Source organism: Monodelphis domestica, chromosome 4 (genome assembly GCF_027887165.1).
Source record: "Monodelphis domestica isolate mMonDom1 chromosome 4, mMonDom1.pri, whole genome shotgun sequence".
Lineage (NCBI taxonomy): Eukaryota > Metazoa > Chordata > Mammalia > Didelphimorphia > Didelphidae > Monodelphis > Monodelphis domestica.
Window position 1 is genome coordinate 121,743,237 of NC_077230.1, and position 288,358 is coordinate 122,031,594.

The window sequence follows — 288,358 nt, forward strand, 5'->3', positions numbered from 1 at the left end:
GCATTTTGAAAAGCCTATGAACTGATGGATATTTGTCACAATTTTTACAAATGTAGCAAATCTTTCAACCTTGGTAAACATATTTTTAAACAAAATAAAACTTATTTTGGGTTTAGAACATCATCAGGAAATCTAGATATCATTACAAAAAATGTGGCAGAGGAGTCTAGGAAAAACTCAAAACTCTGTAAAGTGAGCTGAAGAGGTATAAATGAGAGATGCTCCTCTTTTGGGAATCTTCTAGGGGTATAATGCCCTGGGTACCAAAGTGACTATTTTTATGAACAGATTGGCAAATTTGGTGATAGAAACTTCTAGGGAGCCAGGGTTTCCCCTTCAGATGACACCCATACTCCATTAATCTGTTTTGCTTTGAATTTTTGTTTCCATTTTTCCACTTCCTTTTCATTATAGGAAAGTGATAAATTTAAATCATCAGTGGTTGTTAATCTTAAAATTAATTCAGGTCCTTCTATGGCTTCTAGCTTTGCAGCAGTATCTGCTCGGTCATTTCCCCTAGAGACAGTGTCAGTGCCACCTGTATGGGCAGAGCAATGAACTATAGCTAGGGCTTCAGTCAATTCAAGAGCAGAAAGAACTTCATTAATAATTTCTGCATTAGCTATGGATTTTCCAGCTGAGGTTAAAAATCCTCTCTGGAGCCATAGCATCCCAACTGAGTGACAAATGCCAAAAGCATATCTAGAATCCGTATAAATTGTAGCCTTTGCTAAGATTGAAATTTGTTTTCTCTGCTAAAAGTATTATATTTTATAAGGTTTATTAAAGATTAAGAAATAAAAGAAAATACAAAAAAAGAAAGCATGTGTCTAGGCCCAGAGAGCCCATTCACAACCACTCACATCTTGCCTGGTAGAGAGCTGCGTGCCCCTAGAAGTGGAAGCTGAGAGAGAGAGAGAGAGAGAGAGAGAGAGAGAGAGAGAGAGAGAGAGAGAGAGAGAGAGAGAGAGCCGTATAGTCCGTTTAAATACCCCCCCTTTGCTCTGGCCCAGGTGAGGACCTCTGGTGGGATTATAGGGAACTCTGGGAGCTACCAAGGACTTCTGGGAATTGAAATCTGGGGTTCAAATCTCCATTTTTACATTTTCCCATTTGATCCTGTTGGGAAAGATTTTCCCCAAAAGGATCATGAAAACATAATCAACTTAAAGATTACAACAATTTGAGGATAAGAGGAAAAAGAACAAAGCCAATAATTGCTAGATGCATTGACAAAAAGCCAGTTGGGGGCAGTCCCCTTTGGCATAAAAGTATACATACAAATAAATGTTCAATCAACCACACTCAAAGTTCATTCTTGATCTTCTCGTGCAGCTTGTGGTCTGAAGGCATCTTCATGGTGTCTTCTCCAAACAGTTTAGTTTCTGAATTCAGAGAGGTAGCATGTTTCTTAACCTAAAATTCTTCTCAAAAGGAATTTAAACTTTGCAATTTAAAATAATAATATTTTTACATTTCCCCATGAAGAAGGTGATTGAAAAACACAGGATCACTTAGGGATGCATGGCTGAGTTATGAGGTATATGAATCAATTGGTAAGAGAAATTAAAAAGACATCAGAAAAATCCAGATAAAAAAGAATAATTTCTGGATGAAAATATAGACTATCAAAGTCTTATGTGTAAAAATTCCAAGTAAAGGAAAAATAAATCTGTAACAGGTCCTTGAATCAGGGCCCAATTAAAATGATCTAAGCAATGATGCATTTACCCAGTCAGTAGCCAGGACTACAGAAAGTTTGCCACACTATGAAAGACAGAAAAGGGACTAGATTATAGGAGCCAGATAAGGAGCCAAGTTTGGGATACTCGTCTGTAAGTATTTTCAGAGTGAGTGTGGATACGAGGAAGGCCTACGTCTTAACGTATGTTAAGCATTGCAACCTTGAGTCTTCACACTAATATATCCTGCGTGCTCTTTGTGGCACTAATGTAAACCTTAAAATTTCTTAGACTTATGAATGTTGGAAATTTCCCCATTGGGAAATTTCATACTTGAAAAAATTTCCTACTGATAGTAAGAACTCTATTGGAATGTGAAACTCCTTGGCATGGGAGGGTCCTTCTTCTCCCTACTTAAGACTACTTTAGGACAGAAACCTTTTTGCTAAACAATGGAAAGGGCTTTGACCTATGCTTAAGCATAGAACAGGAAGTTCTTTGAGTCATGATTGATTTTAGAATTGATACAATAGAGATACTTGGAATGACAGAACCAGGTCTTGGAACTTACAATCTCCACCCTACTCAGAGTAACAGGATTTAGGAAGGGCTGCAGCAAAGATCAAGATTTAATTATTTGAGAATATGACCTTCAACAGACATGTGCAAAGGAAACAGACCTCTGGGCGGTCCTGGGTCAAGCTAGAGCCACCATTGGCACAGGGGAGACATCAACAGTGATTGGTAGATGTGAGGTCTGAGGGGAGGGGACTTAGATGGTTTGCTTAAAGATAGCGGGGTCTGAGGACAGGAGGAAGGAGGTTTTGCTCTGAGGAGGTTTTGCTCGAGGAGGTTTTGCTCTGGGAGGTTTTGCTCTGAGAGGTTTTGCCCTGAAGGAGTCGGAGAGGAGAGAGGTCCTGGAGGGAGAGCTCCTGGAGAGGTCTGAGAGGAGGGCTTGCTCTGAAGGAGGCTGGAGGTAGAGGCCCGAGACTGTTTCTCCATTTTGGTCACGTGAGTGATAGGGACTGATCTCTTTTCTTTGCCTCAGCTATCTAAGGGCTTGGGCCTTTGGCCCAGCCTAAGCAGAGGGGGTATTTAAGCCCTATTCCCTTCTCTCCCCTTTCTCTCTCTCTCTCTCTCTCTCTCTCTCTCTCTCTCTCTCTCTCTCTCTCTCTCTCATACCTTTCTTCCTCCTGTTTGTAATTAAAAACTCCATAAAAGGTTGAGTTTTCATTTAGGAATTACATAGCTGAATTCCTTGGCGACCTTAAATTAATATATATCAGTCTTTTAAAGTGATTTCCATATCACACTAATCAGGTTTAGCTTTGTGCTTCATTGGCCTGTGAAATGGCTCTTTTGTATATCTTGTCCTGGAATCAGACAGAAGTATTTAAGCAGAGTCCCATCACTTTTTTAAAACAATTAGTGGTATCATTTTTACAGTCTCAAGCTTTTGGGGCATGCATTGACAAATGTATTTTAAACTTATATTACTGCAAAATCAAAAAAGTTAAAGAAAATCTTAATGCTGGTGACATGTGCTTCAAATATAAAAAGGAGAGAAAAAACTGAAATAGGATATTGCACATGCAAGAAAAATATAATAATAAAAGAGTTTAAAAATTAAAAAATATAGCTTATGATCATTGACACTCTGTGTTAGCTAAGAAAATATAGAATGCAAGGCTTTCTCACCAAAATGAGATCCATTTCCTTTTCATATCTGGCCATGATCCACTGTGAGTACAAGCAAATGAATTTCACAAGGTAACATTTTTTTTAAATAAAGAACAGTAGTACAAATATGTAGGTATTAATATCCCCCAAATTCTCAATAGTCCAGTTAATTACAATAACAAAAAAACCCACTATCATATTTCATATAAGTTGCTGTATGGCATTTTAAAAACCTATGAACTGATGGATATTTGTCACAATTTTTACAAATGTAGCAAATCTTTCAACCTTGGTAAACATATTTTTAAACAAAGTAAAACTCATTTTGGGTTTAGAACATCATCAAGAAATCTAGGTATTATTATGGTGGAAGTTAAGTAGTGAGTTGAAGAGTTATAAATGAGAGGTGCTCCTTTTTTGGAGGCTTTTAGGGGTACAAATGCCCTGGGATTAACTTCCCAGCTTCCATTCACATTTTAATAAATGTGGGAGGTGGGGGTTATAATTGTATCTCACTTCAGCTACTAAAATGGGCCTTACCTCATGTTAGGGGCAGGCAAAATGACCAGAGATTGTTAAGAAAAATACTAAAAATCATGTTTAAATAACCCTTAAAATTAATTTGAGATATTTAGCTCATTACACTTTCCAAAGGTTGTTGTAACAATTTTCTGATGGAGTCCATCTATCCTCTATGTGACAATTTACAAAGTCAAAATAGAAAAGCTGTTTTCATATGGGCTTATTCAATAATGTTTGTTTAGCATAGTTATAGGGGAAAAGCAACAGAATATGACAATAGTTAAAACCCAGTGCATTAAAATGATTCAGTATAATATAATAGTATTTGAATGCAGTAATATATGACCTTAAAATCACAAAGTTAAACCTTAAACAAAACAATCAGCAAAACGCAATAGAATACAGAGATTTTTATAAAATATTAGAGTCTGAAATGCCTTAAAAATATAACCTCCAGTCTCTTTAAAGTTCCTTGGTTTTTTATCCATTTAGATGCCTATTGTCAGAAGGCAGAAGATTGGTCATGGGTCAGCAATGGGGGTTAAGTGACCCCCCCAGGGCCACACAGCTGGGAAGTGTCTGAGGCCAGATTTTAACTAAGAACCTCCTATCTCTAGGTCTGGTTCTCAATTCACTGAACCACCCAGATGCCTCCCCAAATTTGGCTACAGAGTTGCAGGGAGTTGAATTTTTTCCCTAAATCTCAGGTGAAGTAAATAAAAGTATCAGTACAGTCAAAAGATATCCTTTTAAATCAGTCATGGTCATAAGCTCCTGTTTGAAAAAGCCTCTACCTTGTTTCTCTCCCCCTCCCCCCCCCCCCCCCCCCGTGATTCCCTGCCCCTAGTCCACGTGGAGGCTAATCGTAGCCTAAGGAAAAATCACTCCCATTTTTACCAGCTGGTGGAAGTGAGTCCTGGCCTGGGGTGATGAGCGATCTGCTCCAAGGCTAGAGTTTGCTGGGTGGGCAAGTTGTGACCACGTGATCAAGATCTGGGTTAAATAGGTCTGGATTGCAGGCAACAGGAGCAGGCAGCAGGAACTAGCTGAGCTGGGTGAGCGGGAGAGGCTGGGACCAGGTGAGCGATATTGAATCAAGAAAGTCTGAAGTGGATGGTTGCAGGCAGGAGATGATCAAGATGGTTTTATAAAAAATCATCTTGGAGAAGTGTGGCTTAAAAATCATTATCTAGGCTATCTTTTTTTTTAATTGAGAGTTTTTTGTCTCTTTGTGGTCACCAAACTTAAGATTAAAATTTGTTTTCTCTGCTAAAAGTATTATATTTTATGAGGTTTATTAAAAATTAAGAAATAAAAGAAAATACAAGATAAGAAAGCACGTGTCTAGGCCCAGAGAGCCCATTCACAACCACTCACATCTTGCCTGTCTGGTAGAGAGCTGCATGTCCCTAGAAGCAGAAGCTGAGAGAGAGAGAGAGAGAGAGAGAGAGAGAGAGAGAGAGAGAGAGAGAGAGAGACAGGCTGTACAGTCCGTTTAAATACCTCCCTTTGCTCTGGCCTAGATGAGGACCTCTGGTGGGATTATAGGAAACTCTGGGAGCTACCAAGGATTTCTGGGAATTGAAGACCAGGGTTCAAATCTCCATTTTTACACCTTTTTACCCTTGGCTATTATATAGGCATGTTTCAGAGCTATGAGTTTTGCCCCTTGAGTGCTAATGTTAGAGGGCAGTGAAGCTGACCACTCAGTGGCAAATTCTGTGACTACAGCAGCTCCAGTGTAGCGTATGCCATCTCTCATAAAAGAACCATCAGTAAATAAGACCAGATCTGCGTTGTTTAAGGGAGTGTCCAAGAGATCATCTCGAGGCTTTTCTGCCATGGACACTTGTGCTTCACAACTATGTAATGGTTCTCCTGAAGTTGGTAAATCTGGAAGCAAGGTGGCAGGGTTAAGAGTTGATCAGAGCTTCAAGGTAATGTTTTCATTGTTTAACAAGATGATTTCATACCTTGTAATTCGTTGAATCAGAAAATGCCTGTGTTCTATGTCTTAGCAACAATGCTTCTATCTCATGTGAGCACATAATTGTTAATAATACCAGATCAGCAGTTTTGTCACTAGTAAGGCTGTAGCAGCTACTCCTTTAAGACATGGTGGTGCTTCTGATGTTATTTTTACACTATTTAAGATGTTTGCATCTATATTCATTAAGGAGATTGGTCTGTAGTTTTCTTTCTCTGTTTTTGACCTGCCTGGCTTTGGAATCAGTACAATATTTTTGTCATAAAAGGAATTTGGTAGAACTCCCTCTTTGTTTATTGTGTCAAATAGATTGTATAATATTGGGATTAGTTGTTCTTTGAATGTTTGATAGAATTCATTTGTGAATCCATCTGGACCTGGTAATTTTTTCTGAGGGAGTTCTTTGATAGCTTGTTCAATTTCTTTTTCTGATATGGGGTTGTTTAGGTAGCCTATTTCTTCCTCTGTTAATCTAGGCAATTTATATTTTTGTAAAAATTCATCCATATAACCTAGATTGCCATATTTATTGCCATATAATTGGTCATAGTAGTTTTTAATGATTGCCTTAATTTCCTCTTCATTAGAGGTGAGGTCTCCCTTTTATCTTGGATTCTGTCAATTTGGTTTTCTTTTTTCCTTTTTTTAAAATTAGATTGACCAGTACTTTGTCTATTTTATTTGTTTTTTAAAAGTACCAGCTTCTAGTCTTATTTATTAAATCAGTAGTTCTTGGACTTTCAATTTTATTAATTTCTCCTTTGATTTTTAGGATCTCTAATTTACTCTTCATCTGAGGATTTTTAATTTGTTCACTTTCTAGTTTTTTAATTTACATGCCCAATCCATTGACCTCTGCCCCCCTCCCCCCAATTTGTTAATATATGAACTCAAGGTTATAAATTTGCCCCTGAGTACTGTTTTGGCTGCATCCTGTGGATTTTGAAAGGATGTCTCATCATTGTCATTTTCTATAATGAAATTATTAATTGTTTCTATGATTTGTTATTTAACTGATTTTGGAGAATCATATTATTTAATTTCCAATTAATTTTTGATTTACCTCTCCATGTTTATTATTTTCATTGCATTGTGATCTGAGAAGGTTGCATTTATTATTTATGTTCTTTTACACTTGTTTGCAATGTTTTTATGCCCTAGTACATGGTCAATCTTTGTGAATGTACCATGTGCTCCTGAAAAGGAAGTGTAATCCTTTTTGTCCCTATTTATTTTTCTCCACATATCTACTAACTCTAATTTTTCTAAGCTTTCATTCACTTCTCTTACCTCTTTCTTATTTATTTTTTCATTTGATTTATCTAGTTCTGATATAAGAAGGTTCAGGTCTCCCAGTCTTATAGTTTTTCTGTCTATTTCATCCTTGAGCTTCCATAGTTTCTCATTTAGAAATTTGGATGCTATGACATTTGGTGCATAAATGTTGAGTACTGATATTTCCTCATTGTCTATACCACCTTTTATCAGAATGTAATTACCTTTCTTATCTCTTTTGACTACATCTATTTTTACTTTGGCTTTGTCAGATATCATGATTGTGACTCCTGCCTTCTTTTTATCAGTTGATGCTCAATATATTTGTCTCCATCCTCTTACTTTTACCCTATGTGTGTCTACCTTCCTCATGTGTATTTCTTGTAGACAGCATATGGTAGAGTTTTGGATTCTAATCTCTGCTATTCACTTACGTTTTATGGATGAGTTAATTCCATTCACATTCAGAGTTATGATTATCAGCTGTGCGTTTCCCAGCATTTTAATTTTCACTCCTAGTGCAAATCAATTTTCTGCCCCATTGTATTGGATAGTTCTTCCCTCTTTGAGTCAACTTCAATGCAGGTAAGAATCTCCAACCTCTTTACCCTTCCAGTGTATTGATGTTCTCCCCACCCCCCTCCTGCCCTGTGCTTCTTTGTGAGATATAAATTTACCCCCTTTTGTTTCTTTTCCCCTTTCTCTTAGTATAAACCACCTTTTTAGCCCTAGTTGTATATGTGTGTATATATATATATATATATATATATATATATATATGCACATATATATCTATATACATATTCATGTCTTGGCATTTCATCCTATACAATTTGTCACTGTTCCCTCTAAGGGTAATTCTTTTAGCTACCCAGGTGATCCAGGTGAGGAGCAGCCCGGCCCCCTCTCCACCCACGCACCGCGGGGTAGGCGGCAGGAGGAGGAGGAGCAGCCCGGCACCCCACCGACTTACAGCCACCACTGCACGGAGGGTCCCCGCCGCAGGGAGAGGTGAGTGACCCCCTCCGCTCCACCCCCCCCCCCCCCCCCCCCCCCCCGCAGCTGTTTCGACTCCCGCTGCTCCCAGGGCGCAGCCCAAACCGGGCGTCCGTCCCCGCCGTGCGCCTCGCGCCTAGAACCTAGCCCACTTTGCTTAGGCGTCTTGGAGACTGTGGGCCGCGGGCAGCTGGGTGAGGTGCTCAAAGAGATGGGGAAGAGGGGCTGGGTACCGGTGTGTGAGCCCCTCTGCCTTGATTCCCTTCTTCCCTTTCCGCTGGAGCCACGTGCGCCCGATCTAAAGTAGGGGGTAGGGGGCGGGGTTTGGATCTCCCTGGAAGTGAGAAGCTTTCGGAAAACTGGCACTTGACCTTAAGCATCCTGGAAGGGTATCGGAGATCCGTATTCTCCTCCCTGCCCCTGTGCTGCAGATGCCTGAAAACCCTCGGGCTGGGTTCCCTGCCCCTCGCCCAGGCCCCGAGAGAGCTACTTGGCCGGATTTCCCCCCTCTCCCGTCCAGGAACTGCAGCCCACCCGCGCCTTGGGTGTGTGTGCTTCTGGGATGGGATGGAGTGGAGAGGGAGGGGCCTTCACGAATGGCCCTTCCAGCCCCGAGGCGCCGCAGGCTACCTGGGAAATTGATGGTGGGGGCCTGGCTAGTTGTCTTTTAGCCCAGGGCTGCCCTAGCTTCCTTCCCAGAACTTTGGGAGGAAGGCACCCAGAGGAGAAGGCTGTTGACTTTGGCTTCCCCCTGGAGTTTGGGACTTTGATGTGAAAGCCAACAAGGCGATGCAGGATCTTCCTTCCTGCAGACATGTAGAAAACACTCATCCCCACTAATGTATGAAGACCTTGCCACTTGTCCTTAGGAAAACCAGGGGAGACCTTTCTTGGGATCTGGGGCCCGCCTACTCCCATTAAGAAAGGATTTTCTATTCGTGAGCATTTATTGGGACCCACCGTGCCCCAATCCGTGCTGGCAGTGGTGGGGATGGTCTAAAATGGCATCTCTGTCCTCTGGAGACAATACACAGGTACTTGATAGCCCGCTATGTGACCCAAGGACTGGCGGAGTGATCAGCTATTTAATTTGCAGGAAGTCAGAGGGAAAGGGCACTGGGTGATGTAGGGGATTCATTGGAAAGCTCTCTGGCAGGAGCAGACGAATATAGGGGAACAGCACAAAGAGATAGGCTGGATGGCTAGGCTGGGACCAGGTATCAAAGGTTTTGAACTTGAACCTATAGCTTTGGCTCTTGGACAGGGTGTCTTTCCCATGTTTCCATTTCATTTCCCTCCTTTCTCAGGGTCAACTTTTGGAGCCTTTGCCTCTAAAGATCCTCTGATTGGGTGGTCCTCATGGGAGATGGATGAAGGGGTTTCTAAAGGCCAGTGCTTACAGGAAAAAAGCAGTTTGTAGACTTTTGGAAAGGGCACCAAAACTCAAGGTAGATGTGCCATTAAAGGGTTGGTGTCGTTGGCCTTCCTTCATAGTCCCTGAAGTCCCCGACTTTCCATTTCTTTTCCCCTGGCTGCTAATGCTAAGGAAGATGAGTTCATCTTAAAATCCTAGGGGGAAAGCTTTGTGCTAATGAGGACCAAATGGGCCACAAAGGTCTGTAGCTACAGACATTAAGCACCTACTGTGTACAGAACCCTGACCTAGGTGTTGACGGAGATTGGGAGCTTAAACATAGTCTCGGCCCTTGAAGAGTTTTCTAAAGAGGAATAAGACAACTGGATAATGATAATCAGCACTCTTGCATGAGTACATCAGAAAAGTCCGCCATTAAATGATGCGGTTCAAGGGGGATAGTCATTACCAATGGGAGGGAGAGGAAGTATCAAGGAAGTTTTCGTGATGTAGGCATATTAAAGGTGGCATATGATTATGGGATGGTCAGCATTCCAAAGGCAGAGAGGAGTAAGGGCAAGGCAGGCACAGGGGACAGTAGGAAGTATATAGTTATTATTATGACCCCATTTGGGGTTTTCTCCACAAGGATATTGGAGTGCTTTGCCATTTCCTTCTCCAGCTCATTTTACAAATGATGAAACTGAGGAAAACAGAGTTAAATGACCTTACCAGGATCACACAGCTAGTAAGGGTCTGTCAGGCCAAATTTGAACCCGTGAAGATGAGTTTTCCCAATTCTAAGCCCAGGGGGGTATCCCCTGCCCCACCTCGATGCCTCTCCATTCTGGGTGTTAACCAGAACTTTGTGATGTTGACATTGGAATGAACTGCCTCTCCTGACCCCTAGCCAGACCACGCCACCTACAAAGGGTGCCACCAGCCCTTGTACTAAGGCAGAAACCCCCAGCCTGGCTGGCAGCAGCAAGAAAAAGGGAAGGAGGGCGGCATTAACTGTGGCTCACATCAGAAGCCAGTAGGACTCTTAAGAGCAACCTAGAACTTGGATCTCTGGAGCCTGTTCAGTACAAGGCAAAGTAACTTCCCTCTGGTAGCCAGAGCCTGTTCCAAGGAGGCCCTCCTGGGCAGACTGTGCCATCGCTGGGGCCACTCCCACTCCCCTCCCCATCCTGGGACAGTTCAAACAAAGCAAGTTTCCTCTTGTAGTTCCCCTCCTTATTTCTGGCCACCTACTCCAGGCTCTGTAAGAGACCCCCCCCCCCATTTATCTAAGACCTTGGAGATCAAGGGCCAGTTTCTAGGCAATCACCAAGGAAAAAGTGTCTTTCTGAAATCCCAGGGCCTGGCCTTGGGCTATAAATGGGAGGCAGCCAGGCTAGTAAAGCTGGAATCTAGATGAATAGAACTGGAATGAATCCAGCTGCTCTGTGTGGGACTGTCCGTGTCTCTTAGTAGAGGCCGAGGGATGGCATGGCTGTGACTACTCCTATGAACTGGGGCTGCCAAATCCCTGGAGCCCCAAACCCAAACCGAATTTAATCTGTCTGTTTTCTCTGTAAAACAGGCGCCCTGCAAAACATACCTTCGAGTCCTTATAACAGTCAAATGAGCTAATACATGTAAAATGCTTTGCTAAACGTAAAGCCTGTTAAAATATTTTTTATGATGACTCTAGTGATCATGATGATAATTACCTTGTGGGTGCTGACTGCATGGCACTTGTAAGGTTTGATATGAAATCCACAGGGTTCTTTTTGAAACATCTGCACTAAACTGATAGATTCAGAGAAAATCTGAACTAGTAGAATCCTAGAAATCACTTCATCTCTAGGTCAAGGGTTTTTTCTTAACTTGATTACTGCAGAGCTCTGGGGAGGCTGGGGATAGATTTCAGGGATTCCTCATCTTGGATTGGGGGAAAATTCAACTTCATTTTCACTTACCTGTAACTGAAATTTAGCATTTCTTTCATTTAAGATTTTTAAAAAATATTATAAAGAAGAATCCATTTTGTAGATTTCACCAGACTGCCAAAGGGATCCAACTCTCTCTCTCTCTCTCCCTCCCTCCCTCTCTCTCTCTCTCTCTCTCCCTCTCTCTCTCTCTCCCTCTCTCTCTCTCTCTCTCTCTCTCTCTCTCTCTCTCTCTCTCTCTCTCTCTCTCTCTCTCTCTCTCTCTCTCTCTCTCTCTCTTTCTCCCTCCCTCTCTCTCTCCCTCTATCCTTTCCTCCCTCCCTCTCTCCCTCTCCTCTTTTTCTCTCCCTCTCTCCCTCTCCTCTCCCTTTCTTTCTCCTCCTCCCTCTCCCTCTCTCTCCTTCCCTCCTTCACCTCCACACACATACTCTGTCTCTCTCTCCCTCTCCTTCTCTCCCTTTCTTCCTCCCTCTCCCCCTCTCTCTTTCTCCCTCCCTCCTTTATGTTAATGCACTCTGTCTCTGTCTCTCTTCCCCTCCTTCTCTTCCCCCTTTCTTCCTCCCTCTCCTTTCTTCTCTCTCTTCCTTCCTCTCCCCCTCTCCTTCCTTCCCTCCCTTTCTCTCTCCCTCCTTCCTTCACCTCTTTCTATGTCTCTCCCTCTTCCTCCTGCTCCCTTTCTCTCTCCCACTTCCTCCCTGCTTCCTCCTTTCATTTTGTAGAGGAGGCCCAGAAAGATGCAATTTTCCTAATGCCTCCAGCAAATCAGTGACAGTCAGATTAGAACTCTTTACCCCTCCTTTGTCATATTTTCCATTTAAAGCAGACTAAACCCCAGCCACCCCTCAGTGTGGGACCTGCTTACTATTTTGGTAGTACTGTATGACTCTACTGTGTGTCTATTTTCCTGCAAAGAAGTGGGAATGAAAAGAGCTTAGCAGGCTGGCATGAATTCTCAGGCCTCTGCCAGACACTGGTGGTGGGGATGGGAGGGAGGGGGAGGAAGAGCAGGAGGATGTGACTGACTCCTTGGTAGGGAGAGTGGAAGGGCTCTGTCCTTGGGCGCTAAGAGACCCTCCCTGTGCTATCCGAGAAGGGGAAGGTAAATCCTGGAGTGGACGCCCGGAATGGGGGAAAGGTCAGCTGCACATGAGAAATGTCTCCTTGAGGCTACCAAGGGACTCGATTTCTAAAAATAAGACTACTTAACCTTACATGTGTTTGACAGGTACCGAAGGCTTTCCGTAGAAGAATCCTTTGAGGTTAATGGGCCCAAATACGATTATTCTCCATTTACAGGCAGGAGGTCCCTGGAACCCATCTCCTCTGACCCTGGTCCCCAACCCCTACCCTTTAAATCCGTAATGGCTTCTGGGAGGCAAGAAGAGCACCGGCAGCACTCATCCTATGGTGGGAGGAAAATGGAGCCCCATTGGTCTAGTCGGTGGCTATAGAGGCAAGCTGATTAAGTTAAGCACTTAGTGAAATTGCTTTCTAGTATCTGAACAAGGAATGAGATTCTTTATTTAAAGGGAGACAGCTGCGGCCTAAGTGGTTATTAAAAGCTAAGGTCAAGGCTCATTGTGTATTGGGGCAGGAAAAGCTTTTTTTCCCTTTCTTCACACTGAGGGGTTGTGGGAATTATAGAACTGGGGGAGGGGGCAGCCACCCTGAAGAAAGGGCCTGAAATAAAAAAGAAAATAGGGCTGGAAACAGAAAATATCTGTCCTATCAAATTTAAACCCCTCTGGGGCCACTGGGGCCCCTCCTCATGTGCCTACAGACTTCTCTCTCACTGATCCCCAATAGGTGTTTTCCAGGCCATGACCACACCCAGGGGCCACCTTCCAGAGGCCTAAAAGGCTGTCTCGTCTTTTTCCTCCCTCTAGTTCATGTCCCAGCTAGAGTTCCACCTGCTCCATGAACCCCTACCCCATAACCCCAAGACCCAGACGCTTATCTCCCTCTGCCCTAACATGCACTCATGGTCTCTCCTATTTAGTTTAAAGTAACATTGACTTCAGTACATTCTAAAACGCCACTTTCTTGAGGACACTCTTATCCTAAATTCCATTCTCGTTCTCTGAAAACTACAAACAAATCCGTTAATATCCTAAGATCTCGAAGGGCAATTAAAGTGGTTTTGAAGGCACCACATTTTGGTGTCCAGGGGATGATGACCAGGATGGTGAGAGGACTGAAGAGCATGACCTACAATGATTATCTGAAAAACACTTGAGGTGGTTTGGCCTGTGGAGGGGATGATTTATGGGATGGGGAGGGAGATGCTCCCTGACTTCAAATGCAGTGAATAGAACATTGGATTTCCAAGAAGTAGAATTAGGTAGACCTCATTCAGAAAGCCGGCTTCAGAATCTGACTGTTTCTTTACCTGTAATAATTAAAATTGTGATTCTGAGGCTGCTGGTAGCTTTAATAACTTTATTAAATCAAAGTAGTAATAGTCAAGAGAGGGAAAGGAAGGAAAGAGGTAGAGAGGTATTTAGCTTACTAATCTATTGGCCGCCATGATGGATTGAAGCCCAACACCAACAATGGCTCCTCCAGCCTCCACGCTCCAGCCAGAAGACCCCCAAAGACCACTTATCAGTTGTTTTCTCCACCCACTGGCTCTCCCAGGTCACATCTCAGGAACCAACCATGGTTTCTTTATTTGCCTGGCCACCTGTGGAATCAGTTTCCTGTCTTGTTGGATCCTTGGCTCTTTAACTTCCTTTCTATGAGGGCTTCTCCAGGTCACTGAGAGATGATGTTTAAAAAAAAAGCAGCATAATGGAGAGAGATTTACTTCCAACATACCTCAGTTTCTCCCTTTGTAAAATAAGGGAGAATTAAATGATCATCCTAGTGCAAATATCAATAATATGGAAGTAGATCTTGATCAAAGGCACATGTAAAACCCAGTGGAATTGTGTGTCAGACATGGGAGGGGGAGGGAGGACAGGGAAAGAACATGATTTTTGTAATCCTGGGAAAATGCTCTAAATTAATCAATTAAATAAAATTTTAAAAAAATAAGAGAGATTTACTTACATGAATAAAGTTTTCTTCCTGCTCTAAGTCCTGGTATCCTAAGATCGTTATGCTCTTTGCTTTACTCTCTAATTACAGGCTCCTGATTAATCAATCAATTGGTTCAATAGGAATTGTGTATTTGTTTTTGTATCTCCATTACCTAATACAGTACCTGGTATGTAATAGGGCATTAATAAATTCCGGAATTGCATTAAGCTCCCACTGTGCTAGGCTTGGGGATACAAAGGAAAACCAAGAAGCTGACTTTCTTGATGGGATGGGGCAGCAGATCACCTGGGTGAGGCACAGGTAATGGCATGCATTCAGGAAAGGGGTGCTGCTTAGAACAAACTTTTCATTGGGTCCCATCAGTCCCCCAGTGTGGCACAAGGAAATGGCCCCCAGCTCTGCAATCAAAAGCTCTTGATTCCCAAATCACCTCTGATGCTTCCCAAGACTGTGAATTTTGGCTATTCACCTTAATATCCTTTGGTCCCAATTTCCATTTGCATGGGGAGATGGTTAGCTTAGATGGCTTTTTGAGGTTCCTTTTGAGTTCTACGTCTATGATCTATATATGCATAAGAGCTAAGTACAGATAAATAGAGCAAGGTTCTCAGAGGCTTTTTTCCCTCCTAAATTTGGGCAACTACAGAGACCTTCCAAGAAAAATAGGATACTTGTTTCTATAGAGATGGAGTAACCTACGTGGAGAATATGCTATTGTTTAGTCCTGCCCAAATCTCCATGACTCTATTTGGGGTTTTCTTGGTAAAGATACTGGAATAGTTTGCCATTCCTCTTTCAGCTCATTTTATAGATGAAGAAGCTGAGTTCAACAGAATTGAGTGACTTGCCTAAGTTTGCACATCTAATAAATATCTGAAGCTACATTTGAATTTAGGTCTTCCTAATTGATGCTCTATCCATTGTCCTACGTAGATGCCACTAGAGAATAACCAAATACCTAACTCCTACTAATTAATTTATCCTGGGAAAAGTTGAATCACTCCTGCAAAACAGGCAATAGGTGACTGAATACTGAGTGCTTTCCAAACTTCCCTCGCTGATGTCTTCCACTTTGGTCTTTATTTTTGTCTTGTTTTTAATTTTATTTTTATTGCCATGCAAACCACACTTCCATATTGGTCATTGTTGTAAGAGCAAACTTAAACATAACCAAAACCCCCAAATGAAACCAAAGACACACTGATGTGAATGACGACTCCATTAGTTCTTTCTCTGGAGGTAGATAGCATTCCCCATCATTAGTCTTTCAGGATTGTCCCAGATCATCACATTGCTGAGAGCAGCCAAGTTTTCACAGATAATCATCATCCAGTATTGCTGTTAGTGTGTACAGTGTTCTCTCAATTCTGTTTATTTCACTCTGCATCAGTTCCTGCAGATCTTGCCAGCTTTTTCTGAAATCATCTTACCATTTTGCTTTTTTTCCCCCCTATAAACCCTTACCTTCTGCCTTAGATCTAATATTGTGTATATGTTCCAATACAGAAGAGCAAAAAGGGCTGGTCAATGGGGGTTAAGTGACTTGCCCAGGGTCACTTAGGTAGGAAGTATCTGGGATCAGATTTGAACCCCTGCCTTCCATCTCTAGGCCTGGCTCGCAATCCACTGAGCCACCCAGCTGCCCCTCTTATCATTTCTTATAGCACAATAGTATTCCATCACCAATATGTACCCCGATTTGTTCAGTCATTCCCTAATTGATGGACATCCCTTCAATTTGAAATTCTTTGCCACCACAAAAAGAGGGGCTATAAATATTTTTGTACAAATAAGTCCTTTCCTCTCTTTTTTTCCCTTTTTTTAAATAATATATTTTATTTGATCATTTCCAAGCATTATTCGTTAAAGACATAGATCATTTTCTTTTCCTCCCCCTCACCCCCCATAGCCGACGCATAAATCCACTGGGCATTAGATGTTTTCTTGATTTGAACCCATTGCTTTGTTGATAATATTTGCATTAGAGTGTTCATTTAGAGTCTCTCCTCTGTCATGTCCCCTCAACCGCTGTATTCAGGCAGTTGCTTTTCCTTGGTGTTTCCACTCCCATAGGTTATCCTTTGCTTATGAATAGTGTTTTTTTCTCCTGGATCCCTGCACATTGTTCAGGGACATTACACCACCATTAATGGAGACGTCCATTATGTTCGATTATACCACAGTGTATTAGTCTCTGTGTACAATGTTCTCCTGGTTCTGCTCCTCTCGCTCTGCATCACTTCCTGGAGGTTGTTCCAGTCTCCATGGAACTCCTCCACTTTATTATTCCTTTGAGCACAATAGTATTCCATCACCAACATATACCACAATTTGCTCAGCCATTCCCCAATTGATGGGCATCCCCTTGTTTTCCAGTTTTTGGCCACCACAAAGAGCTCAGCTATGAATATTTTTGTACAAGTCTTTTTGTCCATTATCTCTTTGGGGTACAGACCCAGCAGTGCTATGGCTGGATCAAAGGGTAGATATTCTTTTGTCGCCCTTTGGGCATAGTTCCAAATTGCCCTCCAGAATGGTTGGATCAGTTCACAACTCCACCAGCAATGAATTACTTTCCTCTCTTTTTTAATCTATTTGGGATACAGACCCAGCAGTGGTATCACCAGATCAAAGGGTATGCACAGTTTTATGGCCATTTAGCATAGTTTCAAATTGCCCTTCAGAACAACTCCGCCAACAATGCATTAGTGTCCTAATTTTGCCACATCCCCTCCAATATATAAATATATAAATTAATTAATAAAAATGACAATTCTACCTAAATTAATATATTTATTCAGCACCATACCAATCAAACTGCTAAATAATTGTTTTATAGAACTAGAAAAAATAATAACAAAATTCATCTGGAAGAACAAAAAATCAAGACTATAAAGTAAGAAAATATTTTAAAGTCAGATCTAAACAATTAGAAAATATTAATATTTTTCGATTATTTTTCTAATTGTTTATATCTGACTTTCTTTGTGTGAAAAATGTTTTGTAATTGTGTTCATACAATTCCTGTGTTTGCCTTGGCAAGTAGATTCCAATATAAAATATTGTTTATAGTGATTTAAAAAAGGATTTCTCTTTCTAACTCTTGCTGATGGACTTTATTGGCATTATGTAGAAATGGTGATGATTTGTGTGGATTTGTTTTGTATCCTGCAACCTTACTAAAGTTATTAATTATTTCAACTAGTTTTTTAGTTGATTCTCCAAGATTTTCTAAATTTACCTTCATCCAATTCTCTATGTTTACCATCATATCATCTGCGAAGAGTGCTAGTTTAGTTTCCTCCTTGCCTAATTTAATTCCTTCAATTTCTTTTTCTTTCCTTATTGTTAAAACTAGCATTTCTAATACAATATTAAATAATAGTGGTGATAATGAGCATCCTTTTTTTACCCCTGATCTTAGTAAGAAGGCTTCTTAATCCCATCGCAGATAATACTTGCTGAGTTTTAGGCAGATACTACTTATCATTTTCAATTAGCAATAATGGTGCCTTGGTTAGACCTCAAAATCCCTTACCTGAGAAAAGAAAGGAAGAAGTTTTTCCTCATAAATATAATAGTCCACTGGGGGGGAGGGGCAAAGCCCAAGGCTTCAAGAAGAAACTGGGAGGGAGAGGGTTGGAGAAGGGAGGGAGTGAAGGGAGGAGGAGGTTAGGAAATATATTGATCTACTAGTCATCAGTAGGGATTAGTAGGCAAACTCCAGAGCATTCCCCTGTATCAGTGTCTCTCTGTAGTACCTCTACCTCCATTGTAACTAAGTACCATCAGGTGTGTCCCCATACTAGCAGCAGTTCTCTAGTCATAAGCCAGAGTACATCAGTCACTGCAGCAACAAGAAATAGTGTCACACAAATTAACCCTTTCTATTTCACCTTGAAGGAAGGAAGGATTCAATGAGGAACAAGTGATTTAATTCTAGGCATGGGAAATGAAAGGCACAAAGTAGGAAGATGGAGAAAAGAAAAAACCTTGGCAGAATCAAAGAGTACTTCAGGGAGAGTGATGTACAGGGAGTCTTGAAAGATAGATCTTAACCAATTATAAAGGTATTTAAAAGTAAAACACCATCATATTTATCGTATACATTTATATAATATTTACATTTTTATACATATATAGACATTTATTATATATAATATTCTATACATTATGCCATCCAATGCAGCTGAGGAAGTCTCCAGGTGTAACGACTTTTCGTACCACTGGACCAAGGCTTCCAACACCGAGAGAGTGGGACTGTCTCTGTGCATCGACTTTTCCACTTAAATCTCCTTCATGCACAAGTGTCTTTGTGCAAACTCATCTATACACCATAGATGAAAACACACAAAGACAATCGTCATCCTCAGTTACCAAGAGACTACTTCTATACCCAGGTGATTATTACAATTTTTAAGAGTTACCAATGTCTTCTTTTCTTATAGGGATACATATCATTTTAACTTACTGGGTCTCTTAAAAAAAAGTTGGGTTTTTGTTTTGTTTTTCTTCTCCCCCCCTCCCTTTCTTCATTACCTTTTGATGATTCTTTTGAGTTCTGTGTTTGGGCATCACATTTTCTGTTCTGGTCTGGTCTTTTCTTTACAAATGCTTGGAATTCTTCTATTTTGTTAAATGACCATACTTTCCCTTGTAAGAATATAGTCAGTTTTGCTGGGTAGTTGATTCTTGGTTGTAGACCTAGTTCCCTTGCTTTCCGGAATATCATATTCCATGCCTTTTGGTCCTTTAGTGTAGATGCAGCCAGATCCTGTGTTATCCTCACTGTAATTCCTTGGTATCTGAATGATTTCTTCTTAGCAGCTTGTAATATTTTTTTCCTTGGTCAGATAGTTCTTGAATTTGGCTATAACATTCCTGAATGTTGTCAGTTGGGGATTAAGTACAGGAGATTTGTGGATTCTTTCAATCTCCACTTAATTGTGTTTTGAAATGTATTTTGAGTTCTTCCAAAGCCTGTGTCCAATTCACTGGAGTTTCTGTGCTTTTTCTTGGTGTTTCTTCATCCTTCTTTGTCCTATTTGCTCTTTGTTCATTGCCTGGATAGAAGCTGTCAATTGTATTTTTTCTTTTTCTGTTGTTTGCTCATATTTGCCCCTTCTTTCCCCCCTGTTGTTGCCTGCACTCTTGCACCTCTCATTATGTTTTGGATCTGTGGTTTTGGGCATTTCTGTCAGACTTCCCCCTTGGTGCTTAGTCAGCAAATCTCTCAGTCCAGTCTGTGGGGGAGGGGTGTTGGAGTTTGAGCTTCCTTGTCCTCTGAAGGCTTTGATGAGATTAAGTCCAGCTGGTTTGAACTTCTAGAGCTGGGTGGGCCCTGAGGCCAAAACCTTGGGGGGGGTGGGTGGAATATGGAGTGTCCCTGGGCTTCTTCTCCAACTGCTTCCCCACTGACTATGTTTGATGCTCTGAGCCTGGCACAGTAAGTACCAGTAAGGTACTCCCTCCAGACCAGCACCCTTGACCACCCAGAGGTTTCATCTACTGCTGGAGGCTCAGCGCTCTAGGTGGGGGAGGGGTCCTGGGACCTTCCTTCTTCCTTCCCCTTAAACCCGAGTGCTCTCAAATTCCAACTTTTTTGGGGGGGGGAAGGGGGGCTACCTTTTAAGTTGAGTTCAGCGGGAGGGTTCCTTGGCTCTGTCTTCTTGTTAGGTTTGATTTTTCAGTCCCCTAGGAGCATTTAATTTTTAATAGGTAAGGAAGGATTTTCAGAGGTCTGAACTGTTGTGACCTCTACACTGCTATCTTGACTGGTTGTTTACTTTCACAAGTACTTAAATCACTTATCCCTAGTTAGCTATATGTTACCTTGCTTTCCATCCTGACCTCTTTGATATTCCTGAAGTTTTTTTGTTTCCTGACCTCCCTAATTCTCATCCTTAGGCTAATTAGTATCTTGTCTGATGCCAGCATAAGCTGCTTGACCTCCTGGGGGGGGGGAGCTGGGTCTGTTTTCTAAAAATGCAGGGAGGGATTGATCTGCTTTATCTACTTCAATTTTATTATCTTCCCTTATTCAGACTACTTCAATGAAAAACATACTAATAATTCACTAATGTAAAATGTTCTTCCTTTTCAGTCAGGGTAATAAGTGAAATTTTGCTCTATTTCAACCTAATTTAAACAACTTGACTATAAGGATTTTGTGGATAGGCAAAGAAGGCAAGAAGAGAAAACATATAGATTCACAAGTTTCTTCTCATTGCCTTTTCCCCCATTAAAAACAAACAAACAAACAAACATCCTTAACTTTTGTCTCAGCATCAATTCTAAGACAAGAGTGTCAAGGGCTAGGCAATTAGGGTTAAATGGGTTGCTTAGGACCACATAGCTCAGAAGTATTTGATGACAGAATTGAACCTAGGTTCTCTCGGCTCCAGTGCTAGTGCTCTATCCATCTTTAACCTAGCTTCCCCACATTATGTGGATTTTTAAACATTTAAAATCCTTACTTTCTGTCTTAGAACCAATATGGGCTCCAAGGTGAAGAGTGGAAAGGGTTAGGCAATGAGGGTTTAGTGATTTGCCCAGGGTCACACAGCTAGGTCATAGCTCTGAGGTCATTTGAATCCAGGTCCTCTGCACTCCAGTTGCTCTACTTAGCAGCCTCTCCCTCCCCACCACACATTCCCTCCTTATGTCATAAAAGAAATTTAGCCAGGTTTCTCGCCCTGACATCTCTCCTCAGTTTGAGAGTCACATCTTAATCTGGACATTTCACTGTTAACACAAATTCAACATGACCAGAACTGGGTTTATTATATTAAACGAGAGAAGGAGAAGTGCTGTAACACTTAGAAATCATCTAGCCCAACCTCATTTTAAAGATAAGGAAAACCTGTTTTTCCGTCATGTCTTCATTATTTCTGTTAGAGGCATCATTGTCTACCTACTCCCGTGCCCTACCTTAGGGACTTGGAGATTCACAATGTTTATTGAGTGACTTCCTGTTCCCAATCCTGTTCTGTGCTGCCTTCATGCAATGGTTCACACTCCATCTATGCCTGGAATGCCATTTACACCCCCCCCCCCATCGGATTCCTATCTATCCATTAAAGATCAATTATTGAGTTAAAAATATAACGTTTAAATGAAAAGCGAATTCAGTGCTGTTTTTTCTCTTGCCAATAGCCCACTGCTTTTCATTAATAGGGAATTCATACCTTTCAAGCATTTTAAATCACATTATGTATCAATGTGTGGTTTTGGAGGAATTGTTTAAATTCTTTTCCTAACTTTCTTTCTCTTCAAGTTAGACTCAGCAAGTCCTTTGTAGTAATGACTGTGTTGACTTCAATTTTGGAGTGAAGCAGCCAGAGCAATTATCAACTCTTTGGACTTATTGAAGCCAACACAATACTTGTTGCTGTATTTTTTAATACTTATAGTAAAAAGAGATCTAGTGAATTTTCACTGCCTCCTGGAAGCCTTCTCTTCTCTCATCACCTTGGCTGGAGATCCCTCTCAACTCTCATATTAGTAATTTGTGCCTCTCTTATGTACTTATGATGCATTATTTTCTTCTGTGGTTATAAAAAGTATGTCATATTCCCTAATTGGGGCTACTTCTGGACTATAAGCCCCATGTCAGCAATGATGTCTCTCTTGTCTCAATTTTGCACACCTAACAAGTGCTCTATACCCAATTCTTTCCTTCATAAATATCTGTTTAGGTCAATTTAAAATAAAGAGGCCTCATTTTTTTTCTGTTTAAGAAAGATGATCATATTTTGTGATTCCAAATTACACTTTCCCTTTTCAGTCTCTAAATGGTGACATCCTTGTGTTCATCTTTAATGTGAACTGATATAGTTAGTAACATATTTGAATGGGTAGTGAGGTGGTTCAGTGGGTAAAGCCAAGCCTAGAGATGGTGGAAGATTAAAATTGTGAGACTGGGCACAAATTTGATTATTTTATTTAATCATAAAGTAGTAGGGGAAAAGGATGAGAGAGAGAGAGAGAGAGATTACTTTCCTCCATTTTGCTTGCTCTTCCACAGCATCCACATGGACCTCCCAGTCAAGATCAACTTGGAAGACAGAAAATCTGATCTTGCCTCAGTTTATCAAACATTATGTCTGTCCACTGACTCTCATAAGTCATGCCTTGTGAGTGAACTATTTTGCCTGGGCCACCTATGGAAGCAGTCCAGGGGACATCCATCCTGCCTCCTGCCTCATGATCCTTCATCTCAGTTGCTGGCTTTTCTGGCTGACCACAGAGGGCACCAGAGTTCCCATTCTATCTTCTTGATCAGAATTCCATCCCCCACCCCCCATAATATCCTTCACACAACAGGAGGCTATGGGTTCAAATCTGGTCTCAGATACTTCCTAGTGGGTGACTCTGTACAAGTCACTTAACCCCAGTTTCCTATTGTAAAGGATAATTTTAGGGTTGTGACCTAAACTAAATTAATTTGGTCACCAAGGAATATCCCAAATAAAAATACTCAAGTCAGTTTAGAAAATCTATGGTGGTTTAATCAATATAGAGGGAAGAAATCAAGGAGAAGAGAGAGGGAAAAGATATAGGATTTCTCCTGCCTGGCCTATGCCAGGCAGAATTCAAAGTCCTCCACCACAAGGTTTCTGAAGAAGATTAGAGGCTTCTAAGTGGATAGTGTTTGGAAGGTAAAGGAGAAAAGGATCAGCCTAAATTCTGAGTAGGCTACTCAGCTTTTCCCAGTATAGTAACAAGGAAAACTCACTGCTGAACCAGACAATAACTGCAGCCATGCCAAGATGCCAAGATGCTCAGCAAGCTGCTGCCAGCCACCTCTCTGCTGACAAAGAGGTCAGAGAGAGGAAGTGACGCGAAATATATAGACGGTTTTACATCACTTTCCTGTATCTCACATGTACCAACGATATCTTAGGCTTGACTTATGACAGCCCAGTTGTTTCTGATTTGTCATTTGCTAGCATATGTCTGTCACAGGCCATCCTGCTAAATACTTAATCCTTAAGTATGGGTGTAGATATTCCTGAATTTGTTAGACTAATCAGGGTGGAGTAATCTAAAGTTCACAATTTCCCGATTTTTGTTAGACTAAGTAGTGTGGAGTAATCTAAAGTTCACACTATCCCTTACTACTCTTTTGCCTTAGAAGTCATATTTAATATTTTTATGTTTCTTTTTTATTTTAAGTTTATTTATTTAATTAACTAATTTAGAATATATTTAGTATTGATTCTAAGATAGAAGGTAAAGATAGAAAAAAAGAAATACATATTGGCAAGTATCTATAGTAGGGACTTGAGTTCTTGGAAAAATATGCAAAATTGACTCAAGGGAATGAGGAAAGGAGGGAAGTGAGGATAGAAGGAATGAAGAGAGAAAGAAGAAAAGGAGGGAAGAAAAAGAAAGGAGAGTAAGAAAGAAAAGAAGGAAATTAGCTTTTACTTGAGTCAGCAGAAATTTCTTAAGCACCTTCTATGTGCCAGCATTGTGCTAAGTGCTGAGAGTTGTAATGATAATTTTAGGCTTGTGACCTAATCTAAATTTGGTCTCCAGAGAAAATGCCAAATAAAATACCCAAGTCAGTTTGGAATTTATGGTGATTTTAATTAATATAGAGGGAAGGAATTAAGGAGAAGAGAGAGAAAGAGGGTATAGAATTTCTCCCACCTGGCCTGTAGTTCAAAGACCTCTGCCATGAGGTCTTTGAAGATTAGAGGCTTTTCTAAGAGGATAGTGTTTGGAAGGTAAAGGAGAAAAGAATCAGCCTACACTCCAAGAGAGCTCAGTGAAGATGCCTCACCTTCAAGGAAAACTCACCGCCAAACCCGGACAATAGCTGCCGCCACGCCAAGATGCCGAAATGCTCAGCAAGCTGCTGCCAGAGCCACCTCTCCAAGGAAAGAGGCCCGAGAGAAGAAGTGACACGAAATATATAGACGGTTTTTACAACACTTTCCTGTGTCTCACATGTACCAATGGTAGCTTAAGCTTGATTTAGGACAGCCCAGGGATCTGTCAGTTGTTTCTGATTTGTCATTTGCTAGCATGTGTCTGTCATAGGCCATCCTCCTAAATACTTAATCCTTAAGTATGGGTGTATACATTACTGTTTTTGTTAGACTAAGTAGGGTGGCATAATCTAAAGTTCACAGAGTATAAACAATAGCAAAAACAGTTCCTGCTTTCAAGGAACTCATATTTTAATTAAGGCCTTGTGATCATCTGCTGGAGTCTTTTTGCTAGTATTCTATTTAAGATTTTTGCATCCATGTTCATTAAGGAGATTGGTCTATAGTTTTCTGTTTTTGGTCTGCCTGGCTTTGGAATCAGTACCATATTTGTGTCATAAAAAGAATATTGTCAGATTCCTTCTTTGCTTATTTTGTTAAAGTTTGTAGAGTATTGGTACTAGTTGATCTTTAAATGTTTGATAGAATTAACTTGTGGATCCATTTGGCTCTGGGGATTTTTTCTTGGGGAGTTCCTTGATGGCTTGTTTGATTTTTTTTTTCTGAGATGGGAGTATTGAAGCATTCTATTTCCTTTTCTGTTAATCTGGGCAATTCATGTAAATATTCATCCATTTCATCTAGATTGTCATATTTATTGCCTATTATATTTTATATTGGAATCTACTTGCCAAGGCAAACACAGGAATTGTATGAACACAATTACAAAACATTTTTCACACAAAGAAAGTCAGATATAAACAATTAGAAAAATAATCGAAATATACTATTTTGCACAGCTGACTATTTGGCAGTTATGATCTGTGTTGGGCATTCTGCTATAAAACAATAAATACACAGAACACTCTAAAAAAAGACTATGAGATATAGTTTTACTACTAACTGCCTCTGTGACCTTTGGCAAATTATAGGCCTCAGTTTCCTAATCTGTAAAATGAGGGGATTGTTTTAAATGATCTCTTGATCTCATCAAGCTTTTACATTTTATGTTTCCTCTCCCTTTGAAAGGGAGTAGTGGGAGACAGGAAGAAGTTGTAGATGGAAGATGTGACAAAGGCCTTTTAAGGACAGGACATATTGAATTCTAATTTTTTAGAGCCCAATTCAAATGCTTTCTTTTCCAGGAACCCTTCTCTGATATGCTCTCTCTCTCATCATTCAAGTTTTGACCCTTTTCACTTTGATTAGTATTTTGCACTAGAGTTGGATTTGTGTTTTATCTTCTTATGATATGTTAATCTTAGTAGGCAGGGACCCTAATTCATTTAAACTTTGTGTCACCCCCTAGATTAATACAATCCTTTGTACACAGTAGGTGCTTAATATTTCATAATTTTGAAAATGACCCCAGAGGCCTTTGATTTCTCATTAATCTAGCAAACTCGTGATATTTCCAACACTAGAATGTAGGCTCCTTAGGACTACCCATCGAATCCAATTTCATCATTTTCCTTTGAAGAAAATAAAGCCAAAGGAAGTTATGAGACATGACCAAGGTTACATAAGCAAAATAGAAGAGTCAGAATTTGAGCCCAAGTCCTTTGCCTCTAATTACATTCTTCTTTCCATTCTATCCTATTGACTTAATTTTCAATTTTGTGTTTCATTGAACAGAAGTCAGTATAACATGTTACAGTTGTTTAATTGCTTAGTTTATGGAATTAGATTGGATTCGGGACAAGAGGAATTTGGATAATTAAGATTCTTTAAAAATAAAAAGGCGGGGGGCAGCTAGGTGGCTCTGTGGATTAAAAGCCAGGCTAGAGAGAGGAGGTCCTTGTTTCAAATCTGGTCTCAGACACTTCCTAGCTATGTGACCCTGGGTGAGTCACTTAACTCCCAGGGTTTTAAAAATTAAAAAAAAAAATCTTTTGTTTCTACATTGCCTACATTTTCCCTGGTATACTTCCTTTTACCCTTCCCTGGGAGCCACTGCATAAAATAAAAAAATTTCTTTAAAAAAAAAAAGAAAAGAAAAAAACCCAGCAAACTGATTAACACATCAAAAAGTCTTAAAATATATGAATTGTTTTATACCTGTGGGGTATAAAAGCAGTGAGAGAGACATCTTATACTTTTTCTTTTTAGGGCCATGCTTGGTCTTTATAATCTTCAACATCATTTTCACTTGTAATATGGTAGTTATTTTTTCCCTTTACATGGGCACATACTGTTTTCTAGGGCAGTTAGGTGGGCAGGACTGGAGTTAGAAGACCTGGGCTCAAATCTGATCTCAGGTACTTACAAGCTGTGTGACCCTAGGCAAGTCACTTAACTGTGTTTGCCTTGGTTTCCTCATCTATAAAATAAGGAAATGGCAACCCATTCCAATGATCTTTACCAAGAAAACTTCAAAGGGGTCACAAAGAGTCAGACACAACTGAATAACAAATATTGCTTTCTTATTTCACTCTGCATCAATTCATGTCTTTCCATGCTTCTCATTTTTTGATTACTAGAGCACAGTATTAATTCTCTCTCATCTATCCTTATTAGCTAGCCATTCTCCTATTGACGGTTGATAACTCTACTTGAGAATTGACATTTATATTCTGACAAATTTCTTCCTTCCAAGAACCTCTTTCTCACAAGGAACATTTTCCTTCTCTATCTCATCAGTTGGAGAAGCAAAAGCAAGGGTCCTTCCTGGCTTAGCTAGCTAGTGAGGACATGGCTTAATGCAAAGAGGATGACACAGGAAGTCGGGAGATGGGTTCAAGTTCAATCGCTGCCATTTAATGTCTGTGTAACAATGGGCAGATCATTTCAATTCACAGAGTCTTATTGTCTTCATCAAGATAAATGGTTTAACTGATCTTTTAGTTCCCTTTCCACTCAGCCCTTCTCTTATTTTAGCTGGCTCCTACATAAGAGAGTCCAACTAGGTGACAACTGTGGGAAAAGAACTCGTTTAGTGTGTCCACAAGGTGGCACTGGACACCAAGACATAGCCATCAAGTTCTTCCTGTGGGTCTATCATTTATGTGTTGCTCTGCTCTGGGTATTGAAGAGAGAACAAAAATTTACTATTCAGTCGTTTCAGTCATGTCCAATTCTTCATGACTCCATTAGGGATTTTCTTGGCAAAGATACTACAGTAGTTTGCTATTTCCTTCTCCAACTCATTTGACAGATGAGGAAACTGGGGTCAATAGAGTTAAGGAACTTGCCCAAATTTACACATCCAAGTGTCTTAAGGCTGAATTTGAACTCAGGTCTTCCAAACTCTAGGGCCAGCACTCTATGCATTTTGACACCTCACTGCCTTATGCAAGAATTAAATATAAAGTAACAGTAGACCTAATGATTGTTCTTGAGGAGTAATTTCAACCTGAAGCCTGTCAGAAATACATAGTGACATGGAAAGTTACAGAGCAATGTAAATGCTAAATGATTAAAAAAAAATGTTTCAGTGCAAAGGGGACAAGGACTAAAAGTGAGGAGAAGTCAATCAGGGAAAGTGGTGGCTTTTATTTATTTTAAACAATTAGTTAATGTAGCATATTTTTTCGTGGTTACATGATTTAGGTTCCTCTCCCCCTCCCCACCCCCCCCCCCCCCATAGCCAATGAGCAATTACCCTGGTTTTTACATGTATTATTGGTCAAGACCTAGTTCCATATGAATATTTGCAATGTGATTGTTGAGTCTACATCCCCAATCATATTCCCATCAAACCATGTGATCAAGTAGTTTTCTTCTGTGTTTCTGCTCCCACAGTTCTTTCTCTGGACATGATAGTGTTATTTCTCATAAGTTCCTCAGAAATATCTTGGATCATTGCATTGATGCTAGTAGAGAAATCCATTACGTTCAATTGTGCCACAGTGTATCAGTCTCTGGGTACAATGTTCTCCTGTTTCTGCTCCTTTCACTCTGCATCAATTCCTGGAGGCCATTCCAGTTCCTCCAGTTCATGGAATTCCTCCAGTTTATTATTCCTTTGAGCATAATAGTATTCCATCACCAACATATACCACAATTTGTTCAGCCATTCCCCAATTGAAGGGCATCCCCTCATTTTCCAATTTTTTGCCACTGAAAGTGGTGGCTTTTAAAAGCTGAGTCTTGAACAGTTGCTGAGAGTAGAACTTTGAAACAAGTAAAATCTTAGGATAAGAAGGACACAGAGAAGTTCTCACCACCCTCCTGTTGCTATCTGCCCATCCATCTGCCACTGACAAGCCATGCCATCTTGGGTAAGTCCCATAAATTAAGACCAATTCAAGAAAAAGCAGATTTCGTTAGGTTTAGATTGAATCCTGCCTGAACACTAGCAAGACATATTATTTATCTCCAGGTTGCTTTAAGGGTCTCCCTATCTCAATTAACCACTGGGAGAATGGGAATACTTCTCTTCCATATAAGGTTTAGTGAATTAATATCTATAAAATTTTGATAGACTTGGGGTCTGAATGAAGGGGCTCTAAGAGATTGTTATAAAACTAGTGAAAATTTAGAAGAAAAGAAATGGAGACAAAGGATGGCTCAATTTTTATTTGAGGCATTTATAACAGATCCAACAGGCTAGTCAGCAGCATGGTGGAGTTTCTATGTATATAAACCTGTAGTTAACTTTGTTGTTTAGTAATTTGAGTTGTGTACCACTCTTCATGACCCCATTTTGGGGTCTACCCATAAAGATATCCATATTTCTTCCTGATTCTAAACCCAGGGTTCTATTCACTGTGCCACTCAGCTGCCCTTAAATCTGTGTAGTTAGAGATGCAAAAAAGAGGGAGACATATAACCTTTGGCTTCTAATCTAATTGGGGAAATAAAACACAAACATGCTAGAAAATGTAACTTCACTGAGACTGAGAGTAGGCTTCTGCTTTGTCTGTTTTCTCCACTAGGCCAGGGCTGATTGAGGGCATCTTGATTTTACAGAACACAAGTACAAAAAGATTGGGAGATTCAACATTTTCTTTAAGCAAGGATCTCCTATGTTCAAGTCAGTAAGGAATACATATAGGTAAATATGATGGTACCTGCCCTCTTTTATAATCTGTACCAAGGGAACTAAAAGGAAAAGTTAGATGAGATTGATCAGGACCACTTCCTAATCTTGACTGGTTGACCCCGAATTCACTGAAGAGTAACTTCTCAAGGGGCCAGTAGTGGTTATATTTTCTCAGGCTGTTGGTCTAAGGATGCCCATGTCCTTGTGGCATGCTGGGCTTTTGTCTTGGGTTAGACAATGTCTTGGATAAGATAAAGGTAATCTGTGCATGATAATATATGTACAAACTATATTACTTGCTGTCCTGGGGAGGGGGGGAGGATGGGAAGGAGAGAGAAAACAAAATGTCAGAAAATGATTATTTAAAAATATACCAAGATGTAAAAAAAAGAGGCAATGTGGTAGGGGCAAAAATAAATGACTTAAGAGTCATGAAAGCCTTGGTCTGAGTTCTGGCCCTGTCATTTACTGATTGTATGACCTTGAGCAAGTTCTGTTTTGAGTTGTTTCCTCATCTGTGTAATAAAGACAACAATTCCCCTGTTGCTTAGGACACAGAGTTGTGGGGATCAAATGATGTGAAGTTGTTTTATGAACTGAAGAGTAGGATACAAATGTACAGGGTTATTTCAACTTGTCCCACTACTGATGAAGAACCAAATGGGTGTATCCTGGAAAAACACTGAAAATTCTTAAGTTTTAAATAGATTTCCCAGACAAGAATAACCACGAACATATCAGCTTACCCTACATTATTTAAGGTTCTCTTTCTCTGGGGAACACCATCACAGAGAAGATATCTAGGCATCTTTGAGCAGCAGATATAGTTGGTGGATGGAGGGGAAAGGAGGAATACTTAATGATGGTGCCATATTTCCAGGAGTCAACTTTGATGATTCTAGAGAAGCTATGACTCTCCAAATTTTCTCTGACCCAATGAAAGGGGAATATGCATCATTCTTCCTCCATAGGCCACCCCCCATATTTCTTCAGTCACACCCATTTCCCTTCAACTTGGATTTCAACACATGAAGCTTCTAGCTTCTGTGCATGACAATATATGTACAAACTGTATTACTTGCTGTCCTGGGGAGGGGGGTAGGATGGGAAGGAGAGAGAAAACAAAATGTCAGAAAATGATTATTTAAAAATATACCAAGATGTAAAAAAAAAAGGCAATGTGGTAGGGGCAAAAATAAATGCTTGCTGCCATCAAAGGGAGAGCTCAATGTGAGCTGGAGTGCAGCAGGAGGTTCTGTGGAGGTGGCTATTTGTCCCCTGAATGGGATGGCCCAGGTGGAGAGGAAGGGACAGTGAAGAGAAACACTCCACACAGAATGAAGGTGGAGGGTCAAAGGGGATGACAGAACTGAAGAAAAGAGTATAGGAAGAAAGTCAAGCTATGAGCTTTTCCTTAGCCCAGAGGTTAACTTAGGGTCTGTGATTTAAGTTTAAAAATATATTTTAATGATCATATTTCAACATAATTGATATTTTTGTAATACTATATTTTATCTATTTAAAAACATTATTTGGAGAACAAGTCTATAGACTTTCTCCAGAATGCCAAAGGAATCCAAGATTCCATGTAGTCAGAAGAGGACTTCTAGAAAGAGAACCAACCACCTACATTTCATAGAGGAGTACAGAATCTCTGTTATTCTTAAGGGGTAAGGAAACTGCAAATAGGGGGAGCAGAAGGTACATTGTCCAGTAACCCAATTTCAGACTCAGAAGCCCAACTAAAGATTATTTGGGGAAATCTAGGAGCAGACCTTAACTGTCTGGGTTGCCAGAATTGGGAATGAGAGAGGACCATTTGAAATAGTCTTCAAGATTATCAGGAGACTGATGGGTGATCCCAAATGGCCAAAGACTGTAATAATACACATCAACCAAATGGTTTTATCTTTGGGTTGGATGGTACTAGTAAGCTATTTATTCATATCGCTAGGGGCAACCATCAGATAAGACTGCATTTATGTGAATAAAGCTATTTAGGAGTGAATGGAATGAAGTGTCAGTGGGGTAATTTGAGTAACTATGTATGTACCAAGTTCCTTGTTGCCTCATATTAATTTCTCAATTTTTCTTGAGAATATTCATCGAAGCAGCCACTCACTATTCTCAGAGAAGCCCATTGCACTGAACTGGGGTCCCAATAGTTCAAAAATAGGGGGGGAAATAGTGTCTATTTTGCTTTTCATTTTCACTGATGGTCTATCTCCACACATGTGTCTAGCCTAGGAGAAAAGGGCAGCAAAGAAATACAGATTAGTGGTGGGGGTAAAGGTTTAGAGAGGGTTGAATTGGCTTAGAAGACAAAAATTCACTAACTCTGTAGGTCTTTCAAGAGTCCTATTTTCAGTTAGGTCAGTGGTTTCCAACCTTTATTGATTTCAGACTCTTACAAATAAAAAAATAATTTTGAGTGTGCATCCTCAGTGTGTATGCTTATAAGTCACATACATTTTTGACTGCGCTAATCATGTACATTTTAAACTTAAAATCAGAAAATGTAAAAGATGAGAATATTTGAACCTGGAATCAATAGGAAGCCACTAGAGTTTGAGTAGAATGACATGGCCGGATCTTTGCTTCAAGAAAACCACTTTGACAGCTGTGTAGAAGATGACTTGAGGCAGGGAGGCCAGTTAACAGGTTGTTATGATATTCCAAGTGAAAAGTGATAAGGGCCTGAATTTTGGCTGCTGGCTGTCTGAGTAGAGAGAAGAGGATAGTTTTAGAGATCCAACAAAATCTGGCAACTGATTTGATTGGGGTGGAGGTTGGGGAAGGTCAAGGAGGGTGTGAAAATATACTGACTAGAAAGATGTAATAGGGAGGTCTGGAGAAGGGTTGGTTTAAGGGGAAGAGTAATGATATCTGTAGTACAGGTCACAATTTATCCCTATCTGTTCATCCTGTATCTTACTGTGTCCCCATCCAAAATGCAAGTCAGGACATTACCTCGCCAGTCACTGCCTCCCTCAAGCAGACTTCACTCTTTGAGAGGGACCAGCAGGACTTGAGGTGACTTACGTGAGAGGGGAGGGTGGCAAACTTTCCCAATGCCACCTACATAACTGTTGCTGTCAGGTTCTGGGAGCTGTCTGCTCAGCTCAGAAGGGGGAAGGTTTGGGGCTCGTACAGTCCAGGGAAGGGATAGGTGTGGTTGTAATGAAGACAAGTTCAGTGAATGGAAGATGTAACCCATCCTCCAAATGGCTGATCACATAACCCTTTGGGGTTAGTCCATAGGCCCTGTGGCCACTTTAAAGAACCCCAATTTAGAGCATTTTTTTTCTGGGAAGGTAGGAAGATGTGGCTTTTGGATAGACCCAAGGGGATTACTATTCCCTTTTCTTCTTAACTCTGCAATTCCTTATGTGTTCAGGCAAATTGAATCTGTATTCCAATCAAAGTTTATTAAATATTCAGTGATACCCAAAGTGGTGATCACAGAATTGAAAAGTTGGAAGGGAACACACACTCATACACAAAGGAATCCCCACTAAGTCACTCCCTACAAATGATTATCCATTCACTGCTTGAAGACCTCCAAGAAGAGGGAACTTGGTACTTTCCAAGACATTGCAGTTCACTTTTTTTTTCTCTTTGTAACTTCCACCCACTACTCATTTTGCCCTTTGGTACCAAGAAAAATAAATTTAATCCAAACAATCATAGATCCCTGGAGCGCTCCACTAGGGACTTCCTACCGCAATGACAAGGAAACATTAACAGAAGCTCTTTGAGTTCTGCAATCTAACCAGTTCTTATTCCATTTGATTGTGTTGCCTAATCCATACTGCTCCATCTTCTCCACAAGGATAGTATAAGATGGTTTTATCAAAAATTTCACTAATATCTAAATATCTGATACCCACAACATTCCTTCCATTTACTAGTTCAAATAATCTTGTCAAAAAAAGGGAAATGAGGTTAATCTGGTATGATCTCTTCTTGATGAAGCCATGTTGGTTCTTTGTAATCAGTTTCCTTTTCTAGATGTTTGCTAACCTCTTAAAATGATCCATTCTCAAATTTCTTCAGGAACTGAAGTCAAGTGTAATGGCCTATTGTTTGTAGATTTTTTCTTTTCATGTCTCTTTTTTGAAAACAAGAACAAAAGTTTCCCTTCTTCAATCTTGTAGCATCTCTCCTGTTTTCATTTTTCAAATATCACTAACAGGTGACAGGCTGAGTAATCACACCTGCTCGTTCTTTTGGTCCACAAGGATTTGGTTCATCTGGGAAGGGTGACTTGAATTGATCAAGGTCGGTTTGTTGCTTCCTTACTCTCTCTGTATCTTGGATATTAATTCCCATTAGTCATTTCTGTGGCAAAGGTCTTCTTGGCAATGAAACTAGAAACATTACTAAGAACTGAATAGTTCTGTCCCAAGGCAAAAATACTATCCCTTCTTCGATCAACATTTTAAAAAAATGCTTTTTCTTCATCTTGAGCTTCTTTCTCCAGATTAAGTTCATTTCTGAGTTTTATCTTCCTTACACTATTTTTATAGGTCTGTGCCATGATCCTGCATTTAACTTGTTACCTAAACTTGTTTCCATCCTCTCTACATTTCTTTTTACAATCTAGTTTGGGGAGAGGGGTACAGCTAGGTGCTTAGTGGATTGAGAGCCACACCCAGAGATGGGAAATCCTGGGCTCAAATTTGGCCTGTGTGACCCTAGGCAAGTCACTTAACCTAATTGCCTAGCCCTCACCACTCTTCTGTCTTAGAAGTAATACTTATTATTGATTCTAAGATGGAAGAAAAGGGTTTAAAAAAAAGACATGTTGATTGGTTGATGATTTTCCGGTGCATTTGTATTAGTTTCCTTAAATAAGCTACTTAGAGGGTTCCATTTCCCCCAGAAATCAAATTGCTATGCTTCTTATGCAAATGATATGTAGATTTACTATTTTTTTTAGATGCAAGGATAAATTTTAGGGAGTCAGAGAAATTTTGAAGGTGCATCAGATTCTACTTGAAGTTTTAAAAATGATCTAAAGAGATATGCAATGATTAACCACTACTTACCATTCTTTCCTCTGAAAATGTGTCAAAATTGCTATGCCTAAAAAATGTGGTTTCAAAAACATTTTAAAGAATCTGTTGTTGGGGGGGCAGGGGGGAAGGCAACAGCTAGGTGATTCAGTGGATAGATTGCCTGGCCTAGAAACAGAAGGTCCTAGATTTAAATCTGGCCTCAGACACTTCCTAGCTGTGTGACCTTGGGCAAGTCACCCATTGCCTAGACCTTACTTCTCTTCTGCCTTAGAACCAATACTCAGTGTTGATTCTAAGGCGGAAGGTAAGGGTTTAAAAAAAATCTGTTGTTGGGTATATTTAGAAAAAGCACGTTTCTTTTAATAGGAAGGCTTGTGTTTCTAGAAGAAAAGGATGTCAAGGACTAATGATTTTGATGTTAAATCAGAAGAGTCTTGGATGGAACCATTTAAATTCTAAATTTCTAAATCCTAAAATCCCTTTTAATTTTTATCTAGCATAGCAATAAGACTTCCTTAGTCTGACTTTACATTTAGTGTTGAACAATGTGAAAGTAGCTACATCCTAATTTGTTATCATGAAAGGAATATATTATCCCTTTTGTGTAAAAATGGAATGGTTCGTCTTAGACAAGGGAGCATAGGGAGAAAAACAATTTGGTTGCTGGGAAGAAGTTGAACAAAAGCCATCAGCTCCATTTAACTTAGACCTTGATTGGCAGGGTAGGAGTTGAGAGGAGTTTTCTCACTCTTAGTCACCCAGAAGGTGCAAGGAGTTATCCTCGACTTCCCAGTATTAATGAAATATATGTCCAGTACCAATCCCTATAACCAAGTCAAATAAAGATTTAAACAGAGTGGAGCTGAAAAGACAGACTTCAGTGTCAAAAGTCTTTTCTAGTTACCTGGATGGTGTCTGAATTTTAAAAGGCCTGAAGCAGTTCTGAGGCCATGAGCTTTTTGGAGTGGAGAATACAGTAGATGAAGCCACATCACAAATTAAGAGAACCATGTGACAGGAGGAAGCAGCTCAGTGGAGATGCCCAACAATGACAATTGGAATTATCTCACCAGGGTACCTCAGTGGTTCTCCAGTGTCTGGGGTAGAAGATGTCCCCATTGTTCAGGTTTCTTGGTCACATATGTTCCTAGAATGTGTCTCCTTCCCCCAATGGTGGTAAAATAACCTGTAGGAAAGTGTTCCTTTGTTTGAATCATTCTTGTCACTTGTTTTCCTTTAACTTGAGCTCTGATGGGCATAAGAAAAGATATCTGTGATGGCTTGTGAGCTACGCTTTTGAGTATATTCCACAAAGGATGTCACACCTGGGTTAGCTTGGGAGAGGGTGTGTGTTCATCTCTTAGGAGGCTCTTTGAACTGAACACATACCCTTTTCTTTAGAACTCACTGATAACAATACAGCTCCTCTTCGATGGATAAGGCTAAAGATTTCTGACTTCTTTAATCTCCACTCAACCCATGTCCTTTGGTTTTTGTGGAAGCTCTGGGGGCTTCTTCTTTGTTATCCTTTGTGTGGAAGATTATGGTTTTGCTTTCAAATTAAAAAGTTAAGTGTCTATAGGAGTAAATATATGCAAAGTTAATAGTCAACAACCTGAACACTCAGGCTCAACCTGGAATGTCTTTCATTTTTGGTCATCCTTCCCTTGAGGAAGCCTATTGAAACATATTTCAAAACCAGACTACATAGTTCAGTATATATCTTTTGCCTGTCAGACCACATGGAGCTAAGGGAGGAAGTAGAGACTGAATCTTAAGAAGTTGTGCCACTGGAAACAATCACTAGAAAAATTTTTCCTTAGGACAGTAGTATTTTGAATCAGTGGTGAAAATCTGGCTGGACAAAGCTGGAATTAGTTTCCAGGATAAGGTACTGCCCCTCACAACTATAAGCCTTCATTTGTTTAGTTTTAATATATGTAAATATTCTTCCACTAAAATTCTACTTTCTTTTTAAAAAAATTCCACTCATTGTGGCATGACGTAGTGACTATGGGTTCTCTGATTGTAAGTCAATGTAGTTTGAAAGCTCTGGTTAATTGAGGTGGAAAGGTTTTGAGTACAGATTCTTCTGAGTATATTGTCTATTTGCAGTTCAAAGACTGGCCTGGCTCATTTTGGTGAGACTCATCACCAGCTTGGCCAGAGAATAATGAACTTTTCAGTCATCGTAACTCTGAAAGACCACTTAACTATGGTGTAACGAACTTTCTGCATTGGAGGAGGAAATTCCATTCCATGAAATCACAGATCCTTGAAGCAAATTCAAAGGATATAAAAGTGTATATGCAGGTTAAGAGTTGGGAGTGGGTCTCTGAACCTCCTCCCTTATAAAGTCAATCCAAGCAATAAATACTTAGATGATGGTGATACCTACATAGACCTCTCCTTCTTTTTCCTCCCCAGGCCTATAACTCCTGAATGTTACTAGTCCAGATCACTAGATTGTTGCAGTTTTTAAAGGGATGAATATTGGCTTGTCTGAGCCTAGGGTCCTGAAGATTCCTGTTAACCTTTCCCTTCAGTAGAGTATGATGGAATTTCCTTTGTTGACAGAAATTTCTTTTATTTCTCCCAGCATCACAACCAACCAGTTATGTGCCTGCTGAACTCCTCCCTCCTTGATCTTTTCATCATCTTTCTTTCTTCTCCTCCAATGTGCATTCCATAGTAATCCCTTTTCTGATTTGTACTGGCTTTACTATTTCTTGTAACATGACATCACACAATACTTTGTGTTCTTTTTCCACCGAAAAATATATTTTCTTCCCTAGTAGACTTCAAGCTTCTAGAAGGCAGGAGCTGTATATAAATATAAAGCATCTATAGGTCCCCTTGAAGCACTTAAAATAGTACCTTGCACATTGGAGGTGATCAATACATATTTATCAGTTTGTTGATTGGAGAAAGCTTTTATCTTTCAAAAATATCCTTTGTCTTTGAGTCAAGCACAAAAAATGAGTTTACTTGGAGACCTAAGTACCTTTGCAGAGGAGAGGAAGTAATTATGATTATAGTAATAGTAAAGAAAATTATACTTAAAGACATTTGGTCACCTAAAATATGAAAGGTATTGCTCAGCATACCAATGGTGGAAGCCTGATTTCTTGGAGAATTGCTATCAGGATGGGCAAACAGAAAAAAATACATACCAGAAAATATTTCTAAATAGTCTTTTTGCCTGCTCTAGATAAGATATTCAGTTCTTAGCATCATTCTTTTATTTTATTTTAGAGAAAACATGCTACCTAAGAACCATACTCTATACAAACAAGTATACACAATATATTATACTATCAAATAAAACCTTGTTCTGCTGAGCAAAGACCCCAAAGTGAATTGTCATGAAAAGCTAATTCGTATCACTGAAAATGAAGGATAGCAACTGACCTCTTGGAAAGTTTTATTCCAGAAGTAGGTTTCTATTGTTTGATTTTGACTGCATATTTTGGACGTTCTGAAATACCTTTTCTCCAATTTTTTCAGTCTGTGCTTGGTCTCTTAACATGCAGAAAAACAACAACAAACAAAAACAAACCACACAAACAAAGACAATAACAAATAATCATTTGGCATTGAGAAATGACATAAAAACATTATTATGAATAATAATTCATGTCTGATGAGAAAAGGAGATATGCCAATTATATGGTGAGATCCAGAGACAAGAGGTAGACAGCCTGAGAATTGCACTGCTCACCATGGTAGATTCCAGGACCTAAAGAAAAGTCTCCAGGTCTTGGGTGAATCTCCAAGGGATGATTAATGTTAATGGGAGGCCATGGATAAGAGTTACCTACTAAGAGGAGAATGCACGGGCTGCCTCAATTCTCCTTACCCCTGACTTCCACCCTAGAAACAAGACTAATGGTATTGTTGATTTCATCATCCATAGAGATTTTTGTCCTACATTTTGGTTATTTTGGAGCTACACTTGGGTTTTTACCAGAATAAGTGAACTGCAAGGGGGAAGCCGACCCTGACTGTGCTGAGAAGCAAATAACAATGACGATGGCTTACACTCTTACAATACTTTAAAACTGAATTTACAAAGTGCTTTCCTCACAACGTCCCTATGAGGCAGGTAGCAAAAGTATTATTACCTCCATTTCATAGGTGAAAAAACTGGGGCTCAGTGAGATCATATGACTCATTCATGGTCATGCTACACATACGCATGCCTGGGACTAGGTCCTGGTCAAGTAACTCAAACAGCATGGGGTCATCAGCAGTTATGTGGCAATAGAATTGAACGCTACAGGCAAATTGGTCCAGAACTGACTTGTCCCTGTTCTTTGGGTGAACAATTTCAGGAGCAAAATTTTACAACTTAAAGGAAAAAAATCTGAAAAAAAGTAAATGTTGGTCTTTTCTGAGTATTCTGAACTTCTGTTAAAACCTAGAACACAGCTGCATTATCTAACCAGTTTTCCAGACCTTTGGAGCAGATATGCACCTATAAAGGTCTTGATGTGACAAGATAGAAGAATAATGTTTAGAAAGAAAAGTAAACCAATGATATCCAAAATTTTCATATTCTAAGTGAGAATCACCAGAAATCTACTGCCACATGCCCACAGAAAAGCCACAGATGAGGGGGCAGCTGGGTGGCTCAGTGGAATGAGAGCCAGGCCTAGAGATGGGAGGTCCTGGGTTCAAATATGGCCTCAGACACTTCCCAGCTGTGTGACCCTGGGCAAGTCACTTAACTCCCATTGCCTAGCCCTTACCACTCATCTGCCTTGGAGCCAATACACAGTGTTGATTCCAAGATGGAAGGTAAGGGTTTATTAAAAAAAAAGAAAGAAAAGGAAAGCCACAGGTGGACTAGTTATAATCTATACTGTACCTGGGTGCTTATTTTTGGCTTGGGCATGATTAAATAGGAAGCTATGAATTAAGATGCATTCTTAGAGAATGACAATGGGTATGAGGCCAAAGTGCTTCTGGCCCTGACTCCAGACTAGCCTGTGGCACCTTCCTGCCTCTGGATTGTGAGATCATAGATTTAGAACTGGATGGGACCTTAGTTTTACAGTTGACGTCCTTTGCACAGATGCCCTTCCACAGGTATAGACAACAAAGGCAAACGGGTGGCCGTTTCAGAAACAGGTTTATAGGCATGAAAAAAAAAGTGTATCATTAGGGAGAAGTGTCATTGCTGAGGATACTTCAAATTGTATGGGGTGGAGTAAGCTTCTTGAAATCTCTGCCTCTTTTAGGCCAAGCTTGATTTATCCTAGAAGAATTTTTTCTGGACTTTTGGAAATAATGAGAATAAAAATATTTATTTTGCTTCTAGGTCTAATGAAGCAAGCATCAGAGGGACCCTTGTAGGGCATCTTGGGCTACATAGAGGACCAGATTGTATTCTGTGACTTTAACAGCAATACCCACTCTTCTACCTTTGATGCTGGCACTGGTATTGCCTTCAAGGACCATTTTGTTAAGCTCATTTCTTGGAATGACAATGAGAAACGGTTATAGCAACTATGTAGTGGGCCTCATGGTCTATATGACCTCCAAGAATTAAAATGGAAAGCCATGGATTCCCAGTCAAGAAAAGAATTCCACCACTGAAGAGTTCTCATCCATAACCTATTTCTCGATGCTGGGGATTCCATGCCCCATTCACAACCGTGTCCAAAAGTACCCCTGTGGTAGGGGGGAGGAGCACAGAGTTTTATTTTGTGTACCATCAATAAAGTTGCCATATTCAGTGCATAAAAGAAACAAATCAGAGGGTCAAAAGTTATATCGCCCAGCACTAAAAAATAGCCAGGGGCATATGAGATCTTGAAGTTAGGAGCTATTTTCTGTTCCCTCTTTTACCTCCCAGCATCCCAACATTCCTTTGGCCTTAAGAAATTCTTCTTGCTTCTCAAAGGATTAAAACGGATTTCTGCAAACTATAAATGCTATAGTTTTATTACTTGCTATGTAAGAAAGCATAGTGTACTGGTAAGAATGCTGAGCTTGGAAGAGACCTAGGTCCAAATCCTGGTTCTACTATTATGATCTTGGGGAAATCACTTAGGTCTCTAGGCCTCAGTTCTCTCATAAGTAAAATGAGGACAATAATATTCACACTGTACCAGTCACATTGCAAAGAAAGTGATTTATAAATCTTAAAATATTAGGGGCATCGAGGTATCATAATGGATAGAGCATCAGATCTGGAGTCAGCAGGACCTGTGTTCAAATCTGGCCTCAGATACTTCCTAATTGTATGACTGTGGGCAAGTAACTTAACCCTAATTCTCAGAATTGATACTAAGATAGAAGGTAAGGGTTTAAAAAAAGTCTTAAAATGCTAAATCAACGAGAGGTCTCATTACTCTAGTAACATGTTTTGTATATGTGGGCAAATGCACTTCAGAGGATGTGGGGCACAGAAGAATTCAATACATTTAAGATTCTCTTTTCTTTACTGTTAAAATTTGGAAGATAATAGGAGATACTTAAGTGCCTATCTGACATGAAGAATTTGTAATTGCTAGAGCACTAGTGGGCTTAAAAACCTGTAGCAAAAGTCTTTATAAAGTTTTATAGTCAGATACTTCTTTAAAACAGAATAAATAAAAATCCAGATTTAGAAATTAGATATATTATGGTGTGACTCTTTGGATTATAAAAGCATTTTTCATCTTATAAAAGCACATTTTGATGATACTCATGATCAAAGTGTTTTCAAATCATTAATAACAAGACAGAAATTGAAGTTAAGAGCTATTAGTAAGGAATGAAGCATCCCCAAAATTATAAGAAAGCGGAGCAGCATGATTCAATCTGTAAAAAAACCCTAAGCACATGTTTTGAAGAATGGACACACCTATATCTCAACTTTGGAGCTGATGCCTTGGTATAGATACGGAATGGATGTCGCTCATACAGGTATTCCTTCCAACGATTCAGGTCGGTGGGGTCAAATCAAATAAATATGGGGTATATCAAGCTGTACCTAAAGGTCTCGGCAGGCCATATATTGGCTTAGAAAACCACATGTTAGCATTATATATGTTTTATTGCATTTTTGTCAATTATTTTCCAATTACATTTTAATCTGATTTGACAGCACTCTGGCCACGTGTTTGACCCTTTTCCATATAACCATTAACTTGGGTCTCAGCACCACTGGGAGTGATATATTATCAGTGGGACAATTTCATGCCCTCCCCCAAAGGCAGGTTTTCTATGTGTGTCAAAGTGGGTTCACTGAAAGCACTTAATCATTTGCCAAATTCAGTTTAGCTTGTTCTCTTCTTCCTGCTCAATTCTGGGTCCATCTCATGTTGTATCTAAATTCATATCTAACAGTTCTGAACTGTTCCACAATGTAGGGTTTGTTTTTTTAACTTTTACCTTCTGTCTTAGAAGAGTGGTAAAGGCTAGGCGATCAGGGTTAAGTGACTGACCCAGGGTCACACACTAGCAAGTTTCAGAGGTCAAATTTGAACCCAGGACCTCCCATTTCCAAGTCTATCTCTCTACCCAGTGTCATCTAGCTGCCTCTGCCCCAATTTAGGTTTGTTCGATACCATTTCTTAACACTCCATCAGCACACATATATAGATGCACATACACATACTTACTTGTCTTCTCTTATGACTTTGTCTTCTAGTATAACAAACTCAGCTCTGAGCATTTCTGGGGTTAATACATTATCAGGGGGCTGATCGCCAGGCTCCCTAAAAAGAAATAATGTTCAGTTGGTACCTTTTTTCCCTTCTACTAAAAGACAATAAAATGAATAAATTTAGTCATGTAGGCACTGTACTGTAATAAGTACATTAGACCTGTAATGGGTACATAATTAATGAATATATCCATCCAGAAATTCATGGTTGAAATAGCTAGTTACAACAATGAAAGCATGACATTTTAGACAAGTTGTTGAGTGAAAATGGGTTTTGGCCAGAAATATTTTCAGCATTTATTCCAACTTCAAACAAGTTTTCCACCTCTGATGCCTTTCTCTTCAAATTAACAAAATTAATTGGTGAGTATTTATTGAATGTCTCCTACAAGCCAGTGTAACAAAATACATTCTCTTTTGTCAAGAGGTACTAATTATATATAGTTGGAGGTGAGACAGAAACACAAAAGAATCAAACTAACAAAAGAAGGCAGTAATTGCCAGGCCCCCTATGGACTTTATAGGCTCTAAGCACTAAAAGTGTATAGAAGAGAGAGTTTAAGGAAATCCTGATCAGGAAAGGTTTAATAGAGGGATGGGGATTTCAGCTGTGCCTCTGAAGAATCAGAACAGTTTGAGAGGAGAGAGAACTGATTTTTGCCTATCAAAATGAAAGCTGCAGATAACTAAGTTTTAGTTTTTAAATAAGTCAGCTTTAAAATGACTATAGCAGGTGCTTTTACAATAGTTCACTGCCTTAAACCTGGGATAGAATACTAGGTGCCACAGTGGGTTGAATACCTGGCATGAAATCAAGAAGACATTTCCCGGAGTTCAAATCTGGCCTCAGACACTTACAAGCTGTGTGATCCTGGACATGCCACGCAATCCTGTTTGCCTCAATTTCCTCATCTGTAAAATGATCTGGAGAAGGAAATGGCAAACCTCTCTAGTATATTTGCCCCACAAACCCAAAACAAACCCAAATGGAGTCATGAAGAGTTGGACATGACTGACTCAACAATAACAAGAAGAATGTTCATTGAATAATAATATAAATGAATAATATAGCGAGATATATACTACATCTGCTGTCAGCCATGCTTTTAATGTACAGTTCTAAAACCTCTCTAAGAATGGCTCTTGGTGCAAAGAAGTAGCCCCAGAAACGAGAACATGATTTATTCTAATGAGAATATTATTTCAATGCAATATTTGTGAAGAACTTAGCATAGTGCCTGGAATATATATATATATATATATATATATATATATATATATATATGTGAGATGCTATAAAAATGCTTATTCCCTTCTCTTTCCTTCTTATAAATTTACACATGATCCTTGGGCACATCACAAAGCTACAAATAATGTAACAGCTTTTAAAAATGAATTTACTAGTTATGAAGTATGCAACAATATTCAACAACTGGATATGCTCCTTTGGTGGTGAGCGACAGCTGCATATCCTTGCTAGTGTTGCTTCCCAAGCTATCAACAATGTGTCTGCATTGGGTATTGATGATGGTGAACATTCGGGTCTCCATGATTTCTCACTCATAATTCTGTGATCTCTACAGATCAGATCAATAGCTGTAAGGGTTATCATGAAGTGTTTTGGCCCATATGACTTCCTGTGGTAATTATAATATGGGGCTGGCAGTCAATACCCCCAAGATTCAGTGCTATAGCCAGGAAGATCCCACCAAACTGTCATACAAAATGGATGTGAATATAGTATGTGTCTACTGCCAACTTCTGTGGAACCCTCCTCTAATTAGTTAGAAATGCCACAGCCTAATATGTAACAGCAAATACATCACCACGACCACCACCAATAACAATAACAAAATGACAAACGTAAATACATATTAGAGGAGACCTCCCCTGTCAGAGACAGGATTCTGTCAGCATTTCTCAAATTCTAGGGGGTGGCCCTTGACCTTGAAAAGGAATAGAATATTGGAGAGGACCTGGGGAGCCCTTTTGTGGGTGGCCACAGGAAGGGCACGTTGGACTGGAAGAGGAATCAAGGCATAGAGAAACGACGAAGCTAGAGTCCAACTTTCTTTTCTTTTCTTTTCTTTGTTTTGTTTTGTTTTGTTTTGTTTTGTTTTGTTTTCTTCTCTTTCCTCTTCTCTTCTTTTCTTCTCTTTCCTCTTCTCTTCTCTTTTTTCTTTTCCTTTTTTCCTTTCCTTTTCTTTTCTTCCCTAAGCTTCTGTCTTATAATTGGTACTAAATATTGGTTCCAAAGCAGAAAAGAGGTAAGGACTAGGCAATTGGGGTTGTAACTTGCCCAGGGTCACACAGCTAGGAAATGCCTGAGGCCAGAGTTGAACCCCGATCTCTAGGTCTAGCTCTCTTTCCAATGAACCACCGTATCCTGCTAATTTTGTAGATTAATAAATCAATGAAGTCAAATAGCTTGTCCAAAGTCACACAAATAGGTAGTATTATAGATGGCATTTGAAGCCAGGTTTGCTGACTCCAGGGTGGCCTCTGGCTAACTGCCATTCCTAGTCAGTAATTGGGACCAAAAAGTTCTAGGTGTAACAATGCCTAGAACAGTGCCTGGACCACAGTAAGTACTCAAAATCAGTTACTGGTTTTCTTTTACTCCTATAATTCTGTATCTTTCTTGTGCTGGTAAGGATTTAAAGGGACTTAAACTTATTCGATGCTTAGCTTTTTTACTATTGATTATATTGGGATCTAATATGTATTTAAAGATCTTTTGAGCTTGGCAAGATGTTTGGAGAAGAAAATGCAGAATTATGGAAGAAAATCCAGAAATATCCTGATATTTCTTGAGTACTCAGAAAGTATTATTACATTGACTACTATTTTCCTGGGCTAATATAACTGGGCACACAGAAGATCCAATTTGAAGCTATTTTTTAAAGCAGAGCTTTGTTCCCCTGTCTGCTTTTCACCAGGGACATGATAAACCAGAAATTCTTTCTTGCTCTCTTGATTGTATAGTATAGTGTTGTCAAAACATGGAGAAATTACCGAGGAAATGCTGGCTGGTTACCTGAGTTGATTAGGGTTAATTATCAAGAATCCCAAAGAGCCAGGGGGTGGGACACTGCGCCTTAACATATTAAGACATTTATAACATTGTGAAAATTGTGACACAATTAAGTTACAACATGGAACCTATTTGTAATGTGAACATTATTAACAAATACACTGATTCCTGGGATGAAACAAGGTAGAATCGTTTTTTCAAATGGATATAAAGAGTTGTCCTTCAGTTGAAAGAACTACAGAATGTTTTCAGTTAATAATTTCTAGGCAATGTCATGACTTGTAAGGCCAGTCTGTGTTTAATGCCAGAAGTAAATATAAGATAAGAGACTAAGCAAGTTTCCTAAATAGTGATCGGAGGTCAAACTCTCCATATATGCCACTTACTCAAATTTAAAGGAAATATGGAGGAGTAATAAAGAAATTGTTTTGCTGTTCAGATCTCAGCTAAATTAGGAAATTAGAATGTTTGGTTTTAGCAACCTCAGTCTTTCCTTTTTCTTCTCTTACCCATTTTCACATGCTTTAAACTTAAAAGAGATGATTTTTATTTTTTGGATTGAACCTGTAATTTCAGTAACTAGGTGATACACTGGGCCTGGAGGTAGGAAGACTCACCTTCCTGAGTTCAAATGTGGCCTCAGACACTTAATAGCTATATCACCCTGAGAAATTTGTTTAACCCTGTTGGCCTCAGTTTCCTCATCTGTAAAGTGAGCTGGAGAAAGAAATGGAAAGCCACTTTAGTAGCTTTGCCATGAAATCCCCAAATGGACTCATGAAGAGTTGATACCACTGAAAAATGACTGAGCAATAACAACATAGAGTGCTCCCAATGAGGAAACTTCCACTACCAATATAGATCATTGCTTGCTCTGTAATTTATAGCCTCAAGATGGTTGTCTCAATAACTAAGAAATGTAGGGGGCAGCTGGCTAACTCAGGAGATTTGAGTCAGGCCTAAAGACGGGGTTCTGGATTCAAATCTGATCAACTTCCTAGTTGTGTGACCCTGTGTCACGTCACTTAATCCCTAATGCCTAGCCCTTAAAACTGTATTGGTTCCAAGTGTAAACCTTAAAATTTCTTAGACTTATAAATGTTGGAAATTTCACCATTGGGAAATTTCATACTTGAAAAATTTCCTATTGATAATGGGAACTCTATTGGAATGTGAACCCCATTGGCATGGGAGGTTCCTCCTCCTCCCTTCTTAAGATTACTTTAGGACAGAAACCTTTTGCTGAACAATGGAAAGGGCTTTGACCTATGCTTAAGCATAGAACAGGAAGTTCTTTGAGTCATGATTGATTTTAGAATTGATACAATGGAGATGCTTGGAGTGACAGAACCAGGTCTTGGAAATTGCAATCTCCACCCTACTCAGTCCTAACAGGATTTAGGAAGGGCTACAGCATAGATCAAAATTTAATTATTCCAATCTCTACCCTACTCAGGGTAACAGGATTTAGGAAGGGCTGTAGCAAAGGATCAAGATTTAATTATTTGAGAATATGATCTTCAACAGACATGTGCAAAGCCACAGACCTCTGGGCGGGCCTGGGTTAAGGTAGAGCCACCATTGGCACAGGGAAGACATGGACAGTGATTGGTAGATGTGAGAACTGAGGGGAGGGAACTTGGATGGTTTCCTTAAAGATAGAGGGGTCTGAGTACTGGGGAGGGTTGGTTGGAGAGTTTTGGCTCTGGTGGTTGGTTGGAGAGGTTTTGGCTCTGAGAGGTTGTGCTGGCTCTGAAGGAAGCTGCTCTGAAGGAAGCTGGAGGTGGAGGCCCCTGAGACTGTTTCTCCATTTTGGTCACGTGAGTAATAGGGACTGATCTCCTTTCTTTGCCTCAGCTATCTAAGGGCTTGGGCCTTTTGGCCCAGCCTAATAGAAGGGGTATTTAAGCCCTATTCCCTTCTCTCCCCTTTCTTTTTCCCTCTCTCTCTCTATCTCTAATACCTTTCTTCATCCTGTTTGTAATTAAACTCCATAAAAGGTTGACTGCTGACTTGAGTTTTCATTTAGGAATTACATAGCTGAATTCCTTGGCGACCTTAAATTAATATATATCAGTCTTTTAAAGTGATTTCCTTGTCACACAAGGCAGAAGGTAAGGGTTTAAAAAAAAAAAAACCCTAAGAAATTTAAGTGACAACCAGGGTTACTAGCTAGCCAATGGGACATGAATGCAGGTCACCTTTTATTTACTGTGTCCAAACAGATTCTCAAACTAACCCCTTCTAATCAGTAACAGTTTTGGAAATAGGAAAAACCTTAAAATTCTTTCATTTAACAAACTATTCATATTGAAGTGTAAATGACTGATAGGATTAAAATATTTTCCCACTGGGGTCATGGAGATTTAACAGGGAATACAATTTTAAGCCAAAAGAATAAATCTCTAATGATGACATTTTAGGCATTATCAAGAAATTAAGAGACATATTTTTTGAGGTATGAAGGAATACTATGGTTTTCCTGTTGGTTGTGGTTGTTCAGTTGTCTGAGTTTTCCATTACCCCTGTTTTTGGTGTTTTCTTTTTCTTTTTTTTATTTCTTGGCCTTTTTATTTTTTAAAATTTATTTATTTAATTAATTTAGAATATTTTTTCCATGGTCACATGGTTCATATTCTTTCTCTCCCCTCCTCCCTCCCCCCTCCTGTAGCCAATGAGCAATTCAACTGGGTTTTACATGTATCATTGATCAAGATCTATTTCCATATTATTATTTGCAGTAGAGTGATCGTTTAGAGTCTACATCCTCAATCATATCCCCATTGAACCATGTAATCAAGGAAATGTTTTTCTTTTGTGTTTCTACTCCCACAGTTCTTTCTCTAGATGTGGATAGCATTCTTTCTCATAAGTCCCTGAGAATTGTCCTGTATCACTGCATTGCTGCCAGTAGAGCTGTCCATTAGATTCAATTGTACCACAGCGTATCAGTTTCTGTATACAATGTTCTTCTGGTTCTGCTCCTTTCACTCTGCATCAGTTCTTGGAAGTCTTTCCAGGTCACATGGGCTTCCTCCAGTTCATTATTCCTTTTAGCACAATAGTATTATATCACCAACATATACCACAATTTGTTCAGCCATTCCCCAATTGAAGGACATCCCCTCATTTTCCAATTTTTTGCCACCACAAAGAGTGCAGCTATGAATATTCTTGTACATGTCTTTTTCCTTATTATCTCTTTGGGGTATAAACCCCATCTATGACTGGATCAAAGGTCAGGCAGTCATTTAAAGCCCTTTGGGCATAATTTTTTGGTGTTTTCTTGACAAAGATACTGGAGTTGTCTGCCATTTCATTTTACAGATGAGGAACTGAGGCAAACAGGGTAAAGTGACTTGCCCAGGGTCACACATATATAAGTACAAGGCCAAATTTGAACTCATGTAGATGAGTCTTCCTGATTCCAGGCCCTGTGCTCTATTCCACTGTGCCACTAAGCTTTTCCTAGGTTTTCCTAGTACTACTGAAATTACAGCACTTAAGGCTAACTCTGTTTTAAGTTGTACCAAGAAATCATCTATTCCTAAAATATAGACTGAAGTCATAATTTTCCTTCTGTCTTGTACTTATATCTAACACTCAGTGTAGTAGATAATGTTTTCACTTTCATCAAAGCTATTTTGAAACCTCTTAAAAGTATAGTGCATGTTAATTCCTCTGTGGGGCAGTTTGTTAAATTTCTTGGCGACAGGAATTGGATATCTTCATTTAAGGCTCTCTCAAGGTTTCATGAAAGCTAACAAGACCCATAATGCAATCATATCTTTCATCTTTTCCAGTTCTTCAAATATTATAGATTGTAGCCTTTTATCTTTTTTCCTTTGAAATAAATATAAAGTTCTGCATATAAATACATATACGCACAGTAGTTTGTATTTCTTTAGCTAGCCAGACATGAAGATCTCCTAAATTACTTTTTTCATCATTGCTTGGTGTAAAATAGGATATAAACAAACCAGTCAACTTAAATACACATGAAAGGATTAATTTCCTTCTCCCTAAATTAGATGGAAGTTCCAAAGACTCGGTGCCATTCTATAATAACTTTGTTGAGAATAAAAAGAGAAAACCAATCTCTCAGACAAGAGTGGATATCCTGTTTTGTATATAGATATTGTCCATTGATGGATCCTTGTTCATCAAATCTTAGTAAGGTTTCAGAAAAATGGGGCAGAGATTCATGCGTAATTTTTTCCGACTGTTGGCCACAAGTAGTCAAACTTCCTAACGCTTATTAAATTAACATTCCTTGTTTAAAAGTCCTGCTTAAATCCTGTCTCCTTCACAGGGAAACCTTGTCTGGCTGGCTTTATTAGAGCTGATCTGCCCTGAATGCCTAAATTATTCATAGCCATAAAAAATATTTATTTGTTCTATAGATGGGACCTTTCAGTCTTCTTCTCTGGTACAAAGGGTGGGCACAGGGGTGCAGCACCTTTAACCTCTGTGATGTGGAAGGGATATCTGCATTATCACTCCCATTTAACAGATGAGGAAACTAAGGCTGAGAGAGGTCATACACCTAAATTATTCATAGCCATAAAAAGATTTATTTGTTCTATAGATGGGACCTCAAAGGATATTGAATTTGAACCACATAATTTATCGCAATTATTGTTTTTGTTCAGTCATTCAGCCATGTCCAACTCTTCACAACTCTATGGATCCTTCTGCCCATGGAGTTTTTCTTGGCAGACACTGGAGTGATTTGCCATTTTCTTCTCTAGTGGATTAAGGCAAACAGAGGTTAAGTGACTTGCCTAGGGTCACACAGTTAAGTGTGTCTAAAGCTGGATTCAAAGTCAGGTCTTCCTGACTCTAGGCCCAATGCTCTCTCTACCGCAGCACCCATCTTCTAGAACACTTTTACGCTAACTTATAGTATTTGCTAATATTTCTTGTATGCTAGTTTCATAGCTTCATTTAGAAAGTAGCTTTTTGGAAGATGAGACTCTAGTCTTACTCTTCTTTTGTATATCTCACAATACCTTACATTTTTAGGGGATAAAAAAACCAAACACATTGCAAAGTTTAAGAAAACCTACTGCTCAATTATTTCTGCCCTGTCTTCTTCTCTTAATTCACTGAGAACTGCGGGCACATTGCTTGGCAGCATATCCTCATTGTAGGGGTCGCGGCTGGGAAAAATGAGAAATTAGAGGGTTAGAATCCAAAAGAGAAAAGGAAAATGACATGATGAATAGTTTCTGGCCCATGATTTCATTTTCTCTGAAACACATACATAGTTTTTTTTTCACCACAGAGACAGTTCTAGACAGGTTCCTCCCTCTAAAATGGACAAATTACCAGAGCTTTCCCAGGAGAATTTTTCAGGAAATAATGGGCCTGACACACTGCTAGCTTTGAAACCTTTCCACAACTTTGAAACATGAAACCACAGAATTTTTGAGCTCTGAATGGCCAAATGAGTTGCTGCTTACCTGGGGTTTGAAAGGACCATTGCTGATCCTTCTTTACACAATGCTTTTCTCAAGATCATCCTATGAGATATTACACTACAGGTATTATCACCCCCATTTTACAGATGAGAAACCCTGCTAGTAAAGGTATTTCTTCCATATCAAGTTTTTCCATGATGCATTGTGAGTTGGCATAAGAAATAAAATGGGGATTTTCGGGGAGGTTTTTGGGAGTTGCAAATGATATATGAAGGCCAGTAGATGACATAGAAAAATTAAGAAACTCAGAAGTACGTAAAATATATGCATAGTATTATATAGTATCAATGTATTTTATCTTTTAGTAATAAACACAGTAAACACCCCATGAAAGAAAAAAATTCAGTTTTCTTCTCTGGTACAAAGGGAGGGCATAGGGGTGCAGCACCTTTAACCCCTGTGATGTGGAAGGGATATCTGCATTATCACTCCCATTTAACAGATGAGGAAACTAAGGCTGAGAGAGGTCACACACCTAATAAGTAGAGGGATTGGTCTTAAAATCTCAGGTGTCCTAACTACAAGTCCATACTCCAGTGACATCTGTTACACTGTCCGAATTCTTATTCCTCCCATTTCTCTACTCTTGCTACTGCAGCATGTTGCTGCCATAAGACAGATTGTATGCACAGGAGGGAGCTCCAGCAGTAAAAGCACACATATAGAGACAAGCCCACATGTATGTCTTTGGGGTAATTTTTCTTTACCTTCTATTTTTTTATGCTAAAAACCACCTCCTTTGTCAGAGGTCTAGGTCCTGTAATAAATGACTACACACAGAGAAATCTAGAAATGGAGATAGTATCCAAAGCCTTTTATTACTTCACAAGGTAAAGGAGGAATATTATTTCTGAGGAAGTACAGTATCAAAGAAAGGGCAACAGGTCTGTAAATCAGGATCCCTAAGTTCTAGGCTTCAGTTTCCTTACATGAAAAAAAACACAAGAGTGCTAGACAACCTGATCACTGTGTCTTCCAGTTCTCCATCTGTGATCTCTAAGCTCACAAATCTTAAATCTTTGTGTGGTGTGTAAATCAATGTATTATTCTCAATGTATTTTATGATCAATATCCCCGTAGAGGATAGACTTGATTGGCTTAATTAGATACAGCTTTGCTTTCCTTTACCCTTCCATTTCCCAGTCTTTCACATAGACCTTTAATTGGTGCTCTTTTGTACAGGTGGAGGGTATTGTGTTGGTTTCCTATAAATTGGACAATCCATGTGTATCTTTGGGCATTGCCTTTGGGTCTCTGACTTGAGAGTAATGTCCCCATTCATTGCATAAAAGCAATAAATCCAGTCTGTATTCATCTTATATTGGCCTCTCTGATTATTGGAGTGATTAAAGGAGGTGCATTTTGCTATATCAAGACTCCTCAAAATTCCCACTCATATAACTTCCATCTTTAACTTTCAGTGCTTTTATTTAAAGTAAATTCAGAAAATCACATTGATCCAGCAGCTCTACAAGATCCCTCCCTTCCATTGATTAAACTCCCCTCCACCAGCAGAAAGGACTTCTTCTTTGGATATGATTTAAAAGCCAAGAAAGGGACAAAGAGAAAAGAGATAATTTTGATAGTTTAAAATTAAAAAAAATTTCCAACTATCAAACCAATGCAAATAAAAGGATGCATGTCTCAGATTTTTAGCACATTTCTCTGATAAAGGGTACATTTACCAGCTAAATAAGTGACTAATTAAAACTTTTAAAAATAATGACTATTCTACAATTGATAAATGGTCAAAGGATAGGAATAAACACTTTTCAAAGGTAGAAATTCAAACAGTCATAGGCATATGAAAAAATGTTCCAAATTCCTGATAATTAGAGAAATATAAATTAAAACAACTCTGGTTGGATTGGAATCTAGTCCATCTGATCACTGGATGATTTGTAAATTCTAAGGACAAATATACACTCCTATGATCTTCTCTAGACTAAACAGGACAGAATTAGACTCATTAAGCTAGTAATTTGGAGCATCCTTTCATATTGTTGCTGATAGTTTACATTTTTTTCTTCTCAAAAATTTTTGTTCAGATCCTTTGACTATTTGTCCATTGAAAAAAATGACTTTTTTTGTGCGAATTCTCTTTATAGTTGGTTGTTTGGGTTGTTGTCCTTCATATTTAAAGAAGAAATTCTCTCTATATTAAGGATACAAACCAAGTTGTGTGATGATTTTTTTACTCAACATTTCTCTTTTTAGTTACATTTATTTAGTGCCTTTTAATTTTATTTAATCAAAACTGTCTATTTTAATTTTTTGATCATCTCTGTCTCTTGTTTATTGTTTGCTTTCTAGCTGGAATTTTAAAAGGCACCTCCTTCTGTTCTCCTTGAAATTTTAATGATGTGAACTGTATAAATGTATGTGGCACATCCTTTGAAGCTTATTGTGGCATATGGTGTTAGATTCTGTTTTAAACCTATTTCCTGCAAGATGGTTTTGCAATGTTGGCAGCAGTTCTTTTTAAATAGTGAGTTCTTTGCCTAGTAGTTTATGTAAGCAATACAATCTTCTTTCCATAACATTATGCTGTAAAAGCTAGAACCTCTAAGACTTGGTATTAGCTACATCACCTTGAGCCAAAGATGGGAGCTAAGGAAGATGACAATGTAGATTTAAGTCATATCCATTAATAAAATCATATAAGAGTGATGGGGTGAAAAACTTAATTTAGTACCCTAGCACAGATGTGGCCTGAACTAGGATGTTTTGATAAAACCCTGGAACCCTGAAGGGATACTGACTAGATGAGTCATTTAGTAATTTATATAGTTGCCTTAACATTTTTTTCCCATAAAGCATTTTCTAACTTATCCATTCTAGACTAGACATGTGAAAGTCATTTATTTTATGTGTGTGTGTGTGTGTGTGTGTGTTTTGACTACTAGAACTCAAAATAATACAAGCTAGTTATGATTCTAATGCTAGGAAAGTATGACAAAATATTCACAAGGCCAGGGGACAAATGGCAAGTTTCTAGTGGATGTGAGCTGTGTACATTATTAATGTAGAGTTGAGGTTCTCAATCCTTTCTTCTGTCATGGACCCTTTTGGCTGTTTGGTTGGAACATGTAGATTGCTTCTTAGAAAAATATTTTTAAATAACTGAAGAAATTACCAAAATTTAGTAAGAGGTTAGTGAAAATAATGTATTTTTTCCCACTCATGTTCAAAGACCCTGTGAAATCTATCCATGGGGCCTTTGTGAGGGGAGATCACTGCTAGTAATACCTCTACTAGATCTGTATCCAAAAGAGATAAAAAGGGGAAAGGACCTATTTGTTTAAAAATATTTATAGCTGCGCTCTTTGTGGTGGCAAAGAATTGAATATTGAAGGGATGCCCATCAATTGGGGAATGGCTGAACAAGTTATAGTATATGAGGGTGATGGAAGACTATTGTGCTGTAAGAAATGATGAATAGGATGATTTCAGAAAGCTAGAAAGACCTACATGAACTGATGCAGAGTGAAATAAGCAGAACCAGGAAAACATTTTACACAGTCACAGCAATATTGTATGATGATCAACTTTGAAAGATTCAGCTACTCTCAAAAATATGATGATCCAGGACAATTCTGAGAGTCTTGTGACAAAGAATGTTGTTGGAATTGGAATACACATCAAAACATATGATTTTTCACTTTAATTTATTTGGGTTTTTATTCTGGGGTTTTGGTTTTTTAAGCTTATTATCTTATGAAAATGAACAATATGGAAGTATGTTGTGTACGAGAATACGTATATAACCCAGATTGAATTACTTGCTATCTTTAGGAATGGGGAGGGAAGGAAGGGAGGGAGATAATCTGGATCATATAATAGGAATATAATTAGGGATAGTCTGGTTTCAAAGGGTTAGTTAAAAGAAGGGAATTTTGAGATAAGCCCTGGGAAAGGATTCTGGGTAGGAAAGGAATTGTGAGAGTCTGAACTGAAAATAATTGAACCTACTTCCTTCTTGGATTTTCCTCTGAGCTGGAAGGGTTTTTGACTCTCTGCCTGAATTTCCATCAAGGTTAAGGAGGGGTCTTCTTTGAGAGATTCTCCCTGGATCGTCAAGATTTCATGGAGAAATCTTTGACTTCTAGGTAGAGAATTTATTTGGAGGAAACCAATTTCCCTGAGTCCAATGATCATCTGCCAGTGGTTCATCTGCCAGAATTCCTATTGGACTACGGTAATCTAAAGATTTCCATCTGTAACTTTGGGTTACTTAGTGCAGCAGCCAAACCCAGGCTTTTCCCCGTTCTTTATTAATAACTAGTGGGAAGATTAGAATTAAAGTCAGATAGTGTGGGAAAGGGTTTTAGGGAGCACAGGAAGCTGTAGGCAGGGCCAGAGAAGAAACAGAAGGCTCCCCTTAAGCAGAGGACTTAGAAGTTGGGTGGAGTTAGTTTTAAGAATGCTAGGGTCCTACCTCCAGTTTTCTGTTATTCCCTTTATTAAATAAATTTTGTTTTCCATAAGCCAAGGGTTTTGTTGCTTAACTGACCCTGGGAAATTCCTATTTGGGTTGTAACATCTAACATTCCTCTAGGATAGTTCCCATTACAATATAACTTCATAAAACTTTTGTGGAAATATATTATTACATGTAATTGGCAACATAAAACATCTTTATAATAAAAAGAGAATCTCTAGTCTAAATTATCTAAGATAAGTAGAATTTAAGAAATGATTGCAAATATTTTAGCTAAAAATTTGACTTGGTTCTTTATACTCATTGTACAGTTTCCACTGATCAATTTAACTTTCACTTATGAAACAAGTATGAATCTTACTTTTAAACAAGCTCTTTATAAAAACTTGGATGTCCACAAAAGATAATGTAAAGTACAGTTTTCTTTCTTTCTTTCTTTCTTTCTTTCTTTCTTTCTTTCTTTCTTTCTTTCTTTCTTTCTTTCTTTCTTTCTTTCTTTTAACCCTTACCTTCCGTCTTGGAGTCAATACTGTGTATTGGCTCCAAGGCAGAAGAGCAGTAAGGGCTAGGCAATGGGGGTTAAGTGACTTGCCCAAGGTCACACAGCTGGGAAGTGTCTGAGGCCAGATTTGAACCTAGGACCTTCCGTCTCTAAGCCTGACTCTCAATCCACTAAGCCACCCAGCTGCCCCCACAGTTTTATTTCTTAACAAAGGTCATGTAGTAAGATTCCTTTGGATAGTACTAAAATAAGATAAAATTGGTAAAGGTATAATTTAGATAAAAATTTGAATGCATTTTTGTAGAATACAAAGCATAGTTGTATCAAGAAGAAAATAGATTAATTTTTACTTACCAACAATTTGATGTCAAATTGGTAGTATCATTCAAAACTGAAAGAACCGCTGGAGTGAACTTTTTCCAGCTCATGATTCCAGGGATAATGTCCTGTAATGACAGTCAACAAATGCATGTGAAATGTTTCACAGGACAAGACCTAACAGAAGTTCCTTACAATTAAATGAAAATATCTTTTATCTTTAAGCGAGCTCTCATGGGCACTAAATAAAATTAGCTTCATTTTTAGCCCAAGAGATAATACAAACAACAAATCATTTAATAATCAATCAACAAACATTTTTAAAGTGCCTACTTGTGCCAGATATGTGTCCTAAGGACCTGGTAAATTTAGAGTCCTATGGACTCTAAAAATTCCATAGAGAGGAATTTTTCATGTTTCATGTTTCATATAGCTAACATATCCTCAGATTAAAGAACAGAATAGACAGTAATAACTAGATTTGATTACTGTTGTGGAAAGGAAACTAGAACAAGTTCTGGACTTTCTGCCACTGTGTTGGAACAAGCAACAGTGGGAATATTAGAGAAGAAATTGATAAGACTGACAGTTGGTGGAGAAAGGGGCAACTGGGAGTGGCAGTGGGTCTTGTGACTAGGACTTTCTTCCTGGTGAGGGAAGTGGAAGGAGCTTTGGCTTCCCAGTCTCTAGAAAGATGTGCCTCTATTTTCTTCAGCCAGAAGAGACAGGCCCAACCAGTTTTGAAAGTCAGAACTTTTCTTGTTGCTTGCTGTCTATTGCTAAGATTTTGAAATTAAGAAAACTAGCATAGATATAGCATAGACAGAAATAAGAGAAACCCTCCACCAGCCTATGAGGCCTGGCCTCAGCTCCAACACTGAGAGAGACTCAAACTTCTTCCCTCTTCTCTCTGATACCTCTCCCATCTGAACTGGTTATTAAAATTTATCTTATTTCAATATCAGTAAGATAAGGGGACTATCTTTTCAGGGGGCATAGAGGGAGCTGAACCTCAGTTCAGTCAGTCAACTACAAATGATCCTTATCAGACCCTTGCTGGGTGACCAAAGTTTGGGGAAAGGCTTGTCCCTCAGGAGGGTCTGAGTTTACCTGCTCTGGGGCATCTTTGGCATCAGTCCATAGAGAAGACTTTCCCGCAGGCTATCATAAGTGGCTCATTTCTTGGACACCCCATTTTGGTCTAAAAATAGCCTCTCAGCAGGGGGTATCTCTCTCCTTTTGCCTCACTGGCAGCCATATTCCCTCTCTCCCTTCAACTCCTCTATTCCCTGCTACAAACTTTCCATATCCCCAGTTCTTCTTATCCACCCATCTTTCCATATAAATATTATACTGTCAATACAATATTATTACAATAAAATAAAATTACATTTAAAATGAACTGAAATTACTGAGAATTTGCCCAGATTTATGGGTCCCAGATCTTCCCAGCCTAGTGGCTACTACCTTACCAAGACGAGTTAACTGTTTCTGGAGTTCTTTGGTGGTCCAAAAAGATTCTAGAATGATAAATGTACATTTTAATTACCCCTCCCATAGAGCTGTTGCCATGAAAACTTGGTGAGCCAATTATTTGCCTGCCTTGCTGGCTGCCATCTGAGCAGACTACCTAGAGTTCCTCAGGTAGGACACCAGGAGTGGACTTGCCAACAGAAAGACTGATGGAGACATATAGTTATATTAGAAAAATGAAGTTCAACTTGTAGAGAAGATTCTCTTACATTAGAAAAAGAAACTTCACCTGTAAAAGACCCATTTGTCATGGCCAGATATGATTCATTTAGTCTTAATCCATTTGAATAAAAACAGTTCTCCCAAACCTTCAGATTTCTTTGCTTCTATCCTGGCTTCACTTTCTTAAAGTCTTCACCATTTCAATTGTCTTCTGCCTCAGAATCCTTAGCTCTCTGGTCCTTCTGCTATTTCTGCTCTGGGTCACCCTTACCATCAGGCTTCTTTATACCTGCTCTCCTGCCATAGAAACTATTGGAAAAACTCATGAAACCAATGCTGATCATATATTATTACTACAAATTCATGTAACCTGACTTCAACAGGACCTTCATTTCTGTGAGGCAATTCTTTTATTTGTCCTCTATTAATAGCTAGCATTTATATAGCACTTTGCAAAACACTTTACAAGTATTATCTCATTTTATCCTTCCAACAACCCCAGAAGGCAGGTGCTATTATTATTCTCATTTTGCAGATAGGGAAACTGAGGCAGATAGACATTAAATGACTTGCCTAGGGCCAAAATAGCTATCAAATGTCTGGGGTAGGGGTTGGAACTTGGGTCTTCCTGACTCCAGGTCTGGCACTCTGGGTATATGTGTTTTAGTTGCATATTCTATTAACCTAGCTGTTTTATTTATTGACTCAGCATATTCCCCAGAGCCTGTTTCAAAGCTTCTCTTTGATTTATTTTCATTAGGGATTTTCATTCTTCTTAGTGCCATTGACCTTGTCTCAGTATAAATTTTTAAATACATAAAACAAAATTTAAAGGATTCAAAGGAAATCCAAATACACTCAAACACATAAACATACACATATATATGTATGGGGTTAGGTACCATGTTGGCAAACCTATGGCACAAATGCAAGAGAAGGCTGCTCCCTTCTCCCTCTCCACCATGCCTGAGGATATTTCTCACATGACCTACCCCACCTCTGCCCAGCATCCCAATGGGAGTGCTTCCTCCCTCCCCTGTCTGGGGTAAAGAAGTAGCTCACATACAGAGTGAGGGTTTGGGTATTCAGTCTCTAAAAGGTTAGCCATCACTGGAGGGTACACCAGACCACTGCTACATTGAGAAGAATGTAGGACAGAAGTTCTTAGCCTGGGGTGTGTATATATGTACACACACACACACACACACACATACATATACACACACAGGTCAAGGCCCCCAATCCCATTCTCTTTGTAAGACTCAACTTCTTTCCTTACTGAGAAGTTTGAAGTTGATTATGAACTTTAACCTCATCATCTCCTCACCTCCATCTGTAAACCTTAAAATTTCTTAGACTTATAAATGTTGGAAATTTCACCATTGGGAAATTTCATACTTGAAAATTTTCCTATTGATAGTGGGAACTCTATTGGAATATGAACCCCATTGGCATGGGAGGTTCCTCCTCCTCCCTTCTTAAGATTACTTTAGGACAGAAACCTTTTGCTAAACAATGGAAAGGGCTTTGACCTATGCTTAAGCATAGAACAGGAAGTTCTTTGAGTCATGATTGATTTTAGAATTGATACAATAGAGATACTTGGAATGACATAACCAGATCTTGGAAATTACAATCTCCACCCTACTCAGTCCTAACAGGATTTAGGAAGGGCTACAGCATAGATCAAAATTTAATTATTCCAATCTCCACCCTACTCAGGGTAACAGGATTTAGGAAGGGCTGCAGCAAAGGATCAAGATTTAATTATTTGAGAATATGACCTTCAACAGACATGTGCAAAGCCACAGACCTCTGGGCGGGCCTGGGTTAAGGTAGAGCCACCATTGGCACAGGGAAGACATGGACAGTGATTGGTAGATGTGAGAACTGAGGGGAGGGAACTTGGATGGTTTCCTTAAAGATAGCGGGATCTGAGGACTGAGGGGTGGTTGGAGAGTTTTGGCTCTGAGTGGTTGGAGAGGTGCTCTGAGAAGGTTGCTCTGAAGGAAGCTGGAGGTGGAGGCCCCTGAGACTGTTTCTTCATTTTGGTCACGTGAGTGATAGGGATTGATCTCTTTTCTTTGCCTCAGCTATCTAAGGGCTTGGGCCTTTTGGCCCAGCCTAAACAGAGGGGGTATTTAAGCCCTATTCCCTTCTCCCCCTTTCTCTCTCTCTCTCTCCCTCTCTCTCTCTATCTCTAATACCTTTCTTCCTCCTGTTTGTAATTAAACTCCATAAAAGGTTGACTGCTGACTTGAGTTTTCATTAAGGAATTGCATAGCTGAATTCCTTGGCGACCTTAAATTAATATATATCAGTCTTTTAAAAGTGATTTCCTTGTCACACATCCTTCTCCACATCTTTAACTATCTCCTCCTCCTTTGGTTACTCTTAGAGTATAAGGTCTTTCTGTTGAGAGTCTATGTCCTCTGTTTTAATCCTTACCCTCCTCCCCCTTTATAAGTCTATTCCTGTGGTCATATTTTCTCCTTTCTCTTTAGTCTCTCCTAGTCTACTGAACTCAAAGAGAACCTCCCTCAGAGTTACAAGCATGTCCCTCAAGAGAAGAATTCTTTTTGCAAGAAGAATTTAATTTTAAAATTTGTTTGGCTGATGCTTTTGAAAAAAAAAAAGGGGGTGGCAACTAGGTGACTCACTAGAAAGAGAGTCAAGCTCGGAGACAGGAGGTCCTGGGTTCAACTCTGGCCTCAGACATGTCTTAGTTTTGTAACCTTGGGCAAATCACAACCCCAATTGCCTAGCTCTTACCCCTCCTTCTCCCTTGGAAACAATACTTAGGTGTTCTTTCTAAGACAGAAGGTAAAGATTTTTAGTTTTTTTTAAAAAGAAAAAGCATAGTTTAATTCAATACAATATTCTTAAACTGATACTCTGAACCAAATAAATTACTCTATTTATGAAAAAAAAGTAAGTTATGGATAATAAAATATCAAAATACAAATGATAAGTCTCCCAATTTAAAAAATATTTGTCCTGCAAATGAAATAAAAGAAAGACTGCTTGACCAGTCTACAGAAGCAAATCTAATTTTAGTTAAAAATCTTGTTTTGCCTGATGATACATGTATCACCCAGATCAAATTGCTTACAAGCTCCAGGAAGGGGGAATAGAGGGTGGGAAGGAAGGAGACAATTTGGATCATATACCTTCAGAAAACTTATGTGGAAAATTGTTATTACATGTAATTGGTAAAGTAAAATATCTTTACCCCCCAAATCTTGATATTTCTAAATATGAGTGGATAGAGAAGTCATTTGCCATGGGCAAAGATGATATATTTGGACTTATCCTGCCTGAACAAGAATATAGATGACTTATAATAGCATATTGGACCAAATGTTTCAGCTTGAAAATCTTAATATTTTGGTTATTAGTGAGTAAAGAATTATCTGGTTTATCCAAGAAATACAAATTAAACTATCATTAATAATGTATATAAAATGGGGTTTTCTTTTATAGTTATTTTCAAAGACATTTTGTTAATTTAGCAGTGAAAAAGAAACTCTTTTCGCCAATGGCACAAGGTTCTGAGAAGCTGTAATAAAAAGCAAGTCCAAGTAGGTGTTATTAATAAATACCTGTATATGTTTTCATTGCATGCTTAAAACTTATTTGTGATGTCATAAAATTACAATAAATTCTTAACTTTATTTGAATAAAATAAAACATAAGATAAAATTATTTGCATAATTTGTTTTATGAGCTTTATTGGCAGTTATGATAATTTTGTAAAACTAAAAAAGAGGGCAACAATATATAAAGTTTGGGAACCACTGATAGCCTATAGGATCTCTTCTAATTCTACAAATCTACTTGAATCTAACTGATTCTGCTAGAAATTTGAATGTATATGCTGGACAAATCTCAGAAAAAAAAGATTTGGTATAGCTATACAAACATTTTTCTCAAGTACACAGAAACTAAGTCAAATGACAATAATAAAGATAATTTATAGTAGGCTTTCATGATCAAAAGCATCCAACTCAACAAATTTCTTGGTGAAATTAAAATTTTATTCCATTGTTAAGATGACAAATCTCTTTTTTAATGCAGGTTAGAAGAACAGATGCAGCCTAATATAGCAGAAGGAGAACTGGTTTGGCGTTTGGAGAACTGGGTTCAAGATTTTTACTATTACTCAAGATTTTGAGCAATACATTTTACTGATGACTCTCAGTTTTGTCATCTGTAAAATCAGAGAACTGGATGATTTCTAAGGTCTCTTCCAAATCTAAATCCTATGATTTTATAATCCTAGGAATGTGAGTGTTACAGCTTTTTAGGGAAATTGACATTTTAGATGCTGATTCAGAACCAGAGGAACTCTTGAGGTCATCTAGTTTAATTACCTTATTTTACAGATAAAGAAACTGAGGCCAGAGGAAGATAACACAAGTACTAAGTAGTAAAATCTGGAATAACAATGAGTCAAAACTGATTCTTGATAAATCATCCTTTTGCAGCCCCAGTAATGTAGACACTCCAGTCATCAGATTACAAGCCGCCCATTCCTTTTCAAATTGCGTGATTCTTATCTATGTCCTTCCATAAATCCTTCACAAAGAATCTATGCTGGAAACCACCCTCTATCTCTTTTCATATGTTGTTGATTATAAAAAGTCCACCATTTATCCTGTCTATCTGTCATTTCCTACCCTACCTACAAGACTTACCCATCTTTTTTTATGATTGTGCATGTCCTTTGTGACATTTTTTATATGTTTGTTATATGCTGTCACTAATTAAAACTATATACTTCTCTTTAAGTGTTGGCTAAAACTTTACCTTTTGCAAGAAGCCTTTCCCAACCACCTCATATCCTTTCTCTGAGATTATCTTCCCTGTATTCTGGTTCTGTTCTGTTTGTACATAGTTGTTGGCATGTTATCTACTCTATTGGACTGTGAACTCCTAGCAGGCAGGGATGGTTTTTGTCTTTCTTAGTATTCACAGTGCTTAATAACTGTTGGTTACTTGACTTGGTGACTTGCTTCTTGGGGCATATACAAGTTCTGTTCTTCTGAGATATCATTGGAAAACCAAATACATCTCAAGAAAAGAAATAAGTACCTTGGTCAAGGGGGTGTGCCAAGATCATCTATACATGTTTCTGGTTAATTGGGGGGGGGAACCTGTGTAATATACAAAGAGTAACAACTAAGATGATATTCCCTTTCAAAGCATATCTAGACAGAGAACAGGATTTAGATACAGACAAAAAATTAAAGGAACAGAATATTTCATTTCCTAGCAACTTTAAACATGTGTCAGGCTTGTTCTCTGATTCTTGATTTATACATTTTTAAATGGAATATTCATCAAGATCTATTGACATAGTTAACAATATTAGAAAGAGTAAAATGTCAATGGTTCATATGATATTTGCTACTTTAACCATTTCCCACTTGGGAGCATCAATAGTTTGTTTAAGTGCATCAGGGCAGAGCAGTTTTAATTCCATATCTTCTCATTTTTATTCTAATTTGAGGTTGATTTGATATTTATGTTGACAAGTAGATGATCTGACTATGCAGAGAGGGCTGACTCAGAAGTGGTTCTTACATTGATAACTAGTCATTTTCAGCCAAGAAAAAGTGTTTCATTTTTTTCGTGTGTTGTTATTTGGTCATCACCATGTCCAGCATTTCCTGACTCTCTTCTTGAATAAAATATTCATAATAAGTTTCCTGCATTACCCATATACTTTTGGTCTCTTTCATTTCTTGATCCAAAACCATATTTTCCAATTCTAAAGTACATTTTGATTTCATTTGGAGGATCTTATAGATTTCAAAAAATTGTCTACTTTTTTGTTTGCAAGAGATAATGCATGAGGGGGGCAGCTGGGTAGCTCAGTGGATTGAGAACCAGGCCTACAGAAGAGAGGTCCTAGGTTCAAATCTGGTCTCAGACACTTCCTAGCTGTGTGACCCTGGGCAAGTCACTTACTCTCTCATTGTCTATCCCTTACTGTTCTTCTGCCTTGGAATGAATACTTAGTATTGATTCCAAGATGGAAGGTAAGGGTTTAAAAAATAGAGATAATGAATGAATTATACTTTTTGATGGGTTATTGTTTTTGCTTATCTTTATCATGACTACTGAAATAAGAGATGATCAAGTATCCCATGAAATGTTCCTTATTCTCTCAGAATGCATCATCATCATCATCATAAAACTTCTTTAGTGTCTTAAGATCTGTAAAATGTTTCCCATACATTGTGTCACTTGACCCTTAAAAAAACCTTGAGATGCACGTGTTTGAGATATTGCTATCTTCATTTTACTAATAAGAAAACTGAGGTCAGTGTTGCTGCACATCAGAGAAAGTGGGGGGAAGTAAAGTGTAAAAAGAATGGAAAGGAAGGAAGGAGACAGCTTCTAAAGGATCTTATATTTGATCCTGGTGGTAACAAGGAGCCATTGGAGTTTGCTGAACAGAGAGGTGAGATGGTCAGACCTATCCTTAAGGAAGGTCACATTGATATCTGAGTGGAGACAGACTGTAGTGGAGAGAAACGACCACCAGGAGGCCATTACAACAGTCTAGGTCTGAGATGATAAGGATCTTGGCAGTGTCAGAGGAGAGAAAGCATCTATTAAAGATTTTGTGATTAAAAATCTGTAAAGTAAATTAAAGATTTGTGAAGGTAGCATTGACAGGACTTGGCAATAGACTGTGGTGTGAAAGAAAGGAGTTGAAGACTAATAACTAGGTTGTGAGCCTGGGGAGGTTGATGATAATTATTCAATAGTGATAGGGAAGTTTATAAGAAAGAAGAAGTTTGGGTGTGGGGGTGAAGAAAAAGTATATAATGAATTCATTTTGGACACGTCGAGTTTAAGATGTCTTTAGGACACTGAGTTCAAAATCTCCAATAGGCAATTGGAATTGGGATACTAGAGGTCAATAGAGAGGTTGCCCAGGCATTTTTCAGTGGTGTCTGGCTTTTCATGAACTCTTTTGGAGTTTTCTTGGTGAAGATGCTGGAATGGTTTGCCATTTCCTTCTCTGGCTCATTTTACACTTGAGCAAACAGACAAACATGCCCAGGGTCACACAAGCTAGTAAATGTCTGATGCCAGATTTGAACTCAGGAAGATGAATCTACCTGACTTCAGGCCTGACACTCTATCCACTGAGCCACTTAGTTGCCCAGGATAGAGATTAAAGATATATGAAAAGATTTGAGAATCGTCTTTTGGAGATGATAATTGAATCTGGAGATCCAATGAGATCAATAAGCAAGGTATCAGAGAGAGAGAGAGAAGAAAGCCCAGGAAAGCACTTGGGGTAGAGGAGGCATTGATGGTTAATTGGCATGATCTGGATGAAGATTCAGCAAGGGAGTGGGAGAAGGAGTAAACGGAGAGGGGGGGGAGTACCAGATCAGAGAAGTATGAGAAAAACTTGGAAAAGAGTATCAAGAATAGGGTGATTTGACAATGTCAAAGGCTGCAGTGAGTCGAGAAGGAAGAGGACTGAGAAAAGATCATTGGTAATTATGGAGAGGGTCGTTTTAACTGAAGGATGAGGTGTGAAGCCAGACAGCAGAGAGTTAAGAGAGTTAGGAGAAAGGAAATGGAAGCATCATTTGTGGATAGCCTTCTGAAGCTGTTTAGCTATGAAAAGCTATGGGATGATTGCTAGTGAGGATAGGCTGAGCAAGTAAGGGTGTATGGTTTTTTTGTTTTTTATTAGTGATAGGGAAGATAAAGTTATACAGTCAGTCTTCAACTTTCATGAGAGTAATGTTCCTAGAAAATGGAGTGCAAAGTAAAAAATGTGAATGTTGGCACATTGAACCTATGGGGAAATAGGAAAAGAGAGATTCCCATGACCACCAAAAATATAACTAGGGATGGTTAAAAATATATGTTTCTGCATATAATTCTTTATAATAAATATTAATTCTGATAATAGGCACTTTCCTTAACATGGTAAACATGAATTACAGGAGAGGGGCAGGGATGCCAATGCCAGAAGAATTCCTGGGTAAAAAGGGGCCATACTTGTCAGCTCTATCCTTCCCTTTTCACACTATAGTTGAACCATTCCCTGATGAAAAGAACATACTTTGGGGTGAGACCCAGGCCAGGTGTCCTTAGGGCTCCAGCCTGGGGCTGGTTTGGCCTGACCTGGCCAGCACAGTTCTCTGCTAGCTGGATACTTGCCCCAAAGAGAGCAACAAAAAGATAATGACTGCACTAAATGCAAAACTGTTACCACTGTATGTATATGTATACACATAGATACATATATGTTACTAATGGCTGTGCTTTGGCACATTATTCTAATTATCTCTCCTGACAACAGGCAAAGTGCATTATGGTTTATAGGTGCTTATATTTGAGGGAGCATCTTTGTGATGGTTATTAGATTTCTATTATTTCGATAGAAGCAAATTCCAGCTACAGAACATAGATGGCCGACTTGGAGGAATGTAAACTTCTTTGCCATTTTAAATTTTCTTTAGTATAAATCTTAAACCTTCAAACTGCAGATTTTTTTTAAAATTTCAATAAAAATGTCAATTTGAATAGTTTTATTAAATATGCATGCCTTAAAAAAAAAAAAAGCTGGATGCTCTGTGGGCAGCCACACTGCTTCACCATTTCTGCAAGATGCTTGAACCAGTGGCACAAATAGCTGGGAAGGTGGATCACAAGAAGGCAGAGCTGACCACCATTGATCATTTACCCATGAACTCAGCCAGTTTTTCATTTTTTGAATTCCCTCATTCAAACTTGAGAGGTTACTTGACCACTTTCTGGAGTGGATCCGCAAATGCTTTACGTATATTTTTCTCTTTTTGCAGATATAAACTTGCCCATCACAGCTCTTATTATTTTCTCTACCAAGTATAGCTCTGAATGTGCATGGCTGCTAATGTGAAAGTGAAAAAATCAGGTAGCTAGTAGAATTATGTGAATGCTTGAAGTCTCGACCTGTTGTGTAAAAGAGTGTAAGAGAATAAGACTGCAGAAACCCAGGAGAAACAGATGCAATGAATAGAAGCTTGGAGATCCATCCATCAAGGAAGAATTCCAGGGAAGAATGGAACCGAGTTAAACAGTTAAACAGGAGCACACAAGCTGCTTCTGGGGACTCTTTTTCCTGACACTCAAAGGAAGAAGAACTGAAGAATTTTCTCTGTCTGTGACCTGCTGATTTTTTCTCTTTTTCTCTTGGCACTTGAAGGAGGAAGAACTGAGAAGATCCTTTCCTTGTTGGTTACTGATTTTTCTCTCTACATTATTAAGAGTTGACTCAAAAGATCCCTAAGGCTGTTAGCCACATCCCTCATCTAGGACTCTAATTTTATTACTCAATTTAGGATTTACTTAAGATCAGGGAAAGTCCTAACCCCTCTCTCCTATCCAATTTCCCTTTCCTTCCCCTTCCTTGTTGTTCCAACAACTTTAGAGAGTGAGTTATATATGAGATATTCAGGCAACTTATTCAGTCTGAATCCCAGTTGACTCCAACTGAAGAGACTAACTGAAGTGGGAGGGAGAGGGAGGAGGGAGACAGAGTCTAATTCCATCTTACCTCATTGGTCAGTAGGCTTGCCCAGAAATCTTACATTACCATAATCCATCTAGAGAAACAACCACCTAATACACTGTGAATATATTTTTTAAACCTTTACCTTCCATCTCAGAATCAATACTGTGTATTGGTTCCAAGGCAGAAGAATGGTAAGGGCTAGGCAATGGGGGTTAAGTGACTTGCCCAGGGTCACAAGAAGTGTCTGAGGCCAGATTTGAATGCCTGACCTCCCATCTCTAGGCCCAGTTCTCCATCCATTTAGCCACCCAACTGCCCCTGTGATGTGCCAATACTGAGGACTGACTGCATTTATACGCAATCAATAGACAGGGAGAGAATAAAGATTAATGAAACATGAGGATGATAAAGGGGACAGTTTGCTAGAGAAGATGAGATGAAATCAGAACACAAGTGTATGCATAGGGGTGAGCCTTGACAAGAAGAGGGGTTACCTCTTCATGGGAACCTCTTTATACTTAGCTAGGTTGGTTCTTCAAAATCTGATTCAGTCTATGCCAGGACCATGCTTTGAGCCTTCCCAGAATAAGAGTCTCCAGGAGCTTGTGATCCTCTAGCACAGACTTCAAATATTACTAGGATTATTTCCATAACATAAGGCAATAAAGGTAGAAATTTGCAAAGATGGATTAATCATATGACCTAAATTTTTATAGATGTGAAATCTGGTTAAAACAGATATTAAGGGAGACCTTGAAGGAAAGAAGATGTAAATGGAAACATGAAGCTGAAAGTGCTCTTTGCATAAGGAAGCAAGGATGCTCTTTTATTCCATAGCCAGTCCCATCATCCCCACTTCTACCCCATTATGTACGAATTGTATGCATATTAAAACTTTGGAACTTATTTAGCACATGTTGTACTTAAGCACAGCCACCCCTTACTAGCAACCCAACTTCCCCACCCCATATTCACAACCCTTTACCTCTCTATAACTGTGTGGCATCTGATACCAATTTTGCAATTTATCATACCTTGGAGACATCTCTGTCAAGGAATCTGTGACAGTAGCATTACCTTTCGATTTAGAAATTTCTTTTGTGTCATGGGAATACTGGATCCTCTATGACATTCTTTGGTGAACATATATTTTGGATGTGTACACAGATGATAATCAGTTGTTACTTCTGCATAGGTCATCTTGTGTTTCACAGCAAATAGTCCTGGGTTTGGATTCTACAAGAGAAAAAAAATGAGATGCTTAAAAAAATTTCACCATTTTTAAGGTTAAAAAAAAAAGATGTAAAAGTTCTCTAGGACTTGTTTCAGCACCAAAAGTTCATGATTCTTAAGTACAAAACTGAAAAAGAATTTTGAAAAAAATCATTATTTGTTTCAAACTCGTTTCTATCTCAAGCTGGAAAGATTAGATTTTTCTAAAATGATAAAGGGTCCAGGATTTCAGACGTCAGGCTTTTTGAATGTCAAGTTCCTTGTTCTTACTTAAGGACTTCATTACATCTAACTTGCTCTTGTGAAAACATATGTTGGCCTACAAGTGAAATGACAGCTTAACAAGGGCTCCAACTATGCATTTCCAAGTTTGATGAATTAGAGAAATTATTAAATAAGCAAACCTTCTTTAAAGAGCAAATAAGATTTCTGGTTTTGAAAACAACACAGTCTTTTAAAACCCACTTTAAAGAGAAGACAAGGCAGGGAATGGCAGTTGACATATCAGGAAATGTCAATATTTAACTTTATTTTGATAATGTTTTTATCCAGGAAGGCTCCACTTGGATGTAGCATCTGTTGTGCTAAGAGGTCCTGCTCTTTACTAATTTCTAGCTGGGCTGACTAAGGAATAAAGAAATCATCTGACATCTAAATATGTACCCAAATGGCAGATTGGATTTGATTGAAAATGTCTCTGATTTTGTTTTTCAGAAAAGAAAACCCTAATACAAACCTAAAGCTGAAGGACCATCCTTTTGAAAATAGTTACAACTGCTCAAAGATGTCCATGCTAATTTATTTTTTCATGCTAAAGGTCTGATACTGGCCCTCTCTAAACCATCTAATCCCCTCCCCAAAACACCCTCCATTACAGCATGATTATACAGATGATAAGTAACAAAGATGGAGTCTATGTAAAATACTGCCTCTCAATAGACTCAGAGTATAAAGCAAGTAAAAAGAGCATTTGGACCAGGAATTGAGAAACTGACTCCAGGCCTGGGTCTACCATTTACAGACTTGATGTTAGGCAAGTCATTTCATTTTCCTGAGAGGCCTCAGATTCCTCCTCTAAAAAAAGAGAAAGTCAGACCATGTGAACTTGATGGTCTCTTCTAGATTCAACTTGCTTCCAGTTCTGTGATCTTCAGGAAATAAGGCGAGAAAGCTAACTTTGTTAACTCTGGTGACATCTCACCAATCTCTTGCTAGAGATATAAGAAGCCAGAGTACCCATCTGAAGGTACTGTGAATCAAGAGGACATTTGGATTATTAATGGGGAAGAAGCAGAAAGAAGTCCTCCAAAAATCAACTGTCAGTACCCAATTTCAAAGATTCATTTTGGTTAAGTTCACTTAAGAAACACCTTCTCCTTGTTTTCTCCTAAAGAAATGATCGAAATGCAACTTCTTGTTTCTTTTACTTACAAAAATAGAAAGTGGATGATACAATGGAGACTTGAGCATAGTTTCAGGAGGGCTGAGTTCCAACAGCGATACCTTTCTACAGGATGGTAAGTGGTGGTTTTCAGATCGTTGTGATGGCTCCACAAGTATTATCTCTTCCTTTAAAATGACAAAAAAAATTATAAAAGAAAACTGGGAAAGGATTGATTATTTAACCAATATACTTGGGTAACATCTTAAAAGACCTCCATGAGTTCTAGCACCATGGAAAACTTAAGATATAAGATAAGAACAATAATCAGAATGGAAGGAAAATGAAATAATACATTTATCTTAACTATGAAAAGAAGGTGTATTATTTTCTCTTCAACAGATAGAAAGAATTATTAGAGACAAGACAGATAAGCTTGTCAAAACATGACCCATAACTTCTCCAGTATGGGAACTCCTTTCACTGATGCAAATTGCAACTTATCTAAAACTTAAAGTATTAGAGAGCTACCCTGAGGGTCAAAGACTTTGAATGACTTGCTCATGGTCACATAGCTAGTTAAACTGAAGCCAGATTCTTTCTGACTCCAAGTCTACTGCTTGATTTATCCATTTTCTCCTCCTGTTTCCTCAGATGGTTATTCTCATCAATGTAGACTTCCCTGCCAATGACATAGATTGTACCCATCTATATTTGCCCATGTGGTGTAGCTAACCCATGTTCTCCCATATATTTGACAAAGAGGGTCTACTCAATGTGAGATTCTCTTCATATTTATATGAGTATCATTAGAGCAGTCGGTTATGCATTGGTTTTCCCTCTCTCTCACAGCATGATCAGTCAGTTCATTTATTGAGTTATATATTTATCTGATGGACCACAACTCTTTATGGTATATGAAAGATTAAAAATTTAACAAGAAGAAAATATATAATTAACATTTTAAAATTCACAATGGTAACTTCCAGCCCATGATGGATAAATGATTAAAGAATAGGAACAGACAACTTTTCAGAAAAGAAAACATGAATTATTCACAATAATTTGAAAAATGTTCAACCTCACCAATACTAAAAAAAGTCTTAGAGGGATCACTTCACTCACATAAAATTCACAAAAATAATTAAAGCCTCAAAGTTCAGTGCCAGAATCATTTTGGAGAAATGTTTCCAGTAAAACTAAACTTTCAGAATTTTGTAAGCAGTCTGACAGTTCACAACAAAAGTAACAAAAATAATCATAACCCTTTGACCCAATAATTTCATTGTCAAGAATGTGCCTGGGGCAAATAGGCAGTTAGGTGGTACAGTGGACCGTGTGTCAGGCCCATAGTCAGGAGGATCTGAATTCAAATTTGATATCAGATACTTCCTAGATGTGTAACTTAACCCCTGACTGCCTAGCCCTTATAGCTCTTGTGCCTTGGAACTGATACTATTGATTCTAAGACAGAAGATAAAGGGTTAAAAAAAAAGAATATACCTGAAAATGTTATTAAAAAAATAAAATGGTTCAAAGATTTTCCCTGAAGCATTATTTGTCAACACACATACACACAAATTAGGAGCAACTTTAAATGTCCAACAATAGGGAACCAGTTAAATAAATGGTAGCAGATTAATGTAAAGGAATATTGTAATACAAACAAAAATTACAAGAATAAAAGCATAAATAAATCTGGATATTTATGAAATAATGCAAAGAAAAAATAGTAACAGAAGGCTAGCATATATGTGAATTATGTGAAGAGGAAAAAAAGAATGAGAATCTAAGGACAAACAAAAAATCCTGATGGAGACTAAAGAGTGACTGAAAACTTATACTACCTTAAAAATGAGTTAAAATATCAGTTGTTACTAATTAAATTTAATTAACTATATTGCTGTTTGATGTTAGATTTATAATAAATTATTTGCAAAAAATGTTGAGTTCCAGAATGACACGTTAAAATTAGAATTGAAAGTTATACTTAGAGATTTTGATACATTACCATAGCTCCTTCTTTAAGGGGACGAGCAAGTTTTTGAGATTTATAACTCGATGAGCAAGTCTGGATACAATATGGTTTGTACCTCTTAATATTGTAAAGTTGGGGAACCTGAAAACCAAAGAACAATACATATTTAAATGTCAGAGGTAGGGGAATTTGGACATTCTGCAATGTAAATTTATTATTCTTAATCTTTACTGAAAGTGCTGATGATACTTATCAGCAAAGGTCAGTTTGAGATAAATATGAAGAACAATGGACACATATAGAGGTGGAATGATGGGCATTTTATAACCATGTGATGGTCACATATACTAATTATGTTTCATTAAGGTTCCACAAAAGTTCTGTAACATCATTCCACTAACTTCATATGCAGATAACATTCAGTATGACTAAGGAGATCACAAGTCAAAAAATTGAACAGTCTCATCATTTTATCGGCTAATCACATCCTTTTTTCTTGATCTGGTCCTGTGATTTCATTGGTGTAGGGTGTCATCTGGTGTGCTAGGTCCTCTGCTGTGGCAGGATGGCAAGTTATTGGTAACCTATAGTCTCAGAGAGGTAAAGTGACTTGCCCAGAGGCACCCAGCAATCTACAGATCTAGGCAAAAAGAGCTGAATCTGGGTTTTCCTGACTCCAAGATTGTCTCTCTCTCCAATGTGTGACATTGCTTCTTACTCACATTAAGATAACAATGGAACAGAAAGAGAGAAATCATAGAAAGACAAAATGAAGATGTTAGGTATAACCCATTTTCTGGCTAAAAATTTAAACAAGAATATTCTGTTCTATTCAAATGGAAAAAATATTCTGTTCCCTTTTTCATAATAAAAAAAAAATCCCCACTTACTTTAGTAGTTTAAACAACACATTTGACAAGAGGTTTTCTAAAATGTGACCAACCTGTAAGTTAAGAAAATGGTGACATTGTTTTATCTGAACCTCTGCTGGCTTAATGGGTACCAGTCCAAGGCCATCAGGAGCCTGAAATTTAAAAATAATTAATGACATAAATATAATCCAGTCAACATTAAGCAAATATGGAAATATTTCCCCTTTCCATTATACCTTTAAATATGAAGTTCAAAGAATAACCAATTTTTAGAAGTTCTTTGGAACCCATTTCATATCAATTTTACTTTTCAGGTGAGGTTATTAAGACTGAGGTAGAGTAATCCTAGCTTGAATGAGGCATTCTTGAGTCAGTACTAGTCACCGGGAAAGATATGATGGGTATTTGATAAATTTAGCTTTCATTTGGGAGATGAAGCAATCTTGAAAGCAAATCCAAAAATTTACCAGCTCATAATATCATTTTTTTCAATCAGCCTAGATATTACAATGAAGAAAACCAGAGTTCTGTTTTTCTTGTCTAGCAAATTTGTTTATTGCCATGGAAGAATATAACCACTGTAAGACTATATTAATTAATCACCTGTTTTCTGGCAGTTGGCCCAACACAAACATTTACTCCTTTTAAAAGGCATATTGTGTCTGCTGATCTTCTATTGGCAGGCCCTTTTGGTACAAAAGAATAAGTTCCTAATTAGCCTACCAACTTCTCTAGTTGGGGTCTGGTAGTATTCTTCTGAAAAGTGAATCTGGGTGAAAGTTTGAATTTGCTGAAGTCAATGAGTGGGGTTGCTTTGGAAAGGAGTATGGCTTTATAAAGTAAGGGCGTTCTTCCAGTTTTCCTTTTCAGCATGTCCTCAGCTGACTGCTAATTGAATGAAAGGAAATGGTGTTGCTGGCTCTCTGAATTTGTTAGAGGTCAGAGGAGACATTGGGAATGTGACCATGGGAACTTTCCTAACTATCCCAGTGTGGGAAAATCTCCTGGTCTAGAATAAACTAAGCTCCATATTCTTTCTTTCAACATCTAGGGAACTGCCACTACTGTAGAGACAAGACTTTTTTCTCTCTGTGTATTTACTGTGCGTGTGTCCAGCAATACATTAGACTAGGCAGCAAGATGGTGTAGTGGATAAAGAGTCCCAGGCCTGTAGTCAGGAAGATCTTCCTGAGCTCAAATATGGCCTCGGATACTTATTAGTTTGTGTGGCTAGTGGCAACCCGGGCAACTCACTTAACCCTGTTTATCTCAGTTTCCTTATCTGTCAAATGGGCTGGAGAAGGATATGGCAAACTACTCTATTTTCTCTGCCAAAAATCCTCAAATGGAGTCATAAAGAGTCAGGCATGACTGAATGAACTGAACAGCAACAATGACTGAGATGGCATACTCTATACTCAAGTAATGTAAAATTTCTACCAAACTCCTTTAATTAATACATTCTTATGGGGTTGGTAAGAATGGACTACTTGCTGGAGAATGTTTTTCTCATAGATAATTCCACTTCTTGGTCCCTAACTCTCCCCATTCTAGCAAAGTCTTGTTATTCTTTCACACCTTTTAGCCTGTTCTTCCCTTTCCTCAGTCTTTGATTCCCTGAGATACCATTTCCAAAGGGAATTTGCATTCCTATAAGTCTGTGGAAGAAGGCTGATCCATCCAGTTAAGTCTCTAAGACAAAAACAATCTTGCAACTCTATACTTTTGGTCTAGATGAAAAAGAAAATGGTTTAATTTCTATACAAATGCTTCCACAAAACACTGGTCCAACTTCTGCCTTCAGTGAGGAATCTTAATCAGATTCAAAATAAGAAATAAATCCGTGATTTTCACATGGCAGCAAATAGGGTGTAGATCTCTCTTTTAAAGATATTTTATTTTACCAGTTCCTTGGAATAACAATTTTCTACATGAGTTTTCTGAAGTTATATGATTTAAATTGTCTCCCTCCTCCTTCCCAGAGCTGACAAGCAATTTGATCTGGGTTACACATGTATTATCATGTAAAACATATTTCTACATTGTTCATTGTTTAAAGAGAATACTCATATAAAACCAAAACCCCCAAATAAACTAAGTGAAGTATCATATGCTTTGATCTGCATTTCAACTCCAATAGTTCTTTCTCTGGGGATGGATAAACATTCATTGTCATAAGACCCTCAGAATTTGGAGTATTCTTTTGGAATTGAAAGCTCTGACTAGAAGAGAAAAAGGACCCACCAAATCTTAGTGAAAGAGTCTTTAAAAGGAAAGTATATCTCTATGATGCTCAACAAATCTAAGGATTCTAAGGCATGCTTTATTTTCTTTCTGAACTTAAATGCCCCCCAAAATCTCATTTTCATATACACAGTAGAACAAAAAGAGACCCTACATGAAACCATGAACTCCTTCATTTCACACTGCTTACTTTTTTAAAAAATGCATAAAAGAAACTCTACATATTACTTTCAAAATGGTCCTGCTTGCGTGTCCTCTCTTTTCAACTTCTGTTCTTCACTGTACAACTAAAAAGATATTTCAATGGCCCTCTTTTTTTGATGTTACTATTTCTAACAACCATCTCATCTTTTCCTCTTCTCAGTTAACTAAGAAAAATAGGCAAGGAGAAGCTCTTGTAACAATTAGTTTTCTCAAGCAAAATGAATGTACACAATGATCATGTCTAAAAATGTATGCCTCTTCACCTCATGTCAATCACTTATTTGAGGAAGTGGTTACCATACTTCATCATGGGTCTATTGGAGAGATGGTTGGTCATTGCATTGATCAGAGTTATGCCTTTCCAAGTTGTCTGCCTTTATTATGTTGTTCTTGTATAAATTGTTCTTCTGGTTCTACTTCATTCTACTTTAGTTCATACAAGGATACCATCCTAAATCTCAATCAGAAGCAAGTCCATCACAGGCTGGAGGCCCTTCCCTTCCTATCCTTACAGAAACTCAACCAGTCTAGACTCTGACATCAACTGACAGGAACTGATGTCAAAAGGGTATCTGCTTCATCTGGAAAATCACAGATTTATTGCTATTATTGGCTGATTCTGCTTCTGTATTTATGTTATTGAAACATCAAAGCAGAAAGTATATGGTGTATCTTATATTAAAAGCCCTTACCTTCCATCTTAGAATCAATACAGTGTTCTGATTTTAAGGTAGTAGAGTGGTCAGAGCTAGGCAATGGGGGATAAGTGTCTTGCCTAGGATCACACAACTAAGAAACTGAGCCTGGCTCTCAATCCACTGAGCCACCTAGCTGCCTCCCAAATGGTACATTTATAATTAGTTTTATTGAATAGGCTAATCTGTACTTCAATATACCAATGATCTATGAGTGCTATGATATGTATATTCTCTCTGCCAAATATAATCCCTCCTCTCTCTTGGCAGATTGTCTTCAAGCCTTATAACAGCCCCCAAATCCAATAACTGGCAGCCAACATAGTGAGAGACTTCTCTGAATCTGCTTAGGCTAGTCCTAGAAAACAGACACATTGTCCATGTAAGAAGAGATTTTAACACAGAGTGGAAATGGAATACTGCAAGACACATGATTGACAGACAGGGAGTTGGAATGTTGGAGAGAGGGGACTTCTGGCATGTTTACCAAGACAAGGGATTTGGTTCTGAGCCTTGGAGGGTAAACAGCTTTTCCTGATCTCTGGATTTGAATCCTATCAATTTCCCTTAAGATTTTCCCAATTGACCTCAACACCCTTCATGTCTGTGAACTGATCCTGTTCTCTACCATATCAAGATCTGAGTGGAATGACTGGACATATTAGCTTTGTCCAAGAGGGATTCTCCCTGGAGGGTGGACTGAGTTGGTTCTGAAGACTAAACTCCTTCCTCAGTGACAGCTTTAAAGACTAATACAAATATTTTAGCATTATTTCAAGATAGCCATCATAGGAGAATTGATAATAAGTTAAGGGTTTCAGACCGATCCCAGCTATTGGCCAGAGGACTCACCTATAGTCTGGTCATATAGCATAGGGACTCTTGTCTGACCTCTTACCTATCCCCATCATAATTATCCTTTTCCAAATAAAAGGTATTGTTCATACGATAGCAGCCAGATCGTTTAAGAGAAGGAAGAGGGTTGATGGATGGAGGTTGACTTAAGAGGAAGATCTCTAAGAGAATCAGGCATAAAGCAAAAGTCCTGATTCACTGGACTTTGGTCTTCCTCTAGCAGGGGTTCTATCAGAGTGGTATGAGTGGTATTTCCAGGAAGATTAGGCTTCACAAAATTCCTAATCACCAGTCAATCCCCATTCCTGTGGTGTGCCAAATCTGGCAAAGCCCTCTGCTTATCTGTGTCTTCATTCTATTAGTAAGGGAGAGGGCAGTCATCAGCTCTCTGCTCTATCGGGGGAAAATCCTTGAGGGGGGGGGTTACTTCTTCAGCTCAATCAAACTAACCTCAAACCAGAAACCCAGGAGTTCTTCTCAATTCCCTTTTAACAGTTGGTGAAGTCAGTCAGGTTTCTTACCTATTTATTCAAACTTTGGAAAGAAAAGACAGAGGGTGGCCACAGGGTGGTTAAGGCCTAATCGCCACACAAAGGCCTGTGTGACAGTAGGAGGTAGCCATTTTGAAACAGGGATTCTAGTCAAAGTTACTCTGCCCAGTAACAACAACAGCCAATAAGAAAACTCTGCTCTTCCCAGGGTGGGGGAAGGTGAGGTGGGGGGGTGGGGGACAAAAGAGCTCTTAAAGGCATAGATTTGGCAAGCAAACTTGTAGTGATGGGTTACATGGCACTTATGGGAAACTTCATATATATGTGCTATTCATTTTTTTTTTGTCATGATTCCAGATTATATATATATGTTTGACAGTTTACAATGGTTAAAGATTGGGATGGACAGGGTGATTTCTTTCTTGCCTATGATATTAGGGATAATTGTTGCAATGATCAAACTGTACTATGCTCTAAAAAGAGTAGTACTGGTGGTTGGGAAAATAGGTAAGGAAATTGAAATGAAGATAATGATATTAGCAATGAGGAAGGAGATTACCCAATTAAAACAAATGGCTGAAAACTTGACTGAGGAAATGGAAACCAATAAAACAAACAACACACAACAACAACAACAAAAAATACAAAACCAGACAATGTAACTGAAGAGAGAAAGAAAGATGAAGCTGAAGGGGCAATACCAGTTCTGCCATTAAGGGATCACACTAGTTTACAAGGAAACCAAGGGATCATCCATGTAAAAACTCACAAACCATTTTTATCTGGGGATTTAGAAAGCTTGAGAAAAAGAATGCCTAAATGATATGTTGACCCATTCCATTGCATTAAAGAGTTCAAAAGTGCAATTCATTTGTATGATCCTACCTTTGCAGACACAGAAATTCTTCTATCTGGGCTTTTTACCCAAGGAGGAAAAGATTAATTTATTGGTGAGACAAGATCAAACCCTGATTTAACATCTTGGCCTGAACAATGGCAAGACTTCAAATTATTTCACAACCAGGATTTAGTATACCTATGTAAGGCAAGGGAAGATCTTGTGGAAGCAAGATTTTGTATTCAAAATGCCCTGATACTTGGGGATGTTTTGAAAGTCTAAAGCAAGAAGTGGGTGAGCATCCATCGGTATTTCTAGATAGGGTTGTAGAGATTGCTGAGAATGTCCTGGGTTTTCAAGATCTCAATGAGCAAAATCTTCAGCACATCAGGAGACAATTTGTTAAAGGAAGAATTACTTTTGGCTACATTTACCTGACTGAGAAAGCCTTGGACTGGAAGATTTAAGAAGGATGGCTACTTATATAATTTCAGGTCATAAAGAAAATACTCTTGAGAAGGATGAATTAGTCCAGGAGCTTAGAAATCAGCTCAAAGAGACAAAAGACAAACTAAAACAAAAGGAGATAGATGAGATAAAAAATTTTGCATGATTGCAATCTTAGAGAACAAAAAGAAATTTTACACAGAATAACAAGAGAAAAAGTTTGCCTAAGTGCTTTTTATGGCAAATTGGGACACCTTGTCAGGAACTGTAATTTGAAAGCACAATTAGGCTCAACAAATAATAATAAAAGATCCTGGAAAAACAATACAATATACAACAAACAAAAATCTACACAATGTTGTAACCATAATTGCTCAGGGTCCACACAAACACCAGACTTAGACACTATGAAATGATATATACAATAGGGGGCAAAACCAAGATATTCAGCTGTAGTCTTAGGTGCTGCAAAGAGCAGTCAATTACGAAGCCAGATGTTGGGGGTGACAGCAATAAGCAATGATGGCAGAAGAAATGGGGAAAATGATTTTGAAGGAAACTGTATTGACATAGAATAGCTGGGTACAAAAAGAAAGTATAAAACTAACTAACAGGAAGATGAGGAAGTACAAATGCAAAATGATATAGAGGAAATAAAGTGTAAGGTTTATGGAACAATGGGAAAAGATACAAAGGAAGAAGGGAATGGAGATATTGATTGCAAAAACTAGAACACATGCAGTAAACTTATTAGTAAACAATGATTTATCAAGCACAGAATACAAAGAAACAATTTCTGATGCTAATGAGTTGAAAATTTTCTCAGCACAAACCAAAAATGACTTTCTGGAAGGAAGAAACCATAATTTAGAAACTAACTGCATAAAGCAAAAGGAACAAACAAATGTAATTGATTCAGAAATAGAGGAGTGTTCTAATGATGCAAAAACAAAGTGTTTCACTGAACTGGGAGATAAAACATCAAAACTAATAATAGAACAAAATATTGGGTTGGAACAGTCAATATCTCCAAAGATTCACATGAGCAGACCTCCTGAAGATACAAATGTAGGAGATAATACAGAAAAGAGATATATCACTGATATATTAAAGGAATCTAAATTGAACCCTAATGTTGAAGAACTTAAGCCAGTAACATATACAAAATCTCTAAACAACAAAGACATTATCCCAATATCCTTAAATCTTCATGCTCAAGCAATCCCATTGCAAGAAGCATATGGGTTGCAGAGTGAAGTCTCAAATCAAGAATCTGTAGCAATTAAGAATTCTCACATAGAAGAAGAACAAGAATGAGATCTGGGGAAAATCAAATTGCAAGCACCTATGATTCCAATATTTCAAGAACCTAATAATAGTGAGCCAAATGTAATGATCAAAGTAGGAAACAAAATATATCAAGCATTAATAGACACTGGAGCCACAAGATCAGTGCTAAAAACATCTCCTGAGGACAGTAAAAGTGTGGGTTTAGTAAAAGTTATGGGGGACACAGGAAAAACCTAAAGAGTACTGAAACTAAAATCCAAAATGGTAACTCTAGGTCCCTAAACTACTGAGCACACTTTTCTGTTAATACATGGATATCCTTCAAATTTCCTAGGAAGAGATTTTCTATGTAAAATAGAGGCAACAATACAATATGATGCATCTGGAAAGATTTTCCTACACTTGCCCAAAGAAGCACTGAAATATCATCCTTTGCTTTTCCTGGGGCAATTGGATGAAGATCAAGATCAAAATGCAAATGCAATCTATGACATTCCCAGGGAAGTACCAAATGAAATTTAGTCAAAGCATTCCACAGGCTTTTGAAATCTGCAACACCAATAAAAGGGAAAGGAAAGGAAAGAACACCTACAAAAATTTCCCAGTATAGACTAAGCAAAGAGGCAACAGATGGAATCAGGCCGATCATCCAAAGCCTGATACTGCAGAAAATCCTGGTTCTGATGATATCAGAATACAATACACCCATCATGCCAAGCAAAGCTCAATGCCCAAGGAAAAGTGCAATGGAGATTCACCCAAGATTTAAGAGCAATCAATGATTTTGTCATGAAATAACACCCAGTCATCCCAAGTGCCACACTGGAGTGATTCCAAGCAATTCCAAATTTTACACCATGGTGGATCTGTGTATTGCTTATTTTTCAATATCCATTGACAAGGAAAGTCAAAAGATCTTTGTTTTTACTTGGAATAGGAATAAATACAGCTGACCTCATTTGCTCCAGGGTTTCTGCCAAAGTGCCAACTTGTTTTGCCAAATTTTATAACAAGATCTGAAGTCCATTGTGTTCAGGGAAAGTAAAATGGTCCGCTATATTGAAGATATTCTTCTTGCTAGCCCCAGTGCTAAAGTTTGCCTTCAGGATAGTACAAAACTGCTCATAGAACTTCACAAAAGGGATCACAAAGTGTCAAAGACAAAATTGCAATGGTGCATGCCAAAGGTTGAATACCTAGTTTTCATTTTGGAGAAGGGGATGAAACAGATATCTAAGAAAAGGGTGGCTGATATCCAAAAACTAAGTGTGCCAAAATTCAAGAAGCAACTTTGAGCAATTCTAGGGATTACAGGTTTCTATAGACAGTGGATACCTGATCACAGCCAAATAGCCAAGTGTATCACTGATCTTACTAAGAAAGAAGTCATAGAACCTTCACATCTGAACATCATCAGGCATTAGCCAAGCTAAAAGAATACATAATTACAGCACCAGCCTTAGGAATCCCTGATTATGACAAAGACTTCCATCCCTTTGTTCATGAAGCACAGGGTGTGGCATCTGCAGTGCTAGGGCAAAATTTAGGACCTAGTTTCAGATCGGTAGCTTATTATAGCTCCTAATTAGATACAGTTGCAAAAGAAATGGTTCCATGTCTTAGAGCAGTGGATGCAACGGCACTCACAATTCAAAAATCCACTGACTTGGTGTTGGGATCCAAACTCAATGTTTACTCTGCCCACCAGATAGAAGCCATATTGAGAAAATGTAATCTTCAGTATATCACAAACTAGACACTTTCCCAATATGAGATTGTATTACTCAGCAATGAGAACATCACATTGCAATGAAGTAATGTTTTAGACCCAGCAACACTACTCCCAGATTTGCCATACAAGGGAGAACCAATTCATGAACATGAAGAAACTATATCCTTAATGAAAAAGTCCAAAATGGATTTAAAAGACATTCCATTAATAAACCCAGAAATTGAGATTTACATGGATGGATCTAGTTTTATGCATGAAGGGAAAAGGTTTACAGGGGAGGCAGTAGTAATACAATCAGAAACATTATGGTATGGATCATTGCCAAAAGAAATGAGTGTTCAAGGAGCTGAGATCATGGCCCTGAGAAAAGCATGCCATATTAGCAAAGCTAAAAGGGTAAACATCTATACCGATTCTAGATACACCTTTTTTCCATAGTACATGTCGCAGGAAAAATATGGAAGCACAGAGGTTTTCTCACTAGCTCAGGAAAGGAAATTGCATATACAAGCCTCATAAGTGAACAAGGCCATACAATTGCCTAAAGAAGTGGCAGTAGTCCACAATAAATCTCACTCATATGGCAAAGACCCAGTGTGCTTAGGAAACAGCAGAGCTGACATCGCAGAGAAATATGCCGCAAGACTGGGACCAATACATGTGCTGAATTTCTCAGTCTTAGAGGAAGATAATCTACACCATGCCTATCATGACAGTGAAATTCAAACATGGATGAAAAACTTTAAAGCCAAACAAATAGAGGGCATATGGTTTTCAGAATCAGGCAAACCCATCTTGCCTAGAAAACTATACTATCAAGTATGCCATGCCATACATAAAAAAGGACACTATGAAACTCAGGGGGTGATAGATTTAGTGAGATGATTTTGGGTTGCGACTGGAATATCATCTTATACAATAAAAGTCTGTCAAAAGTGCAAGATTTGTATGAAATTCAACCAGGGAGTGTTCAAGAACAAAGGTCTTGGGGGTCGACCACTAGCCTACACTCCATTTGAATGCATACAGATAGATTACATAAATATGCCAAGCAACAAAGGGTTTAGATATTGCCTTGTTAATAGTCGACAGATTGATCAAATGGCCAGAGGTTTTTCCTGTCCAAAAGAACACAGAAGTTTTTGGAGTTAAAGTGCTATTAAAAGAAATCATACCTAGGTTTGGAATTCCTTCCAAGATGGATTCTGACCAAAGATCGAAAAGAGGCATATGAAAATCTGGGGATAAAGTCTAGTTTATACACACCATATTATCCCCAGAGTTTGGGTCAAGTTGAGAGACTGCACAGAGAGCTCAAGATACTAACTGGAAAATTCTGTTCAGACACTCACTTGAAATGGACTGAGATTCTGCCCATAGCACTATTCCATCTCAGAACACATCCAAGTGGAAACTTACATTTTCTCCATTTGAGGTGCTTCATGGACATGTAATTTGGCAAGGAAGAGCTTGAAAACCTGCCTACATTTCATGTTAGGAGGAGACTAAATTGGCATCATACATTAAAACTTTGCAAACCAGGATAAAAGCACTCCATGAAATGGGTGTGTTTCAACAGACTACACCATTGGATTATTCATTGCATAATATCAAACCAGGGGACAAAATATAGGTGAGAAATTTTAATAAGAAAACAGCTACAGAAACAAAGTGGGTTAATCCATTTGAAGTTCTACTACCTACTCTCAATGCAATCAAAGTAGGAGAAAAATTTGTGTATCCATTGTTCACACATCAAACTTGATAAGCCTTACACCAGTAATGAGAATCAAACTAGAACTAAGGATAACAAAGAAAGTGCTGAGAATGAAAATCAATTAGAAACATTAGAAATAGATCACAATAAAACAGTTCCAGAAACAGTTCCAGAAAAAGACTAGACTATCAGTCAAGTATTTAGACTACAGTCAACATATAACAGAGAAAATACCAGCCCCGAGGAAAAGATCAGAAGAAAACCTGTAAGACAAGAAGAAAACAAATTTTTGAAAAGCCGTAATGAACAGCAAATACATTGACCTTTGTAAATACATGTATATAAGAAGTGGACACTTGGTAAGCTGGGATTTAGATATAATAAAGTATGGTGATAGCACAAAAATACATATATTTACTATATTAAGGAACATGCAACATACACATATCTTGCAAGAAATGAAGAGAGTCATCTGGCAATGTGAGAAGAGGAAGTCCAAAAAGAGATGTATCTCCTGCAACACTACTTACTAAGACACAAACATAAATCACAACTGATTGATTTTTTTTTACCTCATGTAGATAAATGAGAGTCTATGATTGCAATAATGCAAGATGTGTAAATACTTAGCTAGATGCATAAGGTCTTAATCAGAGAGAAAAAACAAGTTTTTCTCTGTGATTAACATCAGGAAATAGGGAACTGCATAATTGTTGTATATTTGTACATACTTTCTGTAAAATTATACATGCTTGTAACATAGGTTTGCAATTGTAACTATAGGGTTTGTATATGTTATATCTAGATAGTTGTCATTGTGTAGCATAGAGTGTATATAATATATATAGACCATGAATAGGGTAGCTTAGAAAAGTTAGAATATCTTGTAACAGTTTAGCATTAGCTGAAAATTGTGTTAATGGAAGAATTTATACTTTAGATAGTTTTGCATGTTCATAAACAGAGAATTGTTGAATTGGTCTAGAATGGTAAAGACAGTAGGACTAATAGTAAGTCTATTGATTTTGTTTTGCATAATCTTGTTTTGCAACATTTGCTTTTACTTTCTGTATTCATTTTGTAAACCCCAATATTCCTAGCCCAAAACTTTACTAGAAAAATGTCTTAGTTCAGGGATAGTTAGTTAGGAGCCTAGCATTAGTATAGTGTAAAAAAGGGTTTTTTGTTATTTGGGCGGGGGAGATTAGAAAATACCATAAATTAACTCAATGGTAAGTATAAATATTCATGACAACAACCTTAGAAAGGTTGTCTCTTACTAATACACTGTGGTACAATCAAAAGTAATGGACTTCTCCATTAGTGGCAATGCAATGTCCCTGAACAACCCAGAGGGATCTAGGAGAAAAACCACTATCTACATTCAGAGGAAAAACTGTGGGAGTAGAAACACAGAAGAAAAACAACTGCTTGATTACATGGGTCGAGGGGATATGGTTGGGGATGTAGACTCTAAATGAACATCCTAATACAAACACCAACAGCATGGAAATAGGTTCTGATCAAGGGCACAAGTAATACCCAATGAAATTGTGCATCAGCTATGGGAGGGGTGCGAGGAGAGGAGGGAGGAATAGAATATGATTTTTGTAACCAAGGAATAATGTTTGAAATTGACCAAATAAAATAAAAAAGAAAGGTTGTCTCTTGAAAGGGAAATGGAACATTGAAAGACACATGATTGACAGACAGGGAGTTGGAATGTTGGAGAGAGGGGACTTCTGGCATGTTTACCAAGACAAGGGGTTTGGTTCTGAGCCTTGGAGGGTAAACAGCTTTTCCTGATCTCTGGATTTGAATCCTATCAATTTCCCTTAAGATTTTCCCAATTGACCTCAACACCCTTCATGTCTGTGAACTGATCCTGTTCTCTACCATATCAAGATCTGAGTGGAATGACTGGACATATTAGCTTTGTCCAAGAGGGATTCTCCCTGGAGGGTGGACTGAGTTGGTTCTGAAGACTAAACTCCTTCCTCAGTGACAGCTTTAAAGACTAATACAAATATTTTAGCATTATTTCAAGATAGCCATCATAGGAGAATTGATAATAAGTTAAGGGTTTCAGACTGATCCCAGCTATTGGCCAGAGGACTCACCTATAGTCTGGTCATATAGCATAGGGACTCTTGTCTGACCTCTTACCTATCCCCATCATAATTATCCTTTTCCAAATAAAAGGTATTGTTCATACGATAGCAGCCAGATCGTTTAAGAGAAGGAAGAGGGTTGATGGATGGAGGTTGACTTAAGAGGAAGATCTCTAAGAGAATCAGGCATAAAGCAAAAGTCCTGATTCACTGGACTTTGGTCTTCCTCTAGCAGGGGTTCTATCAGAGTGGTATGAGTGGTATTTCCAGGAAGATTAGGCTTCACAAAATTCCTAATCACCAGTCAATCCCCATTCCTGTGGTGTGCCAAATCTGGTAAAGCCCTCTGCTTATCTGTGTCTTCATTCTATTAGTAAGGGAGAGGGCAGTCATCAGCTCTCTGCTCTATCAGGGGGAAAATCCTTGAGGGGGGGGGTTACTTCTTCAGCTCAATCAAACTAACCTTAAACCATCCTTCCCAGGAGTTCTCCTCAATTCCCTTTTAACATCTCTCATTGGGCTGCTAAATTAATATCCTTCAATTTGTGGAGGACCCACTTGTGATCCACTGAGAGAGTCTGGGACAATTCTGGCCACTCTATGCCACAACAACTCTGCCAGAAGGTTGATTTGCAATGTTTTGTTATTCATATTCCAAATATCAAAGAATGAGACAGATAGCTCTATTAGTTTAGTTGTACAGCATTTATAGCTCCCAAAACTTCTTCAAATAGGCTTTTTTACCTACCAATTCATCAGATTTCGCTTCCAAAGAATGTGAAGGAAATTGAAAAGGTAATACTTGTTCTGGCTGCAAATAAAAATGGGTGGTAGCTTCATCTTGACTTAAAGCAAGTGGACAGATAGTTTTGGTTCTGAATTCTGGGATAGGAAAAAGAAATCATAGAATATTAGAATCAGAAAGAAATCTTAGAGAGATGCAAGGCCATAAGTAAATCCCTCACTTAATCTTGTAGAGTCTCTGTTATCTCATCTATAAATGATCTCTAAGCTCTTTTCCTGCTATGTGTTAATATGAACTCAAATAATCTATAGGTTCTTTGTTTGACAGATGAGGAAACGGAAGCTTGCTGAGGTAAAGATTCTTTTGCTCCTAGTCACAAAGTGAATTATTAGCAAACTTGGGACTAGAAATGTTATCTACTAACTGGTCTTTCTGTTAGGTTTCTTAAAAATACTCTAGCTATGACAACATAAATTTACTTCCCATCCTTTCCTCAGTTGCAATGTAGCCCAAAAGGGCTATAGGCCTAGAACCAGAAAAGACTTCAGAAGTCATCTAGTCAAACTGCTTCATTTGACAGATGAGGAAACTGAGTCAGAGAAATTAGTCACTTGATTGAGCAGGTCACACAAGCAATAGAGACAAGATTTTAACCCAGGTTTCTAAAAATATGCTCTTTCCATTATATCACACATTGCCTTCTCTTCTTCTTAAGCTATTTTGAGAGGAAATACAAGGAAAAGATTCCCCCTAACCCAAAAACTCACACTTTCTCCCCTTTGCTTTGAAATGGCAAACTATAGACTCGGTAGGTGATCTGCTGATTAATAAACATTTTGTCTTTTACAGGGTATAGAGAATATTAAAGGAATGCTTCAAAATATTTCATATAGATCTATATTTATTAGCAAAGGCACATCTCATTTATTAGAAACTTCACTCCCAGAAGTAGGAGGCATTTTTTAAGGCTATTAGGGGAATTATTATATTAATAATAAGATTCCATGTTCATAAAAAACTTCAAGATTTTTATATACAAAGATAATTTATTCAATCTCACAACATTTTGTGATGTAGTTACTGTTTTATATGAAGCAGAGGATAGAAAGCTAAGCCTGGTGTCAGGAAGACCTGAGTTCAAATCCAACCTCAAATATTATTTACTAGGTGTATGATCATGAGTAAGTCATTTTAACTAGTCCTCCTTAGTTTCTTTAACTATAAAATGAGGATCATAACAGCACCTACCTTGCAGGGTTGTCATGAAAGACAAATAGGATAATAGTATCTATAAAGTGCATGACACATAGAAGGCATTTAATAATTGCTTGTTCCTCTCTTCAGGGTCACATTAAGTGTCTCAGGAGAGATTCAGACTCAAATCTCTGGATTCTAGGTCTATCACTCTCTCTATTACCCCAAGCTGCCTTACCCCCTCCTCCCATTCTGCCCCTGAAATTCCACACAGAAAGTAGTACTTGTCGTGTCCACCTGTCATTAGATATGGCTATATGTGCATGATTTATGATTTAAATGTTGATGACATGGATGATATCATCAGAAAGGACCCTCATTCCAAGAGTATTCACTGGAAGAGGTCTACTATATTTGCATAAATATGCTTTTACCATATGCTGTTTTTCTTTCGGCTTCAAATTTTCTTAATATCATTTGCCTGTCTACTTTATGAAGAGCATTTAATATTTTGCAGAGTCTCTCTCGAATCAGGACCTAGAGTTATAAAAAAAAGAAAGTTTTCAAATTAATACCCCACACATCTTAGATTGGCATTTAATTTATATATGTTCCATATGCTATATATGTTACAATTTAGTCACTCTCTAACTGAAGACTTGACCTATAAATTAAAAGAAGAATGAAAATGGTTATTAATGACCATATTGATACATAAAGGTTTTAGTAGAAGATAAACTCAGTATGAGCCAATGGTGTGACAGAGTAGAGAAAAAGGAAGGTGAAGAAGAGGAGGTAATAGTATTCTACTCCTCCCCGGGGTCCAAGCACATCTGAAGTACTAGGCTTAGTTCCAGATGATATATTTTAGGAAAGATAACAATGAACTGGAAAGTTTCCAGCGGAAAGAAATTAGGATGGTGAGGAACTTTAAGATTGTGAGGATGGGTTAAAAAAATGGTAATATGTAGACTTTTGATCACTTGACCCCCATTGCCTAAAAATAAAAAGAAAATGAGAATTTTTTTTATTTTTTTGAGAGTTTTTGATTTTAATGGTCATGCGTACAAAAGGATCACTGTATAAATGTCAGTCCATTTGAAAGTATGTCCTCATTGGACTTGATAATGGCGGAGGTCTGACTTTTGTATGGAGTGTTGGAAGCTGTTGACAGCCATTTATCACCACCTTCTCCTCCTTCTTGCTTTCTCCTTTCTGAGTGATATTAGTTCCCATGGGTTTATGGGCTTAATTATCATCTGTGTATAATTACTAATTCTGTATATCTACCTCTAGGTGCTCTTCTGATCTCTAGTCCTTTATCTACAACCCATTTATTAGGCATTTCAAACAGGGTGTTATAGGCATCTCAAATTCTTTTCTTTTCTGGACATCCTGATTAAAGTTGAGTGTCACCTATAATGTAGTTTAAAACATTAATTGCAAAAAGCTTTAATAAAATTTTTGCAAAGAGGATTTGACACAATGCAATAATGGGACAATGGTTGTTGTTTAGTAATGCCCAACTCTTTGTGATTCCATTTGGGGTCTTCTTAGTAGAGATACTGAAATGGTTTGCCATTTCCCCATCCAGTTCATTTTACAGATGAGGAAACTGAGACAAACAGGGTTAAGGGACTTGCCCAGGGTCACATAGCTAGTAAGTGTCTGAGGCCAGATTTGAACTCAGAAAGATGAGTATTCCTGACTCCAGACCCAGCACTATCCCCTCCGCAAGCCTAGCTAACAGGATGAAAAAAGAAAGACAAATATGGGGCCAAATTATAGAGGGCCTTGAATACAAAGCTGAGGAATTGGAATTTTATGCTGTAGAAAACAAAGAACCATCAAAAGTTTCTGAGCAAATGAGTAACATGATAAAGTTTGTTTTTGTTTTTGTTTTTGTTTTTAGAAAATAAATCTTACAAAGGAAAGAAGCTAGAGCAGGGCAGAAAGACATACTTTACTGGCATGCCCATTAGAAATCTCTACAGTAGCCTGAGAGAACACTCTAGTCTTTCTACTTTAATTCAGAATTACTCTCTTTAGGAAAACAAACAAAACAAAATATATCAAACCAGTTGTACAATCTCTGTTTTGATACCCTAAAAGATTCCTATTCCACTGTGATAACTATCAATATTACCTTTCGTGCTGCTTGTTGAAATCTTTTCTGTCTCCTGTATTTCTTCAGCCAAAGATTGTTAACAAGAACATCAAATTTAGGAGACAAATCTTGCTTTTTCTGTAGGGAGGAAAAATCTGAAAATTATTATTTTTCACATTGCTAACAAGGTTAATATTAATTAATCCATTGATTAACCCTTTTGTCCAAAGAACATTGAATAAGCATCAGTGTTATTGGAGCAGGTAGGTGGCTCAGTGAATAGAAAGCCAGACATGGAAATAGTAGGCCCTGGGTTCAAATCTGGTCTCAGACATTTCCTAGCTGTGTGACCCCAGATAAGTCTCTTAACCCCACCTGCCTATTCGTTACTACTCTTCTGCCTTGGAACCAATACACAGTATCAATTCTTTTTTTTTTTTTTAAACCCTTACCTTCTATCTTGGAGTCAATACCATGTATTGGCTCCAAGGCAGAAGAGTGGTAAGGGTAGGCAATGGGGGTCAAGTGACTTGCCCAGGGTCACACAGCTGGGAAGTGTCTGAGGCCCACAGTATCAATTCTAAGACAGAAGGTAAAGACTTTTAAAAAAAGTATCAATGATCTGTATGGTATTGAGAGGAAACCAGTCAGATTGGAGGAGACAAAATAAAAAAGACAATTTCTGGTCTTGAAGAACTTTATCTTTTCACTGGGGAAGACTACATAAATATTTCTGTATATATGTATGTATGTATGTGGGTATAGCTAGAGCAAGGAAGAAAGCGAGGCCATAAAAGTTATGGTAGACAGAGAGGGACTCGAATTAGGAATTCTTATAATTCCCAAATGTTTCCTTTACAAAAGAAATTTCATATGAAAGTGTGTAAAAAGATATGAAATGACTCAAATGGGTCGAGATGAGTCAGAAAAACTTTCTGAAGCAGGTAAGTTTTGAGTTAGATCTTGTTAAAAGTAATAGATTAAATAACAAATTAATAAACGATAAATAAAATAATGAATTAACAGAAAAGGGAGATTTTCTTACAATGATGGATGGCAAGGATATCATAATAAGCAAAATATGTTAAGGATTTTAAATTTGGCTTGACCTAAAGATGAGTCATTGGTGACTCCTCCTTGTTTCTGTTCTCATGGCCCACCTCCACCAAGAGCCAATCAGATGTTCTGTGATACTGATTCTGTCTCAACATTAGCTCACTTCCATTCTTTTCTCTCCATTCATGCCTTCCATCCTTATTTCAAGTGTTTATCAGCTTTACTTTGACCGATTGATATAGTCTACTAAGTGGCTTCTATTATTCCTCAATCTCCTCTGCTGCATCATCACCCATAGCCCCTTAACTATGGGTTTACCTTAAGGCGCTGTCCTGGACCTTCTTTCTTTCATCCCTCATTTTCTTTTCTTTTTCTACCTTTCCCTGTCAACTCCAATTACTTTAAAGTATTAAAGTGTTAAAAGGCTATCATGAGTTTAATAATTATCCCTATGCTCATTCCACCTCTATTTCTAGCTCTAGTTTCTCTATTGAGTTGCAATTCCACAACCTCAATTGTCTTCCAGACATTTTGAACTAGATGTCCTGTAAATGCTGCCCACAGATGTTTAGTCTAATTGAAATAAAAATGTTTCCCCGTAAGCCCCCCCCCCCATTTCTCCTTCTGTTAAGGGTTGCTACCATCCTTTCATTTAGCCAACTCAGCCCCCTGACTGCTCACCTTCATTCACTGCCTACATCCCTCAAATGTCAAATTTTGTCACTTCTATTTCTACATATCTTGCAATGATCTCCTTTCCTCCTTCACTTAGACATTCCTGACCCGCCCTTAGTGCATGCCCTTATCACCTCCAGCTGTTACATGGACTAATGCAATAGCCTTCCAGTTCTCGCTCTCTCAAGTCTCTTCTTACTCCAATCTATCTTCTATACAACTGCCAAAGTAATTTTCTTAAAGCAGAAGTCTGGCCACATCACTTTCTTACTCAGTAAACTCCAATGATTCTCTCTTCTTGTTAAAATAAAATATAAGCTCCTCTGGTTAGCATTTTAAAATCCATCACAATCTGACTCTAATCTACCTTTCCTGTCATATTAAACCTATTTTTTCTCTCCACACACACTATGGCCTAGCCAAGTTAGGTTTCATATTATTCCTTATATATTCTTTACTATTCCTTATACATAACACTAAATCTCCTACTTTTATGCTTTTGCGCTGGCTATCCCCCAGTCTGTACTAAACTCCTCCCTCATCTCTGGCTTTTAGAATAGCTAGTTTCTGTCAAGAATCAGCTTAAGAGCCATCTAGCAGGCATCTAGGTAATCTCAGTGGATTAGAGAGCCAGGCCCAGAAGTGAGAGGTCCTGGGTTCAAATCAAATTAATTGGAGACAAAATAATTTAATCTTAAATAAGACATAAGCTAAAGAACAAGTCATAGAAATAATAAATAATTCATTGAAGAAAATGATAATAATGAGACAACATACCAAAGCCTACGGTATATGGCAAAAATCACAATTAGGGAAAAATATAATTTTATATCAATAAAATAGAGAAAAAGCAGATCAGTAATTTGGAAATGCAATTTAAAAAAACTAGAAGAAAACAAATTTAAATTCCTAACTTAACACCAAATTGGAAAACCAAAAGTTAAAGGCAAGATTAATAAAAATTGAGTAAGAAAAGCATTGAAACAATATAATAAAATAATATATTTTAATGAAAAAAATCAATAAAATAAATAGACCATCAATTAAAATGATTTTTTTAAAAGAGAAGAAATATAGCTTCCAAAACACACCCAGGAACTACATGAACAGAACTATAAAATACTTTTTCATACAAATAAAGTCAGATTTAAATAAATTGGAGAAATATTAATTGTTCATGAATGGGCAGAGCGAATATAATTAAATGAAAACTCTACCTACCTAAACTAACCTATTAATTCAATTTCATCCTAATTAAATTACTAAAAAATAATTTTATTGACCTAGAGAAAATAATAACAAAATTTTAAACTATATTATAAAGCAGTAATTATCAAAACTATCTGGTACTGACTAAGAAATAGAATGGTAGATAAGACGAAACACAGCAGGCATATAAACTAACAGTAGTAAAAAAAAAACTATAGTGACCTTGTATTTAATAAAAATAAAGATTCAAGTTTGGGGGACAAAAATTCACTATTTGGTAAAAATTTTCAGGAAAATTGGAAAGCGGTTTGGCAACAACTTAGTATACACAAATATCTTATATCATTTACTAAGATAAGATCTAAGTGGATACATGGCCTAGAAGAGGGAATAACCTATCAAATTTGTGGATAGGAGAAGAATTTATGATAAACAAGAGATGGAAAGCATTATAAAATTTAAAATAGATAATTTTGATTACACTGAATTAAAAAGATTTTATAAAAATAAAATGAATGTAACCAAGATTAGAAGGAAAACAGAGGGAGCAGCTAGGTGGCTCAGGGGATTTGCAAACCAGGCTTGAAGATGGAAGGTCCTGGATTCATATATGACTTCAGAGACTTCTTCGCTGTGTAACCCTGGGAAGTCACTTAATCCCCACTGCCTAACTCTTACCACTCTTCTGCCTTAGAACCAATATTGTTTCTAAGATGGAAGGTAAGAGTTTAAAGAAAAAAAAGAAAGCATATGATTGTGATGGAATACTACTGCACTATAAGAGATGATGAGCAGGTTAATTTTTTTTAATGGAAAGACTTACATGAAATTATAAAAAGCAAAACAAGTAGGACAAAAGAACATCATATACAGCTACAGAATTAATGTTTGAAAAATAACTTGTAAATATCTACCTCCAGAGGAAGAACTGATAAATAGAAACACAAAAGACATAGTTTATATATAACACCTTTTTTTTCAAGTGATGCCTCCTCTAGTGTGAGAAGGAGAAGAAAGAGGGAAATACCTGGGAATTTTAATTTAACTAACAAACAAATATATTTTTTTAAATGAAAGAGAAATACCTCTGCCACTTTTCGATAGACTCGGGAATTATCAACTTCGGAAGTACGTCGATCAAATTCCTCTTCCAAAACAGGGTCTCCTCTTATTACCTTTAAAAAATGCATATTACAGATCCTTACAAAGTAGATAAGTGTTAATTCTGCTTAAAATGAACAAAAACAGGAAAGAGGGGATCAAATTCCCTGAAGGAGTTCCTAGTGGGAGTAGTTGAAAAGGATGGTCGATCCAAATGGTCACTCTAATTTGAAACAATTGAAAAAGGAGTTTAAATTGTGGGGAAATGAAATTGATAGCATTTTGGATATGGTATCTTACTTTTGTCAACAGAGGATGCTATCTTAAGAGGAACAATATTGCTGAGGCATTTGAAAGTCCTAGCAAGCAAGAATCCTTGGAACCATTGCTCCAATTTCAAGAAACCTACAACTTTCATTCTGGGAACTAGGGAGTTTAAAGGAGTTAAATTGAGTAAATCTCATTAAAACTGATTCATCTAAATGAAGTGGCATGATGTAAACCAAGAACATTGACTTTTTGTACCTCTTTGAATTATTTCTATTCTTTCCTGGAAGTCAGAACGGACAATATCTAAACTAGAAAGATATCGCCCCTACAAGTACAGGCATAAATTTTAGTTTTCTCTTATTTTTGTCTGTTCTTTTTACACTGAATTCTACACTTGTTCTGTTACTCATATGCCAGACAAGCATTTCAGACTCTGCATGTTCAAAGCAAAACTCGTTTTTCTCCTGACTTTCTTCTTAACTTCCCTATTTCTTCTAAGGCCACAGCAATCCTTCCAATCACTCAGGTTTCCAATCACATAGGCACCTTTTACTCTTCCATTGTCTTCATTGCTCATGTTTAATTAGTTACAAAGTCTGGCAGATTCTATTTTCCCAAATATCTATCCTCTTATTTCTACTTTCACAACCAGCTGGCATTATCTCTCACATGCATTACTATAATAGCTTCCTACTTGGTCCACCTGCCTCTAGTCTCTCCTCTCTCCCATCTATCTTCTACCACACAGGTGTCAAAATAATCTTTCTTTTAAGCATATCATTAGGGGGAGACAAGTTTTAATTTGCCATTCAGGGACAGTCTATGATATTCTACTAATTGTCAACCACTCTGAAGATCTGCAAAGCTGTATTGCCAGGGCTTGATTTGCAAGGAAAACATTAGAAGGTAGCATTCAGAAACTGGATTTAAATAAAAAATTCTAACTTAGATTAACAATTTTTTTTGAGATTCTTCTTTAAAGTGACTAAAATAAAAAGGAGATATTCACCTATTTTATATTTTAAGATTACACTATTTATTTAATACCAATTAAACTGATTAAAATTTCATATTATTTTAAACATTTTGAGTATTTACATTTCAATAACTAAATTCCTAACATATGAATAAGCACTTTAGAACTGAACATACATATAATAATTTGCACATTTGTTCAAACTTGACAATAGCACCTTGTATGTTTTAACATTGATATAGGACAAATTTAGCAGAGTAAGCTGTTTCCTTTATATTATCTTCAGCCAACATGCCTGATAAGATGCCTACTCCTAGGATTTCTTCCCCCGATAAGGTACAAAGTTTAGTTATAGAGAATCAGATATGTAGCTCAGGGGCACACTAACGATTACGATTTTTGTTCCTCTCAATTATACACTCTGTCCCATTCCAGGGTAATAAGCACCTGATCACAGACCATGGAGGACACCCAGAAAAACATAGCCATACCACAAGTTCTTGGAAGCTTTTTCTCTGAATCAGGAGGCAAAGGAAAAAAAAAATCTCATGATTGTAACCAATCCCGTACTGGAGTTTTGGAGGCTTACTTGTCCATTGATCTCTCAGCTTTCTACACATCACTGCACAATGAACATCTCTGTCTGACAATGGTACTTTGATGCTTAAAGTACTATAACAACAGCTAAAATACATGTGCTTTCAGGGGCAGCTGGGTAGCTCAGGGGATTAAGGACCAGGCCTACAGACAGGAGGTCCAAGTTCAAATATGGCCTCAGACACTGTCTAGCTGTGTGACCCTGGGCAAGTCACTTAAGGGCTTAAAAATAATAATAAAATAAAATATATGTACTTTCCCTAAAATAGGTGTGGTTTCTCCACTGTGTAGCAATAGCTGTGTTCCTTTGCCTGCAGATCTGTCACTAACAATGTATAATAGAAAAATTAGCAATAATGGTATTACAGTAGGGAATTTTTAAAAATTTTCTTTCAAAATACATTAGTACTCAGAGAACATAAAAACTGAAACCTATGTTTGAGTCCAATACAAGTGAATTCTTTTTTTTTCATTCAAAGAAACATTAAAATTCAGGTAAATATATATATGTTTATACACACATGCATATATAATATGAAAGAAGAGAACAAAAATCTATTTGATCACATGATAGGCATTCCAGATGCAACTGGGAAATAAACCCTTTTATATAAGAAAAGCACACACATCCGACGTCATGTACTTATCCTCTCTTTTTTCATATAAAGTTACCAGAAATCCTGACCTGGTAAACCTGCCAACATCTCCTCATTTCTTCTTGAAAAGCTTCTTTATATTCATTAGATATTGGATCTTTACCAAGGCGCACTTGCCTGTAATGGGAGGGGAAAGATTCTGCCTTAAAAGGAAGTTGTTAAATTGATATTTAATCACATTTTAAATGCAAACTTCCTATCTGTAATCCCCAGTTATAAAAGGAAAGTGAAATGATATGGCAGAGACTCATCAAGAGAAAAAGAACTGAGGGAGATTTCCTCAGTCACAAAGGGGACTATGGTAAGAGGTCAGGAAACCTGAAACAATGGGCTCTTCTTGCTTAGAGGAGAGCCATCTCTGGTCAGTGGTGTCTGGTAACTGACAGGTTTTTGCATAGGCACCCCGGATTCTGCAGTATCACAGACAAAGGGACAACTGAAGCAGAGCATTGGTTCAGAATGAAGGTTTTTCCTAACGGTGATGGCAATTGATTAGAGAGAGGCAAAGAATAACAGCCGGAGAGTCAGGAGTCCTGCTTGTGGCAGTAACTAGCTATGGCACATTAGCTCTGGGTAAGTAGCTTAACACCTCTGCTGTTCCATCCCTAAGAATAGGAGGGTTGCCTACATGATCTAGATACTTCTAAAACCAATTCCTTTCTTGTGATGGATGTTAGAAAGCAAACAAATAGATGAAGTAACCATTGGAGGTTTGTTTCGTGTCTAATGACTGCCTGTTTCATTCCAGTGAAGCTTTTTAATGTTAATACTTTAGTTTATAACAATATCTTTTATTATGAAATTTAAATGACAATAACACACATAGCTTTTGCTATGTGCTAGGCACTATGCTAAGAACATTACAATTATTATTTCATCTGGTCCTCATAACAACCCTGGGAGGTAGGTGCTGTTATTATCCCGATTTTACAGATGAGGAAACTGAGGCAAATAGAGGTTAAGTGACTGCCCAGGGTCACACATCTAGTAAGGTTCTAAAGCTGGATTTAAGCTCAGGTATTCCTGATGTCAGACCTGACTGGGCTGTATCCACTGCTCCACCTAAGTATAACATCCAGCCTCTCTCTCTCTCTCTCTCTCTCTCTCTCTCTCTCTCTCTCTCTCTCTCTCTCTCTCTCTCTCTCTCACACACACACACACACACACACACACACACACACGACACAAATTTGTGCTAATCTAGTGAAAGTAGCCTTTTCATACAAATTTTTCCACTACCTACAAAGTATAACTAAGAAATGATACCTAGATCAAATTTAAGGAACCATATACCACTCTATGGTATGAGACTCCTTATTTTTAGAGGGGCTCTGGGCTCCAATCCCCATGTCAGAATAGGGTGGGAGGCTTTCTAAATTGAGGGAGTAGGCAACTAAAACAGTGGGAGCCAAGGACATAATGCTTTGAGAGCAGGTATGAATGAGGATGCTCTGAAATCAAAGGGAAAAAAATGGGAAGAGATATAGAAGAGAATGATTCAATTTATGCTAGGGAATTAAATATACTAACATTCATTATTTTATTGTGATTCAGATCTATGAGTCATCATTTGAAACAATCCATCACATGACCAAAACAGAGAATTGACACTTACCATTTAAGGTAGTTGTCTGCTTCTTCAATAGTATCCCATCTGACTTTATTCAAAAATAGAGCTTCTTTCATTTGCTTCGTTTTGTAGAACTCATCTTTACTGTACATAACTGCAGATGATATAAAAAAATTATTATGCCAGTAATCAAATGAGTTATTTGCAAATGGGAAACACATTTGTAGCAAAAAAAAAAAACCCAAAGCAAAACAAAACAAAACAAAAACTGCTGACAACCAAGTTTGTTTGCAAACATCATGAGTGGGATAATAGTCATTTTTTCTTTCTTTTTGGGAGAAATATTTTTAAATATAGTTCATTTTCCTCAATTACAGGGGAAAACAATTATTAACATTAATTTTGAGTTCCCAATCATCTCCCTCCCTCCCTATCCCCATCTCCATGATGGTAAACAATTTGATCTAGTTATTCTTGGGCAATCAAAGCAGTTACACTTTCACCTCTTTCAGAGAGATTAAATTTTGTGAGATGAACTGCATTACCTTCTCTTAATTCTTTATGCTTCAATTTTCCTGCTTCTTGATTTAAAATAGTTGCCACAGCAAAAGGAGTGCTTAAATCTGTTGGAAATCTCAAGTCTCGATATTCAATTTTCTACAGGACAAAGTCAAGGGGAAAGATATTTTACTTATTTATGTTATTCCTTTTGATACTTAAAAAGGACTTTTTGGAGAGTATTTGTAATTTTACCTTTGCATGTGTATATCTGGTCTTTTTTGATAGCGTTTTCTTAGATTCTAATTTGAATGTCTTTTCAGGAGGAATTCTAATTTTCTTCGAAAGTTTATTAAATTTCTCAAAATCTTCTAAACTGTGATTCAAAAAGAATAGATATTATATTACTATATAATCTGAGTGCTTCTTCCTGAAAATCTTCCAGACCTTGAAAAGTACTAATACCTATACCTAAACAGAAAAATAGTTTTCAAAAACTAAGAAAACATTTCAATCTATTTGTCATTTACTAAAATCAGTCCTCTTTATTATATCTTTATATATCAAATTAGACATTTTTGCATCTTTAAAGAAAAGAAATAAGCAAAACAATGGAATCCAGTAGGAAATGACTTTATAGTTTACCTAAAAAATATCTATACTGATCTTTTGATAAAGAAATTTTATTTTTATCTTAAGAATTTGTATTCATTCAACTCACCAATAAATAGAGAATACTGCTCATCAATCTCTAAGAGAATCTTTCAAAAGAGATACATATGAATGCAGAACAGTATTCCATAATTGCAAAAAACACCTAAGGACACATGTGGAGAGACCACCACCCAGTCATATCTGAAGAAGCTTTAAGGGTTGTTTATTCTGAGATGTGGAGGGGATAGTCTATTCAAAAATATTTCTCAATACAAAAAATGTATAAATATTTTTCACAGGGACAAAGCTCTTCTAGTAAATTCCATGAGGTTGTTTCTCTGATATACTTGAGAGGAAATTACAGAGCTCCAAGCATACACCAGTATGTTATTGATGTATTTCACTGATGCTAAAGGTACATGGTGAAACCATGGGATGGTAGCAGTTGGCTCTTCCTAGAAAGAAGGGCACCACAGACCTTTATTTTTGCAGTTTACAGCTTCTTGAAAGAAGGAAATAAAGTAAAGCAATCAGCATACAATCATGTTGCTAAAGCTAGAAAAGATCTAGCAGGTTATCTCCTTCAGTACTTTCAATTTAAAGGTGAAACTTAAGCCATAGGGTGGAAGTGATCTGTCCAAGGCCACACAGCTAGTAAATAGCAAAAATGAGACTTCTGATTTCAAGGTCATAATTTTTCTCCATTAAACCACACAGAGGCCCACATCTTTCAGACACAGCTAGGCTGCCACTAAATTTTCCCAAAAAGGTACTTTTTTCATGCTCGTAGATGTTTAGCCCTTTCTTTACTTTACTTGGAGTCTTTGAAGGATTCATTATTTCAGTGAGGTATCTATCAGCTTGATCAAACTTCCTCCATGATTTCCTATCTATGGCCATGTTTTCCCACAAATCTTCCAAATTAGTCCTAGACAATAAGTTGGAGGCCTTATTCTTATTCTTTTAGAATCTTTAAGGTGACTGTATTTGTTATATAATCAGCCAATCTTATTTTCAGTTCATTTGTAAACTTGATAGCTTTTTATACTACTTCTTACATATAAAGAATTACTGGTAACCAAAAATAAATTTAGAATTCATCAATTTTATTACATTTATCAATTTTTAAAAATCAATTCTAGGGGGCAGCTGGGTAGCTCAGTGGATTGAGAGCCAAGCCTAGAGACAGGAGGTCCTAGATTCAAATCTGGCCTCAGACACTTCCTAGCTGGGTGACCCTGGACAAGTCACTTAACCCCCATTGCCTAGCCCTTACCACTCCTCTGCCTTGGAACCAATACACAGTATTGATTCTAAGATGTATGGTAAGGGTTTATTGCTTTTTTTTTTAAACAATAAAAATCAATTCTATCGGGAGGAATTGAAGAAGGTATGATGGATCAGGTGGCATATGAGCAGGGTCTCAATTGAGGAAAGGGAGCCTTTTTTAGCCAGTAGGATAGTACACACAAAAATCCAATGGCAAGAAAAGGAAAGGACATATTTTCAAACAGTGAATAATTTGTAATTGCTTGACTGTGTAACAAATGAAGAAAGCATAACATGAAATAAGTCTAGAAAGGTGGGAAAGAGTCAAATGATTGAAGGCTTCAAATGCCATACAAAACACTATGTGTTGAGAGCTGGTGTGGAAGCTGTGATCAGACATTTGGCTTCCAAAGATCGTATTGACTGTTGTATTAGATGGATGGATTAGTAGCAGTTCAAGTATATTACAATAGAACAGATGGAAAGGGTGGTGGTTATAATAGTAGAGAGAAGGGAATACATACAAATGCTATTGTCTATCGTACAACTGACAGGACTTGGCAACTGCCTGAATGAGCTAGAGAAGGATAGGAAAAAGTCAAGCATAACTGGGTAATTGGGGAAATTTTTATATCAAGTCTGCTTTATCCAAGTAATTTGTTATTCATGCTCAACATGCTGACTTGTCTCCCACCTGGAAGAATATTTAAAGGAGTTTGAAGAATGCCTCTTTCCAAATGATAAGAGAATGAAATGGTTGTTTTAAAAAATAGAAGACTTATACATAATAATAAAGGGAAAGTTTTTTTTAAAGGTAGTGAGGAATATTGGCTTGTGTTAATACATAATATTTTAGGCTTATCCCAAAGAGGAGAGACTTTGACTCTTTGGGGAGAGAAAGAACAGCCTGTCCCTTCAAAGAATGTTCATATGGATCGGCAGGTCATACAAGGAAGAAATCATTTGGTAAGGGTCAAAGGAAGGAGAGATGTAGTGTTCACTGGTTGGCTCCTTGCTGAAGGGTATGAAGGCAACTATTTGTTGACCTCATAATAATGAAGGAAATCTATAGACTTGTCTGGGTATGTATTCAGTATATTATGGAGAACCTTCCAAAACTTGTCAGACCTGACGATTACTATATATTTCTAGTGATTCATGTGGCCTCAAGTGATATTGAAAAAAAGTTGAGTAAAATCAACACTCATTAAATGTTTACTATATATGCCATGCACTATGCTAAGTGCTTGCAATGCAAAGACAAAAACTGGCTCTCTCCTCAAGGAACTCAGAATTTAATGGGAAACAACTACATGCAAACAATTATATAAAAATATGCTTCATACAAGATGAATTGGAAATAAATTCAGAGGAAAGGTATGATCATGAATGGGGACTAGGAAAGATTTCCTGCAGAAGGGCTTTAACATAGACTTGAAAGAAGCCAAAAGGTGAAGATGAAGGAGAGTATTCCAGGCATGAGGATCAGCCAGTGAAAAGGCACAGAGTTAGGAGATGGAGCATCTTGTGGGAGAAGAGCAAGGAGATGTGTCTTTGGATTGTAGGGTACATGAAAGGGAGTAAAGTCTAAGGAAAAGTAAAGTATAGGAAAAGATCAGATTAGTAAGGATTTTAAAAGTCAAATGGAGAATTTTATGTTTGATTTTAAAATAATCTTAAAAGAATTACTAAGGAGTATGAAGTCTAGCAAGAAATTGGAGACCAGGAATACAGATAGTATTTCATCACAATAAGAGAAGGCAAGGATATCAGAAGACAAAAACATATTTTGGAAGTTAATAACTGGTTTTATTAATGCTGATTCACAGAAAATTATATCAGAACTTAGGTTTCTTTGCTATTGCTTTAAATATAGACAATCTTCTAGCCAGGGATGGAGTATACCTAATAAGGGCTGATAAGAATATATTTGCTAAATCTTGTAAATTTAATCAAAAGGACTTTAAACTGAAAAGAAAGGGTAGGGAACAATAGGTTACCTACAAATTTCCATCAGGCTGGATACAAAAGTTAGGAGGAAAGAAGAAAATTAGTAATGGATAGGCCTTAAAAAAATCACAGAAGATAAAACCTAAGAAAGTAGCCATCAATGAAATCCATGGCATTGAATATCTATACACAAATGCACAATCTAATGAAAGGAGGTAAATTTGGCATCCCGAGTCACTGAGATTTTAGTGAGATGAGACCCCAGGATTTGAATATGGCTTTGGAAGGGCATGTAAAAGGAATAGGATAGGCAAAAAGAAAGCAGAGTAGACTTGTATAATAAGAAGATATATGCATGTAAGGAAATCTAGGAACTAAAGATGAAAGTATAAAGAAGACATTTATATGAAGATAATCACAACCAAGAATTGTTGAATTTTGGGGTTGGAAGGGACCTCAGCAATCATCTAATTCAACCTAACTAGAAAGGAATTTCCACAATTATTTAACTAGACCTCCAATGACATATATAAAACTATATGGATCACTTGGACAAAAAGAGGAAATAGATGAATTCGGGAAATAGATTCCAAATTTGAGGTCGGTTGGATATTATAGCAGTTAGGAACTTTAATCATCCAAAAATGTGTTGAACTTCTAACTCTGTCAAAAACAGAACAGTTAATTTTTTGACTTGACCTAATAATTTTATTCCTTAAAAGATGGAGGAGCTAAAGAAGGAAAATGCTATCCTGAATCTGACTACCAATTAAAAGAAGTGGAAATAAATGATGGGAACTTTTGGGGGTGAGTGACATTTATGACAGAAGAGAGAAAAGCTGCTAGTTTTTTGGAGAAGAGATTTTAAAGCACTGAATCAGATTTTAAGTGCAGGCAAAAATGAAAAATCATGCCATGAACCAACAAACTATTGCTTCAAAATAGCCTTATTTATCCTTAAAAAACAGGCAAAGACTAGAGACACCTGGCCACTGGAGGGGTTGTTATTCATTCCTCTACTGTGCAGCATAAACTTTTTTAAATTATAAGAACATTGAGTAAACTAATGGGGGAAAAATGCCAACCATTCCTCTCTAGGCGGTACTCCTAACTTTGGCTATCGTTGAGAAGCCCCAAATGCCCTAGCTCTTTATCCTTAGGACTCTTTAACTCCAGTGCTGGAATTCATTCATCAGAAGTACTCTCCAATCCTGTAACTTCTCCCTCTAATTGGGTTGATACCCTCAGAGTTTCCATTGAAGATGGGTGCCCAGGCCAGCCATATCCTCTACCATGGCCAGGTACCCAATCCCTTTACAGCTTCCTTTCATATGCTGTCTTCCCCCATTAGAAAGTAGGCTCCTTGAGGTATGTCTTTCCCTCTACTTGTGTGTGCATATATGTATATATGTGCATATATATGTAATATATATATATATATATATTCCTAACTGCTTAGCACAGTGCTTGGCACATAGTAACTAAATACTTAATAAAGGCTAGTTGACTGACTGACGCTATTAAGAAAAAAATTGTGGTCACGGTCCAGAAAAATATAAAGACTGAAATATTAGAGATCAGAACAAGATAATTTTTTTGCTCACAAAACTCACTTTTTCATTCAAGGTTATACCAAAATTGTTGTCAGAAGAAATCTAGGTGAGCTTGCAAGATCTTGGCATCTTCCTCAGATTGTAAGACAGAAGGGTCAAAAACGCTTCCAGGGAATGGGGCTAGTAACACTCCCAAGGGTGGCTGGAACCAGATTAAAATGTAATTGGCAAATATTTAACGAAATAAGTGAAAATACAACATAAAATAGATAATGTTAATTTGTGGTTTTCTAAGTCAATATAAGGGCCACAGGGATTCTTTGGTATGGTTTTAATTGTTCTTGTTTCTATTTGAATTTGAGGACTGTTATAAGAATCTACCCTAAGGTGTTTTGAGGATTTTTTTTTAATTTTGATGTTCTTAATTGTGACTGATGGAATGTTATGAATTCTGCTCAATATACTCATATACCAAGAAGCAGAATTACTGTGGATTACATAAATTTCCAAGCAGAGATGAAATACTGTAACATGTCTTTGTACCAGGTCACATGTTATAAAAGATTTTGAAACTTATTCAAACTAATTTACAAGCATGTTTCAATGGTCTGGAAACTTACCTGATTTAAATACCACTAAGAATTCATGGCCTGGGACAGCAGGGTAGTGTAGTAGACAGAAATACAGGCCTAGAGACATCAGGTCCTGGGTTCAAATCTAGCCTCAGACACTTCCTAGCTGTGTGAACCTGGGCAAGTCACTTAATCCACATTGCCTAGCCCTTGCTGCTCTTCAACCTTAGAGTCAATTCTAAGATGAAAGGTAAGGGTTAAAAAAAAGTCAACTATAGACTGAGGCAGCTTGGTGGCTAAATGTATAGAGAAACATAATGTCCTGGGTTCAAATCTGACCTGAGATACTTCCTAGTTGTGTGACCCTGGACAAGTCACTTAACCCCCATTGCCTAGCCTTTACTGCTCTTTTGCCTTGAAACCAATACTTAGTATTGATTCAAAGACAGAAAGTAAGGATTTTTTAAAAGAAAGTTTTATATATTTTTTATTAAAGTTATATATATACAATTAAAGTTCGACTTGGAAAAATAAACTGTACATGTGATAAAAAGCCAAGTTAAGTCAAGCCAGCAAGAATTTACTAAGTAGCCACTATGTTTCAGGTATGGACTAAGTACTAAAGATAAAAAGGCAAAAATAGTTCCTACTTTCAAGGGATCACATTCTAATACGGGAGAAAATGTGTGACTAACCAGGTGAATAAAAGATCTACACATTGTAGAAGGAAGGAAGTCTAAAGGGAAAGGTGCTCACAATTGGGGGAGCTGATAAAGGGCCACTGGCAGAAGAAGGGATCTGAACTGAGCCTTGAAGGAAGCCAGAAAAATTGGGCAGTGAAGCTGAGAATGGACAGAAGGAAAGTCAACAAATGGCATGAAGACAGGAAACATTTAAGCTTAGAATTAGGCAAGTAGGTAAGCATGGCTGGATGTCAAAATGTTTGGAGAGAAGGAAAGCATAAGAGACTAGAAAAGGCAGGAGAGACCAGGTTCTGAAGAATCCAGAGGTTATAAGGAACCATTAAGATTTATTTAGGAGAGAGGGGGTGACATGATCAGACTTTCATCTTAGAAAATCACTTTGGCAATTGAATGGAGGATGTGTTGGACTGTGGAGAGACTTGAAGCAGGGGAATAATTAGAAGGCTATTACAAGGGGCAGCTAGGTGGTGCAGTAGATAAAGCCAGGACTAGAGTGAAGAGGACTTCGGTCTAAATCTATCCTCAGACACCTCCTAGATTTGTGTCGATAGACAAATCACTTAACCTTGTTTGCCTAGCCCTTACCCTTCTGTCATGAATTTGTTACTAAGGCAGAAAGGAAGAGAAAGAGGAAGAAGAGCAGGAGGAAGAAGAGGAGGAGGAAGAAAAAGAGGAGGAAAAAAGAAGATGAATAAGAAGTGAGTAGTTGAGAATAATTTCAAGGTTGCAAACCTGTGTAACTGGGAGAATGGGATGGTGTTACTCTCAACAGTAATAGAAAAATTCATAAGAAGGGAGAATTTGAGAAGAAAGATAGTGAATTCTGTTTTGGATATAAATTGTAGATATTTATAGGATATCTGCTTCAGGATTTCTAGTTTGGGAAGTCTGTTGATACAAAGCTGTAACTCAGAAGAGAGACTAATGCTAAATATATACATCTACACAGCAATAATAATCAACCCATTGGAGTCAATGTGATCATCAAAGGTGGTACTGCAGAATTAAGAGAGAAGAGGGATCAGACAGAGGGTTCTTTATAGTTCATAATGGATGTGACATAGATGAAGAATCAGAAAAAAAGTGAGAAATAATAATCACACAGGAAAAATAACAAGATGAGCAGGAGAACCAGGAAAGAGCAGTGACAAAAATGCAGAGTACTTAAGAAGATGACGAACAAAAGGATATGTGTCAAAATCTTGTGAACTTAATTCCAAATCATGTAAAAACAAAGTGATTGCAGCAAAAGAACATATTGCACATATTAAGTTTTTTTTAAAGATGCAAAAAGTTATAAGATTTACTGTATAAGCCAGTGATGGTGAACCTATGGCATGTGTGCCCAAAAAGGGCACACAAAGCTCTCTCTGTGGGCATACTGCTAGAGTTCATTACTAGAAAGCCAGAGGGATTCAGGGAGGAGCTGTACCCCTCCACTTCTCCACATGCACCTGAGTACATTCCTCTCTTCACATACACCCCCCCCCCGCCCAATAGCCCAATGTCAGTGCTTTCTCCATCCTCTGAGTTAATGGGGGGGGGGGGTGGCGAGGGGTAAAGTAATGGGGGAGGGCATAGCACTCAGACTCTTGGGGAGTAGGCATGGCTGTTCATCTGGGTGTGGTGTGGTGGGGGTGGGGTCTGGCATTACATCTCTAAAAGGTTTGCCATCACTGGTATAAGCCAACAAATTTAATATTTTACTTTGTCCTAAGTAATTTACACATGCGTATATACTGGGGAAATTTGAGAATCAAAAAAGGAATAGACTGTTCATTTGGGTGATGCAATGATGATAAAGGATAACCACGATGGCATCAGAGCAATACTGGATTTGAAGTCATAGAACCAAAGTTTGAATCTCTCTCTGATGCTTTTAGTTATGAGACTTTGGATCTTTAAGAGTCCAAATGTATTAGACAATATACAAAACTGAAAGTGGCCCTTGAACACAAAATACTTTGAACTTTGGGGGAGAAAGTTGTGATAAGAGTATAAACCACTGGTTCTTTGTCTATTTATATTTTGTTTTTTTCTGTATTCACACACATTTTACTTCATGATTTGCATGGAGTTGAGAGTTGGATAGGTACCCAGTTCTGTATTTTTAAAGAACACTAATTTTTTCCAAGTGATTTTAAGGTGCTTCCATGACTAACATTTCTACTATCATACATAAAAGTCTAAAGAAATCCAGACTGAAAAATAGATACATCAGTCAACTTTCTCTGATACTTTTCTATCTAATGTTTCATAACAATGTCAGTATAACAATTGTCTAAACATTGTAAAACCCTCCTGTAACACTATTCGGCCAATCATCCTTTAATAATATTCCCATGGAATGAACTGTTATAGACTAGTGATCACACTAAGTGCAATATAGCCTAAATTGGTCTAGCAAGCACCAGATAGAAGACACCTCATGCTGTAAGGCCAATTTACTCCAAGGATATCTGTTGAAGGAGGAAACAGTGGCTAAGTGTAGACCTTCCCAATGGGGGAAGTAATGGGCAACAATGAAGAATTAGAAACCAGGAGAAACCAGTAAGCTAAATTTATACTGATAGGGTTCCATTGCCTCTAGAATATTTTTATGCAGAGAGGCTCTTGTCAACCTGTGCCTCTGTCAATTCTCTGCACCAGATGCTGGTCTAGATATTGACTGCCCCCAGCTACATTGCTTCATTTAGCCAAACAACAGCATTGAGTACCAGACAACACTAACCAGATACATCATCCTGTGTGAGAGGCAGGTTTGTGGCTACTTAAAAATGAAAATGCTAAAAAGTCCAATTATGAAACAGGTTAATGCCGTATTTGTAAAAAAAGTATTTTATGACTTCATTTCAAACAGTTTAGTGTTAGCATTCTCTTCTCTCCATGTTGTTAAAAAAAAATAGAAGGAATTTGGAGGTTTAAAGTATGTTCCAATAATTTTAAAAACAACTATAATCAAAACCACAAAAGCTAATGAACTTGTACCTCAAAGCCATTTGAGGAGATGATGTTCCAGTGAATGTACATACATAAGGCGTAGCGTTGAACTGAGAAATCCATAGCTGCAATTTTATTCGTGCAGTTCCATATCTAAATGGTGCAAATGTAACAGTCAGATTCACTTTCCCATTGGATGGAATTATTCCTAGAGAAACATAAATAAGCAAATATTTTATAATGTGTTATTTTTCTTCTTTGCCAGTTCAGATCAAAGAGGTCCAAACCTTGTCATCCCATGATAAGTATAAAGATATGGGCAGCTAAGTGGCTCAGTGGATGGAGAGTCAGGCCTGGAGACAGGAGGACATGGCTTCAAATCTGACTTAAGACATTTTAAAACTGGGTGACCCTGGGTAAATCACTTAACCCCCTGCCAATTGCTTAGCCTTTACTGCTCTTCTGCCTTGGAACCACTACTTAGCATTGATTGTGTAGCAGTCCAGCCCATAGGTATTGTGGAGAGACAAGGATTGTGAGTGAGCACATGGCCATTCTGTGCATGGTAATGAACTCTATTCCCAGTGTGGCTGAAGTTAGGGCGCGAAACCTTGCTTTCCTTTGTCTCCTTCACCTGAGGATAATAACCCCACCTTCACCTTATCATAATTTGCAATTATCCAATGGCAATACACATTGTAACTCATCTATATGTATTGAGGCATCACGTAACTTATCAATATGTATTGAGTTCATTTGCGTATCAAAGAGAATAAAAGAAAGGGACACAGCCAACTCCTCCCACTTCAAGGACATTGACAGGTTTGCCCTACAGACCAACTTCTCCCCTTTCTCTCTCCTCTTTTTCTTTCCTGAGGCCTGGCCCTTTGGTCAGGTCTCTCTCTCTGTCTCTCTCTTTTCCAATGCTAATATCTAGCATTGTCTAACTCTTTCAGTCTCTAATCTCTCTCTCTACTGAGCTAGTATTATCCTCTGACCAGGGCAGTGTTGAATTGGGATCACTGGATGGGAATAGCCTTAAAAGTAACATCCAGTGGTCGGAGCATGGCTGTGGCTCCCGAATATTAATAATTGATTACTGACTCATTACACATATCTCAAAGGTTGGCTCTTTCACGCCCTTCGCGGGATTCACAAACTTCTATCCCTTTTCTATTTTCCTACCATAAAGCTTCTCGCTGGCCGGGAGGCTTTAGATTCTAAGACAGAAGATAAGAGTTTAAAAAAAAGATTTTTGTCATCAGAATTTTAGTGGAAAAAGTCAAGTTTTTCACCTTTCCATTATTATTCAATTACTACAAAATATTTACAAAAAAATGAATATTTACAAAAAAAAATTTTGGTGGTATCACTCATATATGATATGCCCAATGAATCTGAGATGAATTTTCAGAACAATAATCCCTCATTTAATGCTACAATATCAACATTAGTGCAGCAAACAACATGGAACAATGTAATGATACACATAAGGAATAAATGTAAGGAAAAAGCACTTTATGTCAATATTAGGAACTGGCTTATCATTTTGTTGCGCCTGATTCTACCCTCCTGGGGGAAGAATAATGTTCATGTCAAAGTTATGTATCAACTGTAAAGAAAAATGTACAAAGTACTACAGAAATGAAAAATTTTCTGTAAGCTGATACTGTTCAGGGAATAAATAGGGGAGTCACATTCTCATTATATGGTTTTAAAAATAAGGAGCATCTGAAAGATTTATGAGAAAGAACAGTATCCACCTCCAGAGGAAGAACTGTGGGAGCAGAAACACCAAAGAAAAACAACTACCTGATTACATGGGTTGGGGTGGGTGGGGATATGACTGGGGATAGAGACTCTAAATGAACATCCCAGTGCAAATACCAACATATGGAAATGGGTTCTGGTCAAGGACACACGTAAAACCCAGTGGAATTGAGTGTTGGCTACAGGAGGGGGGTGAGAAGAGAGGAGGGAAAGAACATGAATCATGTAACCATGGAAAAATATTCTAAATTAATTAAATAAAATTTCCAAAAAAAAATAAGGGGCAGCTAAATGGTTCAGTGGATGGAGAACCAGGTCCAAAGACAGGAGGTCCTGGATTTAAATCTGGCCTCAGACACTTCCTAGCTATATGACACTGGGCAAGTCATTTAACCTTCAGTGCCTAGTCCTGGACAATCTTTTGCCTTGAAAATGAAACTTAGTATTGCTTCTAAGACAGATGGTAAGGGTTTAAAACATGTATACATATATATATTTTTATCATATATGTCTATATAACATATAACCTTGTAATGTATTCAAGTTGTCCTCTGACAGGTCTTCTATATTCCTTTCATCATAGTCATATTCTTTCTTTTCCTCTTACTGAGAATATCCTCCTTTATTTCTCTCAATTCATCTGAAGTCTACTTCTTCAGGGCCCAATTCATGGACTCTTTCTTCATGAAGCCTTTCTTGGCCAGCACAGCCCTCAGTGAACTCTCTCTCCCTCCCTTGATCTATGAGAGTGCTCCATTGTTGGTATAACACTGGTGTGCTACAGTGTATTGTAAATTAACATTTTATGTCTATGTGTCTTCTCCTTCACTTTGTACCTTCTGCTCTGCCTGGTTTCAGCTCCCTAGAACAAGGTGCCTTTCCCAGGGTAAGCTCATCACTTCTAAACTCACCATGATCCTGCTAACTCAAGTCTGGTCACTGCCTCCCTCAACCTCCTCTCCCTTCTGGTTGGACAATGGAGGACCAAACTCCGCCCAAGGTCCAAATGCTATTTCTCCCTCTGGTCCTTTCTCTACACTCTGAGAAGACAAGAAATAGGATTCAACCAATTCTTGCTGGGCAGATACTACATGCAAGGCACTAGGCTAGTATTGTGGGGGATAGATATATCCCTAAGTAGCCAATAAAATCTTAATAGGGATAATCAAACATGTAGATGAATATCTGTAGACCAAAGTTGGATTGACTGGGAAAAGGGGCAGAGTCCTTTGAACCAGGATGCTCCAACCATTTCAGCAATGTGCTAGGGAAACAGTAATGCAGCTACCTGCTCATTTCAGATCAGTTTGTTTTATGTTGTCAAAGTGGATCTTGTGAAAAACACAAAGCTTATTTCTTTTTCATTTTCACCATCTTATAAAAGCCTTGATGCCCAAATTAGGTCCAGATTCTGGCAGCAATATTTCTATATTTATAAAGAGATTTCTATGATCCTGTAGCTAGTTGAGTAGAAGTTACTGGTACCATTGCAGATGCATTCCATTCAGAAAAAAAAGGAAGACAAGTGGAATTGTATTTATTGAATGCCATATTTGTCCAGGTTGAACATGTATATATAAACACACACATATACATATGAAGCCTTAACTTCTAGGTTAAAATATGGTTCTAATCTCCGCCAAATCTTCCATTTTAGCTTGTGAATGCTACTAAAAATCTTTCAGACAGATACCTAGGAAATATTTCTCCTTTGATCATTCAATCAATAGGCAATTATTAAGGGTTTACTAGGGCAGACATTGTGCTAAATATTAGTATATACTGACTAGAATATAAAGACAAAAATGAAACTCCCTGCTCTCAAAGTGCTTACATTCTTTTGGGAGAGTGAGGAGAATACAAAGATATATACAAAATAAACCAGGAATAATTAGAAATAGGGGTGCCAGACTAGTCTAGTCTTTTAGGTTCATAATCTCAACATGATCCACAATTCCTCTCTCCCACACTCTACATATATAATACATTGCCAGATCTTGCTATTTCTAGTTCCATAATCTCTCATAAAGCCATCTGGCTCTGCTATTTTTTTCTTTTGAAAATGATTATCAATTTTCTTTTTCTGAAACTAGGTTAATATTTAAATTCCCTCTTTATATTCTGATAATCTGAGTATCACTTTTGAAATTTATAGCCATTTCATTTAAATTATTTTTGTTGCTATATAATTAGGTTAAATGATTTCTAAATGATCTCTGTGTTTGCTGTAGTTTTTTATTTTTAATACTTGGTAATTTGGTTTTCTTTTATTATCAGATTAGCTAACAATATGTCAATTTTACTAGTTTTTGAAAAAACTCCTAATTTCATCATTTCAATATTTGTTTGGTTTTCAATTCTATTTGTCCTTCAATTTTTTAGAATGTCTGTTTTTGTGTTTTGTTTACTTTCGTTTTGGTTTTACTTGTTGCTTCTTGGGTTTTTAAGTTGCATGTCCAGTTCCTCAATCTGTTCTTCCTTTTGTTCATGAAAGGTATTTAGGGATATGAATTTTTCCCCTGTAGAAAATATTGCTTTGCTTATATCCCAAATGCTTGGGGATGATTGTTGTCACTTTCTTTAATGAAGTGATCTATTACTTCTATAATTTGTTCTTTGATCCAAAAATCCTTTTTTATTATATTGTTGAATTTTCTTTTGTTTGAATTTCTTCTTCAGAAGTTCTTTTTTATCATTTAATTTTTTCATTGTTATCATTAAATGAGGTGTTTAACATTTCTGCTGTTTTGCACTTGCTTATGAGGTCTCTAGTATGTTTTTATAAAGGTGTCAAAGTGGATATTCTGGACTGATTCCAAGGGGCATGTGATCAGGACAATTTTAGGGATTGATAAAATACAACCATATGTAGCTACCCTTTCCCCCTAATAGTGCCCCACTGTGTTCTTTCCCTCCATTATTCAAGATCCCAACCACCCTCTTCTGAGCCAGACATCAACCTCTCTGGGAAATCATGATCTAAGCATGACCTTGATTTAGAAAACTTAATCCACAGATCATCTTGTAGCTCTGACATGTGGCCCTTAGAAAGTTAGCTCCAAACTTCAGGGCAGAGACTGGAAAAAAGCTATCTCTCTCTCTCTTTTTCTTTTGATTAGAGCAAAGTGAATCTCAAAGGATGAGCAGGAATCACATTATGTTATCTTTCCTTGCAAACCTACCTCTTTTCCCAAATTCCCTGTTTTTGTTGATATCATTCATCACTTTTCCAAGGATCTCCAAGGTCTCCCTATCATCTTTAGCTCCTGATTCCCCCTCATCTCACAGATGTAATCAGTTGCCAAATCTTATTATTTTTATCTCTACAACATCTCTATCATCTGTACCCTTCTCTTTACTCACAAAGTCACCCTCTTGTTTCAGGGTCTCATCATCTCTTATGTGACTATTATCAATAATCTCCTAAGAAATGTCTCATCTTCTCTCCTTTCTCCAATCCTTCCTCCACACCTGCCAAAGTCATTTTTCTAAAGCAAAGAGTTTCTGATCATGTCACTCCCCCTTTCAGTTAACTCTAATTACTGTGTAATACACCACAAGAATCAATTATTATTCCATCCTTACCTCATCATTTTAAATTCCCATTTTTTTGTAATTTTATAATTAGAGTATTATATCTATGTAAATTTAAAATAAGTAAATATATACACTTTGGTGATATGTGCTCAAAAATGTTTTATGATTTTAAAAGTTTGAAGTGTAATTGGGATTTGCTCCCCAGAACTCTAAATCCCACTTTCCCATGTTCCCTCTCACCTTACATGCTAATGGAGGGAGGAAATGGATTTTGTGTAGCTCTGCCCTCTAGCTCTTTTCCCCTGATCATGACTGGGAAAGTTGGGTGAGTCCTAAGCAAGAGAATTTTTCTCATGTGTCTTTACTCAGGTTTTTACTTTTGTTCTTAATTTTTTCCTACTTCAAGTGATTATTAATATCTTATAAAATATAATACTTGGAGTTATTTGGATATTAATTTAAATTTTACAAGAGACAACTGACCTAGACAAACACCTTCTGTTTACAGTTTACACAAAATGTCAGAAGACCATACCCCAAAATTCGTAGAACACAGATGGTCTGTTGGCATAGTGGCTGGGAAAACAAGCAGAAGAAATACTATCTAATCTCACTGGAAACAGAATTATAAGCAATTAGGATAGCCACTTATTTCAGGGAGCAGTGGCAACAGAATCCAAACAGACATGAAAAGACCGGAATGAATAACAGAAACCAACACCATCTTGACAAATTCTAGGAGAAATGTCTAAAGAGGAGAGAAAGAATCTAGGCAAACAAGCTGGAATCCAGGGAACTTTGCAGAAGTCTGACTACCCGTAGAAACCCTGGCAAACATCCTAGGAGAAGAGTTAAGTCTTATTCAAATTGTTTAATTCCCTTAGCGTTTAGCAAGGCTCTCTGCACTTTATAAACGGTGGCTGAATAGCACTGAAGAGAGTCACCAGACTCTCACTGTCTCCTTTTTCTTTCCTTTCTTTTTTGTGCTATAAATTTAAAACAGCCTAAAGGTCAAAGTGCTTGCATATATATGTATGCATCGATATAGATATAGATATAGATATAGATATATACACACATAAATGTAAATAGAGCGATTAAATATATGTATAACATATGTATATAACATTAAATATATGTCAAACATAAATGTATCTTAAAAGCTTATGTAGATATAAGTACATTAAAAGAACTGTACACTCACTGTCAGAATGGCCAGACTGAGAAGTCTCTATTATAAATTTTAAAATTCTAAATAGGCCAAAAATCATATTTTTAAGATCTCTATTTCAAAGTTGATGACGAAGAACCAGGACTCTTACCAAGGGAAAGAAGACAGAGCAATGAAAGGTACGTAATAAAATCAATTAGAACATCATGGCAAAAAGAAACGCCACTGCCTTGAGCTTCTTTCCTACTTTGATTTAATTAAAAATAAGAAAATCTGAAATTTAAAAGGCATCAGTCCTCTAACAACAGCAAGAACCCAAACAGCCAGAAAACTCTGGAGACTGAGCTGAAATATTTCATATATTATACATTTTTAACTGGACCATTTATTTAAATGCCCACTCTATGCAAGGCACTGTTCATTGGGGACACAAAGACCAAAATGACATAGCCTATTGGCGTAAGCATGGAATAGAAAATTAAATACAAAGTTCATACCAGATATAGTATATGTAGTTTGGCATTCGGTTATGATCAATACTGTCTTTGCTTGCACAGTCTTCAATTTATAAGGATAGATGGAGTTTCAGAGAGTCCTTTTATGGGTCATTTGTTTGGAATTTCACATATTTTCTCATAAAAAGCAGCATTATAAATTGTATTAAATTCCCAGGGAGAAGAAACATGAAGCCAGAAAGATGATAGGAGCCAAAGGCAATAGGGGCATGCCCAGCTCGGGCACAGGGGCAGTAACTCTCAGAGAGCATTGAGTTCTTGAACCAAGCCTCCTGGAGTGAAGGGGAGCAGCTAGCTACCTGGCAGCAGCATTTGAAAATCAGAAGGAGATTGAGCAAAGGGTTACAGAAATTGATATGATTGTTGTTGTTTTTTAACTCTTACGGTACTTCTTGGAATCAAGACTGTGTTTTGGGTCCAAGACAGAAGAATAGTATGGACTAGACAAAGAGAGTTAAGTGACTAGCCCAGAGCCATGCAGCTAAGAAGTATCTGAACCTACAAGGTCTCCAGGTCTGGCTTTCTGTCTACTGAGTCACCTTGCTGTCCTGATTTGATTGCTTATGGATCCCTTTGAGTCTTTTGTGAATTTATTTTTGCTTTTTGTATTTCCTGTGGGATTAAATAAAGGCCATCCTGTATTGAACAATTGGTTGTAGATAATGAAGACAAATGTCATGTTTTGGTAGGGTTGGGTTAGATGTTTTTCCAAATCTATAATTTGTACCAAGAAACATAGTAACATTTGTACCACAGGAAGAGTGCTGTATTTTGAATCAAAGGACCTGAGTTTGAATGCTGCCTCTGCCATTCACTCTTTATGTGATATTGGCAAGTTGCTTCACTCCTGGCTATCAGTTTCTGATCTATAAAACAAGGGATTGGGATTATAAGGCCCCTAAGATCCCTCCTTGCTCTAGCTATCTCTATAAAAATGTCTGTAGTTTAATTAATTAATGTATATAGATTTAATTAATCAAATTAGCCAAATGTAAGCTATTGTACATCCATTCACTAGAACTATGTATAAAATTTGAGTGGCAGCCTGGTGTTCAACTGTCTGACACAAATCATTTGGATAACCCTCTGCTATTCAATTAACTTCTCAGTGCCCAATGGCCAGAGTAGGCAGGTGACATTACTGGATTGTACCCCCAACCAGAATAAAATATGAATAGGAAACATTTAACAAAACACATAAAATATTAATGAACATAGATGAGTGGTTTTCTAAGTCAGTATGGAGCTGGCATTTGACATCAGTATCTTAGGTAATTCTCAAGACTATATGCTGCAGAACCCTGTCTGATCTGCATTGAGAGAGGGAGTTTCCTCAGGGATGGCCAATCTCTAAATTGGTGAAATAATAATCTAATTCCCAAGCCTCACCACCAAAAAAGAAAAAAAATGTTTATTACAAAAATCAATACTCTAGGAACTTCTTTCTTAGAAGTTCCTTCAATATTAGTTTATGAGCTGGAAAAGAAAATTAGTCTCTTTAGAATACACTCTTTTATTATTCACAATTGCTATCACTTGATTTGGTCCTAAATGAATTTTCACTGTTTCCAAAAAATGAAATTTACCTCCTAGGGATAGAGATTTTCTGCCATTAGAAATATTATAATTTCCAGTGAGAAGCACTAATACTGTTCCAATCAATGGCAATGCTATTGGATTAAGTGTCTACTCTATACTTTGACAGATAGGTCATTCCTTTTTATTTGTCAAGTTCTAGTGTTTCTTTTTTAAAAAATCAATTACTCAAATTTTGAAAAAAATCTTTTGAAAAAAAGGAAGGCTCTCTACTGATTAGAGAAATGGAAATCAAAACAATTCTGAGATATCATCTCACAACCATCAGATTGGTTAAAATGATAAAAGGGCAAAATGACAAATGTTGGAAGGGATGTGGAAAAATGGGGACACTAATACACTGTTGGTGGAATTAGTCCAACAGTTTAGGAAAACAGTCTGGAATTATGCCCAGAGATTTAAAAAATTTAGTGTAAAAATTTTAAAGGCAGATGGTTTATAAGTTCTGATCTACTATGGCTTTTTTTCTCTTTTCAAATACTTTCTCAATTATATACAAAAAACAATTTTTACCATTTGCTTTTAAAATGTTAAGTTCCAAATTTCCCCTTCTTTCTTCCTTCTTTTCCCCTCTTAATGAGAAAGCAAGAAATTTGATATAGCTTATACATGTGCAGTCATGCAAAACATTTCCATATTAGTCATAATGTGAAAGAAAACACAGACCAAGGGAAAAAAAAACAAGAAAAATAAAGTTTAAAAATCTACCATGGCTTCTTGATACCAACTATGATATTTGAAATGTCTGCAAAATTAAACAATTTTGCAAATGATAATATTTTACCAATATTTTCCCCAAATTTTACAGCCCAATTTTTCTCAAAATTGAATGTTAACATGAACATTTAAAATCTACATAGTATATAAGTATTTTAAAGTGTGTATTGAAATAGTTCTTTGGAAAACAGACCATAGAATTCAGTAGTTTCCATTTTAACAACTGGAACTCTTTTTTTAACTGTACATTTTCATTTTTCCTTTGCATAACCTGCCAATTATTTACTTTTTTTTCATTGTGAAGTGTAGTGTTAAGAATTTTCTTATTTTTTTTTATTTTGATAGTTTTTCAAGTTAACATTTATTTAAAGTATTTGAACTTTTTTGTCTTAAAATGTGTATATTTGTGTGTTTATACATATATGTTTTGAGATAATTTTAGCCATAATGTTTCTTGAGCCAGTAAGAAAAGTGGCGTCTTTTAAATGTAGCATTTTGGGAGGTGGTAAATTCACATAAAAGGGTTTGAGAATGCTCTATACTAGTAAAAAGGGTGCATAGTATGATGTCCAGTGATGAGCATTTTAGTGCAAAAAGGAAGGAAGGAAGAGGACAGGTTGACTTTTAATAAGCTCCAAAAAGGAAAAAGAGGAGTGGTTTTGTCTTAAAGTAAAATAGCTGGTCTCTGCCAGAATGTGAAAGAAGAAAGTATCAAGGCCAAACCAAAGGGATTTAAAGCATGTTGAAGAGGGCTAGATGGAATTGAACTTTATTTTAAAGATGTTAAGAAGAGTGAATAAAAAATGAATATGGGAAAAGAAGTGACATGAAGAATGAAATCTTGACAAAGTTGACTAGGAATAAAAGCTTGTCAAGTTTTCCCAAAATGTTTTCAGGATACTATCAGAAGTCATTAGAGTTTTGTTTTCCATCTGCCAAACACACACACACACACACACACACACACACACACACACACACACACACACGTACAGTGCAGCCCCACAGTGACAAAAAATTTAATCACAGCTTATATATTCTGCAGTGAAAAAGTCTGTAAATACATGAAACCAATTGGAGGGGTGTCTGTATAAATGAATTATACTATAAAAAAACACCCCCCCAAAAAAAATTTAGTGTACCATTAGACCCAGCAATACTAGTTGGGTCTATTTCCCAACATGACCAAGGGAAAAAAACTTGTATGTTCTAAAATATTTATAACATCTATCTTTGTATTGACAAAGAACTGGATATTTAGGGGATGTTCATCACATAGGATATGGCTGTACAAGTTGTGGCATATGATTGTGATGGAATACTATTGCACAGTGAGAAATGATGGGCTTGTTAATTTTAAAACAAACATAGAAAGACATACATGAAATTATGAAAAGTGAAATTAATAGCACCAAGAGAACATTGCATCCAGCTACAGAATTAACATTTGAAGAACAGCTTGTGAATGTGACCTCTAGAGAAAGAATTTACATATTAAACAAGGTTTGTGAGTTAATGACAAAATTCAGTGTGAAGATCATCCCTGTCCTATTCTTAAGCGAGTGTAAAACTTTCTAAACTATCCTTATAGTTAGAAATACTTTTTGTGTGTCTTTATCAACATAGTTAACTTGTTAGATTTCTCCCAACTATTTATTTTCCTATAGTTCTAAGGCTAAAGTAGCTGATTATCATAAAGTTTCTCCCCTTGTATATATAGGGAGAGGAAAAACAAAGACTGGTTTCTGTCATACACTAATAATAAACAGCATGGATCAAATTCTTAGGGAGACTATCAGATTACTAGACAATTATCTATGTACATATCAGGGTTTGGAATAAATTAAAACCATCTGTTTGGGCTAATACACATTCATTGGACAGAATACTTGCTTGCAGTGAGAAATAAAATTTGTAAACAAATAGAAAATTAGGTACAAAAAATACTCTGTTGGAACATCTAATGAACCACTGGGCAGTGATAATTAACTATGGCAACCACAAATGTCTATGCAGAAGCTGTGACATAATTGTAACTCAAAATAAGAGTTTTTGTTTTTGAATTTTCTTGAGTGCATTGGGCTTGAGGTCCTTTGAGTATCCATAAGGCACAAGGCTCCTCAAATCAACTAAATCAATGTTCCTAGATTGGAAAATGTTCAACAAATTGTGGTATATGAATATAGTGAAATATATTCATTGTGCTGAAAGAAAATTATTAATATGAAGAATTCAGAGAAGCACTGAGAAACTAATGAATGAAAATAGAGTAGTAAGTGAAACCAGGAAAACAAAGTGAACAATGACAATGATGTAAATGGTGGTGGTGGGGGGGGGGAAACCACTTCAAACTGGATCCAGTGTCATAATAACCACTGAAAGCTCAGTCCTGAAATTGAGATAGAGAAATGTCCTCCTCTCCCTTCTTTTCAGAAGTGAATGACTAGGGATGTGGAATACTACCTATGCTCTTAGACTAGATGACTATGCTGAATAGTTTTGTTGAACTTTAAAAAAATCTTTCTTCTTTTGTTTTTTGTTCTAAGGGATGGATCACTGGTTAGAGGAGGTAATGAAAGTGATGTAAAAGTGTATAAGTGAACAATAATTTTTAAGAAAATATCCAGTGTTCCTGCTTTATGTTTTCTTTTTCTCAAACAAGTACCCATGTGAAGCAGTAGATGAAGACTAAAGTCCTCATTGTGATTCTGTGAGGTTAGACTTAAAATCTGTCCTGTTTTATCTGAAATATAAAAATTTGGTTAAAATGAGGCCAAATGTTATATGGCAGGATTGAAATTAGAATGATTAATTGATGACTTTAGCATAAATTCAGAATAAATTTGCACACACATTATAACTTGTTAAAGTATCATTGATTTTTGGAAGAAGTGATAAGTGTACAAAAATTACCCAAGATCTCTATTAATATTTATCACTAAAATGTGATTACTCTCCTTTTCCTCAACTTTAGTGTAACATTCTGAAATCTAGGCTTGACCTTGGTATTCTGAGGTAATGTGGATCTTTCATTTTAAAGCCACAATTCACTCATAATTCCATACGAATAATTTACCTGATGTTGGATGAACAACAAAGGATTCATCAGGCTGAAGCACAATTATATGAAACTCAAAATCTATTGGGCAGCTGCATTGCAAAGGAATAACATAATCTTCACTGAAAAACAAAGGAAGAAAGAATAAAACCAATTTTTAATTGAAAATTTTTATTTAATTAATTTAGAATATTCTTCCATGGTTGCATGATTTATGTTCTTCCCCCTTCTTTCCCCCCCTCTCCTCCCTCATAGCCGACACGCAATTCCACTGAGTTTTACATGTGTCATTGATCAAGACCTATTTCCATATTATCGATATTTGCATTAGGGTGATCAAATAAAACAAATTATTATTAAGCTTTTAACTAAAAAATTCTTTCTAATAAAATCTATTGCTATTTTTATGATATGAAAAATATGGTCATTACTAATTATAACTGCTCAGAAAAATTACCTTAAATGTGTCAGATGCTTAAGACTAAATTCATACATTTGTCCTTGGGACTTCCTTCTAACTAATCTTATATGGGAAAAATTAAGCACAGAAAAGCATTTAATAAGCAAATAATTAAACACTAACTATATGCCAGGGGATTGAAGGATTTAATAATTTGGAAGAAACTTTAGAAATTATCCAGTCCGATCTCTTTATTTTACAAATGAGAAAACAAGCCAAGAAAGCTTATGTGGTTCCCCCAAAGTAACATAATAACATAGATGACAAGATTCAAACCCATGTTTTCTGATTGGCAAATCCCAATCCAGTGCCCTTTCCATTATTATACCATGCCTTTTATCTTTAAATATGATCAAGTGACTCAGGAATACTTCAAAAGTGCTTAACATATCTAAAAGAAAATAAAGCATCTAAAATAATACATTAAAGTGTACTGCTTATGAAAAGACAATTTATACAGCCAGAAACAGATAATCACATGGAAAAATTAATAATCTTGCTACAAATTTAAGCAAAACTTAAAACAATTTTAAGGCTCCAATTAAGGCAACACAAAAAATTATAAGTCTCATTGTTGATAGAAATTGAGAACTAGGGGGCAACTAGGTGGCTCAGTGGATTGAGAATCAGGCCCAGAGATGGGAGGTCCCAGGTTCAAATCTGCCCTCAGACACTTCCCAGTTGTGTGACCCTGGGCAAGTCACTTGACCCCCATTGCCTAGCCCTTACCACTCTTCTGCCTTGGAATCAATACACAATATTGATTCCAAGATGGAGGGCAAGGGTTAAAAAAAAAAAGAAAGAAATGGAGAAATAGGTAGAAAAGCATTGCTCTTGGCATTGTGCATTATTGGTTATCCTTCTAGGGAGTAATTGAACAATATGTTCAAACAGGTATGAAAGAGTTCATACTACTCAGCCTATTAACTCTATTCTCAGCAATGCACCCCAAGAAAGTAATTCAAAAGAAAACATATTAAATTTTTATGAAAATGTTCCCAGCAGTGAAATTTATACTAGTGAAAAAATGAAAAATAATCTCAATACCCAATGATAAGAAAATGGTTAAATAAATTCGGACATTTTAATGTAACAAAATTCCATATTGCTATTAAAGATGGCAAGTATGTCAAACTATGTCTATATAAAGAAATGAGCATGAAAAAACAGGTTTAAAAATCCCTGGAACACTAGGTGATATGTATACACTATTCAAGTTATGCCAAGACCTTGGTAAATACATTTTAAAAGATTAGAAGCGAATTTTTTTCAAATCTGTCCTCAGACACTTCTTAGCTGTATGACCCTGGGCAAGTCACTTAACCCCCATTTCCTAGTCCTTACCACTCTTCTACTTTAGAAGTGATACTTAATATTGACTTTAAGACAGAAGGTAAGGGTTTAAGGGGGGGAAGAGAATTTAAAGAAAAGTGATTGATGGTTCAGTTGCAGGCTTTGATTGGGATTCAAAGATTCAAACATAAATAATAATTTATTTGCCTTCAAGAAGGTTACAACCTAATAAGAGTGATAGGTAGTGAGGTGGCATGTAGGTAGGTTTGGAGTCAGACTCATCTTCCTGAGTTTAAATCTAGCTTCAGACATTTATTGGCTGCAGTTCTCTCTATGCAAGTCGCCTAACTCTGTTGGTCTCAGTTTCCTCATCTGTAAAAGGAGCAGGAAAAGGAAAAGGTAAACCACTCTAGTATCTCTGCCAAGAAAACCCCAAATAGAGTCACAAAGAGTTGGATACAACTGAACAATAAGGAAGGTGAAGGATAAATGGTAATTATAATACAAAAATCTTCAACCTCTCATTGCCTGTGAAATAAAATCTAAACTTCTTAACCAATCTTTCAATAACTCCCTAATCTGGCTCTAATCTACTTTTCCAGATTTGTCTCCTATCATTCCCTCTCATATATTGTGTACTCCAGGGGAAAAGACAAACAATTCTTCTAGGCCAGTTATGGCAAACCTTTTAGAGACTGAGTGCCCAAGCTACAACCTCTCATGCCACATGTGAATCCCCACCCCCACCCCAGCACCTTATCCAAGACAGAGGAGGAAGTACTCCCATTGTGCTGCTAGGCAGAGGGACAGGGGAAGTAAGGAATGTTCTCAGGTGCATGGAGATGGGGAAGAGAGCAGCCCCCTCCTGCATGGCCCTAGGTCATGTCCTAAACTTTCCTACATCCAAGCCGTTGTCCATTCTTCCCTATGTGTGCATCATATTCTCCACCACAACTTCCACCTGTGAACATCTCTACTCATCCTTTAAAAAAAATCCTTACCTTCTGTTTTAGAAGGAATATTAAGTATTAGTTTTAAGACAGAAGAGCAGGAAGGACTGGACCATTGGGGTCAAGTGACTTGCCCAGGGTCACACAGCTAGGAAGTGTCTCTGGCCACATTTGAACCCAGGACCTCCCATCTCCAGGTCTGGTTGCTCTCACTGAGCCACCCAACTGCCCTCTCTACTCATTCTTCAAGGTCTGATTCAAATGCCAACACTGCTAATGAAGGCTATTATGAAGCCTTCTTTTATTTCCACAGTAGTCTGTGATCTTTGCTTTCTCTGAATTCACAAAATTCTGTTAGTACACTTCTAAAGTATCTATATTCGATTCTATGTGAGTTATTTGTGTATATCTTTGTCTCCCTGCTCCAACAAGACAATAACTTCCTTGAGGGCAGAGACTGAATCTCATTTCTCTGAGCATAACAATGTTTTATACATAGCAGATACTTAAAGGATATTTGCTGATTGAAAGAATGATGTAAGTATGTAAGAATAGAAATAAAGTATTACTCTTACCACCAGTAACAATCCCATCTGACACTTCCATAAGCACTTTCAGATGGACAAAATGTGGATTCCCTTATGTTGTGAACCTCACAACAATCTTCTGAGGTAAAGTGCTGATAGGTCTAACTGACTCACAATCAAGCTACAAGGTGTGAGAGGCAGGGGCAGCTAGGTTGCTCAGGGGACAGAGAACCAGGCCTAGAAACAGGAGGTCCTGGGTTCAAATGTGACCTCAGATCCTTTGTAACACTGGGCAAATCATTTAATCCCAATTGCTTAGTTCTTACCACTCTTGCCTTGGAGCAGATATTTAGTATCTATTCTAAAACAGAAGATAAGGATTATCCATCTACTGATCTATCTATCAATAGGCTTTCTTAGAGAGAGAGAGATCGGTAGAGAGAGAGATAGACAGATAGACATAGATAGATAGATAGATAGATAGATAGATAGATAGATAGATAGATAGATAGATAGATAGATAGATAGATAGAAAAATGGATGGATGGAGATAGAGATAGATAGGTAGATAGATAGATAGATAGATAGATAGATAGATAGATAGATAGATAGATAGATAGATACAGACAGATAGATAGATAGATAGATAGATAGATAGATAGATACAGACAGATAGATAGATAGATAGATAGATAGATAGATATAGATGGATAGATAGAAAAATGGATGGATGGAGATAGAGATAGAAAGATGTAGACAGATAGACAGACAGACAGACAGACAGATAGATAGATAGATAGATGATAGATAGATAGATACAGACAGATAGATAGATAGATAGATGGATAGATGGATAGATAGAAAAATAGATGGATGGAGATAGAGATAGAAAGATGTAGACAGATAGACAGACAGACAGATAGATAGATAGATAGATAGATAGATAGATAGATAGATAGATAGATATAGAGAGAATGTCAGAGGCAGGATTTGAATCATAACTAGCGTTTAATACTCAGTAGGTTAGGCTTTATCCCCCAGAAAACTTCCTTAAGAATATTTTTACAAGCACATTATCTTATATCAGCTCAAATCTTTAAAGTATGACTCGAGTTCAATAACCATACATTTTTTATGCATTAGGGTCTCTATGCTAAAGAGTAACAAGGCATATACATTAGGATTGGGAACAGCACTTTAGTTTTACACACAAGGGCATTCTAAAATAATCTGCCTTGGTATTGTGGCATCCACTGTCCTAATACCTAGGATAATCTTCCTCTTCACCTCCACCAATTGGAAGGAATCTCTACCTTTCTTCAAGGCTCAGCTCAAGGGCCACCTTTGACCTAAGAATTTATCTGACTTTCACCTAACTCACCTCTTAGAAGTACTTTGTACTTCTCCACATACACATTGTTTCTCTAGTAGAACAGAACTTCCTGAGGGCAAGGACTTTTCATTATTTTATCTGTATATAAGGCACATTTCCTTGCATGCACTGAATAAATACCAACATAAATGGACATAGAAGCAAATATATTACAGAAGACAGAGGAGGAAATGAACAAGTCACTATGGAAGAAAACCACCTCTTTTATTAGATAAGCTTTGGAGTCAGATGCAAAATCAAAAAATGTTAGAACTAAATAAATAGTCTTCTCTTTTTTTTCATGATTCTTCTCTTCCTGTGATGATTCTGTATCCAATTTTAACAACATGGAATAACTAATGAAAAGATGTTGTTTTCATTAATGGGAAACTCTCAAGAATGACATTTTTAATTAAAAAAAAACATCCACTGAAGAAGAAGAAAGGGAGTTGTCTGAAGAGTCAGTCAACTAACATTTAGTGTTAAAGAGAGGGTTTTTTTTAATTAATTTCTCCTTTTTTCTATATTAAGCACCTACTATGTGACAGGTGTTGTGCTAAGGGCTGGGAATGAAAAGGAAGGCAAAAAATAGTCTTCTGTTCCCAAGAAGTTCATGATCGACAACAGAAGGAAAATGAAAACAACTGTGTGCAAACAAGATCTATACAGGAAAAACTGGGGATAATCTCAGAGGAAAGGCACTAAGGTTAAGGAGGGAATTTTACCTGAGACATGAAGCCAGGGAAATGAGGAGGTGGAAATGAGGAGCAATTGTGTTGGGGGGGAGCAGGGACAATCAGTGAAAATGTGCAGTGTCAGGAGATGGAATATCATGTGAGAGGAACAGCAAAAGATTGGTGCTCAGGGAACTCATCAATCAACTTAGACTTCTAAAAGATATTCAAGAAAGATGAAAGCAAGGTTAAGTAAAAGGGAATGATAAAAAATGGTGGTGAGGGAATAGTCACTTTTTGAAGTCAAATACTATTTGCCTCTATATTCCTAGTGCCTAGAAAAGGCAGTTAATAAATGCTTGCCTGCTTGATTTCTGTTCCTTACAGAGAACCTCCTAGCCCATTTAACATTCAGTATATACTGGGGATGAAGATAGAATTAACTCTCCCCTTGTCTATTTTTAACTAAACAAATCAAGAACTTAAAGTACCTCTACTTGACACTAAGTAAGAGAGTTTACAAGTCACTTGCTACAGTGGGTGACAACTCCAAAGACCACTGCCCCTCTGCTAGGCAGTGCTAGACAAATTGAAAGACTGCAATTGGTTCCCATAAAGTAGGGAAGGGACAGGAAGTGAGATGGAAAAAGGACTATAAAAAGTCCTGAACTTCTTGTCCAAGGGCCTTCTCCTTTGAACTTCTCCTTTGGAGTTCATCTTTGGACACTCTATGTTGGTGAGCTGGACTGAAGGATGAGACTCTATGCCTGGATCCTGTGTTGGGTTGCTGAGTGAGTAGCTGGCCTTCCTCCTTTCCTGGCTTCTGGAGAGATTGATTCTGGAGATTCCTGCCTTGGCTTTGGAGGAGGCTATGTTGGTGGAACTCTAGCTGAAGATACCACCTGAATTATGGCTTGAGGGTTACCGGGAAATCCATGTGCGGACAAAGGACATGGGTTAGCCCCTGAAAGGCTAAGCTTCACTTCACCAGAGAAGGGCTGGTAGGCTTGTTAAAATCTGTCTCCTTAGCTACATTTTCTACTTTTACTCTTTCCACCTCTTTGTAAATAAAGCTGTTAAAAGGAATTGTGACTTAAGCTATAATATTTTTAAATCAGTGACTACAATATATCTGTAGAACTTTCATATTAGCATAAAAAACCCTAAATTTTAAATTCTTACACTGAGAAGTGGAAAAAATCTACTGAGAAGGAAATTAATAAAATAGGGAGGAAGGGGTAGTGTAAAAATAAATGACAATGGCAAGTTAAAAAAAATAAAATATTTAGATGGAAAAACTATTTAATATAGGTTCAAAACTGTTCAGATACTTTTCATAGATGTAATCAAAAGTATCTTCAGTGATGAAGTGAAGCTCAAATGTGAGCTTCCCTTTGGGGCCAGGCACAAGGATGCTAAAGAGACTCTTATTATAAAAATAAAATATTTATTGAAATATATAAGGATAAAGAAGGATTTATAAATTTAAGGGATTCTAAATCCACCCAAATAAACTCCCCGGTTCTGCAAGGAACCACTTCTCCTGTGTTTCACAGGCTATTCTCCTCCTCCCTGATCTGACTAACCCAAATTTATACTATCTAAATAAAAACTACCACTATTATCCTTATAATTCTTAACTTTGCTTTCAAATTATAAAATAGCAAAGGCTAGCTGGTTGAGTCTCAACAAGAATCAAGACTCAGAGTCCAAACCAAAGATGAAATATTTCTTTGGTCTTCTCAGATATAAACCAATCTATAAAAAACTCAATAGTCAGTCAATAGTTTTTCCCACGTTGGGAAAGGAAAACACTAAGCTCCTTTAGATCTTTCCCTCAGACAGAGAGAGGGGCAAAGATGTTAACCTCCTCCAGTCCTGAGAGAGAGAGTCTCTGAGTGTGTGTCTCTGCCAACTGCCAGAGACCAACTGCCAACTGCCAGAGTGCGTAATTGACACAGAAAAATAGTTATAACTGTCAGCAGTTGAAATTAACGCACTCTCTCAGCTGTGCTTCAAACTTCAGTTCTTTCTCAAGCCAGTCACTTTACTTCTTATTCCTAAACTAATAAAACAATGCTTATTATTATTATAGTAGCTAGATAGCTTAGTGGATGGAAAGCCAGGCCTAGAGGCAGGAAGTCCTAGGTTCACACCTAGCCTCAGATACTTCCTAGTTGTGTCACTTTGGGCAAATTACTTAAATCCATTGCATAGCCCTTACCATTCTTCTGCCTTGGAATCAATAAACCATATTGATTCCAAGATAGAGGGTAAGGATTTTAAAAATGAAATAAAGTAAAAGAGGTAGGGAAGGGTAGGAGGAGGTAATGAGCATTTATTAAGCATTTAGCATGCAGCAAGGCACTTTACAAATATTATTTCATTTGAAACACTTAAGAACACAGAATAAAAATTCTATCAACCTTAGCCTTAGAGGAAGACACACCTGGACATTTCTAGGATTTCCAGGGTTTGTTAGACAAATATGCTTCTTCATGGGTGATGTAAAAATTAATATAATATTTTTATTATTAGAGATATATATTAATCTCTTTCTTTTTTAATTTCTTCCTCCTATTGTAATTAAATCACCATAAAGTTTCATTCTAACTTGAGTGTTTCATTTGGGATTTAAGAAATTAAATCCTTGGCCACCAATAATCTTACATTCAGTATCAACCCAAAATTTACCCCTTACAGTCAGCAAGGAAAGAATTCAGATTTCCCAATTTATTTTCCAAGAAAGAAACCAAATCATATAGGAACAATTTAAAAAAATCTTACATTCTGTCTTAGAATTGATATGAATTATTGGTTTCAAGGAAGAAGAAAAGTAAGGCTAGATGATGGGGGTTAAGTGACTTGCCCAGGTCACAGCTAGGAAGTGTCTGAGGCCAGATTTAGAACCAAATCCTCCTGTCTGTATTTTAATTTAAAATCTAAGAATTTTTGAATTTTTTTCTGTTTGAGATTGTATTTTTATAAAAATCCAAGAATTTTGAATTTTGTTTAAGATTTTACTGTTATAAAAATTCAAAGATTTTGATTTTGTTCGAGAAAAGATCTTCAAGAAACAAGCTTGAAACTTTTATATCCAGAGAATGAACTGTTGCAGAAAGATGCCGAAAACCTACACTTCATCAAGAAGATCAAGAATGAACTTTGGATATGATTGATTGGATTGAACTTTTGATTGAACATTTATTGTAATTGTACACATTTATGCCCAAAGGGACTGCCCCAATTTGGCTTTCTGTCAATGTGCCTAGCAAAACATTGGTTTTGCTTTCTTTTCTTTTCTATTTCCTCTCTCACTATTCTAATTTCTCTTAGAAAATTGAATATTGTGTATATCTATAGTTAGAAGTGCATTTAGAACTACAAAATGATTATGTTAAATGATCAATGGGGAGACTAGTCTCCCAATGATCATCAGGGGGGATTGTAAACCTTAAAATTTCTTAGGCTTGTGAATGTTGGAAATTTCCCCATTTCCAACATTAGGTAGGGAGGGTCCTTCTCCTCCCTACCTGAGATTACTTTAGGACAGAAACCTTTTGCTGAACAATGGAAAGGGCTTTGACCTATGCTTAAACATAGAATAGGAAGTTCTTTGAGTCATGATTGATTTTAGAATTGATACAATCTCCACCCTACTCAGTCCTAATAGGATTTAGGAAGGGCTGCAGCATAGATCAAGATTTAATTATTTGAGAATATGACCTTCAACAGACATGTGCAAAGCCACAGACCTCAGGGAAGATATGGACAGTGATTGGTAGATGTGAGAACTGAGGGGAGGGAACTTGGATGGTTTCCTTAAAGATAGAGGGGTCTGAGGACCAAGGTGGTTGGTTGGAAAGGTTTTTGCTCTGAGAGGTGGTGCTTTGAGGGTTGGCTCTGAAGGAAGTTGGAGGTGGAGGCCCCTGAGACTGTTTCTCCATTTTGGTCACGTGAGTGATAGGGACTGATCTCTTTTCTTTGCCTCAGCTATCTAAGGGCTTGGGCCTTTTGGCCCAGCCTAAACAGAAGGGGTATTTAAGCCCTATTCCCTTCTCTCCCCTTTCTCTCTCCCTCTCTCTCTCTATCTCTAATTCCTTTCTTCCTCCTGTTTGTAATTAAACTCTATAAAAGGTTGACTGCTGACTTGAGTTTTCATTTAGGAATTACATAGCTGAATTCCTTGGCGACCTTAAATTAATATATATCAGTCTTTTAAAGTGATTTCCTTGTCACATGTCTCTAGGCCTGGCTCTCTATCCTTTAAGCCATTGAGGTGCTCTACCTAGAACAATTTGAAGAAGGCATCACCATCACCCAATACAGGACAGGATTCCCAATAATAAACATCTTATTCTTTTCTTCCTTTCCTTTTGAAGCTAGAGAACAAAACTTTTATTTATGTCAGTGAGGATTTTGTTGAAGTCTGCTAGTATTAGCAGAGCACTGTACATATCTGAGACAGCCGATTCCCTTAATAAACTGGGGTGGCCATAGACATCATGTCCCAATTTTGTTTTCGAGGAATAATCAACAAGTGGCTAAAAATTGTGGCCCTTCTCTCTACAATCATCGCCAATATAACTAACTACTCACATAATTATTTGATGGAGGTACACAGTTTAGAATAGTGAAAGAGACTGTATGGGGATTCCTTCATAAGAAAGAAGGATGTGGTCTTACTTGCTTGGCCCCAGGGCCAAGAACTAGGACCCATGACCAGTGGAAAAGTACCATAGAAAATATTTTTCCTTACTATACAGAGGTACTTGGGGCACCTAAGTGGCTCAATGTATTGAAAGCCAGGCTTGGACATAGGAGGTCCTGGGTTCAAATTTGAACTCAAGAGACATTCTGGCTGGGTGATATGGGCAAGTCATTTAACCCCAAATGGCTAACTCTTACTGCTCTTCTAGCTTGAAACCAAAATGTTTTTTGTAAATATTCTAAAGAAGAAGGTAAGGGTTTAAAAATAAAGAATAGAAAGGAACTTCTTAGCAATTGGAACTATCAGAAATAAAATTAACTGCCTTGTATTGGTATACAGTGAGTATTCTGTCTCTGAAGATGTTTTGGTGGAGTCTGGATTACTACTTTTCAGAGTCACAAAGGAGATTCATGACTAAAGTTAAGTGTTGGATAAGATTACCTAGAAGTCCCTTTCATTTTTTAATTTATTAATAATCTTAACTTAATTAATTAATAATCTTAAGTTAAATTTATTTCATTTTGTAAATTAAATGAATTATTACATCATCTTCTAAAGTAGATTTCTTAAACTTCAGAGAGTGATGCAATTGATTGAATTAAACTTTGTACTATTAGAGAAATACCATCAAATATCATAATGAAATACAAACCTTAAAAAAGAGATACCTTTGGGAAGTGCAAATCAAAGACCTCCCTATTAATAGTTCTTCCAATTTCTAAGGCAGGTTAGGAATTATTAAGAAAATACCAGTGGCAAGAGTCCTTTCAATTACTCGTGTGCCCTTTCTCCTATATTCATTTAGGTTTTAATCCAGGGAAGAATGACTTAGACAAGTGAGAGAAGCAAGAAACCATAAATTTTAGTGGTAGTTTTGAACAAACTCTTTTTAATGGCAGTGTTTGGAGAAAAGGAATAAATTGCACTTTATCTTTTATGACAAAGATATTTTAAAAGTATCTCTATTATACAAACAATTATCCTTCTAAATATAAACTCTTTAGTTGAAATTTCCATGCTGACTACAACAATATGAATGTTACACAAAAGATATCCTTGGGGAGGGGCATCTATAAAAAGGTTAAGTAGATGACAAATAGCCAAGGAAGGAAGGAACGAAGGAACAAAAGAATGAAGGAAGAAAAACATAGTCAATTCCTTTAAGGAGTTTATAATCTAATAGGTAAGATAAAACACAAAAAGCTATTAAAAATTAAAGTACATTAGAAAAATGTGTTTAAGTGTTGAGAGTTCATGGGGAGGTATAATTTCTAGGTGAGAATTTCAAAGAAAGTTTCATAGAAAAGATGGAATCTGATTTGGGACTTGAAAGATGATTTGGATTTTGACAGACAGAGATGAGAGAGGTGTGGGGAGGATATGTTTTACTTGGACTGGCATTTATATAATGCTTTGAGTTTTCCAGTTACAGCCATTATTCTCCTTTAGACTTCACAACAGCATATGTAGAAGTTGAAGGGGGAAGAAAATGGAATAATATAAGAAAAGAGCTCACAGGTAGGAAAGAACGAGTTGTATTTAAGATATAATACAGTATAGCTCATTTGGGCTGTTTTAAAATGTTTGAGAAGGAATAATGTTGGATAAGACTAGAAAGATAGGTTGGGGCCATATTGTGAAGGGCCTTGGATGCCAGCCACAGGCATTTGGACTTTATTTAAAAGGCAAAGTTAAGTCAATGAGTTTTTATTAAGAGCTTGCTATAAGCTAGGTACTGTGCTAAGAGCAAAGGGGAAATAAATACTAATGGTTTTTTTAAAAAAAATTCTTTAAATTATTCTTAGTATTACAAACTCCATTAAGTAAAGTTGATATATTTTATTGTGATTTTATAGATGTAATTACAATATTCTTTGTGATTCATTTTTCTAGTCTATGCAGGTTAAAAACCATAAAATGGAAAATAGGAGATGGAAGATCTTAATCTTCCTACATGGTACCTACAAAGGGCAGTGGCCAAGGCTGGACTTCCGGTCAAGATGGCGGCTTAGAAGCTGCGAAAGTTCAGACCTCAGAAACCCTTCCTTACCGATCACAAACTGAGAGCTCCTAGGACACCGAAATTCAAGCTGAACAACAGGACAGACCCGGGACCTGGATCAAAAGGTACAGCCCCCCAAAAGCCAAAACCCTAGATCACTCAGATCTAAGGGGCAGGCAGAAGGAAGGTCCCAGGACCCATCCCCGCCAACCCAGAGTGCTGAGCCCATGGCAGCAGCGGGAACTTCAGGGTCGGCAAAAGGGCCCCAGGGCTGGCTATTTTGAAGGACTCACCTTGAAAGCAACCTGAGCCAGTCTCCAGGATGACCAACACAGACGGCAGGGAAACATAGAGAGAAGGGGGAAGCCTGCAGACCCCTGACTGGGTCCTTCCAACTGAGACTCAAGGGAGGTCCCAGCTTTAGGGCACCAGCTGAACCCAATCCCATCAGGAGACCTCAGAGCTACTGAAAGGAGAGAAATCTTAGGGCTGCCAAAGGGGTTGCTCCGAAGAGCTTACCTTGAAAGCAACCTGGGCCAGTCTCCGGGCATTCAACACAGATTGTGGAGGAGGAGGTTTTCTGCTTTAGGGCTCATTCAGTACAAACAAGCTGTACCTAATCCCATCAGGAGCCCTCAGAGCCCAGGGAGGCCACGACCCCTCCCCCCTTAGAAAGCAGAGTCTTCTGAAAGAACCAGCTGAATCTAATCCCATCAAAAGTCTCCAGAACTGCAGGGAAGCCCAGGCTCCCCATCCATCCTCATTGACTGCTGGACTTAAAGCCAATCAAAAGCCTCCAGAGGACAGGGAAGCTCAAACCCCCAACAACCCTCCCCCAGAGACTACACCAAGAGATCTTCTGTTAAAGCTCCAAGAGGGGAGACTGATAGAAGTCCCCAAAAAACAAAGAAAATGAGGGAAACAAGAGCACAGACAACTACGGGGAGTAAAGAAGGGGTGAATTTGAGCAAACAACAGAAAAAGAAGAAAGAAACTACAATAGACAGCTACTACTCAGCAAATGGAACAGAGGGGGAGAGATCAGCAAATGACAAACCAGAAATCCCAGCGAATTGGATATAGGCTGTGGAAGAACTCAAAACACAACTAAGAGAGGCTGAAGACAATTGGGAAAAGAACTTAAAAATTAAGATAAGTCATCTGGAAACAGAGGCACTTGAACTAAAACAAGAAAATAGTGTCTTGAAAGCCAAAATCCACCAGCTGGAAAATGAGGCAAAGGAGATGAAAGATGAGGCAAAGGAGATGAAAGATGAGTTAAAGAGAATGAAAGACGATCTTCAAAGAAAATCAGACCAGAAGGAAAAAGACGACCAAAAAGCCAGAGATGAAATCCAATCTTTAAGAACCAGAATACAACAACTAGAATCAAGTGACCTCACAAGGCAGCAGGACACTATAAAACAAAACAAAAAGAATGAAAAAATTGAGGAAAATATGAAGCATCTCATTCACAAAACAGACGATTTAGAAAATCGTTCAAGAAGAGACAATTTAAGAATAATTGGACTACCAGAAGACCACGACAAAAGAAAAAGCCTGGACATAATACTAGAGGAAATTATCCAGGAAAAGTATCCCGAGATCCTAGAACAAGAGGGGAAAGTGGAGATTGAAAGAATCCACAGATCACCCCCTGTATTTAATCCCCAACTGACAACACCAAGAAATGTTATAGCCAAATTCAAGAACTATCAGACCAAAGAAAAGATATTACAAGCTGCCAAGAAGAAGCCATTCAGATACCATGGAAACACGGTGAGGTTAACACAGGATCTGGCTGCATCCACACTGAAGGACCTAAAGGCATGGAATACGATATTCCAGAAAGCAAGGGAACTAGGTCTACAACCAAGAATAAAATACCCATCAAAACTGACTATATTCTTACAGGGTATGGTCATTCAACACAACAGAAGAGTTCCAAGCATTCATAAATAAAAGACCAGACCTGAACAGGAAAGTTGATGTCCAACCACAGAACTCAAGAGAATCATCAAAAGGTAATTTAAAAAGAGGGGAAAAAAACAAACAAAACAACAACAAAAATTTTATAAGAGACTCAATAAGTTAAAATGATATGTATCCCTATAAGAAAAGAGGTCATTGGTAACTCTTAAAAACTGTTGCTATCACCTGAGCATCTAGAAGAATTACACTCAGAGGGAACAGTGACAAACTGTATAGGATGAAAGGACAAGACATAAATAGGTATATAGATATATGCATGCATAAATACATATACATGTGTATGTATATATATATATACATGACTAGAGCTAAAAAAGAAAAGAGGTTATGACTAAAAGAAATGGGAAAAGAAACAAATGGGGGTAAATTTATATCTCACAAAGAATCTCATGGCGGGAGGGGGGAGAACATCGATACACTGGAAGGGTAAAGAGGTTGGAGACAGGAAATACTCAACTCCTGCATATTTTTAAACTGACCCAAAGAGGGAGGAACAACCCAATCCATTGGGGAAGAGAATAGATCTGCGCTCTATAGGGGAGTAGAAGGGTAAAAAACGGACTGGTGGGGAGGGAAGCAGTACAAGGGAGGGAGAGAGTGGGGGGGAAATTTTAAAAAAGACTACAGGGGAAAATAAGGGAGGGAATAAGAAAGGAGGGGGTAAAAAGGGAAGTAAAATGAGGGCGGGAACGGGGGTGGGGGCTGACTATAAACAAACATTGGTATAGAAGGAAATAGTGAAAGAAGAAAAGGCAGGACCAGGAGTAGAAATCAAAATGCTGGGAAATACACAGCTAGTAATCACAACTCTGAATGTGAATGGAATGAACTCACCCATAAAACGCAAGCAAATAGCAGAGTGGATTAGAATCCAAAACCCTACCATATGCTGTCTGCAAGAAACACACATGAGGAAGGTAGATACGCATAGGGTGAAAGTAAGAGTATGGAGCCAAACCTATTGGGCATCAAATGATAAAAAGAAGGCAGGAGTAGCAATCATGACATCTGACAAAGCCAAAATAAAAATAAATCTAGTTAAAAGAGATAGGGAAGGTAATTACATCCTGATAAAAGGCAGTATAGACAACGAGGAAATATCTGTACTCAATATGTATGCACCAAATGGCAGAGCATCCAGATTTTTAAAGGAGAAACTAGAGGAGCTCAAGGATGAAATAGATAGAAAAACTATACTAGTGGGAGATCTGGACCTTCCCCTATCCGAACTAGATAAATCAAATCAAAAAATAAATATGAAAGAGGTGAGAGAAGCAAATGAAATCTTAGAAAAATTAGAGTTAGTAGACATATGGAGAAAAATGAATAGGGACAGAAAGGAATACACTTTCTTTTCAGCAGTACATGGTACATTCATAAAAATTGACCATGCACTAGGGCACAAAATCATTGCAAACAAGTGCAAAAGGGCAGAAATAATAAATGCAACCTTCTCAGACCACAGTGCAATAAAAATAATAATTAGTAAGGGTATATGGATAGATAAATCAAAAATTAATTGGAAATTAAACAATATGATTCTCCAAAACCAGCTAGTTAAAGAACAAATCATAGAAACAATTAATAACTTCATTGAAGAAAATGACAATGGTGAGACATCTTTCCAAAACCTATAGGATGCATCCAAAGCAGTACTCGGGGGGAAATTTATATCCTTGAGTTCATCTATAAGCAAATTAAGAAGGGCAGAGGTCAATGAATTGGGCATGCAAATTAAAAAACTAGAAAGTGAACAAATTAAAAATCCTCAGATGAAGACTAAATTAGAGATCCTAAAAATCAAAGGAGAAATTAATAAAATTGAAAGTCAAAGAACTATTGATTTAATAAATAAGACTAGAAGCTGGTACTTTGAAAAAAACAAATAAAATTGACAAAGTACTAGTCAGTCTAATTAAAAAAAGGAAAGAAAAAAACCAAATTGACAGTATCCAAGATGAAACGGGAGACCTCACCTCTAATGAAGAGGAAATCAAGGCAATCATTAAAAACTACTATGCCCAATTATGTGGCAAATAATATGGCAATCTAAGTGATATGGATGAATACATACAAAAATATAAATTGCCTAGACTAAAGGAAGAAGAAATAAATTACCTAAACAACCCCATATCAGAAAAAGAAATTGAACAAGCCATCAAAGAACTCCCTAAGAAAAAATCCCCGGGTCCAGATGGATTCACAAATGAATTCTATCAAACATTCAAAGAACAGCTAACCCCAATACTATACAAACTATTTGACAGAATAAGCCAAGAAGGGGTTCTACCAAATTCTTTTTACAACACAAACATGGTACTCCCAAAGCCAGGCAGGTTAAAAACAGAGAAAGAAAACTATAGGCCAATCTCCCTAATGAATATAGATGCAAAAATCTTAAATAGGATACTAGCAAAAAGATTCCAGCAAGTCATCACAAGGGTTATTCACTATGATCAGGCAGCATTCATTCCAGGAATACAAGGATGGTTCAATATTAGGAAAACCATCCACATAATTGACCATATAAACAAGCAAACCGACAAAAATCACATGATTATTTCAATAGATGCAGAAAAAGCCTTTGACAAAATACAACACCCATACCTGTTGAAAACACTAGAAAGTATAGGAATAGAAGGGCCTTTCCTAAAAATAATAAACAGTATATATCTAAAACCATCAGCAAACATCATCTGCAATGGGGATAAACTAGATGCATTCCCAATAAGATCAGGATTGAAACGAGGATGCCCATTATCACCTCTATTATTTAATATTGTACTAGAAACACTAGCAGTAGCAATTAGAGAAGAAAAAGAAATTGAAGGTATTAAAATTGGCAATGAGGAGACCAAGCTGTCACTCTTTGCAGATGATATGATGATTTACTTAAAGAATCCCAGGGAATCAACCAAAAAGCTAATCGAAATAATCAACAACTTTAGCAAAGTTACAGGATACAAAATAAACCCACGTAAGTCATCAGCATTTCTATATATCTCCAACCCAGTTCAGCAGCAAGAATTAGAAAGAGAAATTCCACTTAAAGTCACCTGAGACAATATAAAATACTTAGGAATCTATCTGCTGAGACAAACACAGGAACTATATGAACACAACTACAAAACACTCTCCACACAATTAAAACTAGATCTAAACAATTGGAAAAACATTAATCCTCATGGGTGGGACGAGCTAACATAATAAAAATGACCATCCTACCCAAACTTATCTATCTATTTAGTGCCATACCCATTGAACTACCAAAAAGCTATTTTACTGAATTAGAGAAAACCATAACAAAGTTCATTTGGAAGAATAAAGGATCAAGGATATCCAGGGAAATAATGAAAAAAAAAATACAAAGGAAGGGGGCCTTGCAGTCCCAGATCTCAAACTATATTACAAAGCAGTGGTCATCAAAACAATTTGGTACTGGCTAAGAGACAGAAAGGAGGATCAGTGGAATAGACTTGGGGTAAATGACCTCAGTAAGACAGTCTTTGACAAACCCAAAGACCCCAGCTTTTGGGACAAAAATCCAGTATTTGATAAAAACTGCTGGGAAAATTGGAAGACAGTGTGGGAGAGACTAGGAATAGATCAACACTTCACACCCTACACCAAGATAAACTCAGAATGGGTAAATGACTTGAATATAAAGAAGGAAACTGTAAGTAAATTAGGTGAACACAGAATAGTATACCTGTCAGATATTTGGGAAAGGAAAGACTCTAAGATCAAGCAAGACTTAGAAAGAGTCACAAAATGCAAAATAAATAATTTGGAATACATCAAATTAAAAAGATTTTGTACAAACAAAACCAATGTAACTAAAATTAGAAGGAAAGCAACAAATTGGGAAACAATCTTCATAACAAAAACCTCTGACAAAGGTCTAATTACTCAAATCTATAAAAAGCTAAACCAGTTATACAAAAAATCAAGCCATTCTCCAATTGAAAAATGGGCAAGGGACATGAATAGGCAATTTTCAGTTAAAGAAATCAAGACTATTAATAAGCACATGAAAAAAGTGTTCTAAATCTCTTATAATCAGAGAGATGCAAATCAAAACAACTTTGAGGTATCACCTCACACCTAGCAGATTGTTCAACATGACAGCAAAGGAAAGTAATGAATACTGGAGGGGATGTGGCAAAGTAGGGACATTAATACATTGCTGGTGGAGTTGTGAATTGATCCAACCATTCTGGAGGGCAATCTGGAACTATGCCCAAAGGGCGCTAAAAGACTGTCTGCCCTTTGATCCAGCCATACCACTGCTGGGTTTGTACCCCAAAGAGATAATAAGGAAAAAGACTTGTACAAGAATATTCATAGCTGTGCTCTTTGTGGTAGCCAAAAATTGGAAAATGACGGGATGCCCTTCAATTGGAGAATGGCTGAACAAATTGTGGTATATGTTGGTGATGGAATACTATTGTGCTCAAAGTAATAATAAAGTGGAGGGATTCCATGGAGACTGGAACAACCTCCAGGAAGTGATGCAGAGTGAGAGGAGCAGAATCAGGAGAACATTGTACACAGAGACTGACACACTGTGGTACAAGAGAATGTAATGGACTTCTCCAGTAATGGCTTTACAATGTCCCTGAACAACCTGCAGCGATCTAGGAGAAAAAAACAAAACAAAACAAAAAACTAAACTATCCTCAAGCAGAGGACAAAGTGAGGGAGTAAAAACACCAAGGAAAAGCAACTGCTTGACTACAGAGGTTGAGGGGACATGATCGAGGAGAGACGCTAAATGAGTGCCCTAATGCAAATACCAACAACAAGGAAATGGGTTCAGAGCAAGGACACATGTGATACCCAGACGAATCGCGCGTCGGCTAGGGAAGGGGTGGGGGGGGTGATTGGTGGAGAGGAAAAGAAAATGATGTTTCCAATGAACAATATATGAAAATGACCAAATAAAATAATGTTTAAAAAAAACAAAGGGCAGTGGCCTGGATTCCTTAATGTAGGGACAAATACATCTGTCTAATGTAATAGCCCCCAAGGAAATTAATTGGAAATTTTCTTAGAAGTGATAAGAAATGAATATTTTACATGATTACATATGCAAAATCTATATCAAATTGCTTACCATTTCAGGGAGAGAGGTAATTTGGAACTCAAAATTAAAAACAAAATATGTTAAGAAATGTTATTTTTGTGGGATAGCCCATTCCCTTACAATAATAATACAACTCCATTTCTGTGTTATCTTTCCTTTTTCTTTCTTGTTTTCTCATATGTAGACACTAATAGACACATTAAGTTATAAAGAGGTAGATATATGTTTTTTGATGAAGGGAATGGAAAATGGGCAAAGTCTCTACTAAAAAGTTTTTAGTGGTGCAATGATGTCATCAAAAATATGCACTGAGAGTCTTTGTAGTGGCAAAAAATTGGAAAATGAGGGGCTGCCCTTCAATTGGGAAATGGCTGAACAAATTGTGGCATCTGTTGGTGATGGAATATTATTGTGCTAAAAGGAATAATAAGGTGAAGGAATTCCAGGGGAACTGGAATGACTTCCAGGAATTGATGTAGAGTGAAAGGAGCAGAACCAGGAGAACAGGGGGCAGCTGGGTAGCTCAGTGCATTGAGAGCTAGGCCTAGAGATGGAAGGTCCTAGATTCAAATCTGGCCTCAGATTCTTGCCAGCTGTGTGACCCTGGGCAAGTCACTTAACCCCCATTGCCTAGCCCTTACCACTCTTTTGCCTTGGAGCCAATACACAGTATTGACTCCAAGATGGAAGGTAAGGGTTAAAAAAATTAAAAGAACCAGGAGAACATTATACACAGAGATTGATACACTGTGGCACAATTGAATGTAATGGACTTCTTTACTAGCAGCAATGCAATGATCCAGGACAATTCTGAGGGACTTATGAGAAAGAATGCTATACATATCCAGAGGAAGAACTGTGGGAGTAAAAACACAGAAGAAAAACAACTGCTTGATCACATGGGTCGATGGAAATATAATTGGGGATGTAAACTCCAAATGATCATCCTAATGCAAATATCAATAATATGGAAATAGGTCTTGATCAATGACACATATAAAACCCAGTGGAACTGTGTGTCAGCTATGGGAGGGGGATGAAGGAGGGGAGGAAAAAAACATGAACCATGTAACCATTGAAAAATATTCTTAATTAATTTAATTTAATTTAAAAAAACAATTATGCATTGGGAAGACTGCATGCAACAGCAATAAACTTTGTTCCTAGGGTATGGGAAATCATGGAAAACTTCCCAAGACCTATATATAGAGATCTGGGTTACTGTCCATTCTCAAGAAATGTGTGTGTATATATATATATATATATATATATATATATATATATATATATATATATATATATATATATATATATATATCCAGTCCATTAATTAACCACCATCACCAAGACAAAGAGGATGAAAATTGTTTTTGCCATTGTCATACACATCCCTCAGGTGTCCTTTTGTGACTTCTTTCCTCCTTCAATGTGGTGTTCAACATTTATTTTTATCTAATTTCACTTATATTAAAAACTCTAATAGTAAAAGGATTAAATACCATGTACACTTGCAACTCCTTAAAGATGGATAATATGCCACAATTATAGCTGAGTGGAGGGGAAGGGCTTCCAGGAGATTTTATTGAATCTGAATGTTTTCATTCTTAAATTATACATTAAGTAACATGCAGAATAAATTTTCAAGTAACTTTTTGAAATAGTAGAAATCCTAGATTAGAATGAACTTTATGGAAAATATAATCTTGTAATAAGAGAAATAAAAATCTGTTTCTAGATCTGTAAGTGACCTTTGAATTTCTGTAACCTATAACAGATGGGCTTTTAGTTTTGTCACTCACCTTTCTCCAAGTGGAATATCTGGCAGATTTATAAATGAGGGAAATTCCAAAGTGTTTAGGACCGGATAGGCATGGAGGGGAATAAGTAAATTTTCATCTCCCTGAAAACAATAAAAATCAATTCAAATCATCAAATCAAAAAATAAGAATATTTTTTAAAATTTGTAATGTGATATTTTTTCCCATCAATTCCCAAGAGACTTCATGAAGTATGTGTATTTAATGTTGAAAATGTTAAGACTTCTTAGCCTTAGAACTTATAAAACTTCAAGAATTCTTCAGTACTAATTTTTGACACTCAAGTACCAAGATATATTCTCAACTAAATACAAAATATGCATTAGCTGCTTTTATTTCAGAAAAGATAGAGAAAATCTTTAACAGTTGCTGATTAAGGAAAACTCAGTGGCTACAATTCCAAGTAGTTAGATGGAAGACAGGTATGAGAATCAGGAGGTGTGGGTTTGATCTTTGGTTCACATTCACTTGGTGATTGGTAGGAAGGTCTCTTGGACATAAGTGTTACATTAAATGTTATCTTGCATTCATATGGCGTTTTAAGGCTCATTAAATATTTTACAAACATCTCATTTTATTCTCACAGCAAGCCTTAGAGGTAAATGATACAAGTGTTAGTAGAACCATTTTTTAAAAAGGAAACTAGACCATGGGAAATTTATTAATATAAAGTCCTTTGAAGAATATTATAAGTGAAATTCTTAAGATTAGATCAATGTTACAAAATGTCTATATACCAAAGATTCCGAAACTTATTTAGTCTCAAAAATTTGTAATTTACATTCTTAAAAAAGTACTAGCCAAGCCCAGAGTCAGGAGGTTCTGGGTTAAAATCAGACCTCAGACACTTCCTAGCTGTATGACCCTGGGCAAATCACTTGACCCCCATTGCCTAGCCCTTACCACTCTTTTGCCTTAGAACCAATACAGAGTATTGATTTTAAGACAGAAGGTAAGGGTTAAAAAAAATTACTGAGCACCCTAAAGAGCTTTTGTGTGAGTTATTTATGTATTTACATTTTATATCTTAAAAATTAAAATATTAGTATTGCTATGAAAATAATTTTGATCTTGTGCAGCCCCCACTAAAATGAGCCAGAGAAGGAAATGGCAAACCATTCAAGTAAGTATATTTGCCAAGAAAAGTCCAAATTAGGTCACGAAGAGTTGGACATGCCTTAAAGTCCCACCCAACTCTCCCCCAAAAGGGTCTCAGGAATTACACATGAAGAACTGCTGCTATGTATCCTAACTTGAGTTCAGATTTATTGTTTTCTAGTTCAGAATTTGTTTTTTCAATGATGCATTCTGATTTATGGGGACTTTAAATTTAAACTAATTTGACATACTTTTCACTTTCTATAATACTAGAGACTAGTTAATTTTAAGGGTTCATTTTCAGCAGGAACAAAGAGTTTCTACAAGAACAAACTACAGAATATACTGTCAAAAGTTATTAGAGGGATCATCCAGAAACCCATTTCTCTGAAGCTTTTTCAGAAAAGATAACCAAGTACCTGGAACACACTCCTGCCTAGAGAAAGGAGGATAAATTAGCATACCTATTCATACAAATGAAAGAATTTTTTTAAAGGATAGGAACAAATAGTAAAACAAATCTAAACTTTCTAAATATCCCTTACAGTACAACACAATGATCATCACAGTAATGACTGTGAATTGAGGGACGCTAAAGAATATACAGTGTACACTGTTTAAAGATGACATGTGTGTAATTTGTTTTAGAAAGATCTCTACCCCAAATGGTGGAAAACTTTTGATTTTAATTTTAAAGAGTTCTAGAGACGGGAGCTGACCTTGTGATTTCATTAGTCCTGGGAACTCCCAAAGAGAAATGTCCCCTCCCAAGGCAGAAGTGCATCTTCTTTTAGAGTCACCCAGAGAACACTGATCAGTTAGTTAAGTAACTTTCCAGGATCACACAACCAGTATGTGTCAGAAAGTGCTTGAATTTAAGTCTTCCTGGTTTCCAGGGCAGCATTCTATCCACTATGCCTCATAGCCTCTCACCTAAAGGGTTAGCTATTCAAAAATCTGAAAGTTGATTTATGTTAATAGATCATAATGGCAGGGCTGACAGCTCAAGTATTGCACTGACTTTTAGGTACCAGAAAATTGAAAGAAGCAGAGCTCAGAAGGACTGAATAATTTTAAGTTATTACAAGCATGAGGTGTAAGTACCAGACTACCCCATTCACAGGCTAATGCTCTCATTCTTTAGATCATCCATTTCCTCAACAACTTCCAAAAATGTTGACACGGTAATAAAAACATTCTTAATTACAAAATGTAACACAAAAACCCCACAGCTGCCCAGAGTTGGAAGGACCTAAGTTCCAATCTGACCTCAGACACTTCTTAGCTATGTAACCACCAAGGGCAAGTCACTTAACCCCAATTGCCTAGCCCTCACTGCTCTTCTGTCCTAGAATTGATAGCATGGGAGCAGCTAGGTGACCCAAGACGTGGATTGAGAGCTAGGCCCAGCTATGGGAGGTCCTGGGTTCAAATATGACCTCAGACACTTCCTAGCTGTGTGACTCTGGGTAAGTCATTTAAACCCCATTGTCTGGCCCTTACCACTTTTCTGTCTTGGAACCAATAGGCAGTATTGGTGAGCATCGCTTCTAAGACAGTAGGTATAGGTTTAAAAAACATAGACACACATAATTGCCATTTACTTTCTTGTATTTGCCCTTAGAACCTCAGTTCTTCCAGAAATTTTAGAAGCTTACCTGACAGTGAATACGGATGCAATCATAATAATAACGCCATTCATCTGGAGAAAACTCAACCATTACTTTACGGGATAAGCCAGGAACAATGCGATGCTGGAAGATTAAATGAACTCTTGTCAATACAGGGTTGCCAAATATTGTCCCATTGCATTGCAATAAAAGGACAGTAAAAGCAAAGACAACTCTTTTAACTATACACACCTGACACATAGCAAAGAAACTAAAATTGGATGTCAGAAGAAACATGAGGAAATTAGGTAATCAGTGGCACTTACTTTTTTAGTGTACTTGATCGAAAAATACTTGGTTTGGGGTGGTAAAATATGAAGATTTATGACATCATCAGAAACATTGATCAGATTCTGTGCAGGGGGAAAGAGATACATTTAGAATAAATACATAGCATCTTTCCACTAATCTGTTCAACCAACAGAACTAGGGGGCATCCTGCTAGCTGGTATTCCACGTCTCTGGTCACAGATAAAGGAACCAGGTAGAAGAATGGCTGACTCAGGACAAAACCATTCCTATAGTCAAATCAGTTCCAATGCACCTAGCTGACAGCACCATTTTCATATGTGAGGGACATCTCAGACTCTGAAAAGATCATCAAATGGGTGAGAATTAGGTAACCGGGAAAGTATTTAATGATTTGATTTTTAAAACAAAAAGCTAGAGGTAGGGAGGGGGGAAGCAAGGTGGCTCAGTGGATAGAGTGCCAGGCCTTAGAAGCTTCCTAGCTGAGTGTTCCTGGGAAAGTCTATTTTTAAAAAATTATCTTTACTTTTTAAATGTTATCTTTATTTTATTCCAATAATAAATTTACATATAAATTTTTCAAAGTTATATGATTCATGCTGTCTCCCTTTTCTCTTCCCTTCCCCCTCCCAGAGCTGACAAGCAATTCCACTATTATATACAGGATTATCACTCAAAAAATATTTCCATATTATTCATTTTTGTGAAAGTAATCTTATAAAACTAAAACTCCAAGTCATATACCTGACCAAGTCTCTTCACCCCCATTGACCTTATCACTCTTTTTTGCCTTAGAACCAATTCAGAGTATTGATTGAAGATAAGGTTAAAAAAGGATATAATTACCCTCATTCCACAATTTTTTATAGAAAGCAATAGTTACTTAAAAATGGTTCAGTGCAATTTGGATCATGTAACTTTGAAAATTTTGTATGGAAATTTATTACATGTAATTGGTAAAAAATATATATCTTTATAATTTAAAAAAATGGGTCAGTGCTGAGACCTTGTTTTGTACCATAGGTAGAGAGATAAGAAACACCAGAGCAAGGGGGCAGTGAGGTGGCTCAATGGATTGAGAGTCAGGCCTAGAGATGGGATGGTCCTATTTTCAAATTTGGTCTCAGACACTTCCTAGCTGTGTGAACCTGGGCAAGTCACTTTACCCCCTTTGTCTAGCCCTTATCACTCTTTTGCCTTAGAACTGATACATAGTATTAATTCTAAGATGGAAAGTAAAGATTTTTTAAAAGAATATTAAGTATTTAAAAAAAATATCTCAAACATAGTAATCATCCCCCAAAACAAACACAAAATTAGGAATATAATTTTATACAAACACTTATTAAAAACAAATGAACACTTAAACTACAAACATAAAAATCTGTATTTATTCATTTTTTCCATTTTCAAGTCCTGTGGAAGTTCAACTTTTGTCTTTATATTTTTCTCACACATTTCACTAAGGCAAAGACACACACAAACTGACCTCCAGCTGAGATTCTATTGATCTCACTTTGTATGTCTTCATATAGATCTTTCTGAACTTCTTTATATTCATATTGGTCGTTTTTATTACAACATAATTTACTATCAATATACCATATTTATTTAGCTATTCTTCAGTCACTGCATATAAAAATAGTTTGCTATTACAAATAAATATTGAAAATTAACATTTTTGTATTGTTAAAAATATTTGTATCCTTTTAAAAATATTTTAGGATAGATTTTGGACAAGGAAATGGCAAACCACTCCAATATCTTTGCCAAGGAAATCTCAAATTGGGTCATGAAGAGTTAGCTATGACTGAAACAATTGAACAACAAGAATAGTTTTAGGATAGAAATCATTTTAGAATATTTTAAACATACTAGAAATAGAGTTTTTTAAAAAATGATTCAGTAGTACTTGAAAAAATCATTTCTGTGACTTCCCAATGACTTTCCTCTCCATAGAATCTTCCCTTATAACAAATTAGAACGGGTAAGAAAAATGAATAAAGAAATTGTCCATTTCCACAAATCTAAGATTCAGTCAACAACTATAATTAGCTCCTGTAATCCAACACCTATAATCCTGCCACCAAGTTATCAACAGTACTCTCAAAGTGTGACCTAGTAATGGAATTTCTGAGTCAAAAGGTACAATCAATTGTGTGACTTGTTTACTGCACATGGAAACAGCATATAGTCTCACTAACAAAATATTAAAGTGCCTATTTTCCTGCACAAATATTAAATTTGTATCAGTTTTTGTTACTGTTGTCTTCGTGGTAGGTTTTAGGCAGTATTTCTCTATCTCTTCTCTGAGTTTGAGTCTTTGTATCATTGTTGTTGTTGTTGAGTCTTGTCTGACTCTTCTTGATCTCATTTGAGGATTTCTTGGCAAAGATACTGGAGTGGTTTGCCATTTCCTTCTCCAGCTCATTTTATAGATGAGGACACTGAGGCAAACAGAGTTAAAGCGACTTTTCCAGGGTCACACAGATAGTAAGTGTCTGAGGCCGGATCTAAACTCAGGTCTTCTTGATTCCATCCAGACCTGGTGCTCTATCCACTGCTGCACCACCTAGCTGTTCTTTATTACCAGTTATCTGTTCAACTTTTTCCATACCAGGGGTCCTGGAGACATTTCATTTTATTTATTTTATTTTTTCCTGGAGGCATTTTAAACTCAACATGTTTAAAACTGAACTCGCTATCTTTCCCTTTATATTCACTCTTTTAATTCCCTATTTCTGTTGAAGGTGCCACCATTTTTTAACCCTTCTCCTGCCAGCCCTTGGTCATTACTTACCCATTCTTTAAGGTACTGGCAGTTCAAATATGACTTCTTCTGAAAAGTCTTTTCTTATCACCCCAGCCAATAATTTCCTTTTCCTCTGAGCTCCTAAAGCATTCTGTCTGCATTTCCTTTATGACATTTTAACCCACATTGTGCTGTAGTATCCTTATATGTGTACTTCATTTATTTCTCCTACTAGATTAATTGCTTCTTGACAGCAGGTCCTATAATTTTGTATTCCATCACAATGTCTTGTTCAGAAGTAGAAAATCAATTAACATTTGCACAAAGAAAAGAAGAACAATGTATCCTATGCAAAACATCCAACTATCCAGTAATTAAGCTATTACCCTACAAACAATCCAAAAAATGTGAATCAGAGGTTATTAAACAAAAGGAAACCAGAAGAGAGGTAAGACAAGAATTTCCTTGTTTTTCAGGTCTGCCTTACCATCCAGTGAACTACAAGAAAAATTCCTATTTTTCAGTCTCACAACTCCCTTTTACATAGTCCCTTACATAGCCAGACATCTGTCTTTTTACTTGAATTTAAGCCCAAACTGGTTATATTTTATATTTGCAATTCTTTAGATCTGTCTGATATAAATCCAGTAAATTCATTGTTTTTATCATATAATATTCATTCTACTTTGAAAATACTTACCAGAATCTGTTGGTGGTGTTCTCCGATTTTATAGCTTCCAAAATGTATTATTCCAGGTTCTGCTTTTACAATTTTATTTTGCTCAAGCTTTGAAAAAATCTCTATCCATACAATGTTGGTAAAGACAGCAAGAAAAATGATAGAAAAATTAAATTAAGACCAATTATATTAAAATGGACTCTTCAAAATTCTGGTATTAAAATGTCAGTTAAAATTGGGTTGCTCTTTGAGGCACAAGTTATATCTTTCAACAAGATTAATTATATGCTTTATTATTATTATTGACAACATAAATAGCAGCTAGCATGAATACTTTAAGATTGTGCTTTAAGATAAGTTCTTTAAGATTTGCAAAATATTTTGACTATTGATGGAGGTATTATTATTATTATTCTCATTTTATAGATGAGAAAACTTGAGATAAAATGAAAGTAAAGTGGTTTGCCCATGATCACTTAGCTAGTGTCTGTAGCAGGACTTGCACTTAGGTCTTCCTTAGTCCAGCACTCATGTCACTATACCACATAGCTGCTTCTGCCTTTAAATAAACTGTGAGCCTTTTTCATTTTTGTACAATTTCTTCTGGAAAAATTCATTAACTGTGTTTTGTTCCACTATACTTAATAATTATTCCGTCTGGGTCTTATAGATCACTTTCTTACAAAAAAGAAGAATATTTGGCAACAGGTTTTGAGTGATAATACATGTATAACTCCGTGGAATTGCTTGTCAGCTCCGGGAGTGGAGAGGGAAGAGGAGAGGGAGACTATACAAATTTCGTAATCTCGGAAAACTTATGTTGAAAATTGTCACTGGAATAAATTAAGAAAAAAACAAAGTACTAAGCATTTAATTTTTATTACTGTAAATAAATAAAATGAATCTATGTTTATATTATACTTTCCAGGCCACAACATCTTTTTCTCAAAATAATCCTGAGGTAGACCGCACAAGTATGACAATAACAGTTTTACAGATGAGAAAACCAAGACACAGAAAGATGAAGGGACGCATCCAAACTCATGTAGCTAATGTGGGTTTTTTTTTCCAGTTAAAACGAAAATTCATTTAACAGCTAAAACCTCTCCTATGTACTTTTCCTTGCAAATCAGACTCTGAAACAAAGAAAAGAAAAGAAAAGAAAAGAAAAGAAAAGAAAAGAAAAGAAAAGAAAAGAAAAGAGGAAAAGAAAAAGCAAACGATCCTCTCAAATGGAACTTGTATATTTAAGTGATAAAGGGATGCACTTTGGGGGACGTTTCTATTTGTATTCTGAAATTCCAAATTAATGAGCATGGTAATTGTTACTGACACCGGCTTCACCCCTAGTGGCAGCAGCATCTGACTTTCCGCTCTGAGTCTGCAATGGGTCTCCAAACTACCTCCTGTGGTTCTCCTATACACCTTCACCTTTTACAGCGACTTGGGACAGCTCTGGTAACAACAGGAGGAGGAGGGTCTCAGTGCACGATTTTCAAGGTCACAGTGGGCGAAGCAAAGGGGATCACTGCGAAAGTAAATAAGTCATTCCCTCAATTCTAGTCCAGCTGTCCACCTCACGGTGCAGCCCGTGGCGTCCTGACGACTCTGTAACTCGGGCTGTGGCGGCATCCTTTTGCACTCACACTTATCTGCGCCGCATCAGGACCCAGGGGCTGACTGATCACATTATTGGGCTGTCTGGTGTCTTCAGGCTCTAGATCCTTGCCGGTCTGTCAAGGATGGGTTAGTTCTTCGGACCGGCACTACCTAGGGTCCCCTTCCCCGCTTCAGCGTATCTGCCTCACGCTGGACCCAGGACTTCACAGAAAGGGCTGGCCTTCTAGTAGAGTTGGGGCTACTGACAAAGGGCTTTTGGACCCTCTGAGGATCCGTATTTGAGGAGGGGGTTCTGAGGAAAGGCAATCGTCCGGAATAATGATGGGAACTTTGGGAGGAGACAATTATTTCCTGCTCTCTTTTTATGTGATCTTCAGGTTTTTTTTTAGTGTTTATTCTCGCTCCCACCCCCCACCCCCTTTGCCCCCAACCATCTATTTCCTAGTTGCTCTCCCAGAACTTCCACGTACTCAACTTCTTACTCGAAGATTAGTACATCTTCCACTCCACTCCAGAACTTTCCAGGAAAATGAATGCACTTCACTTCAATGATTTGACATTTTTTGGTTAGAATAGCAATATGATTCACCGATGATGTGTCATATTCTAGGAGTTCTGAGGATTATAAGCTCCAAACAGTTCAAGTTCTACACATTCTTTGCAATGATTAGAATGTGTTTCGGCTTTGTGCCAAATTATTAGAATAGTTCGGCTTTGTGCCAAAGTTTTATGTTCACAAAGCATGTCTTAAACCACAAAACTCTCACTAGCCCATCCTCTGCTCTGCAATGTCATCAGCTGAGGCTTAGATGATAGCAATTGGTATAGTGGTTTAAAGATAGACATATAGTATTAGCACCAAAACTATGTTCTTAATTTTTGAAAATATTATTTTCTTTAGACCTGGTTTTCCTCTCAAATGATGCACTTGTTCTAGCTTGTATAACTCTTAAACTTATTGAAATATTCAAAAGGAATCTCAAAAAATGAGGGAAAAATAAATGTTTGGCATTTCATGTATGTGTGCATACATCTAACATATTTGTATAAATGTGTGTATATATACATATATTTATCTCATATATTAAATATATACACACAATACAAAGTGTCTTCAGGGGTAGAGTGGGCCACAAATAATGGAGATAATCAATATTGGCTTCTTAAAGAAATTGATATGAATTGAGCCCTAGAAGGAATCAAGAGGATCAAAGACCCGAGTTGGAGAAGTAAGGGCACTCTAGGCGTGAAAAACTGCTTGTATATGTCATGGAAATGGCAGATGGAACACCAAGTCTGGGTAATAGAAAATAGGATATTATGGCTGAATGTAGATGTGAGGGGTAACAACATGTCATCAGGCATACAATTCACTCCCTAATTCATAGTTGGTCAAAAGACATGAAGAGGAAGTTCTCAGACGAATAAATTAAAACTATCCTATATGAAAAAATGCTCCACATCATTATTAGAGAAAGTCAAATTAAATCAACTCCGAGATACTACCTTACCCCAATCATTGACTAATATGACAAAAAAGGAAAATGATAAATATTGGAGGGGATGTGGGAAAACTGGGACATTAATAACACAATGTTGGTGGAGCTGTGAACTAACAAGACCATTCTGCATTGCAGTTTGGAACCCAGATTTAGAAAGCCAAAGGGCTATAAAACTGTGCATATCCTTTGACTCACCAATACCACTAGTATTTAACTCCTTTGAGAAACTCTAGGGCACCAAGGTAAGAACCTATGATGGACTCACAGCATCTGCTTCACATACAGGCATAGCAATTGAACCTCCCTTAAAAGAATTGACAAAACTATAAAGTTATAGCAGCTAATGGGGCTAGGTGGTGCAGTGGATAGAGTATTGGACTTGGAATCAGGAAAACATCTTTCATAAGTTCAAATCTGGCCTCAGACACTTAATAACTGGGTTGGCCTCAGTTTCTTAATCTGTAAAATGAGTTGGAGAAGAAAATGGCAAACCACTCAGTATCTTTGCCAAGAAAAACCCAAATGTGGTTTTAAAAAATAAGTCATATAACTGAAATGAATAAACAACAAAAGTGATAATAATTTTTAAACAGTGGGAAGTTTATATTTTTATACAAATGATATACTTTTTATTTTAGTGATGTGTTTTGTTTTACATGACAAACATTTACATATAGATAAGCCTCTAGTAGAAGTCTCTAGGTAGCATAGTGGATAAAGTGCTAGATTTGTAGTCAGGAAGACCTGAGTTCAGATCTTGCCTCAGATATTTACTAGACGTGTAACCACTTAATCTCTCTCAGCCTCAGTTTTCCCATCTGAAAAATGAGAATAATAAAATTGTAGTACTTACCTCACAGTGTTATTGCAAGAATCAAATTAAATAATATAGGTAAAGCACTTTGAGGACCTGAAAGCACTATGTATTGTTATTAATCTCCAGTGGAAGTTATACATGTCTTCCAATGGCATTGCCACTGTTGAAAACTTTTTGTGAACTCTCCTTCTAGAAGAGTTTTCAGAGATTGCTAACTGGCCGTACTAGAACGTCATTCTCTTTTTTTTTCTATTGTCACATCTCATTTTTTACCTAGCTTGATCATCACTTACCTCATTTATTACTATTGAATTCTAGTAACTTTTGGCAATTTTCAAAAATCTGTTTCAAAAGACAAGTTTCCAAAATGAATGAGATCTACTTAAGGGTTTAGCTTCCCAAGATGATTACTTTGAAAGGAATAAAACTTATGTGAATGAATAAATTATAGACTGCTTGAAAATTTTGAAAAGCAGTGATGTTACTTTAGCACAGCAGTTTTCAAAGTGTGGTCTGCAGACTCGTAGAGGTAACTTGGTACCTTTTCAGGGGGTCTGCAAGGTCAAAAATACTCTCATAATAATACTAAACCATTATTTGCCTATTGAAATGCTCCTCCCTTTTCCAATTACATATCTGTGACACCAGTTTTTCTTCATATATGCCCACCAAACCAATATTTCAACACACTGAATGCAGGAGATATAAGGATCCAGCTGTCATCTATTAAGTCAAACATTAAATATATTTTCACAAGTATGTAAAACAATGTCACTCTTCTCACTCAATTTTTTTTTGTTTTGGAAAAGTTATTTTTCATAAAAATATATTAACAAATATGCTAAAATATATTATTTTAAATGAATTAATAATATTGTTTAATTGTATTTTTTGTTTTCTAACATGGTAAAAATAAATAAATATAATTAATTCATATAAGCAAAAATTCTTTGGAGGCTTTGATGATTTTTAAGAGCATAAAGAAGTCTTGAGATCAAAAAGTTTTGAGACACATTGCTTAGAGTTATATTGACATTTTCCACTACTCTTACCATTATGCAATTAGTCACGTTTAAAATTTCTTCACTGAATTCAAGGGGCAATTTTCATAGACAACAGTGATGGCTATCAAAATCTTTTGGAAATCTCAATTTGAAAAGCTTAGTAATAAACAGATTCTAGTATGACTACTACTATCACATTCCTAATATTTAAAGCATTTTTATCATACTAGACAAAGGCTTCATCTTCCAAATAACTGGGACCCTGGACAACCCAAAGTTTTAGTGGTAGTTGACCCTATAAACTTATCAGTTAACAGAGTGGGAACATTGGTTTTTAATTTTAATACTTTATTTTTTCTAATTACTTGTAAAAACAATTTAACCTTTGTTTTTTTTTTAATTTTTAATTTCAAATTCTCTCCCATTCTCCATTCTTTCTCCCCCATCGAAAAAGAAAGCAATTTGATAAAGGTTATATATGTGCAATTATGTAAAATATATTCTAATATTAGTTATATTGGGAAATAAAATAGATTAAAAAGAAAAGGAAAAGAAATTTTAAAACAGTATGCTTCAATCTGCATTGAGATTTTCTCCAGAAATAGATAGCATTTTTCATCATAAGTCCCTCAGAATTGTCTCAGATCATTGTATTATTGAGAATAGGCAAGTCATTCTCATAGTTGATTATTGTACAATATTGCTGTTACTATGAACACTTTTCCTGGATCTGCTTATTTCACTTTACTTCAGTTAAATTTTTCCAAGATTTTCTGAAAGCATCTTGTTTGTCATTTCTTATAGCACAATAGAATTCCATCACAATCATATATCAAAGTGGCAATATTAATAATATGAATAAACTACCATTTTTATCTATTTAAAAATGGTATAAATCTAGGCAATTAAGTTAGCATAATAATTTAACTGGGTTTTTAAAAATAGTATACTTCACAATCTGTGCTTTACTTTTTTCATCGGGAAAAAATCTTGGTTATAAACAAGATCTCTATCCTGATTACTTACTTGATTCCAGCAGATGATTAGGTACTTCCTTTCTTTTCTTTGGCTCTTCTACAAGGCTGGCCAAAAGAATAGGAGATATTTCGGTATGTGTCCTTTCATCATCATTTGATTTTATATCTGTTGATTGTATCACCTCCATTTTATCATGAAAATTGCAGTCTCATAAATGGCCAATAGTTCACCTAAAGAGAGCACATGGGAATCATGTATAAGAAAAAGAAGCTACCATCATTTTAAAGAATTATGTTCAATTTTGTGATCCATAATTTAAGAAGGATATTGATAAGCTAGAGAGTATTCAGAAGAGGGCTTGAGGACAGCTAAAAGCCTTGAGTCTGAATCAAATAGGGATCAGTTTAGGAACTGAAGGTGTTTAGCTTGGAAAAGAGAAAATTTAGGAGTGATGAAAAAATCATTTTCAAGTGTTTAGATGTTGCCACTTGGAAGAGGAATTCAACCTGTTCTGTTGGGCTGCAGAGGGTAGTACCAGAAACAATGGGTGAAAGTGAAAGTTCACCAAAAAAAGGTGAACTTATGTTTGCCAAATTCCTAATAATAAGAGCTTTCCAAAAGCAAAATAGATTACTATTAGGGGTGGTGCGCTCCCAGTCCTTGGAAGCATTCAAGCTGAAGTTAAAGGATTAGTTGCTATGCCCAAAGGGTGCTAAAAGACTGCCTGCCCTTTGATCCAGCCATAGCACTGCTGGGTTTATATCCCAAAGAGATAATAAGGAAAAAGACATGTACAAGAATATTCATAGTTGCACTCTTTGTGGTGGCAAAAAATTGGAAAATGAGGGGATGCCCTTCAATTGGGGAATGACTGAACAAATTGTGGTATCTGTTGGTGATGGAATACTATTATGCTGAAAGGAATAATAAAGTGGAGGAATTCCATGGGGACTGGAACAACCTTCAGTAAGTGATGCAGAGTGAGAGGAACAGAACCAGGAGAACATTGTACACAGAGACTGATACACTGTGGTACAATCAAATGTAATGGACTTCTCTACTAGTGGCAATGCAGTGATCCTGAACAACTTGGAAGGATCCATAAGGAAAACCACCTTCCACATACAGAGGAAAAACTGTGGGAGCAGAAACACGGAAGAAAAACAACTGTTTGATTACATGAGACGAGGGGATATGATTGGGGATGTAGACTCTAAATGAACATCCTAGTGTAAATATGGAAATAATATGGAATATGGTCTTGATCAAGGACACATGTAACACCCAGTGGAATTGCGGGTCAGGTATGGGAAGGGGTGGGGAAAGGGGAGGGAGGGAAAGAAGATGATTCTTGTAACCAAGGAATAATGTTCTAAATTGACTAAATAAAATTAAAAAACTGAATGGTTAATAGCCAAGTATTCTATACCTTTTGGGTATGAGTTGAGCTAGATGGCTGCTGAGATCACTTTCAGCTCTAAAAAATTGGTAATTCTATTCCTTGAACTAGACCAGTTTCAGAAAATTACATGCATCAGTCCAATGACTTTTTCCCTTTCAAGTAAATGTGAGTAATTGTTTCTTGCCCTTTCTACTTATTCTCTTTCTCTGAACCAACAACTCTTATTTGTCCAAGATGAAGGAATAATAGCCATAAAATGACAAGTCTTTTTTTTTTAATTCAAATATACTGAATATTTAATCTTTCTTAGATGATCTGGGGATACTTGAGAATCTTACTTAGCCTCAGGGCATTTATTCTGAACATGAATTCCCCTTGTAATGAAGATATGTGGAAATGCTGGTTAATAGCAAATTCCAGTTAATATCCTTTTAAATTTACTATATCTTAAAATAACCTATGCTTGTGGTTTTTTAAGTGAATATTAAAAGCCAAAATGCACTAAGATCCATAAGACATTTCTATCTGATTTGCACTTGAAACTTTCCATTGTGAAGAAGATGGAATGTTTCACGAATTTATGTGTTAGCCTTGTGCTGGGGCCATGCTAATCTCTGTATTGTTCCAATTTTAGTATATGTGCTGCTGAAACAAGCACAAAAAAAATGACAAGTTTTATTGAGCAACTGTGCAAGAATCTATTTGTGCCCATAATTATTCATTTGAATCTGAAATGACCTCAGATCCTTGAGATGGGAAATGGGAGGAATATTATGGAATAGGTTTTCTAGTTTACCTTGTCACAGTTCTAAAATTTCTAGTAGGGCTCTGGGATGTAATTGCATGATCTTTGTTTAAGGACTGATGTGACCTACAATGATGAAAAAGTCCAAGACAGGAAACGACCTTGTCTTGTAACACAATGTCAACTCTTCAGGATTCAAAGACTAATTATCACTCTAAGAATTCTGCAAGAAACTTATTTAATTCTTCCCTATCTCTTTCCTGCTTCTAACCTTTAGAACATTTCATTTTTCATAGGGGGTGGAAATGAAAAAAAGTAAATGAAATTAAAATTCACTTCTGGAATAAGCAAGAACCCTTCCTAAATAGGGGAACTTCAACTAGAGATATGAGAGGGGGAAAGGATTTGAGATTACCTATGAATTTCATTTACTTCTACTATCCTAGACTTCTCCTCCATGAAAATCCCAGGGTTGATAGCAGAGAAGACATGGTTGTAGGGCACCTTATGAGGTCATCAAGGTCCTTACCATTAGGCAAAACCATCTCAGAGAGCTGAAGATACCTTCTATTTTTAAAGATATCTGGAGAACACTTCACAACTCTCTTATTCCACTGTGTTATCTCTTGTGTGGAGTGGAATTCTGGGGAGGCTCATACCCCCAGAAATCACTCTAATGAGCAGACAGGAGACTTGATAAGATGCTGGCAGAGAAAAGCTGCTTTATTGGGAGAAAACAGCCTACAGCAAGGAGGGGAGAAGGGGAAAGGGAAGGGGAGGAAAAGGGATTGTGTCTGCACAAACAGCTTGGTCAGGGCAAAAATGTCCTCTCTTCTTCTAGGTACAAACACAGACTTTATAATAATCCTGATCCAAGATTCTCCTCCTCCCCTCCATCCAATATCACAGAAGGGGAGTGATTTACAGTCTTTAGAATGTGATTTTCAACATTATGTAACCTTAAAGATCCCCATGATCAAGAAAAACCTGTGAGTATCATGGGATTCCCAGGCTGGGGCCATAATGATACTTTAGAAACTCACTGTCCTTTCCCTCCTTCAGCTTATTTTATAGTATGGCTTTCGTCCCAGGGTACAGATAAATTCTTCTCAAGGTTTTTGAAAAGAGGTCAGGAAAACAAAAATTTAGAGGGGAGCAAGCAGTTTTAGTTTAATGAATAGTAACACTAAGGGGTCTTGAGAACTGGGGTTACAAGTCAAATACTACTTGGAGAATTACACACAGAATCTCATCCCACACACCTCTTCACTGTTACGAAGTTCTTTCAAGTATCTATATTAAATTTGGAGGGAAATTTGCTTAAGTCCCTCAGATCTCATAAAACATCTACTATTATATGTAAAATATAAACTTCTTCAGGGCAAGATGGATCTTTTTGTTTTTATTTGTATCCCAAGTGCTTAGTACAGTGTCTGGGCACATAGTTACACAACTAATTAGTGGCTTTAAACCAGCCCTACCTGCAATTGGCATTCTATCAACTCCTGGCATTCAGGGTCAGTCTGGGTCCAATCCATCTTTGCAGACATCTCATGATTGATTCTCAAACATCCTCCACTCTAACCAGCCTGGTCTACACATTGTTCATTCTGACTTATCCCATCCCTATATCTAACTCTAGGTCATCAATTCTATATCAAAATCTCTCACATTTAATCTTTTCTTCCTAACCACACTACAATCACTTTAATGCAGGCTCTTGTCATTTCTTGACCAACAATCACTTTGGTATCCCAATTGGTCTCCTTGCAAACAAATATTCCCTCCTCTCCAATCCATCCACCATTTGTATGAAAACTGATATTCTTGTAGAGGAAGTCTGTCACTCTTCTGCTCAAAAAGTTTCAGTGGTTCCCTAATGCCTTTGGGCTAAAATATAAACTTCTGTTTAGCATTACAATCTGGTTCCAGACTATCTTTTTAGCCTGATCACTCAATATTTTGGAGTTTTATACCAATTAGTTTACTTTCTGTTTCCCACACAGAACATTTATTCTCTAGTTTCTATAGTTTGTACAAGTTGTCTCGACAGTGGGCAGTGCTCTCCCTCCTTACTTCTGCCTCTTTTAGCTCCTTTCAAAGTTCAGGAAAAGTGCCACCACCTTGGAAAGGCTTTGTTTATATGAAAATCTTAACTCAAGAAGTACCTAGCACCCATGCCCCAAAACACCATTTTTGTTGCCACTTACCCCATTTACTGTGTGTGTTTTTAAACATTTTCTGTATATTTATTAACATATATCATCAGTAGCCGAATGTAAAATATAAGCTCCTTGAGAGCTTGTTTTTCCTCTGACCTTAAAACTTACAAACAATACAAATGTTCTGGGTTTTAATTGTGTACTGCCTTTTTATTGGTATTTTTACACATAAAAGTTCATCAACAAGCATTTATCAAGTACCTACTATGTGTCAGGCACTGTGCATACAGATCTCATAACCTCATTTAAGTTGTAAAGGGCACAGAAACCATATAGTATATATATTTGCATCCCTGTTAACTAGTTGTTTAATTGATTCATCACATTGGCAAAAAATATTAGAGTGGCTTCAAACAGGGTTAAGTGACTTTCCCAAAGTCACACAGTTATTAATCAAGACCACCTAGGCCATATATTACCTAGTGTGATCTTGGACAAATCATTTAATAGGAATCTATTAAATAAAGGCATTGAACAAGATGACCTCTTTGGTTCCTTCAAGATCTATGATACTAATTAATACTTTTATTAAAGGTGAGGACTCTAAGGCTGACACTAAGACAGGAAGGTCTTTCTACAGGTCCTCTCATTCCTTCATCCTATTCCATTTTAACACCAGGCTGGAAGACAGGTTCAAGTTCTACTTTCTGACACATTTGATGGTGGAACACAGGACACGCCCCAAAACTCGTTAGTCAGTTTTATAAGGCCACAAAGTCTCAGAGAAGATTCAGCTGGCATTTGTAGGGTTCCTCATCGGGATGTCCCTACACTTAGGAAATCACAAGTCCATCTCTTTATCTACTCATCCACTCACTTAAAAACTCGCAGAATGTTAAAGGTGCGGATGGAGCCTAGAAGTCCATCTATCCGATCCCCGCCCCGCCCTCCATTCTGAAAAGGAGCAAACAGGAGTTGAGAAGGAGAAAATGACTTACCTAAGTCACATAGTTGAAAAAAAGAAAGCGCTGGGGCTTATAAGGCAGGCCTCCAGAACCCGAGATGCCACATTCGGTCCCCGCCAGCCCCAGGCATCTCATTCCCTCCCCATTTTCCCCAGGATTTCTTCCCACCTTATCTCGTTCCGGTGCTGTTCAACTCAACTCCCCAAGTGGGGCTGGTACCCGGGGCCGCAGGGCCGTGCCCCCGCGCCGCCCCGGGCCGGGAGCCTAGAGCGGCCGGGCGGGCCAGACTCTTCAGCCCCAGGCACGCCGCCGTTGCTGCTATGACAACAGGACGCTCTTCCATGACAACGGGCGAAAGGACCGAACCAAGTGACTTCCATTCGAGGGGGATGGAACCGGAGGAATTGAAAAAAAAAATGGGGTGGTGGTAACGAGGGGAATGGAGAAATAAAAGTGAAGACTTTATGATAAGCCCTGTTTCTGTGTTGGTTTCAGAGGACGCACCAAAGCTAGATCGGGGACAACCTTCTGTAAAGCGGGCGGAAAGAGAAAAATGACCCTTTAGAGGACGAAAATAAGATGTACCCTACCATTATTCAGCTACCAGAAGAGAAGGGACCCAGCAGGATGTTAAGAGGAAAAAGATTAGCACGAGAAGGCTCGAACTTTTCTAGGAAAACTGGGACCAGTTTGCTCTTTTCCGCCCTGGCAGAAAAAGCAACTTCATATACCTAGAACGGTCCCTCCACAAATACAAAGCAAGAGTTTTAGGAAGACAAACAAGCAGCCGAAGCTCGCCTCAGGGGGCTGAAACTTTGCAAAAGAGTCGCTGATTGTGCCCCTCCGAGGATTTTAAAAGTTTGGAGATAAATCTGCATGTCTATGGAATATCACTGTGCTGTGAGGAACCTCAAACATGATAAATCCCGAAAATCTTGGGAAAATTCGCATGAAATGATACCCGTGAAGTGTGCAGAGCCAAGAAAACAACATGTACAATGACTACCACAAGGAAAACGTAAATAGCAACTACACATAAGCAAAATCCGTAATGAACGTTTCAAAATTAATAAGCAGAAATGTGGGAAGGCAGTTTCACTTCATTCTGTGCAGAGGGGGAAGCGCTACACGTCGCCCATATTTTCAGGCTTTTTCTGATGTATTGCAAACCAGCATAACTGATAATGATCAGCAAAACTTCTGGATTTTTCCTTTCCTTTCCTTTTTATTTATTTATTTTTTGGTTGTTATCTTAGACAATACTATTTATTATATAGGATGACTAGGGATGGGGAGAAAGGGAAAGGCTATTGGGGAAAACTATGGTGATGTAAAAAACAAAAGTTTTCAATAAAACCCTTTTAAATTATATGCTTGTGTTTGTTTATCCTCGTTATTTTAGAACTCAGGGTTGTAGACAATTTAGAGAAGAGGTAAAAGAAAATATTATGGGTAGCTAGGTGGTGCAGTGGATGGAGAGCACTGTGCCAAGAGTTAGGAACATCTGAATTCAAATTCAACTTCAGACTTTGGGAATGATATTTAGGTTAAGAAATAGATGACATAGAAGGATGACAATACTCTTGACTGAAATCAGGAAGTTCTGAAAAGAGATGCATTTGGAAGCTGAGGTTAACAAATTCTTTTTTGAATATGCTCCATCTGAGATGCTTACAGAAGATGAAGGAAGGGAATAAACATTTGTATAGAGTCTATGTGCCAGAAACTGTGCTAAATACTTTTAAAAATATGTTATCTCATTTAATCTTCATACTATTATTATCCTTGCTTTATAGTTGAGGAAACTAAGGCAGCAGAGGTCAAATGAATTGCCTCACATAGATAGTGTCTTGAGGTTAGAAATGAACTCAGGTCTTCCTAACTCCAAGCTTAATGCTCCATCCTTGGCATCTTCAGTTTTTCCAACAAATATCTCCTGTTACACGACATTGAACTTGTAAGTGATCATTTCATAGCAGGCATTTCATGATATGGGACAGATGAAAAAGGCAGACTAAATGTTAATGATCACTGATAATGAGGCGGTCTGACTAAGATCATAGATTTAGAATAGAGCGGAGAGATCCTTTAGCCTAATCCCTTTATTTCACAGAAAATGATAGTGACACTAGGGAATTTCAGTAGTTTGTTCATAATCACACAGATGAGGAAGATGAATCAAGATTTGATTCTAAGTCCTCTCACTGTGGAGGCCCTATTCTTTCCATTGCACCCTGTGGTCTCAGAGTGCAATGACACTTTTATAAGACAAAGATTCTCTGGGATAGGCTTAGTGAAGGCAGCAGTGACTTCAGAGCAATAGTAGCAGAAGGTAGATAGATTGTTGAAGATTGGCTAGCAGAACTGATGTAGATTAGATACAAAATGATATCCAGGAAGGCAAGGCTAAATTGTGATTTGCAGTGGTAGAAAGAGAGCCTTGTGCAGTTAGAGCTGAGGACAGTGTAGGGTAAAGGAGCAAAGAGATGCTTAGAAAAGCATTCCAATACCAACACAAGGTAACCCTCTCTTTGGTGTCTCTGGAATATAAATTCCCATCACAATCCCCTCCCCACTGGGGTTTTCCACTTTTCCCACTGATGAATCCTTGGAGGGAAATAGTTTTCATTGTTTTCTGCATGATTAACAATAACTTTATTACATATATTTCCCTGTGTGAGGCAGATAGGTAGTGCAGTGTTTATAGTGCTAGACCTGTTGTCAGGGAGACCTGAGTTCAGATCCAGCCTTTGACACTAGCTGTGTGACCTTGGGTGTGTCACTAGCCCCTGTTTGCTGAGTTTCCTCAGTTTAAAAGAGGGATAATAATGGCACCTACATCCCAAGGCTGTCATGAGGATCAAATGAAATAATATTTATAAAGCACTTAGCATAGCACCTAGCACATGTGAAGTGCTATATAAATGTTGGCAGCTGTTGCTGGTAGATATGTTTTCTGAAGAGGATTCAATGAAATGCTTTGGTTTCTAGTGATTTGCCTGATCTAGTAGTAGATATTGCTTAGAATAGGTAAGCAATAATCATAGCACAAATGGCCAACAGGAGGGAAAATGCATACACAATTCAAAGGTTCCTTGGCCACCTTCCCATCAGTTAGAATTCTTAGGAAGACATACAAGGATGCATCTACATTGGCAAATTCTTCCAGGAATTTCCCAGCATGCACTAATACTGTTTTTATGCCCTGGAGATTTACGATTTATTGGTAACTATAAACCCAACTCTGTCTTTTCTGTAGCCATGGGGGCTGTTTGAACTGACCCCTGACCAGGGTGCTAACATAGTTTCTATGAGGAACTGAAGGCACCAAATAGAAAGACCTTACAAATTATTTCCCTAGCCTTGGAGGTAAAGTGAGATCAAACTGGAAACTGGAACATCATATAATATTAAGAGCATGATTTCAGGGGGCAGCTGGGTCACTCAGTGGATTGAGAGCCAGCTCTCTCTCTCTCTCTCTCTCTCTCTCTCTCTCTCTCTCTCTCTCTCTCTCTCTCTCTCTCTCTATATATATATATATATATATATATATATATATATATACATACACCCAGCTCTCACTTGTGGCTCCTAGTAGCTGCTAGCATGCGGCAGCAGCCACACCCCGGACAATGGCTTCAACAGGCCAGCTAAACCTTGTGAGGGTAGCCATCGGGTCATTGACCCCTGGTGATCCAGGGCTTTGCTCACCCAGCATGTGAAGACTGCTTCGGCAGAACAGGCGGAAGAAACCAATAAGAAGGTTCAACGGCTGAGATGGCAATGCAGCAAAGCACTGTGGAGAGCTTAGGGCGTGTTGGAGCACAAAAGACAACATGGCCATCCAATGCAGCTGAGGAAGTCTCCAGGTGTAATGACTTTTTGTGCCACTGGACCCAGGCTTCCAACACTGAGAGAGTGGGACTGTCTCTGTGCATCAACTTTTCCACTTAAATCTCCTTCACGCACAAGTATCTTTGTGCACACTCATCTATACACCATAGATGAAAAAGCACAAAGACAATCGTCATCCTCGGTTACGGAGAGAATACTACTACTACTACTACTACTACTACTAGAGACAGGAGGTCCCAAGTTCAAATCTAGCCTCAGACACTTCCTAGCTGTAAGACCCTGGACAAGTCACTTGACCCCCATTGCCTAGCCCTTACCACTCTTCTGGCTTGGAGCCAATACACAGTATTAACTCCAAGATGGAAGGTAAGGGTTTTATATATATTTTAAAAAGCATGATTTCTAATGAAACCAATATTGGTAAAAAAAAATAATCTGCAAAAACTTTGAATTCTAAGAAATCTTTACATGGAAATATGTTCATTTTTGGACTTTAAATAACTTTTTGTATGTTTTGAAAACACCATGAAAGGTAAAGGAAAATCACTATTATTTTAGAAGCCTAGATTTTGAAGGAGAAATTTTGATCCCTTAAGTAATGACAGTAAAAAATCATCCAAACAGCAGTTCTTTCACACATACCTCTCCATAATACCTTCTACACAGTGGTTGCTATATTTGGCGCTGCCTTGCTAACTTTTGGGGGGCAGGTAAAACCTAGTTAATATTTGAGTTATAAGTTATAACTAAACTGGGAAAAGCTAATGAGAGATTATCACACATCAAACACACTGAGAAGCTTTCTAATGGTGATCTTATTGGTCTAGACACTCACTGGTCACATTTACAGTTTCTTCTGAAGTGAAATATGCATAATTACAGTAGGCTTACCTGGCATATCTCAAGATATTAGCAAATATCTGCCCCTAAGTTTTGAAATATCAAAGAAAAGTGATTGTAATAAAAATTGGACCAAAGTAGTCTTAACTTTCTATGCTCACAAACAAGTTGAGAAAACACAATGTGAAAATTTAACTCTCCCCTCATTGTTAAAATTAAATGAACTCTCCCTGATTGTGAAAATTAAATTAATTTCATTTTTAGACTTAATGACCAAAGCTGTAAACACCCCATTCACACTTGAGTAGGGGAGGTCTGTGACCCACATGTGCAATAGTGGGTGACAAATCAGAATTAAACTGATTGCCCCTGGGCAGTCCTAAAGCAAAGCTTAAACTGTAATTGGTAGACATAAAATTAGGAGAAGGCACAGAAAATGATTCAAAAGAAACTGTCATGAAAATGGAGTTACAACTTCCTGAGTGCAGAGTTTTACTTGGAGTTCTATTTGGAACCTCCTGTGAGTGGCAATTCTTCATTCTTGGAGTTGAGACCTAAGACCCTGTTCCTGGTAAGACTGCCTGTAAATCTCTTCCTTTGGACTGGCATGTGGTGAGTGAAAAAGTTGACTCCTTCCTGAATTTTTCTGAAGAGACTAGCCTCAGTAGAGACCTTTCCTTTTGAGAGAGACATCCTCAGGTCCTCAGCTACAAGGGCTGAGGCCTCTCTGGTTAAGGACTAAACTCTCCTGCCTGGGTTGAACCAGGGGTTGGAGTAAATTACTTAGTGCTTAGGCTAGCTATCTTACCCTAATCTCTCTCTGATTTTTTTTACTTCCCTCTTTCTATATTTTGTAAATAAATTATAAATAAATCTCTTTGGAATAAATTAGATTCCTGATGACCCTATTTTAAATATAATCCAGTCCAACATTTTTATATAATTAACCCCTTTTTCCCCCCTTACAACAAACATGTGTGAGCACACACACACACACACACACACACACACACACACACACAAGGGTTTAATTCAATCAAATAGCTATAATCAATACTGTGCACTAGTTCCAAGGCAGAAGAGTGGTAAAGGCTAGGAAACAGGGGTTAAGTGACTTGACCAGGGGCCAGATTTGAAATAGCAATATATATATATGTATATATATATATATATGTATATATATATATATACATATATATATATATATATTTAAATTATAGTTGAAACCAATTAACTAGTCTAGTTGTTCAATTATCTTTTAAAGATATAATCAGTTATTTGGCTGAATTAAAATTATTTTTTCCTTAATAAATACTAAACAACAAGAGAAGAAAATTAGATCCTAGTTCAGTTCTTCATTGTGGCATTATGGTGAGCTTTAGTGTTTGAAGGCTGTAACAGTCGAGTCCAAATTGGAATGGCTTTAAACACATACAGGTTCAGTGCTATTCAAGGTCCAGTTTTGGTAAGTTCAGTAAGACTCTACCAGGTTGACCTCAAGGTAGCAAATTGATTACCACAGACCATCTACCAAGTAACAGAGGCATTTTGATCTGTATCAACTGAGGCAAACCACACAGTAATAAATTACAGATCTCTGAAGTATTGGAATACTATTGGTCATAATACTGTGAGTTCTCCTACTTTATATTGAATGCATTTCTTCTATGCCTTCTATTTGTTTTGATTTAGAATCTTGAACCCTAGAGACTACATTTCCCACAATGCCCTTTTCCCTTTTCCTATTGTGCATCATGGGTTAATTTGGTATTCAGTTTGTTTTGAGCACATTTGGGGCTCTTGCTCACTCTCTCTACCAGAAGCCCTGGCTGATGGTAGGAGCATGGAGCTAGGTGGCTGGCCTTTAATTTTACCTTTTTTGCTCTGTCGATTTTTAATAAATAGTTTTAAAATAATACTTGGAGTATCAAATTATTAATTCTAATCTTTGCAATTGGCTGACTATGAAGAGATATGAACTGAGACTTTTTTTAAGGATCCCCTCTGCCAGGAGTTTTCAAACCCAGGCTGCTCTTGCAGTCACCCTAGCTGGGGCTTATGCCACAATTTAAAAACTGCTACAGGCTTATAGCCACAGCTGCTTCCCGCAGGCAGCCCAAATCCCAGCTAAGCTGCCAGGATGCAAGCAACTCCTGCCCCCTTCTTAACTCAGGCTGCCTGCAGTCATTTTCTGTTGGCCTCCTTGCCCAACCTGGGGCCCTGCAGCAGGATATTTAGCTTAATTAAGAGCAGGATATTTAGCTTAATTAAGAGCCTGGCTCTTAGCTCCTGCTAGCTTGCGTAGCCAGAACACACCAGACTGACACAGGTCTGAGCTGCTACCTCAGCCCCAGGGCCCATCCCGGTGTTTCTGCTGATTCTGCCACTTTTGCTGCCCTGATCCCATTCCAGCAAGTGAGTATAAGCTTCCCTTTCCCCAGACAGTGAGGAAGGGAAGCCCCTTTCCCCGCTGGACAGCTGACTGCCTTCTAGGCTTCACCAAGCTCTTTGCCTTGGCTGGAATGATCCTATCCCTCTTTTAACCACCCCAGATTAACTCCTACCCCTCCTTGCTTTCCCAAATCTGCCTTACTTCCCTCTCTCTCAGTCTCTGCCCGGTTTTGTAGTCATGTCCTCCATTTTGGTTTCTGGCAGTCCCTAATCACACCCTTTACCCTAAAACCCACCCCTAACCAATCCCTGTTGTAGTGCTGGCTTTTGGCCACTAGAGATCAATATTGAGCACTAAAAAAAGTTTTTTTTCTTTTCCTGCTTAGCTACAGCGGCTGCTTGCTGCCACTAGAGGGGAGCAACAAATAAATAATTTAAAAAAATTTTACAAATAAAAATCCAACAAAATCATAAAAAATAAAATAAATTAAATTAAATATCCTGAGCTTACTCTACCCTACCCCTTATAATAATAATAATTTAAAAAATAAACCAATAAAAATATATGCATTATTTTTTTCTTTTTTGATCAAAATGCTAAGCCCCATAAATGCTACCATGCATGAAAGCCTTTTGCTTTTTACTCAATTAGAGGCATGTAAAATTCCAAATTCCCTCCTACTCCTTGCACTCCTAGGAAATTTTATTTTTCTGGTTTTCATTCTTAAGACAAAAAAATGCTACTATACAAGAGATTAAAACAGAAATGTAGGCCAACAAGAAAATTCAATTAAAAAATTTCAAACACTTACATGATCTAATGAAAAATACTGATCCCATCCAAAACAAATCTGAATTTTGCAAGCCTGTTCCTGAATGACAAATAGAGGATGATCCTATGTCTCCTGAAACGGAGATGAGACACTCCTCTTGTATACATCAGGTGCAGACCCTTCTCTCTCATACTCTGCAACATCTCTCTCATGCTCTGCAAATCCTGGCTGATCTTACCTCCCCTGATCCTTCTTCTAATTCCCCATCCTCTCCTGCCCTTTCTCCCACCTCACAATCAGTCCCAGCCCCCCAAAAAATCTCGTTCTGCTACCATACGTATTCCTACTCATGTTGCTTCAGCATCCCCACAGTCAACTTCTAGGGAATCATAGTGGTTGGATGACTACTTTGAATTCCTTTTCCCTTAAGGGAAGTGCCTGAAATAGGACTCAATGGGGATGTGGTGACCCTGAGACACCATATACCTTTCTCACTCCTCAAGAAATTAGAGAACTGAAATATAATGTACCTCATTTTGAATGCGAACCCCTTGTGGTGACCAAGAAGATGACTGATAGTTTTTTTTTTTTTATCAATATGACCCGTCCTATAAGGATGTTGAGAATTTGCTCAATGCTTTTTGAACAGAATGTGAGAAAAATAAAATCATCTCTCATATTAACAAGGTCTGGGGATGTGGTGCAGTACATTGGCCAGCTCAGGATCTTGCATGGATTTATAACAGTACCAAGGACTGATTGCAATTACATCATTGTAGGGAGGCCATTATAACAGCTATGCAAGAATGCTCCGAGGATATTGAATCATGGTCAAAATTTGAAAGCCTTAGATAATCCAATGATGAGGCACACTCACAATTCATGGATAAGCTCATTGAGCTTGGGGGTCGATATCTAGACCTTGATATTTCTAAAGACAAAGTTATTAAGCAAATAAAAAAACATTTTGTCAACAATTCTTTTTTTTTAAACCCTTACCTTCCATCTTGGAGTCAATACTGTGTATTGGCTCCAAGGCAGAAGAGCGGTAAGGGCTAGGCAATGGGGGTCAAGTGACTTGCCCAGGGTCACACAGCTGGGAAGTGTCTGAGGCCAAATTTGAACCTAGGACTTCCCGTCTCTAAGCCTGGCTCTCAATCCACTGTGCTACCCAGCTGCCCCCTTGTCAACAATTCTTGCGAGGTGGTCTGAGATTATTTTAAGACGCATTGCCCTCAGAGGCCTCAGATGGACCTTGAAGAGTTGAGGAACACTGCTGCTTATGTCTTTAAAGGCCAAAAAGAAAAACAGGAAAAGGCTAATAATGTCATAGAAACCTTGAGAAAAAAAATCAAATCTTTAGAGGATAGGTTTGATAAACAAGACAAAGGGCATGATGTTCAACCAATGGTACTAGCCCCTCTCCAAGAATCTAACTATCAGTCCCTTACCTGCCACTTCTGTCATAAGAAGGGCCACATAATGATAAACTGTAGGAATTTTTCCCAGGCAATGATGAACTATACCAACTCAAAAAATTCTTATAGGAACAATTATAGGAATGATCATTATAATGGTGATTTCATGAATCGTAATTTTAGGACTGATAATAATAATCCTAGGGACAGAAATCAGGCACCTAATTCATACCAAATGATCCCACAGCAGTATATTTTGAGTGGAGCTCACTCCTGAACCACCCAGGGAGCTAATGCCCTTCAGGGGGAGCCCAAGATACTACCCAAAGATTATGAAGGTGTATGGGGGGAAGGGGTTGGGGCACAGGAATTAAAGGATACAAACTTTGATTTTCCAGACCCTGACGTCTTACTGCCTATTGTCCCTACCCATTCCCCCCGATCCCATAGTGATGAGCCCCATGTAACATTAAAGGTTGGTAACACCTATTCTTTTGGACACTGGAGCTTCCCGGTCTGTATTGAAGAGTACACCTGATTCATATTCTACTTCCAATTAATGTTGTGGGGGTAACGGGGATACCCCTAAAGGTTCCCAAACTTTCCCCTAGAATAGTGTCCATAGGACCCCTTACTGTAGAATACTCTTTCTGCTTAATGCCTGACTCCTCTATAAATTCACTGGGGAGAGAACTTTTATGCAAGCTTAGGACCATAATAATTTATTCTCCAGATGACTCTATGACACTGGAATTGCCTGAGGAATCCTTACCTTTACTCCCTGTACTTCTTTCAGATGCTCATGAAATGAAGGAGACTACTATTTTTGAGATTCCCAACTGATATACCTGAGTCTCTCTGGGCCATATCATCTTCTGATGTTGGCCTACTTAAATCAGCTGTCTCTGTCCAAATTCAAACAAAATCTAGCCCACCTTCCATTCCTTAGTACCCTCTTTTGAAGGAGGCAATTGATGGTATTACACCTGTAATAAATTCCCTGATTGACTAAGTCATCATAATTCCCTGTAAATCTAAATACAATATGCCCATCCTGCCTGTTAAAAACCCCAAACTGGGGCCTGATGGCAAGCATCTCTATTGCTTTGCCCAGGATTTGAGAGCTGTGAAGAATCACATTATAACGAGACACCCCGTAGTTTCCAACATAAATACTGTTATTTCTTCTTTCCTAGCACAGTACATACTTTACAGTAGTAGACTTGTGCTCAGCTTTCTATACCCATACATAAGAACTCCAGGCATATCTTTGCTTTCACATGGAAGGGCTCCCATACAACTGGGCTCATCTGCCCCAAGGGTCTGTGGACAGTCCTATTTTGTTTACACAATTCTTAACTGCTGATACAGATGCCATAAAATTTAAATCCTGCTGCTGTATATGGATGATTTGCTCTTGGCCTCACCAAATGCTGAAGCATGCCAAGAGAATAGCAAACACCTCCTCTTAGAGCTATAAATTTTGATAATCTTCATTCAGGGGACAAAGCTTTATAGACCCTCTTTTGTGGGTAGTGATATGTGTGTTGGAAAAGACCACGTGTGCCGGAAAGGGCATGCGTGTCAGGAGTGACACGTATGTCAGAAGGCCATGTGTGTCAGGAAAGACACGTTTAAACAGTTTCCTGCCTTGCTGAGGTTTGTTGAATTAATGTAACATATTACTGTAGGGTGGAATGCAAGGCAAAGCCAGGTCATCACATTCTTTTAAAAGATATTTGCTACTAAGTGCCTTTTTACTTTTATGTTACGGATCATGTCTCATGTCGTGTCACGTGGATCATGTCATGTCACATGGGTCATTTCATGTCAAACGTGTCTTTCCTGACATGCGTGGCCTTAGGACACGTGTGTCAGTTGACCTGGCTATTGTTGTTTGTGATACTTACTGGTAAACTTTCTCAATCAATACAACATCAGCCAGCATAGATCCTGGGAACCGGAGGCTGAAACAATGCGCTTAATTTTGAAGCCAGCCTGTGCTCCCTGCTCTGTTGCTAAAGTGGGCAGTTGGCCTACTTGATGAGGCATTATCGCTGCAGAGGTCAGATGTGAGCTGGCTTGGCAAGGGCTGATGAATGGTTCTTTGTGATGAAGTACCTCTTCTGTCCAACAAGAGACATTTAATAATGATAGACCATAACTGCGCACACACACAAAAATGCCTTGTAGCTTGTTTGTGAGCCTTTTTAGTGGGAGTTAGAGAAAAGACCTGAAGTATAGAGCTCTGAATGTTAGTTTTAATTTCAAAAGATAAAGGAGAGAGACAGAGACTGAGATGGGGAGGGGGGCAGAGACAAAGAGAGACAGACGGACAGACAGGCAGACAGAGAGGGAGAAAGAGACAGAGAAAGAGACAGAGATAGAGACAGAGAGACAGAGAGGCAGAGACAGAGATAAAGATAGAACCAGAAAGGAGGGTGGAAGGGAAAGAGAGAGGAGGGAGAGAGAGAGACAGAGAAAGAGACAGAGGGGGGAGCAAGGGAGGGAGAGAGGGAGGGGGAAGACAGAGACCAAGACAGACAGAGGAAGAGAGGGAGAGAGGCCGAGACTTCAGAAATTGACAAGGACAGAGACTGAGGGAGAGTCAGACAAATAGACAGAGATTTATAGAGAGATAGAGAGTTAAAACATGGTAAATAAAGTTTTCTGTTCCATCCCAAACAGAAGGCTAGCTGTTATGCACAATTGCCTTTATTTCTCAGTTTTCTTCCTCATCAATCCTATCCCTGGCCCCAGCATACTTTGCAGCCTACATGTCAAAATGGGAAATAATTTTAATTTTATTGAAGTGGACCATTAACAATGTCTTTGTCATTAAAGAGGTAATCACTCAGTATGTTAAACATAGATTTCACTCTGAAACATCCACAAATGTTAAAAAGAAATGGATCTCTAAAGAACAGGGGAACATAACAGGAAAAATCACTCCTGTGTTTGTTTGGGATATAGCTCTAAGGAGACTGACTGTGAAGGTTCTAAAAATGTAAGTCTTGCAAGAGGCTTTGATGCGCCATTTATCTAGTTATTTCCGGTTCCATCCGATAGCCTCCTTAGTGATCAGACAAAGAACAAAATGAAAATACTTGGCATGACCTAAATATTCTGTCTGTTATAAATGAAGGCAGGTCTCTCTGTAAATAAATGTACCACATTGTGCTGTCAAGAAAATAATCAAAATTGTACGTATTCAGTTTGGGGGCGGGATCTATACAATTTGAATCACCTCCATGACATGGCTGTTATTGAATGACAATAGGAAGGTGAGCATTAGGCTTTTGGTGTGTTCTGGGGAGCCAGTCAGTCCCACCAAGCCTTTTGATTATCCATAGAAGAAAGGAACAGGGATCAGAGTTGGCTACTCATATGGTTAGAACAGATAATATTGAATGAAATGCAGAGTCGTTCTGGTATGGTCTGCCTTTGGCAGAGCAATGCGTAATAGGATCTCTCCAGGTTCCTTATGGTTGTATAATTGCATGGGGTCAAACCTTAACAGTTTTTGGGATCATGCGATCCAGGGGACCTGGGGCCCACGTCACCATAGCCTTGGTGCTTCAAAATAGTTGTTCCCCTGCTTAAGGTAAGTTCAGTTTGCTTTCTAAATTATCCATTTAGTCTCTGTGACTCGGTGTTTGATAGACAGTGCAATATAGTGGAGAAAGCACTGAATTTGATGTCAAAAGACCTGAGTTCAAGTTCTGATCTTCCTGTTATAGCTATTAGACTAGGGTAGCTAGGTAGCACAGTGAATAGAGCACCAGTTCTGAAGTCAGGAAGATTCATTTTCATGAATTCAAATCTGACCTCAGACACTTACTAGCTATGGAGAACAAAAATCGCAAACTACTCAAGTATCTTTGCTAAGAAAATCCCAAATAGGCTTTCAAAGTGTCTGAAATGACTGAACAACAAAGAAAAAAGTTATTGCATTATGTGCATGTCAAAGCTGCTCTGAACACCTGTTTCCTTGTCTTTAAGGTTGTAAGAGTATTGTTCACATAGAGTTGTTAGAAATGGGTTAATTAATAAGGAAGGGAATGGGGGGGAAAGTATAACAGAATACATATTGACATATACAAGCATCTTCAGATTTCCCTTCAACTTGCACATTTGAACATCAATTCATTTCAATTAAACAAATGCATGTTAGTATCCTACTAATAGCAAGGTACTTGGCTCATAGAGTAAAAATAAGACACAATCCCTGGCTTTAATTCATAACAGAATGCTATAAGTATAAAGGATATTTTTAGGTAAAATGCCATGAGAAATTTGAGGTAATGAAGGAAGTTTTCATGGAGGAGATGATACCATACTTAGTTCTTGAAGCAAGTGAAGTTTTTCCACAGTTGGGGATAGAGAAGTGGGTGATAGGGGAATAGGTTAGAAGATGGATTCTATTCTAGACATAGGGGCTGTCATAAGTGAATAAAAGTATTTTTTTTCCTCAGGGATAAGTTTATTTAGTGGTTCCTTTCGTGAGCTATGTGCATGTACTGAGCAGAGGTCAAATACTGACATTTATTTTTCAGTATCTTTGGGAGAGGCCGTGTAGGAAATGTAATGTAGGAGAAACAGTACTGACTTTGCAAGTAGTAGGCTTTGCTTAATATCCTAGCTCTGGTATTTGCTTCTTGTGTGACTTTTAGCAAGTCACTAAACCTTTTGGGGACATCCATTTCCTTAACTATAAAATGAAAGAGTTAGATTAGATGACCTTCAGGTTCTCTTCCAACTCTTGATACGAGGATCCCCTGAACATGGGGCAGAACCTTGGGAATAGGAAGAAGCTTTGGAGTTTATAGAATGAGGCCACTGAAGTGGATTCCAGATCTTTGCCTCATAGAATGGTAACTAGGAGCTAGACTTGAGCTGAAATTATAGAGGTCAATCAGGGAATTCCTGCTAAAAACAATAGGAATAAGAGAAAGGGGAGACCACAAGGTCTCCAAGTACAAAGTTCAGTGGTGTCTCACCAAAGTACAATATTTAGGCTTTATTTTGGCTGTTGGGTCCCGTTTAATTTCTCCCAAGCATATTGAAAATATCCAAAAGTTAAGTGCTCTTACCAAGCAATTGAGAGCAATTCTTGGAGCAACTGAATTTTGTTGGCAGTGGATCCCTTGCTATAGGGAAATCATTAAGCCCCTTGTAGCACTCATGAAAAAACTCAGTCCCTGAACCACTTAAATTGTAAACAGAACACCTAACAGCTCTTTTAAATTTAAAGCAACCTATCCTTTCTGCCCCTGCTCTAGGCATACCAAATTATGATAAACTATTTACCTTATATGTCCATGAACAAAAAGGGGTAGCTTCAGGTTTTCTAACTCAACTTTTGGGAACTACTCAATACCCAGTAGCCTATTATTCAGCCCAGCTTGACCCAGTAGCTTTCAGAGCACCACCATGCCTTAGAAGAGTAGCTGCCACAGATTTACTGATAACCAAATCTGCAGATCTAGTATTGGGATACCTTTTGACTATAATATGCCCTCACGAGGTTGAGACACTGTTATTAAGACATAGGACATGGGCATTTACTGACTAAGGGATTAGTAGGTATGAGATAACCCTATTAAATAATGAACATATCACACTAAAATGCTGTGTAGTTCTTAATCCTGAAACTTTGCTCCCTGATTTACCAATGTCCAAAGAACCTTTACACAATTAAACATCTTTAGTGTCCACTGTTGATAAACCTCATAATGATTTATTGGACACCCCTTTGGATAATTTGGATTTAATATTATTTGCAGATGATTCTTCATTTATGAGGGATGGTGTGCAGTATACGGGAGCTGTGGTAGTTACTGAATTTGATATTCTGCTCAGCTTTCTTGCCCTCAAATGTAAGCACTATAAAGGAAAATTATTTGGGCAATGGAAAATGTATCTGCAAAGCAAAGGAGCTCAGAACTTTTGGAACACCAATCAACGGAGGAGAGGAGATGGTTCCAATGGAACCTTGGAAAAAGCAGTTAAGAGGCTCCAGTTGCCTGAGACTTTATATCTTGCTTGGCTGTTTCTACCTGAAGGCGAAAGATAGACCCCTTCATCTCCTCTCTAGCTATTGCCTTCTACCTATATTGAGAGATGAAGAGAAATTTAGTTTTGCCCAGAAGAGACTAGTCAGCAGTGCTATTAACATCTACCCTTAGGGAAAGATAATTTTGTTTTCTGAATTGTCTTTATCTCAAAATCCTTAATCAACAAGATAACTTAGAAATTAGGGAGACCCTTGATTTCCCTCTTTCCCCCAACCTCTTCTTATCCCCTCTCCCCAAAGAATAAAAGGTCTTTTAGTTAAAAGACTAGTTGTGGGATTGGGTTATTAGTGGGGAAATCTTCAACTTATCATCTGTGAGAAGATTCTTCATCCAAGCAGTTAGGGAAAGAAACAGGAAGTAGTGTAGGGGATGGACTCAAGATTCAGTCTCTTCCTTGGCTTACTTCCTGGTGCAACTTCTCTAAATTCCACACCACTATAATTCACCATGTTTCATTATTTACTACAGCTCACAGGGTGCAAAACTCATAGATTTGAAACAGGCCTGTATCATTGCAGAGGATAAAAGAGTCAGAATTTACACAGACTACTACATATGCCTTTGGCATATGTCATGCCATTGGTATGCTGTGGCTTCAGAGAGGATTCTTAACATCAGGTGGAAAATGTATTGCCAATGCAAACCTTACTACTGAACTTCTTTCTGCCATCTAGCTCCCCAAAGTTATGGCTGTCGTTCACTGCTCTGCACATACAGGTGGCACTGATCCCGTTTCCAGGGGAAATAACCAAGCAGATATCACAGAAAAACTAACAGCCTTAGAAGGCCCTGAGTTAATTATGCCACTAACAATTACTGATAATTTGGATCTATTCCTTTATTATAATGACAAGGAAGTCGAAAAATGTGGTGAGTTGTGGTATATATTTTTTTCTTTTTTTCCTTCTTCCCAGAATTTTTTTAAGTTTTCTTTTTCTTTTTTTTATCTGACTCAGAGGTTATTTTTCTTTAATTTCTTTGATTCTTTGATATTTTTTGATACTTGATTCATATGCCTTATGATTCAACCATGTATCCCTGTGTAATTCCTACATGTATCCCTGTATGCTACCCAGGGGAATGTATTATTATTATTTTCCTCGGCGGGGGGGAGGAGGAGGACTATGTTCTTGCTGTGAACTTGAATTTGAGCCAAATTTAGAACAAGAGACTACCTCCCAGAAGGCACCGTATATATGCCTGCAGAGACCACACACTGCACCAGAAGATCCAGAGTAAACTTTGAGATATGGTGAATTTGAACTTTGGGAGGGTTGAATGCTTTTGTTTTGAATGTACACTCTTATGCCAAAGGGGACTGCCCCATAATTGTTTTTTGTAAAAGCACCAATTTCAGGTTTTGTTCCTTTTCTCTTTTATTTTTCCTTTATCCCCACATTATTGTAATTTCCCTTTAAAAACTGTAATATTTGTATATACCTTTAGTACAAGTTATAAATTAGTTACATTCTCATGATCCATTGGGGAGACTGGTCTCCCAAAGTATCACAGGGAGAAAATTGTATTGATTTAGAATCTTGAACCCTAAAGAATACATTTCCCACAATCCCCTTTTCCCTTTTCCTGTCATGCATCATGGGTAATTTGGTATTCAGTTTGGGTTTTGAGCACGTTTGGGACTTGGCTCACTCTCTCTAGCAGTGTGAGGCTAGGTGGCTGGCATTTAATTTTCCCTTTTTTGCTCTAAATCAATTTTTAATAATTAGTATTAAAATAATACTTGGATTATCAATTCTAATTGGACTATTAATTCTAATCTTTACATCTTTTGTGTGATTCTTTTTTTTTTTAAACCCTTACCTTCCGTCTTGGAGTCAATACTGTGTTCCAAGGCAGAAGAGTGGTAAGGGCTAGGCAATGGGGGTCAAGTGACTTGCCCAGGGTCATACAGCTGGGAAGTGTCTGAGGCCAGATTTGAACCTAGGACATCCCATCTCTGGGGCTAGTTCTCAATCCACTGAGCTACCCAGCTGCCCCCTTTTGTGTGATTCTTAAGATTTAAGAAATCTGATGAATTCTATGACTTACCTATGACTCTTTTTGACCAATAATGAATCATGTTTCCCACCTCTTTATAGAGATGATATACTAGAGGTCTAGAATGAGAAATATATTTTCAGATATACCAATGATTGGCTTTGCTTCTCTATGCTATTAGTTGTGAGGGATGAGAAAATGAGAATTGGTAGGAGAGGAAGATTAGTCACAAGGATACAAAAGGGGAAAAAAAAGGAATGATAAGAATGTAAGTGAAGTATTTTTTGGCACAGATGAGAGAGCAGAAGGTAGTTCCGAAGGAAATACAAAAAAAGGACAGCTTTAGAATTAGAACAAATGTGTTAAATTTAGCATTTACTTTTTAAAAACTATGTATTGTAAGGATGATATTAGAAAATGAGTATTGTTTTATTAGTTTAGGGATAAGAAGTAAAGTGGCTGGCTTGAGAAAAGAATTGGAATTTGAAGCAGAGCTGAGAGTGTGTTAATTTCAGATGTGACAGTTATAACCATTTTTCAATGTCAATTATTCTCTCTGGCAGTTGGCAGAGAAACATACTCTCAGAGACTCTCTCTCCCTCAGGGCTGGAGAAGGTAACATCTTTGTCCCTCTCTCTGTCTGAGGGAAAGATCTGAAGGAGCTCAGTGTTTTCTTTTCACAACTTGGAAAATACTATTGAATCTATTGTGGTTTTATAGATTGTTTAACTCTAAGAAGACCAAAACAAAAAAAGAAAGAAAGAAAAAAACCCTGGTTTTTGGTTTGGACTTTTGGTTTGGTTAACAGACTCAGAGTCCTAACTTGATTCTTGTTGAGACTCAACCAGCTAGCCTTTGCTATTTTATAATTTTAAGGTGAATTTAAGATTTATAAGGATAATAGCGATAGTTTTTATTTAGATAGTATAAATTTGGGTTAATCAGATCAGGGAGGATTAGTGTAGTTTGTAAAGCACAGGAGAAGTAGTTCCTTGCAGAACCAGGGAGTTTATTTGGGTGGATTTAGAATCCCTTAGAATTAGAAATCCTTTATCCTTATATATTTCAATAAATATTTTATTTCTATAATAAGAGTCTCTTTAGTGTCCTTGCACCTGGCCCTGAAGGGAAGTTCACATTTGAGCTTCACTTCATCACTGAGGATACTTTTGATTACATCTATCAAAAGTATCCGAGCAGTTTTGAACCTATATTGGAACAGTTTTTCTATTTATATTTTGTGTAGCTTGCAATTATTTTTTTTTTATTTTTACAGTATTTAACATAAACTTTCAGTTAAAAATATTTATGTCATATAAATATTTAATTTAGCATATACTTTTTTAAAACTGAGATTCATGATTTCATAATCTTTTATGTTTCTGTATATAGGAAATTTCATATTTGGGGGTATTTTCAAAGCTCAGAATAAAAAAATTAAAGAATTTAAAAATCAAACCTTAAAATATATACATGTGAATTACTTTTTATATTAGGAGAAGTCTCAAATTGTAGTTGTTCTCTCATTTTGTGATAGGTAGAACAAAAGGGACCAATAATCCATAATCCATACATCCATAATCATACATCTAGTTCAGTGTTGAAGCAGAAATAAAATCAAGGTTTTTCTGACTCCCAATATCAATAGCATGCTCTTAAATGTCATGAGACATCTTTCTGCCCTAGAACATTCTTTTTTGTCAATTCTTCTCATCTATAGCCTTATAGAGCCAATAGTACTCAACTTTTTCAAGACTTTTTTCAAGCTTTTCCTGACTAATCCCTTAATTCTATATTTCCTTATCCCTAATGTCACTTAGATGATAGATTGGCACAGTATTTGAGCTAAAATAATTTTGATGCTTTGTCCTTAAGCGTGTTTGCCTATTATAGCTTTGACTCTCAGGCTAGATTGTAAGTCTCTGGAGGGCAAGACCTAATACTATGTCTTCTGTATCTCTCCCAGCTCTATCCTTCTCAGGTCTTTCAGTGTTTAATTAATTAATAAACATTATAACCCCTGAAATTTGTGGCCCAAGAAGCTGTAGTATATTGTAAAAATGGATATTTCTTGTTGTTATACATAAAGATTCTCCTTCACTGACAATGGTGAAATGACAACAGAGTGAGGGAGAAAGAGCCCAAGCTAGAATAGGAATAGCAGATGTCTCTTTCCCTCTCCCTTGTGATAGGTTATTAGTTATCCCTAGGAGAAATGGTTGACAGGGATTGATGAAGAGCTTCCCTGTCAGCTACACTAATGGATGACTTCAGTGCCCTCTCCCTCAGAGAGGATCCAGAGATAGGCCCCAGCAAGGGGCCTTGCCTCAGAGGGAACAGCCTCAGGTATACTTATTGAGTTCTGACTCTTGTTCTTGAAATATCCCCTTTAACTTGTATTGAGACTTGATAAAAATCTGACTACAAATTGAAGGTTTAATATTAGATTCTAGGTAAAATGGATGAGGGAAGAGAGAATAGGCAGCCTAGCCTGGTTATAGTCCTACACAGTCCTTAATCTGAAGGACATGTAATATTGCTCAATCAGATGCCTCCATCCCTGCCCAGCTAAAATAATCCCTCATTTAACTTATTTATCTATTTGGCCTAAGAGAATTATGAAAGAATAAATTCAGGAGGGGCAGCTGGGTAGCTCTGTGGATTGAGAACCAGGCCTAGAGATGGGAGGCCCTAGGTTCAAATCTAACCTCAGATACTTCCCAGCTCTGTGACCCTGGGCAAGTCACTTGATCCCCATTGCCTAGCCCTTATAGCTCTTCTGCCCTAGAACCAATACACAGTACTGATTCCAAGACGGAAGATGAGGGGTTAAAAAAAAAAAAGAAGAAGTTCCAGAAGGCAGGGAAGGACAAGGGAGCTATGCTTTCCTTCTGAGAGTCCACAGCCCCACTCCCCACCACCCTTTAGGGGTCTGAGATGTCTTTTCTTCAGGTTGAGGGAGGTAGGGGATGTATGTTTAAAGGGAGATCAGCTATAAGCTTGAAGGAATGTGATATGGAAATCACTTTAAAAGACTGATATATATTAATTTAAGGTTGCCAAGGAATTCAGCTATGTAATTCCTAAATGAAAACTCAAGTCAGCAGTCAACCTTTTATGGAGTTTTTTAAAATTACTAACAGGAGGAAGAAAGGTATCAGAGAGAGAGGGGGCGGGGGGGGGGAGAGAAGGGAATAGGGCTTAAATACCCACTCTGCTTAGGCTGGGCCAAAGGCCCAAGGCCTTGGATAGCCAAGGCAAAGAAAAGAGATCAGTCCCTATCACTCACGTGAACAAAATGGAGAAACAGTCTGAGGGCCTCCACTCCAAGCACCAGGCTCCAACCACCACACTCTCCCTCCACACAGGAAGTCCCAGCCTCCTCAGCTCTCCTCTACCTCACTTCCTGTGTCTCCCCTGTGCCAATGGTGGCTCTAGCTTAACCCAAGACCACCCAGAGGTCTGTCCCCTTTGCACATGCCTGTTGAAGGTCATATTCTCAAAGAATTAAATCTTGAGCTTTGCTGCAGCCCTTCCTAAATCCTGTTACCCTGAGTAGGGTGGAGATTGTAGTTTCCAAGACCTGATTCTGTCATTCCAAGTATCTATTGTTATTGATCAGGAAATAGCCAAATCCCATCCTCTAAAGAATGGTTTGAACAGGGTTGAGTAGTTTTGAAATTCACAGGAAGAAACAGGGATCTTCTCAAGTGGTGATTCCTCAACCCCCCAAAACCAGTCCTAACAGGTCCAAGTCCTGGGTCAGAACTCCAGAGGCTTCTCAGAATCCCCTCAGGTGAGTTTTTTCCTCCCAGAAGTCTCTGCTCTCCAACTGCTACTGGTTCTCTCTCAGCCCTCAGGTCAGTGTTCCAAATCTCCCCTGCCCCCATCATTATAATACTTAGGAGTTGTACCCCAGCAAAACCATCTCAAAATATGGGCTAACCAGGGTTAAGGGTAACCAGCAGGTCTCAAACCCATCAATGAATTAGAGGGATATTTTCTCCAAGCATGGGAAGACTTCCCCCAACAGCCATAAATGTAACTGAAGCCAGTGCTGGGGAGTGCTTAGAGCTTGGGCAGACATTGAAGATGGCCAGTGCCAGTCATCTCACCCTTTGTCTGGCTCACTGGATTTTGATGACTCTGGAAGAGAGAGTGAAGCTGAAGGCTTTGTGTAACTCTGTCCCAATTAAATCCAATTCATGGCAAGTCAAGAGATCATTCTGTAATGTCATTGGTACTTGGTGGGGGAGAGGGGAGGACAACATAAAAGAGGAACAACTGCAACTCACTATAATAGCAGGGACAGCAAGGATAGAATTCCAGGCATGGTAAGGGGCAGTCAGTGAAAATGCTGAACTGGGTAGCTAATATCCACTGAGCAGTGGACAGCAAGTCAGACCTAGAATTGGGAGGTGCTGGGTTCAAATATAGCCTCAGACACTTCCTAGCTGTGTGACCCTGGACAAATCACTTTAATCCCAATTGCATAGTATTTATTGCTTCTCTGCTTTGGAAGCAATACTTAGTATTAATCAGTTAAGACAGAATTTCAGGGCTTTTTAAAAAAAGAAAGAAAAGAGAAAGTGCTATGAATCAGGAGTTAGTGTCTTGTCGAGGGAAGATCTTTTGAGGAGACAGTTCAGAGTGACTGGATCATAATGTATTTAGAGGGAAGTGTGGTATTAAAGGACTGCAAAAATAGGGGGTCTAGACTATGAAGGGTTTTAAAAGCCCAACAAGTTTTTAAAGATTTGATTAAATTTTTTTTTTAATTTTAGAAATAATCAGGAGTGACAAGTATATTGAATAAAGATGATAGGGTCAGACCTGTGCTTTAGGAAGATCAGTTTGCCATTTAAATGGAGGATGGACTGGATTAGGGAAAGACAGAGGCAGGCAGACCCACTAGTAAACTACTGTAGTATTCTAGGCATGGGGTGAGGAGAAGCTATACCAGGGTGGGGGCAGTGTTAGAGAAGAGAAAAATATAAGAAAGTAAAAATAGGAGGACCTGGCAAATGATTCAATATGAAAGTGTGAAAGAAGTTGAGGAGGAGTCTAGGATGACACCTAGTAGGCAGCCTGGATGGGAGCTGGGGCTACTTTGGAAAGCAATATGACAACAACAAGACTAGCATTTGTATAGGGCTCTGAGATGGAACTGTAACATGTCAGCTCATTAGATCTCATTTGAATGTAAACTCTAAATCCCTATAGAAATATAAATTGCTGTTGTCATACATAATCTCCTGTTGAGCAACAATATGTTTGGAGCCCTGGAGAGACATTTTAAGAGGAAATCTTGCTTCCTTCTCATGCCAATTAATAGTAAACAGCCTTCCCTAACCATATCTGAGAGTTTGAATGCTAGTAGTTCCCAAAGGGTATGCCTCAAGTTTCTCCTTTGGGTGCCTGCATTCTATGGAATTTATGATAGTGATCACATGTGTAAATGTGGGTCTCCTAATACTCCAAATCACGCTAAGGTTCATGCCAGGATTCCTCACAGCAAAGAAAAATACTAAGTAATGAACAAAAAAAATTAAAAACTGAGAATCCTGGCTATATACAATAACAGTAAGAGAAAAAACAGGCTACAGAAGAATATCATCTTCTTTCTCTTCATCTATTCACTCCACCTTCTCCAACCAGGGCTAGCCTTATGTATAGGACAGACTCAATGGCTTTCCACATGATGTGATTTGAGAAACACAGTAATACATCTGTCCTCAAATATCTCCCTTACTGGCCCCCATAATTCCTGAAATCCTCAGTGTTAAATCACTCCTTTGGGTAATATCCTAAAGTTCTCTATTCAAATACTCTCATTATCAGAGATTAATTGAACAGATGAATTAATAACAAGGATTCACATTTCTATGGGTTTGAAGGATTCTAGAGGAGGTTTTTTTAACTCCCTTTTTCATGAGGAAACTGAGACCCAAAAACTTTTGTGAAGATTAAATTTTAATCCCCTGATTGTAACAATGAACATACTTAGCTCTTCCTTTATTGTGAAGATTAAATTGTAATCCACAATCTATTTTTAGATTTTAATCCCCCAAAAGTGGTAACTCAGTATTTGAAGTAGATCTACCTATTTTAACTACAAAAAGGTGTTAACTAACTAAAAAAGGTGAACTAACCAAAAAAAAAAGTGTGAACACCCATTTCATGCATTGAGTGGGAGGTTTGTGACCCACCTGTGAATGAGTGGGCAGTCCTGGAGAGGAGCATCTGCTGTGATTGGTAGATGTGAAATTTAGGGGAGGTGACACAAGAGAAAAAGATCTTTAAATAGAGGACCACAAGAAATATAGAGAGAAGAAATGTGACTTGGAGTTGGACTGGAGGATCAGTCTCTCAAGTTTGGAGTGAAGAAGAGTCACTTGGAGGAGAGACTGGAAGACAGACACTTGGACTTGGCTGTGGAACTTGAGCCTGGAGGAGCTCGTGCAGGAGACCTCAGACTGCTTTTCATTTAGACGGTTACCATTGGTGAGTGAAAGGCTGACTTAGTGACCCTGCCTTTCTGGAGGTGTAAACCTCTGAGAAAGGCCCATCGTCTTGAGACTCTTTTCCCTGATTAGGGCCTTAGAATTTCTACCTGGCTGAGAGGAAGCCGAAGTTTTCTCTCTCTCTCTCCCCCCACCCTCCTTTTATCTATTCCTTCATATCTTCTCTATATTTGTAAACAAACTACCATAAATTTCATTTATTTGAGTAATTTAATTTGGGATATAGTAATTAAATCCCTGGTGAAAACCAATTTAAATATTCAAGTGTCCAACCATAAAAAATTTAACATAGTTTACATGACTTGCAAAAGTTCATACAATTAATAATTGTCAGAATAATCAGGGAATCCAATTCAATAAGCATTAAGCACCTATAAGGTAAGACACTGTATCATATGGTGGTGTACTAGTTAAGAAAACCTGTCATGAGGCTACGGATAAAGACCAATCTCAGATCTATACTGTACTGGCTCTGCGACCCTGGACTAGTCACCTAACATAAGAGAGGAGAAGGACTGAAGGCAAGGAAGGAGGGAGGGAGGGAAAGAGAGTGTATGTATGTTTGTGTGAGAGAGAGACAGAGAGACAAAGACAGACAAAAAGAGATAGGGAGAGGCAGAGGGAGAAGGAAGGCCAAAAGGGAGAAGGAACTATCATATAGGAAAGTAGAATAATTTTGAAAGTTCCTTGAAGAATTTATAGATGAGGAAGCAAAATCCAGATGGACTTGCCAAGGTAACAGTAAATGACCAACTTGAAATTTAAACTTAATTCTTCTGACTCCAGGTTCTGTTCTCTTTCCCCTGCATCCTGCCCTATAAACAGTGAGGGATAATGGTATCTCAGATACAGGGTTAGGATTTGGGGTTCCTAAACCAGTGATTACTGTGAAGGCAGCTAAGAAGCAGAGGGCTTCTGAAAAGGAAGCAAAAATTTCTCTCCTCTTGAAGTGAAGATTTTCTCCTACTAATCTGTGCACTACTGACCTATTGCTGGCATTTTTAACTCAAGCTGCAAGTCAACACTCTTGGATAAATAGAAGAATAAAGGAATGAGCAGCTTCAATGAAAAATAATAATAATGTGTCACCCCTCATCCCCCACCCTTCACCCCTGTGGGTGGCAGACTTATTTGGCAGAAAGCTTTATTTATAAGAAAGAACTTTGTCTAAACTCTTAGGGGTAAAGTTTGAGAAATCCAAGATGAAAACTTCTGTTGTTCAGCTTAATTTTACCTATAAAGGGAAATTGAGTAAATCCTTCCTTAAGCAGACCCTTACTAACTGAAAGCAAGACTAGTTTTTGGCTAATAGGAATCTGTTCCCCTCTATCCCCTTTCTCTTTGTGGGGCCCTTCCCTTCCCCTTTCAGCTTCATTCATTTCAAGTGGCCAGTCTCCTCCCCCTGACCCCCAGTGGTCCACAAGAACCACACACCAGTTTCTAAACTTTCTGGTGGTGAGCCCCACGTTTTCTGTAATTGTTTGACAGTGAGAGGACAACAGTTCTACATAATATACTATAAGGAATGAATATAGAGTCATTCAACAAACATGTATTAAACTCCTACTATGTACTGTAGAAACAGTATAAGAAGATTAGGGGCTTCCATTCCAGCAAAGCTATAGAATGCCAAAGGCATCCAGTTTGCAGGTCTTTGGTAAACCATAGCTTAGAAATTGCCAGACATGTAGTCTGTTCCCTAACATGAGAAAAATAAATATTATATGTTCTTCCAAGAAAATTACTGATGCAGGAGTTCTGTGAAAAGAACATACAGTATTCTATACAAAACTGGATCATACATGGTTGACACATTGAATTGATTTGTTACCTGTGATTTATTATCCTATCGAAAGCTCTATTCAGAACCACTGAGGAAATCTAAATCCATTGTCTCCATCTAGTAAATCATTACTAACCATTGTCCTTAAAAAAGGCTTACCTAATCCCTTAGGCTACATCATTTCCCCTATAAAGTATGTACCCCAAATCATTAAACTGTCTTTGCCCAACAAGAGGATGTCTGCATGTCTGGTCTGTCAGTCTGGTGATTCAGCCCTCCTGTAATCCCAGAATCATTTTTCTCATCCCAGTTCATGAACCCACAAGGAATTTGTCAAACAGAACTTGACAATGTATTTTTGGCACATTTTTTTTAATTGAACAGCCCTTATCCTCAAAGGCTCTATATTTTATAGGAAAAAACAGCATGCATATAAGTAAATAAATACAAAATATGGACAGTACTTGTTTTATATAAATTTGCATGATGTAAATTGAAAGAATTCTGAAAGAAATCCACTTATTTTTTAAAAACTTATATTAACTTTACTGTGTAATGCTGGGTTGTCTTTCAGTTCCTGCCCCTCATCTACAGCTCCAGGACTTTCTACTCTACCAAAAACCAAAAACCAAAAAAAAACATTCAAGTGGAAGCAGAAGTGAAAGCTGCTTGAGATCTCCCTTTGCCCTTTCCACCCACCTGTCCCACTGTCTGACCCTCCTCAGTAGGAGTTAGGGTAAAGCATATTCATCACCTGTCCCCATAGCATGTCAATGGTCCTCTTCTATCTGTGTCTGTGTCCAGCTCCCACATGTTTACCCTACCCTTTTTCTGGACCCCTTCCTGCCTTTCTCCCTCCTTCCCTTCCTTCCCTGAATCCCTGGACAAGTTTGCATTAGGAAAAATTGCTTTTTCATAGAGATCTTCAAATGGCCACTTACCTAAAGCAAGAATTGTCTGTATATTGTGATATGGAACTCACTTTGAAAGGCTGATATATATTAATTTAAGGTCGCCAAGGAATTCAGCTATGTAATTCCTAAATGAAAACTCAAGTCAGCAGTCAACCCTTTTATGGTGTTTTAATTACAAACAGGAGGAAGAAAAGCATTAGAGGGAGAGAGAGAAAGAGAGAGGGAAAAGGAAGAGAAGGAAATAGGGCCCAAATACCCACTATGCTTAGGCTGAGCCAAAGGCTCAAAGCCCTGGATAGCCAAGGCAAAGAAAAAAGATCAGTCCCTATCACTCATGTGACCAAAATGGAGAAATAGTCTGTAGACTCCTCCACTCCCAACACCAGGCTCCAACAACCACCACCTTCTTCCCTCCACCCAAGAAGTCCCCAGAACTTCTGAGCTGTCCTCTACCTCACTTCCTGTGTCTCCCCTGTGCCAATGGTGGCTCTAGCTTAACCCAGGACCGCCCAGAGGTCTGTCCTTCCTGCACATGTCTGGTGAAGGCCATATTCTCAAACAATTAAATCTTGAGTTTTGTTGCAGCCCTTCCTAATCTTGTTACCCTGAGTAGGATGGAGATTGTAGTTTCCAAGACCTGATTCTTTTATTCCAAGTATCTCTATTGTTATTGATCAGGAAATAGCTAAATCCTATCTTCTAAAGAATGGTCTGAATAGGGTGGAGTAGTTTTAAAATTCACAATATACAAAGTGGTTTCCAAAGCATTTAGGTGGGGGGGGGGTTGTAGTGGTGTGATCTTGTATGGAATGTCTCTAGCAGTTGGCATATCAGGATAGATTTCAAAGATTTGAGCTGAGTCTTAAAGGAAGTTGGAGATTTCAAAAGGCAGAAGAAGTCCTGGCCTTGGAGAACATCCATGTCAAGGCCCATAGATGGATGGATGACAATTTGTGATATAGGAGAAACAGTAAGAAGGTAAATGAGTTGAAAAAAACATAGAGTGAGGAGAGAATAGTCACGTGCAGGAAAGCTGTAAGGGTAAGCTGGAGTCATTCCATAAAGGGCTCTGTAATAGATGTTAATTTGGGGTGTATATTTGATAGTATAATAGATAACTAATGGATCAAGTTTTGCCTACCCTCCTCCCATTTCCTTCCTCTTCAGAAGCCTTTCAGCTTCCCCTCCCCCCTTTCTTCAGTCACTCAGTGTGAGCTATGAGATTTCAATGAAATAGTTCTTAATCTTCTTTGTCAAACAAGGGGTTTATTTGGGGAAGACTGGACAAGGATGGATGATAAGGTAAGAGAAGTAGGATTTTCCATATTATCTACAGGGAGCCTTGGTTTGGAGGATGTTGAGGGAAATGGCAATTCTGTCACAAGCAAGAACTAGAGTCAGTCAGAGAGAGTATATAGATATATGTATGCATAAATACATATATATGTGTGTATATATGCATATATACACACAACTAGAGCTAAAAAAAGAGGTTAATACTAAAAGAAATAGGAAACAAAACAAAAGAGGGTAAATTTATATGTCATAAAGAAGCTCATGGCTGGAAGGGGGAGAACATCAATACACTGGAAGGGTAAAGAGGTTGGAGACAGGAAATACTCAACTCTTATGTGCATTGAAATTGACCCAAAGAGGGAAGAACAATCTAATCCATTGGGGCAGAAAATAGATTCACACCCTCTAGGGGAGTAGAAGGGTAACAAATGGACTGGTGCGGAGGGAAGCCGCATAAGGGAAGGAGAGGGTGGGGGGGAGTAGTTTTAAAAAGACTGCAAAGAAAATAAGGGGGAAATAAGAAGGGAGGGAAGTCGAAAGGGAAGTAAAATGAGGGAGGGAACTAGGGGGACTGATTAAAAACAAACATTGGTGTAGAAGGAAAGAGTGAAAGAAGAAAAGGCGGGACTAGGAGTAGAAATCAAAATGCTGGGAAATACACAGCTGGTAATCATAACTGACTGTGAATGGAATGAATTCACCCATAAAATGCAAGGGAATAACAGTGGATTAGAATCCAAAACCCTACCAATATGCTGTCTACAAAAAACACACATGAGGAAGATAGATACACATAGGGTGAAAGTAAGAGGATGGAGCCAAATCTATTGGGCATCAAATGATAAAAAGAAGGCAGGAGTCTCAATCATGATACCTGACAAAGCCAAAGTAAAAATAAATCTAGTTAAAAGAGATAGGGAAGGTAATTACATCCTGATAAAAGGCAGTATAGACAATGAGGAAATATCAGTACTCAACATGTATGCACCAAATGGCATAGCATCCAAATTTCTAAAGGAGAAACTAGTGGAGCTCAAGGATGAAATAGATAGAAAAACTATACTAGTTGGAGACCTGAACCTTCCTCTATCCAAACTAGATAAATCAAACTAAAAAATAAATAAGAAAGAGGTAATAGGTGTGAATGAAATCTTAGAAGAATTAGAGTTAGTAGATATGTGGAGAAAAATAAATAGGGACAAAAAGGAATAAACCTTTTCAGCAGCACATGGTACATTCACAAAAATTGAACATATATTAGGGCATAAAAACATTGCAAACAAGTGCAAAAGAGCAGAAATAATAAATGAAAGCTTCTCAGATCACGATGCAATGAAAATAATAATTAATATGGGTACATGGAGAGCTAAATCAAAAATTAATTCGAAATTAAAAAATACAATTCTCCAAAACTGGTTAATCAAAGAACAAATCATAGAAACAATTAATAATTTCATTGAAGAAAATGACAATGATGAGACATCCTTTCAAAACCTATGGGATGCAGCCAAAGCAGTACTCAAGGGGAAATTTATATCCTTGAGTTCATATATTAACAAATTAGGGAGGGCAGACAATAATGAATTGGGCATGCAAATTAAAAAAATAGAAAGTGAACAAATTAAAAATCCTCAGATGAAGACTAAATTAGAGATCCTAAAAATAAAAGGAGAAATTAATAGAATTGAAAGTCAAAGAACTATTGATTTAATAAATAATATTAGAAGCTGGTACTTTGAAAAAAAAAACCAAATAAAATAGACAAAGTACTGGTCAGTCTAATTAAAAAAAGGAAAGAAGAAAACCAAATTGATGATATCCAAGATGAAAAGGGAGACCTCATCTCTAATAAAGAGGAAATTAAGGCAATCATTAAAAACTATTATGCCCAATTATATGGCAACAACTATGGCAATCTAGGGATATGGATGATTACTTACAAAAATATATAAATTGCCTAGACTAACAGAGGAAGAAACAGATTACCTAAACAACCCCATATCAGAAAAAAAAAATTGAACAAGTCATCAAAGAACTCCCTAAGAAAAAATCCACAGGTCCAGACGGATTCACAAATGAATCCTATCAAACATTCAAAGAACAACTAATCCCAATATTATACAAACTATTTGACAGAATAAGCAATGAAGGAGTTCTACCAAATTCCTTTTATGACACAAATATGGTACTGATCCCAAAACCAGGCAGGTCAAAAACAGAGAAAGAAAACTCTAGACCAATCTCCTTAATGAATATAGATGCAAAAATCTTAAATAGGATACTAGCAAAAAGATTTCAGCAGGTCATCACAAGGGTTATTCACTATGACCAGGTAGGATTCATAGCAGGAATGCAAGGATGGTTCAATATTAGGAAAACCATCCACATAATTGACCATGTTAACAAGCAAACTGACAAAAATCACATGATTATCTCAATAGATGGAGAAAAATCCTTTGATAAAATACAACACCCATTCCTATTGAAAACACTAGAAAGTATAGGAATAGAAGGGTTGTTCCTAAAAATAATAAACAGTATATATCTAAAAACAGCAGCCAACATCATCTGCAATGGGGATAAACTAGAAGCCTTCCCAATAAGATCAGGAGTAAAACAAGGATGCCCATTATCACCTCAATTATTTAACATTGTACTAGAAACACTAGCAGTAGCAATTAGAGAAGAAAAAGAAATTGAAAGTATTAAAATTGGCAATGAGGAGACCAAGCTATCATTCTTTGCAGATGATATGATGGTTTACTTAAAGAATCCTAGAGAATCAACCAAAAAGTTACTTGAAATAATCAACAACTTTAGCAAAGTTGCAGGATACAAAATAAACTCGCATAAGTCATCAGCATTTGTATATATTTCTAACTCATTTCAGCAGCAAGAATTAGAAAGAGAAATACCATTTAAAATCACCCTAGACAATATAAAATACTTAGGAATCTATCTGCCGAGACAAACACAGGAACTATATGAACCCAACTACAAAACACTCTCCATACAGTTAAAACTAGATCTAAATAATTGGAAATACATTGATTGCTCATGAGTGGGACGAGCTAACATAATAAAAATGACAATCCTACCCAAATTAATTTACTTATTTAGTGCCATACCCATTGAATTACCAAAAAACTTCTTTGCTAAATTAGAAAAAAACATAACTAAGTTCATTTGGAAGAACAAAAGATCAAGGATATCCAGGGAAATCATTAAAAACGTGCAAAGGAAGGAGAGTCCATATCTCAAACTATACTATAAAGCAGTGGTCATTAAAACAATTTGGTACTGCCTAAGAGCTAGAAAGGAGGATAAGTGGAATAGACTAGGGGTAAATGACCTCAGCAAGACAGTCTATGATAAGCCGAAAGATTTCAGTTTGTGGGACCAAAACCCACTATTTGATTTAAAAACTGCTGGGAAAATTGGAAGACAGTATGGGAGAAATTAGGTTTGGATCAACATCTCATACCCTACATCAAGATAAACTCAGAATGGGTGAATAACCTGAATATAAAGAAGGAAACTATAAGCAAATTAGGAGAACATAGTATAAGAATAGTATACTTGTCAGATCTTTGGGAAAGGAAAGACTTTAAAACCAAGCAAGAGCTAGAAAAAATCACAAAATATAAAATCAATAATTTTGATTACATCAAATTAAAAAGGTTTTGTACAAACAAAACTAATGCATCCAAAATTAGAAGGAAAGCAACAAATTGGGAAACAATTTTCATTACAAAAACCTCTGACAAAGATCTAATTACTCAAATGTATAAAGAACTAAACCAATTGTACAAAAAATCAAGCCATTCTCCAATTGATAAATGGACAAGGGACATGAATAGTCAATTTTCAGTTAAAGAAATCAAAACTATTAATAAGCACATGAAAAAATGTTCTAAATCTCTGATAGTCAGAGAGATGCAAATCAAAACAACTCTGAGGTATCACCTCACACCTAGCAGATTGGCTAACATGACAGCAAAGGAAAGTAATGCATGCTGGAGGGGATGTGGCAAAATTGGGACATGAATGCATTGCTAGTGGAGTTGTGAATTGATCCAACCATTCTGGAGGGTAATTTGGAACTATGCCCAAAGGGTGATAAAAGAATGTCTGCCCTTTGATCCAGTCATAGCACTGCTAGGTTTGTACCCCAAAGAGATAATAAGGAAAAAGACTTGTACAAGAATATTCATAGCTGCGCTCTTTGTGGTGGCCAAAAATTGGAAAATGACGGGATGCCCTTCAATTAGGGAATGGCTGAACAAATTGTGGTATATGTTGGTGATGGAATACTATTGTGCTGAAAGGAATAATAAAGTGGAGGAATTCCATGTGAACTGGAACAACCTCCAGGAATTGAGGCAGAGTAAGAGGAGCAGAACCAGGAAAACATTGTACACAGAGACTAATACACTGTGGTACAACCGAATGTAATGGACTACTCCATGAGTGGCAATGCAGTGATCATGAACAACTTGGAGGAATCTACGAGAAAAACCACTATCCACATTCAGAGGAAACACTGTGGGAGTAAAAACACCAAAGAAAAACAATTGCTTGAATACATGTGTCAAAGGGATATGGTTGGGGATGTAGACTCTAAATGAACATCCTAGTACAAACAATATCACTGAAATAGGTTCTGATCAAGGACACAAGTAATGCCCAATGAAATTGTGCGTTGACTGTGGGAAGGGTGGATGGAGGGGAGGGAGGGAAATAAAGTGAGTATTGTAACCAAAAAAAGAAAAGAAAAGAAAAAATTTAAAAAAAAGAAAAAATAATAATATCTAGGGCAAAATAACTGCCTGAATCCTGCCTGGTCTCAGGTCCAAAAAGAGGAAGAGGGAGGAGTTACAGCCACTTAAATACAACCATGCAAAATGTGGGAATGCAGGAAAAGGAAATTTTGGGAAATTCTAAGGGACTTCTGGGGGATGAAGTCCAAAGGCTCAAAATCTCCATTTATACAGACTCCTCTGTGATCCTATTGGGAAACCAGTTTCCCCAAAAGGATCATGGAACAAATTAAAGATTGCAATAATTTGTGGATAAATAGAAAAGAGAAGAAAACTAATGATTACTAGGTTGACAAAAAGCCAGTTTGAGGGTAGTTCCCTTTGGCATAAGAGTATGCATTCAAAACAAAAGCATTTCAACTCCCCATAATTCAATTCACATCCCAAAGTTCACTTTGGATCTTCTGGTGCAGCAGGTGGTCTCTGCAGGCATCTATCTTCATGGAACATTCTGGATTCTGGGAGGTATCAAGTTTCTTATCCTAAAATTGCTCAAATTTAAATCAAAGTTCACAACAATAACTTGGCCCCCCTGAGGTGAATAATAACAAACACAGGGATCACTCAGGGATGCAAGGCAGAGTTATGAGGTATATGAATCGATTTGCAAAAGAAAATAAAAAAACATGAAAAAATTCCATATAAAAGAGAAAAATAATTTGTGGATGAAATACAAAATGTAGAAGTCTTATGTCTAAAAAAATCTAAGTAAAAGAAAAACAAATCTATAACAGGTCCTTGAATCAGGGCCCAATTAAAATGATTTAAGCAATTATGCATTTACCCAATCAGTAGCCAGGACTATAGAAAGTTTGGCACACCATAAAAGACAGAAAAGGGACTAGATTTCAGCAGCAAATGGGAGCCAGAATGGCAGCAAAAAGTAGGTGCTTGATAGAATGTGGCTCAGAGGAAGTCCAGCCTCTGGTATATGTCAAAATAACTGCAACCTCAAATTCCAAACAAGTTTAAGTCCTCCTATCTTGGCTCAAAATTACATCAATCCCACTGGGATCTGGTCTCTTTGACCTTGTGCTCCATAGGCACTATGCAGTGTTCTTCTTAGGCACTATGTAGTTGCTCTATGCTTCATTAGCACTGTATAGTGGCTCTTTTGTATATTCCCTTCTTCTGGAATCAGAATCATGAAGCAAAGTCCCATAATTCTTTTAAACAATCAATGGCATCATTTTTATAGTCTAAAGTTTTTTGGTCATGCATTAATATTAGAACAAATGTATTTAAAATGTATATTACTACAAAATAAAAAAAATTAAAGAAAAATCTTCTCAATACTGTTGATGTGCTTTAAATACAAAAAGGAGAGAAAAAATAAAACTCAGATACTATATTTCACATTCAAGGAGAAAAAATCAAAGTTTTTTAAAAAAGCTTTATAAATAAAACATATATAGCTTTAAATAAGTGATACACTGTCAGCCATGTGTGAGTACAAAATGATTTTCAGAATAAAACAATAACACAGTAGATAATGCACATTCAAGGAAGTACCAAAGTTCCCAAAATTCACAATAGTCCAGTTAATTACAATAGCAAACAAACCCACTATCATATTTCAAATAAGTCACTCTATAACATAAAAAAATCTATGAACTGATGGATGTTTGTTACATTTTTTACAGATGGAGCAAATCTTTCAACCTTGACAAACATATTTTTAAACAAAGTAAAACTTATTTGGGTTTAGAACATCATCAGGAAATCTAGATTGTTCTGTTGGAAGTAAATTTAAAGGAAGAGTTTGGCAGGAGCTTTTTTTTTTTTCAGTTTCCTGATTCATAGAAACACCTTGGTAGGAACATTTCTTTGTTTCTTTACCTTTAATACAACATTCTTTATAATATAAATATAAATAGAAAATATCATCCATTCAGAAACCACTAGTTATGTAAAATTATTTCTGAAGACCCCCTAGAATTACCATTTAAATTCTTAGCTCAGTAAATTCTCCGAAAGTTGCACACAATTTAACCTGTTTTGTTGAAATCCATCTATCATCATCTATGTAACAATTAACAAAAGCAACATGTGATCTTCAATGGATCTAGTGACAAGGGTTTTAGGCAAGATGTTCATGGGTTTATACAGAGATATTTTGTTCTTCAGTAGAAGTAAAGGTACAAATTAAAGATCAATATAGGCAAAAACATAGCTTAAAATGATTCAGTATTAATACAGATAAGCAAAAAAAAGTTTAAACCTTAAAGCAATCAGCAAATACAATAATCAAAATCTCCATTGATACACTGGAGTGAAGGTGGAGAGCAGAGGGGCGGGGGCTATATAAAATGATTTTCCTGCTAAATGACAGTCTGCATGATCATGAACAGAGTGTGGGACTTGGCACCAGGAAGCCCGAGTTTTAATCTGGTATGACACTCAACTGTGTGACTGTAGGCAAATTATTTCACTTCTTTGAGTTTCTGCTTCCATGAAGTGGGGATCTCACAGAATTATTATAAGGATCAAGTGAGGTAATGTGTGCTAAGTGCTTTGCAAACATTAAAGAGCTATAAAAGGTTTTTGGTTATAAATGGCTAATAACTACCCAAACTCCCAAACCTTTAACCCTACTAGGAACATTCACTTGTTAATCCAAATGACTGATTAGCAGAATTTCAGGCAGAATAAAGTTGGTATTTGGGATAATTAAATTACTGTTGACCTGGCCTGAAGGAGAAGGGCAGTGTGCTGAGACCTGCTTAAACCACTCCTTCTTAGTCACGTTAGCTAGATCATCATCTATAACTCTGGGTGTACTCCAAGACTCTGCCCTGGATCTTTTCTCCATATGCAAGGTGTCCCCAAAGTAGTAGTGTCCTTTTATGCTTTGCAGGTATGGCCTCATCCCCTCTATGAAGTCTATTATCATCTCTTTTCAGCTGACTCCTGACTCTGCTTTTCCAATCCTCATATCTTTCCCCAAGCTTTGGTTAGTTCTGCCTGCTAGACATTTCCCACTGGATCCACATGTCTGAAAGAGAATTCAAAATCTTTCCCTCCAAAGTCACTCTTCTTCGAAAAATTCCCATCTCTATGAAGAGTACCATAATCCATTGGGTCTCGCAGGTTTAAAACTCCCCAAACATTGTCTATTTGTCACTCTGTTGCTGAATCTGCTCTATTCTGCCTCCCCAATGTCTCTTCTATCTCTCCCCTTTCTCTAATCCACAGCCACCCCAAACACTGCCTTGTGATCACCCCATCTCATCTCTTCCCCTTTACAATCCATCCTCCATAAGGATGCCAAAGGGATTTTCCTAAAGCACAAGTCAGGCTATATCAGTCCTCTACTTAATAAATTCTGTGGTTCCTGCTTACCTTTAGGATCAAATACAAACTCCTGGGTGTGGTATTTCAAGCCCTTCAATACCTGACTTTAACCAACCTTTCCAGCCTTGTTTATTCATTGCTTCCGGGGACACACTCCAGTTCAGTCAAACTGGCCTTTCTGATGTTTGTCACAGATGTTACATCTCCCATCTCTCTACTTTTTTGCACAGCGTGTATCCTATGCCTGGAAAATAATCCTAGAAACCCAGTTGTTGATTATTGTCATTTGGTCATTTTCAGTCCTGCACAACTCTTTGTGACCCCATTTTGGGATCTGGTCTGCCATTTACTTCTCCAGCTCATTTTATACATGAGGAATCTGAGGCCAACAGGGTTAGGTGACTTGCTCAGGGGCACGCAGCTAGTAAGTGTCCGAGACTGGATTTGAACTCAGAAAGATGAGTCTTCCTGACTCCTAGCCCAGCACTCTATGCACTGTACCATCTAGAACTACCCCCTAGAAGTCCTAATTTGCTTCAAAACTCAACTTCCAAACCATCTTCTGAGGCTCCTGATGTCCCCAGCTGCTAATGCCTCTCATAAAATTACATTGTATTTATTTGTATATCTGTTGTATATAGTCATTTTGTGTGTACTTATATGTGCATATTTTCTCCCTCTATAGATGTTTCCTTGTGATAAAGGCAGAGGCTTCTTCATTTTTGTCTTTGTGTTCCTCAGACTTGTTACTGATTACTTAAATATACTTGTTGATTAATTATTTGATAGGCAAAATTGCAAAATAAAATTTATTTTTTGTAACTTCCAACTTCTCTTTCTGCCTCTCTTCCTCAAGGGTACCATCCGTTTCCCAGTGATTCACACTAATAACCTCAATATCATCTTCATTTCCTCCCACTTTTCTATCCTATATATCCAATCTATGCTAATTTTCTTGCTTCTCCCTTCACAAACTCTTGTATCCTTCTACTTCTCTGCACTTACGCAGCTACTACCCTAATGACCTCACTCTTGAATGACTTCTCTCTTTTTTTTTAAGCCCTTACCTTCCATCTTAGAATCAATTATGTGTATTGGTTCTAAGGCAGAAGAGTGGTAAGGGCTAGGTAATGGGACTTAAGTGACTTGCCCAGGGTCACCCAGCTGGGAAGTGTCTGAAGTCAAATTTGAACCCAGGACCTCCTGTCTCTGGGCCTGACTTTCAATCCATTGAGTCACCCCACTTCCCCCTCCTTCTGCCTTCTAACTAAGCTCCTTGCCTCAAGGCTCTCTCCCCTCCAATGAAGCCTCCATTTCAGCTGCCAAAGGGATTTTTTCCACAGCATTAGACTCACCATATCGTCTCCCAACTCAGTAAACATTGGTGGCTCCCTTTTACTTCCAAGACCATTCTGGTTGCCTTTTAAAGCTCATCATAGCCTGGACCTCTCTTACCTTTCTGATCATCTTATACTTTATTTCTTTCCATGAACCCTATGACAGCTACATTGTCTAATTCCCACTCTATCTCCCACCTCTGGGTCTCTACTGATAAAGGAATGCTAGGAGCATAGCTTCCACTCTTCTTTCTCCCTTCCCTGGAGAGAAGGAGGAAGCTAGAAAAGAATGTGTTACTGAGAGAAACCAGTAACACATTCTTTTCTAGCTTCCTCCTTCTCTCCAGGGAAGAAGTCGAATGTCCCTGTGGACTGTTTGCTCACTTTAACTTCCCTGATTCCCTCTGGAAACTCCAGCCTTTGTTCTAAATGCATGCTTTGGTTTCTAAGGTTTTAAATCAGAATAAAATATTGGCCACTATAAAACTCAGTGTTCATGAATTCAGATGAAAGGAAGGAGGAGAAGAAAAAGAAGGAGAGAGAATAAGGAGAAGGAAGAGAGAATAAGGAGAAAAAGAAAGAGAGGAGAAAGAGAGAGAGGAAGAGAGAGATAGAGAGGGAGAAAGGGAGTGGGAGAGGGAGAGAGGAGAGAGGGAGTGGGGAGGGGCAGAGAGAGAAGGAGAGAGGGAGTCGGGGAGGGAGAGAGATAAAGAGGGAGAGAGAGAGATTTTTATTTAAGAGAAATGAAATACTGTCTGCCCTTTGATCCAGCTATACCACTGCTGGGTTTATACTCCAAAGAGATAAGGAAAAAAAGACTTGTACAAGAATACTCATAGCTGCACTCTTTGTGGTGGCAAAAAACTAGAAAATGAGGGGATGCCTTCCAGTTGCGGAATGGCTGAGCAAATTGTGGTATATGTTGGTGATGGAATACTATTGTGCTCAAAGGAATAATAAACTGGAGGAATTCCATGGAGACTGGAACATCCTCCAGGAATCAATGTACAGTGAAAGCAGCAGAACCAGGAGAACATTATATACAGAGACTGATACACTGTGGTACAATAGAATATAATGGACTTCTCTATTAGCAGCAAAGCAATGACCCAGGACAATTCTGGGGGATCTATGAGAAAGAGCACTATCTACAATCAGAGGAAGAACTGTGGGAATAGAAACACAGAAGAAAAACAACTGATGGATCACATGGATCTATGGGGATATGATTGGGGATGTAGACTCTAAAGGATCACCCTAATACAAATATTAATAATATGAAAATAGGTTTTGATCAATGATACATGTAAGACCCAGTGGAACTGCTCATTGGGGGAAGGAAAGAATATGAATCATTTAACCATGGAAAAATGTTCTAAATTAATTCATTAAATAAATAAACTTTAAAAAAAAAGAGAAATGAAATATTTTGCCCAGATATGTTTAGTCCTTGTGGGACAGAGCTATTAAGGCCAAAGGAGAGACTAGTGTTGAAGTTCTACAAAGTGACAAAGAACCCCCAAACCAGGATGCTCTTAGCTTTTAAAAATAAGCTAATAAAACTTCTATTCTGAGAGCAAGCTCAGGTGGACATTTTCCTTTCACTTGGAAGCAGCCATTTGGTGTACAGGGCTGAAAAGATAGTCCCACCACATGAAGGGAAGGTCCTTTGCTTTTGCATTGCTTGCAAAAGAAAAGTCCTGAAAGGGAGTGAGTTACAAGGGAAGCTAAATTCTCAGAGTATGGTCAGATAGTTCCTCTCATTTAAGGGATGACTGATAGCTCAGCATGCCTTGCCTAAAGCGAAAATCCCTACATTTGAGTCTTTAAAGTTTAGAAGGAGAACAGACATACCCAAATAATTATAATTTAAAATAGGAGGCATCTGTTGAAGGACTATAAAGTTTTCTGAACAGAAAGAGGAGGGAGAGATCACTTTTTGAAGGAAAGGAATCATGGGCATCTTCGTGGAGGAGGAAGTGCTATTTAATTTGAGGGATGGACATGATTTTGACAAGTGGAGACAGGGTGATGGCCTTTCAGGCATAAAAACAATGTATCATGAATTTGGTACTCAGGGCATAAAGCAAAAGACATGCTTGGAGAATGAATGACATTGAATCCAGTTGAACTAGGATATAAGTTTGGAGGAGGGAAGAAGTAATGGGAGGTAAGGTTAATATTGCTGGGCCAGGGATTAGTGTGTTTTGGTGGAAAGATCTAAAGTCAGACAACCTATATTCAAGTTCCACTTCTGATACCTACTATTTCTGTAACCTTAGGTAAAGTCACAACTTCCCTGGACCTCAGTTTCCTCATCTGAAAAATGAGGGCCTTGGCCCAGATGGTCTCTGAGGTCCCTTCCTGAGCTAGATCTATGATCCTTGAATGTCAGCCTAAATAAGAAGTTTGCATTTTATTCAATAAACAACAGCAGAGGCCATTGAGAGTTCTTAAGTAAAGGAGTAACACAATTTGAGCTGTCCATTAGGAAAATTAGACTGACATCTGTGTGTAGGATGGAGAGATTGGGGACAGGGAAATTAGTTAGAAAACTATTAAAATAGGCCAGGAATACGAGTCTAAAATCAGGATAATGATGATGGAAATAGAAAGATTGAGGGAAGAAAGAGATATGGCAGAGATATGTATAATAAATTGGACTTGGTAACTGATGGGATATCAAACCTGAAGGAGAGGGAGAAGTTAAAGATGACCTAGAAGGTTGGGTGGGGTCTGAGCCCAAGTGACAAAACAACAGCAAAATCAGGAGAAGAAACGACAAAAGAATGTCCTTTCCCAGAAGACGAGGTGTTTATGGCTCCATTGAGATTTCAGACTTATTTTACACTACACTCTCTGAAAAATCTTTTTTCCATTTCTTGCCTCCAAATGTTTGGGATCCCCATGCTTAGAATGTACTCCTTCTTCTTGGGAATCTTGGAATCTCTAGCTCTCTTAAAGGATCAACTTAAATGCTACCTACACAAAATTTTTCATTCTTTCTCCAGTTGTTATCACTTCTCATCATGCTAAATTACTTCATGCTAATTATTTACTTCATATGAATTTTTCTATTTACTTATCTGGGTGCAAAATATTCTAATAAAATGTAAGCTTGTTGAAGACAAGAACTGTTTTCATTTTTGTCTTTGTATTTCCTAAGCCTGAAATAATGCCTGGGACTTAAGAGATGTTTCATAAATGCTTTGAATTTAGTAGTGGAAGAGATCATTAATTAATGAATTCTGTTAGGACTGGGAAATATCTTAGTGGTCTATCTCTTTCAATACTCTTATTTTAGAGATAAGGAAACTGAAGACCATAAGTTTAATTTTGATAATAAGGAGGTCAATACCCTTTAGGTCTCTTGACACATAGCACTTTACTAATATTATTCCTCACAATGACTCCTAAGAGATAGGTGCTATTATTATGCCTATTTCACAGATGATAAAAATTGAGATAGAGGTTAAGTGATCTGACTACATGGAATTTGAACTCAGGGCTTCCAGATACCAGGTCCAGTGCTCTAAGCACTGACTACCTAGTTGTCCATTTATAAGCTTCCTATATGTAAGCTGATGTCTTCTATCTAATGAGTCTTTGCTTAGCTTGAACTTTGGGGATTCTTCTTGGAAAGGTGAGAATTGCAAAGTTTATTCTATGTATTCTGTTCTACTTCCTGGCAAGTTAAATGCTATATATTTTTTTTGCCACTTTTTATCATAGATTTAAAACTAGAAAGTACTTCAAAAGCCATTTGTTCAAATCCTCTCAGTTTACAGATAGGGAAACTCAGATCCAGGAAAGCTATAAGGGACCTAGTCATTCAGGCACTAAGTGTCAAAGGCTGGACTTGACCCCCAATCCTCTTATTACACTGGCAGTGCTTTTTTCACTGAGCTATCTTGTACTCTAATCAGTTTTTATGTCCGAGAGAGACACAGAGGGGATTTCTAAGCAGTGTGAATTAGTTCTGCAGTTTGAGGGCCTCTGATCAATTGAGGTGCCATAAAGAGAACATATGTGTAATGTAAGCTGGCAGCCCCAGAGATACAAACATGTCCTGTTCCAAGTCACTGATTAACCTAATAAACTAATTCAAACTAAGGCTTATTAATTAATAATAATCCCTTTCACCTAATAGGCCTTCTTCCAAGCTCCTGTGATATTTACTGTCTAATCCATTCATTTGGCACAGATTTGCTATTTGATATTTATGAGAAACCTATCATCTTCCCAACTAGACAGTAAATTCCTTTTAGGCAGAGGCTATGTCTTCTACTTCATTCTGTATAGACTAAAATTTTAAAAAGCAATTAAGGAATAATTAAATGAAAAAAGTGTGGTATCTTTAAGTAGAGAGTAGGCTTTAGTACGTATTTTCTGTACATATGTGCTATAGGCAACAATAGGTCAACTAAACGGTATCTACCATGTATGTAATGATTATTACATACATTCTACTTCTGGGGTGCTTGTAACATTCAACATTCCATTCTAACGTGGGAAAAATTTGTCTTATACCATTTGTCACTCCTCCTTTTCCCTCATTTTTGGCTTCCCACCAAAAATCCAATCAGCTAGCTCACCTGCATTGCCTTAATAAAGATATTGTACAAGGGCAGTTTGAATTGTGTCAACAAATGGGTAAACCAAAGTGTTTGAAAGGAAAAACTGGGTGTTACCCTGGTTTCCAGGAAAATGATAAAACTCTATTTCTAGTCCTCAAGAGATTCAATGGCTTTCCTTAAAGCTCAACCTATTCAAAGCCAGGTGTACCTTCAGAGATAGATGAATGGAATATTATTATGCAATAAGAAAATTCTGTCATTTTACTCTTTGTTGGCAAAGTGATTCTCCTTAGCCACAAATCTAACCATGTCCTTGCTCTTTGAAGTCTACTTCAATGGCCTCCTTGCTTTGAAAGCCCAACTTGTCTTTCCAGCCTCATTGGACATACACACTTTCTGCTCCCAGCAAATTGGCTGGATTTCTCTTCCTCACACTTGCACTTCATCTCTTGTCTGTATTCCTTTAGATTGACTAGTCTCCATTGGAATTCCCTTCCTCATCTTTTCCATTTAACAGAATTTCTCTTTTATTTTTAGATGCCGCTCAAGCAACACCTTCTAAACACACTTCTTAGACACTCTTCTAATCTCTTCAAATGAAAGTGCCCCCTCTCCTCAAAGTTCCTTGTATTTAATCACTTTTGTGTTTATTTATTCTCTTTATGTTAATTCTATATATACTTTTGTCTGTGTATAGGTATACCCTTGCTGTCTCCCTGTTAGAATACCATCTACTTGAGAACAGGAATAGTTTCATTTATTATATTTGTTTAGCCAGAACTTAGCATAGTACCTGGCACTTAATTTACTTATTCAACAATAATTTATTAATTCCTTATTGTGTACAACACTATTTTGCAAGGTATTGTATACACAAAGATAAAAGACAAGTCCTGCTCTCAAGGAGTTTACATTAAAAAAAAAAACACCTTTGTTATCACATCACTCATTTCTAGACATACTTCCCCTTCTCTAAATGAGCTCTTCCTTGAATCAAAGATAAACAGTGAAACAAAAACAACCCATATATTGACCAGTCTCTGTCTGTTGTCATTCCTATAAGATTGCTAGTTCCTTAGGGGCAGAGTACCATTCTTCTATCTTCTGATACATAGTTGTTGTCTAGTCCTCTTCAGTAATGTCCATCTTTTCTAGTTCTACTTATTTCACTCTGCATCAGTTCATACAAATCTTTTCAGATTTCTTAGAACATTTCATTTTTTTTAAACCCTTAACGTTCCATCTTAGAATCAATAGTGGGTATTGGTTCCAAGGCAGAAGAATGGTAAGGGCTAAGTAAAGGAGGTAAGTGACTTGCCCAGGAAGTGTCTGAGGTGTTATATGGAAATCACTTTAAAAGACTGATATATATTAATTAAAGGTCACCAAGGAATTCAGCTATGTAATTCCTAAATGAAAACTTAAGTCAGCAGTCAACCTATTATGGAGTTTTTAATTACAAACAGGAGAGAGAGAGAGAAAAAGGGGAGAGAAGGGAATAGGGCTTAAATACCCCAGCTGCTTAGGCTGGGCCAAAGGCCCAAGCCCTTAGATAGCTGAGGCAAAGAAAAGAGATCAGTCCCCATCACTCACATGACCAAAAAGGAGAAACAGTCTCAGGGGCCTCTACCTCCAGCCTCCTTCAGAGCAAGCCCTCCTCTCAGACCTCTCCAGGAGCTCTCCCTCCAGGACCTCCCTCCTCTCAGACCCCTTCAGAGCAAAACCTCCCAGACCAAAACCTCCTCCTCCTGTCCTCAGACCCCGCTATCCTTTAAGGAAACCCTCTAAGTCCCCTCCCCTCAGTTCTCAGGTCTACCAATCACTGTCGATGTCTCCCCTGTGCCAATGGTGGCTCTAGCTTAACCCAGAACCGCCCAGAGGTCTGTTTCCTTTGCACATGTCTGTTGAAGGTCATATTCTCAAATAATTAAATCTTGATCTTTGCTGCAGCCCTTCCTAAATCCTGTTACTCTGCGTAGGGTGAAGATTGTAAGTTCCAAGACCTGGTTCTGTCATTCCAAGTATCTCTATTGTATCAATTCTAAAATCAATCATGACTCAAAGAACTTCCTGTTCTATGCTTAAGCATAGGTCAAAGCCCTTTCCATTGTTTAGCAAAAGGTTTCTGTCCTAAAGTAGTCTTAAGTAGGGAGGAGAAGGATCCTCCCATGCCAAGGAGTTTCACATTCCAATATAGTTCTTACTATCAGTAGGAAATTTTTCAAGTATGAAATTTCTCAATGGGGAAATTTCCAACATTCATAAGTCTAAGAAATTTTAAGGTTTACAGAGATCAGATTTGAAACTAGGATCTGCCATCTTTAGGCCTGGCTCTCAATTCACTGAGCCACCCAGCTGCCCCCAGAACTCTTCATTTCTTAGCCAGGTTTCTTTGATTTAATTATATTAATTTATATAATATAAATTATTGCACATAATTCATATATAATATAGCACATATAACATTTATAAGATAGAACACATCATATAACATCTTTATATATCATTCATAATATTTATGTATCATTTATATCTTTATAAATTTATTTTAAATATATTTGTATAATATATAATATATAATTGATATATTTATATATTATATAATTTATAAAATATTTTAAACTATATATAATTTATAATATATTTCTATATAACATAATGCCTTTCTATATTTCTATATAATTTATTATATTTTATATTTTATATATAGTTATATATTACATATAATTTACAATATATTTATATAATCATAAAACTACTAAAGGAAACCAGCAACTATTAACAGTTTTTAGCCTTTTTTTCCTTTTTTAAAATTTAGAATATTTTTCCATGATTATATGATTCATGATTTCCGCTTCCCCTTCCCTTCCCCCTCCTGAATCTGAGAAGCAGCTCCACTGGGTTATACATGAATCATTGTTCAAAACCTATTTCCATGCTATTCATATCTGTAATAGAGCGATCCTTTAACATCAAAATCCCAATCATATCCCTTTCACACTACGTGATCAATCACATAAAAATATGTGATCTAAGGCATTTCTGTTTCCACAGTTCTTTCTCTGGATGGAGATAGCTTTCTTTTTACATAAGTTCCTCTGGATTGTCTTGGATCATTGTATTGCTGCTAGTAGAAAAGTCTCTTACATTCATTTGTGCCATAATGTATCAGTCTCTTTGTACAATGTTCTCCTGGTTCTGCTCCTTTCACTCTGCATCACTTCCTGGAGGTTGTTCCAGTTCACATGGAATTCCTTCAGTTCATTATTCCTTTCAACAATAATATTCCATCATCAACATATACTACAATTTAATGAGCCATTCCCCAATCAATGGGCACCCCCTAATTTTCCAATTTTTTGCTACCACAAAGAGGGAGACTATAAATATTTTTGTATAAGTATTTTTCCTTATTATCTCTGTGGGGTACAAACCTAGCAGTGGTATGGCTAGATCAAAAGGCAGGCAGTCTTTTAAAGCCCTTTGCACATAGTTCCAAATTGCCCTCCAGAATGGTTAGACCAATACACAACTCCACCAGCAGTGTATTGTGTCCTAATTTTACCACATCCCCTCCAACATTTATCCCTTTCTTTTGCTGCCATATTGGCCAGTCTGCTAGGTGTGAGGTGGTATCTCAGAATTGTTTTAATTTGCATTTCTCTAGTCAGAAGGGATTTAGAACAACAGTTTTTAGTCTTAAAGAGTTATAATGAGAGTTTAATAACTTGGGAGTAGCTAGGTGGCTCGATGGATTGAGAGTCAGATCTAGAGAGAGGAGATGGTAGGTTCAAATTTGACCTCAGGCATTTCCTAGTTGTGTGACCCTGGGTGAGTTGCTTCACCCTCATTGCCTATCTTTTATTGGTTTTCAATACATAGTATTGATTCTAAGATGAAAAGTAAGAGGTTTTGTTTTTTTTTTAAATGAGAGATAAATAACTTACTCTAAGTCATATAATCAATATATGTCAAAGAAGGAATTTGAATCCAAGTCATCTGGATTCTGGTCCTTTGCACAATACCCAAAGCAGCCTCTTTATTTGTCATTTCTCCACTGAAATGGTTCATTCATTCCTGAATCAATGGGCTTCCTTTTCCTTTCATATTCAAGGAGCTGTGGAGATAAGCACTTATGAAAATAAGCTAAAACAAAATAATTTAAAGAGGAAGAGGAGAGCATTGATAGCCAAGGGAATCAGGAAAGGCTTCCTGTGGTAGAGTACATCTGAGTTAAGCCTAGAAAGAAACTGAGGGTTCTAAAAAATATGAGAACAGAACAAGCATTTACATAGTTTCTACTGTGGCTCAGGCACTGTACTAAGCATTTTACAACCTGCTGAAGTAGCTCCTATTATCATTCCCATTTTACAGTTTACAGTTTCCAGACAGGGAAAGTTTAAGAAGCTTGCCCAGGATCTCACAGATAGTGTCTGAGGTCAGATCTGAATTCAAGTCTTCCTGACTCTCAGTCCAGTGCTCTATCATCCATTGTACTGCTCAGCTACCTAGCATATGGAACATTCACAGAGAAGTGAGAGAACAGTTCCTAATATGTGGAAATATTCTGGCAATAGGAATAGGTTTACTGTCATTTAGATCAGAACCATAAGGGAAATTTGATATAAAGCACGAGGGGACAATCTTTTGCTCCAAGCCAGTGAAGGCAATAGTTATCTTTCATACAGTGTTTTGAAATTTGCAAAATACTGTACTTTGTTGTTGTTTAGCTATTTTGTAATGTGCATCTCCTCATGATCCCATTTGGGGTTTTCTTGGCAAAGATATTGGAGTAGTTTATCATTTTCTTCCCCAGTTCATTTTACAAATGAGGAAACTGAGGAAAACAGTTAAATGACTTGCCCAGAATCTCACAACTAGTAAACTTCCGGGGCTTGGATTTGAACTCCATGCCTGACACTCTATTCACTGTGTCAACTAACTGGGATATACAATTTTATCTCCCTAATAACACTACCTTTTCCCTTATGGCACTAGACATTTTTATTTGGTCTTCTCCTTTGGCCATATGACAGATTTGATTTTAGGAAAATTATTTCTCATTAATATTGGAAAGATTCAAACAAATGTGGGAGAGAAAACAAGGTACTAAAAGGAAAAGTTGTGTTTCCTAGAGAAGGCTAGTTTCAATTTTTGGAGTATGTAAATCTCCCCTGGCTATAAAGAACTCATTAATTTGTCACACTTAATACATTTAAAATCACATTCTCCCCATTATTTATGGATCATCAATAATACATTAGCTTACTGCTAATAAAGCTAAGAGTCTTTTGTTGATTTTTTTGGCACCTGAAGATAAAGTTAATTTAATCTGTTTAGCATTTGGCTCAAAGGTTTATGCTCAGACTCACTCCCAGTTACAAACCTCACCCTGTATACTCCACCCTAATTAAATTCTATTCAGTTATTCCACCCCCTCATTTTGCAAATTTACTAGATTCTAACTAAATTATAAACTCTATAGTACCAGGGATGGCTCCCTATCTAAATTTTGCATCTTCTTTAACCCTTGGCAAAGTTCTGTGCATGCAGTTGGTACTTAATTGAATTGAAATGAATTAAATAAGGAAACTAAGACAAAGTGACACAACACTCCTCAGAGTTGGTAGAATAATTCAGGGATATGATTTCTGGTTTGATTTTTTACCTAACCAATGTTTGTGGTTCCCTGTTAGTCCCAGACCTCTTAGAATTGTGAGAAGGATGAATAAAATGAAACTATTTAATATTTTTCCTTCCTAATTTCTAATTTTATTTCTAATTTTTCTTTGGTACCATGAATTGGGCAACATGAGCATATATCCTGATTTTTCCTGTTCTGTCTGGACAATTTGTCCCCTAAAATAGCTGTCACAGATGTATTTATACTCCTCACTGGTTCTGCTTCCTTCCTTCAAAACTTTTTCCTGTCTCCCTCTTTCACCCTGCCTTTTTTTTCCTCTTCCCACTTTTACTTTTCTTTGTCTCATTCCTCTTTCCAATCTATATTCCTGTTATATCTCTTCCCGTTCCCCTCAACCCTAATCTCTCTCTCTCTCTCTCTCTCTCTCTCTCTCTCTCTCTCTCTCTCTCTCTCTCTCTCTCTCTCTCTCTCTCTCTCTCTCTCTCCCCTATATATATCCCTTTTTCTCTTTCCCTCCTTTACCTTCTGTCTCAGATTCATGAATTTTAAGACAAAAGAGCAATCAGTAATGGTTAGGCAGTTAGGGTTAAATTACTTTTCCAGTCACAGAGCTGGGAAGTGTCTGAGACCATATTTGAACCCACAGACTCCAAGCCTGGCTCTCTATCCACTGTGCTACCTAGCTGCTCCGAAATCCCCATCTCAAGGCGCTGGACTTGAAGTTAGAAAACATGAGGGAGTCGTTCAAGTTTTGTAACCTCAGTTTCCTCATCTTTAACATAAAGGAATCTAATAAACTAATTTCTGTGGTCTTTTCATGCTTTTTAATTCCATGATTCCTATCTGACTCCCTCTTCCTTTCCTCTCTTCTTTTTCCTCTCTTCTCTCTTTTCTTTTCCCCCTCTTCTTTCTTTTTTCTATCCTCACATAAGAAGATAGAGAGTAGTTATCCCTGAGTGGGATAGATAAGGAAACTGAGATGCAGACAATGAGGTGATTTGCCTAAAAATAACAAGAAGCATCATAGAGAGATGGGTGAAAGTGGTGCTCAGTTCTCCAGACTCCATATTAGTTATTAGTAGATTTTCTGGGCATCCAAATAGGGAGGTCGGTGGTCTTCATAAGAGAAAGGAAAGTAGGTCTTCATAAAAGGCTACGTGATCTAATGTAACGGGGGAAAAAGCACTGGGTTCAAACTAGCTCTGCTAGTGATCATCAAGAAGTCACTTGGCCTCTGCGGGTCTCAGTCTCCTTACCTGCAAAGGTTTCAGACTAGATTGATCTCCAAGGTTCCTTCTGGTCTTAACTCTTATTCATTGCCCCTCCTTCAAGACTTGGAGAGACAGAGGCTGGGATAGCCTGTGCTTCCGACAGATCCATTCCCCCTGGGAGATTGATTATCCAGCAGGAAGGGGCTCCATCACTTTGCCCTCCTCTCTCCCTCCCTCCTAAGCTCTCGGCGGTCTTTACTTGTTGATAGGTTGAGCCGCTGCAGAGACTGGTCACTGACGTCTCACCGCGGCTTTCCTAATCAATGGGCCAAGAGGCGTAACTGAACAGCAGCAGCTGGGGCCAGCGGAGCCACAGAATCCCAGCGCGGCTCAGAGAACGTACCGGGACTGGCACAGACTCTGCTAGAGGCTCCGGCATGCCGCCCAAGACAAATTTGTTCTCTCTCCGCCGGGGAACAAGGTGGGGAAAGTGAACTCATGCGAATAGCCGGGGGTCAGGTAGCAGCTGTTGGTGACGTCCCCTCTGGGATGAGACTGATTGCCTGTGCAAGTCTATGGCCACCACCATGCAGACCAGCAACCTGTGGTTGATTATCTTCTCGTGGGCTGCGCTAACCGTAAGTGTCATCATCGCTTTCCTCGGTCAAAGAGGATTCAACCCCCTCTCCTCCCACCTCTACCTTCCCACCCTTTTAGATGGGATTCCATACTTCTGTTTGGCAAGTTTCAACCCTGCAGCCTGGGCAAGAAGCACCCGGCTGGTAAAGTTGGGTAATTGATTTGGGAAACTTTTAGCACCCAGAGCAGTTTCGAATTTGGGTAAAAAAAACAAAAACAAAAACAACTAGATCTTAGTTTTTACGCCAGTGTGTTTTGACAAAAGGCCGTCACAAGACTACGTTTTTAGTAATACTCCTGTTCACTCTCTCCCTCTCCATTTCTCCCTTTCTTTCTCTCCCTTGGTCCTCCCTTTCTTTTTCTCCACCTCTTTTTTCTTCCTCTGCTTTACCCCCTTTCCTAATTCTCTCCCTTCTCTAGCTATCTTTCCTCGCTCTCCTTTTCTTGTTTCTCTTTCTCCCCTCTTTTTGCTTCTCTCTCCCTTTCCTCATGTTAAATAAATCTTTCTGTTTGACTGACTTGGACCCTGATGAACCTTCAGGGAAACATTTAGCTTGAACAAATTGGGTTGAAGAATCAGCCAGAAAGTATGAGAAAGCCCAGGGTGGTGTGAAAGGACGCTTGTTTCTTCTCTCATAGGTGAATTTGCCTGCTTCACCATGTAGATTTTGTTAACCAGAGTGATTAATCAGTGCCAGTAAAAGCTAACCAATAGTTCTCTATTCATTGGCTCCCATAGCTTGGAGACCTAACTCTGGGAAGCACGGAAATCCAAAATCATTTCATAATAAAGATTGCACTCTATTCAGAAAAGTCACTAATGAACAAAAATCCTCCTCTTAGTAGTTTGGAACCCTGACATCCAGGAAAGTCTTTCTTGATTTTTCACTGACAGTCTTCTTGCAGTCAATTGTGACCTTGTCTCTTCTACGGATGAGTATGAGAGAACCCCCACAGGGCAAACTCGATCAATAACTTCAATGTCAATTTCTGTGCCAGGAAAGTTCTTTGTTTTTTTTTTTAAGTTGGCATGTCTGTGACATTCTTGCAGAAGTCAGTCATGCATAGCTATTCTGGTTAATGTTTTCAGCTCACCTGCAACCTTGATTAAGCTCACTGCCAAATGCCCACCACCTCCCATCCCCACTCTTCAATGAAAATGGAGAGAGGTCATCATAACATTTCTGCTGATTCTCAAACTGGCTACACACATTCTCTCTCTCTCTCTCTCTCTCTCTCTCTCTCTCTCTCTCTCTCTCTCTCTCTCTCTCTCACACACACACACACACACACACACACACACACACACACACACACACACAAGCAAACAACAACAAAACCCACCTCATACAACAAAATACTTCTATGGATGAGTTAGGGTGATTCAAAACCAATTGGGAATTTAAAATGGAACAATGGTTTGTCCAAGTGAATAACCTTGGTGCCTCCACATCTCCTTCTTGCCTTTTTATATCAGGTTTTCTATCACTGGAGACTAATTGGGGATATCTAAGCAATCACATTTAGAAATTTAGAAAGAGCTAGAATGATCTGTGAATATGAAGAATTCAAAGACATACATGATGATATGTCTTAAATGATACACACTGAAGAAAGCTGAACTAGAAATGCTATTAATATACCAAGACCTACTGCTAGATTAATGGAAACCATTTTAAACAGAAACAAAGCTCAACTAAACAAAATAAAACATTAGATGACACTGGTTTTAGAATTTTTTTGTTTTAACAAACAAAAAAACTACTAAGGTTTATAGCTCTATTATTATTCTTCAAAGTCTCTCTTTTAAGCCATTCTGGACAATCACATTGTGAGAGATGTTGTTGAAAGCACATTGGGGATTGTATTAATAGAAAGATTTTTAAAATCTGCTTTTCTCTTCAGTACAGAGGAAATGAATAAAATAGAAGACTAACGCATGATTTTAGTTTTATATCCCAGGTGGGAAAGCAAATCTTCTCTATTATGTCAAGAATAAGCTCCAGACCAAATTGTAAAATGATGCCTTTATCTTCATAGGGAATCAAAACTGGAAGGGACTTTCCAAATAATCTAAATGTTCACCTACTAGCATTTTACATATGAAGAAACTGAGGCCTGAGAAGCTGAAGTACCCAGGCACTAAATGTGATCCTGGGAAAGTAGCCAAGTACCATTCCACTCTTTTGGGCTTCTATTTTCACATCTGTGAAATGAGAGTATTAGAATGTTGAATTATCTCTAAGGATCCTTCTAGCTTTAAGGACTTAAAACAAGTTAGTATTAGAACCCATATCTCCTGCTTAGCCTGTTATACCACACATTTTGTTATAGCAGCTTATCCAACTTAATGGGGAGGATATTGGGACACTTATTCATATATTGTTTCATTGCTATTTAATGGTTTCACATGTCATTAAATAATTTATCCAACTAGATTAGGAGGTCTTATAATGAAAAAACAGAGCCATTTTGTTGTTGTTCAGTTATTTTAGTTGTGTCTGATTCTTCATGAGCCTGTTTGGAGTTTTCTTGGCAAAAATACTAGAGTGGTTTGCCATTTTCATCTCCAGTTCATTTTTAAATGAGGAAGCTGAGGGTTGCAATTTGCCCAGGGTCACATACCAATAAGTATCAGAGGCCAGATTTGAATTCAAGAAAATGAGTCTTCTTGATTTCAGGCCTGTTATTCTATCCACTGTACCACCTAGCCACCCACTGCCTTATACTTATTTATGTTCCCCACATTGACTAGCATAGAGATCATACTTAATAAAAATTTTTTGAATTGAATTAAATTGAATGGAAAATTCCTTAGCTTTTGCCATTGTACAGTGGTTTAGGGAGTTTGCTTTTTTTTTCTCCTTCTTCTCTTTCCCCTGTGGGGTTATAGGTTGCAAAGTGAATTTAAATACATGAAACTTTTAAAACATTTCAAGAATTGGGGAATATATGTGGAGCTGGTACTCACTTCCCTCCACCCCCAATGACAAACTAAGGCTGAGAATTCTTTTTAAAGGGTCACTAGAGACCAAGTTTCCTTGGTTAAACTACATGCCTTTTCTCCAGAGGAGACAGTTACAGTAATTCATTTCTCAAGGAAGAAGGAAAGGACAAAGTGGAGTAAAAATATAATGTAGATATTCAGAATGAGAATAGCTTAAAATGGCCTCCATATTTTGTATGGGTGGATACTGGACTAGAGGACTGCTCAGATCCTTTCTAATTCTTCAATTCTATAATCTCCAAGATGCTGCTGATAAAAAATAATAAAGCATACTTTTCTGATTTTCAAAAATATATCCAATATTTATCAAGTTATGAAGAAATACATAGAAGTAGTAATGTAGGAGAACCACTTGTAAATACTGATAAGATGACTATGCTATCCATGGGCAGTCAAGTCTAAGAATTTTGGGAATATCAGCAACCCTCAAACCCTCATCCCTAGTCAGATCGCTGGCCTTCCTTCCAGTCCACCGGGGAGATTGACCTAACTCCTTCTACTAGGCACAGCAGTCAAAGACTCCCTAGCTGCCACAGCTACTACAAATCTGGAAAACAATTTTCTTATTATTGAAAGTTCTTAGTACTGTCAAGGCTTTCAATGTCAGAAATCCAAAATGTCTTTATTACTGGAAATGATATGAAGGAAGATGCATTACCAGATGCTTTACTGCTATACCCCAAGGATCACAGAGCCTTTCTATATGATTTACAACTGAAACCATCTATAAGTGTTTCTTCTCCTATTAGAATGTGAGAATGTTCCTTTAGAACATGTCTGACTCTGCTTTTCTGTTTGTATGCCCAGTGTTTAGCAGTGTTTTCTACATAATAAATGTGCATCTTTCCTTCCTTCCTTCTTTGCTTCCTTTCTTCCTTCCTTCCTCTCTTCCTTTCTTCTTTCTGCTCTTCATTCCTCCTTCTCCCTCCCTCCTTCCCTTATTTCCTTCCCCCCTTCTTTCCTCCTGCCCTTCCTTCCTTGCTTCCTTCCTTCCTTTTTCCTGCTCTTCATTGCTTCTTCTCTCTTCCTTCCTTCTTTCCTCTCTCCCTTCCTTGCTTCCTTCCTTCCTTCTTCATGCTCTTCATTCCTTCTTCTCTCTTCCTTCCTTCTTTCCTCCCTCCCTCCCTTCTTTTTTTCCTTCCTTCCTTCATAGACCTAGCACCTGACTTAAATTGGGCTTTGGTGGGCTTATCTTGTATGCCCTTGTTAATATGACTTGATGTGTAGCATAGCTTTGTAATAAGAATACTGTGTCATTATAGGGTTCTACTTGTAATACTGATAATGTGATTTTAGGAGAATATAAAATAATTGAAGGACTTAGTGCTTGCCAACTGGGGAACAAATAACAAAATAACTCATGATAATTCAATTGATGTAAGTTTTCCAAAGCTTTTGCCTCACAACAACCCTATGAACTAGATTTTAAAGAAGCAGCTTGGCTACTTTTATTTTTAGATTAACTTTTTCCCATTTATTGAAGCAAGCATGTAGCACAGGATTCTTGTTCTTTACCCCTTTTCCCACAAAGTATATATTCCTGTGCCCTGGAAAATGTTGTCCAGCTGTTAAAGTCAAGTATCCTCTAAGTGACCCTGGTGTAATCCTTAAATTCATGCCCTTTTCCCAGTAACTGCTTGTTTTTCAGATGGATTCCTAGATAAGGAAAAATCTAAATCTAGTCGATATCTTGAGTTCTTTTGAGCATAATGCTTTCTTTTCCTGTTTGTAGATATACATAAGATGCTTTGATTCATTAAGCTGTTGGAAATTGCCTGACATGAATGAATGGATGAGTGAGTGTGTTATTTAGATTTTTACTATATAGAAGAAGGTAATGGGAATACAAGTAAAATATTAAGACAGTCTCTTTTAACAAGGAGCTCACATTCTAATGGTGGGGAACAAAATAGATGTTTAATTTGTAAGCCAAATGGAAAGATCTCATGGTTTTAAGGGTGCAGCAGCAAGTAGAAGGTAATGAATCTTTTCCAGTGTAATTTCCACTGCTAGATCATATTTTTTTTTTCAATTGAACCACTTGGGGGACAGCTGGGTAGCTCAGTGGATTGAGAGCCAAGCCTAGAGACAGGAGGTTCTGGTTTCAAATTTGACCTCAGACACTTCGTAGCTGTGTGATCCTGGGCAAGTCACTTAACCCCATTGCCTAGCCCTTACCACTCTTCTGCCTTAGAACCAATGCACAGTATTAATTCCAAGATGGAAGGTAAGGGTTAAAAAAAAGAGATAAGGATTAAAAATTTTTTTTTTAAGTTTCAACAATCATTTCCAACTTATCAGTAAAACTTAATTGTTGTGATGTGATGAGTTGATGTGTTCCCTCCAAAACCCTTTAAAAATGAGTCCTAAAGCTCCTGCCCCTTGAGCATTCTCCATGCTCCCTAGGGCTCCCAACTCAATCCATGGTTACACAAGTGAGACTCTCTTTCTCTACCTCCTCTTCCCCAGGCTACCTACCTGCTTCTCTTCATCATTCCATCCACCCACATCCCAGTGCCATCTGCCTCAGTACCCTTTTTGCCACTTGTCTCTATGCCTTTTTGAACTGCGATTGCAGCCCTATTTCCTGCTGCCATCATGAGCTTTCCTGGCAATTGGTCAATGAATTAGCTATGTCTTCCTTCATTTAATAATTTCATTCATTAAGTATCAAATCAGACTCTTTGAAACCTGATAAAAAGTCAAATTAAGCACTCTGGATCAGAGCTGCATTTGAGCCTCATCCCTTCCTCCAATCTCTCATTACCTAATTTAAATGCTCATTACTACACTTTAACAAGCTAAGATTGCATGCCACTGACCTTCACTGGGGCTCACCTGGAGAAGCACATAATTCATGGAAAAACCCTGAATGGTTAGATCCTGTCGGTCTGATGATTACATGACAAACAAGAGGTTGGCTGTGATTAGTGAGGACCAGGACCATAAGAACATCAAATGACTCTCCTAGGTCATACGTAGTCTTTCTAGTCCAGGTTTCTGTCTCACAAGGAGACATTTGATTGTCTTCATTCCATCACTAATTGTTAGTTTACTTAATAATTAAGTGTGAGAAGATAATAAGGGCATACTTCAGACATCTCTACTTTTACTAAATTGTTCCAGGGTTTGTGAATTTGCCTAAATTCTGCCAGGATCTTTTTAACCTCTAAAATGAACACATTTCACAAGTTTTTTTCATATTGTGTAAATTAATATGATTTTTTTTATTTTTTTGATTAAACTACTGTGTTCTTAGTGGCAAGGGAAGCCCTATCATTCTAGTGTTTTAAGGCTTGATAAATCAAATCTAGGCATAGCTAGATGGTACATTTGATAGAGTGCTGGACCTGGAGTCAGGAAAACTCATCTTTCTGAGTTCAAATCTGGCCTCAGTCACTTACCGGCTTTGTAACCCTGGGCAAGTCACTTAACCTAGTTTGCCTCAGTTTCCTCATTTGTAAAATGAAACGAAGAAGGAAGTCGCAAACCACTCTATTATCTTTGCCAAGAAAACACCTAGTGGGGTTTTTAGTAAATAAATAAATTAAGGGGGGGGGGGAAGAAAAACCCAGATGGGGTCATAAAGAGTCAGACATGACCAAAATGACTGAAAAGCAACAAAACCAAATTTGGTTCACTCTTTTTCATGATTTTACAGACTTCAATCATTTTCTCCCTAATCCTTCAACTTTAAAGAATGCTCCTTTTCCAAATAATGAATCAATTTAGGTCTCAATGATAAAGGAAATAAAACTCCTTCAAAAAAAGAAATGAAGAGAAAAACAGTAATATCATTCTAACTATATTCATTCAGAATTAGTATAATGAAAATCTCAAAATGCTTTGCTTAGAAGAGACCTGAACTTGAATTCTTCTTGTGATACTTAGTAGCTGTGTTATCTTTGGGAATTCACTCTATTTTGTGTCCTTTCTTCATTTGTAAACTGGGGATAATATTTCCCAGAATGTCTACCTCAATGGATCACTGTGAGGTTTAAATAAAATAATGTATGTAAAGGGCTTTTAAGCTGAAAGTAGTATATAAAAGTCAGCTGTTATTACTGTAAATATAGGGAATTGTCCTGGGGATAGTAAGGGCAGCTTCTAAGGAAAAGCAGGTAAAAGTTAGCCAGTCATAGATTTGGAACTGGGAGGAACCTTAGAGATTATCTAATCATCTCAACAAAATCCCAAATATTTATTAAGAACATGTTAATTTTTTTCAGCCCCTACAGAGATAATTTTCATGTTCAGTCATAAAGAACAAATAGAAATGAAAACTAATCAACTATTAAAATATACCAAGCTCTTTTTAAATCAGCAGAGATGTGAACTCTCTAATAGGGTCCATGATAGCATATTCCCGATCCACTAAAGAACTTTATTGGATTTTCATCGATTCCACAAGTATTACATTTCTATTATATTCGGAATACAGCACTAAGTACCATGAAAGACATACAGAAAATGAAGATAAAGTTCCTACCCATAAGGAGCATCAAATTTTGTTGAGGAGACAAGACTATGATGTGCCACACAAAGCAAGATGATAGATACATTATTGAATGCAAAGGTGAGGATGTAGACAGTAAGAGGAGTTTAGAGAAGAAAGAAATGAGTATGGCCTTCATAGGCAGAGGTTTAAGGGAAAAGGTGAAGAACAGGTAGTATCAGGATTGGGAGGAAAATGGGCTCTCTAAGGCAATAGTTCTGAGGACCATTAAAGGTCTATAAAAGTTCTTCAACCGTGAGAGCAATATTGTAATGATAATCAACTGCAAGATCATATTGCAAGATTGAACTGCAGTTCAAAATGTTTCCCTCCTTCCCACCCTCCCCACCATTCTCCCTCTCTTGAGATGGTAAGCAATTTTGTATAGGTTTTACATGTTTTACATTTTTTTGAGTTCCAAACTCTTTTCCTCCCTCTCATCTCTTTCCCTCCTTTAGAAAACAAACAATATTATTTTGATTATATATGAGAAATCATATAAAACATTTTCATATTAGCCATGTTACAAAAGAAAACAAAGGCCAACTTCTCCCCCAGCAAAAAAACCCAACCAAACAAAAAAAAAAAAAACAAATATACCCAAGAATAATAAAATAAAAAAAATGTTTTAATATACATTCAGAGTTCATTGATCCTTTCTGGAGGTAGAAAGCATTTTTCATCACAGGTACTTTGTAATTATCACAAATCATTGTCTTGATCAGAATAGCTAAATCTTTCATAATTGATCATCTTTACAATATTGTTGTTACTATGTGCAATATTCATTTCACTTTGCATCAGTTCATTTAAGTCTTCCCAGGTTTTTCTGAAACCATCCCCTTCATCATTTCTTATACCACAATAGTATTGTTTAGCCATTCCCCAATTGATGAGCATCCCCTTTATTTCCAAGTCTTTGCTACCACAAAAAGAGCTGATATAAATATTTTCATATGAATAAATCCATTGTCCTTTTCTTGAATTTCATTAGGATATAGACCCTGTAGTGGTATTCCTAGGTTAAATGAGATGCACAATTTTATAGTCCTTTGGGTATAGTTCCAGATTGTTCTCCAGAATAGTATGACTTGGTAGCAACTCCACAAACAGTGCATTTGTGTCTCAGTTTTTCCATATCTCCTCCAGCATGTATTGCTTGCCTTTTTTGTTATGTTAGCAGATCTGATGGTTGTAAGGTGGTACATCCTTACATTTTTTATTTATTAAATTTAAATTTTATTTATTAAATTTAAATTTTAAATTTCTCTTAAATCAGTAGTTATTTATAGCATTTTTTCATGTGACTATTTGATTGCTTTAATTTCTTCTTCTGAAAACTCCTGTTTGCATCCTTGGAACATTTATCAACTGAAGAATGGCTCTTATTTTGTAAATTTGGCTCAGTTCCCTATATATTTGAGAAATGAGGCCTTTATCAGAGAAAGTTGCTGTGAAAAAAAAAATTTCTCCTAGTTTCCTATTTTCCTTCTAATTTTTACTGCATTCATTTTACTTGTGCAAAAGCTTTTTAGTTTCATATAATCAACATTATTCACTTTATATTTCATAATACTTTCTATCTCTTATTTGGTCATAAGCTCTTCTCTTATCCATAGATCTAACATGTATTTTTTTTACCTTTTATTTTATTTTCTAAAATTTATTTAGAATACTTTTCCATGCTTACATGATTCATGATTTTTCCCACCCCTTTTCGCTCCCCCCTCCTGGAGCTAACAAGCAATTCCATTGGGTTATACATGTATCATTGTTCAAAACCTCTTTCATTGTTATTTATATTTGCAATAAAGTGATCTTTTAACATTAAAACATGTAATGATTGAAATGGGTTTGACAAATATAAGAATTTAAAAAATTATTGTTGTGGTCACCATTAATAAAAAATAATTAACTTCTTATGTCAAAAGGACTGTTAGCAGCTTTTATTTACAACATGGTAAAGATAGGAAAGTAGGAAATATAAGAAAGAGGTAGAAAAAAGCCACCTAGCTAAAAATACCCTATATCCTGATCCTAATATCTCTAGACCACAAATGCAAATTCAAAAGTGAATCTCACCAGAATTCAAAGTCCTAATTAGGAAGCAGAAATATGCAGAGCCAGGACACAGGGCACATGAGGCTAAGACTGGCAAAAATCTCACTAAAGCTCATGTTAAAGAGAGAGTCTGAAGCAGAGAGAGAGAGAGAGAGAGAGAGAGAGAGAGAGAGAGAGAGAGAGAGAGAGAGAGAGAGAGAGAGAAACAGACAGACAGACAGACAGACAGAGATAGACAGACAGAGACAGAGACAGACAGAGAGTCCTTGCCAAAGAGCCATGGAAGGAAGGAATCAATCTTCTCCTCCATCTCATCTTTTATAGTCCTTTTTCCATGTCACTTCCTGTCTCTTTCCCACTTCACAGGAACCAATCACAACCTCCCAATTTGCCTAGCACTGTCTATCGGGGGTGGGTGGGTGGTGGTGGGGTGGTGGGGACAGTGCTTGTGGCCTTTGGGGGTGTGAAATTTTTTTCCTAGTAAGTGACTTGTGAACTCTCTTACTTAGTGACTTACTAAGTGTTAAGTATGGGTACTTTAAATTCTTGATTGATTAAATTAAAGGTTGCTGATTGATCACACTAAAAATAAAAAGAGTTTAATTATCTCTTCACAATCTACCCCCCTGTGATTCTATTGGGAGAAAAGCATGTTGAAATCTCCCAGATTTACATGCCTAGTCTCCCCAATGAATCATTTCACATAACTAGATTGTATCTCTAAAGATCTTTTGGCTAGAGGTGCATACATCATTGCACTATCTAAGAAGAAATTACAATAATTTGGGGATAAGAGAGAAAGAAAAAAAAGGGAGAGAGAGCAAAACCAATGATTGGTAGTCTCATTGACAAAAAAAGCCAATTAGGGGGCACTCCCCTTTGTCATAAGAGTTTACATTCAAAATAAACATGTTCATGTAACTTACTAACTCTAATTATATCCCTATCAAACCATGTGATCGATCCTATGATTTTCTTCTGCCTTTCTATTTCCACAGTTCCTTCTCAGGATGTGGATATTCTTTCATATAAGTTCTTCTGGATTGTCCTAGATCATTGCATTGCTGCTAGTAGAAAAGTCTATTACATTTGGTTGTGCCATAATGTATCAGTCTCTGTGTACAGTGTTCTCCTGGTTCTGCTCCTTTCACTCTGCATCAATTTCTGGAGGTCTTTCCAGTTAATGTGGAATTCTGCCAGTTCATTATTCCTTTCATCACAATAGTATTCCATCACCAACAGATACCACAATTTGTTCAGCCATTCTCCAATTGATGGACACCCCCTCATTTTCCATTTTTTTTTTTTGCCAACAAAAAGAGTATGGCTATGAATGTTTTGGTACAAATCCTTTTCTTTATTATCTCTTTGGGGTAGAAACCCAGCAGGGCTATGACTGGATCAAAGGGCAGGCAATCTTTTAAAGCCATTTGGGCATAATTCCAAATTGCCCTCCAGAATGGTTGGACCAATTTACAACTTCATCAGGAATGCATTAGTGTCCCAATTTTGCCACATCCCCTCCAACATTTATTATTTTTCTTTGCTGCCATATTGGCCAATCTCCTAGGTGTGAGGTGGTATCTCAGAGCTGTTTTGATTTGCATTTCTCTAATCAAGAGGTATTTAGAATACTTTTTCATGTGATTATTGATAGTTTTTATTTCTTCAGCTGAAAACTGCCTATTGATATCCCTTGACCATTTGTCAGTTGGAAAATGGATTGATTTTTTTTTTTTTGTAAACTTGACTTAGTTCCTTATATATTTGGGATATTAAACCTTTGTCAGAGAGTTTTGTTATAAAAATGTTTCCCAGTTTGTTGCTTTCCTTCTAAAAAAATATGGAACACTTCATAAATTTGCGTGTCATTCTATGGCAGGGGCCATTATAATCTTCTCTGTATTGTTCCAATTTTAGTATATGTGCTGCTGAAGTGAGCCAAAGCAAATATTTACATTTTTTGTCAGAAATACAAATTTTTTCACTTTATTTTTCTTTGTTTTCCTCCCAAATGTGGCTAGTATATAAAGTTTATGGACTGATTTTCCTAGGACTTATGTTAAGAAGTTCTCCTCAACCCTTTTTAATTCTAAGGCTTTCTATTTTTTTAGTTACTTTCTATTTATCCTATATTATAGCTTGCTTTGTATATATTTGTTTGCATATTGTTTCTCCCACTAAATTGTAAGCTCCCTGAGGACTGAGACTATCTTTTGCCTCTTTTTTGTATCCCTAGCACTTAACACAGTGCTGGCACTTAGTAAATATTTATTGATTCATTCATTATTATTTAGCAGATTAATTTAATTTCTGGCCTCCACAAATCTTTCAATATGGAATTTCTTATTCCATCTCTTGCAAAGTGGTACCACTTATGTATGGTGGCAAGTAGGCATGTCTATATAGATGATCCATGGAGTCTTTTTGCCACCAAAGAGAAATCATAGTTAAGAGAACAAAAATTTGACAGTTGATAAAGGTAATAGATTCCTCATCTACCCCATAGCCTATTCCCCCACACCACTTCCACCACTACCATTGTGCTAATCACAGTCTAGGAAGACATCCTTTCCCCTGCAACAACATATAAAAAGAATCAGGCCTAAACAAGAAGTATTAAAATTATGCTAGAGCCTACTTCATTGGGGTTTATGAGAAATATACTGATAGAGAAAATGTCAACTTGGATGTCTATAGGAACTGGGCAATGCAGAGAATTAAGAAGAGAGTAGGTCTAAGAATCAAAAAGTCCTAGATTTAAATACCAATTCTGATCACTTATAAATTGTGCAACAGATAACAAAATTAGTAGACTTAATCCACAGTCTCCCTCTTGCAGGAAAACAGTCATAGAAATTGAAACTAGAAGTTGTTGGAACTAGAATAGTCCTTAGAAACCATCTAGTTCATCATCTTCATTTTAGAGATGAGGAAAATGATGCCCAAGAAATGGGCTGTGATTTTCTCAAGATCACATTTTCTGTAGGCATCAGAAATAGGTTTTGAACCTAGGTCTTCTTATTTCTTCTTCTAAAATAAAACCCTTACCTTCTGTCTTAGAAACAATAGTATGTATTGGTTCCAAGGTAGAAGAGTGGTAAGGGTTAGGAAATGGGGGTTAAGTGACCTGCCCAGGGTCATCCAGCTAGGAAGTGTCTGAGGCCAGATTTTAACCCAGGACCTCCCATCTCTAGACCTGGCTCTCAATCCATTGAGCCACCTTTCTGTCCTCCCCTAATTTCTAATCCAATGTCCCCCACTCCACTAGCTCTTTTTGATCCATCTTTCCAGACTGAACAAGTATTTTAACATGATTTAGATTGCACCTATTTCAAACAGTACACATACTTACATTTAAATGACTAAATGTGGCTTCTAGAAAGAATTAAAAAACTTCTAGGGAAGTCAGATCTAGCAAAATAATGAAGTCCTCCAGTGAAAATCCAAGTCAAGAAGAGCCACCTTTTGTTTCCCATCTTCTCTAACCCTACCCCCCAAATAAAGGAAACTATGTATATTTATCCAACTTAATCTCAGATTATACTGGAACAGGAGAAGTGGTTAAGTGTTTATGTTATGAAAACTTGTCTGCATATAATGTAAACAAAGGAAGTTGAGATGTCAGCAAAGCTGAAATGGAAAAGACCAAGTGGTAAAAGTTACTAATTGAGTGTCTGTAGAGATGGCAACAAAACAAGTGTTTAATTGGGGTAGGTGCCACTGACACACTTAAAAATAAGATTTGCTTCGGATAAGTCTTACACCTTACTTTCCTCCAGTATTCTGCCATGCCAAGACAATGGCCACCATGCTGTTTTATTGTACAAGATACTCCCATCTTCCTACTCCTGGGTATTTTCACTGATTTTCCTCATGTCCTTGCTAAAATCATACCTTCTGTAAATAGTCCTGATCCCCCTTAATGCTAATGCCTTTCCTTTGTTAATGATCTTCAATTTATCCTATGTCTTTTTTTAAAAACCCTTACGTTCTTTCTTAGTTGAGTATCTAAATGTCAGTTCTAAGATAGAAGGACAGCAAGGGCTAGGCAATTGGGGGTAAAGTGACTTGCCCAGGGCCATACAACTAGGTAGTGTCTGAAACCATTTATGAACCCAGGTTGTCTTGATGCAGGTCTGGTGCTCTATTCACTGTGCTACCTAGTGGCCTCATCCTATATCTCTATCTATTCCTTTATCCTATATCTATCTTGTTTGTAAATAGTTGTTTTCATCTTGTCTCTCCCATTAGACTGTGAACTCCTTGAGGGCAGGGATTTTTTTTTTGCCTTTATGTCAATGTCTGCACAAACTAGGCACTTAATAAATGTCAGTTAACTTGATTTAATGAACTTCAATTTACATAATGGAGTATTGATTGTACCACCTTTCCAAGGGACATTGTCTACAGAAGCGGGGCATGATCATGTGATAGAAAAATGGTGATCAGAATATTTGGCTTTGGAAATTACAGGTTGGCGCTCCCCCTCTTCTCTGTGATGTGCTCCAAATGCTGCAGAAGGAGGAAGAACAGTGTCTTCAAGAACTGTCAAAAGAATGGAAGAACAACTCTGAAAATGAGCAGCCCATATCAGGTACAGGGCAAACTTTTGTTGCATTATTCTTTTGCATTTAGTTAGTTCATTGACTCTATGTAGATGATTTATCCAAGTGGATATTCTTCTGATCAAGGAATCCTCCTTGTAGTCTTTAAGGATGCAGTTGGATGGTCTATATGCATCCTGCAAATCAGATAATACCTAGTGCTCTGTTCACACGGCCTGCAGAGGTGCAGCCTGTTTATTTCATAATCTAACTTCTGCACAAGTATTCCCACTAGCTAGGTCCCTCAGTGGATAGAAAGCCAAGCCTAGGGATGAGGTCCTAAGTTCAAATCTGGACTCAGACACTTCCTAGCTATATGACCTTGGGCAAATCATGTTAACTTCCATTCCTTGCCCTTGTTGCTCTTCTGCATTGGAACTAATGCATGGTATTGATTCTAAAATGGAAGGTAAAGGTAAAAAAAATACCACTAAATTGATGATTTCAACAAAAGAAAAGGAAAAAAAGAAAGATCTCCCATCGAACATAACCGCTTCCATATCACAACACCACTGCCATGCCAACCAAAGTCTGGATAGTGATGTTTTTCTCTAAAACTACCAATAGAAAGAACAAAGTCTAAAAATAAAGTGTTAATGTGGTAGAGCCTGCCCCTATTCAAATATATGTAAAATGAAGTGATAGAGTAAGAGCCAGCTTGGGTAGTTATAAGAGACAGAGATGGTATGGAGAATTGGATGGAGTTCTGGACTTGTGGTCAGGAAGTCCTAAATTCAGATCTCACTTCTGATACTAGATGTGTGACCATGGGCAAGCCATTAATTTCTCTGTCCATCAGTTTTTTCATCAGGAAAGTGGGAAGAATAATTATCTCAGAGTGTTGGTGTGACACTCAAATGAGATCTATGTGAGACATCTTATCAACTTTAAAACTGCTAGTGGCCTCCTTTTCCCCCAGTTACTTTGAATTTATTTTTAAAATATATTTTGTATATATTTAGATCTATAAGGACTGTTTCCTTTACAAAATGTAAGCTCTTTGAGATCAGAGACTTTCATAATTGTCTTTGCTTCCCCCAGCACCCAGCACAGAGCCTGGTGCATAGTGGGTATTATATAAGTGGCATAAATGCCAGTATTGTTTTTCTATTAACAGAGTGACATATTGGAGCCTATCAATAATCTGAGAATCATTTTGTCTTTGATGACAATGGATGTCACTTCATCGTTTTGAGTATCATTTTTCTCCTCTGCAAAATGAGGTTAAGAATACTTGTACTTTATAAAGATGTTGTAATAATGTATATAAGTAAAGTGCTTTACAAATTTTAAAGCATTATATACGTGCTGGTTAATATTCGTTTGGCAGATAGGTGGTGTAGTATATTGAGTGCTGGACCTAGAGTTAGGAAGACTCATCTTCCTAATTCAAATCTGGCCTCAGCCACTTATTAGCTATGTGATCCTGAATGTGTCATTTTATCCTGTTTGCCTTGGTTTTTTTAATATATAAAATGAGCCAGAAAGGAAAATAACAAACAACTCTAGTGTCTTCACCCAAATGGGGCCCTAGAGAGGCAGATATGACCAAACAATATTAGTTTAATACATCAAGAATGTGGGTTTGAGGAGGAATACATCCCGTCACCCGGCAGGAAGAAGGGGTGCAATGTCCCTCTTCAGCTCACTTCCACACTCAGTTACCATATCCTCAGATATCTCCAAATTTATGAAGACTGTCTGAGCCCCAGACCTTTCCAGAAAAAAGTAACTGAGGGAGTGATAGCCAAAGAAAAATCCAGATGTTTTTCTGCCTCTTCAGATGTGACATGGCATAAGAACATCATCTGAGATGGATCTATTCTTATCCAAACAGTTGATAAATGGGGGCTAGTCCCCTTGTTTTAGACATCACAGAATAAATGGTTAAACTGCTCAGAACTGGACTATTTGGAGAGGGAGTTGTGGGGACCCGGGATGCTATGGGAAGAATCAAGGGAAGCGGGTTAATATTTGAACTCCAGAAAAGTCACAGGAAGTCCCAATTATGGAGCTGTCACTGAGCCCAGGCACACTTATCACAAATAAAAAATTAACTCTTCTCCTATTCTAGGTTGTTTAGTTTTGCCCAAGGTCTTCCTCCTTTTTTTTGTGAACTTCTCAGGGTCACCCTAATAATTACTTAGCTGGCTATGATGGGCAATTTATAACCATGCCCCAGAGCAAACACAGGAAGCCTCCTGGGTCCCTCTATTCTCTTCAATGCAGGGTGTCATAATTCAACTCAATTCAGGTTGACAAACACTTTTTGTGTATATAGTAATGCACTGTCCTAGGTACTGGGAACACAAAAATGAAAGAAGACATTGTTCCTGGCTTCAAGAATCTTACATCAACTTGCATTAATATTGTAAAAAAGCATCTAGGTGGAGGCAGATAGGTAGCAGAATGGATAGAGCACCAGACCTGGAGACAGGAGGACCTGAGTTATGAAGGTCCTTCAGTGTCCAAAAGAGGATTTTATATTTGATTCTGAAGATAATAGGGAGCCACTGGAGTTTATTAAATGGGGAGGAAGAGAAGGGTATAATATGGTCAGACACATTTTAGGAAGATCAAAATAAGAAATAATGGGTGGATGATTAGATAAAAGACTAGAGAAGAGATGGTACAGATGTAGAAATAGGTAGGATTTAGAAAATTATTGGATGTAGAAAGTGAAGAAAAGAAGGGTTTTTAAAAAATACTTGAAGTAGGGGTGGCCAGGTAGTTCAGTGGATTGAGAGTCGGGTTCAGAGAGGGGAGGTCCTTGGCTCAAATCAGAGCTCAGATATTTCCTAATTGTGTGACCCTGGGCAAGTCATTTAACCCCCAATTGTCTAGCTCTTCTGCCTTGAAACCAATACACAGTATTGACTCTAAGATGGAAGGTAAAGTTTAAAAGAAAAGAAAAGAAAGTACTTGGAAGTAGGGGTTACTGGGGAAATAGTAGTATCATAGGTGGAAATATGGAAGTTAGAAGGGAGCTGGTTTCTTGGAGGGAAAGTAATGATTCTGGTTTCATACATCTAGAATTTTTCATATATCCCATTTATATATATGGAAAATCCAAGTGGAGATATCTAACAGGCAGGTGAAAATGCAGAACTGTGGTTCAGATTAGCTCCTGGGGGTAGAGATAGTAATCTGGGAGTCATCAATACAGAGGATCATGGTTACAGGTAAGATTGATATGGGAGCTAGTATAAAGATCAAAGAGAAGAAAAATAAGCCCAAGAACTAAGCCTTGGGAGTTATCTACACTTCATGTGTGAGAAGAAGGTGAGGAGTCAATAAAGGAGACCAGACAGAAGGCTAAGTAGAGAATCAGTAAAGTACAGTGTCACAAGAATGAAAGAGGAGAGCTTTAAGAAGAAAACAGTGGTCAACAGGTTTGAATACTTCAGAAAGTCGAGGAGGATCAAAGACTGAAGAAAGTCTCATAAGGGAGTGGTTGCTAATCTAACCCTATAAAAGGCATGGCCTTGACCAAAGACAGGTGGGTAGGTGATGAGGAACAAATCCATAGTGAGAAAGTTGATACAGTGACTTTAGATTACACAAAATATAATAATTAGTAAATATAATGTTTATTGTTTTCTATCAATTTTACTATATTCATATATAATATAACAAATGATATTTATATCGATGCATTGACAATATAAATAATAATTAAAATAAAAATAATTTTAGCAGTGAAGTGGAAGAAAAATATTTGGTTGATATCTTGAAGGGGTAAAAAGAATAAAGGAAAAAATTTAAAAGTATGGGATATTTTTATGAGTTGAATAGAAGAAAGTAGAGGAGGGAAAAACTAGACATGCAGGAAGAGAAAGGAATGATGAATGGAGCAAGGAGAAGACAGAAAGTGAACAGATCAAAGGAATGACTGAATAAGTTAGTTTTGGCAAGAAGGAAAGCCAGCCTTATCTTCTGGGACCTTGAGAAGGAGGAGAGAATAGGAAGAGACATTTAGAGGGTTCAAAGGGTGGAGAATTGGAGTTAAGGGAGGTCATATTAGATGGCCTTCATCCTTTTTTTTTTTAGTGGGAGGATGAATGCCTTCTGCTCAGAGTAGAGATGAAGATGGGCCCTAAAGTACTTGTAATAGCAATTGTGAAAGGTAATCAATGAAGATGTAAGAGGTAATCAATCAATGTCTTCCCTGGCCCCTGATCTTAAGTTGTTTTGGTTATGACAAGATGGGACTCTCTCAGAGGTATGGCAAGAAAATGGTAAAAATGGACCTTTTTTCTTTATTGTGACTCTATTGAAGCTCTTTCAAACCTTTTCATTCTTCTTCAAACCTCCCGTGGCTCCCCCAATCATGCAGGATCTTTGCCTTATGTTTTAGAAAAAAAAATCTGCCTACTATGCTTCCTTTTCTTCCCTTTCCCTTAATTCATATCACCTTCTGCCACTGTGTCCCCCTTCATCTTTCTCTCTCATGAAAAAGTAGTCTTATTCCTAATCTTTACTCACCCAAGCTATCTCATTCTATCCTGTCTCCTCCAACAAATTGCCCCCATCCCCATCATCTTCACTCTATTATTTCAATTTCTCCTTGTCTATTGGCTCCTTTCCTACTGTCTACAAAATGCCCATATCTCCTCCATCATCAAAAACACCTTCATTTGATCCTTCCATCCTCGTTACCTCTATTTCTTCTGCCTTTTGTGGCTAAACTGTTTGAGAAGACAAACTATAATAGTTGCCATCACTTCCTTTCCTCTCACTTTCTTGACTCTAAAATCCCACTTCCATTATTATTCCATGGAAATAGCACTCTCCAAAATTACAAATAATTTCCTAACTGCCAAATCCAATGGCCTTTTCTCAGTCCTTATTCTTCTTGACCACCCCGTAGACTTGGAAACCATTGATCACTCTATTCTCCTTATTGGGCTCTTTTCTCTAGGTTTTCAGAAACACCACTGCCTTCTAGTTCTCTTATTACCTCTCTGACACTCCTTATCAGTCTCCTTTGCTAGAGCCTCATCCAGATCATGCCCTCTAAATAAAAGTGTCCCACAGGGTCTGTCCTGGGCCCTCTTCTCCTCTTGTATTGCTTCACTTGGTGATCTCCTAAGTTCCCTAAGGTTTTATTACTATCTTTATGCTGGTGATTCTCAAATCTATTTTTTTCTGCCTTAACTTCTTTGCTAGGCAGCTAAGTGGGTAGAATGCCAGGTTAGAAGTTAGGAAGACTCAACTTTTTGAGCTCAAATCTGACCTCGGACATTTACTAACTGTGTGACCCTTGGGAAGTCATTTAACCCCATTTGCCTCAGTTCCTTATCTGTAAAATGAACTGGAGAAAAAAAAATGACAGACCACTATAGTAGGTTAATCAAGAAAACCCAAATGAGATCATGAGGAACCTGACACGACTGAAAAATAACTGAACAATAACAACAAAACCTCTCTGCTGATCTCCAGTATTATATCTCCATTTGCCTTTCAGACATCTTGAACTGAATATCCAATAGACATCTTAAACTCACTGACTTTATTGCCCATCTACCTCACTTTCTCCTCCCCCTTCTCCATCCCAGAGCCAAAGTTCTCCTCTTCCCATCCTTCCCTCCAAACCTTACTGGTATCCTGCCCAATCCATAGCTTCCCATCAAAATTCCTGCCATGTGACTGAAGATCCTCAGAAGAAATCAAAACCGGTTAAATCAAACTATGTATGAATGACAATACATTCCTCTTCTCCTTGGGGTATTTGCATTTTGAAATAAATTGTTGAACCTAAATGAATTTCTAATGTATAAAATTTTAGATGTGATGGAAAAAGCTCCTAGGAAACTTTCAGTAAGGGAGATCATTTGGAGGAGGTGGAAGAGATTTGCCTTTTAAATCTCACCTGGTTAGGTGCAGGCCTACTCTGTTTAAGGACAATAATAATACATTAGAGTATTTTATAGTTTTACATATATTATCTAAAGGGAGAGGACCTGGACCTATGATTTCATTGATATAGAAAAATCTCTGTATAGTAGAAATTTCACACCATCCCTGCAATGTAGAGATGTGTTCTAGAGCACTCAGAGGTTAGTGACTTGCCCAGGGTCACACATCCTGTGTGTGTGATGTGAGAGAGAGAGAGAGAGAAACAGAGAGACAGAGAGACAGAGAGAGTCAGTACTTGAATCCAGATCTTTCTGATTCTGAATCGACTTTTCTATCTACTATGCCCTTCTGCTCTTATCTCAGGAATAGTCGAACACAACCCTTTGAGATGAAAATTGTTGTTGCTCTTCAATTGTTTTTCACTCCCATCTGCTGCTTCATGACCCCATTTGGGGTTTCTTGGCAGAGATATTGAAATGGTTTGCCATTTCCTTTTCCAGCTCATTTTACAGATGAGGAAACTAAGGCAAAAAAGGCTAAATGAATTGCCACATAACTGAGGTCAGATTTGAACTCAGGGAGATGAGTCTTACATACTCCAGGCTCAGTATTCTACCTTCTGTGCTACCTCATTGCCTAGAGAGATGAGTATTACTATCCCCACTGGTTAATCCTATCTGGGGAGGGGAGGAAGCAGACTCGGGGAGAGTAAGTGACTTGACTGATATCAAATTACTGAGAATTAGTTGAGCCTGTACTCAAACCTTTGTCTTCAAATCTTGTTAGTCCTTTGGGTTGAGGCTGATGGACCTTGCTAGGCAGAACCTGCCCTAGATTGTCTTTTACCAAGAAAGGGAGAATGAACTAAAATAGCCCCATCCAGCAAACCTATATCTTGTGGTCAGGGTGGCTCCTGGGTATATGACCTGCAGTTCAGGTAAGATTGTTTGAATGATTTGTTCCAAAGAAGGCAAGTGAACAGGTTTCCATTAACCCAAAGGAGGATGGTAGGGCCATGGGCTCAGTGCTTTAAGGGGCTTTTGAAGCCATACAACTCCTTCATTTGATAGATAATAAAACTGAGGCCCAAGAGATTTAGGTTTGCTTAAAGTCACACAGATTCTGAGTAAGAATATCAGGATTCAAACCCAGATCCTCTACCTCCAGATTTAGAACCCTGAGCCCCTCTGTGAGTTATGGGAGAATCTTGCTAGTTGCAACAACATCCCTGAGATGGGGATAGAGAGCAACATTCCTTCCTCAAGAGTGGAAAGAGAAGGAAGGCTGTTGTAGGGTTTTTATTTGATTTGTTTTGGGTAGCCTGGCAAGATGCTCACTATTGCTCCGAAGCAGGGGAAGAAAGGGTTAATGTTTACAAAGAGCTGGATGACTGATAAGCAAGGTAGGGATGGAGGAAGGAGAGCCAAGGCAAACTGGAACCTTTCCCTTTGGGTCTCCATGGGAAGATAAGGCAGGCACTGGGCACCCTGGTGGAAATTGGGGCAGGGAATAATTTATCATGTTGGTATAACCTCCCAGGCCAGCTCATGCTTCACCCCTCCTGCTCCAGATGTCACTTGGGCTTGATTTATTTCTCCACAAATACTCCAGGTCCAGCACCCAGTGATCCCTGAGTTAATTTTATAAATAATGAGGATTGAGAAGTTGAGTTTGGGAAAGATTGGACCATAGGAACAACTTGTTGATGGCCCTTCTCCTTCATTATATCTAAGTAGCAGTTATTAAGTACCTAACTAACATAAGTTATTCAGTACCTACTCTTAAGTACCTACTATAAGGAGTGCTTGGGTTGAATCAACTAATAATAATTTCGATAGAGCTTTAAGGTTCACCAAATGATTCTTATATGTTTTCTTACTTGATTCTCACTGGAAAAACTAAAAGCTTCTCTGTCCTCAAGGGACTTCCATTCTTTGGGGAGGGAGGGGGGGATGAAGAATGTGGTACAAAACATACATGGATGAGTAAATACTAAATATATACAAAGCAATCTTGAGAAGGAATCATGGCTCATTGATCTAGGGGTGGAAGGGGCAACAGAAGTCAACTACTCTATACTCTTTGTTTTATAGATGATATAAGTGAGACCCCAAAAGGCTGATTAAGGTCACACAGGTGAGAAGTTTAGGCATAGGGAAGGAAATACAGGGCTTTAATCCCCAAAACAACATTAAACTGAGGAGGGGCAGGAAAGGTTGTGAAGGAAGTGGTATCTATACTGAACCTGGAAGAAAGGTAGGGATTCTGAGGAATAGAGGAAAGAAGAGACTGCATCCTAGACAGGGGGGATGCCATGCCAAAGCATGGGTGAGAGGTGAAATGTCTTATAAAGGAAACAATAAATAGATTTTTAGAAGTGGTACAATGGTTAGAGTGCCAGTCCTACAGAGTCAAGAAAACCTGAATTCAAATGCAGCTCCAGATACTTTCTAACTATGTGATCCTGAGCAAGTCACATAACCTGTTTTACCTCAATTTCTTCAACTGTAAAAGAGGGGATAATAATAGCCCTACCTCCCAGGGCTGTTGTGGGGACAGAATAAGATAGCAAGTAAAACACCTAGCACAAATAAGTATTTATTTCCTTCATTCCCAGGTCATTTTCACTGAAATAGACAGTGTGAAGGAGAATACTATGAATAAAATTTGGGAAGGGAGATAAGTGCTGGATTGTAAAGAATTTTAAATGCCAAACAGGAATTTGCATTTTATCCAAAAAAGCAAATTTAAACTACTGGAACTTCTTGAGGAGGAGAATGGTATTATCAGACCTGTGGCTTAGGGATTTTTTTTAACCCTTACCTATTATCTTAGAATCAACACGAAGGCAGGTCAAACAGTTAAGAAGTGACTGAAAGCATATTTGAACCCAAGACTTGACTCTCCATCCACTGAGCCACCTAGTTGTCCCAGGAATAGTGTTTTAATAGTTGAGTAGAAAATGGATCACAAATAGGAGAGAATGGAGAGACAGAGACAGAGAGACCAATGAAGAGACTACTTCATTAGTTCAGGCAAGAAGCGATGGGGGCCTGAACTAGGGCAGTGGATGTATAAATGAAGAGAAGGAACAGATCTGAGAGATGTTCTGGAGGTAAAAATGAATAAAACTTGGCAAATGATGGGATGGGACTGTATGTGAAGGAGAATTACAAATCTAAGAAAATGGAAGGATGATGGTACCACTAACAGAATTAGGACAGTTAGGAGGTATAGGAAGGCTAAGAGCGAAATAATGATTCTGTTTCATATATTTTGTGTTTGGGATACCAATAAGACATCCAAGTGGAAAAGTCCAGAAAGACTGGAGCTCAGCCTGGAGATTATTGTTCAGTTGTGTCCATCATGTTCAATTCTTTGTGACCTCAAATAGGGTCTTGACAAAGATACTGGAGTGGTTTGCCATTCCTTCTCTGACTCATTTTACATAAGAGGAAACTGAGTCAAAGAGGGTTAAGTGATTTGCCAAGGACATAGTAATACAACTTGTAAGTGTCTGAGATTGGATTTGAACTCAGGAAAATGAGTCTTAACTGATTCCAAGTGTGGCACTTTATCCACTGCACCTAGTTACTCAGCATACAGATAGGGGTTGGATAGGGAGATTTGAGAATTATCTGATTAGGGATAACAGCTAAACTCATGGGAATTGTTAATCAAGTAGATATAGATAGAGGAGATGGTTTATGACAGAGTCCATGACCAAGGGAGGATCATGGATGATGATCTGTATATTTGCCGAGGAGATGTCAGAAAGGTAGGAGAATAGTCAGGAGAGAGCAGTGTCTCAAAAACCAAGGAAAGAGAACATCCAGGAAGAGGTTAAATGTCAGAAGCAACCAAGAGGTCAAGAAGAATGATGACTAAGGAGAGACCCATCTCAAGCCTGCTCCCATGACATTCACTACAGTGTTTGCTCTGTGTTCCCATTGTTCTAGGCTTGACCACTCAAGCCTCAAAGGTGCAATTGTGAATCTTGCAGCCTACCCAGAAGCTTTCTCTGTCCCTCTTATTTACTTCCCCCACTCCTTTGAAACAATCAGATCTCATATCTCAGCATCTCAAAACTAAATTTTCTGGGCCTTCCAAGAGGTCAACTGGGCTGATGGGAGAAGATAAATGTCACCCAAACCCCAGCCTTTTCTGTTCTAAGTATACTTTGTTAGTATTTTAATGTGAATTTCTGAAAACAGCACTCCTGCCTCTGCTCGTTTACCTCTATCTGATGGAGAGCTCTCTCTGGGACAGTGATTATCTCTACTCCAATAAAGTAGAAGCCCTGTGAGCTTAAAAACAGGGTCTTCAGACACTTTCTGGCTGTGTGATCCTGGGCAAGTCACTTGACCCCCATTGCCTAGCCCTTACCACTCTTTTGCCTTGGAGTCAATCCAAGACGGAAGGTAAGGGTTTTAAAAAATTAAAAAAACAAACAAACAGGGTCTTCTCCATCCATCTGAAGATATCCACAGGTCTAAAGGAAGTCTGTTGCTCTCCTCCTTCCAATCCCCAACCAAACCTGTCTCTAGCAAAGCTCTGCCTCCGAGAAGTGTTGTTTGTTGCCTGCTTGACTGAATTTCTTTTCTTCTTCTCCTCCTTTGCCCTGATTAGAGGCAGACCACATTCCCACTGTCACCAGGGCAGGAGTTTTAACCTGAAATCTATGAAGTTTTATTTTTATGTATACATTTGCTACCTTTTGCTGTTGTTTAGCATTTCAGTTGTGTCTTCATGAAGTTTTCTGGGCAAAGAATGGTTTGCCATTTTCTTCTCCATCTCATTTTACAGATGAGGAAACTGAGGCAAACATGGTTAAATGACTTACCCAGAGTCATATACCCAATAAGGGGTCTGAGGCCAGATTTGAACTCAGGAAGATGAGTCTTTCTGACTCCAAGCCAGAATTTTATCCACTTGCCACTTAGCTGCACCAATTTACTACCTATATCAACATAATTGGGTTTTCTTCGTAATTCTGTGAATTTTATTTTATGCATTTAAAAATATTATTCTGGGAAGGGGGTTTATAGCTTCACCAGACAACCGAGGGAGTTCATGATGTAAAGAAGCTTAAGAACTCCTGGTCTATAGAGAGGACATAATTATAGGAAGGAGAAGTGGGTGAATCTGGCTGGAAGTATGTCTGGAGCAGAATCACAGATTCACCAGTGGGATGGAGGGGGCAGGATCAGGGAGAAGGGAAGGGGGAGAATCCAGAATCTGGTCTCACAATATAATGGGCAGCATGGCCAATGCCAGTCAGAGAAATATAGACACATTCTCTCAGACCATCCAAGTCACTGTGCTAACCTGGGGTTCAAACTCTGTCAAGTGCCTAGTGGGGGTATCCTCTGAAGGCCAAGCCATGGAGCCTAGATCCCTGGGAGGGGAACCATGGTTATGTCTATTCCATTTGAGGGTTGATAGCAATGTTCCCTCCTTCTCCCTCCTTTCAGGTCTCAGGATAGTTTCACCATTTGATCAGCTCTGAGATGTAGCCTAAGGAACAAACACAGTGTAGGGAAGTAGATAGGGGGCAGGATTTAGAATCTAAGGTCCTGGGTTCAAATTCTGGCTCTCTCATTACTCCTAGTGTGATCTTCAGCAATCACTTCATTTCTCTGGACCTCTACTTCCTAACCTGGAAAAATGTGGGGGTGAAGGTGGCTGATAATAATGATGACTAAAAAAAAAATAGAATAAAAGAGCATCATTGAAGCATTTAAACATGCACAGGAGAGAATGATGTTCAAAAGAGACGAAGGACAACTTTAGAAAGAACTTGTTAAATTTATTATGTATTTTTAAAAGTGTATGTAATAGAAGCATGCAGTTTTATATACAACATTTTCCTGTTCTATGTATATGGAAATGTTCATGTTTGTTGATATTTGTCAAGTTCAATTAACAAAAAAAAATATATTTTGAAACACTAAAGGGATGGAGTAGATGACTTTTAAGGTCCCTTTGAGGTCTAAATCTATGATCCCAGGGCCCATCTTTCTCCTTCCCCCAACAAAAAGCAAAATATAACTCCTTTGACCTCTCATTAGTACTTGGAATTCCACCAGGAAATAAATAGAGCCTTGAAAGTTTTTCATTCTTCTGAATAACCTTTTAAAAAGGAAATACCCTCTGAGAGATATATAGATCCTCAAGGGCTTTACTAGTGACGAATAAGCTCCAAGTGGTCTTACGAAGTTAAAAAGATGTGCAGTGTGGTTGCTGTTAGGACCAGACTAACATCTGAATTTGAAGAGATTTTTTGACAGCAGGTTGGCCGCTGAGCCCTCCATCTTTTCAGCTGTGAGCAATTCACTAAAATGGAGAGAAGCTGCCATCTGCAGTTAGAATGAGGACCCACAGGAATTAAAGGACTCCAGCAGAAGGATCTGAGAAATATTGAAGTAAAAATAAGGAAGAGTGTGGAAGAGTATTGTTTTGACCAGCTAAGACCTGTGGGATTAATTTAGGAGAGAGAGAGTAACAAAAGGAGAAAGATCTAAGAAATGGATTAGGTGGGATGGTATTAAAGATAACTTTCCCTGGAAACCTCTTGTTGTTTAGTTGTATCCAAATGACTCTTCATGATCCTATTTGGGATTTTCTTGGCAAAGATTTTGGTGCAGTTTGCCATTTCCTTTGCTAACTCATTTTATAGAGGAGGAAACTGAGGCTCACGGGCTAGTGTCTGAAGTTGGATGTGAACTCAGGTCTTCCTGATTCCTGATTCCTGATTCTGGATCTGGTGCTCTCTCTACTGTACCACCTCGGTGCTGTAGAAAACCAATTAAATTCATGGAATATCAGAGCTGGTAGGAAGATGAAATCACAAGTCTACTCTCTGCTTTTCTTTTTTTAAACTAAATTGGTAAATTTCATTGGACTAGGGAATTCTTGTGAAGAAACCACCAAGGAAGATTCTTTTGGAGACTTACCTAAAATACATAGAGGTTAATAAGTTGCTCAGAACCATAGAGGTTGAAGAAAAAAAAAGGGGAAAAAAAGAAAGTTAAGTAAAAAAAGAAAAGAAAGAGAAAGAGAGAAAGGAAAGATGCTTTTGTTAAGCATTTATTATGTACCAATAAGAGCAGCTCAATGGTACAGTGCCAGGCCTGGAGTTAGAAAGACTCATTTTCTTGAATTCAAATCTGGCCTCAGACTCTTATTAGTTGTGTAACCTTGGACAAGTCACTGAACCCTGTTTGCTTTAGTTTCCTCTTCTGTAAAGTGAGTGGGATTAGGAATTAGAAAACCACTCCAGTATCTTTGCCAAGAAAGCCCCAAATGTGGTTATGAAGAGTTTGATACCACTGAAACAATCGAACAACAACAAATTTGCCAATCGCTGTGCCAAGTTCTGAAGATACAAAGAGAAAAGCAAAACTCTTTGCTACTCTCAAGGATTTTGCATTCTAATAGATGGAAACAAGACACTTAGGGTGGAGTGGTGCCCTTTGGTTCAAAATGTAACACAGGGAGTGACTGGTGCCATATTTGATGATGAAACCACAGAACTAGAAGAGACACTGGTGGCAAGATTGCTATTGAGTAGAAGAACAAGGTGGGGGAACTCAGTCAATCTGGAAATAGTGGTCCAGGTGTGGCAAACATCAGTGAGGCCAGCCTGGCCCCAGGGTACAAGTGCTGGAGAAGAAAGGGTGAAAACCTTCAGGATATGAGTTTCTGGTTCTAGTAGTAAGTCCACTGGAGTGGCTGTCAAGATGAAGGCCAGAGAGAATATCAGAGATAGGCCTTGATTCAAGACTTTCTTACTCCAAGTCCAGCTATTCTTCCACTATGCCAGGTGCCTCTTTGACTTTTTACAGATTAAACAAAATGAGACCTAGGGAAGTCAAATAACTTGCTCAAATTTATAAGAGCAGAGACTCTCCTTGGGCCATTCATAACCAGAATGAAGACCATTCTAAGCAACAATAGTGTTGACATCTCAGAAAAATGTTGATGTTTCTCTTAAGAGCTGGACAGTTATTGTGAAGGATTCCAGAGAAATCCTCCAGAGGGATTTTAATCATACCAATGTTGAGCTCAGTTTCTTTGGAAAGAAAAAAAAAAGGCACTGGGTGGACAAGTGGTGGGGATATTGAATGTACAAAACATGATCAAAGATGTTATCCTAGGTTTTCATTACAGGATGAGCTCTGAGGATGTTTATGTCCCCACCAATGTACTTAATCAAGAGGATGGCTCATTTGTTGAATGTATAATTGGATGTATAATTCTTGGGTGAAAAATATATCTGAAGAGTGTTCATGAGACAAGGGACTGCTTATGCTGTTTCTCAAGGCCCAAAACATGAATTAATTGATTCCAAAAAACCTTTACCTTCTGTCTTAGAATCAATACTGTGTATTAGTTCTAATGCAGAAGAGTAGTAAGGGGGAAGGCAATGGGGGTTAAGTGACTTACCCAGGATCACACAGCTAGGAAGTGTCTGAGGCTAAGTTTGAGCCCAGGATGTCCCATTTCCAGGTCCAGCTCTCTATCCATTGAGCCACTTAGCTGCTCCCATGAGTTAATTCTTGAAGGAAGTAATGTTGAAGTTGTATCAAACTCAGCTGCCCTGATCCAATAGGCCTCCACAGTTAAAAAGGAAGGATATCAGAAAAATTTTAAATGGCAACTACATTTCTCAGAAAGACAGTGTAACAAGCTGATAAATAAGTTAGAGAAGATGCCAAAGGCAGTGTCTTGAGGAATCAACATCTATTCAGATGTCAAAATAAAATACTTATTGATTCTAAGAAGGATGGTAAGGGTTTTAAAATATATGTGTATATATGTATTAAAGTTTAATTTATAAATTTTAAAAATTAATTAAGCTTATTTGGTATATTTAATTTGAAATTAAATTTAATTAGTTAAATTAATTTTAAAATTAAGTCAAAATTTTTAATTAAAATTTTAAAGAATTTAAATAAATACATACACATATTTAAATAGATAAAACATATATTTAATATGTGATATATTATATTTAATGTGTATATATTATTATATAGTATATTTAATATATTTACATAGATAAATATATAATGTATATGCAAATATATAAATACACACATATATAAATAAGAGCAAGGACTATGTCCTCTTCAGACTGAAGATGTCCATGGGGCAGCTTTAATTGGATGATGTGGTTTCCACAAAGCTTGGCAATTGGGTAGGACTAGAATCTAGGTGTCTTGACTCCCAATTCAGGATGCTTTCTATTACCCATTACCCATATCATGAATGGATTGCAACAGTCTCTTTGTTGGTGGCACATGACTTCATGGTTTCGAGTATGGACAACTGTGGCTAATCCATAGAGCATATGGACAATGATTCGTCGCCCAAGTGGCCCACTCCTGTTTCTCTCACCACTCGTCCCTAATATCCTAGTAGTATAGCAGTAATCTGCTAAAGCCTTGGAGCCTGTCCCAATGACAGTCTTCTGGGATTCTGTCCGGCTGCTAGGAAGAAGTTGTCTCCTAGCTGGCTGGCCTGGGTCTCTGCTCAATCTCAAACATTTGATCTTTAGCACTGTAAATAATCATACTCAAAACTCCATGAAGGTTATACAGCATCTCCTCCTTTTCTCATGGATGGGAGTAGTTGTTTCTCAGATTTGTTTCAAGGCCCAGAAATGTCTGAGAAACTCAGCCTGGGATCTATTCTAGGCTGAAATGCAATCTGCATTATAAATAAAGCTTCCTACTGACATGCAAAGTCCTCTCTTTAGGAGAAGAGGAAATGGGAACTGGTATTAGCTTTCCGTGACCTCAGATGTGGGAGTAATTCGGTCTCCATACAACAGTCTCTCTATAAATGGGGATGTTTCAAGGCAAAGAGCTACCATTGCAAGAAGTCTTTGCATAGCCCCCTAAGACAGCTGAGGAAATTGGCTCACACCTTGGTCATCTTGCCAGGAAGAAAATAGCTTTAAGAGAGGACAGCTCGGATCCAACAAGGGAGTGTCCATCATCTCTCATCCTCTGGATAGGCATATATAAATAATGACCACAATCAATGTACCCTGTGCATGAGGACAAGGCATGAGGGAGGAAGTAGCGTATTCAAAAGAAAGAGAAGATATTCCGCCTTTAAGAAGTTCATAAGAAACAATTACTGTATAGAGGAGAAGAAGGAAGAAGAAGAAGAAGAAGAAGAAGAAGAAGAAGAAGGAAGAAGAAAGAAGAAGAAGGAAGAAGGAAGAAGAAGGAAGAAGGAAGAAGAAGAAGGAAGAAGAAAGAAGAAGGAAGAAGAAGAAGAAGAAGAAGGAAGAAGGAAGAAGAAAGAAGAAAGAAGAAAGAAGAAGGAAGAAGAAGAAGAAGAAGAAGGAAGAAGGAAGAAGAAGGAAGAAGAAGGAAGAAGAAGGAAGAAGAAGAAGGAAGAGGAGCAGGGGGAGGGGAGAGGGAGGAGGAGGATAGGCTAATAATGAAGATATATTGACTTTAGTGCTTGGCATTGCTACTAACTCACTGTGTTACCTTGGGCAAGTCACAGAGTATCAAGATTTATCACTTGGTGGTCCAGTGGACAGAGTTTTGGTTTGAATCAGGCAGATCTGAATAAAAATCCTGTCTTAGAGATTTATAGATTATGTGACCTTGGATAAGTCACTTTAACCTTTCTCAGGCTTTAGTTTCCTCATCTGTATAATGAGGATATTAATAGTACATAACTCATGGGGTTGTCATTGCAAGGATCAAATGAGTTACCATCATGAAAGTGCTATTATAAACCTCATGTGCTATATAAATGCTAGTTATTATTATTGAGGGTAACTAAGTCCTGCCTCTCACCCAAGGCAGGAATCCCTTCTATAATAACCATTAACGAATGGTCACATAGCCTCTGCTTGGACACTTGTCACTGAAGGGGAATTTCACGAGAGAGCTTCTTTTACTGATTGATAGCTCAATTCCTGAGAGCTTATTCTTTTATTGAGCTGAAATCCACTTGTCTGTGATTTCCTTCCACTGGTAGTATTCCTCTCCTTTGGAGTTCATGTGAAAAAACCCACCACTACCATCACCGTCCCCCCAAAAAGAAAAAAAAAAACAACTTCCCTCTTCCCAGAGATGGTAATCCCTTAAATAGTTAAAAGGTTCCTATTGTCTCTTTCTCTCCCTTCCTTCAAAGAAAATATTCTTATCCTTTACCTGACCTTCTAGACATCTCACAGTCTTGGTGGCCCTCCTGGAGAGAAACACCAAGTTGTTCACCTTCCCCTTAAAATTGTAATGTCAGGAATTGAATGTAATGCCCCAAATATAACCTGGCTCATGACTGATGTAGAGCTGAATTGTTGTTTTATTTGTTTTTCAGTTGTGTCCCTGTCCTCATTTGGGGTTTTCTTGGCAAAGATGGTAGAACGGTTTGCCATTTCCTTAATCCTTCTTAATTCTAGTGTCTTCCTCATATTAATTATTTCTTATTTATTCTATATATAACTTCTTTGCATAATGTTGTTTGCATGCTGTCTCTCTTTAGATTGTGAACTCCTTGAGGGCAAGGGACAGCCTTTTGGTCTTCTTTGTAGTCTCAGAATGTGACACAGTTCTTGATACATAGTAGGCACTTTATAAGTACTTACTGATTGACTGACTGACCTATATTTCCCCTCTCAGAAATTTCTAGTCCTTATAACAAAGAATTATAGAGGGGAGGGGGAATCAACTCAGTAAAACTAACAATACACGGATATTACATGTAATGTACACATATAATGACATTGTAATGTATGATGTGCATATATGACATTATATGTAATATTTCCTAGCCATAGTCCCCCACTGCTGCAAAGAAGTAGGGGGAAATGCCTTCTTAGGTCTCCCTTTTGGGGCCAAGTTCAATTGTTATTGTCTTGTATCCATCTCTTTGTCTTTTAATAGTTGGTTCCATGTGCCTAGAATGTTCATTCTCCTCACATTTCCTCCTTAGAATTCCTAGTTTCCCTCCAAGTTCATTTTACAAGCCGTCTCCTCCTGGTTGTCCCAGTTGTTATTTCTTTTCCACTGTGAAAATTTGTATTTATTTCTTTATGTACCACCACCCCCAGGATAGCATAGGGACTATGTAAGTCATTCTTGCATCCCTAGCATCTCTCTTAATGGCTCCCACAGAGGAGGCACTAAATAAATTTTTTTTTTAAACCATTACCTTCTGTTCCAGTAAAAACTCTAAGTCAAAAGGGCAAGGGCTAAGCAAATGGAGTTAAGTGATTAATCCAGGGTCACATAGCTAGGAAGTATGTGAGGTCAAAATTGAACCCAGGTCCTTCCAACCACCTAGCTGCCCCATAAATGCCTTTTGAATTGATTTACAATACAGTAAAGGTATATTGCAGCAAGGTTGCCTAGTGGATAGAGTTTGAGACCTAGAGTGAAGATCAGTTTAAATCTGTCCTCAGACATTTAGTAGCTGTGTATCTCTAGGCAAGGCCCTTAAACCTGTTTGCCTCAGTTTCCTCACCTATAAAATGATCTGGGGAAGAAATGGCACACCACTCTCGTATCATAGCCAAGAAAACCCCAAATGGGGTTATGAAAAGTCAGAAACAACTGAAACTGCCTGAATGGCAACAAAAATAGTCAGGTGGAGACCATTTGAATGCAAACAAAAATGGAGCAAATGATTAAATTGGTAGGAGAGGACAAATACATAACGCGCCCTTGGAGATTTGGCGAGGTGGAGTTGGGTAGAAGGAGAGAATGGAAGAGGCTTTGAAAAGGAATCACACTCGAGCTGCATCTTGAAGGAGAAGAATGTCTAGGCAACTGTAATAATCCAGGTGAGAGGTAGCAAACTGGACTAGGGGCAGGATAAGTAGAAGAAAAGGGAGAGATCTGTCTCAGTCCAGTACTTGGTAGCTGACTGAATGCAGAGTCAGATGAGGACAGAGTCAAGAATATTATCTGAGATTCTGTAGAGGGGATACACATCCAGGTATGGTTGGGCTAAGATGGCCACTTTGACATTCCAGAACTTCATGGTTTCAAAGCCTGGTGACTGACGGAGTTGGAACTAGAACCAAAATTGGGAAGCTGAGAAGAGAAGCAGGTTTTGGAAGGAAGATGGATGCACTTTTGGACATGTAGAGATGGAAGCATCATTGAATTATCTAGATTAAACTATTCATCAGGCAGTTGGAGATAAAGGACTGGATCTCAGTTTATTTTTTAAATCAAAATGCATTGCATTACATTACATTATATTTCATTATATCTTTGGTTTGTAATTTACTTTGTAATAACCTGGCTCTGCTACTTTCTTGCATGTGAAAGAAAGCCACCTTATTTCTCTGGCCCTAAAAATGTAAGCAGCAGGAACTGATAATCTCTTAAATCCTTGCCCTCCCCCAACATCTGGTGATTCTGAGTCACAAATTCCCATCCTGTCTCAGGTTAACTTGCTAATGTTTGCCCATTAATAATTCACTTAACCACTAGGAGCCTCAATGACCTTATCTGGAAACTGGGCTGACAATAATTGTACTACCTCTTTTGGTGGGTTGTTGAAAGGAAGGCACTTCACTAACCTTAAATGTTCAAGAAATGTGAGCTTCTTACTCCTGAGGTGATAGATTGTATGCAAACATGAAGATACCTGACAACATTTCTTATGGAGAACCACAAAGAAAGAGCAAATTAAGGGAATAAACTCTCCAGTCCTTTCCTGAAGCTACACTGCTCCCTTTGACCTGCCCTCCAACCACAGAATGAGATGGGAGCTTGGAGATTTACCAGGAGTTTCACTTGGCCACCCACAATCAATTGCTTGACCATGCTTGACACAGATAATGCTTGTTTTTGAGATGATTAGTTAAGGTCTCAGGGGACAATTTATGGTTGTAGATCAGAGTTTTTCTTCCTGTGTGGAACTAACTCGTAGGTACAAGAATAGAAACTGTCTCCTTGGCCTTCCTGGCACCATGCTCTGTTCAAAGAGCTAACTGGCACAGAAACTAATGGCCAGGACAAACTGAGAGTGCTCAGACTGAATAGAGATAGAAGAGAGGAGTAAATAGACTTGGGTGGAAGAAGCAGCCCACCTAGGGGAGAAACCCACAATTCCTTTGCCATTCTTTTTCACTCATACTCAATTTATTCTTTACCCTTATCAAAAAGTGACCTTCAGGGAAACTAAGTGGCTCAGTGGATAGAGAACCAGGCCTAGAGATAGGAGGTCCTGGGTCCAAATGTGGTCTCAGATACTTCCTAGCTGTATGACCCTGGACAAGTCACTTAACCCCCATTGCCCAGCTCTTACAGCTCTTCTGCCTTGGAACCTGCAATTAGTATCATTTCTAAGATAGAAGGTAAGGATTTTTTTTTAATTTTTTAAACCCTTATCTTCTGTCTTAGAATCAAAATTGTGTATTGGTTCTTAGGCAGAAGAGCAGTAAGGACTAAGCAAGGGGAGGGGGAGGAGGGGGAAGGGGGCGGAGGGTAAATGATTTGCCCACAGTCACACAGCTAGGAAGTGTCTGAGGCCAGATTTGAACCTAGGATATCCCATCTTTAGGCCTGACTCTCAATCCACTGCACCACCCAGCTGCCCCCTGTTTCCCCCCCCCCCAGGTTTTTTTTAAGCAGCTTTCTAAGACTTTGCTCCTATACTTCCCACACACACACACACACACACACACACCCCTCTTTTTCCTTTTTAAAGTAATTTTAGATTCATAACTTTTGTCTGTATATCACCTCCCCACTCCTTCTCAGAATGACTACCCTGACTACTAACCTCTCTGGCTTCCTTTAGGTCCCAACTAAAATTCCACCTCCCCCAAATCCTCTTAATCACTTGCTTTGTATATATTTGTTTGAATGTCATCTCCCCCATTGGACTGTAAGTTCCTTGAGAACAGGGACTACTTTTGCTTCTTTTTCAATCCGCATTGCTTAGCCCAATGCCTGGCACATAGTAGGCACTTAAAAGATTATTGAATTGAGTCAAATGACATCCTTTATAATGAATGTAAAAGGGGAGGGGGAGTTTGGTTCAACTAAGCAATTCATCAAAAAATTAAGCTTCTCTGTGCAGTGTCCCACCTCCTAGTTACTCACTTAGCAATGGAGGGAGGGAGGGAGGAAGGGAGGGAGGGAGGGAAGGAGGGGTCTCCTCATATCTCTTCCTGGAGGTCAAGCTTGGTGATTAAAACTTCACTGTATCAAGGATCTGTTGTGTTGTTGTTCTTTTTCCCAGAAATCAGTTGTGGTCAACTGATTCAGGATCCTGCTTATTACTTCACTTTGCATTGGTTCAGATGCCTTCCCATTTTTTGGTGCATTTATCATATTCACGATTTCCCTCAGAAGAGGAATGTTCCACTATATTACTACAACACACATTTTTTTCTCTTCCCCAGAAGATGGACATCTCCTTTGTTTCCAATTCTTGCTACTTGGAAAACTACTACTATTAAGTGGCAAATAATAATGGCTAACATTTGCATAGCATTTTAAGGTTTGCAAAGAACTTTACATGATTTTAGGAACTCACTCAATCCTCACAACTCTGTAAGGTAGGTGTTATTATTATCATCCCCTTTTTGCAGGAGAGAAAACAGACAGAAGGAAATTAAATGACTTGCCTAGGATCACAGAGCTGGCAGGATTTGAACTCAGGTCGTCCTCACTCAAAGTTCTTCCTCCTGTCCACTCTGTCACTCTAGCTGCCTACTTTTGCCCATGTGCAACCTTTCTTTTTATCACTGACCTTCTTAGGGGTTATGCTTAGGCATAAATGGAATTTCTGGGTCAAGAGGTATAGAGATTTTGTTTTTTCACACAATTCCAAATCACTTTTCAGGAGGGTTGGAACAATTCATAGCTACACCAATACATTAACATGCCCTCTAATACATACAACTAATATTCACTGCTCCCATCTCTTGTCATCCTTTTCAGTTTGTCGGCTGTGAGGAGGAGACTCAGTTGTTTTAATTTACATCTTTTTTATTTTTAGTGATTTGGAGCATTCTTCCATTCTGTTCATTGTTGATAGTTTGAAATTCTTGTGACAATTATTCATAAAGTTTACCATTGAGAAATGACTTTTGCTATTATAACTCTTCAGAATGGTGGTTACCAAAGGCTGAGGTGGTTGTGGCAATTTAAAAAATAAGACAATAATTCTATTTACCTCATCCATCCACTTTTTCTTTAACACAAACACTTGAGGCCATTGTTGGGTTATTAATTGGCCTAATTTCCAGTATTGTTGTGTCACAGAGAAGAGGGGAGAAAGGGAGAGATGGGAAACCAGAACCAGTTAGTCATTAGATCAGTCAGAACACGCACATTTATCCATTAAGTTCATTGTGCTGTATAGGTGTAGTTCTTGGTGCCCCAAAACAATTACAGTAGGAATACCAAAGATCACTGATCGCAGATATAATATTAATGAAGAAGTTTGAAATATTGTGAAGATTGCCAAAATGTGACACTGAGATGTGATGTGAATACAGGCTGTTGGAAAAATGGCACCAATAGACTTGCTCAACACAAGATTGCCACAAACTTTCAATTTGTGAAAAATGCAATGTCTGTGAAGCACAATAAGGTGCAGCACAACCAAATGAGGTATAGCCGTAGATCCTTCCCACTTCCCCTACCTGTTGAGCCACTACTTCTAACAAAAACTAAAAAGAGATGGAAAAACTTTTCATCAAAACTATGTGCAGTATTCTACTACCATTGTTCCCCGTGTCTGCAAGGAAAGGAGGTGGATGCATATTCTTAAGTGTTCTCCAGGGTGAAGCTTGCTCATTATAATTTTATGTTGTTGTAGTCATTTTAGCCCATCCACTGAGACAGTTTTACCAAGGTGTGATCATTGTGCGTGCTACAGCTTCTTGGACCCACAGGTGGGTGAAAGGTAGACACCAAAGGTGGAAGAGCAGACCTGAAAAGGGCACACCAGAGGTGCTAGTCCCCCTTGAATACTCCATATACCATGTAGATACAAAGAAAAGAAAAACAGTCTCAATCTTGTCTAGTCCCTTAATTTTACAGATGAGGAAATTGAAGCCCAGTGAGGCTAAGTGAATTGCCCAAAGTAATATAGTTAGTGGGCAGTGTATAGACTGCTGGGCCTGGAGTCAGGAATATCTGAGTTCAAATCAAGTCTCAGATACTTACTAGCTGTGTCACCTTGGACAAGTCACTTAACCCTGTTTGCCTTGGTTTCTTCATCTGTAAAATGAGCTGGAGAAGAAAATGGCACACCACTCCAGTACCTCTACCAAGGAAACCCCAAATGGGGCCATGAAGAGTTGAACAAGACTAAAACCCTTAAATTACTAAGTAAAACATCAACAATAAACATCAGTAGTGGGATTTGAACCTAGGTCTTCAAACTCCAGAGTTAAAGATTTTTTCCATTGGAACAAGTTAGGTCTTATTAATTTCTCTTCAGCACACCTCTTGCATATATTTCCTCCATATTTCCATTGCCACCATACTAGCAGAGGCCTTCATTACCACTTAGAAAAAGCAATCATTTTTGGTGTAGATCTTCTCAACTCTGCTCTTTTTCCATTTAGTTCTTCCTTCATACCTGTCTTGAACACAGAACTGGTTATGGGTCCCTTCAGTTGTCATCTAGTCGTTTTGGTTGTATCCAACTCTTTTTGACCCAATTTGGGGTTTTCTTGGTGTACGAATTTAACAGCAGTTTGTATCCCTTTTCCTTGGTACCTAAAATCAGTCTTAGGGTGCTAAAAGGAAAGTTGCATATTGAATTTGAATTTTTCAGTTCAATCCCTACCCATTGATTGGATTGAGACAAAGGTCTGAGGTTTATTTGTTTAAGGGGGGTGCATGGAACTCTGGGAGGATGTCTGAAGTGGCTCCCTGGTATCCCAGAAGACACTTGCCTCTTGTCCCACATGACTCCTGGCGTCCGGAAGACTGGTCTTTGACCCAGACTGAGGTCAAGTCTGTGCAATCAGGGAGACCCAAAAAAAGCGATGTCACAGCCGAGGGTTGCGGGGGTGGGGGGGTGGGGGGGTGTAGTATAAGTTATGGTTTAGGGAAGTTCTCAGGGTTTCTTTGGCCAAGCAGTGAGTGAATTGAGATGCGGCATGAGCAGCATGCTTGGGTTAACTAGGGAAGAAGGTATGCAAGCAGCCATGTGGCTATGTGCCTTTTCTTTCTCCAACCCACTTTTTACTATTTAATAAACAATTACAAATTAATATACAGTCTCTAGAGAATTTTAATCTTAACACAGGCAAAGATACCGGAGAAATTCACCATTTCCTTCTCCAGCTCATTTTACAGATGAGAAATCGATACAAACAGGGTTAAGTGACTTGCCTAGGATCATGCAGCTAATAAATGTCTGAGGCCAGATTTGAACTCAAGAAGATTAGTCTTCCTGGTTCCAGGTCCAGCACTCTATCTACTTACTGTACCACCTAGCTGACTGGGTTCCTTATTGCTTCCCAAGTTCTTATATAAAACTAAAAGTCATCAGACATTTTCTTAAAATATTCTATAGTTCATTCTTTCAATAGTTCAGGCTGGTTATGAATGAATCAATAAAAAAGCATTTGTAAAGTGCTTACTATGCCCAAAGCTCTATGCTAACCACTGGAGAGCTAGAGACAAAAATATGACATCCCTGCTCTCAAGGCACTCATATTCTAATGGGACAGACAACAGGAAGAGAAAGTTTCAGCTACAAATCAGATGAAATGGTCTCCAGGATCTTGGGGTGGAGTGGCAATAAATGTATTTACTTGTTTGTTACATTAAAATACCCACTTAACTCCCTCCCCTCCCTCCCCCCATTAGAGAAGGCATCATTTGAGAAAAATATATTACACATATATAAAACTATGCCTTGCTTGTTTCTCGTTATTGGTTTTTCTTCTGGAGGTAGACATACATAAGCCATTCTTCAAACAATATTTCTGTGGTGGTATATAATGTTCTCTTGGTTCTGCTCATCTTACTCTTCATAATATCATGTCTTTCCCTGTTTTTTCCAAAATTCACCTGTTCATCATTTCTTATGACGCAGTAGTACTCCATCACGATCAGATGTCATAACTTATTTAGTTATTCCTTAATTGATGGGCATCCCCTCAATTTCCAGTTCTTTGCTACCACAAAGAAAGTTGCTATAAATATTTTAAAGCATTCAGGTTCTTTTCCTTTTTCCCTGATCATCATAGGAAAAAACCTAATAGTGGTACTGCTGGATCAAAAGGAATATCCAATTCCATAACCTTTTGGGCATAATTCCAGATTGCTTTCCAAAATGGTGGGATCAGTTCGCAGTTCCACCAACACATGCATCTTTCTTTTTTTAACCTTTATCTTCCATCTTAGAATGAATACTCTGTATTGGTTTTAAGGCAGAAGAGGGGTAAGGGCTACGCAATGGGGGATTAAGTGACTTGCCCAGGGTCACACAAGTAGGAAGTGTCTGAAGACCTCCTATCTCTAGGTCTGACTCTCAATCCACTGCACCAACTAGCTATCCGCCATGTGCATCTTTTTAAATGTTATTTCCACTAATAAAATCCTATCAGTTTGTTATATTAGATCATGACAGTGCCAAGGACTTGGATGGTAAACTTTTTATTTTTTATGTAGCTGTGTAAAAAGTTGCTAAATTGCTTCTTCACCGAGGCTGCTTGTGAGGATGGTGGCTGGGGGTAGGAGTGCTGAGCTGGTAGCAGGACAGTGGTCTGAGAGGGCAATGTTGCCACTTCTGGGACTCTTATCTTTATCTATTAGTTGGTGTAATTGGTGGGGAGACAGGTGGGCCATTTATCTATAGTGATGGTTCCCTTCAGTGATGGCTGTAGGAGTGGCACTAGAAGTAGGGCCTTTGGGTACACTTTGATTTCCAAGGTTCTTGGGTTCAAGGTCCAGGGTTAGCTTTATTAGGGATCTGAGGGGAGGTAGTAGTAGTGGTTTGACTTGCCTGGTACCTGCTGTCTCCTTTCTCTCCCTCCGAGCTCCTTACTGTTTCAGGTAAGCTGACTTGCCTGCCCTGTAGGTGGCAATTAGTCAATTATTGGCAGGGATGACTGGAATTACTTCCCAGGATGCTGGTTTCAGGAGCAGCATCAGATGTTTCCTTCTTAGGTCACAAGGATGTTATTTTTATTTTGTTTTCCTCTGTGTTCTAGTGATCATTTCTGAGATTAAGAATAGTCAAAAAGTGGGCAGCTTTGTGGCTCAGTGTATTGAGGTCTTGGATGGGAATCTGGTCTCAGACACTTCCTAGCTGTGTGACCCTGGAAAGTCACTTGACCCCCATTGCCTAGCCCTTAAAACTCTTCTGCCTTAGAATCAATACTTACTATGTATTCTAAGATGGAAGATTAGGGTTGGTTTCTTTTTTAAAGAATAGTCAAAAACACCATGTGAACATGTACAGATGATTTAGTCAATATGTATTTTAAAATACCTACTGTGCAGTCAGTCCTGCGCTCATGGGGAATGCAGGAGAAGGATAATAGGGACCGTACACAGTGCCTGGTGCAGTGTCTGATACTTATTCCCAGATATGAGTTTGGCCAGAGTAGACTGGGGCCAGTTCTTCTCATCACCTACCACCCTCAAAGAACTGGCCAGCAATCCCCCTGCCTCCATCCGGTCAACAGTAGCCAGATCCCCAGAAGTCCTCCCTCTCCATAGACTAGTACATATAACCCCAATGCCCATAACTCACAGGCTCCTGGATTTAGCAAGAAGGGACTTTAAAGGCCATCTGGTACCAGCCCCTCACTTTGCAGAGGAGAGCCCATGCTAGAGGGTAGGGGGAGGCTGATTAGACACTGTAGAGACAGAGTTCTTCAGGGTGGCTAGGCTGACCCAGGCTCCCTGGGACCACAGACATACACCGAATCAGAACATTCCAGTAACTTCTCAGCAAGGCTGGAGCAGGCTCAATGGCTGTCACCAGCATTAGAAGGTCACTGGTGCTCGTTTACATAACATTCACCTTACCGAATCTGGGTAAGTTCAGTGGCTGATTTGTTGGAACAGCCAAAAGGGAGGTTGTTTACCACCTGCCATGTCTTTAGGGGTGGAATGACAAGCAGCCACTGGCCGGTAAGGCTCCAAACTAAGAAGGCATTTTGAAAGGAGAAATGAAGAGGTTTGCTGATAGACTGAATGTAGGGAAGAGAGGAGTCAAAGGTGACTTATTCCTGGATAACTAGGAAAATGGCAGGGCCATTGATGGGAAGTAAAAATATGCAAATCATCTCTACAGCTAAAAACAGCATTGGCACTTCCTGAGACCCAGCCTGGCCCATTATCAAGAACTCAGTGGCCTGAAAATAGAAGCTGTTAGCATCTAGCCTGAATTTAGAATTAGTCAACAAAACTTTCAGTAGGATGAATGCTGGAGTAATAGTCGAAGGACCTGAATTCAAATCCCCCTTGTGTTGCTTACTACCTTTGTGATGTTGGGCCAGTGATTTGCCTTCCCTGGAGGGTACAGTGGATAGAACTCCAGGAATGCAGTCAGGAAGCCCCGAATTAAAATCTAGCCCCAGATACTTACTAGCTATATGACTGTGGGCAAGTCATTTCACCCTGTTTGCCTTAGTTTCCTCACCTGTATAATGAGCTAGTGAAGGAAATGGCACACCGCTCCAGTATCTTTGCCAAGAAAACCCCAAATGGGGTCATGAAGAGTCAGACCCGACTGACATAATTAAACAATAACAAATGCCTCAATCTCTTCAAATATAGATTGGGGGGGGGGGGTAGATTAGATAACATCTATGATCCCTTCTAGTTCTGAATCTACAGCCCTAAGATCCTTAATGACTATGGACCCTGGACCACTCTAGTAAGTTTCAAGCCTCTATATTGGCCAAATCTCCTCAAAGCCCAGTTCCTAGAAGTAGACAAAGTTCCCTACAAGACAGTATGTGGTTGTTGTCAGTGGTATTCAGTTGTTCACTCACGTCCAGTTCTTTGTGACCCTATGGACCCTACCATGCCAGGCCTTTCTGTTCTCCACTACTCTTGAAGTCTACCCAAGTTCATGTTTGTAGTTTCCATGACACCATCTATTCATGTCATCCTCTGCCACCCCCTTCTCCTTTTGCTCTCAATCATTCCCAGCATCAGGGTCTTTTCTGTTGAGTCCCTTCTGTAGAGGAGCATTAAAAAGAATGCTTTTTATTGAAAAAAAAATGGACATACATGATCAAGTTGAACATTAAGTTGTGGTAAATGAAGATGAAGTTGCACGTGTTCCAGGGAAGACTCAAAGCCTCAAGGGGGATAGTGACATATAGGGAGGACACACTGTGTCCTTGTTACAGGGTCCAGATGCTATATCTTGGCTTGACTTCTAGTTGATAGCAGATGTGTGCCTGGAGACTTGTGGGAAGACCAAAATATATTTATGTATTTCCCCCCTCTGTTTCTCCATAATGGGAAGTGACAGTGACCTAAACCTTTAGATGCTAGACCTAATTTGTGGTCAGTGGAGCAAGGTTCCACTCCCAGCATCAACATTTATAAGCTGTGTAACCATGGACAAATTACTAAAATTCTTGTTCTACTTACCTCATAGGACTGATGGATTTCTAAGCTTTAATGCACTATATAAAGATGAGCTATTTAATAGCAGTACACTCTCAGCTGCTTTGTGGAGCAGTGGGTTGAGTGTTGAATCTATAGTTAGAATGACCTGTGTTCAAAAACAACCTCAGACTCTTACTAGCTGTGTGACTTTAGGTAAGTTATTTATGTGCTGTCTGCCTCAGTTTCCCCAACTGTAAAATTTGGCTAATAATAGCATCTATCTCTGAGTTGTGAGAATTAAATGAGATAATATTCATAAAGTCCTTAGCATAGTGTTTAACATGAAGAAGGTACTTAGGATAGAAGGGAAGTTGTGGCACAGAGAAGGCACTTGAGGAGTGCCCCGGAAGCCAAAGTCATCTTTTTAGGTCTCGGTAGACAGAGCTCCCATGTCCATTCCCCACTCCCTTCCTCCACCCTGGGTCCTTTCAGACCAACTAATCAGTTCCTGACCTTTGAACGAAGAAGTGAGGCATATTTGAGAGAAGCTTCCCACCAAGACACCGGTGATAAAAGAAAGATAAAGGGCCAAGAAATAACTTTCTGTACTGGATAAAGCCACATTCCTTGTACCAGATCATGTCAACCTAAGTGAGCTAATCAAAATAATTAGAAGGTGCCTACAGCCAAATGTTACCCAAGCTTTCCCTACTGGTGAATGGATACAATATGGTGAATGTTTTAACACCTGTTTCCAAAGTGGATGAAAGTGAGAAGGACGAAGATGGATTTTGGTGTGTAGTCTCTGCCTCTCCAGAGACATTCAGAAAGAAATCTTTAGTATGAGACCTAGTACAAAGCTAGAATTTTTTAAGCCTTCAGTATATGTGTGTGTGGGGGTGGGGGTGGGGGGGAGGGATGTTACTAACTTAGATTGATCAGTTTGTCTAATCACAGTTCTCCAAAATAGTAGCATTATCACCTGATGGGCTGTTTTTAGCAAATTGTCTCCGGTTGCATACAAGGAAGTTCAGTTCTTTTTTTTTTTTGATTGAATGGAAAGAGATTTTAATTCTCCAAAGTAGCATAAACACATACGTGTATGTATTAAAATAAATGTTTGTGGCTATACCCATTTCTCCCTTCCTTCGGAAGTTCAGTTCTAAAAGCATATACAATACAGCTTTGGAAAACTCATATGCCACCTAGGATATCATGTTTTTAAGTTTCAGGTTTAGAAACATATCTTGCATTGGGTTCCCGATAAAATGGACATTTGAATTGCCACAGTGACTTTTTTTTTTCATTGAAATTCCAGGAGTAACCTTTAAGCATTTAGTGAAACCACATAGTCTTTGTTTATAGACACTGCTAGTTTTTACAGAAAGGTTTCTCTTTAACTGTATAAATACCTTTAAGTAGGCCTGTCAAATGCCATAATCTATGTTTTAAAAGTCCATTTTCTGTCAGTAATCGCAGCAAAGCAGGGTACATGGAGGGCAAATGCATAGATTCCAACTTACTAAACCACCGACTTTCTTGTAGTCACTTATTTAGTTTGTTTTCTATTTATTCAATAGAATATTTATTTGAATTTTAATAAATATCATATTTATTCAAAGAAACACCATGGATTTTATAGGTAAATCAAATGATTTCTTTTCTTTTCTTCCTTTTAAATCCTTATCTTCCTTCTTAAAATCAATACTGTATAAGAGTGGTAAGGGCTACCAGTTGGGGTTAAGTGACTTGTCAGGGTCACACAGATAGGAAATGTCTGAGGCCAGATTTGAATGCAAGAACTTCCTGTCTCTGGACCTGGCTCTCCATCCACTGAGTCACCTAGCTACTCTCTGAATGAGTGTTTTGCATGATAATTAATACATGTATGGCCTAGACCAAATTGCTTAACATCTCTTGAGAAAGGGGAGGGAAGGAAGAGGAGACTGTGGATCTTATAATTTTGGAAAATTTATTTATTGAAAATTTTATTATAATTATAATTGAAATAACCTTGAATTAAATATTAAATAAATAAATAATATTAAATAAAATAAATTGAATATCTTTGAATTAAAAATACAGAAGGTAAAAGATTTAAAAAAGAAAAGAGATAGTATAGTAATTTAAGTCTGAATCAATGTGGTGGCCATGTGCAAATTGAAAAAAATTAAAAATAAGTAAATTCTTGGCTTCTCCAAAGTTCCTGAGAACAGAGGAATGACATATCTTGTATCATGGATTTGCTCTGAGTTAGGGATGCAAACCAGTGACTATTTCATTCAATAGCTATACCAGAATAAGTCTCTTTTGCTAGTGTTAGAAATTGCATCATCTTTGAATTTTGGGAGCATTAAAATTTATTTTGCACTCCCTCACACCTTTTGGGTTAAATCTATAGTCTGATTTGTTTTGTTCAAAGTGGAAAAGTAACTGCTTCGCTAATATACTTTCTTTCTTTAAATGTTAACTGTAAGCATACTTCAGCAAACAGACACTGTTAATCATAAAAACACCTCCAATCAGTTTATGTACATGTTGCTTTGTAAAGGAGACTCTAGCAAATGGAAAAGGCTGTTTTCAACAATGTTTCTCAGTTTATTTAGTATCTTGACCAAAGAGCTATAAATGCTTCCTCCTATATGCATGGGTTAACAACTTCTTTTCTAAACCTTTATCATCCATCTTAGTATCATTACTGTATTGGTTCTAAGGCAGAAGAGCTGCCTGGGCTAAGCAAAAGGAGTTAAGTGACTTGCCCAGGGTCACACAGCTAGGAAGTTCTGAGGTCAGATTTTAACCCATGACCTCTTATCTAGATCTGACTCTAAATCCACTGAGCCACCTAGCTGTCTTCAGTATCAGTTCTAAGATAGGAGAACGGCAAGGGCCAGGCAATTGTGATCAAGTGACTTGCCCAGAATCACAAAGCTAGGAAGAGTTTGAGGTCACATTTGAACCCAAGACCTTTCCACTCCCGGAGTGGCACTCTATCTACCATGCTACTTACCTGCCTGTCAGCTTATTTTCATGGAGTACCAGAGAAAGCTCACTAGCCCATCACTTAAATGTGCATGTAACAGATCAGCTAAAATTATTCAAATATTTAGGCATGTATAAAATATCTACAACTGTTAGTAGAAATTATTTGTTGTAATGGAGAAAAGCAATATTTCTGCATTTTAGCACAACAGTTAATAAATGTACACTATTTGTTTGCCTGTGTTTGCCTTTTGCATGCATCTGTCTAGAGTGCTAAAGTTTTATGAGTGTATTTTTACCGTGTTGTGAATTCTTTTTTTTTTTTAATCTTTACTTCATGTCTTAGAATCAATACTGTGTATTGGTTCCAAAGCAGAAGAGTCAGTAGGGCTGGGCAATGAGGGTTAAGTGACTTGTCCAGGGTGCATCTGAGGCCAGATTTGAGCCCAGGACCTCCATGTCTCTGGGCCTGGCTCCTAATCCACTGAGCCACCCAGCTGCTGCCCCCATTGTAAATTCTTAATCAGTCTATCTTGTTAGGTTGTATAAGATTTTCCTGTTTAACTCAACCCTTGACATCAATTTTGTAATCGCTGTGTGATCAATAAGGTCCTTGTAGGACATGTTGCTTTTCCATTTTAATACAATATGGATAGGGATAAAATATATTCCACGTTTAAAAAAACAGACAAAAACCAAAGTGGATGCTCAATAAATGCTTGCTTTTTTCCTTCCTTCAGCACCATCCCAGGGCTGCTTTCTAATGACTCGTTAGGCGATGCACCAATCCTGGAAGCCCTCTCTCCAGAAATCCTACCTAGTCTCCTAACATCCTGATAATTAAGAAATGGTTCTGATAGAAGAGAATCTCATTTAGCTCCTTTTTTTCAAGTGGGGTTAGGCAAAAACCAAAACAACATCCCCAAACTTCACCCTTCACTTGGTTACAATCATCCCTTCCCCAAAGCTGGGGAATTGGTGTCTTGATGGTTATAGAGTCATCAGAGGGAGGACTGAGGAGCTCACTAGAGCAAGCAAGCTGTGCAAAGAATGAAAGAAGAGAATTCTGTTTTCTCCCTGATTATTTTAATTATGCCTTTTGATGGAAAAAACTTTGGGCTACAAATCAGAGGATCTGGGGTGTGGAGGCCAGCTCTACTGTTAACTTACCAGATGACTTTGACCAAGTCACGTTTCTCCAATCTTCAGTTTTCTTATATGGAAAATACAAGAAGAGCCAGACTACTGAGAGGCCAGCAAACCCCCACAATTTGGCCCGCCACCACTAGTTTTTGCACTGCCCCTGAAATAAAAATGGTTTTTACATGGTAAAATGTATTGTAATTTAAAATGTAAAAGCTATTCTTACTTAGCTAGCAGGCTGGTACCCAAACAAGGCATAGGTTGGTCCCTTGGCCTTAGTTTGCTAACCCCTGGACTAGATTTTTCTAAAGCCCCTATGTTATTATTCAGTTGTCTCCGACACTTTGTGTGATAGCCCATTTGGGGCTTTCTTGGCAGAGATCCTGGAGTGATTTGCTATTTTCTTCTTGGTTCATACTACAGATGAGAAATAGTGGCAAACAGGGTTAAGCGACTTGCCCGTGGTTATACAGCCAGGAAGTGTCTGAGGGCAGATTTGAACTCGGGTCTTCCTGATTCTAGTCCTGGAACTCTAATCGCTAAGTCATCTAGCTGCCTATCTAAAGTCTCTTCTAGCTTCTAAATGCTGTGATCCTGAGCTCCAGTGGATGTTTTCTCTTGTTATTGCTGCTCTCTTCCAGGCTGCCCAGGAGTATGGGACAACATGAGTTGCTGGCCCTCCGCTTCTGCTGGACAGACAGTGAAGGCTGAATGCCCGAAGTTCCTCCAAATGCTCACTGGCAAAAATGGTAAATATAGAATTCATTCCTGCCCAAGTGACTCTTCTGGGACTAGGAGGGTGAGTTTTAGGGATGTCAGAGAGGGAGCTCAGACTGTGCTCCAAACCTATCCTATCCTGGTGATTTCTCCAATCTGGATCCCAGATCCTAATCCCAGGCTTATTTTATAGATGAGGAAACTGAGGCCAATAGGGTTAAGTGACTTCCCCAAGGTCACAAAGCTGGTAAATGTCTGAAGCTGGATTTGAATTCAGGAAGATGAGTCTTCCTGACTCCAGACCCAGCATTTTATCTGCTGTACCACCTATCATCCCCCAGACTGTGGGGTAAAGAATTATTTAAATTTGGTCTCTATGCAAACTGCCTCCACCATTCAAGGCTGTTCCTTTCTAGCAATTCTTTCCCTTCCCTCCCTTCCCTTTCTCTTCCCTTCCTCTTCTCAGATTCACTTGGCAGAAAAGGGTAAATGTCACTTTTCACCTTGAATGGAAGGAATATTGGATTTGGAGTCTAAGGACCTAGGTTCAAATCCCAGCTCTTCTGTTTAATTCCTATGTTACTTTGCATGCCGCTTGATCTCTCTGGGCCTCAGTTTCTTATTTATTTTATCTGTAACATAGGGGGAAGGGAAGATGGTCTTCCTTTCCAGATCTAAATCTGACTCAAAGCATAGATAAGGGCAATATCAGTCTTTAGGCAAGTAGCTGGCAAAGTTTAAAGCTCCTTCCAGCTCCTAAATGACCCTGAGCTTGAGTCAGGAAAACCTGAGTTCAAATCTGTTCTCATATACTGTGTGACCTTGAGCAAGTCACTGAGCCTCTTTTTGCTTCAGTTCCTCGATAGTAAAATGGGGATATTAATAGCATCTATCTTCCAAGGTTGTTGTGAGAATCAAATGAGAGAATATCTATAAAGTACTTAGCATAATACCTGGAACATAGTAGGTACTATGTAAATTATAGTTATTAATATTATCATTTATGAATCTTTCTGTAGTTTCTCTGTCTTTTCAAACCCTTATCATCCATCTTAGAATCAATATGGTATATTGGTTCTAAGGCAGAAGAGCGGTAAGGGCTAGGCAATGGGGGTCAAGTGACTTGCCCAGAGTCACACAGCTAGGAAGTATCTGAGACCTCCCATCTCTGGGCCTGGCTCTCAATCCACTGAGCCACCCAGCTGTCCCCTATAGTTTCTCCTGATGACAAATAATTCTGGCATCTGGGGGCTACACAGTCTTCCTCATTGTTCCATTCAATTTATTACCCTGCTTTATTTGCCCTACCAGTAGAATCAGGGTTCTCAGCATCCCTTATATACTTCTCCCAGCCTTAGATGAATAAGTACTGAATTTATTCTTGCCTAGTCTTCCATATTGGCATCTTCTACCTTATTATTTCTATCATCACTAGGCTGTTGAGGGAGAAGGAAGGAAAGTAGGAGGGCAAAGGTGGAGTGATCCAGTGGAAAGAGCCTGAAGTAGAGAGGTTGGACACTCAAACCTGGGTTCTAGTTCTTGGTTCTACTTGTTGCCTTTGCTACAACCTCTAGCTGTGTGACGGTAGGAAGCATGGCTTCCAGGTCAGTGGCTATTATTTCTTATTGTGAGGGTCAGGTGATTTAACAGATAGGGAAGTACTCTGCACAATTAAAGAGTTCTCTATGCATATAAGGAATTATAAGGACAAGAGGAGCAATACCAAAGCTCCTGATGTCAGGAAGCATTATCTGGAAGGGACATTAGCATTGCTAAGGACGATGATGAAGTCCTGGACAAGCTGATGACATTATGGGTGAAGATAGTATTTTCATCTTTGTTGTTCTCTGAAAGTGAGGGTTTTATCAGTAAAAGATGAATTTGTAAAGCAAAAGCTGGTTAAAAAGATAATGTTTGACAATAGAATTTAGATTTTCTGACCATGGCTAGATACAGGAAAAAAAGTGTTCTCATTTAAGGATTAAATTCAAGAACAGCTATGTGACTCAGTCAATATAGGATATGAGGTCCTGGGTTCATATCTGTCCTCATCCAGTTCCTAGCTCTGTGATCTTGGGCAAGTCACTTAACTTCAATTGCCTAGATCTTACCACTCTTCTCCCCTGGGACTGATACTTGGTATTGATTCTAAGACAGAAGGTAAGGATTTAAAAAAAAAAAAAAGAATCAAACAAATACAATGGGCAGTCATTTGATCAAAGAGTTAGCCTCAAGAGTTAGAAGTTGTGAAGATGGTATCTAAGAAGAGCTGGTATCTACTTGTAAGACCAGAGTTTAAGATATTGGAATGATGACTCACTCAGAGTTGAAGTGCAGCTAATGATGGTTGGTAAAAAATATATTAGCCCAGGAAGTTGTGAATCTAAGTTTAAAAAGACTTTAAATTGAACATGGAAGGTGAGGAAGAATATTCTCAACATCTGTCCACAAAAACAGACCAGAGAGTAGCAATTATGCCATAAGAAGTGGAGAAGACCAGTAGTTATTTCAGGGAGATAATCTTTTTGAGAGGAGCAGTAAACTATCTAAAGAGAGGTGTGAATACAGAGGATCCTGATGAATCAACTGAAAATTTTAAAACACATACAAAAAATGGAAGCAAGGACAGATAATTGAAGTTGAATAAAACAGTTTGAAATGATCCTCTCAAAATAGGATTCAGAACTTTGGAGCTGAGAAACAGTTGTGGGCAGTCAAAAATGTTTAAAGATGACAAAGAGCACTTTTATAGCTATGCTGGGGAGGTGGGGGAAGGAAGATCTAAGAAAGGAAAAGATCATAACTCATAATGGATGAGACGATGATGATGTATGGGGGAAAAGCAAAAATGGTCATTGTTCAGTCATTTTCTGCCAGGTTTGACTCTTTGCGACTCCACTTGGGGTTTTCTTGGCAAAGATACTGGAGTGGTTTGCAATTTCCTTCTCCAGCTCCTTTTATAAATGAAGAAACTGAGGTTAAAAGATTTAAGTCACTTCCCCAGAGTCGCACAAATAGGAAGTATCTCAAGGCCAGATTTAAATGTGGGAAGACGAGCCTTCCTGACTCCAGGTCCAGTGTTCCACCTTAATTTTGCTTCTGTTTTCTCCTCCAAGGAGAGCAATCTTCAGACAGGAAAGAATCAATCAATCCATCAATTAACAAATATATACCAGGTGCTGGACATCTGTACAAGATACAGGAAATACAAATACAAAAGTGAGCTTATCCCTGCCATCAGGGAACTAACATGAATCTGTTACAAAATGGACAAACATAGATTGAAAAAAAAATCCTCCTGTTGCCCGTTAATGCTATCGGAGGTTCCCAGAGTTCCCAACCTCTCTACAATTAAATGGCAAACTCCAGGTTCTTAGTTTCCATAGAGTTTATTAATCATTACTTGAATAAAGAAAGCAGATAGATAGATATTAACGCCTATTTTCTACTCTAAGTCTGTGTTGCTCCTCCCACATGATTCTCAGCCAGCCTCCGGTACACAACAGTCCAGGGAATAGAGAGAGAGTATGCCCCCTCACCCTCTTTCTTTATCCTCTCTTAGAGCCTGCACACACACATCACCTGTGCACTTATGTGACATCTAGTCACGCAGCATAGGCAAGCAGTTGGGATGAGTTGGGTCAGACAGGAAAGAAATCCATGACCTGGTGGGGGGAAGGGGTTCTATTAACACACTTCCAAACTCATAACATTGCCTCTAAGGTTGGAAACCTCCAACTCGGAACTGCTATTGGGTTACTCAATAATATTGGGTTGCTCAAGGAAAAAGACATAAGGCAAAAATGGCGGGGTCTTGAGATTCTGACCCTAGCCAGCAAATGGATCCCATGCCACACCTTACGTGAACAGTCGCCATTTCTGCCAAGCTGAAGGAATGGCACCCTCCTTCTCAACTATGAGAAGTCCCAGAAAGGCTGTCTTAAAGGACGGTATTTGAAGAGTTATTAAGTGAGAGACCATAGATGTTTGACCATAGATAGCACAGTGCCTGGCAAATAATAGTGCATGGCACTTAATCAATGCTTGTTCCTCCCTCCCCTAATGGGAAAAGCTGAAGAGAGGCAGATCTCACTATTTTTCTTTTCATATTTTGCTATTTCATATTCAATTTACATTCAATTTTCATATTATTAATATTGTATTAGTATATACTATTATAAATATTAATTGTAAACATTTGATGATATAATTTATATTATAAGTATATTTAATTTATAGTTATTAATTACTATATTATTATAGTAATAATAAGTATTATTTATTTAGTACTTTAAGGATTGCAAAGTCCTTTACATACATTATCTCATGTGATCTTCACAAAAACCCTGGGAGGGAGATCCTATTATTATCCCCATTTTATAGATGAGGAAACAGGCAAACAAAGGTTACCCAGGTTCACCCAACTGGTGTCCAAGGCAGGATTTGAACTCCAGTCTTTTTAACTCCCATGTTCCATGCTCTATCCACTACACTGCCTCACTATAGAAGTAAAAGGAGATACGTATATCCAATAAGAACTATCTCAGAGGGAAATGAGTTTCCTCAGATTATAGTCATATACCGCAAATTGACATAATGATAGAGTACCAAGCCTGGAGTCAGGAAGACTCATCTCCCTGAGCTCAAATTTGGTCTCAGACACTTACTAGCTGTGTGACCCTGGGCAAGTCACTTATCCCTTTTTGCCTTAGTTTTCCTCATCTGTAAAAAGAGCTGGAGAAGGAAATGGCAAACCACTCCAGTATCTCTGCCAAGAAAACCCCAAATGGGGTAATGAAGAGGGAGACACAACTGAAAAATACCAGTACAGTGGCAGTTTGTAGTCAGCTTCTTATCATTTGAGTTCTTCAAACTAAAAGACTAATTATTGGGGATGTACAGGAGTTAGAAGAGATGATCTCTAAGGTCCTTTCCAGCTTCAGTTAGATTAATGCTCCTTTAATCTAGTTGTCTCATTTTGCAGGCAATCTAGGAAGTCCTAGGAAACTAGGACTCAGAGAGGTGGATTGATGTGCCCACAGTTACACAGAGTTAGGGGCTGAACTAGAACTGAACCCAGATTTCTACTATATTCCTCTGTCTAGCCATCTAGTCACCCCACTTCTGGCCCTCCTCACCCAAACGTTCTCTAATTTCATCCCCTGGAAATTCTTCTCCTCCTCACATTCTCTCACCTCTCAGAGGGTTTGAGTGCTGAGGCTGCGATGTTCTGTAAACAATAGACACTTTTAAAAAAATTAGTCAAATTAAAATGAATTTGATAAATTGGAAGAGGTGTCATTTATCAAGCAGGACAAGCAGATCATCTCCCTGGAGCTCACCTTCTGGACAGGTAGAGGGGACAATGAAGAAGCACTGGACAGAGAGCTCCTGGTCAAAATTATGCCCTCTTTCTGGCCCCTCTCTCAACAATCTCTTCTTTGGTCCATGAAAATGTTTGACAGTCCTTTAGGAAACACAAATACTGCTGGGAAAGAGGAAGGTGTCATACTCTAAGCTAATGGGTTAAATCTTAGTGGGATGAAAGGGCAGTGAGGTTGTGGAGTAGGAGAAGAGAAGGGGTTGAGAGGGGTATGAAAGGGGGTGAGGGAGACAATAAAGACCATTTTTTACTAAAGATAGTTATTTACTTTGCAATCTAATGGAGGGACTATCCTACCTTAAATCCACATCCCATTTGCTAAAACTGGGTCACTTTCAAGTCTCATGACTTCCTAGTTAGGAATAGCCCCTCATTAGAAGAAAGAATTGGGTTTCTGGCCCAGATCACAAGTCCAGTTGGTCTTCCTGAGTCCTGCCAGGTCAAAGCAGGAGACTGTGCTGGACAGCCCTCAGGTCTGAAGAGTTGGTTCCCAGCCTAAAAAATCCTCCAGGGCCTCTTTTGATCACTGTCTGACTTCTTTTAGCCTCCAGTCACACAGGCAGATGATTATGTGTATGTACTTGTCCTAGCTCTTTTCAATCAAATCCTCCTAATCTCAGCCTCTGTTTTTTCAGTCTTTTATTCTATCCTCAAAAAAGACTTGTAGAAGTGCAGGGATCTCCCAGCCCTTTTCTGACATTGCCTTCAGAACTCTTTGACCAGAAATTTATTTTACCACCCATCTCAGGACTACTGGTGTCATTTGGTAGTTCAGATTTTATTCTGGCTCCTTGTCAGAGATGGAGTGTCAGATGATGGCGGGCTTCAAACTCAAGGTCACAGTCCAGCAAAAACTCCAGAGAGAAGTAACACCAGATTAAAATATAATTGGGAAATGTTTAACAAAATAAATAAAAATATGATATAATGTAAGTAATGCTAATTTGTGGCTTTCTAAGTTAATAAGTGGCTTGTATAAACAATTTCTATTTGAGTTTGTCCCCACTGGCTTAGAGTATCTCCTTAAACAGTGTCAGGCCCAGATCACCTAAGACACTAGCATGCCTAGGACACTAGAGGCAGAGATACCTTGGGTCCTGCCTAAATCAGTCAGAGAGGGTTGGGATTGCCATGGAAAACATCACATGACACACCTAAGCCTTCAGGGGAGAGTAGGTACAAGATAACTGGCTTGAATCTATTTGGCCCTAGATTCAAGGAGCACTTCTTTCCAGACTCCTAGAGGAGAACCAAGGGAATAAGCTTTTATCCTCTGACAACAGTGGTAACAGCTGATACAACAAGAGATAAAAGATCTCTTAGGCAGTAGGTGGGAGTCAAAAGGCTGCGCCAAGTTGGATTCTCCTCCACATTGTTTCCTCATCAGATTTTGTGTTTCTGTCTCTCATGCATGCTCTTTCTCACTCTCTCTCTTGCTCTGTCTCTGTCTCTGTCTCTCTGTCTGTCAGTCTGTCTGTCTGTCTGTCTCTCCCTTTCTGCCTGTTTCTCTCTGTCTCTGACATTTCTCTCTGTTTCTCCTTGAGGTAGATATCTTCTTGAAAGATTACTAGTAACATTCTAGGCCCATTAAAGAGCCTGAGCAACTCTGGTGTGGGAAGATTTGCAATCTAATTATTTTTCTTTTTTCTATTCTAAATTAAGTTTTTTAAATGACTATTCCATATAAACAACACACAAAAAAGATTATATATGAAAATGAATCACCATTTCAAACCACATGTGCTTTTTCTTTTTCTCTGATATCCATGTATGCATGCATACATAAATATTTCTAATGTTTGTTTTTTTCCCAAAACTGTCCAGCTTGCTGGTGCTTCTGCTTTTCTGTGGATTTAAAAATGTTTTAAAGGCCCTACTTTCCTGGCAAAACAATTTCTAGCCCTCTTTCCTCCTGCTTCCCCAATGAAAACAGAAGGGGGGGAAAAACCCTTCTAACCAATAAGTTTAGTCCAGCAAACCACACAATGGCCATGTCTAAAAGTATTTGTCTCTGCACATTGAATCCATCAGCTGTCTGTCATGTGTAATGTGTTTCATCCTAAGTGATCTGGAAATGTGAGTTAGATTCTACATTGATCAGTTCTTAAGTCTTTCAAAGTTGTTATTCCTTACAAAGTTGTCTTATTTATGTAGTTATTCCTCTAATTCTTCTCTCTTCACTCTGTACCAGTTCATGAGTGTAAGGGGTGCTCAGAGAGAATAAGCACTTCTGGTGTGAGTAAGGGCTTTCTAGTCCTTTTCAGGGCTGCTCATTCACCTTTGGACCTGGATATAATAAAACTTTTTTCCTTCTCTTTTGGATCTGAAAACAAAACAAAACAGTTTTTTTTTTTATAATTGTTTTAAACTTTCTTTATTGCCAGTCATAGAGCCCAGAAACTTACTGTCCCAAGAGGTATCACAAAGTATCAATGAGATTTTAAAAGATGGAACAGTAGGGCATAAGCCTTAGAGCTTTTAGAACTAAAGTATTATGTTTATTTTGCCTTCAAAGCAATTCTCTGACTTGTATGACTAAGATTATTGATAACTGATATTGTGGAAGAGAGAGAGATACTGAAGGAAATACAAGGTGAAATCCCATGCAAAAAGGAGATAGAACTTTGGCTGCCAACAGGGGATGGGAATGGAATCTCCAGCTAAGAAAAGCAGGTGAACAATTGGGGATACACCTTTTTTTTTCCTTCTGAACTGAGGAGGAAAGGAGAAAATCTCACTGAGCTTATCTGGCTACAAATCCCTTGTTGAACTAAAGAGATCCAGAATAACCATCTGTCTTTATAGTTGTTCCCCTTTGGGGAAGGCAAGGGCCTATCCATCAGAAGTTTTCCTTCAAAAACTATATCTCTGTCTCAAGAAAATACATCATCTTGACTACACAAAGATCCTAAGGTCTTCTGGGACTTAGTCCCTAGAACTGAGCTTCAACCCCTGAAGAAACTTTAGGTGGAAAATAGATCAGGAACTTCCTGTTCCCTCTTCCCTAACCTACTATATCAAACCTATCCCCTAATAAATAGATCTTTTAACTTACTGAGGAACTAGACATCTTCTTCAATGTACTAAGGGGATCATAGATAACAATCAGCTAAAGAAGAGAATAGTAACAGAGATTGAAGGGGATTTTCTCTTACCCTTCAGCTCTGGTTAGAGATCCAACTCCATTTTCTCTGGGACAGTTCTGCCTGGGAGGGAAGTGGTGTGTCTCTTTATCTGTTCCCTCCCTCTCAGTTGCCTGTCAAACTTTGGTTCCTGATTCCCCACTAGTACAATATCTAAGCTCTTTGTTTTATTACAATTTATTATTTATTACATGATAATAAATGAAATGCTCTAGAAGACATGCCACTGAAGAAAGCTTGTGCAAATAGGTCTAAATGATGGCTTATTGCTGGATGAATTTTTAAAGAAATGTTTAATTATTATAGCATATGATTTTAGATTATTGTGAAGGCATATTCAAAAAGCAAATTTGAAAGAAAAATAATTTTATTAGACACGTTTTAAACAACATACATTTTAATTTTTCAGAAAAATTAAAACAAACAACCAATTCATATTTTCTAAGATTCTCTAATGTCATCTCTTTTATCATTTCTTGTGGCACCCACAATATGACTGATTTTGTAATATTCCATTACACTCATATGTCATAATTTGTTCAGCCATTCCTCAATTAACGATCACCTTCATAGACTTTAGGTTTTTGTTTCTTTTCATTTTTTCTTTTAATCTCCTACAGGATCTGTAAGTTTGTTTTACTTCTAACTATTCCCTCCTTACTTTTATCCTTTTGCTTTCCCCATCCCCCATCCCCATTCCCTATTATTTCTCTGCTTAATTTGATGTGTTTCTACGCTAAACTCTTAGAGCATGTGTCTCTATATATTCAACCCTCCTTGATCCAATTAAGATAAGAGTAATGTTCTTCTGAGATCCATTTTCCCCAACCTCTACCTACATGCTTGTATTTTCCTTCTCATGAAACCCAATAATGAAAAATATCAAGTTCTGCCTTCTCTCTCCTATCTACATGGGTGTATTGATCTACAACAATTTTTGTTACCAACCTCTCAGAGTTAGGACCCCCTATCTCTTTGAGGTTGAACACTAGATCTTCAGGCACCTCCTCTATGGTGTCTCAAGATAGAGTAGCCTCCCTGATTTTTCCCAGTCTGAGTGCTATTGTACTGCTTATTGCTGCTCCCTGAGGTTCAGTTTCAAATCACTCTGGGGATTTCTGACCCCCACTTTGGCTTTCTGACTCCTAGTGGTTTTCTCCAGGAAACTTTATGCTTTTGCTACTTCTGGACACAAGCTTCACAGACTCCAAGTCTCTAGCCAAACTCTGGGTGCTCTGGGAGGCTGATAATTTGCTTGCTTGTGCTGGCAGTGATTTTCCTGGCAGCATCTTTTCCTATTGCCTTTGGGCTTCTGACTGGCTTTTTATGCTATTCTGGGAGTGGAAGAATTCATTCATTATAGTTTCTCATTAAATTTCTTAATTGTTATTCAGTCTGGTCCAAATTCCAGATTTTTACTGGAATAGGTATGTGGGAATGGGGCTACTGCCTCCATTCAGGCAGCTATCTTAGCCAGAAGTCTGCAACCTCTTGTCTTTTTTTAAAGATTCAATTTTATTTAATTTTTATATCTACATTCTCTTTTTCCCCTACTTCCCCCCACCCTCATTGAGAAAGCAAGAAAAACAAAACCAAAGAAAACAAAAACAAAACATATAAATATGCTTACTCATGAAAGACAAATTCCTGTGTCTGTCAGTTGGAGAATGGCTGGACAAATAGTGGTATATATTGGTGAGGGAATACTATTGTGCTATAAGAAACAATGAACAGGATGATTTTAGAAAAAGCTAGAAAGACCTACATGAACTGATGCAGAGTGAAATAAGCAGAACTGGAAGAACACTATACATAGTAACAGCAATATTGTGCAATAATCAACTGTGAAAGACTCAGCTACTCTTAGCAATACAATGATCCAGGGCAATTCTGAATGATTTATGACAAAGAATGCTATCTATCTTTAGAGAAAGAACTGTGGGAGTCAGATGCAGATTGAAGCAAACTATTTCTCCCATTAGTTTATTTATGGTTTTATTCTGGGGTTTTGGTTTCAGATGAATATTCTCTTACAACAGTGACCAATATGGAAGTGTGTTTTGCATGATAATACATGTATAACCCAACTCAAATTGCTTGCCATCTCTGAATGGGGGAAGGGAAGGAAGAGAGGGAGATAGCTTGGATCTTTAGTTTCAGAAAATATATGTTGAAAATTATTATTACATTCAATTGAGAAAATAAAATACCTTTTAAAAACCCAACTTCCTGAATTAAGCAAGTCCAAATATATATATATATATATATATATATATATATATATATATATATATATGCTTTAATCTGAACTCTGAGTCCATCTGCTTTACATGGAGGTAGATAAAATTTCATCAGGAGTCTATAATTGTAGTTGGTCATTGTGTTGATCAGTCTTTAAGAGTTATTTGTCTTTACAATATTATTGTCACTGTATGACTGTTTTCCTGGCTCTAGTCACTTCACTTTGTATCAGTTCATATAAATTGTAGGGTTTTTTGGAACCATCTCCTGAAATCTGTCTTCAAGTTTCATACTCATAACTTCTTTAGAAGATAATATTTTCTTGGTCCCAATTTTCCACATTCAGTTCTGAAGGAGAATTCATTACACCCTCAGAAGACCAGGAGGAGAAGATTCCTCCACGGTCAGATCCTCTATAGGGAATCAAGAAGATATTTCCTTCTTGAAATTTCTCTTTTTCTAAACCACTTGCTAGAAAACCCAGATAAACAATGAATGTGGGCCAATAGAATGAAGGATCTTTAAGCAAATGAAAGAAGGAAATCAGGATGTTAGCTTAAATATTAGGAAGAACTCTATTAGAGGATTCTTAGGTATCAGAATGGTGGGTTAAGGGTATCATGGAACTTCTTTTGGATGTTATTTCTAGGGGATAGAAACATAAAGGTAAATATCCTTGTGAGGGGGGTTAAACATTACAAATTTAAGGGATTAATTTGTTGAAATCTTCAAGTCTTCACATTTTAGGAACAGAAAGGCCCTTAGAGATAATGAAGTCCAGCCCTTGCCAGAAAGTTCATAGCCAGAGCCAAGACTAGACCCCATGTCTCTGACTCCTAGTCCAATGCTCTTTCTGCTATGTAGCACAATATGCTACGTGCATTTCTTTGGCTAAGAGTCATGAGACCTAGGGTTTGTTTTGTCTCTGCCACTAGTTATGTGACATTAGACAAATGACTTGTAATCATAAGTTAGAGCTGGAAAGGCCTTAGAGATCATCTAATCCAGTCCTTATGATTATAGATGAGAAGACAAATATTTTAAATGGCTTTGCAAAAGTGACAGCTGAGAGCAAGGCCATATAGAAAGAGGACATGAGAGTTAGGGATGAGGAAATTGTGGAGAAGGTCCAGGGGGAAAGGTAGTTAACAGAAGTCTGAAAGAATAACTGATAGAGGAGCTGAGGTGAATACTAACCTTGGTGACTTTGTGGTTATAGGAAAAGTCAACCTGGTCTGTGGCCAGGCTCTTTCTGTGTAAAGTCACCACAGAAATGAGGAATTGTGTTGTTAAAAATAAGAAATGGAGGAAATAATGATTGAAGCAAAGATCCCTGTGGGCTCACCCTAAGATAGTTGTCAAGGGGAAATCCAGAAGTTGTGATTCCTAATTTCCTACCCTCAGTTTCTCACCCGTGGGACATTTTGCATCTGCAGGTTCTGTATTTCGAAACTGTACTCAGGATGGCTGGTCTGACACTTTTCCCAGAACTGATGCTGCCTGTGGGTATGATGTGAATGATACCACCAATGAAAAGCGGGTAAGTGAGGCATTCAGCACCATGGACTGAATAGCTGCTATATAGAACAAGAAGGTCAGTAATGGGAATATCAGGGTTGGGGAGAGACAGAGCAGAAGGGATAATGGGATAAAAATCAAAATGCCTGGGGGCAGCTACATGGCTCAGTGGATTGAGAGCCAGGCTAGAGATGGAAGGTCCTGGGTTCAAATCTGACCTCAAACACTTCCCAGCTGTGTGACCCTGGGCAAGTCACTTAACCCCCATTGCCTAGCCCTTACCACTCTTCTGCTTTAGAACCAATACACAATATTGAATCTAAGTTAGAAAATAAGTTTTTAATGAAAATACAAATCCCTTAATTCTAGTCCCATTTCCTACATTAACTAGTTATGATTAAGTGCCTTGAGGGTAAACGTTGTTTTACTTCTGCTTTGTATTTCCCAGTGCCAGGCAATGTGATTTATATCTCTATAGAATAAATGCCTGTTGATTGATTGATTAATTGGGTCACAACTTCTCTGGCTTCAATTTCTCTATGTATAAAGATAAAAATAATAATATTAACCTTACAATCTCTCCCTCTAGGGTTTTTATCAGGATTAGATGACATTATAGATATAAAAGTAACTTTTAAAAATAAGTAGTAGTTCATAAATGAGGAAAGAAATATTTCTATTATAAGGATAATTTTAGCGTTATGACTTAAATATCTAAATTAATTGGTCACCAGGGAAAATCCCAAATAATAAAATACCCAAGTCAGCTGGAAATTATGGTGATTTTAATTAATATAGAGAAGGAATTAAGGAGAAGAGAGAGGGAGAGGAAAGAGTTAATTTAAAACTGTTCTGGCACAGGCTGAGCCAGGCAGGAGTTAAAGGCCTTGGCCAAGGGGGCCTCTGAAAGCCAAGGGAAAGGGTAGTCAGTCTTATCACTCACCACATGACTGTCTCAAGGAAGCTGTCTGAAGGAGCTCCTCCAGGCTCTAGTTCCAGGATTGAACTGGTGCCCAGGCCTGCTTACAGTAAGTCACCAGCCAGATCCACCTCTCTGGGGAAAGAGCCCCGCTAAGATGCCGAAAGCTCACCACAATGCTCTCAGCTAACTCTCCACTGTCAATCAGGGAAAGAGTATTCCCTGAGAGATGGAAAATTCCAAATATTTCCCCTTTCACCCTTGTGTCTCCTCCTCTAAATTTTCACATCTACCAATCACATCAAAGGCTTTCTCCAGGACTGTCCAAACTTTTAGTTCTCATCTTCTTTGATTATATCTTTTGAGTTACTTAACACTTCTTTGTTAAGTTCACCTTGTTAGTTACTTAACCTTTTTGTGATTAATTTAACCTTCATAGTTACTTAACACCTTTTGGTATTAAGATCTAAAAATAGACTTAGCTTAAAGTTCTAGCTTCACTATAAGGTGAATAAGTTCAATCAGGAGATTACAACTTTATCTTCCCCTAAAGTAGGGTCTGAGTAGGGTAGAGTAATTTTAAAGTTCACATTATGCAGGAAACTTCTCAGAGGCCTACCACAATCACAAGAGATTATATGAGTACAATGTGGGGTGGTTCTGGGAGTTCCTCCCTTCCTCTGTCCCTCCCTCCCTCTCTTCCTTCCTTCCTTCCTTCCCCCTTCTTTTCTCCCTTTTCTTACTCTCTTCTTCTCTTCCTTTCCTTCCTCCCTTCTTCCCTTCTTTCCTTCCTTTTTTCTTCCCTTCCACCTTCCCTCCATCCCTTGACTCACCCATACTCTGTATCTCTTTCTCTTTCTTTAGTTCTGCCTGTCTGTCTCATTACCACCATTTGGTGGGAAGGGGTTAATCTGATGAGTATAAACTAAGGTCTACTCTCCCCCTTGAGAGCAATCAGGGAAGCTTCTTTAGACTAGAGATATTTGAGGGTTAGCATATAGTTAGAATGATAGTCCCATTCCACTGTTGGAGACTGGTAAAGAGATGGCCAACCTTCAGTGGACGTGGATTCTTCCTGCTCCTACCCTTAGCTAGGCTGCTAATGGTATTAGTACACTAATAACTCTCCTCTGGGAGGAAGCTTCAAAGAGTGCAATTTAGAAATAGGAAGGGGGAAAAATAGCATGGTTCATTGTGTCCCTTCAAGGATTTTGTGAACTTTGAGATTTCCCCTCAAGCAGTAGCACTGATGCATTTTAGGGAGGCTTCATAGAGCCTACTGATGCTCAAACTCGTATTCAATGAGATTGTGTTCTTAAAGTCGTGGATGACTGCACCCATCGGCATGGTAGGGGTAGCAAGAGTCAGGTCTAATATGGATTCCAGAATCTTGGTGGAAACCAGCATTAACAATGCAAACATTGACAAGCAACCCTTTGGGGGTTTACCTGTGGCAAGTGCTTCTACACTGCCCCTCATCCCTGGTTCCCATAGATGGCCAGTGGCTCGACCGGAGACCCAAAGCCTCCGTCACCAGAAAGGCTACCTGCTGAATCATGAGAATCATGGCTCTCATGACAGGTGATTGCCTTTGGTGTCATCTGTCACTTGCTACTTCTTGACAGCCCGGGGATTTCTATTTTAAGAAAGTTTTTTCTTGTTCTCACTACAATTTAATCATGTTTGTTATTACCAGCTGCTTTATAAAGGAACCCAAAGCTATTGGCTCTAAGTGGCTGCTTACCCTCGCATGAATCTCTAATAGCTTTCAGGGGACTCACAGTTGAAATCTGCAAGGACTACCTTATTGGGGCTTATCCGGGAATATTTACAGGAGATGCTCTTGCATTGTTAGGACTCAGAGTTATATTCTTTCCTAGGCTGTGATTGATATTAAAATATTTTGCGGTACTGTGTGCCCCTTTAATGGCTTCATAGGGGCTGCCTGTACAGTCTGAGGAAGGTGTTGATTGTATTGTGTTAGCTATTAGGAATAGTGCTATGGCATAGCAACCTCTCGTTTTGGAGATGTTAATAAAGATGTTTGAACATGTTATTAAACCTTTTGCTCTCCAGGAGCATGAGAAAATTTAGAACCTTCTTTATTAAACAAACTATTACTGGGAGGTGGAGGCAGGGTAGGCAGGTAGGTGACTTAGTGGATAGAGAGCCAGGGGTGGCTTCAGATGCTTCCTCGCTGTGTGACCCTGGGCAAGTCACTTAACCCCCATTGCCTAGTCCTTACCACTCTTCTGCTTTGGAACTGATTCATAGTATTGATTCTAAGATGGAAAGCAAGATTTTGTTTGGTTTTGTTTTTTCCTAAAAAGCAAAAAAAAAAAAGCATTACTGTGGCTGAGACAAGAGGCCTTCTCCCAAGTATACCCTCATCCTCAGTTCTTAATAATGGAAACGCCACCTCATCTTCAGCAGCTTAATCTTACAAGAAGATACAACATCGTAGGTGCTTGTTCTGATTAACATCTTATCAGCGACTTAGATAAAGAGATAGAAGGGGTGCTTATCAAATGTAAAGTTAATATACCTTCCTGAATTTTTTTCAGATGGGCTAAAATCAACAATAATTAGTTGTAAGTGTAAATTCATTGCAATGCAGTTAAATTCAATTGTGCAAGCACATTATGGAAGGGAGTGGGAAAGAAAAACTAGAATGCTACCTTTCATCTTATGTCCCTGTATTATTTCCAAGGAAGAAGACTGACAAGGGCAAGGCAACAGGGGTTAAGTGACTTGCTCAAGGTCACCCAGCTAGGAAGAGTCTGAGGACTGATTTTAATTCAAGGTTCTATCTTCCAGTTTGGATCCTTATCTACTGAGCCCCTTAGCTGTCCCCTAGAATGTGTGAAAGTGACCTAGGAATTTTAGTTGATCACAAACTCACTGTGAGCCAACAGGGCAAGATAGTTACAGAAAAAAAATGCATAAAATTATATAACTGGGGCATTAATAGAAGCATATTATCCAGAGCCAAGGGTTAATATTACTGTTTTACTCTGTATTTGTGAGACCATATTTGGGATATTACATTTCATTCTGAGTGCTGTGTTTTAAGAGGCATGTTGAAGAAGTAGAATAGGGACTCAACCTTTTTTTGTGTTATGAATACTTTTGGCAGTCTAGGAAAGTCTTTGGCTGCTCCCCTTCTCTAAATAATACAGCTTTTTTCCTCCAAAATTTGAAGGATATGCTAAATTTAATTTAGAATCTAGTGAATATAAAGTTGATTTGAAGGAAACACTAAATTTAATTTAGAGTTTAGTGAATATAAAGATGATTTGAAGGAAACACTAAATTTAATTTAGAGTTTAGTGAGTATAAAGATGTATTTTTCCCACTAAAGTTCATAGACCCTTCTCCAGATCTATTAACTCCAAGTTAAGAACCCCTTAACTAGGATGTGTTCAGAGGAGGGTAGCCTCTGATAAAAGGTCTTAAAATTATGCCACATAGAGAGCATTTGGAGGATTGATGGATATTTAGCTTAGAGAAGATTTAGTGGGTAATATTTCATGTTTACATAATATTTTAGGATTTATAAGGCATTGTCCTCACAACTTATGAGGTAGGCAGTTTGGGTATTATTATCTTCATTTTCTAAATTAGGAAAAAAGAGAAATTTTCCTATAAATGGGGAAAAAAACACAAAAGTGAAATAACTTGCCCTTAATAACATAGCTACTAATTGGCATGGTCAAGCCTAGAACCCACACCTTCTGATCCCAAATTCAGAGCTCTTTTTACTAGACCATGCTACTGGAGTCTAAAAAATGTTATTTTCTTTTGTCCCAGAAGACAGATGTAGTACTAATGGGGGGGAAGCCAAAAAGAAGCGGATAGTGGTCCCAAATAAGGAATAACTTCCCAATAATTTGATCTGCTTATTATGAAGTGGACTTCATTGTGGAGCAGTGAACTCCTTGTACCTGAAAATATTTAAGCTCAGGACTGGATCTCATCTGTCAGGGATAGAGCAGGAGAGATTGCTGATTCTGTGGAAGACCAAATTCCTTGCTCTTCTGTGATTCTGTGACTTGAAGTCTGAGAGGGAAAAGAGTAGTCAGAGAGGGCTGGGTTTGCACAGGAAGACTTCTTGGAGAAGGTAGGTTTTGAAGGAGAGGAAGGAGCATGGGTGGGTGGGGGGAGCAGGAAGAGGTTGTTTCAAGGAAGAGGAATGAGGCTTACATCTGTTTGTTTCTCCTTTCAGCGTTCCTATCTCTTGAAGCTGAAAGTCATGTACACTGTGGGCTACAGCACCTCCTTGGTGATGCTCTTGGTTGCTCTGGGCATTCTCATCGCCTTCCGGTGAGGAGACACTGCCAGTCTTTCATTGGCTGCTTTCAATGGACACTGACCTTGGGATGATTAAAAAAACCAACCCTTTCTTGGTGACTTTTTCCTTTCATATCATAGATATGTCCCACAATGCATCCTTTTGCTACTGCATAGAACCCTTCCTTATCACAAAGCAAAGCCAAGCCTGTTGGTACAGTGGAAAAGAGTCCTGGGTTTTGAGCCAGAGGACATGGGCAAAAGACCCAACTTTGTCACTTAATAATTTTGTGAGCTTGGCAAATACAGGTACACCTTATAGCTATACCTGAGAATGTTCACATGTATGGAACTTGTCCTTTGATGACAATGCTAAACTAATGATGGGTCTTGGAGCTAGAGAGGAGAGTAAGACAAATCATGATTTAAATTCAATCTTTATTTAATTTTCCCCTTCAAGTTATGAGGAAACTTCATTTTTTGGGAGGGAAATGTAAAATCCAGACATTTAAAAAAATTATTAAGGTAGTGTTATAAGGAAAAATAAAAATACTTTTAAAAACAAAAAAAATAATTTTGTGAGCTTGGGAAATTCACTTGGCCTTCTTTGGCCTCAGTCTCTTCATTTGTTAAATGAGGAAGTTGGACTAGATGATTGCTAAAGTCCCTTACTGTTCTAGATCGATAAAACTATGAAAAGCAACCAAAGTGCTGATTTCATTTGATAAAATATGCAGTATTTGACAGAAGTCATTCCTCCAGCTCTCTATTGAGAGGAGGAAAGTATATCTCATCATTGGTCCTATGAAATCACTATTAATTTTTACCGTAATCTGAGGTCTACTATTTTAATGTTGTTTTCATTTATGTTACTATAATTTCTGTTTACATTATTTATCTTGTTCACACTGTCCCCTCATGTTTCTCTAAATTCCTCATATTCATTGTTTATTTCTTATGGCACAGTAGTACTCCATTACATTCAATTTAATGTTCAGATATTTCTCGATTGTTTGGTACTTACCTTATTTCCAAGATTTTTGCTACTAAAAAAAGTGCTCTTATAAATTATATTTTAGTATGTGTTGGGCCTTTCTGTCTTGGGCAACCTTAGATATATGTGGACAGCTTAGTAACTTTCTTCATGCCATTCTAAATTGTTTTCTGGAATAGAATTATTTGGATTTCTGGAATAGAATAGAATAGAATTATTCTCCACTTCACCAATAAAATATTAGTGTGTTTCTTGTGAAGCTGATTTAAAAGGGAAAGAGAGTAGAGGAGGGAGAAGGGGGAGAAGGAGAGGGAAAGGGAAGAAGGGAATAAAGAGGGAGAGGGGGAGAAAGGGAGAGGGGGAAAGAGTGAGGGGGAGAGAGAGAGAGAGATTCTGCTTGGGCTATGTAATTGTCTATTAATTGTCCATATAGAGCTTTGTGGGACATTTTTAGCAAATGTTTAATTACAGATTGCTTCTTCCTGCCATTCAAACCACTTCTAGTTACCAACTCATTTGAACGTTAAAGGAAACTAAACATAAATCAGGGAAGAAAATCAGCTTATTAAAACAACTTATTTAATGGCCTCTGTCCAAAAGTGAATAGAATTTTTCTGTTGTTTTGTCAAGGTGTACATGCCCTCTTCCCCCTCCTTATTTTATAATAGTAACCAGCAAATGGGAGAATCCTAATGAATCAGCTTTGGGTGTGAGAGCTCCCTAGAAATCAGAAGGTCTGTCCTTTAAAGAAAATTAAGGAAGAGATCCTGCCCCTTGATCAATCTAGAAAATGGTTTCTTTATTCAATTACCTTGTAATCCTCTTTTCTAAAGTCTAGGTACGAACAATGATTTGGGGGGTAGATGGGAGATCCTGGGATTTCTAAAGGGCCTCAGAGTCATATAAAGTCAAATACATCATAATATCAGTCCTTAGGAACACCACCATTTTCCTTGAGGTTCCCTTTCCTTCTTATTTCTTCCTTGTCTCTGACTCAGACCAGAGGGTGTGGGTGTCAGAACATTGGCCTTGGGAAATGGGATACTTGTGTTCTAGTCCCAGCTCCAACACTGACTTGTTCTTTGGTCTTGACAGGTCTTTTGCTCTCCTTGGACCACAGTTGTACCACTTTCAAAGTGGAGAAATAATCTCTGTCCCCTCCCAAGGAGGCAGAAGCAGTATGATAGGAAGATAAGGAAAGTGAAATTATAAGGAAGAGAAATGATACATAAATTAGGAGTTATAGTAATGGTGGAATAAGCCAGGATTTACTAGTTACATCTCACTAGCATCTTTTCATGGGAGCAGCCTGGAGACAGAGGAAAGAACACCACATGGAGAGTCGGGTGACTTTGGTTCTTTCACTAAATAGTTCCTTGACTTTAGACAAGCCACTTCCCCCCTCTTTGGACCTCATTTTCTTCTGTAAAATGAGAAAGTTGGCCTTGATGGTCTTTAAGTTTCCTTCTAGCTCTAAGAGATAATTTCCTTCATCCCAGGAAACTCCACTGTACCCGGAACTACATCCACATGCACCTGTTTGTATCGTTCATCCTGAGAGCCCTGTCCAACTTCATCAAAGATGCAGTGCTGTTTTCCAATGACGTTGCTCACTGTGATGACCACATGGTAAACCTATGGAGTTCTGGTTTGTGTCTGAAAGAAGGGCTGAACCGATCTTACAATACTGGCCTCTGAAAAGGGGTTGTCAGTGGCATGAAACTCAAATAGAAATGGGGCTGCTAAACCATAGAGAAGACTCCTTGCAGGCTACACATTGACTTAGAAAACTACATATCAATATTATTTGTGTTTTATTGTATTTTTATTTAACCTTTTAAATATTTACCAGTGATATTTTAATAAAGTTTGGGCTGGACTCAGGAGGTTAGATGCTGCCCAGGAGCCATATATTTGACATTTCTGACCTACATGGCCAAAATACGGATTAGAAACAAAAATAATTTCACCATCTGCTAATCCTGCTTCCTCAGCTCAACTCTTGTTTTCCTGGACCCTAGATTTTTTGTTGTTGTTAATCTTACTGTATCAAAATGGCTGTTGCCAAATTCCCATATTCTGTTTTCTTATTCAAATCCACTTACTAGTCTGCTTTTTCCCAACTGGACCAGGCATCCATAGTGGATAAGCAGTTCTCTAGGGGTACATGGAATAACTGTTAGTAGTTTGTCTTTCAAATCTACTGACCCAAGTTTAAGTCCATGAGACCCAGTCCTTCTTTCTTTCCATTTCGTTGTGAACTTTCTTAGTCCTTTGCCTGTTCTCCCTTTAAAAATGGGATAATGCATACAAAGTACTTTGCAAGCTTTTAAACAGTACTAAACTGTAAAAAATAATTACAATTATTATTCTCAGACTTACAAAAGATTCTTACTCCCAACGTTGGCATTCCAAAGTATTTTTAATATAATTTCCTAAGAAAGATTAAAGGAAATATTGATTTGCCATTAGGTGTGAGTTTTTTTTTTTAGAAATTGTTTAAAATGTGCCCCTGATCTCACCCCTCCCTCACTCTCTTTCCCTCCAACACTGATCATATGCCCATATAATTTATTGTATAAAGCACCTAATAGATAGATATATTAATTCACACTTACATCTCTTTATTTTTATTACATATTAGTCCTTTTCATGTATGCTTGTCCTGGGACCTCTTGAGAACAAGGACCAGCCTATCTTATCAAATTGGGATGTCTCCTGGAGTTAGGACTGTGTTGTCCGTGTCAGCTAGAAAACTCTCTGAGCAAAAGTCTCTCAGCATGGTAGAGGAAAAAGCACTGAGAGGCAGTTGGGTGGTCAGTTGATTGAGAGTTAGGCTCAGAAATGGGAGGTCCTGGGTTAAAATCTGGCCTCAGATACTGTCACTTAACTCCCATTGCTAGCCCTTACCACTCTTCTGCCTTAGAACCCATACATAGTACTGATTCTAAGATGGAAGGTAGGGGCTTTTAAAAAGAAGAAAGAAAAAGAAAAATGAAAAAGCACTGAGCTAGTCTGTGGTCTAGTCCTTCCCCTGCCTTTACCTGTGAAATCTTGACCAAATCACTTCCCTCTCTAGGAAACCCTGCAATTTGCTGCATACACAAAGTGAGGAAGTTGGAGTCAGTTATTCCTAAGCAAATCAGTATTTCCTTTCCTCTTCTAGTTCTTCCTTTCTATGGTTCTGTGATCCTTTGTCTTCTCCTTCTGTAGCTAGCAGGCTTCCTTCCATATACAGCTCTTGGTATGACAATAGGGTTGTTGGATTTATTGGAGTCCAAATTTTGTTTCCAAGGATGTCCACTCTCCAGAGTTCTTTTCTGTCCAGGTCTTCCCACCAATGAAAATTTGACAGAAGAGTATTTAGCAGTCCAAAAGAGACCCAGGCTCCATCCAGAGCTGTTCTCTAGAACTCTCCCTCATCTCTGTACCAGCCTCTCCTCTATGACATCCCTCACGTGGCAGCAGCTCACTTGTTTTTCTGTCTCCTCAGGTTGGCTGTAAAACTGTCATGGTCTTCTTTCAGTATTGTATCATGTCCAACTACAGCTGGCTGCTGGTAGAAGGCCTCTATCTGCATACCCTTCTGGTCATCTCCTTCTTCTCAGAAAAGAAAGTCCTCCAATGCTTTATCATCTTTGGATGGGGTATGTTTCCCGACAACAATAAAATGTCAGCTAGGTAGTTTAATAAAAACACCACAGGAAAAGGAATCAGGAGATCTGGGTTCTAGTCTCAGTTCTGCTGCTAACTAGTTGTGTGACCATATAAAGTCATTAATGTCTGTGGGCCTCAGTTTCCCCATCTATAAAAGGAGGGGATTGGTCTTGGTGCTCTCTAAGGCTTATTCTAGCTCAGAGATTCTATGACTCTTTCTCCTGACATTCAAAGCTAGTTCCACCTGACCTCCTCAAACATTTAGTTCATTTCCTCTATGTCAAATTTTCATCTAATTTCTAATAAGTTTATAAATTCAGTAAATGTTTATTAATGCCTCCTGTGTACAAAATACTTTGCTAGATGCTGGGAGAACTACAAAGTTTAGCTAGAACATGGTCTCTTCTTTCATGGAGTTACACTCTAGTAAGGAAATATATACATTTGCAAATAACAATGAAAAAATGCATGATAAATGAATAAGAGAGGGGATAAAGTGCTTTGTGAGATTGGAGATTGAGTCAGACATTACTTCTTAGGAGGATAGCTTCATGGAAGAAGTGGCATTTGAATTGAAATTTAAAGGACCAAGGCAGCAAGTGGCTCAGTGGATATCTCTCAACTTGGCTCTCCTGGGTTCAAATCTGGTCTCAGATACTTCCTACCTATGTCAGTCCAGGCAAGTAACATAATCCCAGTTGCCTAGCTCTTACTGCTCTTCTGTCTTAGAGCTGATACTTAATATTGATTCTGAGATAGAAGATAAGGATTTTTTTAAAGGAAAGAAAGAAATAAAAATTAAAGGATCAGGAGGAATTCAGCATGCAAAGAGTGGAGAAAGCATTCCAAGAAATAGGAAATCTTTCAAGCAAAAAAGCAGAACAATGTGAAGCATGCATGAAGATGAGTGGAGTACAGGATATCTAAAGGAAAGAATGACATAATCAGTCAACACGCATTTATGAAGGACCTACTATGTGCCAGGCACCGTGCTAAGCACCGGAGCTACAAAGAAAGGCAGAAGATAGTCTCTACTCTCAGGGAATGCAAATTCTCATTGGGAGAGATAGAATGCAAAAATTTCATGTTCTACTTGCCTCACCTTGTTGTTAGAGGAGCATATAAAATCCTGCACATGAAATACAATTATGTCAAAAATATAAAGCACCATCCAAATTTACAGAATTAATATTATTGTATGTGATAAATTCGATCCAGTTTAATTCAATAAAAGTTTTTTAAGCACCCACTTTGTGCCAGACATCATGAGAATTGCTGGGGACACAAATAGGACAAAAAAGGCAGTCCCAGCCCTCAAGGAGCTTACAATCTAATGAGGAAAGACAAAATGCAATAGGGAGCTAAAAAGGAGTGGGGTGGGGATATTATCTTCGTGGGCCTGGTAAAGAAGTAAGTCAGAGAAATCCCAAGTAGTGCAGCCAATAATCCAGTCACTCTTAATTATTAGTGCTGATGTTCGGTTGTATTTTATGCATGGGAAAGAAGTTGTGCCAAACTGTGCAATCATCTTTTTTTTTCCCCAACCCTTAGCTTTTGTTTTAGAATCAATATTAAGTGTCAATTCCAAGGCAGAAGAGCAGTAAAAGCTAGGAGGTTGGAGTTAAGTGACTTGTCCAGGGTCACAGAGCTGGGAAGTGTCTATGATGACAGATTTGAGCCTAGGTCCTTCCAGCTCCAGGCTGGCTCTCTCTCCACTGAGATGCCTAGTTGTCCCTGCAATTATCTTTCCCCAGACCCAAAGGTTCATATTTAGAATAGCTATCTAGGACTGGTGGTAGGATCAGGGGAGGAGGAGGAGGAGGAGGGAGGTGGAAAATGCAATTTGTGTGTCCATAGACAAGTAACCTGTTAACGTGGAAAGTCAGCCCCTTTGGTTTAAATGTTGCCTTTGAGGTTTATTTCCATGGTCAACTTGGGCAAGTTATAACCTTCATGGACCTCAGTTTCCTCATTTGTAAAATGGAAGGGATAGACTACATGGCCTCAGATCTCTTCTAACTCAGGATCTATGATCCATCCCTATGGGGTTCTCAAACCCAAGAGAGTTAGCTTTGTGTTGTGAGAAGAATGGTGGATTTGGATTCCAAAGATCTGGGTTTCAATCCTGGCTCAGCTATTTATTCCTTGTGTGACCTTGAGAAAAATCACTTAACAAGCCTGGCTTCAGGTTTACTGAGCTATAAAGTGAGGTCACTGAACTAAGTGGAATCTTCTTTATAGCTTCATGTCCTATGAGAACATGTTCCATTTGTCTTTATAGTGCCAAGCTCTGACTCAAAAGCCCTAGCTCCTTAAACTGTTGAATGCCCCCTTCCATCCACCCTCGTGGAGAAATCTTCGCTGTCCCAGGAGTTCCAAGCTTCTCTCTTCATCGAGCACCTATCAGCCAATCAATAAACATGTTATAAACATGGTATTCAGTGCTTACCATGCGACAGGCACCAGGGAACCTCCTAGAACATTCTGAAAGATCTCTTGGCCTTGGGCGGGCTATAATGGCAGGGCAGACCCCCCAAACGCTCCCCAGACAAGCTTTTAGGACACCTCAATTATCTGTGAAATCTACGTTTTGAGTTCACCAGAGGATGCAAAGGGGTTTGCTATGGAGACCAAAAAAAAAAAAAGCATAGATACATATGGTGGAACTGAATGATCTGTTTACTGCAGGTACCTTGAAAACTTAGTCTTGTTTTAATTCCCAGGTTCCCCAGCAGTTTTTGCTACAACATGGGCCATCACTCGACACTTTCTGGAAAACAATGGGTAAGCGATCAACCATATTTGATAAAGGAGGTAAAGGTTCCAAGTGTACTAAAACCCAGAGCTTTGGCATTCAGAAAAGAGGCTTTGTGGGTGCTTCAAAGGACAGCCATAGTAAGGAGGAGGATGCTGGGAGACAGAAAAACTATAGTGTGCTCTTGGAAACATGAGCCATGGGTCTCCAAATATTTGTTTGGAGGTGGTAACAAATAGAGCCCTATGAATGGGTTGAACCACTTTCCTTCAATTTGGGGGCTCTCTTCTCAACTATCTCCCTTCTGCTTGATCTTTAAAATAAGTTATACTTGTATAACCTATATCAGGAGCAGCTTGGTGGCTCAACAGATAGAGAGCCAGGCCTACAGTACGGAGGACTTGGGTTCAAATCATGTCCTCAAATGCTTTCTAGTTGTGTGACCCTGGGCAAGTCACTTAACCCCAAATTACCTAGGCTTTACTACTCTTCTGCTTTGGAAATGATACTTAGTATTGATTCTAAGACAGAAGATAAGGGTTTGAGCGTGTGTGTGTGTGTGTGTGTGTGTGTGTGTGTGTGTGTGTGCATATATATATATTTTTTTTTATATATATATATAATTGTTTCCCAGAAGTGAAGGAAGGAGAGGAAGAGAGAGTTTGGAACTCAAATTTTTAGAAAATCAATGTTAAAATTTCTTTTTACATGTAATTGTGAAAAATAGTTTTTTAAAACTCTAGTGATAAAGAAAAAAGAGGTTGTGATACTGGAGGGAAACCAGGGTTACAGAACTTCAAATAGTCATTTAATTATTTTATTTTCTTAATTCCGTTTTATTTTGCAATGAACAAACTTTCATTTTTCTCTCCCTTGAACCCTCTGCAAGAAGGTAATAGAAAAATCCTTAGCAAACAGTATTTCGCTAGCCTATGCACTCAGCGGTTTTAAGAAATTAAAGGCTAGTTTTCTCCATCTTCTATTCAGTCCTCTCTGCACCCCTCCTTCCCCAGCTAGGCTTTTAAGATTCTTGTGATGCCCTGAAGGAGACCAGAGTTGGCACGGTTGTTTGGTGGTGGCAGTGACTGAATGACAAACCCTGGACTCTTTGGGGGATGTGGGAGGAGTAGCAGAGGGAGGGAGGGGGATGGGGAGAGAAGGGGAATTGGGAGTGGAGGGGGTCATATGGTTAGAGAGTTTGAGAATGCCTGCTATTGAGAAACCGTTATTCTGTCCCCATCAATGAAATGCAGTCAGCTGTGAATGGTTTCTCTGGGCCCCATCAAGGGCTGTGACTGAGCTGGGTCCTTGGGGCCAGATGGAATCATCCCTTATTCAGGGAGCAGGGAAAAGTTACAGCCAAGCAGTTCCTGCACTAGCTGAGGTCAGAGAGGCCCCTGACATATCTTATTGGACGCTCCTATCAACCCTGTGAGGTAGGCATCATGATTATGCCCATTGAGGGGCAGCTGGGTAGCACAGGGGAGAGATGCCAGGCCTGGGGTTTGGAGGACCCTGAGTTCAATCTGGCATCAGATGCTTCCTAGCTGTGTGACCCTGGGCAAGTCACTCAACTCCCATTGCCTAGCCCTTACTACTCTTCTGCTTACAATGAATACTAAGACTAAGGAATGATTTGAAAGAAGCAATATGAATTAAAGGAAATACTGATGAACTTGCAGTGAGGTAGCACAGTGGCTAGAATACTGGGATTGGAGTCAGTAAGATCTGAGTTCAAATTTAGCCTTAGCCACTTACTGGCTGGTTGACACTGGATAAGCCACTTAACCTCTGTCTTCCTCAGTTTTTTATTTTATTCCTCAGTTTATTATATGCCCAACTGTAAAGTGGGCATATAATAGTACTACCTCAGGGTTGTGATGAAGATCAAATGAGATATTTATAAAACTCTTAGTAGAGTGATATAATAGATGCTTAATAAATGTTTTCTTCCTTCCCTTCCTTCCTTTCTTTCTTTCTTCTTTCCTTTCTCTCATTCTCTCTTTCTTCTTTTTCTCTTTTCTTTCTTGCCTCTTACTTTCTTCTTTCCTTCCTTCCTCCCTCCCGCTCTCTTTCTTTCCATCCATCTTTCTTTCCTTCCTTTCTTCCTTCTTTCCTTCCTTTTTTCTTTTTCTTTCTTTCCATCCATATTTCCTCCCTTCCTGGCTCTAGCCACTATCTAGCCATGTGACCTTGGACTAATCATTAAGTTCCTTGGCTCTCAGCCGCCTTAGCTGTACAATGAGGAGAATGGATGAGATGCCCTCTACTCCAAATCCAGATGCCTTTCAAATGATCCTGTGAAACTTCTTCTTTCCCCAAATGATTTGCCCCCACAAAGAACACAATAACAATACCTATGCCAACCTCAACTGTGTGCTTCCTTTAGGTGCTGGGACATTAATGTCAACCCAGGCATCTGGTGGATCATTCGGGGACCTACCCTTATTTCCGTCCTGGTGAGTTGTCTTCATCTCTGCAGCCTAGGCTTTGTGATGAGGGGGCCCAGGCAAGATACTGGGATAAATCCACCAGGTTTCCTAGGTGACAGAAATGTGGTCCAGTGTTCAGAGGACTGCTATGCGGAAGAGGGATTATTCTTCCTGGGGGTAGCTTGAGTGTAGCCAAGACGCATATTTAGTGTTGGAAAGTAGGGGTCAGAGGGCCCAAGGGAACAGAAGGAGGGTTCGAATTGGGGCCAAGTAGAGGTATAATAGGACTAGCCATCATAGCAGTGTTATCTTCAAGGCTTGGTACCCCGTCTTAAAGGGTCAATGATGAGCTGGAGCCTATCCAGAGGAAGGACACTAGGGATGATGAGGGATCTGAAAACCATGTCATAGGAGGATCATTTGCAGGAACCAGGGGATGGTTAGCCTGGAACAGAGAAGACCTGGAGACATGATAGCCATCATTAGGTATATGAAGGAACAGGGAATAACTTTTGTAGTTCCTGAAAACAAAATGATCAATTAATCAACAAACATTTATTAAGCAGCTACTATGTGTTAGTCACTAGAGTACATAGGCACAAAGGGGTCTCAGTCCTTGCCCTGAAGGAACTTACATTCTCTGGCGACATGTACATTTAAACATTTATATAAATTAGGGCTATGCAAAATAAAACAAGGGAATTGAATAGCTGGGAGGGAAGTCCTAGTGTAGGAGATGGTATCTGAACTGAATTTTGCAGGAAACTAGAGAACTGAGAGTTGGAGGGGAGGAAAGAGAGCATTTCTGTCGAAGGAGCCCACCTGGGCAAAGACACAAGGAGGGAACTTGATTCAGGGGGAAATCGTTTCCTCTGAAAAGGGAGGAGTAAAGCTCACAGAGGGGGCCAAGCCCTCCATCATCAAAAGGAACCAGGGGAAAACGCTTGGCTAAGCAAACTCCTGGGAGAACTAAAATTAAAGAGGTCAGTTAATGTCTTTGGGAAGCCAAGACTGGTTTCATCTGGTTTTCTGATGGAAGATCTGGGTTATCTATGAAAAGATATCTTGTAATTTTGTAACTTCTCTTGGTCATTTCCTCTACAATTACCAACAAGAAATCCTCTAAGAAAACCCACCAGAGGGATTGTGGGTTTATTCCAAAGATGGATCAATATTTGTTAAGCTCTTTGCAAACCTTAAAATGCTATTACTATATATATGATAAATGTATATGTATATATATAATGCTAGCTATTAGTTTCCTTACAATGAGAATGATTTGTATGACCATAAGCAAATAACCTAATCTTTCAAGGTCTCAGTTTTCCCATCTGTAAAATGGTGATACCAGTAGCATTCATCTTATAGCATTGCTGTGAGAAGACCACCTCAGATAAAATATTTAGTGGGCTTCATGGGGCAAGAGAAAGACTGCTGGACTTAGAGTCAGAGGCCTACCCTGCTGTATTATGCTCCTTTTCTTCAAGTCTCCTTAGCTCCTAAAGGATGGTGATGTAGAAAGAGCACTGGACCTAATGACTTCATTTTGAGTGCTAATCCTAATCAGCTCTAATGCAAGCTGTGAGACAGCCTGTTAGTTGTATAAACCTATATGAACCTCAGTTTTCCCATCTGTAAAATGGGGGTATTTTAATATTTATATTTTAGCTACTTTTGATTTATGACATAGTTCAATATTTATATTGTATTTATATTATTATATAATTAATATGGTATATAATATTTATAATATAATAATAATAATAGTTCCAGTTCATGTACCACTTTAAATCTCATTTTTTTAACCCTTACCTTCTGTCTTAGAATCAAGACTATGCATTGCTTCCAAGGTAGAAGAGTATTAAGGGCTAATCAAAGCAGGTTAAGTGACTTGCCCAGGGTTACACATCTAGGAAGTGTCTGAGGCCAGATTTAAACCCAGGATCTCCTGTCTCTGGGTCTGGCTCTCAATCCACTGAGCCTCCAAGCTGCCCCTTAACATAAATTTTCTGAAAGGGTCTTCTCACAACAATGCTATAAGGTAAGTGCTATTAAGGTTCTCCATTTTACATATGAGGAAACTGAGGCCCTGGACATTCAGGTGACTTGCTTATGGTCACACTAGTACTAACTGCCTGAGAGAGAAATTGAACTTATATCTTCCTGACTCTAGAGTCTGTGCTCTATTTCTACAATCACACCAATTCCCTTGTACCTACCTCTTAAGGTTCTGATAATGGAGTGCCTTGTTGGCCTTACTGGACTATATTATCTTAATATACTTAGAGGCAGACAAGTGTAACAGTGGATAGAGTGCCAGGTCTGGAGTCAGGAAGACCTGAATTCAAATACAACTTCAAACACTTACTAGTTGTATGATCCTAGATAAATCACTTAACCTCTGTTTGCCTTAATCCACTGGAAAAGGAAATCTCAAACCACTCCAGCGTCTTTGCCAACAAAACTCCATGGACAACGCTGGCTTGCTGTAATCCACAGACCATACCCCTAGAAACAGCCCTTAAATCTATTTCCCCAGACAGGAAGACTCCCTGGCATATCTCTGCTCTGTAGACTCAAATACAGGATATTATAAAGTACATGAAAAATAATTGTGCTCCATCTATAGACTTTCCATCCTTTAGCTTTCTGATCCTCACAACATCCCCCTGAAGTGGGAGGGGATTCTTTGCCCTCACTTTACAGGTAGGAAAGCTAGATAGCTAATAGGTCCAGGTCATACATTACTCCAAGACTCAGCTCCTATAGTATCACAGCTCAGGGCTCTTTCTCAGGGAACTAGTCACCAAACACCAAAGTCACATCCTGAGAATTCTTAGGAAGACTCTTACCTGTCAAGGTACTGTTATTTTCCTTTAAAGCTGGGGTTTTTAAGGCTATAAACCTAGACCTTAAAACAATTTTTAAGAATAAATTCAAGGGAATATACATAGCTGCACTCTTTGTGGTAGCAAAAAATTGGAAAATGAGGGGATGGATGCCCTCCATTTGGGGAATGGCTGAACAAATTGTGGTATATGTCAGTAATGGAATACTATTGTGCTCAAAGGAATAATGAACTGGAGGAATTCCATGTGAACTGGAATGACCTCCAGGAACTGATGCAGAGTGAAAGGAGCAGAACCAGGAGAACATTATACACAGAGACTGATACACTGTGGTACAATCAAATGTAATGGACTTCTCCATTAGTGGCAATGCAGTGATCCTGAACAACTCAGAGGGATCTACAAGGAAGAGCACTATCCACATTCAGAGGAAGAACTGTGGGAGCAGAGACACCGAAGAAAAACAACTGCTTGATTACATGGGTCGAGGGGGATATGACTGGGGATGTAGACTAAATGATCACCCTAGTGCAAATATCAACAAAATGGAAATAGGTTTTGATCAAAGACACATGTAAAACCCATTGGAATTGCATGTCAGATGGGGGGGAAGGGGAGGGAAAGAACATGAGTCTTGTAACTAAGGGAAAATATTCTAAATCATCTAATTAAAAAATTTTTTTAAATAAAAAAAAACAACCTACAAAAAATAACAAAAAAACCAAAACAAAATAAAAATATCAACAAGTATCAGCTGTAATGGTGATAAGCTAGAAGGCTTCCCAATAAGATGAAACAAGGATGCCCATTATCACCAATATTATTTAACATAGTATTAGAAATGCTAGTAATGTCAATGAGAGAAGAAAAAGAAATTGAAGGAATCAGGATGGATAAAGAGGTAATAAAACTATCTCTGTTTGTTGATAGTATATATGATGGTATATATGGAAAATCCTAGAGAATCATCTAAAAAATTGAAACTATCAATAATTTTAGCAAAGTAGCATGACATAAAATAAACCCATGTAAATCATAAGCATTTTTATACATTACAGAAGAGAGAGAAAAAGATACTCCATTTAAAATAACCACAGATAGAATAAAATACCTGGGAGTATACCTGCCAAAACAAACCTAGGAACCACATGAATAGGATTATAAAATATTTCTTTATACAAATAAAATCAGATCTAAATATCTGGAGAAATATTCATTGTCCATGGGTGGGCAGAGCCAATATAATTAAAACGGCAATCCTTCCTAAACTAATCTACTTATTCAGTGCCACCCCAATTAAATTACCAAAAATTATTTTGAGTTAAAAAAAATGATAACAAAATTCATTTGGAATGACAAATAAAAAACAAAAGAACCTTCAGAGATTTTCTATTTTTAAAAAAAGCACGTGTAAAGTGGTTAGTGCAGTGCCTGGCACATAGTAAGTTCTTATTTCTTTCCTTCCTATATAAATGTTAATAATTATTAATATTCAGGGTATCCCAAACATTTTAGTACAATTCAAATGTTTACTAAATTGCTATTTTAAAATAGCTTAAGCTTTGATAGCCTAAAACTGTACTAAGACTTTGTGGATACTTTGTACAGTAATAATTACGAACATTTTTTGTCACTTGCTGATGATGTGTGGTAAGATATGAAATCATTTGAACTATAGTGAAATAGGTAGGCAGAACCCTGAGATGGATGTGCCCAGGCCCCTGAGCAGTTCCCCAGGCTCATTTTCTTTCACACTTCAGTGAAGGACACTTATAAACTCTCTACATGTCACTATTACTACCCTTTCTCCTTCCTGAATTTCCCTTACTCAATTGTCTCAAAAAAAAGAGGGGATGGCTTCCAACATTTATATTGTAGATTTAGCTTTGGTGGTAGAGTTTAGAGTTATCCTTTGTATTTATTTAGTCCAACCCACTCATTTTATAGGTGAGGAAATTATGATCCAGCAAGATCAAGTATGTTGTCCAAGGCTACATAAATAGCAACAAAGTCAAGATTTGAATTCAGGTGTCCTTGACTTCCAATCCAGCATTTTTATTATTCCATTCATCTTTACTCTGCCCTACTAGCTTTAGAATAAACACACAATCTTCTTTTAAGTTTTCTAAGAGGTTCCGTTTTGGAAATTATAGAGGAAAAGATGATGACAAGTTTTACAAATAAGAAAGACCTAGACTGGGTGATATAGTGGGAGAGAGTGCTAGACTTAGAGATAAGAAGACCTGAATTGAAATCCTTCCTCAGACACTGAATAGCTATATGACCTCCTGTAAAGCACTTAAACACTGTGCCTCAGTTTCCACATCTGTAAAATGAAGGAGTTGATCTTGATGCCCCCTATGTGTTCTTTGATTTTCCTCTCATCAGCGAGGTAGCACAGAAGATAAAGTGTTAGGTCTGAAATCAGGCAGATTCATCTCCTTGAGTTCAAATCCAGCCCAAGACATTTCTTAGCTGTGTGACTCTGGGTAAGTGACTTAACCTTGCTTGCCTCAAATTCCTCATCCGTAAAATGAGCTGGAAAAGGAAATGGTAAACCATTCTGGGATCTTTACCGAGAATCCCAAAAGGGTATCATGAAGAGTCAGACACAGTTGAAAAAAACAACTGAATGACAAATGGTCATTTGGATGCTACAGGGTTTAAACTCAGGTTTTTCTGAAACCAAATTATAACACACTGTCCTGGTAGGGGCAGGAAGGTTAGACTAGCCAACATCTGAATGTCCTCATTAACCTTTGCCACTTATCTTCCTTTGATTTTACAGGTTAACTTCATCCTTTTTGTTAATATTCTAAGGATCCTAATGAAAAAGCTCAGAACCTCAAAAATGAGAGGAAATGACATGAACCATTACAAGTAAGAAGAGCCCTTATTGTCAAAAACTTTACACTAAGTGATCCAATCCCAGCTCTGTGCTAGGTGCTGGGGTGAGGTAGGGATAAGAGAAAAATAACGGTTACCATCCCAGCTCTCAAAAAAGCTTATAATCTTTATA

The 288,358-nt window shown here is 38.1% G+C and overlaps 2 protein-coding genes and 2 non-coding genes across 9 annotated transcripts in view; 1 reads left to right on the forward strand and 3 right to left on the reverse strand.

Moving 5' to 3' along the window:
- Positions 1-14,068: 14,068 nt before the first annotated feature.
- Positions 14,069-158,679, reverse strand: CFAP221 (cilia and flagella associated protein 221). 5 transcript variants are annotated; one of them, XM_007494060.3, is made up of 25 exons: positions 158,524-158,679; positions 153,130-153,311; positions 147,182-147,282; positions 143,747-143,833; positions 143,469-143,564; positions 140,695-140,795; positions 119,847-119,950; positions 107,513-107,672; positions 98,078-98,198; positions 97,870-97,981; positions 97,370-97,478; positions 95,784-95,871; positions 93,240-93,329; positions 89,254-89,352; positions 87,542-87,644; positions 85,917-86,050; positions 72,616-72,696; positions 71,706-71,813; positions 69,745-69,882; positions 68,158-68,316; positions 55,887-55,978; positions 50,176-50,268; positions 42,029-42,124; positions 37,827-37,936; positions 14,069-14,187 (listed from the first exon to the last, which is right to left on the reverse strand). In XM_007494060.3, exons 2-24 carry the CDS (start codon positions 153,266-153,268, stop codon positions 37,840-37,842), a joined length of 2,508 nt encoding a protein of 835 aa, XP_007494122.2. In that variant the 5' UTR covers positions 153,269-153,311; positions 158,524-158,679; the 3' UTR covers positions 14,069-14,187; positions 37,827-37,839. The 5 variants fall into 5 exon arrangements, with proteins under 5 accessions (XP_007494122.2, XP_056649731.1, XP_007494121.2 ...); XM_056793753.1 differs by lacking the exon at positions 14,069-14,187 and adding an exon at positions 27,883-28,372; XM_007494059.3 differs by lacking the exon at positions 14,069-14,187 and adding an exon at positions 31,742-32,109.
- LOC130454106 (U6 spliceosomal RNA) lies at positions 155,038-155,141 on the reverse strand. The gene has a single exon (XR_008911790.1). It is a non-coding gene; the product is annotated as a U6 spliceosomal RNA (small nuclear RNA).
- Positions 158,680-207,259: 48,580 nt separating the features above from the next.
- SCTR (secretin receptor) overlaps positions 207,260-288,358 on the forward strand; it is a 92,825-nt gene continuing 11,726 nt past the window's right edge. Inside the window, exons 1-10 of one of the 2 annotated variants that reach the window (XM_056793754.1) lie at positions 207,260-207,745; positions 221,786-221,906; positions 255,083-255,190; positions 267,362-267,465; positions 272,588-272,685; positions 275,146-275,275; positions 277,140-277,293; positions 280,027-280,087; positions 282,448-282,517; positions 288,128-288,219. In XM_056793754.1, coding sequence (XP_056649732.1) covers positions 207,683-207,745; positions 221,786-221,906; positions 255,083-255,190; positions 267,362-267,465; positions 272,588-272,685; positions 275,146-275,275; positions 277,140-277,293; positions 280,027-280,087; positions 282,448-282,517; positions 288,128-288,219 — 1,001 coding nt within the window. In that variant the 5' untranslated portion in view covers positions 207,260-207,682. The remainder of the gene's footprint in view (positions 207,746-221,785; positions 221,907-255,082; positions 255,191-267,361; positions 267,466-272,587; positions 272,686-275,145; positions 275,276-277,139; positions 277,294-280,026; positions 280,088-282,447; positions 282,518-288,127; positions 288,220-288,358) is intronic. The other variant, XM_056793755.1, reaches the window with a different exon arrangement.
- LOC130454104 (U6 spliceosomal RNA) lies at positions 219,147-219,251 on the reverse strand. Its single transcript, XR_008911788.1, has one exon. It is a non-coding gene; the product is annotated as a U6 spliceosomal RNA (small nuclear RNA).

Bases quoted from the DNA above. Each gene is read 5' to 3' on its own strand.
- CFAP221 (XM_007494060.3), bottom strand. From the start codon at position 153,268: ATGGAGGTGATACAATCAACAGATATAAAATCAAATGATGATGAAAGG. The intron at 143,834-147,181 runs GTAAGTATTTTC...CCCCCTGCACAG, and splicing joins AACACCACCAACAGATTCTG to AATCTGATCAATGTTTCTGA. The intron at 95,872-97,369 runs GTAAGTGTCAAT...CTCCCATTACAG, and splicing joins GCAGACAACTACCTTAAATG to GCAAGTGCGCCTTGGTAAAG.